General features: G+C 37.9%; 1 protein-coding gene and 1 long non-coding RNA gene across 3 annotated transcripts; both read left to right on the top strand.

The window, feature by feature from the left end:
* Positions 1-6,358: 6,358 nt before the first annotated feature.
* On the top strand, positions 6,359-69,642 carry CEP135 (centrosomal protein 135). Its single transcript, XM_090268160.1, has 26 exons — positions 6,359-6,571; positions 9,391-9,548; positions 11,451-11,641; positions 12,357-12,524; positions 14,674-14,815; positions 16,729-16,813; positions 20,117-20,245; positions 21,457-21,672; positions 23,747-23,812; positions 26,081-26,219; positions 26,967-27,190; positions 37,454-37,606; positions 38,504-38,656; positions 42,308-42,385; positions 47,190-47,341; positions 53,065-53,180; positions 53,254-53,408; positions 53,797-53,852; positions 54,701-54,869; positions 56,147-56,257; positions 56,534-56,719; positions 59,921-60,130; positions 61,232-61,434; positions 62,636-62,740; positions 64,697-64,808; positions 69,088-69,642. The coding sequence occupies exons 2-25, from the start codon at positions 9,436-9,438 to the stop codon at positions 64,794-64,796; spliced, it is 3,420 nt and encodes a 1,139-aa protein (XP_090124286.1). The 5' UTR covers positions 6,359-6,571; positions 9,391-9,435; the 3' UTR covers positions 64,797-64,808; positions 69,088-69,642.
* A 14,128-nt stretch (positions 69,643-83,770) lies between these two features.
* On the top strand, positions 83,771-216,685 carry LOC150020110 (uncharacterized). Of its 2 annotated transcripts, none has more exons than XR_016509109.1 (4): positions 83,771-83,956; positions 85,645-85,735; positions 204,923-205,065; positions 216,623-216,685. It is a non-coding gene; the product is annotated as an uncharacterized LOC150020110 (long non-coding RNA). The 2 variants fall into 2 exon arrangements; XR_016509108.1 differs by lacking the exon at positions 216,623-216,685 and adding an exon at positions 205,230-205,376.
* Positions 216,686-248,828: the final 32,143 nt, after the last annotated feature.

The raw sequence follows: 248,828 nt of genomic DNA, 5'->3' as shown, positions 1-248,828 counted from the left end.
GGATACCAATACTTCATAGGGTTATTATGGTGATAACTGAAATAGTACCTGTAAAGTAGCACTAAAGCAGAATCTAACGAGCATTCAACACACAATGGCTATTATTACAATAGTTCATTAGTAGCTTTGCTTATTATCCTTCTCCACTTTTCACTTGGTCACATCTCTGTTACTTTTAATTTACATTCCACTTATTTTCAGTGAGTTTGAATCTCTTTTCATATGATAAAGAGCCATTTGATGAATTACGTTTCCATAACTTTGCCCATGTAAAAATTATTTTCCTAATATATTCTACTATTTGTTAGTCACTTCACTGTCAATTTATGGGAGCTTTTTTCATGTTAGGTCTATAGTAATAGTTGTAAATGTTTTTTCCAGCTTATCCTTTCTCTTTTAACCACAGAACTTTTGACATGTAGGAGTTGTTCTTTAAAATATATATTACTGTTTATCAATCTTTTAATTCATACAGAGCTCCTATTCTTATCTCTATGCTTCCTGACTCCAAGAGGTTATTAAAAAGTATAATTCCTTGTACTACCATTACGAAATGAAAATTCCTGTCTTTGTAGACACACCAAATAAACTGCTACATCATCAAGAACCCTTAGCATTGTGCTTTTAAAAGGGACCCTTTCTTGAGAATAATTTTCCATTGTCTCTGCTGCTAAATAATAGCTTCTCATAACATCTGATCATTTACACAGCTTGAGTGCCTTCTGTAGCCAAGTCATTATGGAGGCTCCATTGCAAGGCACCAGACAGACTGGAACTATCGTAACCATTATTCTTATCTGCCAGTAATAATCAGGTTGCTAGCCAAACCATACACCTGTGGCAATAAAGAAATTGAGTCCCTGATGCTTAAATAAAAAGACCTGAATTAGTTGGCAGTAATACTGACATTTTAGCCTTGTCTCTGGACTACTCACTGAAGGCAAGCAACTTTGCCATACTAACTAGTCTTTGTGTCAGAAGGCCTAGTACATTCAGTTCAGTTCAATTCGAGTTGATTCAATTCATACTTTTTGATCTTTTATTAAACTCCAGACACTCTGCTTAGGTTATGGGTACAAAGAAGAACACATTTGTCTTCTGTGTACTGTAAAGAGCTCACAGTCTAAAGACAGAAACAGGCCCTGGCTGGTGTGGCTTGGTTGGAGTGTTGATCTGTAGACTAAAAGGTCATGGGTTCGATTCCTGGTCAGGGCACATGCCCAGGCTGAGGGTTTGATCCCTGGTCGGGGAGTGTACAAGAAGGCAACGAACCGTTGTTTCTCACATTGATCTTTTTTTTCTTTCCTTCTTCCTTCCTTCCTTTCTTTCCTTCCTTTCTTTCTCCTTTTCTTTTCTTTCTTTCTCTCTCTCTCTTTCTTTCTCTGTCTCTCTCTCCCTTCCTTCCTTCCTTTCTCTCTCTCTCTTTCTCTCCCTACCCCCAAGAGCAATGAAAAAATGTCCTCGATTGAGGATAAAAATAACTAACTAAATAAACAAATAAATAAAGACAGAAACAGGATAATCAATGAATACAGTAGAGTTAACAATATCCAGACACAGAATATGTTTTGAAACACAAAGAAGAAACCTGTTAAGTTTCTCCTACACATTACCTGCATACACCCAAGTGTTTCCTAGTGAGTTGTTTTCCCTCACAACACTTCTGACATCCAATGAGAGGGTTTTTTCCCCTCCTGATACCAAATACATGGTGTCTTTTACAAAACTACTTCTCCAGCTCTCAGAACATCCCTGGTCCAGAATCCCATCCTGACACTCACACCCCAGAGTTAGTGCAGATGACACAGGTTAAGGGTTCAGTCTCATGAGCCTGCCTCCCACTTCAGATGCCAGCCGCAAGCCCCAGGCCTCCTGTACTTCTGACTCGCTGGCTATAAATTAGGGGTTCCCATGACCCTCTTCAAGTTAGATAATTTCCTAGAATGGCTCAGCGAACTCTACTCTGGAAGACACACTACTTGCAATCACCTATTTACTATACAAAGGATGCCAGCCAGATGGAAGAGGTGCACAGAGCAGGGACGGGGAAATGAGTATGGAATTTCCGTGCCCTCTGTAGGGGTTCCGCCCTCCCAGCTCTTTGGTATGTTCACCAGCCCAGACTCATCAAATGCTGTCATTTAGGATCGCTATGGAGGTTCCATTACATAGGTATGATTGATGGAATCACCGGAAATTGGTGATTATCTCAATCTCCCTGTCCCTCCTCTGGAGGCTGGGGAGTGTGGCTGAAAGTTCCAATCTTCTGATCAAGTCTTTCTAACTCCCATCCTGAAGCTATCCAGGGCCCTGCTGAGAATCACCTCATTAGAACAAAAGGCCTTCCTATTACACTTGTCACAAGGAAATTCCAAGGACTTCGAAGCTCTGTGCCAGGAACCAGGGACAAAGATAAAATATCTGTCTTATTGTGCCACACTGGACATTTTTGTGATATCACCTCAAGGCCCTTATGACACAGACCTAACTTACTATCTGCCTCTTGTCCCTTCCCTGCTCCAGCACCCTCCAGGATGACTTTCTAATAACACCATCTACACAGAAACACATTGTTCAGTCTCTGATGCTCAAGGCCTTGACAGTTAACTGAATTCCTTCCTCTCCTTCACTCAGAGGCTGGTCCCTCACTATGCCCTGTCCATTCTTCCTTTGTAATATTTCTCACATTTCCCTCAGACCTTTATCTCATTATTAAAATAATCGTCTAACTCTTGTCTTACATAGTAACGTTTCTACACCATTCACAATTCCATCCTTCTACCACCCCGAATAATTTTCCCAAAACTAATTTCACTGTGTGATTTTCCAGTTTTAAAATGTTCCCTAATTCTCTGTTGCATAGTGGATAAAATTCAAGCAGTGAAATCTAACATTTGGTGAGTCCTTTAGTAATGTGATGTCACTTTTCACTTCCAGTCTTGTCATCTAGGCCACTCTGCCCATTGAATTGCTGCCTTTGTTATTACTGAAACAATCACGCTTCCCCATCAGTATCTTTCTCATCATATTATCTCCTCTCATTTTTTTCCTTGCCCAAGTCTCTCTCCCTCTTCTTTATGCATCCAAATTATGGTTGCTTCAAGGTTCAACTCCAAGTTCCATCTGCTCAAAGAAACTCTGAGTGGTTGTTCTTGTCCTCAGAGGGTTTTTTTTTTTTTCTTTTATGAAGCCCTGTGACATTAATTCTGTGCCATGAAAACTGGCATCTAAACATATATGCATTAGTTTGTTAGGATTGCTCTAACAAAGCACCACAGGTTGGGTACTTTAAACAAGAGAAGTTGATTGTCTCACAGTTCAGGAGGATAGAAGTCCAAGATGAAGGTGTCAGCAGGGTTGGCTCCTGCTGAGAGCTGTGAGAGAGAATCTGTTTCCAGCTGCCCTGCTAACTTCTGGTGGCCTTCTAGGAATATTTATTTGATTTTCTTTACAGATGGGGTTCTCCCTGTGTCTCCACATTGTCTTCGCTCTCTTTGTGTTCCTTTGTCCTCATATGACATTCTTTTTATGAGGACAATAGGGATATTAGATTAGGGGTCCACCCTACTCCAATATGACTTTATCTTAAACAATTATATCTGCAATGACCCTATTCCCAAATAAGGTGACATTTTGAAGTTTTGAGGGTCAGGACTTCAACATATGAATTATGGGGAAGACACAATTCAACCCATAACAATATATAAAGGAGTTTTATCAGAAGTATTTACTCACACAAATTTAAGAAAATGATCTCAGTCAAGAAACAAAGAAATAAGAAAGGAAAGTCACAATTTGAATAATGGAAAATGCTATTGTGCTTTTCACCAGTCAATCGCAATTTTCTCCTCAGATCGTGATCTAATGTTTAAAAATATGAATTTAGTAATATGTGATATTTGCCTTATAGGCTGGCTTTATAATCTAACTTCCAGTAAGATGCTATTTCATATTCTTCTGTGCTGCTTTTACATGTCATTGAATTCTTTCACCTTTACCTGGACAGCCTTCCCATCCCTCTCCCACAACTAGACAAATAAACAAACGTGGAAAATTCTTGGCTTTTAACTGAAATGAAGGAGGAAGGATGGAAGGAAGAAAAAATAAAAAACCTTTATGCAAGTGTAAGGCTCTGTAGGATATAGAACATATGTCTTTCTACTCACCCAACTAAATAAAAATGTAAAGAACTAGGGGAGTGTGGTGAGTTAAATAATAGACCTCTAAGAGATATTTCTACATCCCAACCCCCAGAATCATCCATTGTTACCTTATTTGGAAAAATGGATCTTTGCAGAGGTAATTAAGGACCTAGAATTGAAGAGATTATCTGCATTATCCCGGGGGCCCTAACTCCCATGACAAGTGTCCTTATATGAAACACACAGAGGAGATTGGACAGATACAGAGGAGAAGACAATGTGGAGATGGAGGCAGAGATTGGAGTGATGTGGTCACAAGCCAAGAAAGCAAGGAATGCCAACTAGAAATTGGAAAAAGCAAGAAAGGATTCTTCTCTAGAGCCTCTAGAGGGAGTGTGACCCTGATGACACCTCCAGTTCAGACTTCTGGCCTCCAAGCTGTAAAAGGATGTCATTTTTACATCTTCTGATTGCTCTGCTTGGGACAAAGGGAAGCCAAAGAGTTATCTAGACTGGTTGGCTGTTGTATATCTATTTTTGCTATACTAATTTATGTATGAGCTCTCTGTTTTCAAAAAAATTTGTTGCTAGGCAGAAAATAATTGTACACGTTCGAGACTACAGAAGCAATCTACAGAACCTAACTCATGGCCTCCTTGAAATTCCATAAAACAGCTCATTAAGGCAGGCAGGAAAGCAGACAAGATACATAAAGCAGAAACGGTAAAGCAATATATGGATGTCTACAAAATTATTCACAACCTATAGAGCAGTTACACGATACACAAAGAATAAGTAAATTTTCAGAATGGAAGGCCTATTTGGGAAAGTAGTAAACAGAAAGTAATTGAGTTCCTCTCTGATCATCCAGAAGATTTCAGGAAAGACATAGAATTCTAGGATTTGACTATGTGTCTTCCTTATGTGAGCAGGTTCTCTAAAACCAGATTATTTAAACTTAATTCCATTCACAAATGTTTAATGTGGTCAGCACTAAAGAAACATAGCTGAATAAGATAATCTCTAAAAGAATTCACAATTGGGGGCATCAGGGAGAGCGATATAAAAAAAGTTATATTCTTTTAAAGATTTTATTCATTTATTTTTAGGGATAGGGAAAGGAGGGAGAGAAACATTGATGTGGGAGAGAAACATCAATTGGGGATCTGGCCAGCTACCCAGGCATGTGCCCTGACTGGGAATCGAACCGGTAATCTTTCGGTCTGCATGCCAGCACTCCATCCACTAAGTCACATCAGCCAGGGCTAAACAAATATGTTTTTAATGAGATGAATTCTATAATACAGCAGGCCCTTGAATAACATTACTTTGTTAAAGGTCCCTTTGTTATAATTTCAATGAGAAAAAAATTCCTGGCAGAGGCTGCTGTCTGTGTAGAGTTTATCTGTTCTCCCCACGTCTGTGTGGGCCTTCTCGGGGGTTTCTGGTTTCCTCCTACATCCCAAAGATGTGTAAGTTGAGTTAAATGGCGTGTCTACATTGTCCTTGGCTGAGAGGGTGTGGGTGTGAGTGCACCGGGGGATGGAAGGGTGTCCCGACCAGAATGGGTTTCCACCTTGTGCCCTGAGCTACAGGGATAGGCTCTGGCCACCAGCTTCCCTGACTGAATAAGGATGGAAAATAATTATTTTACTAATTTTAATTATCTTAAGTATATGTATAGATCACATTTATTTCAATGTTTTATTTTAGAAATCTTTTGGGTCTTTCTTTAGGAGTTTAGTGATGTTTGTGACCAGAAATATGTAGTAGGAACTTAACTCTTGTTTATATCTATTAGCCAATGGTGAACTGGTTTAGTTATACATCCTTTTGCTTAAAGTCAACACGCTAAGTACGGACTTGCTGTATAAGGATATACACAGCCTTGTTGGGACGTGGGTGTGGGAACAAGGACTGTATTAGATGGCTGTCGGGGAAAGCTGCAAAGACAATGTGACTTTTAAAGCTGGAGTTTACCCGGTGAGTAGGCGTCCACCTTGCCGGTGAAGGTTAATCCTCGGCAGGAACCGGCTTGGGGCTGCGTTTCAACCCGGCCAGATGTCACCGCACCGGGAGACAGTAGGACGCCATCTCTGACGTCCGCTGCGTTTCTGGGTTTGCTGGCCGCCGGGGGGCGCCGTGGCCTCGCACCGCCCAGGCCGACCCGTTTCCGGGCACCGGGGGCCCAGCGCCACCCTCGTCGCCATCGCCGCTGGGCGCGCTCCCGCCGCGCGCTGCCTCGTCCGCTGCTCCCGTTACCGAGGCAACGGCGGCACCTCCTGCGCAGCGCCTGGGATCCTCTCTCCGCGCCATTTTCAAACTGTCCTAGCGCTGGAGCCTGTGTTTGGGACGGAAGGAGCCAACGAGGAAGGCAGGCTTGAGGGCGATGCGACCGCGGGCGGAGGGAGCGGCGGCCGGAGCTGCGGGTGAGGGCGGCCGCGGGGGCTGTAGGACCTGGCGGGGCGGCGGCCCCCTCACCTCCCCGGCGGTCCCCGCGGGTCGGGCCCGGGCGCTGCCGGGAGAGAGGCCGCGCGGCCGCTGGAGGAAGTGGGCCCGGGCCGGGCGGGGCGGGGCGCGGAGAGTCCCCGCACGCTCCGGGTCCGACACACCTTCCCTTCCACCCGGACCGTAAGCAGCGGGCCGGAGGTCCTCCTGGGGCTGCTGCGGCTCCCTGATTGCCTCCTGTCCGGCTCCGCACGGGGGTCCGCGCCATCCGTGCAGACCTGCCAATACCGACGGATGGTTTGATTTAAGTTAAAAGGCCCCCTTCGTATAAGAATCATACTTGCTCTTTGTAAACACAGAAATGCCCCAAAGTTGAGGACGAGCGCTATCCGTTCATCTTTGTCCTACACCTTTAACTACATCCTCTCAAACTTCCAGTCTCTACTATTTTTTAAGGGAGGAAGGGCTCCGAGACAACCTCACTTAAGATTGTTTTGGTTTGATTTAGCCCCTGTGCATACATACACACAGGAGACTTCAGTAAAATAAGATGTACTGGTTTTCAGACGTCACCACCCCCCCCCAAGAGTTAAGCAGGTGAATAGTTCTGAACGCCTATGCGTATGCGGAAGCGTGGGGGACCTCCCTCCCTCCAGGATGTGAGGAAGTATTATTTCTGGGTAACCAAGAGAGGAAATGTTTCAGTGGTTGAAGCCCTGCTAGTTCTTGGTCTGACATGTATCTCTGACGACTCCAGGAGTTTCTGTAAAACATCGTGCACGCATGAGTCAGGTCCCTTCTGTGGAAGGAACCTAGAAAGTCCAAAGGGATGCCACTAAGAAGAAAAGGTTAGGGAGAGTGAAAAAAGTAAGATTTGTAGACGTAGTAATCAAGGACAGGTACAAGTAATTTGGTAAGTCGAGGTGGCATGATACAGAAACCAGCCTGCTGGACAGGACTTCAGAGCCCTGACTGCCCACGCACTTTGTGGCCCTGTGGTTTGGGAAAGTTACTCTTGAGGGTCGGTCAGCCTGTCCTCATCTTTGCAGAGGGAGGTCACCTTTGATCTCTGCCTGACCCAGTAGTTGTGAGGATCAAAGTTTTCATGTATTCACGGTTTATAAATTGTGAAGAACAGTAGGGATGTAAAAGTTTTTATTTGGTTTAGAGTACTGGCACTATATTTTCCTGGCAAAGCTTAGAAAAGAACCAAGTTTCTAAAGAAGTGACCATTGGATAACTACATTTTAGTGCAGATTGATAGAAAATATATTCTTAAGTATTTTCAAAAACAAGGGTAAAAACGTGTATAGAGATATTTATGTGTTTGTGTGCTTTGTATAATAGAAGTAAAATTTACGTGGTGAAACTCACAGATCTTAAGTGTACTTAATTGAAAAGCTTTGGTAAATACATACACTTGTGTAACCACTACCCCAATCAATATATTTTCATCATTCCAGAAAGTTCCCTTTCAACCCTTCCAGTCAGTCTGCACACAGCCCCAGGCTCCTTGCTGTTCTAATTTCTGTTCACATAGTTTAATTTTGCTTGTTGTTGAACTTTATATAAATGGAATCATACAGGTGGCTACTGTTGCTCAAATAATGTTATTCATATTCATCCATGTGGTTGATACATGTGTGTAGTTCCTTCCCTTTTATTCCTGGGAAGTATTACATTGTATAAATACATCATAGTTTATCCTGTGGTTGATGAATATATAGTTTGTTTCCAGTTTGGGCTGTTACGAATAAAGCTGCTTTGAAGATTCTTATACAGTTTCATCGTAGATGTTTATTTTCATGTCCTTGTAGAATTACAGAGTTATATAGTAGTAGTGTGTTTAACTTTATAAGAAATTGTCAGATATTTTCCACAGTGATTTTACACTCTCGTCAGTGTAAGGATTCCAGTTGCTCCAAATCCTTAACAACTTTTGGCGTTGTACTTTTAATTATGGCCATTCCAGTATGGGTGAAATTGTACCTCATTGTGATTTTAATATTATTTCTCTGATGACTAATGGTATTAAGCACATTTTCATATGATTATTCCCATTCAGATATCTTTTGCAAGGTGCCTTTTCAAGTCTTTAGCTCATTCTCTTATGAGGCTATTTGTCTTTATTAAGAGTTGAATTGTAAGAGTTTTTTATATGTACCTTATACAAATCCTTTGTTAGATGTTACCAATATTCTCTCCCACTTTTGTTTGCCTTTTTGTTTTCTTAATGGAATATTTTGATGAGCATACATTTTTAATTTGATGAAAATTTTTAAGTTTTTCTTTTATATTTAGTGCTTTTTAAAGAGGCTTCTCTAAGGAGTCTGTCTACCTTAGGCTCAGGAAAATACGCTTATTTTTCTTCTAGAAATTTTATTGTTTTCACTTTTACATATAGGTTTATGAACAGATACTGATTTTAATTCAACAACAAGAATATCATACGTACTCTATTTAAATTAATCTAAGTAGTCCAAAAGTCTGCCTACCTCAAGAGAAAATATAATTGCTTCCTATTAAAAGAATCTTTTCTTCTTATTATGAAATAATAATAACTGTAGCCCTGACTGGTGTTCTTTAGTGGGTTGGGCATCGTCCCACAAGTTAAAAAGTTGCTGGTTCGAGTCCCAATTGGTGCACATGCCTCAGTTGCAGGCCATTTCCCTGGTTGGGGGTGTGCAAGAAGCAAGATGGCTGTTTCTTTCTCTTCCGTTCTCTAAAGCTAAATAAATAAAATATTTAAATAATAATAATAGCTGTAGTAAGAGAATGATATTTTACTCTTTTCTTTTAGGACTTTAATTTTTGGAAGTGAATAAAACTAGTTTTGGAAGACAAGATGACCACAGCTGCAGAAAGAAAGTATATTAACATTAGAAAAAGATTGGATCAGTTGGGATACCGCCAGACTCTGACAGTGGAGTGTTTACCTTTGGTAGAAAAACTATTCAGGTAAGATGAAAATACAGTTCTAACCCTGTATGATCCTTAATCCCATTTACCTGGTTTCTGATTGAACTTCATGCTTCAGTACAGCAATGGGTAGATTTCCAAAAAGCCCTCAAATCATCTAAAGTGCATCTATTCATCTCATGTCCTACTCCTCCATCATTATTTCAGGACCTCCCCATCCTAGGGGTTACCATTCACACTATACCACCCAGAGTAAACATTTCTGAGAGTTTTCCCTGTGAATAGAATTACAGGGTTTTTAATGTGATTTTCTGATATAATTAGGAGTTCTATGTCAGCCTCACTCACTGGTCTTTAATTACTATTATTTTAATAATGGTCTTCTAATATGTGGTTAGTCATTTCTTTAGGTATTATATGCTACCTTAACTGAAAGATCCTTTCTGATCTTCTTTGCCACAAGAGCTGTATTACTGTGGTTTGAGATTGGAGCAGGGAAATTGCTTAGGGAGCTATTTCAATAGGACAGAGATTTGCAACAGGTGCGCATGTCAGGCATTCTGGTGTGCCACTAGAATTTTTAAAACCTGCAATACCAGCCCTGACTGGTGTTGCTCAGTGGGTAGAGCATCATCCCGCAAACTAAAAGGTCACTGGTTTGATTTCTGGTCAGGGCACGTGCCTGGGTTGTGGGCCAGGTCCCCAGCTGGAAGCGTGTGAGAGGCAACCACACATTGATGTTTCTCTCCCTTTCTTTCTCCCTTCCTTCCCCTCTAAAAATAAAATCTTTTAAGAAAGTGCAATACCTGACTATTTGGTCAGGGGCACTCACCTCTTTTTCCGTAAATTGTTAAATTAAAAAATGACAGCAGCCAACAAAATAATAGTCATCTGGTGTGGCTGAATCAAAATTATACCTATATTTTTTTAAGATTGGCAAAAAATATATTTTGCTGTGCTGCAGAATTTTAGTAATTAGTTTCTGTGTGCCATGAGATGAGAAAAAGGTTGAAAGTCGCTCCAGTAGGACTGTAAGAGATGATGATAGAAAAGAAAGAATGGATGAAAATATTTTATGGTCCTCAGAATGGCCTTAAAAACCCTTCCTGATCTATTCCCTGCAGCTTCATCTTCCATGTATTGAACCACTTGGAGCTCCTTAAACTTATGTATACTCTCATCGGTGGTCTCTATATGCTGCTTTATTTGCCTGTAAAGTTTCTTTCTCCTTTCCCTCTTCCCTTGTCCTTGTGCTTCGTTAGCTATATGGTCTGCAGGACTCTGTCACGTCTGTTACATGCCATGTTAACTACGTATTATTATTGGGAACTTCTTTTTGACTTTCCTTTAGAATTCAAATTCCGTGAGACTTGACATTGACTTTATCACTGCTATACCAAGGACAGGCTGAACAAATAGTAGGCACTGAAATATTTGTTGAGTTTATCACATAGTATTATAACTTCTTGACAAACAGTAAAATTTAAACTCATGACAGTGGATTCTTTATTTTGTTCTCTGTTCAATAAATATTGTTGGAGTAAATAATCCACTGGTCTATGTTCTTCAAGGTAAGGAACTGATTCTTATTTATTGTGTACCTGGCACTCAGCATCTAGCAGGCACTCAAATATTTGCTGAATGAACAAATAAATTTCACAGATTCCACAGGATCAGGTGACTAATGGCACATGGGGGAATGAGTGAGAGGGGAGATTCAAAGATGATTCTAACTGTGTATATAATGTATAACTTTCAATCAGATCTTGTTTTGATAAAAATTTTAATACTTCCTGGTACTTGAAAGACTCCTAGTGTTTGTTTTTAGATTTGAATTCACTTAGTGTTAACATATGGGAGCCATTTCTAATTCTTTTTTTAGTTATTAGAAAGTTAATGGAATGTTTCCTTGTATTTACATTTTCTGTTCTTTAATTGTAGTGACCTAGTTCATACAACAGAAAGTCTTCGGAAATCAAAATTATCTGCTGCAAAATCTGAAAAAGAGAGTGCCAATTTTGATTTTGTCTTGGAACCTTATAAACTTGAAAATTCAAAATTGAGCAGGGAAAATAATGAATTATACCTGGAATTAATGAAATTGAGAGAGCAATCAGCCCAACAAATTAAAGGTAAAATTTTGTGATTTTTTTTTTTTTTAATGCCGTATTTGTGCCCTTTTCATTTTATGTACGTGACAGGCTAGTCTGATTTCAAACTATTGATTTAAAAATGTGATGATCTTGCTAACAGTAGGAAGAATTCCTGAGAAGTGAAACAAATTTTCATTCCATATCTGTATTTGTCTACACTGTATCTGGATTAAGTGTTTAGATTTACAATTGCTCTAGAAAAAATTAAATACTGGAATTCAGGGAATATTCTTGAAACAACTTGTTTTTTCTATACTGAAAATGGGAAGATTAAGAGAGTTAAAAGCCATACATCATTCTGATTAATACTCTGTCTTTGAGCTAGAAGGTACAATCAAATAATTTTCAAAAGTACTGGGAAAAGGGTGATTCTATGGCTATAGTATTATAAATTCTTCTTACTTGAAAGCCCTGTCCAAAACATGGTATGAATCTAATATATTAGCTTTATACCCAATTTACTGGATCAAAAGTCGTGGTTTAGTTTAAGCTCATACAGCAGAAGAAAAATATAATTCCGTTTTTGTGCTTAATGACTTATTTGCAGTTTTGTTAATAGTGGTAGATAGCCTTTCAAACAAAGCATGCATAAAAATCAGATAGAGCCTTTCAAATTGATGACTTTTTGGATTTTTTGAAGTGGAAGAACTTTATAGATTTCTTAATATGTAAAATAGTCTTTGAATCTTTTAAGAGTTGAAAACTACATTGAAGAAGTGTGCACATGAAACAGCTGATCTAAAATTTCTAAATAACCAATATGTTCATAAACTCAAACTTTTGGAGAAAGAGAGCAAAGCTAAGAATGAAAAAATTCAACAACTTCAAGAAAAGAATTTGCATGCTGTCGTACAAACTCCAGGTAAGTCTGTTCTTCAAACAGATGAGATACGTCTAATCTTTTAAAGACATTTAAGCTATTAACTGAAATAGGACTTTGGATATTCATGCTTAGTCTTTAGTATTTGGTAAGATATATTTGGATAGTCACGTAAACTTCTTCATTTATTTCTGAATAGTATTTCTTGCATGTGCTTAGAAACTTATATAGTAATAGCTTCTTAGATGTAAGAAGTCTAACTTTAGGGGCCAGGGTTTTATTTTCTTAATCACTGTTTTAAATTCTCTTTTCTATTATCATTATTATTTTAGTTATTAAAGTAATCCATACTCAGAATTTGGAAAAGATACACTTTCTTAATTTATTTTACTATTTTTAGCTTTATGCTCAGTAGTTCTCGAGGAAGAGAAAAGAAATGATGGGGCATATCCAAGTTCATGGTTGTCCGGGCATAAAGTTGGTGGAAGAATGTCCAGGACTAGTGACAAGATCATTGAGGTATATGAACCATGGGATCGAGATTATAGATGTAAATGAGGTGTAGGAAAGTATTGGATAATGAGACTGGGTAGAGACTGAGAGATTAAAGAGCATGGTGTAGGGTGATAGTAATTTGGTCAGATGAAGATTATGATCAGAAGGGAGTTGAAGATCTAGAAGCTAGCATAGTTCTCAGTGGTAACAAAGCCCAAGCACCTTCATGTTGGTGTGTACTTGAAGCTGAGTGGAGAGGGAAACTCATGACAGTTGACAGATTAGGTGGGGAAGACTCGGTGGAGCTCAAGATGGCAGGAGATGAGATGGAGAGGCGGACTGTGAGCCAACAGCAGAGAGGATGGGGGGAAGTGGGAAGGATCTCATGAGTAAATAGATGGTTGAGAAAAAAAGAGGATAATCTGGTTTCCTGAGAAAAGAATGGGATAGTTTCAAGAGAGATTCAGGAGGTGTGATCTGTAGATAGTAACTGAATGTGGTAGACTTGGAAGGTAAGAGGTATTCTCAGATTTCTGTGTCAAGGGACTCAGTGGGTAGATGATGGTACTATTTCTTAAGATAGGGAATGTGGGAGGTAGAGCAGGAGTCCCACTTTTGCATGTGTTGAGGGTGTTACATGGGGCATTTACATTGAGATTCCTAGTATGGTGGGATGTGCAGGTCGGTTCTTAGACGTGTGGTCCCCAACAGAGATTCAAGTTGGGAGTCATTGGAATATCTTGGAAATTGATCTAGTAAGATTGTGTGGTCTGGGAAGAGAGGAGAACCAAAGACAGGCCTTAGGAAGTTTGTATTTAAGGGACTGATGGAAGAAGTTCATTAAAAAAAACTGAGGAGCAACCAAGGAAGAAAATCAGTAGATAAGGGAAGAAGAAAATGGTTTGTCTTGTATAGGTGTATAACCAGAAGCAGGTCATTTAAGTATGTTTGACTCAGTTGCTTCATCCTCAAAATGAGAGATAAGAGTTTACCAAATTTGTTAGGATTCTAAGGAAGACAGAGTTGTGGGTTATGTTTTTCTTTGTGAAGGTCAGGAATTTTTTTAAGTATATGTCTAATCTTGGCTAGATGCTAGAAAAGGTATCCATGTGATTTGCACTAAGGCAGGGTATATATATTCATAAAAAGAAATTACTCCTGCTATTTTTAAGGTTAATTAATAAAACATTCCCTACTAATTCAGGTTATAGCATGATTTTATATTACAGGTGACATTCCATTATAACTAATTTTGCTACTTAAAATTTCAGTTATCTGCTCTTTTGGCATTCCTTAATAAGGTTGTGTATTAAGGCAGTTCTTGCTGCCTTAGGCTCCTTGTTTGACAGTTTTCTATTGGTGGTGACTTCTTGAGCTCACATAATAAACACAAGGTACACTCAAGTTTTATTCTTGACAATATCTGGTTCCAATGTAGTGAAAGAGCAGATTAAATCTGGACACACATGCCAATCAGGCAGAAAATGAAACTTGTTTCATGCCATGTCTGTTGAGGTTTTCAGGAAGGCATCATGTAAAGATCAGGGTGGTTATTTATATGTAGGGGAGAAATATCTTATCTCTATATAATATGAGCTAGAGACATACTTTATAACAAAATGGCTAACCTTCTGGACTATTTAAGACAATGGTTTTTTTCTTTTTAATTTTTTGAAATACACGTTTGTTCTTTTAGGTGGCAAGAAAAGAAATATTGCTTTTAGGCGCCAGCGTATGCAAATTGATGAACCAGTCCCTCCTTCTGAAGTCAGTTCCTATCCAGTTCCTCAGCCAGATGACCCTTATATTGCAGACCTCCTGCAAGTGGCTGATAATAGGTACATTAAATAATTTTTTGTGGACTTTAGTTAATTGATCACTTGATTAACTGTAAATTTCTTGATTGTAGGACTTTTGTCTCTTTGTTATATCTCCAGTGCCTAACAGAGAACTTTGCACAAGCACTCAGTAAATTTCTTTCTGAATGTATTCTGCATATATAATGTTTTTACTTATTTTGAAACTTCCATTTCAGATAGATCATATGCCTGATGTTTCTGTCCATATTTGCTTTAAAACAATTTAGTGCCATCTAGAACCTATTTCAGTAGAGTTGCTTTGATGTTTAGTTTCATCATTCAAAGTGAAGTTATCTTTTCCAAGACACTGTTACTTCAGATTTAAGTCAAATGCCAATGGACATGGATAGAGACATAACTGGCTTTGAAGTTCTTGCTCCATGATTTTTTAGCTCTGTAGGTTTGTATTTGCTTAAATTGCAGTCAGATATAAATTTTGTTCAATTAAAACTTTGTCAAGCTTTCAAGGGAAGGCTCAATGTAAGTGTTTTGGGGATGTAAAAACGAAGAAAATGGCATTGCTGCTTTTGAGAAGTTTACAATCTGGTAGTGAAAATAAGACAAGAGAAATACACAGAATGCCAGTAAGAGAAGTAAAAGGGGTTCAAAGAAGCAAGAGAGCTCTAGTGATAGCTTTTACGGTCATAGCTGGAGAAACATTTTAAAATATGGAACACACCAATGGAGGTAGTGCAGATAACTTTTTTTTTTTTTTTTTTTTGCAGATAACTTTTAATTTTGTAGATTATGCAGAGAATATGGGGCAATTTTTCGACTTTATTAATCTCAATATAACAACCTAAAAAAGAACTTTGGTTGAGGTACTCATTAGGATTCCTTAGCTCAGTTATCCTCACACAATATTATGTACCTGTATTTATGTAGTTAGCTGACCTTAACCATGAAATAGTTTGTGTTCCTCCATTACAGTTATAATCTAGGACTTCTTAGACAATGTGTTAGTATTATTTAAGGAGTTTTTTTGGCTGTATATATATCATTTTCTGTCTTTGTCTTTCTCATTATTTTTCTATTCTATCAAACCATCATAGGTGGCATTTGTCTCTTGATTATCGTGTTTGTCTTAGTTTGCACATTCATATTGTGTTTTCATTCAGTCATTTATGCATTTACATGAGTGCAGTTGGGTATGTGCTCTTCTCCTAAACCTAGGTTAGTAGAAAATGTTGGTTCCAGTAATAGTAGGGACAAGCTGTGCCCAGCCTCTCTGACTGCACCCCATAGAAAATCTTTTAAAAGCAGGCCTGGCTTCAGGCTTTATCTTTTCAGTATGAAAGTGGCTGTGTTATATACTGTATATGTTAATACTTGGAAAGGTTGGATGTAGTACAAATACATTTGAGCAATTGTAGAATTCAGGTAATTTGGACAAATCTTGATTCTGTTAGAATTAACAAGTGCCAGAAAAGAGGAGCTGTTTTTTTGCTGTAATTACTTGGGAAATTGTAGTATTTCTCAATATTTTTTTTCTTTCCAGGATTATAGGGTAGTTTATTATTAAATACAGGTCAGTAAGGATCAGAAAACCCATTTAAGGTCCTTATTTCACTTAATAATGTTAGGAATTTTGAATACACTCAATTTTCTGAACCTAAGAATTAGCAGCAGCATCTCAAAGAGTTGTCCCAAGGATCAAAATTCAATAGTAGGTCTGAGTTTCAAATGATATACCACTAGATTTTGCTATTCAATTTTTTATCTGTTCTTAGGAAAATAACTACAAGATGTTATTCTCTGCATGACACAACACTTTATAATTCATTGGGAAACAGAAAGTAGAGAATTTATAAAAGAATGTGTCTAGTTTTATTTCTTGTTATTTTATATTTCTTAACAAAAGTATATTGGCATTAGCTATGAATGTGTTTCAGAATTCAGGAACTACAACAGGAAGTACACCAGTTACAAGAAAAATTAACAGTGATGGAAAGTGGGCTCAGTGATTATAACAAGCAGGTAGGATTTCTATTTATTTGCATAGTAGGGATTAAGGTGGGTATACTTTGGTTGTTAATAGAATTGGGTTATATTTGCTATTACTGATACCGAGTTTTTATACAGCTTTTATCTTTTTCATCAATTTGTTAATAGAGTTACTAGCTGGAGTGGCTTAGATGGCTTTAAAGCAGTTTGCTTCATTATTCATTTAGGTGAATAGTAGTTTCTCGTTTAGTTTTATTTTGTTTTTCTTTTAGGTGAATCATCTACTTCCCCAAATATAATTTTATGACCATATTACTGTCTTCATCTAGGAGGTATTTTATTAAAGTATGCTGGGCTCTATAATGGTCTTTTAATTCGTTGTTTTATTTTAAACTTATAAATTTTGTCATTTTGAACATAAATCTCTTAGGAAGTTACTCTTATGTTGCCTTTTTTTTTTCCCTGCAAGAAATAGTATCTCATAAAACAGTTTTCTGAAGAAGTGGGGGAATTAATAGGTGCAGACGTAGATCACAACCATGCAACTTTAGTTCTTTCAAACTTTCTGTTGGTGTTTTGACTAAATCCTGATTTGGGTAATTGCAGGCTTGCTTTCTCAATATGCTTACTGGAGTTTAAATTGGGTAACCCATTTTTCATTTTCTGCATTTTTTTGGAGTGATGTGATTTGTACGTGCAAATACAGATTTAACTTATGTGTTGGTATAACTCTTATATTCGTAAAGTACTTTGAAGATTATTTGGAAAAAAATGGAGTTAAAAGAAAAGAAATTATAGTAATGTCAGCCAAAAAACTTTATGGAGAGATGTCGATACTATCAAATATACACACGAGTTGAATATTATTGGTATTTTTTAAACTTAAATCATATTTTCATAACATTTTTTCGAAGTACTTTATGAACAGAAACCCACCAGTCTTCACCATCTCTGGAAGGTGGCTGAGGTATCTGGAGAAAATAGCCTGACTGTTCTGATGAAAACTGCCAATTTATTGTGGTTATCAATCTCAGCTACGTCCACTCTGCTGCCTGTCTTTTCTTCCCCCTTGAGTTCTGTTTTTCTCAGCATGTATTCTAAATGTTGCTCTTCTCTCAACTATTTCTCCAACCTATAATACCCACCTCCTCAGGATATCACCTTGTTTCACCTTCCTATCTTTACCTTTAAAATTAGCAGTATTCACACTCAGGCTCTGAAGATTTAATGGATAGGATAATGTTCTTCCAGTTTAAGGTTTAGTCTTTCTGCTTCCGGTTTTGGTCCATTTCTTCTCCTTTCCTTAATACCTTGCTTTTATTGATTATTCTTTCTTTACTAAACACTTATGTGACTACTTTATAATTATTAAGTCTTTTAAGCTTCATAGCAGTCATGCGAGAAGGTGCTATGATAGTCACCACTACCACCCCTTAAAAAAATCCCTTACCTGCCTCTCCAGCTTGCTAACACCTTCTTCTTCCTCACTGCAGCTTCTCTAGAGAGTCTTACTCTTCTGTCTCCAGTTCTTTTACCTCCTGCTCACTCCTTAACCTATTGCAGTCTGGCTTCTGCCCCCCACCCCACCCCCCACCCCAATAAATGGATCTGGTTAATGACACCAGTGACATTTACTGCTAGATCCAAAAGGACACTTTTAGTCTTTCTTTTCTTGACCCACTATGTAGTATTTGACATTATTGATCATTTCTCATTGAACTCTTCATTACTTCATTTTCCTTTGGCTTTCTTTTTTTTTCTTTTAACCTCTTATTTATCTTTGCTTTTTTCCTTTGCCCATTCCCTGAAATATTACTGTTTTCCAGGATTTGACCCTTTCTCCTGTCCCTGTATGTTTTCTCAGGTAGTCTCATCCACTTTCTCGATTTAAAATATTGCCTTATGTTGAACCTCTCTCCTGAGCTGCAGACCCGTATGTCCAGCTCACCACTGGGCGTCTCCACTTGGATAAAGGCTCTTCGTGCTCATACGCCTAGTACTGAATTTATCTTCTGCCTCAAATCTGTTTCCTCCCATGTGCCCTCCTTTGGGACCATCCCCATCTGCACCAGCCAACATCCTATAGTCTTCTCCGATCTTATGCTCTTCCCTTCACATCTGCGTGTCTCGTTCTGTCCGTTCTCCTGCCTGAGCACTCCGTACAGTGATTGTTCTGCTCTGCCCTGTCCCACTATTTTATTTTAGGCCTTCATCTTCTCTCATCCATTCCTATGGTATGTTTCCCTGTCTCTGGTTTTATTCTTATCAAATTCATCCTTTAGTTCAGAGTAATCGTTCTCCTTGGCTAAATATTAAGTATTTATCATAATCATTTCCTGCCCAGTTCTTCAGACTCATCTCCAACCATTAGTTTCCTTGCACCTTACAGCCCAGTCATACTGAGCCGTTTCTGCTCCCTCACACACACCATGTTGTTTTATGCTCTGTGTTACTGTCTAGAACATCCTTCCCCCTCTTCATAGCATCACTTACCTTTCTGAGCCTCATGTATTTGATAAGACCTGCACTAATCTCCACAATTATGCACAAATCATAACGAGTAAATCACTTTATTCCCTTAACTACTTTGGTGCCATATACCTATTTCCTTTATTCTACCATTAAAAACATATTTTACTGCTAGTTTTCCCTGGAAAGCTGTGTTCCTGAAAGTCAGGGGCCATGTTTTATTTATCTTTTTGTACCTAGAGCTGTACTCAGTAATTGGTGAATTGAATGCTTGGTGTTTGTTTTCAATATTTTTTAAAACCAAAGCTTGAAAGTATCTGGGTTTTTCCAAGTTCTTGCATGTGAATAAGTGTGAATTCATGATGACAGTGATCTTTGTGATTATACATCTGTTGTTTTCTAAATGATAGATAATTAAATTCAAACAAGCTTTCTATTGTTTTTAATACTGTTTCAGTAGCAGTTCATTTTTCTTTGTGTTTTAAATTTGTTTATTTTACATTTATTCCACTAAGCACTGAAGTAATTAAGACTCAGTTTAAATACTCAAGTTTCTTTTTATATAAATATACCTAACCTTAAGAGGAGAAAAAAAACTCAAAAACTAAATTAGGAAAAATCTATTTAATTGAAATACTTATGAAAGCTACATTGACAGTTCTTATGTTGACATGTGCTTTTTATTTTTGCTCTACATATATGTATTTCATAATCTCATAAAAGTGTGGGTACATATATGAATGTTAATCTCTATATATCTTGTTCAACATAAGAAAATGGAAGTATAGCCAAATAAATGTTTATTCAATGTTAATCATTTTAGTTCAAAACTGTATATTTTAAAATGGCATGACTTTATATCTTTAGATTGAACTAAGAGAAAGAGAAATAGAACGACTGTCCATTGCATTGGATGGTGGCCGCTCCTCTGACATCCTCTCTCTGGAGACTAAAAATAAATCCAACGAAAAGCTTATTGCTCATTTAAATATTCAGGTAATGACTTTTATCATTATTTTACTGAGCGTATAAGCTCCTAACTATTTATAATAGTCCATGGGTTTGTAAAAGTAACAGGATGGTTCACTGAAGTATTATATACAGTAGAGAAAACTTGATAGAGCCAATGTATTCAGATATAGGGGGCAGCTATTGAAAAGTCACATTTGTAAAGAATATTTATTGAGGCAGGAGTATATACACCATAATGTTAAATATTTAAAAGAAGAAAATAAACTAGATACAATATGATCTTTAATTTTCTTTTTAAAAAATGTGTATATAAACTCAGGAAACACTGGAAGAAAAAAACCAAAATATACTAATAAAATTTATCTTTATGTGATGGGATATTCTTATTCATGACTTTATTTTCAAAAATTTTGTGGCTATATTTCTTCTATAATGTAAGAAAGATGATTTAAAAAATAAATACAAATATTAAACTTGTAGTTTTTAACTACTTATGTAAGAGATTCCTTGCCATGCATTTGGCCTAAAAGTGAGAGAACAGGTCTGTAAAGCATAACACATGATCTTTAGAAATTTAGACATGTCAGTGCTGCCTGGGATGAACCAGAACAGAGGAAGACACCAATATCAGCAGTAGTGCTAGGGCAGTGCTGCCCAATAAAAATACTTTATGAGCCACAAATGTAATGTAAAAGTTTCTAGTCAGATATAAAAAGTAAAAAGAAACAGGTGAAATTGATTTTAATAGTGTATTTATCTCAATATATCTAAAATATTTCAATCTGTAATTCATGTTGTAATATATAATTGAGGTATTTTACATTCTCTTTATTTTTCTTGTGCTAGGTCTTTAAACTCTTGTGTGTATTTTACATTTATAGCACATCTCAGTTTGGACTAGCCGCATTTAAAGTGCTCAGTAGCCGCATTTGGATGCTGGTGGCCACTACGTTGGATGGCATAGTCTAGAGTAATAACGTTATGGGGATATTCTCATCATATTTTTAGAACTTGATGTATGTTGGAAAAATGTTCACACAAATTTTTTACTTGTCCTTTAATGCTTAAAAGTTTTCAGTTTTGCAAATCAAAACAGTGTAAGTTTGTGAATGTAAAATAGTGGTTTTAATTTTTGTTATTTTAACAATATCGTATTTTGAAATATTATTTTAAAAATTTAGTATTTAGGATAATCTTCCTTTTCATGTTTCTTACAAATTATAAATTCAATTTAGGTTGACTTTCTTCAGCAAGCTAATAAAGACCTGGAGAAGCGTATACAAGAGCTTATGGAAACCAAGGAAACAGTGACTACTGAGGTAGTTAACTTAAGTAACAAAAATGAAAAACTCTGCCAAGAGTTAACTGAAATAGACCAGTTAGCACAGCAGTTGGAAAGACATAAAGAAGAAGTGCTTGAGACTGCTGATAAAGAACTTGGGGAAGCCAAGGTATGTGTAGGTGATGGGAGTGTTCCTTAATTCTCCTAGAACATAGTGAGCTTGAGCCTTTTCCATATCCATTCAGGTCTTTTGGTTTGTTTGGTTTATAATTCACAGTTTTCTAAAGTGTTTGCACCCTCTAAATGCTTGCACTTGTTCTCCATGTTTGTGTTTGTTTCTGAAGCCACCTCTTAAGGTAGCTCTCCACACATTGTCCTGTTTTCCTCCAAGATTGCCACATGTCCTTTTATCTCCGCATTGTGAGTGAACTTCAGAAGTTGGCCATCTTTGTCATGTTGTGCTCATAAACCCTTTAAAGGTTTTATTTTTTAAAGGAAAAACTATATATGCCCTTGAAATTTTTTAAGTTGGTAGCTAATATTTTTTATCTATAAATTTACGTAGATGCAAAGGATGTAATTTCACCTGTTGTAAATATTGATCTCTTAAAATAAAACTTTCATATCATTCTTCTAAATGTAGCCAGTAGAATCCAAATGACCTTTTCTGGGAATCCTCACAAAATCTTATCCTATGTTTGAATATCTTTTTATGATCAATCACCCTATCAAATGGCTCTGCAGTAAAAAATACATAAAGTGAAATGTTTCATTTTTTACAATGTCCTGTACCTCTAAGGTTCAGAGTGTTAACACTTTCCTCTGAATAGCATTATCATTACACTTATTTGTAATCAGAGGATCAAAGTGACAAATATGTCACAAATTTTGATAATACTTATTAAATAAAAAGCTAAAATTTTATTGGAATTGCATATCTTAATAAGATATAATGGGAGAAAATAGTGTCTTATATAAAAGTTCTACTTAAAGTATTTCAGCCCCAACATTTCAGATATCTTTTTGGTGCTTCAAAAGTTGTTCATGTCTTGAGGCAGTGTAATATTAGATGTATGTCTTTATTTTGAAAAGTGGGAGAAAGGCAGTTGTGAGAGAGAAGGTAGGAAGGAGAACTCACATGATCTAGACCACAAGCAGATTCTCAAGAAAGGCTATATGTGCAAATTAAAAATCCAGACATTGATTCCTTTAAACCATATATATGTAATAATTTTATATAATATCTGGAAAGTCTTCATGTTATCTCAGGAATAGATATAACCTAGTTTGAAGACCACCATTATTGTACATCACTTAAGTAAGTTTATAGAGTGTCACCTCCACTGACTAGTGGAATAGGTTGGAAACTACCTCACCATAATAAAGACCACGTATGAAAAGCTCACAGCTAACATCATACGCAGTGGTGAAAAGACTGGAGGTTTTTCCTATTAAGATCAGGCATAAGGCAAGGATGCTCATTCTTACCATTTCTGTTCACCATTATTGGAAATCCTAACCAGAGCACTTAGGCAAGAAAAAGAAATAAAAGACATTCACATTGGGAAGAAAGAAGTAAAATTATGTTTCCAAATGACATGATTGTATATGTAGAAAACCCTAAAGATTTCATGCACAAACACACACACAGAATTAATAAATCTAGCAAAGTTGCAGGACACAAAAGCAACACACAAAAATAAGGTATGTTTTGATGCACTAATAATTAAAATCCAAAAAGGAAATGAGTAATCCCATTTACAGTAGTATCAAAAGGAATAAAATACTTATGCATAAACTTAACCAAGGAAGTGTACACTGAGAACAAAATATTGCTGGAAGAAATGAAAGAAAACAGTTGTAGTACAGAGGCTCCAGGCTGGTAGTAACAGGTCAGGGGAAAAGCAATAGGAAAGGAAAATCAGGAAATGAGAGTGCTGTAGATGAATTCTAAAACCGGGTTTCAAGGGAAGTCCTATAAGAATACAGGCAAAAAGGAGTTTTCAAGTGGCCCTCTCGTTTCAGGTGTTACAGATAGGTCCCTGTAAGCATTCAGAATACCAAGAAATTAAAGAGAAGCCTCAATTTTGCTTCTTCACTGAAATTTAGGCTAAGGTCTAAAGCCTCAGATATCACTGGTGAGAGGGACCATGAATTACTTGAAAAATTATCCTCCTTGCAATGTGACTTAGTGCTAAGTATTCTTGATTTTAGGTTTTACCTAATAGGCTTTTTATTCCTAGAAAGAGATTAAAAGAAATCTTTCTGAAATGCGGGATCTTGAAGAAACAATGGGAAAACTTCAGCTGGTAAGTACATGTCATATTGAATTACCAGAACTTCCGGCAAGAATACTTCTGTGCTTTATTTTATATACATATTTTAAACTTAGGTATGATTTACACATTATAATATTCACTCTCGAGTGTATAATTTAGTGGTTTTAGTATAGTCACTAAGCAGTACAGCCATCACTACTGTCTAATGACAGGACATTTTCATCACTCCAAAAAGAAACTTTATACCACTACGAGCCACTCCCCATTTTCCTCTGTTCAGCCCCTGACAACTGATAATCTACTTTTGTTTCTGTTGATTGCCTATCCTAGACAGTTTATATAAATGGAACTATACAATATGTGTCCTTTTGTGCCTGGCTTCTTTCATTTGGCACATTTTCAAGGTTCATGCTTGAAGCATGTATCTAGTGCTTCCTTTTTATGGCTGAATAATATTCCATTATATGGATATATTTAGTTCGATTTATATTTTTATAATTCCTTAATCTCATATATAGTAATTGGCAAGTTAAATTCAAATTTGGAAAACCTGTTAGGAATTTTATATTCTTTTGGAAAACCTGTTAGGAATTTTATATTCTTTTAACTACCTTATGACTTGTTAGTTTATAAATATTAAAACTAGAAATCAGTAATTACTTGGTGATGTTGTTGACTTTTATTAAAATACTCATTCCTTTTTTTAATAGGTTTGTTTGGTAGTGCAAACTATTTTCCTATATTATTTGTTCTTCAAATCAGAATGCTAGTAATTATTCCAGCATAAGCCTAGACATAGAATATTGTCTTATACAGTGTGAAGCTGGTAGAATGTCTTGATTACAAGTAGAAATTCCTAGGTGGTCACCCAAAAGATTATTGAGGATTTTTTTAATAGCTTGTTAAACTAAATGAGTTTCTGCTAAGATTGGAAACAAAGACTCATACTAATTTCCAGGTTTTCTTCTTATGTATACTCTATACATTCTAGTGTGCAGTGTTCTGGTGGCATGAGACACATTTAAAAATGAAGCCATTGTGATAATGATGTCACATAGTACGTGCTCAAATACTTGTTGATTTTTATATGCTCATTATGGGCAACATCATAATGGCTTTCTTTTAATTCAACTGTAGATATTCAATTCAATATTGAATAATTGAATTAGCTAAACCTGATAAATGTTGTACACTCTGTAGTCTCTTAGATACTATAAATTTCTCCCATGAGGTCAATAAACATAAAGTAGACAGACATTTATATGTTTGGTGATGGTTTTAAATTGTAAGACTGCATAAGCTCCACGAGAGCAGGAATTTTTGCTGTTTGTTTGCTGCTGTTGTTACGTACACTATAAGCAGTTAAATGTAATTGAAAATGCTTGTCTCAGAACTATAACCAAGCTCTTTTTAATGACATTTTCAATAAATTATTTATTTATTTATTAGAGAGAGGGGAAGGGAGAGAGAAAGAGAGGGATAGAAGCATCAATGTGTGGTTGCCTCTTGCACGCCCCCAACTGGGGACCTGATCTGCATGCCAGGCATGTGCCCTAACTGGGAATTGAACCGGTGACCCTTTGGTTCGCAGGCCAGCACTCAATCCACTGAGCCACACCAGCCAGGGCTCAGAACTATAACCAAGTTTTGCCAGTGTTGGCAGACAGTAAGATGTTGTCATAGTTACTTTCTGACCTGTCTTTTCCATTCACGCCATATTTTATGCATTTTAAGATAAATATTAATTTCTATACCTAACATTAATTAAGCACTTGCCATATACTGGACACTGAGCAGAGTGCTTCACATCCATAAATTTGTTCTCATCAGTTCATCCTTGGTGTCCAGTTACTGGTCTTATCCTCATTGTGCAAATGAGGTTGAGAGAATAACCAGCGTGGTTACAGATACCTATGGCAGTCTTAGAACACTATGTCTTTCTTCTGTACTCCTTTAAAAATAAAAAAGCTTAAAAGTTTTTTATGGTCCAAGTACATATTCATTTTTTAAATATAGGACAATTTGCTAAACTAATTAAAAGAAAATAAGATCTAAGATCTAATAATTGTACTACTCAGAAAAGGAACACTATTGACATTTGGGTTTTAAGTTGCTTTTAGCTGCAATTGATAATTAATTTAGTTGATTCATTGAAACCATATATTTGACTAAAAGTGTTTGTGTATGTATGTGTGTGAGTTACTCTTAAGTAAACATGCTTTTAAAAATATCTGTTTTAAGTGCTATAATATTTTATAAACTTGTTTGAAATCTTGATTATAGTATTAAAATTTGCAGGAATTAAACTTATGCCGTAAAGAAAAAGAGAGACTGAGTGATGAACTGCTTATAAAATCAGACCTGGAAACTGTTGTTCATCAGCTTGAACAAGAAAAGCAAAGACTTAGCAAAAAAATTGAAAGTTTTTCAGTTACAGGTAAAATGTTGATAACTTAAAAAGTGATTGTGATTTCCTCTTGATATATTATTTTTCTTAGTAGATGATCTTTCATTTATTCCATATTTTTAGAGTGCTACTAGACGCTGTAGATGCAGTAGAAAATCTTTATCCCTCAAGGACCTTGAGAATTCTTTTTATTTTAACTAGTTAGTAAAGGAAACCTGCTTCAGTATTTTCAAATAGAAGTATATTTTTTCAGGCAGAACAATAGAATTATTTAAGACTAAGGGGACCAACTCTTCTGAAAGTAAAAAATTGAAGAACAGAATCTTTGTATGGAAATTCATTCTGTCACTTGAAAGTACACACACACACACACACACACAATTGGAATAGTCTACTTCTCTGCCTGGTACCAATCCTAAATGAGATTTTTTAAGGAACACGTAAGAATTCATTCATTCATTCATTTATTCAACAAATGTTTATGAGCCTGCTGTGCACCAGGCTCTGTTTTGGGTACTGGAATATATGATGGTGAACAAGATATACGAGGTCCCTGCCCTTGTGGAACCTTTGTCGTAGCAGCACATAAATGAAGAGGTTTATTTATCTCCTTTCCTGTCAATATTTGCTTCTTTGATATCTAGCAGTTATAGACGATATACAAAGCAGTTAATGATTTTTAACAGCTTGCATTCTAAAAGTTATTGATGTAATTTATTTGGCTAATTATATGTATTAAATGTGACACTTTTAAGATTTAATTACTTTTATTTTCAGAAAGAGAACTTACTTTGGAAGTTGAGAGAATGAGGATAGAGCATGGAATAAAACGTCGAGACAAATCACCTTCTCGTTTAGATACATTTCTGAAAAGTATAGAAGAAGAACGAGATTTTTATAAGAAAGAACTAGAAAGACTCCAGCATATAATACAGCGAAGATCTTGCTCTACAAATAGTTATTTACGTGAAAAAATCTCAACTTCTAAAATGCTAGAAAAGGTAATTTCTCTTTCTCAATGTAATTGCTAAGACAAGAGTATCTTTTTGAACAAACTTTTCTGATTTATTACTGTATCAAATCTAATTTTGCTCATACTTGCTTTTAAAAACTTTCTTAATTTTTATTTTTGTTTTCTTCCGTGACCTATACTATAGCAACACTGCATTAATTAGGAAAACTACTTAAGAACAAAGCATGACATACTGATTTCATGAATATTTCAAGAAAATATTCAATAGATCATTACATATATGGGAGGAGTGCAGGGGCATCTGGGCTTCCAGAAACTGGACCCAGGAGCTCAAGCCACTGGACATTTCTTCTCTTTCTGGCCTTTACTTCTGGTATCAGCTGCATTTTCTCTCTCAAAGCAGAGTGGCTTTGTCCACATGGCAGGCAACATAGTTTCATGCCATTCCCAGCCTTGGACTAGTCAAAAAGGTGGACCACATTGTACAGACAGGGCCTCTGCTGTGTTAATCACACAATAGGAGAAAACAGTGAGTGCAAGTGGGTGCCAGGGTGCCAGGCAGATTATCCCATTTCCACTACAACCACATTTACAAGTTGATGGTCTAAAGATGTATATTAGGTAAAATTAATCATGATTCGTGAGAGATTTAAATCATGAGTCTCTATTTTAGGTCTTAATTATTTTCACCGTTTTATGAGTATCATTGTTATATGAATATCATTTGAGTCCTTCAGATGTTTTAAAAAAATATTTCAGCTTTGGGGCTATAGGAGTCCTGGAGGCTTATTACCCTAACATTACTACACATTAGATAAAATTAGGGGAAGTTGGAAGTAAAGTCATTAGAATGTAAAACATTTGATTTCAGACTTAGCTGAATTGTCCAGTTCCATCATCTTTTTCCTGAAGATCCTGTCAGTTGCCAAATGGTTTTGAGTCGTGTTCTGATTAGATTTTGTTTTTTAACCTCATTGGCTAATGGCTGAATTTGTTTTACAAGTGTCAGTATAAACACTGTTTTTTGTTATCTATTATAAGCAGAATGAATTGGAGGGAAAATGCAGTGTAAGTTAATTTATGTTACTGAGTTATTTTTTTAATCGTGAAAAGTAAATCACTAAATTGATTACCTTCATCTTCCACAAAATGGTTGATTAATCAAGTATTAACTAGAAATGAGTAGATAAATATCTCAGAGCTTTTAACCTAAATATTTGATTCAGGTTGGTGTGGATTCACAATTAAAAGACAAATGAGCGATTTTGGTAAGGTAAAATCAAGAGAGATTTTTTCCCCCTTTCAATTTCATTTACTTTCTTGAAATGTTCTGTTGTTAACTGACATAGATAAAGAATTCATTTTTCAAAGTTTAGACATTGAGATGTTCAGACCAACTGAGAGTCCCAATGTTGAATTGGAGGCATGGTAGGGAAACGGGTATGTTCATCAGTGAAATGGGTGGAGTATAAGACAGTTATGAGTACTGAGAACTAGACAGTGCATCTGCACCTAAAATTGGGATTTTAAACATGTTTAGAAACACTTTGTTGGCTAACAACAAAGATAGCTCCAAAGCTGGATTTGGTATAACTTGTAAGTTTTCAACCCCTGCTTTCCTGGGGAATTTAGGCACAGTCTCTTGGGATTATAATAACATAGAAAAAAAATTGGCATTTTTAATATCAATGATCTTTGTCAACAATACATCTGTTGATTCCCTTTGTGTGTGGGGGTAGGGGAGGGCACTATCCCCTTTCACCTTGTATTCACCATGGTGCCAAGTGCAAGTTTGAGTACAGCTTAGTGTAAAGTGCATTGGAGTTTGAGGCCTGATAAAAGTTCTAACTCCACAAACTAGCTTTATGAACTTGGACAAGTTATCTAACTTCATGGAACTTTGGCTTCCTCATTTGCAAAGTGAGGAAAGTAACTAAAACCTCTTGTGGGAGATCCAAGGTGGCAGAAGAGTAAGTGGAAGCTACACTAACATCCTCCCTGGACCAATCTGGAATTACAATTTAATTGTGGAGAAATCATATGGAATAACCTACTGAACACTAGCTGGAGAGAAGCCTTATAACCATGGACAGACAGAAAAGGCCATTTCATCACAATGTGACTGGTAGGAAGTGCAGAGACGTGAAAGGGCTGGCCGGGCTCCCATGGGTGGCAGCTGAAGGGACTGAGAAACAGCTCAGAAGCAGGGGGTTCCCCCTGAGAAGGGCAGGGTCTAAACACTCAGCTGGGCTTCCCAGCCTACAGCAACAGAGCAGAAAGTAAGATAGCATCCAGCTTTGAAAAGCAAAAAGCCACAGGTTTTTTTTTTTTTTTTTTAATTTTTTGCTGGCCTGAAAAAAACATCTGGAGACAAACAACTCTTAAAGGGATCACATATGAAAATATATTGGCACCCACTTACCCTGGGCTCCAGCAGAGGGAGGGCAGAGAGGATTAGAGATGCTTAAGAAGAGTTTGGGGCGGTGGCTTAAGGAGAGAACTGAGGGAGCAGCCAACCGGGTCCCAATGCTGAGTCATTCCCCATACTGTATTCAGACCATTCCCCTCCAAGTGGCGTCAGCCTGAGGGGAAGAAATAGCCCCGCATTCAGGAATTATTCTGCCCCACCATCAGTGCTTAAGCCTGACGACTGGTCACAGATTGAATAGATTAACAACTAAAGGAGACAGACAAAAGCAGTAGATCTCTGGTACAGTCTCCAGCAGGTTGTCTAGGCCCAGACACTATCTGACGCCACCAGGGGCAGATCCAAAAATGCAGATCAATCTAAGAAGCAGCAACAAACAAGAAGAAGCACAAAAATGGGGAGACAGAGAAACAACCCCCCATCGAAAGAAAAGGCGGAATCCCCAGAAAGAGTGCTAAATAAAATAGAGGTAAGCAAACTATCAGACATGGAATTCAAAATATGGATTATAGGGAAGCTCAATGAGCTCAGCGAGCTCAAAGAAAACTACAAAGAACTCCAAGGAAACTACAAAGAACGTACTGAGAATTACACCAGCATCAAAAAGGACATAGAAGCTATCAGTAAGAGCCAGTAGGAGATGAAGAATACAATTTCTGAATTGAAGAACACAGTAGAAGGAATAAAAATCAGGCTAGAGGAAGCAGAAGATTGGATCAGTGAGCTGGAGGACAACATGGAAAAAAATTCCCAGACAGTGCAACAAAAAGACTGAAAAAGAATGAAGAGGTTTTAAGAGAGCTGCAGGACAACATGAAACGTAATAATATTCGTACCATAGGAATACCAGAAGGAAAAGAAGACGAGCAAGGGTTAGAAAACCTGTTTGAAAATGTAATGATAGAAAACTTTCCTAACTTGATGAGAGAAAAAGCCACACAAGTTCAGGAAGCACAGAGGGTCCCAATGAATATGAACCCCAACAGGCCCACTCCAAGACACATCATAATTAAAATGGCAAAACTCAAAGACAAAGAGAGAATTCTGAAAGCAACAAGAGAGAAACAGCTAATAACATACAAGGGAATTCCAATAAGGCTATCTTCACATTTCTCAACAGAAACACGAGAAGCCAGAAGGGAATGGTAAAAAATATTTCAAGCAATGCAAAACAAAGGCCTGCAACCAAGACTATTCTATCCAGCAAGGCTCTCATTCAAAATAGAAGGTGAAATAAGTAGTTACCCAGACAAAAGAAGGCTAAAAGAATACATTTCCACCAAACCAGCATTACAAGAGATGCTAAAGGGTCTGCTTTAAGAAGACGAAGAAACATAGAGAGACAGAGAGGAACACAGGAACAAAGGGGGGAAATGACAGTGAATAAGTACCTATCAATAATAACCTTAAATGTAAATGAATTAAGTGCACCAATCAAAAGACATAGGGTAGCTGAATGGATTAGAAAGCATGACCCATATATATGCTGTCTACAAGAGACCCACCTCAGAATAAAAGATCTACACAGACTGAAAGTGGAAAACTTGAAAAAAATATTTCAAGCAAATGGACATGGAAAAAAAAAAGCTGGGGTAGCAATACTTAGACAAAACAGATTTCACAACAAAGGCCATAAAAAGAGACAAGGACATTTCATAATACTTAAGGAACAATCCATCAAGAAGATATAACCCTTGTAAACATATATGCACCCAACATAGGAGCACCCAAATATATAAGGAAAATCTTGAAGGACTTCAAGAAGGATATTGACAGCAACACACTCATAGTAGGGGACTTTAACACCCCATTGTCAACAATGGACAGATTTTCGAAGCAAAGAAACACCAGGATATTGAGGCATTGAATAACCCTCTAGATCAAAAGAATTTAAGCTATATATATATATGTGTGTGTGTGTGTGTGTGTATATATATATATATATATATATATATATATATATATAGAACTTTTCACCCCAAAGAAGCAAAATATACATTTTTTTCAAGTGTACATTGAATATTTTTAAAGATAGACCACATGGTAGGACACAAAACAAGGCTCAACAAATTCAAGAAAATTGAAATTATATCAAACATCTTCTCAGATCACAACGGCTTGAAACTGGAAATCAACCTCAAGGAAAGAACTCAAAAACATTCAAACTCGTGGAGCGTGAATAACATGCTATTAAATAATTAATGGCTTAAAATGACATCAGGGAAGAAATCAAAAAGTTTCTGGAAACAAATGATAGTGAATACACAACAGCCCCAAACCTATGGGACACAGTGAAAGCAGTCCTGAGAGGAAAGTTCATAGCCTACAGGCCTACCTAAAAAGGATAGAAGAATCTAAAATAAAAAATATAACCCTACAGCTACAAGAACTAGACAAACAACAACAAACAAAGCCCAGAACGAGTAGAAGAAAGGAAATCATCAAGCTCAGAGCAGAATTAAATGACAAAGACTAAACAAACAGTTCAAAAGTTCAATAAAAAAAGGAGCTGGTTCTTGGAAAAGATAAACAAAATTGACAAGCCTTTAACCAAACTCATCAAGAAAAAAAGAGGACCCAAATAAACAAAATCAGAAACGAAAGGGGAGAAATCGCAACTGATACCACAGAAATACAAAGGATTGTAAGAAATTACTACAAACAACTATATGACAAGAAATTCAACAACCTAGATGACATGGACACATTTCTGGACACATATAACCTTCCAAAACTGAATCAAGAAGAAGCAAAAAGCCTGAATAGGCCAATAACAACTAGTGAAATTGAAGCAGTAATAAAAGAACTCCTGGCACACCAAAGCCCTGGACTGGATGGCTTCACAGGTTAACTTGACAAAACTTTTAGGGAAGAACTAACTCCTGTCCTCCTCAAATCATTCCCAAATATCCAGAAAGAGGGAAGACTCCCAAACTCTTTGTATGAGGCCAGTATTATCCTAATTCCCAAACCAGGTCAAGACACAACAGAGAAAGAAAACTGCAGGTCCATATCACTGATGAACATAGAGCCTAAATCCTCAACAAAATATTGGCAAACTGGATCCAGCAACACATTAAGAAGATCATACACCACGATCAAATGGGATTCATCCCAGGAATGCAAGGATGGTTTAATATTCACAAAACAGTAAACATAATACACCACATAAACAAAATGAAAGACAAAAATCACATCATATCAATAGATGCTGAAGAAGCATTTGATAATGTACAACACCCATTTATGATGAAAACACTCAGCAAAATGGGAATAGAGGGAGCATACCTCAACGTAATAAAGGCCATATACGAGAAAGCTGAAGCCAACATCATACTCAATGGGCAAACACTGAAAGCATTCCCCCTGAGATGAAGAACAAGACAAAGATGTCCACTCTCTCCACTCCTGTTCAGCATAGTGTTGGAAGTTCTAGCCACAGCAGTCAGACAAGAAAAAGAAATAAAAGGCATCCAAATTCGAAAAGAGGAAGTAAAACTGTCATTATCTGCAGATGACGTGATAGTGTACATAGAAAACCTTATAGACTCCATGAAAAAACTGCTTGACCTAATAAGTGAATTTGGCAAAACAGCAGGGTATAAAGTCAATATTTAGAAATCAAAGGCATTTCTGAACACCAACAATAAAATATCAGAGATAGAAACTAGAAAAAAAAATCCCATTTACTATAGCAACAAGAAAAATAAAGTACCTAGGAATAAACTTAACCAAGGAGGTAAAACACCTATACTCGGAAACTATATAACACTGAAGAATGAAGTTAAAGAAGGTACAAATAAATGGAAGCATATACCATGTTCATGTATGGGAAGAATCAACAACATTAAAATGTCCATACTACCCAAAGCAATTTATAGATTTGACGCAATCTCTATTAAAATACCAATGACATATTACACAGACCTAGGACAAATACTTCAAAAATTTATATGGAACCAAAAGGACCCTGAATAGCCACAGCAATCTTGAGGAAGAAGAAAACAGTAGGAGTAATCACAATACCTGATATCAAGCTATATTATAAGGCCACTGTAATCAAAACAGTCTGATACTGGCATAAGAACAGACATACAAATCCATGGGACAGAATAGAGAACCCAGAAGTAAAGCCAGGTCTATATGGTCAACTAATATTTGACAGAGGGGGAAGAAACATAAAATGAAGTGAAAAGAGCCTCTTCAACAAATGATGCTAGGAGAACTGGAGAGGGACATGCAAAAACATTAACCTAGACCACTAACATACACCAGAATAAACTTAAGATGGATAAAAGACTTAAGTGTAAGCTGTGATACCATAAAAGTCCTAGAGGAAAACATAGGCAGGAAAATTTCAGATATCCCACATAGCAATATTTTCACCAATGTATCTCCTAAGGCAAATGAAATACAGGAAAGAATAAACAAATGATACTACATTAAACTAAAGAGTTTCTGCTCAGCAAAATAAAACATTAGCAAGATGAAAAGGAAATCAATCATATGGGAGAACATATTTGCCAATGATACCTCAGACAAGGGATTGATCTCCAAAGTTTATAAAGAATTTGTATGACTCAACTCCAAGAAGACAGACAACCTAATTTAAAAATGGGCAAAGGACCTGAACAAACACTTCTCCAAAGAGGACATACAGAGGGTCCATAGGCATATGAAAGAATGCTCAACATCACTAGCCATTGGAGTGATGAAAATGAAAACCACAGTGAGATATCACCTCACACCTGTCAGAATGGTCATTATCAACAAATCAACAAATAAATTGCTCTCTGAGGATGTGGAGAAAAGGGAACCCTACTGTACTGCTGGTGAGAATGCAGACTGGTGCAGCCACGATAGAAAACAGTATGGAATTTCCTCAAAAAACTAAAAATGAAACTGTCTTTTCATCCAACAATTCATTGCTAGGATTATGCCCGTAGAATCCTGAAACCCCAATTCAAAGGAACTTATGCACCCCTGTGTTCATAGCAGAGCTGTTTACAATAGCCAAGTGCTGGAAACAACCTAAGTGCCCATCTGTAGATGAGTGGATCAACAAACTGTGGTACATTAACACAATGGAATACTATGCAAAAGAAAGAAAGAAGGAACGCCTACCATTTGCGACAACATGGATGGAACTAGAGAGAATTATGCTTAGTGAAATAAGCCAGGCAAAGAAAGACAAATATCATATGATATCACCTAATACAGGAAACTAATGAACAACACAAATGAGCAAAATTGAACCAGAGGCGTATAAACAAGGAGTAGACTGACAGTGATATGGGGGGAGTGGAGAGGGAGAGAAGGGAGTAAGTAGGGGAAGAGTCTAATCAAGGAACTAGTATAAATGACCCAGGGACATGGACAACAGGATGGGGATTGACTGTGGGAGAGGGGGTGGATGGGGTGTGGGAAGCAATGAGGGGGAAGTGGAACAACTGTAATAGAAAAATAATTTTTAAAAAGAAAAAAATAAAAATAAAACCTCTTGTGAAGATGACATGGGATGATTGCATAAGAGTCTAGTATAAAATTAGTTGCCAGTGTTTCCTTTCCTTATTATTTGTTGGTTCAAAGCAGATCAGGTCTAGGTCAAAAGTCAGGTTCAGTTCAACAGATAAATTCCAAGGTACCAGACATACGAGGTAAAGAAGACATAGTTCTTAGCCTCATAACCTTGAGCATTGTGCACGTGCGTGTGTGTGTTGAAAACAATGAAGTGATGAAAGGGCGTTATTAACAATTACATATTAACAAAAATATAAATATCTGCATACAACATACACTTAGAAAAGAGCTAGAGTTTCTGCTTTAGAAGGCCAGTCAGTAAATGCTAGAGGAATTCATGATTTTACCAGGTACCATGCTAGTCACTGAAGATACAGTAAATAAGAGCAGATACCTACTATGTCCCTCATAGAGATTACATTTTAGTGGTTAAGACATATATTAAACATTTAAACATATAAGTAACTTTATAATCTCATTTATAATAAATGTTTTTGAAGAAAGAATACAGTAAAGATTCAGAGGGCTATGAAACTATACAGAGGGAGATCTAAATTAGATTGGAGAATCTAGAAGGACTCCTTAGAGAAAGTAACATTTAAGATGATACCTAGACAACAGTGAAAATAAAATAGACTGTCAAATCCTTATTTATTGAGTGCTTCTTTTCTGAATTCTATGTAGACCATCTCCTTTCTGTAAGGTATTTTTATTTATGTTAAGATTTTCTTTTATAGTTATTTAAGCCTTCATTAAGTCCTCAAATTTTATCTGCTTTTATCATTTAAGGTGTCCAGATAACTAACCTTATTTATTATGCCTTAATTTTGCTTATTTAACCAAGAGGATAATTCATTTCCAATTTGCAGGTGAGGCTTACCTCACAGATATCTACCATTTACCAACTCTACATTGGACATGGTATGTGCACAGGAAATATTAAATAACATAGATCTGATGCTTTCTAGCATATCAAGTTAACTGGTTATCCCCACGTAGGGCTTCTGAACCTAGTACGTTAACAATAGGGTACCATAGATCCCAAGTCTACATTTACCTTCTTTATTTTCCACAAGTGCTGTGAAGATCGTGGATCTTTTGCATTGTCCTGGAATAATAGGTACAATCTTGTTTTAGAAATGTTGGAAGTAGTTGCTTAATGTACGTACACTGCCTGGGAGAAATATTTATATTTACCTGATTGCAAAAATAGACCTCACATTGGTTTAAAGCTAGGACAGTTGGGAGTTGGTGTGTCTAGGCCACTGATCTTAGATTGTCACAGAAAACACTGAGTAATGTGCTAGGCTGTTATAGTTAATTGCACTGGGTGAGCAGACACACTGTGGCTATAGTCCCTGCCCTGGAGATAGTTATAAATGAGTGCTTCCCCACAATTAGCATAAACCAGAATCACCTGGAGGGCTTGATAAACCAGTTACTGGGTCTTGTCTCCAAAATTTCTGATTGAGTAGGTCTGGGTTGGGCCCCAAAACTTGCATGTCTAACAAGTTCCTAGATTCTGCTGATACTTTTGGGCTGGGGATTACACTTTAGTTACGGCCAGTATAAATAACTCCAAGAGAATGACAGTTGAAGCATCAGAAGGGATCTGATCAAATGGGATCACTGGCAGCTGGGTCGTCGTCGTCGTCGTCGTCGGCAGCCGTCCGTCTCGAGAGACGATGGTGTAGCTTCTTAAGAGTCTATCTGCACTGCCGAGAATGGCTGTGCAGTTCGACTTGGGAGTGACATGGTATCTGTCTCCTCTCGTGTTGAATCGACATCTTGCGATGACGCTGGAGTGTCCTCTCCAGTGAAGCTGAAGCTACAGAGCCTGGGCAGGGTGATATGGAGGGTCTGCTGTTGCCCATGCAGCAGACCCACCCTCTCTTTGCAGCTGAAGGGTCCAAGGGAAAGACGGAGTCAATACAGCTTGGCTTCAGGTGCGCCGCAGGAGTTGCCGGTGTTGACTACAACGTCAAACCGCCTTAGGGACTCCGGCTCCGGATTTTCTGTCGGGGTTTACTCCCTTAGCCTTTCCCCTGAAGAGGTATGCCGCAAGGCAGCGGAGGTTTTTTGGAGTCAGAGTTTTCCTTCTCTGGGCAGCTGGGTCCCTTCCTGGAAATCTGAAGACCAGGAAATTTGCCCCAGTACTGCCAACCCTCTCCTCTCCTGCTCTCATTATAGGTTAAAAATTGTGTTCCACAATTACATTAAAGGAACTTTTGGGTTTTTTGTCTGCTAGTATGTTTTACTCAGTCTCGCCACCAGCATCCTTGTGACAACCTTATGGTGGTAATTATAACAAATGACAGCTTCTGTCTTTAAATTATGTTTCAGGGTGATTACAACGCCGAAATTCATCTGATCACAAGAGAAAGAGATGAACTTCAGCATATGCTGGAAAGATTTGAAAGACATATGGAGGATATACAGTCCAATGTTAAACTCTTGACGGCAGAAAGAGATAAACTAAGTGTTTTATATAACGAAGTAAGAAATCGGTTATCATTAAGCCAACAGATTATACAAAACTAGTTAACTATAGTAGAACCAGTATATATCCTTTAAATTATTGTAATATATGGACCTTATGCTATTCAGAATTAGATGTATAAGTAGTAGTTTCTACTGTGATCCTGTTCCCAAAGCAGAGATTTTTATTATTTTTTTATATTTATTCTTACTCTTTTCTAGACTGTCAGGTCGATGAGAGATCATTTACATCTAAAACTGTCTGGAACAAGTTTAGACTGACTCTGAGCAAACCAAATTACTCCCTGGGATTCAGACATGTTGGAATGTGTCTGTCAAACAGTGGGGAGCAGCCACTATTGGGATGTACTGGATATTAAGGATTTAGGTTCTAGTGTGGAAACTAGGGAAGAGGGAATTGATACAGCTTGGCCCAGTTACAAAGCCTCAGTTGTCAGGCCAAGATGAGGCTAAGCAAGGCATGATGTCTATCACCTAAATTTGTTCCCGTATCCATCTTCTGTGAAATCCTCCTGCTACTTCACAAGGGGAAGAAGAACATGCACATTAAAAGGTCAATTTGAAAAGCTGTTTTCATTTTGGGGATTCTGCAGTACACATTGATCCATTGCTAGGCTTTCCTTAGTGTTGGCTTAGATTTCAGCTTTTTTGGATCTGCTTAGTTAATTACTAGTTTTCCATCTGCTATCTGGTGTCCAAAATTTTGTGGCTGGCACTTCCCTCAATTTCCTTGTATTGTTATTATTACTATTATTAATAATACTTTAATCCTTTTACTCTCATCTTTTGGGATTTGGAAAGAGAGCAAAGGTAGCATGTGTTTCGTTTGGCTTTTTTTTTTTTTTTAACTGGAGGCATATCCAAAGTGTTATTTATATCTTTTAATTCTTCAAGGCTCAGGAAGAATTATCTTTACTAAGACAAGAATCTACCCAAAGCACAGTCTCCCATAATATTGTTAGTCTTATGGAAAAGGAAAAAGAAGTTGCAATATCTGACTTAAGACGGGTTTTGGCAGAAAAAGAAGCTTTAAAAGACAAGCTAAAAGTAAGTAATAAGATTGACTTATTTTTGAAAAGTAATTTATTGAGGAGAAAGGGAGGTCTTTCTATATGTTTTTCTGTGAAGTTACTATTTAGAATGTACAACTATTGATAGATCAGGGGCTGGCAAACAATGGCACATGAGCCAAATCTAGACCTCAATGTTGTCATATGACCTATGTCCTAAGAATGATGTTTACATTTTTAAACCATTGAAAAACTATCAAAAGAAGAATATTTTATGACACAGGAAATTTTTGAAATTCAAACTTTATTGTTGGTAAATGTTATTGGAATATGATGCTCATTCATTTCCGTGTTCTGTGTGGCTTCTTTTTTGCTGCAATGGCAGAGTTTGGTAATTACTATAGAAACTGTATGGCTCATGAGGCCAAAAATATTTATTATCTGGTTCTTTTAATCTCTAATTTCAGTAGGTACTTCCTTATGTGGAGGGACATTATCCTCTTTTCATAAAACAGTTTTATTAAGATATCCACATACCACACAATTCACCCATTTCAGGTGGTTTTTGGTATATTCACAGGTTTGTTCAACCATCACCTCAGTCAATTTTAGAGCCCTTATTTCAGAAGAAACCTTGTACCCACTATCACCTGCTCTCCATTTCCCCCTAGCCTCCTCAGTCCCAGACAACCACTAGTCTACTTTCTGTCTATAGATTTGTGTACTCTGGACATTTCATATAAATTGAATCATTCAGTGTGCGGTTTTTATGTCTGGCTTCTCTCATTTAGCATAATGGTTTCAAGATCCATTCATTTTGTAGTATGTATCAATACTTTATTCTTTTTCATTGTGTAATAATATTCCATTGTATAGATAGACAATATTTTGTCAGTTGTGTGGGTTCTACTTTTTGGCTATAAAGAATAATGGTGCTATGAATATTTGTGTACAACTTTGTGGGGATGTATGTTTTCACTTACCTTGGATCTATACCTAGGTTCATATGATGACTATATTTAACCATATGAGCAATTGCTAGGCTGTTTTCCAAAGCAGCTGTACCCACCAGCGGTGTATACACATCCTCAGCAACACTTGTTATTGTCGGTCAGTCATGCTGGTCCGTGGTAGTATCCATTGTGGTTTTGTTTTGTATTTTCATGATGGCTAATGATGTCAATCATTTTTTCATGTGCTTACTTTGCCATTTGTTTATCTTTCCTTGGAAAAATGTCCATTTATATTATCCTTTGACTCATTTTTAAATTGGGTCATTTTTCTCATTATTATTGAGTTGTAAGAGTACTTTCCATATTCTCAATAAAATCCCCTTTATCAGATATGATTTGCAAATACTTACCCTCATTCTGTGGGTTATCTTTTCATTTTCTTAATGGCATCCTTTGAAGCACAAAAATGTTTAATTTTGAGGAAGTCTAATTAATATATTTTTTCTTTTGTTGTTGATGCTATTGATACTACATTTGGGGCAGTCTTTTGTAACTCCTTTTACAATCTCCAAACAAATAGATGTGTTAATATATATAAAGCAGGTACTCGGCACATAATAATAACTCAGTATTAACTATTCTTGTTACTATTATGGAATTTGTAGTTTATATCCAAACAAGTTTTATTAAATTAATGTTTAGAAATTAGCAGCTAAAATTAGAAATGAGAACAGTTAAGCATTATTAGGGTAGTCTTTATGTCATAAATTTTCAGGTAAAGCTTTACCCCAAAAGAATACTTTCAATTGGGATCTTTTGGAATGCTGCCTTTCCAAAAGTAATTTCTTATAAAAGTAAGTGTTTCAATTACCAAACGGGAAACTTATGTGCAATATGGCAGTTTTTAGTACAAGCTACTGATTTATCCTTTTCTGTTGAAGTAACCAAGGAATGTAAAAATAAGGTTTAAAAAAATGCAGTAGTATTGAAAACTCAGGAAAAGTGATATTCATATTCCCAGAATCTTTCTGTATTGTAGGAGCCAGGGTTTATGAGTTTATTACAGGTCTTTTACTTAAAAACTGAAATAATCGTCTCAATCCTTAAGCCCCCTTGAATATAGTGTCCTGTTCTGCCACTGTCAACCCAGTTGTGGAATCCAAGATCACCACTGACTCCTCCCTCCCTGAAGGTTCATGCCCCTCAGTCACCAAGTCTTGTCAGTGGTACCTCTTAAATAATATTTAACATTTATTTAGGTCTTCCTATGTGGGAGGCTCTGTGCTAAGTGCTTTTTACACAGACTTTTTCAGTAAATCTTAACAGCTGCCTTTTCAGATAGATAATGCTTACAGATGTGCGCTCCGAGTTACAGCAAGTTTAAATGTTTGCCCAACCTCACCTGTCTGTGAAGTCACAAGGCGTCTGACTCCTGAGGTCACATGAGTTTCTCTTGAATCTGTCTAGTTCTTTCCATTCTCCTGCTAGCATCCCGTTCTGGCCATTATTCTCTCAACTGCAATAGGGTATTAGCTGTCTCACACATCTATAGTTCAAACTGAAGTCAGAGTCATCTTTCAAAAATTAAAATCCACTTCCCATTTAAAATCCATTAACTGTTTTCAAGGATTTCAGTGATTGGCCTTTGCCTACTTAGAGGTTTAGCTTCTTTTCTCCAAACTTATCTTTCTCTTTTCCCCACCCCTCATTTTCTCCACTCCAGGCTGAATGGACTTTCTCTTACCCCAGCTTTCTACATACCCTATTGAAAAATCCTTTACACTTCTAACTCCCTTATCTGGCTAATTTCTGTTAATCCTTTAGAGCCAGGTTAAATATCATTTCCTCACACAGGAAATGAATCCTAGACTCTAGATTTCCTTTCAATATATTGCTATAAAAGTTCCTTTTTATAACAGAACATGCATGGATTTTATTCTAATACCTTTTTAAGGTTTATCTTTTCTAGTATCTATGACATCAGAGAATACATTGTACTTGCTACTGTATTTCTAACACCTTGCTTGGTGCTTGGTATATAGTATGTACTCAATATTGGTTGAATGATTTAATAAACTAAAAAATGCATACAGCACAGTGACTCTTCCAACCAATGTGTAATCCAAACATCAGATGCCTTTATTTTTAATCAATAACATGGATAGAAGTATGAATCAACTAGAAAAATTCTCAGGAAAAATCAGCTTATATCACTTGTCCTACCTAGACTTAGCATCAGCAAGAGTTAGATAAGGTAATATAACCAAAAAACAGCTCTTGTGTTTACACTGTTGACCAGCCCATTCTTGAAACTGATGGCTTGCATACCTTGTAGGATTCTGTTCCAGTGTCTTTCTGATTTCATCTTTTCTTCTTCCACAGTCTTGTTTTTTTACACCTCCTCTGTGAGGATATACTCCTGAGCTTACCTAACCTGCCCTTGTTTTTCCTTTTATGGTTGTGCTAATGAATTGATCTATATAAACCTTTATAAATGAATTCATACCAATCTGTGTCTTCTGTTAAAAATACACATGGAAGTAGAGTGGGTTTTTTTGTTGTTTTTTTTTTTATCAAGAACATTGTTTTTGTAAAATGTCTAACGATTTTCTTTCCAAAACATCCTCTTATTAAAAATATAAGTAGAATAGTACTGGAGACTTGCATTGCTTACTTTGGTAATTTTGTTGTATTATCTGATGTGAATGAACATCTTTTATAAAATTCTCTTTCAGACTATCCAGGAAATGAATCTTTTTGGAAAATCAGAATTAGAGAAAACTATTGAACAATTAACATATGTTAATCACCAGGTAATTTTTCCAACTGGATTTGGGGTATATTGTATTGTATGAATGACTATATCAATTATTGTTTTAATATACTGTATATTTTTGATATTACAAAACAGTACACTAGAGAGCTGTATAATAATGATAGAGCATGCCTTGGCCAGTGTGGCTCAGTTGGTCGGAGTGTTGTCCAGTGACTGAAGCGTTGTGGGTTTGATTTGCTGTCAGAGCACGTACCTAGGTTGCAGGTTCGGTTCCCCATCTGGGCGCTGGCGCATGCAACACTCAGTCTGGACACATACAATCCCCGGTCCAGGTGCCAGTTCCCTATCTGGGTGCATACAGGAGGTGACCAGTCGATGCTTCTCTTTTGCATTATTGTTTCTCTGTCTCTTCCTTCCTCTCTCCCTTCATCTCTCTCTAAAAGCAGTGAAAAAATGTTCTCAGGTGAGGATTAAAAAAAATTTTTTTTAAATAATAGTTACTTGGGTTCAAATCCATCTCTGTCACTTATTACCTAAGTTATTTAAACTTTCCACCCCTCAATTTCTTTATTTGTGAAATAGGAATGGTGCTAGTATTTAATTTGTGGAGATACATGAGTTAATACATATTAACAACTTAGAAGGGCCACTGGCATATTGTAAGCACTCAGTAGATATTACTTAACGCTTATTGTTGTTTTGTTCTTTTTAAAAAATCATATACTCATACAGACATAGAGTACACAGTAAAATGCACTTTTATTCCTTACTGCTCTCTAGAGATAGGATTTTTAACAAATTGGTATGAGTTCTGACAATCTTCCTTCTCTCTGGTTCATTTTGCTAGTTTTCTTTACTATGTCTTCATTTTCTTTATTTGTCTACTAATTCTTTCATCTGTTTCTTTCAACTTTGGGTCATTTGATTTTTTTTTTCCTTATGGGTTGTAGTTTCCTGCTTGTTTGCATACCTGGTGACTTTAGATTGTACGACATTGTGAATTTTACCTTCTTGCTTGCTGGATAGCTTGTTTTCCCATAGATACTGTTGAGGTTTATTCTGAGATACAGGTAAGTCAGATGGAGGTAGCTTAATCCTTTTTGCTTTCGCATGTAAGCTTCATTGCGTGGGACCACAGTAACATTTAGTCTTGAACTAATTCTGTTTCACTACTGAGACAAAACCCTTTTGAGTACCCTACCGGTTGCCCCATGAATTATGTTGTTTTCAAATGACTGATGTGAACAGGATCTAGTGCTGGCCCTGCAGGAGTCCTGAGCATTGTTCCCTCTAATTCTTTGATGGTTCTTCCCCTGACGGTGAGGTAGCATCCTTTATGCTGATCTCTGCTCAGGTGCAGATTCAGGAGCCGCCCCCTGCAGATCTCTGGAGTTCTCTACTCTCTGCGCTGCAAACTAATTGCCTTGTCCTCCCTCGAACCCCTTGTTCAATTGTTTTTTTCTTTTATTGACATGATTGCAGAAGTTCCCATCTTCTCTTTGCCCCCTTCCTCCCAGCCCCTGCTCCCCCTGCCCTCTGGCCATCACCACACTGTTGTCTGTGTCCATGGATTATACATATATGTTCTTTGGCTAATCCCTTCACTTTTTCATCCAGTCCCTGCACTGCCCTCTGACAGCTGTCAGTCTGTTCCATGTAGCCATACCTCTGTATCTGTTTCATTCATTGGTTTGTTTCGTTCCTTAGATTCCACATGTGAATGAGACCATATGGTACTTGTCTTTCTCTGACTGGCTTATTTCCCTTAGCATAATAATCTCCAGGTTCATCCATGCTGTTGCAAAAAGTAAGACTTCCTTCTTTTTTTATGGCCAAGTAGTATTCCACTGTGTAAATGTACCACAGCTTTTTTATCCACTCACCTACTGATGGGCACTTGGGCTGTTTCTAGATCTTGGTGATTGTAAATAACACTGCAATGACCATAGACCCCTTTCGAATCAGTGTTTTAGAATTTTTAGGATATATTTACAGAAGTAGAATCACTGGATCAAAAGGCAGTTTCATTTTTAACATTTTGAGGAAACTCCATGCTATTGCTGCACCAGTTTGCATTCCCAACAATGCACTAGGGTTCCTTTTTCTGCACATCCTCACCAGCACTTGTTGTTTGTTGATTTATTGATAATCGTCATTCTGGTATGTGTGAGGCAATATCTCATTGTAGTTTTAATTTGCATCTCTGATGATTAGTGAGATTGAGCTTTTTTTCATATTTCTTTTGGCCATCCTTATATCTTCTTTGGAGAAGTGTCTATTCAGTTCCTTACCCATTTATTAAAATTTCATTATTTTATTTTATTTTTTCCCCATCACTTTTTACCCCCGCTATACCTTTCCACCTTCAGCCACCCCTCTGCCCCCACAATCACCACAGTGTTGTCCATGTTCCTGAGTTCTTGTTTGTCTTCCTGGTGTTGAGTTGTGTAAGTTCTTTATATTTTTTGGAGATTAACCCCTTATCAGATGTGTCATTGGCAAATATGTTCTGCTATACAGTGGGTCCCTTGTTCAGCTCTGCTCCTGACCTCAACCTACCACTTGGTGCCTCCATGAGCTGAGCTACTTGGGGACATATCATCTGGCTACATATTGGTATTTCCTACTGTGGTCACTTTAGATCAGCTCGGTCAGCTCTGCCTCCTAAGAGATATTTGGCAATATCTGGAGAATTTTTGGTTGTCACAACTAGGGGAGAAGGTGCTTTTCATATCTGGTAGGTATTGGCCATAGATGCTACTAATCGTCCTACAATGCACAGGACAGCCCTGCCCCCAGCAAAGAATTATCTCGCTTCAACCATCAGTAGTTCGTAGGTTCAGAGATTGCTTTAGATCATATCTTTCTTCATTTTGAGTCATTACTCAGTATACCCTTTGTCTTCCACAGGTTGTTGAAGTCACTTGTCTACTCTTGTTTTCTTGCTTGTTCTCATATGTCTTTCTAGCTTTCTTATTCCTTTACTGTCATTTTAGCACTGTTTCCAGAGGGAGGGGACACAAAATGTGTGTGGCCAGTTTATAGTTTTAACTGGAAGACTTAATATCACTAATATCTCTTGGTTTTGAATTTTATATATACATTATTATTCCATTTAGTATCTATTTTTGTATGTAAAGTAAAAGAGAAATCTAGCTATTTTTTTCCTCCAGTAACTGTTCCAAGTCTATTTTTATAGAGTTTATTCTTTTCTCACTTCCCTAAAATGCTACCTTTTCTAAATTTATATCTGTGTACCTGTATTTGTCCATTTCTATGTGAAATCTACACTTAATTTCAGTAGCTTTCTAATTTATTTTATCTCATAAGGCAAGTCTACTTGCATTCTTCTCCCACCCCCAATTTTTCCTGAGTTTTTTCTTTTTTAAATGTCTGATTTTATTTGTTTCTTATAGAAAATCTTAGAGTTGACTGGACTCAGACTTAAAGGTAGAAGCTCTCAGAGAGGAGAGTCTACGTCTCTTGGCAACCTGTTCCGGCATTTTTCTTTGGCCTCCTTCATTCACTTAGCCTAACATTTAGCATATTCTGTGGCCTCTTCCTTATTTTCCTTAGTACGCTGTTTCTTCACAGCAATAAGCTGAAGTTTGTGTTGCAGGACACGTGGAGTAATGAGGCTGAAACTTGGGTGCTTTGGTCCTGGGTTTCTCACCTTCTTTGTTTAGGGGCTTTCTCACAACATATTGGTGCACATCATCTTCTTTAGAGAGGCTGAAGAGTTTGTGGATTCTGCTAGTTCTTTGGGGCCCCAGGCAACAAAACATAGTAGTATCAGTGAGACTAGGAATATCTTTCTCCCCCTTTTTTTACAATGACCAAGTTGAGAACACTGAGATTGGCGTCCACACTGCAACCCCGAACAGATTTGTGCTTTCGCTCTCCTGTCCTCCTTGGTCTATAACAGGAATGGCCCTTACTCAGCAGCAGGCAGACACGGCCATGGGTCAGGACACCTTGCTTCCTGGGGAGACCTTGTTTGTCATTCCCACCACTGATTCAGACCACATAACCCTTCCTTTCTTCACCCAAAGCATCAGTGGCAACTTCTGTGGCCATAACGCTTCTCATTAAAGGTACAAAGTTCGCGTTATCATCCATTTCAATGCGCTTCTGGAAGCCAGGGGCCGGGAAGCAGCTGTTTAGCGTCCTCCCAAGTATCTGACCACCATCAAGGCACCACGAGGAAGAGCTGTTGTTTCTTAAATTCCTTTTTCCTAAATGAGGTTTAGGATGATATCTAAACCACCCCTCTTATTTTTAAAAGGTTCTGTTAGGATTCTTACTGAAATTTCACAGAATTTACAGTTATTTCAGGAAATTTTAGTACATTTCCAATATTGTGATCCCATTCAGAAACATGGTGTGTCTTTACATTAAGTCAGGTTATGTTTTATGCCCTCCAGGAAATGTCTAGTTTTTTCATATATCTTGCCCATTTATGTTTGGGTTACAGTATTTTCTGTTATGATTTTTCTTTAAATCAGGCCTAGCTAATTACTGTTCTTTAGAAATTTCCTTAAAATCTTTGCTCTGCTAATTGTTTCCCTTTCTATTTTTATTGTTGTTATGGATGTATTATTTTCTTTTTTTCCTTTCTTGCTTTTTTGGTGTCTTCTTTCATTTCAGTGATATTGAAAAGGAAAGGTAAATGTATATGCCTACTCTAACCTGTAGAACCTAAAGTGTATGTATGACTTTTAAAAGACTTAAGTAAATTTAGATTTATTTCTTTAGTTACCTTTCAAAAATGTTATTAAAATATGCTTAAGAAAAAATAAACTGAGCTATATACCTATTAATTTTTAAAATTTAAATTATAGCTTGAAAATGAAAACTCTGAATTAAAGTCTGAACTGTTAATAATGAAAGAATCAATGGAGTCATTAGAGAACAAAGCAAAACTCCAAGCTCATAAACTCAGCCATGTGGCTGGTGACTCATCTTTTCAGAAAACGGAGATGAACTCCCTTAGGTAAGTTTATCGAATGTTTTGTTATTTCACCTCTGGGAACAGGTTGTGGCTCTGTAAGGTTCGATGTGGTGGCATTTTTGAACTAGGCCTTTGAGCAGTAGTCCCCCAAGTTGGCCTTGCAGTGGAATCATCTGGGGAGCTTTTGAAAAGTACAGATTTTAGGGTCTGATCTCTGGAGGTTCTTATTTACCGAATGAATCTGGGTAGATTTTGAGTATCTGTATTTTTAAAGACTTTCTGAGACTGATATGATTGCCAGCAAGTTTTTATACCTACCTCTTTCAAAAATCCCCCTAACATATATTTCAGCATAGGATTGCTAAAAATTACCGAATTTTTCGCTACCTATATCATTGTTCTTCTCTTTCTTCTTTCAAAGAAATGTAAAATCAGAGTATTTTTATACAGAGTCTATAAAAAGGTGATGTATCTGAAAAATAGTAAGAAGGTCAGTATGAAAAGATAGGCTGTATCTGCAGGTTGGAGAAAGGTTATGAAGGGGTTGGTATGATTACCACGGGTGTCTGGATTTTACCTTATAAACATATAGAACAAACAAATTTTTAACCCAGGGGCTGATGTGAGTAGCATGCTTTTTAAAAAGTGAATTCTGGCAGAACTAGGAAAGATGGACTTGGAGTCTTAAGAAGTGGGTGACAGACAATAGAGACCGTGTGTCTGGACTGAAGCGATGGCAGTGAGTTTGGAGAACAGATGCCAAATTTAGGGAACATTTCTTAAATAAATTCAGCAGGAGTGGATGATTTATATGGAAATGAGAAAAATATACAATAATGCAGAATGTTTACCTTAGGATATTGTGTTGGTTAACCATTAATCAATTTAGAATACAGAAGCCTGACGAAAAACAAAAAGCCAACAAAATTGGGTTTTTTCTGGACTGAGCAGCTGCGATAGGAAAAGATCTGAAAGTCAGAAGAAGGACATCACTCTGAAGAATCGGAGGAAATATTGCTCTCTAAACACATTTGCAATAAGAAATAGGAAAAGATCTTCAGATGTCAACATGACATTTCATATGTGAAACTAAATCAGTCATGAAGTAGTCATAAGTTGAGATCAGAAAGGATTGTAGTAATGATTAGAGAAAAAGATTCATAAACTAAAACTGAAAGTGCTAGTGAACAGAATGGCTATGTCATCAGAAAACTGAGTTTCCAAAATAGAAAACAAACTCAAGAAATTCCCTAGAATTAAAAACTCAAGGATAAGAAGAAATGAGCAAAAAATGACATGGATCTAACATATTATAAATACTGAGAACTGCAAAAATATGTAGTAAAATAAACATCAGAACTAAAGTAGAAGCTGCTTTTCTCCCTTCTCGCTTTTCTTTTTTCCTTATTTCGCAAGCATTACATACATCCTGTGAAGGAGAGCCAACTGAATGGACCAGCCCCACGTCTCCTGGTTCATGTCTATTCAACTCCAAAGGACAGGTACCATGGTGTATTTCTGACCCACAGAATTACTAGTCTACCCTTTTCCTTTTTGTCCAGCAGCTAACTGGATCTGGCATTTAATCCATTTTGCTTTTCTTCTTTCAGACCAGAGCCACACTCTCCTTTCCTGTCCTCACAGGAGGCCCTTCAGGGTCTCAGGCATGTAGGCAGGCTCTCAGTGCTGTCTCCTGGATGCCCTGGCCTTCAGCTCCTTGGCTGTTTTCTGTGTTACACTAATGCCCTTTTCTCTCATGAGCTCCATCTGCTGCTTCCCTCACCTCAGGGTGATTCTGTAACTTTGTTTCACTCTGGCAGAAAAATCGGACTTACCTTGCTTATGAGGCAAGTGTGTCATCCGTGTTCTCCATATCAGTATACGTTGGTAGAACCATGAGTTTAAGTCATCAAGTCCAAAGCCAGAGCCAAACTCAATACAAACCATAATACCAAGCACTCAACGGAAGCAAAGCCACATTATTCAAACCTCATGCCACTTTCAGTATGGTTAATAGAGATCTTTAATCACATCAAATTCTCTTTCCCTTGACTTGAAGGCATTTAAGAAGCTGATACTCAGATGAATCATATATTCCTTTCCATCCACTTGGTGGACCCATCTTCTCTTTCCCTTCCTGAGTCAGGCATTTCTCACCAAATTTCAGTGCCACCAAACAGTCTTTTCTTTTTGAGAAAGACTTTTTTCTGGGTTTTTTCTTTTCCACCAAGCAGGCTATATCAAGCATAGTGTCTAATTGTCCAAATAGAGGGTTTTGGGTCTGGTCTTTTGGTGCTGCGCCAGAGGACATAATACAAAATCCCACTTTACAACCACCTATTGAAGTTAAACAAATGACTGTTGTCTTCCTAGAATTTTAGCATTTAATGTGACCTGGCATTTTATGTCCCAAATCAAATCTTTATAGCAAAAAATGCTGTAAAGCAACTTCACTCTACCCAGAAAAGATGGTCTTAACCCCTCAGAGGATGCTAGCCATCCTCTGGAGCTGGGGTCAGTAAACTCTCTGTAAAAGAACAGACTGAGTATTTTAGAGTTGCAGGCCAGGTAGTCTCTGTTGCACATGCTCAATCCTGCCTTGTAGGGCAGAAACAGCTATAGACCATGTATAAACAAAGGAGTGTGGTTATGATTCAATACAACTTTATGGACACTAAAATTTTAACTTCATATAATTTTTATGTCACAAAATATTAATCTTCTATTATAATTTTTTCAATCATTTAAACATGTAAAACCCATTCCTGGCTCTTAGGTTTCACAGAAATTGGTAGCAGACCATAGTTTGCCAACACCTGCTTGAGAATAAATAATTTCCAGCCCAGTTAGACAACCAACTTTACTCAGTTAATCCTCCCAATTGCTAGCTATGAGTCTCTAAACATTTAGATTCTTGCAGTTGAAAATAGCTTCAGATGGTTTTCAGTTCATCTTAGTCTTTAGTTATCTATGAACATTCTTCAAAACTAGAGGGTTATATACTTAATCCAGGATGAAATAAATATATTAGCAGATTTTCCATGAAAGGGCTTATCAACTCTCTTTTGGGTTAATACTATGGCAGTAGGTATCAGTAACACAGTAGCTTTTCCGTTAGTGGTGGGCCATAACTATAGACTTTTACAGACATCTAAAATAAAGCAGGGGTACCATATCAGTCTCTGTTTCCTCTAATAGGACATTAAAATTCCTAGCCTACTACTCTTAGATGGAGCTTCAGCTCCATTTTAGAACTTGAACACTTTTTATGAATAAAGGGTCCTTTAAGATGTTATCCATTACAAAGGGAAGTAATTACTTTGCCCCCTAAAATGAAAACATGCATACCACCATGTAATGTAATGTGTTATAACTGAGGAATTTGAGGCTCAGAGGCATGGGTAGTAGAGAGCTAGAACTTTGATTCTAAGTTTTATTGATTTACTTTTTGGTGGGAAGTCATCACTTTCCTTTGCTATGTTTATAGCACTTTCAAAGCTAAGAAATTACTTCAGTTTTCCTAATAACATAGTTCTTGAAAGGTTCTCTTGGAAGATGGCTTGACTTTGGATAGAGGGCACACAGTGCACTATACAGATCATATATCATAGAAATGTATACTTGAAACCTATATGATCTCACTAAACAATGTCACCCTGATAAAATTTTTTAAAGGTTTTATTTTTAGAGAGAGGGGAAGAGAGGAAGAGAGAGGGAGAAAAACATTGATGTGAGAAACATCAACTGGTTGCCTCTTGTAGGCACCACTACCAGGGACTGAACCTGCAACCCAGGCATGTGCTCCGATCTGGAATTGAGCCTGCAACCATTCGCTTTGCAGGATGACACCTAACCAACTGAGCCACACTGGTCAGAGCATCACCCCAATAAATTTAAATTTTAAAAAAATTCTCAAAATTTTCTTTCCAGACACCATGATGAACAAATAATATGATAGTCACTCAGTTGTTCTTCATGATGAACTTTATACCATACCTCAATTCTTTTATTAAGAAGACCTATAAAAAAAAAAAGAAGAAGACCTTTATATTAGCAGCAATATTTATGTGAGAAAAGTTATGTCCAAGGTCTGGTATAGAAATTTCTGTTGTCACCTCCCTCTCTACACTAGAATGTGAAAAGACAAAGCTATTTTTAGGACTCACCAAGGACCTCCTTTATATGTATAATCAGTCAGCATGCGACTTTATCAACCCTACTTTCATTAGGAATTAACCTTGCTAATGAATTTAGATGTAAAGTAGAAGTTTGCGTTTCTACTTAAGATTTCAAGCACAGCCAACTACTTGGGACCCTGGGGGCCATTCTGTTTATGAAAGAACTCTGTATATTTTACTGGCAGACATTTTCCCTTCCACTTAGAGGATGTTGGTCTCCGCGTATTCTTCATAGAAGGGAATGTGATGTAGTAGAAAAACATCAACATCAAATTCTACTAGCCTGGATTTACATTTTTTCTTTGCTTTGTCACCTTGGAAAGTTTATTATTTGTTTCTATAAAATTGGGATAATAGTTCTAATTAAGGAACTGCTCTAGAAATAAATGAGCTAATATATATAAAATATCAATACAGTGAATATATCCTGTGGTTATATTCCTCAGAGCAGTAGCTACAGCCTTTAAATACAGCTTGAATACATAGTCACCTGGACTCAAGATCATTTTATGAAATATGATTTCTTGAACATAGAATCTTACTAGCTGGATTCTTTTTGGTTGTGCAACTCTAAAGAAGTCATCCTCAACTTGACTTTCCTCCCCACCTCTGGGTCTTTGTTAACTTGCTATGAGAGCAACCAGTGTCGTGTCTTTTGTCTTTCAGACCCCTCAGTATTGCCAGTAAAACTTCATTCTCATGGAGCTGTCCCATCTTACTAGAGGTTTCAGGATCCAAACCTCCCCTTTAGGCAATTCTAAGCTAAGCCACCCTTGGTATCTTCTTCCCTGTCCTTTCCTCAGACAAACCCTAAAGGGAACCTGTGGGCATTCCCAATAAATAGCCTAGGTGAAAGCTTTGTCTTTCCGTTAAGTCAGGGTTAAGAACTCATGAACTCATAGGTCAAGGCTAAAAGCAGTCCAAAGTCTCTAGATGACAGGAGAGCAAGTTCTTGTTACGTCTCAAAAATAAAATAATCTTATTAATTAGTAAGAGATTACTCTGAAATTGTCTTTATTTCCCCTGTCCATCTTTTCTTTTTCTCCTTGAAACCAATCTTTAGTCTTAAATTCTTATTACATTATAATAAATGCTTACTTTCCCAGTTTACTATGACCTCCCATTGATTATGCACCAAAAAAGTCAGAAAAAGAAGCAAAATTAAAAGCTCACTGGTCTAGATGGTCAGGAGTTAAGGATAACTCTCTGAAGTGCCCAGCCACACTGTAAAAATGGACTTCTTTTTGCCTCCACTGCTGGGAATAGATTTTAAGAGAAGGAGGGTTGGTATTAGGAAACTGGGAGGAGCTGTAAAGCTACCAGGAAGCCTCTAGAAAGGAGAATACAATTAATTTGATTTTTATACTATATTATTTTTAGGAAGATGAACAATTTTGAAGAAGGATGGTGGACGACAAGAAATAATATATAATATAATGCCATTGATTATACTGGAAGAGCTTTAAACTAAGAAATAAAAGAAACTTTAAAAATAAGAAAACTTATTTTTTGAGATCATTCACTTGTTGAAAATTATTTCTAGCAGAGATAAAGAATACCATTTGTTTTTGTCCACTGATTCTCTAGGATAGTAAATGAGCAGCTACAGCAGTCTCTTGATGATTATCAGCACCGACTTTCCATAAAAAGAGATGAACTTGAATCAGCCCAAGCACAAATTAAAATACTGGAGGAAAATATAGGTAACTGTTTTTAAATTTTGTTTCTGCTAATCCTAATTTACTTTGGCTAACAAACATTTCTGTTCACTTTTAGGTAAACTACACCTTAAGATGACTTCACAGGATCAAGAGGCCCATGTGATGAAAAAGACCATTGGTGTTATTGATAAAGAAAAAGACTTTCTTCAGGACGCTGTAGATGAGAAGACAGAACAGATTGCAAGCTTGCAAGAAAACCTTGCTAATAAAGTACGTGACTTATATATTGTTATCCAGCATCTGAACAGGAAAGGTTATTTCATTCTCTGTTTCATATATGCAGTTCTTATTACCATGTACAAATAAAGATCTAGGCCACATCTTCTAATATGTTTCAATTTCATTTTACCTCAGTAGTTTAGATCTTTAAAAGTTCTGTTTCTAGAATGTAATTTTATCAGATGTTATTACAGCAAACTCAAGGAAACCATGTAAGTTCTTAGAGTGAGTAGAAGCATGCCAGTATGTGAAGCTTTTATTTATAGCGTAAGTTATATAATAGGATTTGAATTGAATAAATGTAATAAATTATATAAATTCAACTAAAGACATTCCTATATGAATTGTTTGGAATGTTACATATTTCTAACTTCTACAGGAAAAAGCTATTGCTCAAATGAAGATAACGTTCTCAGAGTATGAATCTTCTCTGAAGTAAGTAATCAATGTAATACAACTTAGTTTTTAGAAATTTCCAGTGAATGGAGCTTTACTTAAATAGCATCTGTCAATAGTTTAATTTCTGTTTTCAATTTTTCTATTTTTGCCAGTGGCAACAGCATTATTTTCTCAGTCTTCTGCATGAAAATGTTATTTTCTTTAGCTTTCTGCCATCTTCTATCATCCACATCTAAACACTTATGTCTTATTAATTATTCTTTTACATACTTTCTTGCTCTTTGTTTCTATTGTAACTACCCTATGCAGGCACTAATTATTAAAATTTAGATTAGTAGTAGCCAGTCTTGAATTTATTCTACATCTAAACCTATCTTGAACAAAACTTTACATTTTATGTCTAGTCTCTTTACTTTGAGACAAAAGTTACTAATGACATTTATTCTGTATACCCTTTGATATTATGTAATAGTAGGAACTTAAACACTAAATAGATATTTGCCAATAGAATCTGTTGTTATTCTATTATTTGCCAAATAAATCTCTTTAATACTTGAGTGTCTTCTGTTTTTACTTGACTTTTAGAATAATAAATTTGTTTTATGACTTTATTTGTTCATAATGATTGGTAGAGAGATAAAATGTCTGCTTTACCTAATTAATCGGTGTCTTAATGCAGTAGTTATAATTTCTTGTAATCTTAGTATACTTAATTCAGAGTGCAACAGTTTTTATTTTCCATCACCATTTATCTCCCCCATACCTCTACCCATCCTCCTCCCCCCTGCAATTACCACACTGTTATCCATGAACAGTTTTCTTTTAAATGAACTAAATTTTCCCCAAAGCTTCCCTTTTTTACTTTTACATTATTCATGTAACAGCCAGCTAAAGGAAACACTCACTAATCGGGACCGTGAGCTAAGCAGCCTCCAGCACCAGCTTGATGCAACTAACAAAGAACTTAATGAAGTAGGAAGAGCTAAAGAAATATCTTTTAAGGAAAATAGAAGATTACAGGATGATCTGGCTACAATGGCAAGAGAAAATCAAGTATGAGTTTAATGCATAAACTTTGATAGTTTTATAATGTACAGTGTTACAGTATATTCTTAGTTAAATTTTAAACTCTAAATTCTTTTTATTTTAATAATAACAACAAAAATAATTCTGAAAGGATATGGTGTTTTTACAGGTATTTAAAAATTTAGTTTAGAATGCCACTGTATATTATAGGGTATCTAATGGATACAACTGTGGTCCCCTTACCATTTTGGTCTTTATTGTAAGGACGCCTAAAGCTGGTAGCATGGTACCCTATGGCAGAAATTGTCACCCTACTGGGTGAGGACCTCAGCATCACTTCCAGGGCAAAGTTCCTATGTTTTAAAGACCCACGTTAGACTAATTATTCGTACTTACTTTTCCAGTGGCTTAATTTACTGAGGGTAGTAAGTAAATGAACTAATGTGTGTGTGTGTGTGTGTATGTATTTTTTTAATTCTTACCTGAAGATATGTTTATTGAGTTTAGAGAAATAAAGGGAAAGAGAGAGAAACATTGATGCGAGAGAGAAACGTTAATCAGTTGCTTCCCGTCTGCGCCCCAACCAGAGATCAAACCCACTACCTAGTTATGTGCCCTGATGGGAAATCAAACCTACAACCTTTGGGTATATGGGACAACACTTCAACCAACTGAGCCACCCATTCAGGGCTAATTAATGAATATTTTAAAATGTCAGATACTTAAAGTTATTAGTTTGTGCTGATATACAGAAGACCAATAATTTTCCTATTTTAAATGTTCTTTCTTTAAAAAAAAAAAAAAGTTACTTTCAACATTAGTCTGTATAAAGCATATTGCTGATATATGAATTTCTAAAAATGCCAACACTTGAGCCAGATATATGGTTAAGACTATTGTGGAAGATGTGTGGCAATATTTGCTTAAAAAGTCAAGATCAGCCCTAGCTGGTATGGCTCAGTTGGTTGGAGCATCAAGGGTTCAATTCCCCATCAGGATACGTGCCTGGGTTGGGGGTTTGGTCATGGTCAGGGCGCTTTCAGGAAGCAACCAATCAATGTTTCTCTCTTTCTTTCTCTCCCTCCCTTCCACACATCTAAAATCAGTGGGTGTGTCCTCAGGTGAGGAATAAAAACAAAAAAGAGTCAAAATTAGGAAAAATATGTGCAAGTAACACTTAGGAACAGTTTTCTTTTTTTCCACCCTCTCTTGTTCCCCAAATTCAAAAGTAGCTGTTTGAATAGAAATAGACTCATTAGGTGCTATGTTCATTTTATATTTGCCTTCAATTTTCTGATTTATAGGAAATCTCGTTGGAATTGGAAGCAGCAGTGCAAGAAAAAGAAGAAATGAAGAGTAGAGTTCATAATTACATAACTGAGGTGTCACGATGGGAGAGCTTAATGGCCACTAAGGTAAAAAACATTGTTTAGGTTGGATGTAAGACTGATTTTTTTTTTTTTTACTGTTTTGTATTAATTATTCTGCCTCCTCTATTATTAACAAGTGAGATTGGAGGACTATCTCTTTATATTGCCCCACATAGCTTACTTAGTTTAGTGTCTGCACAGATATAGCTCATGCTTCCTAAATTAAAACAAAAATCACAATGTGTGTATATGTTTCTGATATAGGTGTTCCAGTAAGTGAGAGTTACTAATTTTGAAACAATTTAACTGTGCTTAAACCAGGAACAAGAAAATCAAGATTTATTAGATAGATTTCAGATGCTTCATAACCGTGCTGAAGACTGGGAGGTCAAAGCCCATCAAGCTGAGGGAGAAAGCAGCTCTGTTCGGCTGGAACTTCTTTCTATTGACACGGAGAGGAGACACCTTCGTGAAAGAGTGGAGCTATTAGAAAAAGAAATTCAGGAGGTAATATATTTGTTTGTCTTGTGAAGACTTTAACAGAACAGAAAGCATTCAAAGGTACTTTATATGAAATGAGGGTTAAGCATTGGTAAAATGAAGTTTAATGGTAATCTTTTGTCATTAATTCTGATAATTTGCTTACGAGCCCCATTACTTTTTTTATTGTAGTAAAATATGCCTAACATGACATTTACTATTTTATCCATTTTTAAGCGTACAGGTCTGTGGCTATTACTACATTTACATTATTGTGCAATTATCACCACCATCTGTTTCCAGAAGGTTTTCATCTCCCCTCAACCAAAACACTACCAGTGAACACTAACTCCCCGTTCTCCACACCCCCAGCTTCTGCCAACCACCGTTCTACTTTCTCTCTCCACACATGTGACAACTCTTATGTACCTGTGATAAGTAGAACCATACAATATTTGTTTTTTTGTGACTGGTTTATTTTACTTGGCCCTAAGATTCACTTAACCTCAAGTTCATCCATGTCATAGCTTGTGTCAGAATTTCATTTCTTTTTAAGGCTGAATAATAATATTTCATTGTATGTGGAAACCACATTTTGTTTATCCATCCGTCAATGGACATTTGGTTGTTTCCATCTTCGATCATTGAGAGTAATGCTGCTATGAACACAGTTGTACAATATCTATTTGAGTCTTTGATTTCAGTTCTTTAGGATATACCTAGAAGTGGAATTACTGGATCATATGGTTATTTAATGTTTAATTTTTTGAGGACCTGTTATCCAGTTTTCTACAAGAGCTTCATCATTTTACATTCTCACCAGCAATGTAAGGACTTCAGTTTCTCCACCTGTTATTTTTCTGTGTTTTTTTATAATAGTCATTCCAATGGGAGTAAAGTGGTATCTCATTTTGGATTTGACTTGCATTTTCTTAATGATTAGTGATATCAAACATTTTTTTGTGTGTTGGCCATTTATGTATGTTCTCTGGAGAAATGTCAGTTCAAATCCTTTGCCCATTTTAAAATCAAGTTGTTTTTTGTTACTGAGTTGTAGGAATGATTTGTATAATCTAGATATTAATCCCTTATTAGATATGTGTTTTTTGAGTTTTCTCCCATATGTGCCTTGTCTTTTCACTCAGTTTTATCCTTTGATTTCTAAAAGTTTTGAATTTTGATAAAGTCCAATTTATCTAATTGTTGATCTTGTTACATGTATTTTTGTTGTCATATTCAAGAAATAATTGCTAAGTGCAATATAATGAAGCTCTTCCCCTGTGTTCTTTTAAGACTTAAAAGTTTCAGCTCTTATGTTGGGGTCTTTGATCCATTTTGAGTTAACTTTTCTACATGATATAACATAAAGGTCTACATTTATTATTTTTTTATGCAGATTTAAATAAGCTCTTGTCGTAAGGACAGTCTAATAAAAATTTCTTAATAAATTTTGAGTTCAGTTAAAATATAGGGACCCTAAGTTAGATATATTTAGAGTAGTTGGCTATTAGTGTTTTTGGTTTTTTGGTGTTTTTGGTATTGTAGTCTTCATTTTTCAAGAGAAAGTACTGATTATCTATAGTAGGTAGAACTATGTCCCCCCAACGATATATTCAAGTCCTAACCGCAAGTATCTGTGAATATAATCTTTTTCCAGTTATAATCAGGTTAAAATGAGGTTCTACAAGACTAGGGAAGGATAACCAATGGCTTTTGTCCTTATAACAGCATTTTCAACCAGTGTGCTGCAAGAATTTTTAAAACATTGCAATAAATGACTATTTAGTCAGACGCACTGATCTCTTTTTCCTAAGATTGTCAAACAAAAAAATGACAACAGCCAATACAACAATGGCCACCTGGTATGAATGAATCAAAATTATACCTATGTTTTTGTCCAATCAGCAAAAGATATATTTTTTGGTGTGCTGCAGAATTTTATTAATTAGTTTATGTGTGTCACGAGATGAAAAAGGTTGAAAATCACTGTCTTACAAGAGAAATCTGAACACAGAAGACACAAGGGGAAATGCCAGGTAAAGATGGAGGCGGAGATTGGAGTGATACGTCTACAAGGCGAGGAACTCCAAGGAATGAATTCTCTCTCTCACAACCTCCAGAGAACGCCAGCTCTGTTGGCATCTGAATTTTAGATTTCTAACTCCTGAATTGTGAGGGAATAAATTTCCATTGTTTAAGCCACCAAATAATTTGCAGTAATTTGTTGCAGCAGACCTAGGAAACTAATACACTATTTCTGTAAGCTGTTTAATAAGAGCATAATAACTAAAGGCATGCTTCTCAACCTTCAAAAGAGTTATCAGGAGAAACTTTCTTTAGTTCTCTTGTTCTTTGTCATTGTTCATGTTGTTATATGGTATATAAAATTGATTTACATATTTATATTGAGTTCGTTTTGGGAAAACCTTTGATTTTTTTAATTCATTAATATTTGGAAAATCCAGATATTTACTTCTCTTCCACTGAGGACATTTATTAAATCTTCTCACACAATATTCGATTTTTAATGTTGATTCATTTCAGTAGAGCCTATTTCAATGAATTTTCAAGTGTGGACTTTTTCCTAAGCTCTAGAAGTAGAGTTTAAGTCAGTTTTATTTATCACTGAAATTTTAAATTGTGAGAAATTTAAATTGCAGGTTTTTCTAAGAAAAAATATCAGTATTTCAAACTTTACTCATTATTTCATAATATATTACAAAGTAGTGTGTTATTAAATTTAAATATGACTCCAGGTATTTGGTTTTAAAAAAGACTCCATTTTTGAAATTCAGAAGTAGGTTTGCAGTTCTGAGTACACAAAGTGCAGTTTATTCTTGTACTATTATTTATTAATTATTGTATTATTTTCCATATGAACAGCTATAAACTTAGTTTTGCCCCACCTTGTATGTATGTTTTTTCTTGAAAAGGCATTATTATAACAACAAATTTATAAAGTAAAATTTAATGTGATTTCAAAGATCTGTCATTCACAACACCCTATAACAATAATTTTCATCTTCTAATATATACAGAAAGTACTTAGTTACCATGATGAATAATTATACACAATTAATTTTGTTACACATTAAATATGCCATCTTTAAATAGCAGGCAACTTCTTGAGACTAGCTTTTTATAAAGTGAGGTTGTAGCTGCACAGATTCAATCCTTTAATATTACTGGGTTACTTTAACTTTTACCTGTTTCTTTTTTTATTTTCAGCACATAAATGCACATCATGCTTATGAATCTCAGATCTCGTCAATGACAAAAGCCATATCTAGACTAGAAGAAGAGCTGAGACATCAAGAGGATGAGAAAGCAGCAGTATTCAGTGATTTGTCATCCCTTAGAGAACTCTGTATTAAGCTTGATTCAGGCAAAGATATTGTGACCCAACAATTGAATGCTAAAAACCTCGAATTAGAGAGGGTAAGAACTTACAAGTTCTTGTTGTAACACATTGTTTTTTATAGAGCCCTACTCTATTTTACTTTATTTTACTTTATATCATTTCATTACCTAATATATTTGTTCCTCTTGGAGTAGTTGCTTTTTTCTTTAAGATTTTATTTATTTATTTTTAGAGAAGGGGGAAGAGAGAGAGAAAGAGGGAGAGAAACATTGGTGTGAGACAGAAACATCGATAGGTTGCCTCTCATATGTGCCCCGACGGGTTCTGAACCGCAACGCGGGCATGTGCCCTGACTGGGACCGAACTGGTGACATTTCACTGTGTGGGGCGTCACACAACCATCTAATCCACACTGATCAGGGCTGTAGTAGTTACTTTAGACTGCAGAATTTTGAGAACTAAATTTGACTACTACATTCTTTGCCAAGATTTCTCTGGTAAACACAGTGATGAAATTAGGTGCTGTTTTTAGAGTAGGTGTATACTTAGGAGAATATTAGTCTTCTCATCATAGAATAGGAGCATATCCCAATACTTTCTTTCTTTAAAGGTAAGTCATAAATGGAAAATCAGCACTTCACTGCTTCTTAAGTGGAATATTTTTCTAATAAAAATCTCAAGGTATTTAAATTTCTTAAAAGTTTAGTTAGCTGAAACTTCTCATTCCCAAACTGAAGCATTACTTTAAACAACACAGTGTGTGTTTTTAAACATTGGTGTTTTCAATTTCTGCTCATTTAGTATCATTTTCAGGTACTGAGAAGCTCAAATACTTGTTTGACTATGTAGTCAGAGGACACAGGTTTAATAGAAGGGCCCCTTGCTGACAGGGTGGCCTTATTTTTAATTTTATGTTAATGAGCCTCTCCTGACAAGGTAGTACTAGAGAAAACTATTTGAAGGTTGGAGTAGATCTCATAGCCAAATAAGCCCTTACTAAAAATAGCAAAGATTATTTTGAAAATAAGGGGTTTTTCTTATACTTAAACAAGTGGTTCAGAATCTTTAACTGGTACCCAAAATGAAGGAACTGATGTATGTGTTTATAGCTCTGCAGATAATTTTTCAGAGGAAGTCCAAAACTGTACTGAAGTGATCTTACTTTGTTTTTCCTGTAGATTGTGGTGGAATTAGAAAATGTGAAATCTGAATCAGAAGTGTTAAAAAAACAACTGTCAAGTGAGAGACATACAACTAAAAACCTTGAATCATTGTTGGCTACAAATAGGGATAAAGAATTTCATTCTCATTTAACCTCCCATGAGAAGGATACAGAAATTCAGCTACTTAAAGAGAAGTTAACCCTTTCAGAAAGCAAATTGTAAGTATCAAATCAATCTATGTGAGGAAAGTAGCGTCTCAAAAATAATTTTTAATATGAGAAAATTTTTGTAGATTTGTAGCATAAAGGAAATGATTAAAAAACACTGGGGGAGCAGTCAAAACTATTTTTTTCAACTTTTGGAGGGAGAGGGCAATGGGAGCCTGAAGGGTGGTATAAAACCAAAATATTTTCCTTCTGTGGCTGCTGCTTTTGGAAGTTCAGGGGTTTAGTTCAGAAGAGATATCATGTTTGGAGGTGTAGGTTTGTGTATCTTCACCACAGAGGTGGTTCCCATGGGAACCAATGAGTGAACTTTAGAAAAATGCCTACATTTGAGCAAGGGAGAGAGGAGTCAGCCAAGGAGAGAGCATTTAAGCATGGGACAGTTGGCAGTGTCTCATGCTGTGGATTAGGAAAAGCACTTCAAAAAAGCTATGCAATTTGACCCTCATGAGTATCGATTACCTTTTAGGAGATTGACGATGGTGTCTCTTTAGGACGGAAAGGTTTTAGGCATATTTGTTGGAAGAAGAGAGGGAACCCACAGTACATAGCACAAGTGGAATAATTAACCTTTTTATGTTTTCTTTTTTTTTGGTTTGTTTTGTTTTGTTTTTAATCCTCACACAAGAATATGCTTTTTTAAAATTGGTTTTAGAGAGGTGTGAGAGAAAAACATTTATTGGTTGTCTCCCATATGTGCCCTGACCTGGGATCGAACCTGAAACTTATGTATGTGCCCTGACTGGGGATGGAACCCGCAACCTTTTGGTGCATAGGTTGACACTCCGACCAACTGACCCACTAAGCCAGGTCTGGAGTAATAAATTTTTAAAAAGAGAAGTATTTCTTTCTGAGGCAAGAGTCACGAAAAAGCCAATGAAGATACCTTACAACTAGATGTTACAATCCATGTCTTATTCAAATTTGTTATCTTCAGCATTGCTACAGTGCCTAGCACTACAGGCTCAGTAAATGTTTATTGAATAAGTGAGATGCATGAAGAAGAAAACTTTGTGATAGAAGCTCCAGAAGTTTAAAGAATTATTGTTGAAAGTCTGGATCTTCTCTTTTTTTTCTCCTTAAGTATTATCTCCTTTGTATTTATTAATAACAAAAACAAAAATCTATAGCACTTAACTCTACAAAACAAAGCACTTGTTTTTTATTTCTTTGACTTTTAAAATTTGTTTTTAAGAACTAGTCAAAGCCGGGAGAACACCATGCTTCGGGCCAAAGTGGTACAGTTACAAACAGATCATGATGCCCTGAAAAGGCAGATTTCAACTGAAAGATATGAACGGTAAGAAAAATTGGGGGCATCAGAGAGTGTTTTTATTTATTTTCTATGCTAGTCTAAAAAGGATTTAATGTGGCTTACAAATAGGAAACTTTTTTTTAGCATTAATGCTTAAAATAAATTTCTTCAGTAATTCTTCCTAAAAAGGCAATAAGTATTGTGGAAGATAATATACCTACAGTAAATAAAGTAGCAAGTATTGTTTAAATGTTTCCCATAGTGTTTCTCAAGGCAAAATTAGGGCATTATTTCAGAGGACATAGTTAGCAATGAACAAGCTAGTAAGGATTCCACAAGAGTCCAAAACAATCTATTATTATGCCTGTATTGTAGGAAACTGGGGTCATACAAATAGCAGAGTTAAGAATGAAATTCAGGCAGGCCTGTGCAATTTTAAAGCCTATTCTTCTAACCTCTACAATATATTCTCTACACCTTTGTGATTTTTTTTAAGACTTTATTTATTTATTTTTAAAGAGAGGGCAAGGGAGGGAGAAAGAGAGGGAGAGAAACCTCAGTCAGCTGCCTCTTGTAGGCATCCCAACTAGGGACCGAATGTGCAACCCAGGCATGTGCCTCGACCTGGAATTGAACCAGCGACCCTTTTGATTTGCAGTCTGAGGCCCAACCAACTGAGCCGCACTGGTCAGGGTACACTTTGGTAATTTTCATACTCACTTAAATTTCAGTTCATTTGCTTCATTATGTTAAAAAATTTAATCCTCAAGTGTTACAATCAGGAATGAGACCTGTTTTAACAGTTAAAATCAGTCTAATTTGCAAATCAGCTGTCAAGTTTCTTTTCTTCCATTTCTCTTTCCTATTATATTAATACCATAGGTATCAACATTTCTGAGATTTCATTCTCAAATAGTAGTCAGATTGCTTATTAGGTCAATTTTTGAGTTCTCTTATTCTTACCGATTGGTATCAGTGATATGCTATTTGAGGTATAGACAGAATTTGCTAGGAATTCAATATTTATGATTGGGAAATGAAGCCTGAGATTGCATCAGTGTCATGGAAATTGTGTTTTTTAATCTCATGTAATTTAGAAGACCTTGTTTCTTAAAATGTGAAACTGTACATATATAATGATTTCCATTTTTTAATGTTAACTTAAATTTTTTCAATTCAAGGATCCCAAGTCAAACAAGCTCTCTATTGCCTAAAGTTATAGACTCCCTTAATTTCTCTCCCTTTTCCTTACTGAGGTCCCTGAAAAACCTTGACCGTGTCTTTTCTTCTTACCATCCAACTAGATCATGCACTCTTAAAGGGGCAATATTTCCACCCTGTGAGACAAAATTGGTTCTTGGGGGGAGAGGGAGTAGCAAAAACCCTTAGACATTACAATAATTGATGGCCTTCCAAAGGGCCACAGTATGTAAACAGTGTACCTGTGTATTAAAATTTCATGGAGTGTGGAGATAGTTTTGGGGGAAATATCTTTAAAATTTTCTTTAGGGGGAAATAATAGTGAAAAAAAGCTTATGAACCCCCCAACTAGGTAGAAACCCAGGATACTGAATAACTATAGGCAGATGGAGTCTTGGCCACTCTGTATAGCTCACAAAGGAGGTGGCCGTGCAGTCCCCATGCTTTGTGGGACAGACACAGACACAGGGGAGGAGAGCATAACAAAAATAACATTACTTCCGACATTTGGGAGTGTTGAGGCAGGGAGAAGGAAGTGCGCTAGATTTATGTGCAAGGAGAGGTGGGAAAGGAAGGGGCACGGAGGAACCACGCAGCTTCAGAGGTCTGTACTCGGAGGGACTTCCAACAGTCTATAATACTGTGTAGTTCCATTAACTGAAATATTTTAGCTACCACTTAAAATCATATAAGGACATGGGATTTAAATTTAGTAGAAGTTATTTAATTAACAACAATAACAGCGCCTTATATTTGTGTAACCCTTTTTGGTATAATCTCTTATTTGGTCTTATTTGACAGAGAACGAGCAATCCAAGAGATGCGTCGACATGGTCTTCCCACACCACCCCTTAGTTCTACCCTGAGGTCTTCTTTACATTCTCCGGAACACATAAACTGAGTTGCCAGAAAGGTATGTATGTAACACCAGGGACAAAGATAGACAGGAATGTATGTGGCACAGTAGACTGAATCTGATCAGAATGGCAGGTTGCTGGGGAATAATGAGGGAGAAAGGTGTGGAAGGTAGAGTGGGATATATAGAATTATTTAATGTGAGACTAAATTAGAGATTGTAGGCTTTATTCTATGAGTCAGGGGAAGCCATTGAAGGTCCTTCTGTGCATAGAATGCATGCAAGGGAGGGATTAATGTGAAAGAACTGTTCTTGGCAAATTAACTTCAAAACTGCATTTGGGTTTTATTGGGGAGGGTAGAAACTAGAGACAAGGAGACCAGAAAGAGATGTGAAATGAATAGTATAATAATATTGAAAGCTAGGACACATTTTTAAAAAATTGATTTTAGAGAGAGAGAGAGAGAGAGATACAGAAACATCAATTTGTTGTTCTACTTATCAATACATTTATTGGTTGGTTGTTGTACTTGCCCTGACCGGGGATCAAACGCACAATCTTGGCATGTCAGGACCCCTCTCTAACAAATGAGCAAGCTGGCCAGGGCAGATATTAAAAATAAATTATATGTACAGAAAAGTGTCATGTCCTAGTATACAACTCAGTGAATTTTTACAACTGGGCACACACACCTATGCAACCTTTACCCAGATGAAGAAACAAAACATTATTTCACTTGGGATCCCTTCTGGTATAATCCCTGCTCTAAAAGTAACCGTCCTATTAAAAGTATAGATTTCTTTTTTTTTTTTGCCTCTCTTTGGACATTTAAATAATGAAATCATATTTCTGGCTTCTTTGCCTCAACAATACGTTTGTGAGATTCATCCAAGTATTCTGTGCATTTGCAGATCGCTCAGTCTCGTTGCTGCATTGTATTCCATTACGTCTATTACTCATTCTGTTGATGGGCACTGGCATTTCTAGTTCAGGCTATGACAAAGAGTTAGAACATTCTAGTACCTGTATGTTGGTGAACAGATGTGTGCATTTCTTTTGGGTACATACTTCAGAGTGCAGTTGTTAGGTCACTGGCCGTGCATGTTCAGTGCTTGTCAGGTCATTGGACATGCAAGTGTTTGAGCTTGAGCAGATATGGCAGAACAGTTTCCAGAGCTCTAGGACCCATCTGACTGAGGAAGTCAAAGAATATACAGACTCACTGGAAACAGGAACAAATGGGAAAGAAGCATGTCAGACCCAGGGTTTGAGAGGTAGGTGACAAAAATGCAGGCTCATTGACAGAAATAGCAAAGCCAGTTTTTAAAAAATTCTGCACTTTTTTACTTCTTTTAATAGAAGCCCATAGGAGATAAGAAGATAATTGAACGTTTCCTTGGTGACTCAGGATCCTTATGAACATTAGTTACATTCTCTGCCTTAACATGGAGATGCCCCCAGGGTTTCTTGGTATCTGAAGGGCCTACGTTTAAATGATTTCTGATTGCTCTGCTTTTGCTTTTGCATTTGTTTGCCTGAGTAAAACATTTATGTTCCCCTCACCCTTTGAGCACCACTTCTCAGTGCTGGCTGCAACCACTGAGTCTTCACAACCTCTAACTGCTGCATTCATTTGAATGGTTAGATGGGGGTTCCATTTCTTGTTAGGAAGCCTTGTCACAATTGTGACACAAACATTTCCTCACGCCTGACTCACAGCTGCATTTTACATCAGGGGTGGTAGATTAGGGTCTGTGGGCCAAATCCACCCTGCTCCCTGGTTTTGTAAGTTAAGCTTTTTTGGAGCATAGCCACACCCTTTGGTATACACACTGTGTGAGACTGCTTCTTACAGAGCAGAATTAAGTAGTTGGGGTAGAGACCCGGGGGTGGCACAGAAATCTGAAATATTTATTACCTGGCCTTTCATGTCATGTAGCCTGTAGGAAACGCAACAGAACCCCTGTGAAATAATGAGCGAAGATCCCCCGAAAGAGTCTTGGGGACTCCCAGGGATCCCCAGACTATATTTTAAGGACCACTGATACAGAACATAGTAGATCCGAGCAATCTCTAAAGAGGTGATGAATTAGAAAACATTTTTAATTGCAATAATATATATAACATGAACTTTGCCACCTTAACTATTTGTAAGTGAAAACTCAGTGGCCTTAAATCCTCAGTGTTGTGCTACCACTACCACTATTTTTAAAACTTTTTCATCATCCCAAACAGAAACTCTGTATCTACTAAACAATAAATCTTCAGTCCCCTGACCTCACTTCCCCAGTCCCTGGTAACCTCTAATCTACTGTTCTGTCTCTATGAGTTTGCCTATTTAGATTTTCATGTAAGTGAAATCATACATTTATCCTTTTGTGTCTGGCTTATTTCACTTTCGGTGATGCTTTCAAGGTTCAGTCCATGTCATAGCATGTTTCAGAACTGCATTCCTTTTTATGCCTGGAGAGTATTTCTTTGTATGTTGACACCACATTTTGTTTGTTTATTCATCAGTTGATGGACGCTTGGTTGTTTTCATCACTTAGCTATTGTGAATAATGCTGCTGAGAACATTGATGTCATATGGTTCATATGGGTCATATGGAAATTCTGTGTGTAACTTCTTGAGTACCTGACAAGCTTTTTCCACACAGCTATACCATTTTTGATTTCTACCAGCAACGTAAGGGTTCCAGTTTTTCAAATCCTTTTCAACACTTGTTATTTCCTATTTTTTTATAGACATCATAGTAGATGTGGATTAGAAAACTTATATAGCCATTAGCAAGTCCCAGACGTTGTTAATTGGACCCATTTCCATTCATATTTTCTAAATATTGTCACCAAAACTAATTTTAAGGGATTTCCCCATAAGTACTCAAAAATGAATATGAAATAGTCATATTAACTCATATTTACAGTGTCTCTAGTAGTTAAAATATATAACCCAATTTGGTTTTTACTTTTTGATTATTGTATCTAATACATGCTCACTGAAAAAAACATAAAAAACAAAACTATAAAGAAGAAAATCAATCTATTTTTTAATATTTTTATATGGAAAATATACATAACATTATTTTTATCATTTTAACCATTTCTAAGTGTAAATTTCTCTGGCAAGTAGTACATTTACATTGTTGTGCACAAATGATTTCCATTATCCAACTTCAGAACTTTATCTTCTCCAGCTGTAACTCTGTACTCATTAAACACTAACTCCCCATTCTTCCATCGCCCCAGCCCCTAACAACCACCATTACAGTTTGTCTCTATGAATTTGACTACTCTGTACCCTTCATATAAATGGAATCATACAATGTTCATCCTTTTGTGAATGGCTTATTTTACTTAGCGTAGTATTTTCGGAGCTTATGCGTGTTGGAACTTGTCTCAGAACTTCCTTCCCCTTTAAGGCTAAATATATGCCATTGTATGTCTAGACCGCATTTTGTTTATCCATTTATAAATTCATGGACACTTGGGTTGCTAGTATGAAAATGCTGATACTAACATGGATTTACAAATCAAAATCACTTTTAATCGTACAACCCAGAGAAAATAGCAATTCGCATTTTGATATACTTACTTCTTGCATTTAATTTATAAATTGTATCGCACATGCATAGACATACATGTATAATTTAATTGAGATCATACTCAAGATAGTTTTTTATCCTATTTTTTTTTCTGTTTTGTTGTTTGTAGATTCCCCCCCAATGTTGTGAGGATTTATTGATATCACTAAAAGCATTTCCAAAAATGCCACTTTAAAATAGTGATCTAATGGTTTATCACTATCTGATAATATCTTCTTAAGTATGTCTTCCTAAGTATAGAAAACATAATTACTTTCCCAATGTTCTCAATGTGGGGTTTTTCATATTTTAATATGTGTGTTTTAATTGGGAGTATGGTTAGATAGCACATAAAGTGAAAATATTTTGAAAAATATTTGCCTGTCCATAAGATTTTAAGACTTAGTCCACATAATTTCCACATTTGTATACAATTTTATTTAACCTAGATGATATCTTATTTTGAGAGACTTTTCTCAGTTAGCACATGCTGTTATTCCAGTCTCTTCGCTGTGTGTCATTCTTTTAGTCCACATGTGTTTTGATGTCATTTAGTAGTTTGAAGGGGGTATCTTTTTCAAGTAGAGAACAGTACTTCTTAATCCTTAAGTATAACTTAATTGTAAGCAAAGGTTTTATTAGAGACTATAATTTCAGTTAAAACATTACTGAATTTCAGTTTTTCATGATGTACTGAGTAATTTGGTTTATCATTTTTCTCTTAACCCACCTTTCTCCTCCCCTCCTTTTTCAGAATGATGACTTTCAATGAGTTGGCTGTATGGACTTATTAAAGGACAGAACAGTAATAATATATTTGAAGTATTTGTTCCTGAAAATCATGAACATTGATACAAATTCTACCTCTGTCAGCTTTTATTTAAATCAGTGAATATATATGTTAAAAATTGGTGTATCTATGTATATTTTCATAACATGACAGAACAAAATATGTATTAATAGTGCTAACTGATATTATATCTATATTTTTATTATTCCTGACTTAAATTACTCCTCAAAGTGTGTTTATACTGTGAACTAATATAATGTATTGCTCACATTATGCTTTAATAATGTTTTTCTTAATGAGCCATGATATTTGTATATAAATATTCTTACAGTACTTAATTTTAAAGTGTTTTTTGTTTTCATGTGTTTATTACTCATATCTTTAACACACGCACAAAGGATTATCAACTTTGATGTCATGCAGTCACGCTTAACTTTTTCCTTCTAAATGTACCATTAATTATTTACCAATTTGCTGTCTATCATTGAGGGAAATATATTCAGATCTATTCTTATAATACCAGAGGTCTTGATAAAATAATGATTACCATATATAATTTGTCATTGTCAACTAAAAGAACTAATGGGAAAGATACATTTATATATTAAATACAATATTATTTTATTTTCGCCATCACATGGACTCTTCACAAAATACAAATTTTATCAAAATCAAACTAAAAGCCATAATCAAAACTTTGTAAAGCCATAGAGGAGAAATTTGGGACTTTTTTTCAATAAATCATATTCCTCACTGGATTAATCTAAAATTTCATATTATAAAAGTATATGGGGTAAATATAGTAAAATATTTTGCTAAAATTCTAGTATACATTCAATAATATTAGATTTTGTTTCTAAACCCATATGTTTTAATTTAACCAGTCTTCCAGAATGGTATATGAACACTGAACTATGGCATATTAAGTAGAAAACAGCTTTTTACAATTAATTTTTAAAGTTTTTATTTTAAAGAATATAGACATATGCATATATTAATAAAAGAAGGATAGTATAAAATAGAATATTGGCACAAAAACTAATCGTCTTTGAATCATACAATTTGAAGAAAATCCTGTTCTCTAATAGATTTCATTATGGGTAAAAAAAAAAAAACTTAAAATTTTTTAACGTAGGAAAGTGGAAGGCCAATTATTTATGATACATTTTGTTTCCTCCAGTGGTTTAATAAAGTGGAGTTTGTGTGTGCATTTGTGTGTACCTGGGAGTGAGCAGTACTCTCTAAAACTAATATGCCTTATATGTTTGAGTTATGCCCTTTGCAATAATTCAGTGTATATTTGGATTACCACCATCTTTATAATTTTATGTATTCCATCTCCTCTGTGTGAATTCACGTATTATAGCAAAGTACAAGAAAAATGAGACTATTTGCAATGTCTAATGGAAAATCTCTTAATAAATACATGTAAATAAAATGAAAATATGTGTTCCCACCTTTTCGCCCAAAGCAACAGCAATATATATTTTGGTAGATTTATTTTATTTGTAATGTTTTCTATAATTAAAAATGTATTGCTTGCCATAATTGTTGCTTTTATAACCATGATACTACAATTTTCTGAAATTAGTTGTATCTTAAAATACTGAATGTTCTGAACTTTTACAGATGTTTTTAATTTGTTTTAAATAATTATAAATTATAGAGCTTGACATAGATTTTCCAATAAACATTCCAGTTAATTTATCTTCTCTTTCTTACAAATAGTTTTAAAATAATTTTAGCACTTTTTGTAATTATAAAACTAAGTAGTTTATTCAAATCAAACTTTATCATGGTGAGATATGGCGAATTCCCTGAGCTTAGGTGATAGGCAGTTTGTTTGTTTTTTAGCTGACTTTCTTTCATTTATTTTCAGTCAGATCAAAATATAAGAAATGAAGTTATAGTTTCTGTTTGAAATTCATCTACAAAATGGTTAAACAGGCTATGTGTGTGTGCAATTCTTTTTTCCCTGCAAACGCTTTTTGTTGAGAACTTGAATTACCATCAGCTATGCCACCTGTTTCCTCACCTGTTAGAGTTTATCACACATCTGATCTCATGCCCCTCCCCAATTCTCAGAATAATTTACTACCTGGTATACTGACTTTCTACCATAAATTATATCAGTCTTTTTATGTCAGCATGTTCTTGGAACAATGGTTACTGACCAGGACTGCACATTGGAGTTATCTGGACAATTTTAATGAAAAACTGATTGTTCTCTAGATTATTCTAATGTGCAGCAAGGATTTAAAGTGTTAATTGAGAAATTGACCCACTAAATTGATTTCATGACTCAATAATGAAAACATTGCTCTAAATCATATAATTACCTCCAATATCTCAACTTCTAGCATCCTACTCACCTCTCTTCCTGTCACTCTGTATATTATGCCTATTCTAACAATTCTTTGACTGCCAGGATCTCCAGTTGATTCCCTCACTATGCCTTGTCTATAAGTCCATCGCTCTCCCTTTCCTCTTCATCTAGCATAGGCATCACTTCCCTTGCATGCACCCTAAATTATTTTGTTCCTCTGAACTGAAAACTCAAGTCTCATTCATATCCAAATATTTCACTTAAACAGCTGAATGAACTTGGATGGAAAAAAAAAAAAAAAACATGCTGAGTCTTTCCACTTGAAATGTATTAGCCCTGCGCTGGCTGGTGTGGCTCAGTGGATTGAGCACCGGCTTGCAAATCAAAGGGTCGCCAGTTCAATTCCTAGTCAGGGCACATGACTGGGTTGCAGGCCAGGTCCCCAGTTGGGGCTGCACAAGAGGCAAACACACTGATGTTTCTCTACCCCTCTTTCTCCCTCCCTTCACCTCTTTCTAAAAATAAATAAATAAAATCTCTGGAAAAAAAGAAAAAAAAAATGTATAGCCCTGAAAATCAAGAGTCCACAGCACAATGACAGTCATAATACATGTTCCTAGTCAACTCACATTTAACCTCTCCCCCACGTATTTCACACCTCCTCTTTCCTCAGACCTCCCTCACTCTCAGCTTGTTTATGTTTTCACTGAGAAAATGGAAACAATAAAACGTTCTCAACCTTCAGATCTGTTAACACATCTAGTATCCATGGAACTTCCTTCCCTCATATTATTTAACCTGAACCATCTCTGCCCTCCAGCTATCCCATCTAGCTGTGACCAGTATTCACTCGTGTACTACTTAAAAGACGCCTGCCGTTAACCCCACATTCCTGGGTCATTTTGCTCTATTGGCATGTTCCCACTTGTGTACACACACTTTTAATCTCCTATATTAAAAACTCTCTCAGACCCTACCATTTCACTTTTGCACCCTTTATAGCAAAAATTCCTTGAAAAGGGTTATCCATATTCACTTCATCCCCCCTCTACACCCACCATTCCTTCTCTACCTACTCCAGTTATGCTTTATTCCCACTACTGAAACTATTCTTGTCAAGGCACCAACAACACCATCATGTGTATTTTATTTCCAATACTACCTTTTTCACAGCTAGTATTATTTCCTCCCACTTAGCACTTCTTACGGTTTTTCCTTATTTGATACTGCTCCTATCTTCCTTTGAGAAAGCATTGGGTAAATGAGTATAGATACCCAATTAAAATAAATTGGTGCACTTACAGATAAGATTGAGGACTTATTCCAAAAGGCATCAGAAAAAGACTGAAACTATTAAAGAAAAAATACTCATTATGGAGCGTATGTGTAAGAGTGCTGACGTCCAGATAATGAGCCTTAAAAGAGAAATTAAGCGTATAGAAAACATTTGAAGAAATAATAGAGATAAATGTCCCCAAATCAAAACAGAATACAGCCTGAGGTCTTCATTAAAAAGGCTGGGAGAAAATCAAGTAGAAGAAAAAGAGCCCATAGTTAAACACAATATCAAAGACAGAGAAATGAGCAAAGATCAGATTTCCATCTGTTGTGGACTGGATGTGTCCCCCACAAATTTCTTTGTGGAAACTGCCTGTTTCCCAATGTGATTATGTTAGGAGGTGAGGCCTTTGAGATGTGAGTAGGTCATGAGGGTGGAGCCCTCATGAATGGGATTGGTGCCTTTGTGGAAGGCACCCCAGAAAGCTCTCTTGCCCTCTCTGCCCTGTGAGGGTATAAAGAGGACTCAGCAGTCTGCAACCCATTAGCAGGCTCTCACTTGAACCCAACCCTGCTGGGACCGTCATCTTAGACTTCAGCCCCCAGAACACTTAAACAAAGGTAGCTAAATAAGAAATTAGCAACTGAAAGATGTTAACCTAGAAAAGACCAAGGGAAGAGGCAGTAAGAGGGAGGTTATCTGCAAGCAAAGAGAGAGGCCTCAGAAGAAACCCAACTTGCCAGCACCTTTATCTTGAACTTCCAGCCTCCAGAACTGTGAGAAAATAAATTTCTGTTGCTTAAGTTAAAAAAAAAAAAATGATGTTTATCTAAAAGATATCAAGAAATGTGTACCCAACATACAAAATATTCATTCTACACAAAACCATTTGGAACAGTCACAAACATTAACCAGGTTTTAGGCAAAAAACAACCTCAATAGATTTAAAAAAAACAATATCCATGGAAACCACATTTTTTGATCAAAATTCAATACATTAGATATTTTCAACAAAATCCTACGTGAAAAGTTTAAAACTCCTCTTTAAATAACTCATGTTTAAAATAGGGCGATCATACTCTGGTTTATCCAGAACAGTCCTGGCTTACACCTATTGTCCTAACATAATAAATACAGTTTACTCGCAGATGTGTCCCAATTTAGATGATAAATTATACAGTAATCCCATTTAAGGAATAATCCACAACTGAAATTGGAATCTAGTTAGAAAGCAACCACAAGCGGTCTGAAAAAAAAAAAAAAAAAAACCTGTGGGGGCACAACCCAAGGTCTCAGAGAAAATTTTGTAGCCTCTATTACATGCATGAGTAAATAAAAAATAAACTAATTGTATAACTCAAGGAGAACAAAAAGAAAGCAGGAAGGAGGGAATGAAGCATAAATTAATGAAAGAGAAAAACAAAGTAAACTTCAGATTTGATTAACAAAATAAAAAATTGATTCTTAGGGGAAAAAAAAGGCCAGTCCTAGTCAACCAGTAAAGAAACACAAAAAAATTAAAATTTCACAAGAGAAATCACTAAAGTGTGAATTTTTAAAACTCTAGATGAAATCAATTTTCCAGGAAAACTGAATTACTAAAACAAACTTAAGAAGGGGGAAAAACTGAATTGATCACTATTTGTAAAAGAAATGGAAAAAGTGGTCAAATATTTTCCCCTAAAAAATATACCTGCCCTGGTGAGTTCATGAGTTGGTGATACATTTCGAAGAGCCAGCTGTCCCCATGTAATGCAAAAGGTTTCAGAGGATGGGAAAGAGATTTTAGTACTCATTCTACCAGCTAGAATGACCATGACATCGAAGCTAGACAATGCTGCTTTCCACAAAAGATGACTGTGTTCAATCCCACCTATGAGCACAAATTAAAAATCTGAATAAAATATTAGAAAATCCAAACCAGCAGTGCATTTAAAATAATATTACAGTTCTGGAAATGGGTAACAGTGATAGTTGCAAAATGTTGTGACTGTATTTAATGCCACTGAATTGTACACTTAAATATTGTTAAAATGGTAAATTTTATGTATAAACACACATATCTCAATAAAAAACATTGCTTTTTATTCACTCATCTACTAATGGGCATTTAGGCTGTTTCCAAATCTTGGCTATTATAATTAGCACAAAAAGCTCATGGTTTTTTTTTTGTTGTTGTTGTTTTTTGTTTTGTATTTGTGTTTCGGGATCCTTGGGTTATATTCCCAGAAGTGGAATCGCTGGGTCATAAGGCAGTTCCATTTTTAATTTTTAAAGGGTATTCTATATTGTTTTCCACAGTGGCTGCACCAGTCTGTATTCCCACCAACAAGTGCACTAGGGTTCTCTTTTCTCAGAATCCTCATCAGCACTTGTTCGCTGACAGAAGAGAAAAGAAAAAATTCTTAACATTTTGCAACAGCATGGGTGGACCTGGAGAAAACTGTGCTAAGTGAATTAAACCAACCAGTGAAAGAAAAATACCACACCATCTCACTTATATGTGGAATCTAATGAACACAATGAACTAATGAACAGAATAGTAACAGAAGCTTAGATACATCAAAGCGACTGACAGCTGTTGGAAAAGGGGACGGGATGAAAGATGGTGAAGGGATTAACCAAAGACCATTTATGCATAACGCATGGACATGGACAGCAATATGGGGACTGGCTTGGGGAGGGGGGAAGTTAGGGCTGGGAAGAGGAGAGGAAAGGGAGAAAAAGTGAGAACAACTCTTAACAACATAAACAATAAAAATAAATAAATAAATAAAACCATTACCAATGTTGGGAGAGAATTCACAGAGCTGTCATTTCTGTGTGTTTTTTTAGCAGAGGCACTGACAGCTTATGTTCTGGACTATCTTTTCAAGGATGTTTGTACAGCTTTGGGAGATATAGTGCCACCCTATAGCAGGGGGCAGATTTGTTTGCTGTCCAATACAAAAAAGATAGGGCAAAGGTCGGACAGGTTTGCTGGAAGTCCCTTATAGAGGAACATCCAGTTCCTCAGCAGTGATGCAAACCCGCTGCATGTCCAGCACCCATCTAGGCCTACCTGCGTGGTCCCCATGGGATCTGGGGGTCTGAGGAACTGGTGCAAAGCTCATGCTGCCTGCTTGCCGTCATAAAGAGTTTCGTTTCTGACCCAGAAATCTCTTGTCTTCTGCTGGTACTCATGAACCTGTGGCAGGCTAACTTGCCAGGGTGGGAGTAGGGCAAAAATCTGACAGAGTTTGGGCAGCAAGGATAGGCCACCGGCAGATGTGGCTACCTGACTATTGCCAGAACATGGAGGCAGCGGGACTGCCCCCTGGGATTTTTACATATGCAAATAACCATATGCAAATTACCCTGGTCCCAGCTTCTCCCATAAGAAATAAAAACAGGCTTTGCTCATTCCCAGAAGAAATGTTGATGGACCTAGCATGCCATATTGACTGGGGAAAAGTGGGGAGATGTAAATAACCTGTTGAATGTGTTGATGGGTATACTCACCCTAACCGAAATGTATGTTCGAAAAAGTGTGGAGTCGGTGCCTGCAGTTGTATAGGCAAGTGATTTTTATGGGCCATTGTGGGTAATAGGGGGTCTTCTCTTTTGTTTTTCCTCTTTTTTTCCCCTCTTTTTCTCTTTTCCCTTTTTTTCTTACTCCTTGGTCCCATGGACCCTTGAGTTAAACCGGGGAGTTTCTTTCCCACCTCTAACCCCTTTCCCTTCCTTGCTTCAATAAACCTAGTGTAAAATCTTAGACCATCCTCTGGGTGATTTCTTGGAACAAAAGCAGCCTGGCAACTATCACACTTTCATCAGCAGGGGTTGCTGTTAAAACCCCAAGAAAACCCAGTGTGCTGCTTATCAAGTCAAGTTTCTTAGAACTGTGTGAGTAGATTTACAAGACTCATTTCCTCCAGCACCACAGGAAAAAGGCTTATATCTCTGGGACCACACCACCAACAAAGAAGTTCAGCTCCTTGTTGGACTTCTGGGAACTGGAGACAGTATGCACCTCACTTGGGCATTCAGTTTGACCCTCAATATCACCCAAACCAATAGCAGTGAATGTTCTCTTTGTCTCCTACTGCAGCCAGGCAAAAATCATATGATCTGCTGGAGTCAAGAACTCCAGTGGCTGGCATTGACTGGTTGCTGTATCTGTCATCCCTGTCCATGTGCTATGGAAACAGGAAAACTCATGTGGACATGGCCTTTTTGAGCTGTTTTGCTATGCTTAATGTCACCAATGGCAGCTCCTGAACATGGACTTTGTCTTGCACATGTAGAAACACACAGACCAGCACCCCGTTTTAAAAACTTGATTGACACTGTACAAATGCACATGCTTCTGACTGCTGAGTAGTCTTGAATATGCCATATCTACCTATCAAGGCTGCAACTACTCAGTGACCTGGTCCATGTTTCTTAGCCAAACCAATGTAATGATGATCCAAATCAAGTTCAACAACAACTCCCAAACTGGAATGAATGTGACCCCTTGACCTATCCATTTGCTTGTCAGGGAGAGATAGCCATGGACTATTTCTCCATTGTGGATGAGGCTGCTTTGGGCTCATCTATTGCCCCATTGGCAATGACACTAGAGGTAGCAGGTCAGTCTAAATGGATAAAAGATTGGTTTTAACCCTGGCTGGTGTAGCTCAGTGGATTGAGCAGTGGCATGTGAACCAAAAGGTTGCTGGTTCAATTTCCAGTCAGAGCACATACCTGGGTTGCAAGCCAGGTCCCCAGTTGGGGGCATACGAGAGGCAACCAATCAATGATTCTCTACCTCTCTTTTTCCCTCCCTTCTCCTCTCTAAAAATAAATAGGAATAATAATACAATTTTTAAAAGATTGGCTTTAGACTACATCATGGCTGTCTAAAATAACACCCAGTGCTACCCATGATAGTTACTCACAGTTGGCTAGCTGGGAACCTGGAAGTCATAACTGAGGTTAATACTGCTGGCTAGCTTCTTTTTCTGCTACTTGGAATCCTATTGATATTAGTCTTAACTAATGTTATATGAAAAAAACTGAACAGGTTTGGCCCTGGCCGCTATTGGTCAGATTAAGCAGGGTGGACAATAGAGTGGCCTACTTATATGAAAACTCAACTTTCGCTAAGAATGTTATAGGGTCAAGGGGTGAATTATCCTTGAGAGAAACAATTTGCTATGGACCCTCGAGTATCCCTGTATATTTTTGCTGTGGGTATGCCAAGAATGCAAGACCTGGATCAATCTTTACCCATGTTATTTCTCAGCATTGTGTTTTCAGTGAGCAACCTTGAGGGATAAGGCAATGTCTCCTTCTGGAACAGAGAACGGGCTTACATATTGCTTGCTATAAAAGAGACAGATTCCTTAAGCTCGGTGTTCCTAGGTTGTGACTCTGCATGCATAGTGTTCATGTAGGTGCCCCCATATTACCCCTGTGGGGTTTGGGAGAGTAAGGATGAACCAGCGCAGACATGATGCTTATGCTGCTTTACTTCTTATGTGCCATGAGAAATAAAGAGCTTTGTCTCTGACCCAGTAGTCCCCCATTTTCTGCCAGTATACAGGAAAGAGTAATAGGTTAATTTAATAGCTTGGTACTAAGGTAAAATCTAATCCCAGACCCTTACATTTAACTGTATCTCAATGTCTTTAATGCATGTCTTTCTGGTTGAGTTCTATATTATTTCTTGTACCAAACTATAGCATTTCATTTTGTGAAATTTACTCATTTCAAATGTAGCATATAATCATTCTTCATTCTTTTATTTTTAATATCTGATGTATTTGTAGTTACTTCCTCTTCTTTCTTTTGAATTTTATATAGTTTTTCTCAATAAGTTTTCCTTCAGATAAAGACTATCACTCAATCCTTTCACAGATTCAGCTCTTGGTTTCATCAGTATCAACTTTTGTTGTTGATGTTATTGTTCTCTAATTCATGTTTTTTGTCCTTTTTATTTTGGTAATTTTTTGGTGATGGAAGCAGGGGTAGATATTACTTTATTCTACTCTCTTGAGTTAATTGGTTGCTCATCTGTTTTTATTTCTTGATAAAATATCTTAAAAGTTATAGGTTTTCCTCTAATTACTCCTACTTTAGGAGTGTCCCACAATTTTAGTTCTAGTAGTTTCATTATTGTTTAATTCTCAGTCTAAATTATTTTCTTTTCTTTATGATTTCCACTTTTACAAAAGGTTGTTTAGAAAAAACTTTTTAGCTTCCAAACACATTGAAGTTTTCTCTTTTTATTATTATATTCTAATTTTATGTGTTACGGTCAGAAAAATTATTTATATGATTTAAGCCTTTTGAATCTGAGACTTTCTTTAAGGGCTACTATATGACCATATTTTTTTTAATGTAAGTGATATGCTTGAAATATGTGTATTTTTAAATTGTTGGCTGTGGAGTTTTATACAGGTATATACATATACAGCTATATGTTTATGATAGCTATATCTTCCTGTTCTATTTTTCTTCTTGTTCACCAGTTTATACCCTTATTTTCCCTCTAATATATTATCTTATCAAATAATAAGGTGATACTACAGCTTTCTTTTGGTTCCCATTTGCCTAGTAAATCTGTGAATCTTTTTCTATCATTGTATTTCCATTCTACACCTTTTTAAGTTCATTTCTTTTGTAGTTGACATATTGTTTTTTAAATCCAATCTGACTCTGTCTTTTAATAGATGAGTTTTATTCATTTATATTTGTTGTGGTTACTCTTATATAAGGATTTTATTTCTGCCATCTTGTTTCGTACTTTCCATCTACTATATATATATATAGTTTGGCTTCCATGGTTTTCCATTATAGAAATCAAATTTTCTTCTGCTTAAAAATTAAATCAACTTAAAAATTATTTAAGTGACTGCATCAAGTAGTTATGTGTCTGTGGGCAAGTCTTATCTGTACCTTCATTTCAAAAATGAGAATAAAGGAGAAAATGGTTACTGTGAGAACTGAATTAATATATATAAAGTGTTAGAAAAGTGCCTGGTATAAATCAAGTTTTACATTAAGAGTTGACTGTTATATTATTATGATAGTTATTCTTGAGACTCATATTTGTGTTCTTTCTCCTTGTTGATTTCTGAAAAATCAATATGTGCATCTTCTCCCAACAAGACAAGCATTGCACCTCTTCTCACATTACTTTGTTCTCTTTTTCTCCTCTTTCCCACCATCCAGCATGTTGGTATTATCCAGATTCTAGAACTTTTGGTCTAAATTATTATGAATGTATTTTATCCTTTCTTTGTCCCCCTGCCTCTTTTTATTAGCATAATTAACTTTACCAAGTTATTTCATTATCTTTAATTCACACATCTCTTGTAGCATCTCCTATACTTCTCTAATTGGTTACTTCCTCCAAAAGTTAAAGTCTCCCATTATGAGAACAGATTTTTAACTTTTCTTTGTATTTCACTCTTTGGCTTAAATAATTCAAAATCTCTCTTGGTAGCTATGTAAAGTTTTAGGACTCTTATGTATATTTTTTGTTAGCTTGTACCTCTTAGCATCTGATACTTTTTACCTTCAAATCTCTTGTATCAGATATTAATATTGCTATTTACACTTTCTTCTCTTTTTAACAACTTTATTAAGATATAATTTATATTTCTCCGTATAATCCCCCTATCAAATTGTATGATTTGATGATTGTTAGTATATTCAGAGGGTTGTGCAACCATTATCACAATCAATTTTTGAACATTTCGTTGTCCCAAAAAGAAAGCCCATACCCATATAGAGTTGCTCACCATTTTCCCCAGCTCCTCTCCCACCAACCATGAATCTATAACTGTCTCTATAGATTTGCCTGTCTAGACATTTGCTATAAATGGATTCATTTAATACGTGGTTTTTTTGTGTTTGGCTTCTTTCACTTAGCATGGCATTTCAAGGTTTACCCATGCAATAGCATGTAGCAGTACTTCATTCCTTTTTATTGCCAATAATATTTCATTATATGGATATACCATATTTTGTTTAATCCGTTCATCAATTGAGGGGCATTTGAATTGTCTCTACTTTTTGGTCATTACAAATAATGCTACTATAAACATCCATGTACACATTTGTGTGGATATATATTTTCATTTCTCTTGGGTATATACCTAGGAGTGGAATCTATGGGTCATATGGTAACTTCTTATTTAACATTTTCAGGAAGTGACACCTGTTTCTCAAAGTGGATGCGCCGTTTTACATTACTAGTTAGTACTATGGATAGGGAAGTTGTTCTCATTCTTTCTCAGCCCATCCCAGGAGCTACAGCCTGCCCTCTGAGACACTTAAATACATATGCCCACCTTGCTCACCTTGAACTCTGCATATTCACAACAGCCTATTGCTTGGAGTGGCCAGTAGGGAATTACTAACCTTATGCCTGATTAAGAGAAACTTTCAAAATGATGGTATACTTCAATTTTCTCATTTGGAAGTCAGGGCTGTTGGGAAGGCACAACAGGGTTCTGAAGAAGCTGCAAGGGACAGTTGAAATACTTCCTACACAACATTTCTATGGCTTTACATTTTCCTTATCTTTTTCTCTTTATTATCAATATGCCTTTTTTTCCCCCACTCAGTTTATTAGTCTCCCCTCCTAGTGAGAGTTTTTGCTATTTTACTCCTTTCCTGAGGTCTAAAAATATGCCATGTGAATACACAGAAAGGGATGCTAAGCAGACACGGTAGAGTATATATAGACTCAAGAGGCTTTGTTAGTTTGTGGTCTAACTCAGGGTTTCTCTGTCTTGTCACTGTTGATGTTTTGGATCAAATCATTCTTTGTTGTGGGGACTGTCCTATGCATTGTACAATGTTTAGCAGCATCTCTGGCTTCTACCCACTAGATGCCAGTAGTAGCACCTGCCAACCAGTTATGATGATCAAAAATGTCTCCAGACGTTGCCAAACAGCTTTTAGAGGACAAAATTACCCATAATTGAGAATGACTAGCTTAACGATATAATTTCTTTCTCACATTCTATAACCTCCACAAAACAAATAAATGGTTAAATATTTTTAACATTCCTAATGTTCTGCATTTTTTTTTTTCTATTGTATTAGGCTCTTTGAAAATTTGTCCTAACTGAAAGGCAGTTAGCTATTTCAGAAGTGGACTGGTACCTGGTTTGATAAGTTAATTTCTTATAGCCCCATGTGTAGTAATGATGAGCCAATGTGTTTGAAAAGTGAGGGAAAAACAGCACATGTCTCAAGTGGTGCTCTGATTTCTGAGGCCCACGAGACACAAAGTCTAGCTAGAAAGCTCTAATATAAGTTCTCTTGAACTCTTTCAATATTGTAAGGGTGTTTAATTTTGGCTCCCTTGCCCTGCAAAATCAAAAGACAGTAGACCCACACTTGATTTATGTAAATTTGAATTTTTATAGAGTATGTTTTCATGTAGCTGATAAATGTATAATATATCAGGAAGAAGACCCCAGTTATATGTTCTACACAGATTTAATTTTGGGCTTTGGGGAACTTCTAGTGTTACTGTATTAAATCAAGAGTGATTTGCTCAACCTTCATAAAATTCTTCATTATTCTTATTTGGAAAAAAGCAGACATACTTTAGGATAGGTAAGCACTGAACAAGTGAATGATAACTATATTCACAAAATATACAACCATATTTTATGCTGGTATTAAGTTAAATGTTTATCTAGACCCAGTTGGGTAAAGTAATATGCACTACATCCTTGCAGCATCAAAGTTGCTACTTCTAAGTCATGCATCTGCCTTAAAATTATTAGTCCTGTTTTTGGCATTGAGACATCTGGCTTAAGATTGAGTACTTTTGGGGGTTACCTTTCATCTTTTGCATCCTTATCCTTGAGATGTTTTTTTTTTTGGCTTTGTTTTAAATTTCCTGCTTAATAATGATATTAAATTATTTTTAGCATCTTTGTAGGAATGATGAAGGAAAAGATCACCAGAAACTGATTTCCATTTAGATAGGACAAGTCTCAAGATCTGGGCAGTTCTTCCTAAAAGCTATTCTTGCTAAATGTTAAAATGAAGCACAATATTTTGCAGAAGCAGATGTACCAGGATGAGTTTGACCTGAACCCAGGAACCCAACCTGACAACTATAGCCAACTTGCAAAGAAGAAATAAACATGTAATTAACCAAATAATGTATAAGCAGTGGCTAAACCTCCCTTCTCTGGGACAGGGTTTTGGATGGGAATGCCGTCTCCTTTACTTGCTGCAAGCAAATAAATCTACCTAAGGACAGCCACATCTGGTTCTTGAATAGAACACCCCGAACCCCAGACTCACTGAGTTTGGTAACATATTGAAATTGCCATCACAAAAAATAGAGAAAAAGTCTCAGTATTTCCATTTAGGCCAAAAAATAAACAGATACTTATTTTAAGACATCAAAGTCAATATCTCATTTCATTGTGACTAGGGACAATAATGCTGAATGTCAATGTCACTATGTTCTGATGCACAACAGCTCAGCAAAGCGATTTTGAGCTTTCTATTTCTGTGTGGCATCTTTCAGCTTGTTGGACTTTCAGGAGTCCCAGTGCCAAGTCACACCGTAGGGGCTCTGCAGGTCAAAACTCCCTCTAGAGTCCAGATCGCTCACGTTAGTCTCTGGCTCATCCAGGTACCAAGGGCCGGATTTGCATCCTGTGGGATGGTGACTACTGGTCCCGGGTTCTTGCCCCACGTTAGCCTCGCAGTGAACCCATCACAATAATCTCAGAATCCATGCGTTCAGACGTCCCTCTGGCCGTCCCCTGCAGTGGTGGGTTGGGCAGTGATCAACCCCACGCCCTTCCCTGTAGACGGCTCCCGGTTTCTGGGCACCTCCTATTCTGGGTCCGTCTGGTGTGCGCCACTCCCGGAGGGAGCAAGAGGAAACTCGGGACGCCCGGTGCCTCGCGGCGGCGCCCAGCGGTCCAGGAGCGAAGCCGGGCGGGGCCGCGGCGCGGGTCCGAGCGCCCGAGGCGCCGGCGGAGCATGTGACCACGCCGCGCGGGGCCGGGCTCGCAGTGCCGCGCGGCGGCGGCGGCGGGGAGAGCAATGGAGGCCGCGGCCGCCTGAGAGGCGGGTGCGCTCCCGGGACTGCTGAGGAGGCTGCTGGTGCGGCGGGGCAGCCGAGGGCTCGGCAATCGCGCCCGCCGCCCGCGCGGGACCGCTCGTCACTGTCCAGCTTCTCTGCCAGCCTCGGCGCCGGGCGGGGACCTCAGGTGAGCGTCCTCTCGGGCCGCGGCCAGTGCCAGACAATGGGACAGCGGGAGGGCTTCCTCTCTCCACTCGCGATTCCGGGTGGGGACCCCGAGGCGCCCGGGGGTTCCCGACCTTGACCTTGCCCAGGGAGCGTGGGCTCGGCGTGGCCCGCGGTGGACACTCTTTGAGCAGACCGCGCGCGGCGTGCGCCGCTTTGGATCCCACTCTGGGGAACCTGCGGACGGGCAGCGTTCCCGGGAACTTGCCGAGAGCGTGGGACCTTTTAATTCCCCCTTTCCTTCCCGCGCTGCGGGTTCCTGTCCCGGGGTCCCCGGCTCGGGTCCGGGTAGCGGCGAAGGACAGAGGGAGACCTCGCCGTCTGGGATCTGGGACGCTGACCAGGGTCAGCCTTCCCCCCTCGCCAGAGCTGCATTGCTTTGTTTAACCTCTGCCAAGTCATTTCGTACAAAAACCCTTGTTGCCCCAATTCTGATGAGCCCCCAGTTTGATGGCTGGAACAAGACAAAGGTTCTCCCTGTTTACCAAGGGCTGGAGCCAGGCGATCACACGCTGCCAGTCGTGTAAAATGTGTTTTCCTTATCTTCGCCCAGAGGTCTGGCGATGGTTTTCCTGGTTCTATAATCATCCATTCTTGCAGGGGTCTGTAGTGGTGCGATTGCACCTCCTAACCCTATGGATCGGTGGGTGGGGTACAGCTTTTATTCATGGTTATTAGTAAACAGAAGGGCTGACGTTCACGTTTGATATTAGATGTTCTCAGCATAGAGACATCAGAATCATTTACTGGATTCTAGATTTTAAGAGAGAATATGTATATTTAAAGACACATTGATTTCTTGGATACAGGGAGTGGGGACAAAACCTAGTAACTATGACCATGTGTTGTGAAATTTTAATATGGTTTTATGAATAATAGCCCGGAAACTGATCTCGTGTAGGTGAGGGAGTGTGTGTGCGTGCGTGTGTGTGTGTGTGTGTGTGTGTGTGTGTTGGGGGTGGTGGTGATGGAGAGGGAGTGGTTAGAATACAAAGGATAAGGCAATTTTAGTAAAAGCTTCTCAATAAATTTCCTGTAGCAAATTTTCAGTTCATTAAATTGTCATTAAATCATTGTTTCCCTGTAAAAATCACCTGTAGTAGTTGTTGAATTATATATAAAATGGCTAACAATTATTTGGCATTGTATGTGACTTAGGAATCTGAATACAACAATCAATTTTGAGTAATTTTTAGAAGTCAACAAAGGAAGGACACCTTCACTGTTACCTCCTTTACTCTGTGAGAAAACTGAATCCTAGTTCAAGATATTCAACAGAAAATTGCCTGTAAAAAATAAATTCAAAGGCAGGATTTTAAAAGAAACATTTTGAAAAATGCCTCTTATATAGGTGATATGGTTGCACTATAAATTACTTCAACTCAGAAATGTGAAGGGAAAACAATCATTCTACGACATTACCCCTTTCCAGTATTATTTAAGAATCTATATTCTTCAAAACCTTGTTTTTACAGTCACCTCTGACATTGAGAAACTTGCACTCTAAAGACTTAGCAGTTCTTGGCACTGGATTTGGAGTCAGGAAGATAATACAGACTTAACTTATTTAGACAATTGGTATGAGAAACAAAAGCTGCCATACATAGGTATACCTCATTTTATTGAGCTTGGCTTTATTGAATTTCACAGGTTTTACGTTTTTTTTTTAAACATTGAAAGCAAGGCCCTACACCTGCAAAAGGAGGTGGTAGTCTGGAACCGAACCTACAGTATTTCTGAGGTATGCCTGTAGTTCTTTCTAAATTATAAAGCACTATAATAAACCTAAGTTATTATTGTTACTAGATGAGGAGGCTGCATTTTACAATGTTCTTTTACAGAATTTTGGAAAAGTTCATTGAAATTAATATGAGATTTCCCAGGGCAAGGGATGGCCCTGTTAGACTTTTTTTTTTTTTTTTTTTTTTTTGTAGCTCACATATCTAATCTGGTGTGTAGTAGGTATCTGATAGATTGTTGTAAAATGATGAATTAATGAAAAATAAAATACAAATGGATAAAACATGTATAAAAATCCAATTAGTTTACTTCTTTTAGTTTAATGCAGACCTCCTGTGTGCCAAGAACTATGTGGAGTGTTTCCGCATAGAGTTTTTAAAAGCCCGATGGCCTTCCTTTTTTGATCATATTTGATGTGTTGTGTCTATGACGAAGGGGGCCCCATGTGTGGTATTAATGATCATCTCATATAACTGAGTAGCACAAAGGAACATTTCACTTGTAATATGTACATATACTTGCTCACAATGGCCTGTGGGGAGGCAGGGCAGATATTATCATTCCTGTTTTGTAGGTGAGGAAATCCAGACATGGAGAGATTAAATGACTTGCCAACTCCTCGCCACTGAAGCAACAATGCTCGGGACCGGAGCTGGATCTTACACCTAGTTCTTTCACCTTCGAATCACACTGCCTTCTCCCAGATGGGCTGCACCTCCAGAAAAAGCACTCTAGAATTAGGCTTCCTGAAAAAGTCTACCTTTTGAATAACTTTTATATAGAGAAGTTACATTTTACAACCCCATACTTATGAGTGTGAACTGGTTAAATGTGCAAGTTCTGAAGTCAGGTGACTAAATTTGAACCCTGGATTTACCAATTACCAGCTCTGCATCCTTGGCAAGCGACTTAATCTCTCTTAAGTCTCAGTTTCCTCATCAGTAGAATTGGGCACATTATAGTATCTACCTTATAGGATTTTTGGGAGGATGAAATAAAATAGTGTATGTGCTTAGTACAGTGTCTAGTAGAAACTAAGCATTCAGTGTCAGCTAATTATTTTTATTATAATGTAAAGCACTGGTTTTTAATATTTTTTTCTGCACAGTAAGAGATACATTTTATTTTGCTATCCAGTATACAGATACATTATGAATGTGTTTAATTAAACAAAATTTGTGAATCAATGCTTGGACTTCCTCTGTGTAATGCATTCTTATATGGTTTATTTTATTTTATTTAGAAATGCTGCTTGAAAAACACTAAATGATTTCAGTACCATCAATGGGTCATCACTTGCAGTTTGAAAAACACTCATGTAAAGGATAATCAGATTAAGAGCATTAAAGAAAAATGTTATTGAACTTCTATAGTTTTCCTTCTAATGATTTACATCAGTTAGAATTTGAATATTAAATTACACTGAGTATGAGTTGTTAAACACTTCTTAGTAATTACAGTCATTTCTTTAGTATTTATTATGGTCTAGGCACTGTGCTATTATGTTTTGTAATTCAGTGTTCACAGCAGCCTGTAGTTTGGACTTTGATAAACACATTATCAAATGTGTTTCCATTTGATAATTGAAATTAAGACTCAAAGAGACTTTATTAACTTGCCAACATTATAAAGTTAGTGGTAGATAAAGCAAGAATTCCTGAGTTGTGTTTGACCCCAAAGCTCTCTGTTTTCCTCTACACTCTGTTCTGATGTTCCCTCACAATAATTTCTGATGTATGATTTCTAGATAAATTTGAATGGCAATATTAAAAATTTACCCATTTGAAGAACAATTTGAACTTAGTAAATAAAGTAAGAGAGTATACTAGATAGACTAGTAACCTATTTTGACTGGTCTTTAATGTAAATATTTTAGAATAGCTTTTCAGGTTTTTATGGTAGAGTCTATTAATTGGTCAGTTTTATTGGGCACCCAAAGGTTTAATATATCTTCAGAAGAGACATGAAAACCGTGTAAATATAAAAAGACTTCATTAGGAATGTTTGCCAGCTTTTGTTAAGGCACAAAATGAAGACTTCAGAGCTACAAAGAGTACTTTATAGTATATTGATTTGTTTCAAAATCACCAGGTAGTACAGTATTTATTTTGTAAAATACTTGTAAGAAATCACTACTAATTTTTTTGTATTTCAATTTTTGCAAGTGTTTCTTAAATTTTTAGCAATATTTTAATTTTAATTTTGTGGCATTCTTTGGACTTTCCTCCTATTTTAAAAATATTGAGAAGCAATTAGAGAATGTTAAGGAAATGTATTTTATAAATAGTACTTAGAATACACAAATAGATGAGTTTAAGTGATAATGGAAAGACGAATTTTACTGTTTCTTTCAAACTATATCTCATAAATTGACTCTTATATTGTCTGGTTTGTGTATTGCTGTCAACATGTATGAGTGTGCCTTACAAATATGATGATTATCTGGTGCTTGCTTTTGCATTACAGCTTCTGTGTGCATGGAGCTTTACACTTAACCATATGTTAAAAGAGTTTATTTGTTGAATTAAGGTTAGTCTTTTCAGACTGCTAATTTTGAAATCAGAGTTTGGGTAGATCATGATGATATTTTAGACAAACAGCAGTTTCATGGTTTATAAATGTGGTTTGAAAATCTGTTTATTTCTGTTCATCAATCATCATTTTATATTAAGATTAGATAAGAATGAATGTATTGTTTTCTTCATTGTTATCAGATTTCATGCTTAGGTTAGCTCTTAGAAAATCATTTTGCCCCTAATGAAATTGTGTTCAAATGTAGTAAGCTTATATCTTATGTTTATTTTATTACTTTATTCCTTTTGTCTAACACTTAACCCTTAATGGATTGATATAGTTTTTATGAGCATCAAGAAACATTTCAGTAATTGTATATTCAGGCAGATACTAAACTCAGCTACCATTACATTTTGTACTACTTTTATTCTTGATGTGAAAATTCTTAGAGATAAGGGCAAAATCAATTTAGATATTTACTTGTACAAGTGGCTTTGAGGCAGATACATACACATATTTCAGGTTTACATATATGTATGATTTCCACAGATCTATGAGAAGTGCAGGATTACAAACTCTTCATCCATAAGTTAAAAAATTATTTTAAGTAACTTGATAGAAAGAAAAAAAAAAAACAGTAAAAACGTTGAAGAGATGCTGAATGCCTTCTAGTCACATGTTATCAGAAATATACACGCAGCCCCCAAAGCACAACCATATGTAATAGGTTTTATATTCTAGTAAATTTGTATGAGGAAAGGTGATTTCATTTAAAATGGCAAAAACGAAAAGCAGAAATATTTTCAGGTTTATTTATTCTTATTTATTTTCAGAGAGAGGGAAAGGAAGGGAGCAAGAAAGGGAGAGAGAAACATCAATCGGTTGCCTCTTTCCTGCCCCCAGCTGGGGACCTGGGTTGAAGCAGCAACCTTTCATTCAGTTCACAGGGTGGCTCTCAATCCACTGAGCCACACCAGCCAGAACTATTTTCAGATTTTAAAATCTTGACCAGTTCTTCAATAAACTTGCTTCTGAAACCAGCATGGTATTAACTGTTAAGTGTTTTAGGAAAAGATAGAGAAATTATATTCCTGAAACACTTTGGGAAATATTTAATTCAAAAGTAAGTGCTTAGCTCAGTAGAGACAGATTGTTGGAATAGAATTCAAGAGCATATAGCAGCTGCTAAGAGGAATTATTTCCAATAACAAGGAAGGAAGGTCAACTTGCTAAAAAAAGGTGTTGGCTTTTTACCAGGGAAGGTAAGAACAACCCATACAGAGCCCCACTGTCTGCGCCTCACTCACCTGATGAGGGATTGGCTGCCACTAAGAGGGAGAAGGGAAGGAATTGCAACAGAGTACGTAACTTGGTTATTGAAATCTAGGATAAGCTGGATTCAGTAAATAATTAGTGAAAATTCTTGTATATCATTGTTAGCCTGCAGTTTCTTCACTTGGGAGAAATCAAAAGGATCCCTGTTTTTGGAAGAGAAAATATCACAACTCCATTGTCAAAGCCATTTATGGTCTCAGGTGGGGAGCACAGCTGACATTCTTAGGGAACCTTGTGACAGATTAAACAGAGCTGATAAGACAGTGCTGATGAATTCCAGGCGGCCCTAAATGCTTGCATTTAGGATTTGTTTCATTTTGAAAAGTTTTAAATAAATTTAGTGACTTTTTGTCTAACAAAGTAACATTGTGACAGTCACAATGAGCTTTCTTGGCACTTATGATGAAGCTGCCCCAGCCTTATTTGTGATGCGCTGACTGTGATCTAGAGTTAATGAGGTTGGGGTCACAGATTCAATTCCTGGGAAAGCCAGTTAGCTTTGCTTTGTTCTCTGATCTCATAGGGTACTCTTCACCCAGACCAGCCATCTGGCGTAGGCAGGTCATTGATCACAAAGGGACTAATAAGTGAGACGGTGTGGGAGGAGCAGCGTGAATCTTTCTCAGTAGATGTTGAGTAATTAGAGAAACAATTCCAAAAGCATGTGCAAATTTGTGTGTCATACATTATCTTAATATGTAGAAGATGACATAGTTGTCAAACATTTTTCTTTGTCATTTCTGTTGAACTTTCATTTTAACAGTTGTTTCTCGAGTTAGGATTTTTTAGAAGTCTCACTCATTCAGCAATTGTAATTTTCCTGAATGGTCATCACTCGAGGTTTGTGGGACAGTGGCTGTGATGAGGGGAACAGGGTGAGTCTCCAAGTAGGACAAGCCACCTACTCAGTTGTTTACAGACCCAAGTCCACTGAATTAAAAAAATTGAAGTTAAAAAACAGCAAAGGGCCATTTTGAATGAGAATAAACACACTGAGAATCTTCAGGAAAACATCTCATAGTTTTTCTAAGTATTCCTGACCTACAAATCTCGTATTCCCCTTATTAAAATTAGTTTTATTGTTGAGAAAAATGTCAGCGGTCATCTAGGTCTGCGCTGTCTCATACGGTAGCCACTGGTTCCATGTGGCTATTGAGCATTGAAATATGGCTTGTCCACATTAAGACGTGCTGTAAGTTTCAAACACTTAATATGAAAAAGAATGTAAAATATGTCATTAATAATATTAAAATATTGGTTACATATTAAAATAGTGTTTTAGCTGTATTATATTGAATAAAATATAATTACAATTATTTTTACCTGTTTTACTCTTTCAAGTATGCCTACTGGAAAATTAGAAGTGACATATGTGGCTCACATTTGTGGCTTGCATTATATTTCTGTTGGGCAGGGCTGTTCTATAACAAGTCCTCATTTTACAGATAAGAAGGCTAAGGTTCAGGGGTTAAGTAACTGAGTTCTTTGCATCATCTGTAATCTCTCCCTGCTAATAAGTTAGGTGCTCAGGAAGATGGAAGTCTTTGAACCATTAGAGGACCATTTAGTGCATGGTAGTCACCATATGTTGCAAGAGCTGTGCCTGAGGAATTGCACATTAGGTGTAATGCCATTTGGGGTGTGTGTGTTTGTGTATATAGACATATGTTTTGTTTATAATATTGATGTTTAGTCTCAGTTTTACCTTCCTATATAGGTCAGAGGCCCAATAGCTTTATTTATTTATAAGAAAAGCACATTAAAATATTAGACACTAACAGTTTTCCCTCTGGGATGAATAAGATGCCGCTCATTCAATTGGGTACTTTAATCTGTATTTCGTATTACAAAGAGATTTCAGCTGGTTTTAAATAAACATTGATGGAAAAGCAGCAAAGTTTTCAAACTGTATCGCTTTTGGATGGAGGAGAGCTGAGTGAAGAGAGATTGCTCAGCCTGTGTTCTGAAGAGAGAGATTATGAGCAGTTAGTTATTCTCTCTTAACCTTGGATGCTCTTGATGTTCCAATACTGGGCTGGTGCAAACCCAGGATATTTTTCAGTTTTGTGAGAATAATGTCTTTAACTGGCAAAGATAAGAATGAAGAAAACCTCAGGACCAGATTTCTTGTTTGTTATTTTTTGTTGAGATTTTTTTGTTTTCCAAGTCAATATAGATAGCTCCAATTGACAGCTTAAAGATGTTTACTTTATGTAGCTTCAGATCTAGTCTTTCTTTTAGGCCCAAACAGAGTTTTACCTCATTATGAGTTTGTTATCAGTGACCCAATGATAACTAATGAACAAGGACTTTGTAAGGCAACTTCTGATACTTCAATTAATTTCATCATACATATTAGCTAGTAATGTGCATAAATTTACCTTTTAGGAAGGGTATTATGGAGGTTGAAAGAAGATAAGTGATTAATTCCAGAATCGTGGCTTATAGAAAACACTTCCAGATTATCATTTTTCTATGCTTTTTGTCTGTTACAAACAACCCCTGTTGACCCTAGGTACAGAGAAATAAAACAAGATAGCAATTTGAATGATTCTCTTCCAGTAAACCAAAAAAAGTAATTGTCCCCTGTGGTGAGAAGTTTAATGCAAAGTACCATGACCATCCACATCCCATCCAGCCCAAGTCAACATAAACCCAGTTTATGGCATGTCAGCACACAATGTATTGAGCACACATCATGTTCTGGGCACTATGGGTATAGCATGAAAAGCACAAAGGTGGGGGGGATACAGATCATTTGAATATGACAGTAGTAGATCTCAGCCCAAAGCATTCAAAACTTTTGTTGTCATTTCAAATCTGGGAAAAGAAAGTAACCTTTTTATAGATAAAATTTTATAGAAGCATTGTCATACAACAAATGCATTTTGATTAATATTATATAATTCACTAGTATTGTCATGTGCTGTCATGTTAAATGTCTTATCCCATTTTTAGCACTAACTGATTTTTTTCCTCTGGGGCAGTTAGTTTGGATACTGGGATGTTTGTCATTCCATTGGGAATCGTAGTGAACATTGAAGGGTAGCACATCTCCCCTGTTTTTCCTCCTTTTTGTCTGGTTCCAGCTGTTTATACCAGGCACTGTGGAGTTGGTAGTGAATGTAAAAATGAAGGGCTCAGAGTCTAGTAAAGAAGAAAGACAGCAGAATGTAAAGTGTGCTATGATAGAGGGTCAAAGCACTATGGGAACTCATAAGAAGGAGTGAGTATTCTGGTGAAGAAGGGTAGGAGGAGGAAAGATGGGAGGAAGCTCACAGAGGAAGTGATATTTGAGCTTGAAAGATGGGTAGAATTTTGGCAGGTGGAAAGCTATTCCAGAGGTAGAGAACACAGAGCGCAAAGATCTGGCAAGCATGAAAACCTTGATGAGGTGCTGAGGAGGCAGAAACATGGGGCACAGAAGGGAGTGGCACAAGACAAGACTAGAAAAGTGACTTAGGCAAAATTTGGAGAGATCTGAAAGGCAAAGAGTGCTGACATTTTTTTTAGGCAGTGGGGAGCTATCAAAAGCAGGGATGGCATAATTGCCTCTACTTTGGAAGGATGGCTGGGAGTTAAGATGCCTGATTCTATGGTCAGCTTTCCCTCTAATTAGCCTTGTGACCTTGAGCAAGTCATTTCACTCCTCTGAGCCTCAAATAATCTCATGCATAAGATAAAAGGTTTGGGCAAGAGTTACTCAGTCTCCCAGTAAACAAATACAGTAGTTACTAAGGGCCTAGTCTATGCCAGATGCTGCTGTCGGTGCTGGGATACAAGAGCAAACTCAGGGCCCCTGTACTATGGAGATGATCTTCTGGTGGGAGAGACACAGCAAACAGTACCCAGACAGGTATGCAATAGAATGTCAGATGGGGGAAGTGCTGTAAAGAAAGTAAAGCTCAGTGAGTGGAGTAAAAATAGTGCTGTTTACAGATAGACTATCCCAGAGAACTTTGAATAAAGTGGAAGAAGCTTTGGGAATATTTGGAATCTCTTCCAGGTCTCAAGCCATAGGTATAATTAAGTGAAAAGCTATGGGAGTTCAATCTCTTCAACATTGATTTAAATCGATTTCCATAGAGATGTTGTTCTTACAGTTTCTATTTGTTCCACCCCTATGGTAATTGATGGGCAGAATGTTTTTAGCACTCCACCTTTTAAATATAATTTGGCTAAGTAAAGCAGTATCTCATTTTAGAAAACAATTTCTTTGGTGTTCTGGAAAAATGCCACCCGTGTTGGTAATTTGAATCCTGCCTGTCTCTCTGAGCGCGTTATCAATCTCAAACCCTTGTGGCCTCAGAAGGGGGAAGATGCTAACGTTTAACCAACCAGATTTGGGCAGTTGCTCAATATATTGAATAGCTCTTCTAAGTTATTTTAATACAAATTAAAGTTAAGTGGGAGCTCTGGGATAGCCCTACTTTAATTAGAGTTGGAATGCGTCTTAGGAGACCATTTCTGCCAGTTAAAATCGTAACAGTGGCATTATGGTTTTTTAAAAGAATCATTAATAGCTGGGTCTTTCCTGAGGCCTTAAAGCTTAGCTTATAGATGATTCTTGTCAAATCAAGTGAAAGGCTGAAGAATGCAAACTTTCTTCTTTGGCCCTCAACTTTTTTTGGAGATGGTAATCAGCAGGAGAATATGCCTACAACTGACTTGTTCTTTAGGTGAGATATTAGGTTGAAAGAGCTGGACTTACCATTTATTGAGGACCATTCCCATAGAGTTTTAAATTGATTTCCCACAAATTGTGTCTGCAGGATGAGAAGCTGGAGTGTAATACTGTACTTTTAGAGATAGCGTAAGATGTCATCCCTGACCTTAGGCTGGCATGGAATCCAAGCTATGTTGCTTTGTTTCCTTGCCTAGTAGTTCACAGCCAGTGGAACGGGCCCTGCCTGAATTATTTAAATCATTCTGTGGAACTTACAGGGAGTTGTTATAGAACTGAGTGACTTACAAATTTGGGGCTTAGGCATGCATTTCTGTTCTTTCTTCATTTTTTCCTTTTCCTGAATATAGAAGAATCTCCTGGGTCTTTGGTGTTCTGCCTTCTGGTTGTTTATAATCCCTGCCCTAGATTACTTCATTCTGCCAGTCCCTGTTGTTATATAATTTATCCTTTAAAAATTAAATTCTCATTATAATTCCCTCACGCATCTGTCTTACTCAGAATGTTTAGTTATTTGGTATAGAGCTGAAAGGGAGGGAGGGAGGAAGTCTGTTTGGACACTACTAACAGATCATGCTAGTATTTGATTTACTTGTATATGAATTTTTAATACTGATTTTTCCTCAAATATTAAAATTTTAAAGTAAAATGTATATATTGATAACAAAAATTTATCATTTTTAAGGGTACAGTTCATTGACATCAACTACATTTAAAGTCACAACCATCACCACAATCCATTTCCAGAGCTTTTTCGTCATCCCATACAGAAACTCTGTACCTGTTTAAAAAAATACAGTAACTACTCATTTCCCCCAGCCCCTGGTAACCACTGTTTGGATTTACTGATTCTAGATATCTTATGTAAGTGGGGTCATGTGGTATTTGTCCTTTTGTGGCTGACTTATTTCACTTAGCATAATGTTTTTAAGGTTCATTCATGTCGTAGCTTACGTTAGACCTTTATTCCATTTTATGACTGAGTAAGATTCCATTTTCTGTATATAACATTGTTTTAAAAATCCATTATCTATCGATGGATGCTTGGGTTACTTCCATGTTTTAGCTATTATGAAAAGTGCTGCTATGAACAAGTGTGTACAAATACCTCTTCAAGACTCTGCTTTCAATTTTTTGAGTATTGAGAAGAAGTGGAGTGGCTGAGTCATATAATAATTCTACTTTTTAATTTTTTGAGGAACTGCCATATTGTTTTCCACAGTGACACCCACTTTACATTTTACATTTTACATTCCCACCAGCAGTACACAAGGGTTCTAATTTCTCTACATCCTCACCAACACTTGTCTTTTGTTTTTTTGATAATAGGCATCCTGACAGGTGTGAGGTGGTATTTCACTGTGGTTTTGATTTGCATTTCTCTAATGATCAGTGATGTTGAGCATCTTCTTATGTACTTATTGGCCATTTTTATGTCTTCTTTGTAGAAATGTCTATTCAAGTCCTTTCCCCACTTTTAAATTGGATTGTTTGGTTTTGTGTTGTTGAGTCTAAGTTCTATATATATTCTGGGTATTGATCCCTTCTCTGATATATATTTGCAAATATTTTCTTCCATTCTGTAGGTTGCCTTTTTACTCTGTGGATAGTGTTTTGATGCACAAAATTTTTAGAAATTTCAATTTGTCTAATTTTTCTTTTGTTATCTGTGCCTTTGGTGTCATTTCCAAGAACTGATTGCCAAACCCAGTTTATCATGTGTTCCCTTTGTCCATCTCCGTGAACTCTTGACACACTTCTGCACACCATATGAGGGGCCCAAGACTTATCTGATCACCAGGTTTTACTTTAAAATATGAAAAATAGGCTTGCCTGACAAATGTGCTGATGTTTGTCCTTTGACTAAGAAGGGTGAAACTGCCACAGATATAACCAAATGAATCAGGGTTGTTTAGGCACTTAAGATGAGAAATAGAGGCAGACATGATCTGAAGGAAAGGAAATATGTATGTAAATAAAAAAATAAATTCTGCTAATTCCTTGTATACAGACAAGAACTCAGACTACATTTTGGAATATGATTAACTATATAGAGCAGCACACAACCTCTCACCACAGTGTATCATATGTAACTAAATAGCCTAGACAAGTATGAACTTGTCGCTGGTCTCCAAGGTCATCCTGTACTGCCCCACACTTGAGAGAGGTTTGCTCTCAGCCAGTAGGAGAGCACTAGTGCTTCCCTCGATCCAGGCTTGATCGAGCCTAGAGTGGTTTCATTAAGATAAGCTGTAGAGAAAAACTTAATGTGATAGCAAAAAAACTAACTATAGTTTTCAAATCAGCATGCTTATTTAAGTCTAAAACAGCTGAAAAATTGAACTCAATGGGAATTTTGTTAAAAATTGTTCCCCTGTGTGGTGAATTCCTCCTTTAGCTTTGCCTTGTCTGAGAAGCACTTTCTCTGCCTTTCCATTCTAAATGATAGCTTTGCTGGATAGAGTAATCTTGGTTGTAGGTCCTTGCTTTTCATCACATTGAATACTTCTTGCTGCAAAGTTTCTTTTGAGATATCAGCTGCTAGTCTTATAGGCACCCCTTTGTAGGTAACTCTCTGCTTTTCTCTTGCTGCTTTTAAGATTCTCTCTTTATCTTGAATCTTTGGCATTTTAATTATGATGTGTCTTGGTGTGGTCCTTCTTGAATCTAGCTTGTTGGGACTCTTTGTGCTTCCTGGACTTGATTGTCTATTTCCTTTGCCAAATTTGGGAAGTTTTCCTTCATTATTTTTTCACTTAAGCTTTCAATTTCTTGCTCTTCCTCTTCTCCTTCTGGCACTCCTATGATTCGGATGTTGGCATGTTTAAAGTTGTCCCAGAGGTTCCTAAGCCTCTCCTCATTTTTTTCAATTCTTGTTTCCTCATTCTGTACTGGTCGACTGTTTTTTTCTTCCTATGTTCCAAATCATTGATTTGAACCCTGGTTTTCTTCCTTTCACCATTGGTTTTGTGTGGATTTTCCTTCGTTTCATTTAGCACAGCCTTCACTTCTTCCCTCATGAGTTTGCTGTACTTAAGCATATCTGTCAAGTCTGTGAGCATCTTTATCACCAGTGTTTTGAACTCTGCATCTGTTAGGTTGGCTATCTCCTAATCACTTATTTCTCCTACTGGAACCTTGATCCATTCCCTCTTTTGGGCCATACTTCTGTCTCCTCATCTTGACAGGCTCCTGTATTTGTTTGCTTCTGTGTCTTAGGTAGAGCTGTCCCACCTGTTATTTTGTAAGGGGCAGAGCTTTAGCTATTCCTCAGTACAGATGACCTGTTTCACCAGGTTGTGACGCTGTATGTGGGGGAGGGGTCTGAGAGGGAACAACACTGCTTGCTCAGCGCTTGCCCCTTTTCCAGGCACTTCCCACACTTCCTATATGGGACTGGTGCCTTTCTAGCTATTGCCCTGGCCATTGTTCCCAGAGTGGGTGGGTCTGCGGATGCTCTAGGACCGTCGGGGCCCTTTAAACAAGTGAACTCTACTGAGACACCAGCCGTTTTTTCCTCCACCCCAACCCCCACTGGTTTTCTCAGTCGAGTTCATTCATTTTATGCACTAATTCAGTGAGCTATTTATTTACTTTCTTCAGTGCACACAATACAGTAACAGGCCTCCCCCATAGTGTGTGTGAGCATGAGTGTGTGTGTGTTTCATCTGTGCATGCAAGGCCAGAGCAAAACTCTCTGTTTACCAAGGAGAGTCACTACCACTGGTAGCCACCTCCTTCTGAGCCACACTGTTGGGAATGATGACTGCAATTAAAATTTTAGACATACTACTGATCCCCAAATGAGGTGGAAAATTCCTCATTCAAAACCTTGGAACTTTGTTATGTATTTACCAATGTTTCCAAGATAACTTAAAGATGGAGGTAATAATACAGTTGTCTAATTTCTTACCTCTGGTTAAGGTATTCAAAATTAACCAACTGCAGTGGCTATCTTCTGATGTTTGTGGAGAATTGCAGTCCCCGGTCTGCATCTTATGGCTCCTTAAAAGTATGAGCTCATTGCACCAGCCAGGACAGCAAAAACTCAGAGCAAGGATGAAATGGCCTATGCTTTATCTCCCTGGAAATTGTAGATATTACAGAGAAGTTGGGGCTCACTTGTAGACATATGAGGAAAAGGCAGAGATTTCTGCCAGTAGCGTCATCCCACAAGTAACTAACCACAGAAGGAAGGTAATGAATCACAGAAAATGAGGGCTCCCTGTCACCTATGTGATTATAAAGACACATCAGAGGTTCCAGAGGCACTTCATCACCTTCTTCAAGGACTGAGAGTTTTTGAGAGCCTACTACACTTGGCTGTCTCCTTCTCCCACAGCCCAAGAACCACAGCTAGGCATCCTGAACCACAGTGCCAAAACCTCAGATGACTTGTTGTCTTTGAGGGTGAAGAATCATTTCACATGTCTGTAACTAGCCTGTGCTCAGACACAGATTGTAAAATGGGCTCGTTGGGAGGACTGTGGTTGATATTTCTGATGAATCAGTAAAAAGCAGTTCAGTTTAAGATGGGAATAGGAAGCCAGAATTCACGAGATAAGGAATTAGTTGAAAATTTACAAGTTAAGGTTGAGATGTGAGGCTATACTTATGAAAACTTATTATGAGTAAGTGGAAGAAAAAACATTAGAATGGCATCTCAAAGATGGAGTAAGCCCCGAGAGCTTTTTTTGTGTGTGTGTTTTTTAATAACAGGCCAGGCCTAAGGGTATTTATATCAAGAAGGAAAAGAACTATTGGGAGAAAGGAGATCATCTAAGACCAAAGTTTCTGAGGAGAAGGGAAATAAGGTTAAGAGAACAAATAGAGTGTTTGGCTTTGGAAAAAGGAAACTTTACTCCTGAAACACCATAGAAAATGAGCCTGGATAATAATTTAGTGAATGTATATGCAAGTACCTTGTAAAGTGTATTGAACCATTCTAATATAAGTTATTGTTATGCAGCACCGGTCAAATGTCAACACAACAGGTACTCAAAAAATATCTGTTAAGCCCTGACTGGGTAGCTCAGTTGGTTGGAGAATCATCCCAATACACCAAGGTTGTGGGTTTGATCCTGGTAAGGGCATATACAAGAATCAACCAATGAATGCATAAATACCATAAGTGGAATAAAAAATCAATGTCTCTCTGTGTGTCTCTGTTTCTCTTCCCCCTTCTCTCTCTCTCTTCCTTCCCTCCCTTCCCCTCTCTCTCTAAAAACCAATAAATTAAAATATCTGTTAAAGTAACAGATCTAGAGAAAACCTACAATAGTGAAGTAGCTATGGGAACTGAAGTACTTGAGAAGGAGAGAGGGAAGAGAAGCAAGTTCATGCTGACTTTGCTAAGAAGAGCAAGAGACTAAGTCATTCAGAAATGAAGTATATGGAAAAGGTTTGAAATAACTGCTTTGAAAATTTTGCTAAGGAGTGAAGGGCAATAAAATAATGTTGCAATTTTTAATTAGTATTTTATTGGAAACCTTTTAACCCTGAAAAATAATAATGGCTCAGTCAAGGACAGGCAATATAAATGTGTAGAAGGACCAGAGAGTGAAGAGACCTGGAAGCGGAGGGAAGTGCAGGGTGTGCAACAGCTGGGGCTCTGGGTGGGTGTTTCAGGGTATCTGAAAGGCACTGATGATTATTGAAATGATTGCTCATGGAGCCTAGGCTGGGCATGAAGGTAGGTAAAACTAGAAGACTGATACTCTATGAAAATGGGAAAGGGGAGAAAAGAAGAGTAAGTCATAATGAAGGTAAAAAAGAAAGATAATGACTCTGAGAAAATGGTGGTATTGGAAGGCAAGAAGACTGGGGTCAGACTGGAGAGCTGCAATCTGTAGGGTTTGGAGCAAGAAGCCCATAGCATGTAGGTGGAGATAAGTTTTATGAACTCATAATTCAACCAGGAATTCTGGTTGTCTCCACCCTTTAAACAGCACAGAGATATTTAGAGATGTTGGGTGAAATAAAATCTGCCAAGGCCAGGGTCTAGAAGTTTCACTCTACTGAAAAGGGAAAGTTCATATTTATTTCTTCTCATTGCAAGGATTGTGGTGGTATGGAATGAACTATTCTTAGCTATGGGACAGATGCTAACACATTCATAGTAGCTGAAGGAAGAGGGCCAAAAATACTGCAGGGCTATAACCTGAGGCTAGGTACAGAAATGGCTCATTTCTCTTATACTGAAACATTACTCAGTGCAGTAAAACTCTGAAATATCCTCTGAGGGAATACTTGTTTTCTTATTACCTCTTTAAAGATACTGTCCCTCTAACCAATCAAATACAAATACTATATTTTGAGCAACTACTTATAAATAAGATTGTACAAAAACTAAGTCAGATGTATATATACAAACACACATTTATACACCCCAGGAATTTACTAACCATAAAATTATTCCATCAGAGCAGCTTTGTAATGTTATTATCCCACTAACTAAAAATAAAGATTCAACTGTATCTGAAAACAACTCTTGTTCTTTTATAAGAAAACAAAGCCCTCCCTCCCCCAGTTCGATACTGAGTAAACCTATTAGTGCAATATTGGAGTCATGAAATGTATCCATTCTTCAGAACTGAAATGGTCCCCTAGGAGTGGAAAGAAGACATGATTATAAGCTCTATTTTTGCTTTATATCAACATATTTGTCAATGATAATTCCAGTGCTTGCTACAGTTGAATTAATCTCATGCACAAAAAGTGGACTCTTCTACTAACCCCTCTTATCAATTGAAGACAGAACTGTAGAGATTAGTATCTTTGCACCTCTTCAGAGACATATTAGAAAACATCGCTATTTCTAAACTTCTTAATGACCTTCATTCTCCAAAGAATTTGTTCTGTTTTGTTTCGATTTTACTTACTGGAATTAAAGTCAAAGAACCATGTACTGCAAACTTATGCTATCCCCTCATGCTGTTTCTCCATGTACCATACTGTAGAGACAATTTCCTGAAAATATGTATTGCAAGTTTCTGCTTACCTACTCAGCTTCATGTATCACCACAAAGTAGTATTTGCCACACTGAGAGAGCCAGTAAGTATACATTGGTGTTTTCTTCCCATTGTCATAAGTATGGGTTTGGGGAGAATAGTAAAGGCAATTTTCTTCAACTTGACAGTGAAAACCTCAAGCATACCCCTGAAGCTTCAAGTTGTAAACAAACAGTGACAATTCCGGTAAAAAAGGCAAATTTCTTGAGAAAGTTGAATAGAGCATTTGCAAACATAAGACTTATAATGAAAAACATCTTTAAGACGGAACTGTAATGCATAATCCCATACCCCCCAAAAATAACCAGAGTAAAAGTTTATCTGGTTACTCACTGAAGTAGTAGGTAGCTTTTCTCTCACCAACATGAACTATGGGCACATCAGGACAAATGTACAGCTAGCAAAATGTGTAATTAGCACAAAGAGAGACATGAGAAGCAGGTGAACACCACGGAAGAATATCAGTGCTGATCAAAGTGGATAGAGATATATGATGTAAGAAAACCAAAATATGAGGGTTATCAGCAAAGTTTGGGAAGCAACATGGAGGAAAAATAAATAAATGGCCAATACTGGACTCCACTCTGTGTCAGAGTTGTAACTGAGGAGTCCTACGTTTTCTCAGGGTTCACTCATGGCCTTGCCCACTGGCTTCCTAGGGGCAGCATGTATAAACTCTCGGGGAACCTGAAATCAGGCTGTAACTAAGAAACGTGGGTCATCTTGTCTTCTGGGAGTCTTTATCATATAGCAGCAACATTACCATCTACTTAAACAGCTAGGTTTCTGTTTGCTGCTTGCTTTTTATATTGATATGCTTTTACCTTTCATGTATAACTATTATAGTTAAGAAAGCATGTGAACACTATCAAAGTGAAAAGACAACCCATAGAATTAGAGAAAATATTGCAAATCATATATCCGACAAGTGTTTAATATCTGGAATATATAAAGAATCCCTACAATTCAACAACAAAAAAGCAAGCATCCAAATTCAAAAAAGGGCTAAGAGGAGAGGATTCTGGGGAAGAGGGCAGAGTGGGAAGTACCAGGAATCTGCCTTCCCACCTAGAAAACAACTGCACTGGAAGAATCTGTCTGATATAACTGTTTTGGAACTCTGGAGTCAGGGGAAGACTTGGAAGACTAAATTGTGATTAATTTCAGGCAATTTCGGCTGTTAGCACAGTGGCAGCTACACATCCCCATGCCCCTGCCAAATGGCAGGCAGCTGTGCTTGGTTCCTGGAGCAGCTTGTACACAGTCTGAGGAAACCAAAGGGGGAAAAGAACTCTGTCTTCCAAATAGGGGGGGTGTCCACTCTGATTACACTCTTATCATAGAAGTACAGACAAAGGAGCCAATGACCATTCTTGTTTCACCTCCCCCACTGGTGCAAACCCCACTTCCTCTGGCTAAAGTGACTTCCAGGGCATTTAAAAGACCAAAGTCCTTTCTCCCACCTTCATTTTCTCCTCTTCTTTGGGGATCTAGACATTAAAGACTGGAGCATTAAAAAAATGACTGCATATACAAGGAAAATCAGAAAGTGACCATGCATGCCTAAGGAAAGTCTCAGAAAAGAGCTGAGAAGACATTAAGTTTAAGGCTAATCCTTGGCACAAAGATAAACATGACAATCAAAAAGACAAAAACAATAACAAAAAATAGCAAACCCTGAAGGATGGAAAAACTTATTTTCCAGAATTTTCACATTATTAGATTCAAATATCCAGTATTCAACAACAAAAAAAGTCACAAGGCACACAAAGAAACAGGAAAGTATGATAGATACATTTAAGGAAAAAGAATAAGCCAACAAACTGTCCCTGGAAAAAGACCTAATGAAAGATATCCTAGACAATGACTTTAAAACAACTGTCTCAAAGATGCTAGAAGAACTAAAGGGAAATGTGGAGAAAGTCAAGAGAATAATGTGTGAGCAAAATAAATTATTCATAAAGAGATAGAAAACCTAAAAAGAAACCAAAAAAGTCTAGAGCTTTAAAAGCACAACAACAGAAATTTTAAAAATCACTAAATGGATTCAAAGGCAGATTTTAGCAGGCATAATAAAGAATCTGTGAACTTGAAAATAGGGCTATGGAAGTTATTGAGGCTGAGAAATAGGAAAAAAGACATTGAAGAAAAGTGAACAGAGCTTAAGGACACCATCAATTGGACCAGCACATGCCTCACAGAAGTCCACGGATAAGAGAGAAAGGGACAGAGAGAATATTTGTAGAAATAATGGTTGAAACTTCTCAAACTTGATGACACATTAATATGAACATCCAAGAAATTCAACAAACTCTAATTTGAACTGAGAGAGACACACACTGAGACACATAATCAAACTTTAAAAAGACAAGGAGAGAAATATTGAACACAACAAGAGAGAAGTGAATCATCACATGCATGGGATCCTCAATAACATTAACAGCCGATTTCTCATCAGAAACTTTGGAGGCTGGAAGACAGTGGGCCAATATAATCAAAGCAATAAAAGAAAAAAGTGTCAACCAAGAATCTTATAATTGGTAAAACTGTCCTTCAAAAGTGAGAGAGAAATTACAATACTCTCAGCAAACAAAAGTTTAAGAAATTCATGATCATAGGTCAGCCTTGCAAGAAATGCTAAAGGGAATCCTGCAAGGTGAAATGAAAGGACACTAGACAGAAACCCAACACTGGATGGAGAAATAAATAGCTCAATAAAGATAAATACCTGGGCAATTATTAAAAGCTAATATCATTGTAACTGTGATTTGTAACTGTGTCTTTTGTTTGCTTTCTACATTATTTAAAAGACCAATACATCTAAAGAAAAAAATTATTAGTGTAAAAGCTAGAATTACTGTATCTTTGGCATAAAACCCCAAATTTTGTTTTCTATAATTTAGGGACTAGTGCATTTAAAATAATTATTAGTTTATACTTTTTATCACATATGTATAAAAATGTAACTTTGTAACAAAACCACCAAAGTGGGGTAGACCGGTAAAGGAACAGAGTTTTTGCATGAACTGGTATAAAATCAAATTAGTGTGTAATAACTTTAGGATGTTAAATGTAATCCCCATAGTAACCACAATAGCTATTGAATATACACAAAAGGAAATAGAAAGAAAAGTAAACATTTCACTACACAATATCAACTAAACAAACAAAAAAAAAACAGTAAAGAAGAAAACAAGAGACAAAAAATAGCTATAGGTCATATAGAAAAAATATAGCACAATTGCAAAAGTAAGTCCTCCTTATTATTTAAACTGTAATTGAATTAAACTTTCCAATCTAAAGACAGAGATTGGCAGAGTTGATAAAAACACATGACCCAATTATATGCTATCTACAAAATCCAAAGATACAAACAGGGTAAAAGTAAAATGATGAAAAAATACATTCCATGCAATTGTAACCAAAAGAAAACAGGGGTAGCTATACTAATATCAAACAAAACAGACTTGAAATCAAAAAAGGTTATAAGATAGAGGTTAATAAAAGATTCAATACAGCAAGAAGATATAACAATTATAAAAACACATCTCATAACAGACCATCAAATATATGAGGAAAACTGACAGACTGAACGGAGAAAGACATTTCTACAGTAATAGTTGGGAGACTTTACTATCCCACTCACAATAATGCATGAAACAACCAGACAGAGGATAAGTAAAGAACTAGAGGACTTAAACAAGATAAAACAACTAGATCTAAAAGATATATAGGACAATCTACCCAACAACAGCACACACATTCTTCTCAAGTGCACATGGGACATTTTCCAGAATAGACATATGTTAGACCACAAATTAAGTCTCAGTTAAATTTTGAAAGACAGATACCACACAAAGTATCTTCACTGACCAAAACAGGATGAAGTTATGAATCAGTTCAAAAAAGTAAAACTGGAAAATTCACAAAATTGTGTAAATTAGACAATACACTTTTAAACAACCGATGGATGAAAGAAGAAATCACAAGGGAAATTAGGAAATATCTGGAGACAAATGAAAATGAAAACAGAACATACCAAAACTTACGAGACATAGCAAAAGAAGTGCTAAGGGGGAAATTTATAGCTATAAACATTTACTTTAGAAACAAGAAAAATCTCGTCAACAACTTAACTTTACCACGTAAGGAGGAAAAAGAACAAATGAAACTCAAAGCTAGCAGAGAAAGGAGGTAAATAAAGATTAGAGCAGAAAGAAACAAAATAGAGGATAGAAAAACAATAAAGAAAATACATGAAACCAAAAGTTGGTTCTTTGAGAAGATCGACAAAATTGATAAAGTTTTAGCTAGATGGGCTAAGAAATAAAAGGGAGAAGACTCAAATTACTACAATCAGAAGTGAAAGTGGGAACATAACTCCTGATTTTATAGAAATAAAAAAGGAGAATTAGAAGAGAGTACTATAAGCAATTATATGCCCCCCCTCCCCAAAAAATGAATAGCCTAGATGAACTGGACAAATTCTTTGAAATATAAATGTACCAAAATTAAATCACAAAGAAATTAAAAAAAATAGAACATCTGAATAGACCCCTAAAAGGAAAATAGAATCTATGATCAAAAATCTCCCACTGACAGCTTCACTAGTTAATGCTACTAAACATTTAAAGAACTAACACCAGTCCTCAAACTTTTCCACACCTTTGTCTTGCTTTGTATCAGTATTAATCAGTGTTATGCAGACACCTTGATTTCAGACTTCTGACTCCAGAACTGAGAATAAATTTCTGTTGTTTTAAAGCACTAAGTTTGTGCTCAATTCCTGTGGCAGCTCCAGGAAACTAATACTAATGCTTATCTGGCATCAATGTGGAGGTATTGAAGTGACCAATGAATTTGGATTTCGGGGGGAATATCTGGCTGGAGATAGAAAATTGTGAGTCCTCATTGGAGAGGTAATGTTTAAAAGTAGTGAGAGTGGCTGAGACCCCAGGGAGAAACTATCTCAAGAAGAGAATAGGTCCAAGGACCAAGTCCCAGGGCTCTCTTATGAGGTTGGGCCTGTGAGGAGGATTTAGGAAGAGCAGTTGGTACCTCCTTTGGGCAGAAGCCTGGGTGGGCCAGGGGGTGGGGGGAATCCTGAATCTTTCTCCCTTTCTGAGTATCAAGGGAAAAAATCATGTGTTGAGTTAGAGACCTCCTACTTCTAAGGTGTTCAGTTAGCTTTTGTTCTGTGCTAAGTTCAGATGTCTTCCACCAGTGGACATTTTGTATCAGGCGAGCACAAAAGGAGAGGGAGGACCTTTTATCCTGGACAGAGTGAGTGTAGAAAGATGCCCAAATATTACTAGAGCCGCAAAGAAGTTAGGTCTTCGGTCCTTTTCTCACTGCAAAAAAGAGAGAATATACTAGATCAAAGGAGGAATTAGAATCAATTAGGGATATGCAGTCTTTGAAATCATCATGGCAGGTTGAGACGAGAAGGGGCTTAATTAATGTGATAACGTGTGTGCAGGCTCAGCATACAGCTCTACATATAATGGGAGAGCAACGAAATGTAATTATTATTAGTTAATAGCTGTTTTCTAATCCTGAGCTTTCATTTTACAGATAAGGAAACTGAGATTCAGATATTCAGGAACCAACAGTAATTCCCCTAAGCTACGCAGAAAGAAAGGGAAAGCAGCGGAAATTCTTAGTTTGCTACCTGAAGCCCTCTGCTTTCTGATTCCAACTCCATTTTCATCCGCTCAGTGCCTCCAGTCACCCCCTGTCCTCTGTGCACGCCCTCGGCGCCTCTAGACTCCACGCTTTCCCCATGTGTGCTGTGCCTGCAGTCCCTTCCACTTCCTCTCTCCCTGTGCACAGGCCTGTGCTCATTTTCATTGCTCTAAACACACCTGTGAGTTCTCTCCGACCTATCTAGTCATATTACTCTCTTCTTTGAAATTCTCTAGCTTGATTTTCAGGACTCTACTGCAGGGGCTGTGCAGTGCATGTGTGTGAGGCAGCCCAGGGGCTGTGTGTGTGTGTGTGTGTGTGAGAGAGAGAGAAACAGAGAGAGAGAGAGACAGAGAGAGAGAGAGAGAGAGAGAGAGAGGGAGGGAGAGAGGTTGAGATTCATTTATCGTTCCACTTAGTTACACATTCATTGGTTGATTCTTGTATGTGGCCTGACCAGGGATTGAACCTGCAACCTTGTAGCATCAGGATGACACTCTAAGCAACTGAGTTACCCTGCCAGACCCTATTTTTAAAATTCTTAACAAAAGTTGTAGAATTGGAATATCTGGGTCCAAATGAAGGTCTGAACTCTGGCTAAGGTTCATAGTATAAGAAACATAAATATGCTTCTGTTTATATGTTCACTCTCAAAAATTTTTTTGTATCAGGCTTTTTATCTCGTATGTCATAAAGATGTTCATTAAAATTTTGAGTGAATGGAACTGCCTTTTGAACCAGGGATTCCACTGCTAAGATTATATCCAAAAAATCCTGAAACGCCAATTCAAAAGAATCTATGCACCCCTATGTTCATAGCAGCGCTACTTACAATAGCCAAGTACTGGAAACAGCCTAAGTGCCCATCTGTAGATGAGTGGATTAAAAAACTGTGGTACATTTACACAATGGAATACTATGCAGCAGAGAGAAAGAAGGAACTCCTGCCATTTGCAACAACATGGATGGAACTAGAGAGAATCATGCTTAGTGAAATAAGCCAGGCAATGAAAGACGAATACCATACGATATCACCTGATACAGGAGACTAGTGAGCAACACAAACAAATTAACAGAATTGAACAAGGAACAGAGTAACAGTTATTGGGAGGGGGGTGGAGAGAAGGGGAGTAAGTAGGAGAAGGGTTTAGTAAAGGAACGAGTATAAATGACCCATGGACATGGACAACAGGGTGGGGATTGACTGTGGGAGAAGGGGTGGCTGGCTGAGGGGGGAGCAATGAGGGAAAAAGGACAACTGTAATAGAAAAACAATAAAATTAAAAAAAAAACTTTCAGTGAATGGATACATCATTTTATATTTTTATATAATGTATATGTTTACGAGTTTTTTAGTGGATGTATGTTTTCAATCTCTTGGATATATTCCTAGGAGTGGAATTTCTGGATCATATGGTAACTGTATGTTTAAAATTTGAGAAACTACCAACCCTTTTTCCAAAGTGGCTGCACCATTTTATGTTCCCACCAGCAGTGTGTGAGGGTTGTTTTCTCCACATCCTTGCCAACACATGTTGTTATGAGTGTTTTGGCTTAGAACTGTCTTAGTGGCTGTGAAGTGGTATCTCAGTGTGATTTTGATTTGCATTTCCCTGGTGGCTAATGATGTAGAGCATATTTTAATGTGCTTATGGGCCATTTGTATATCTTCTTTGGAGAAATGCTTATTAAGATCCTTGGCTAATTTCATATAGGGTTTTCTTTTTTAAATTGTCTTGTAAGAGTTCTATATATATTTTAGATACAAATTTCCTTAACAGATATGATTTGCAAATATTTTTTTCATGCTGTGGGTTGTCTTCTTTCTTTTTTGATGGTATTCTTTGAAGCACAAAAGTTTTAAATTGTGACATAGTACAATTTATTTTTTTCTTTTATCATTTGTGCTTTTGGTGTCACATTTAAGAAACCATTGCCTAATCCAGGTCATGAAGATTTCTACCTATGCTTTCTTCTAAGAACTTAATTGGTTAACTCTTATATTTAGGCCTGTGATCCATTTTAGTTCATTTTGTATACGGTGTAAGCTAGTGCTCCCGCCTCATTCGCTTTTGCACATGGCTGTGCACTGGTCCCAGCACCGTTTGCTGAAAAGGGCAGTTCTTCCCTTCATTGAATTGTCTTGACACCCTTGTTGAAAATCAATTGACCATAAATGTGAGGCTTTATTTCTGGACTGTCAGTTTTATTCCATTTGTTCTATATGCTTGTCCTTATGCCAGTGCCGCATTGTCTTGATTGGTGTGGCTTTCCTCCTCTCCTTTTAATATTCCCATTCCAAAATAAAGGGGGTGCATTTTAAATTGTGTACAGTGGAATTGTCTCTCATTGGATATGGTATTAAATCCAGTTGGAAAGGCACGAAACAAACACAGGTGCAGTTACCCTAGAAAAATTTTTAGGGAGGTGCAGTGTTGGAGATGAAGCGCTGACTTTCATGGGTTCAGTACAGCCAGCTTCCACCTAGGCGTTCCTGTGTTTGAGGGGCGCTGAAGGAGCTGACTTTCATGGAGAGGTTCTGTTATTTGAAAAATACTTACCTTTAAACACCAGAATTTCAGTGCATATAGAAATTGGGTCCAAAGAGATTCACATCCCTTTGCCAAGCCCTCACTGCACATATGCTCACTGACTGGAGGCTCTCAGAATTGCTTACGTTATTCATTTCTATTGTCTCTTCCTCCCCTCTTCCTTCTACCCCTTTCTGCTTCCCTCCCCCCCATCCTCCTTCCCCCCTCTTTCTTCCTTTTTTCCTCCTCCCCCCTTTCTTTTGGCCCCCCTCCCATCCTTCAGTACACTTAGCTGAATTTCTGAATCTTCCTGTGGCTGCAATATGACTTATTATAACTCCAAATTAAAATATGTATGAAATGAAGGGACGTTTGTCTCTGATAGTTTTGATTGCAGCCTTTAAAGTATCTTTGTAGCAGGCAGTTGGGCATGGCTTTAGGCTGTAGTGGATACTTCTGAGGGTTGCAGCTGCTGGTGGCCCGGCAGGGGAGGTGATGAACCAACCATCTGGTGCTGTTAAAGAAATAAACCCTAGGACCTGCACGCACACTCAATGAGCCAGTAGGGCTGCCCTTCTTCAGTCCCACACTCATCCCATAGTCTGCCTTTGGGTGACTTCTTACCAGTCAATGGCCTTGTTCATTGGTCTTGATTTCACCCAGGCGAAGTTCTTTGGAGGGGGTAAGGCAGGGGCGGGAGTGCACACAGTGTGGCCGCTCTCTCAACACAGCTCTTATGAGCAACTAGGAAGCAACCTTCTATACTTTAACAGTTTTGTAGAGTTTATATCTGTCCTGTCACCATTGTGCTGGCATCAGCTTACCAAGATTTACAAGAGAAGATCACTGGCTAGTGGGAGATGGAGGAACAAATGAGTAATTTTTAAAAAAGCATGTTTTCTTATTTTCCTGATAGAAAAGAATGTAACCTAATCATTGTAAAAGAAAGAAGTATGAAATGCAGAAAAATATTAAATGAAAAATTATGAGCCTAATTGGAGGTCACAGGAAATATTAGTTCAGAGTTATTTAATATTTCATGCCCTTTGCCTAGACGTTGATCTGGTTCGGTTTTTAATGCATTCTCAGCAGAGGTGATACTGCCTCCATGGGAACAAAAATTGATTCTTGGGGGGGCTACAGTGTATGATATAACAATGGTTTGTGGCCCTCCAGAGGACCACGGTATGTTAAGAGATATTTAAATGTCATAGAGGAGGGGAGTTATTAGGAAAAAATGTCTAAAGAGGTTCCTCGTGGAGAGTGCTTCCTCCTCAAATTCACATGTTGAGGTCTAACCCTCTAGTAACTCAGCATGTGACTGCATTTGGAGCTAGGGTCTTCTAGATGAAATGAGGTTGTTAGGATGGGCCCTAACCCAGTATGACTGATGTCCTTGTAAGAAGACAAGTTATTAGGACAAAGACAAGCATAGTGGAAAGCCCACATGAAAACAAAGGGAGAAGCCAGTCGTCTGCAGCCGAGGAGGGAGACCTCAGAAGAAACCAACCCTGCACACACGTTGATCTGGGACCTCCAGCCTCTAGAACTGTGGAGAAATACACTTCTGTTGTGTAAACCACCAAGTCTGTGGTAGTTTGTCATGGCAGCCCCAGCAGACTACAGGAGGGGGTGACAGTGACAGAAAGGTTGAGAAACACTGATGCAGAATGACTTACTCCATTTTATGTTGTGTTTACCTCAGGTCTGTTTCTTTCTGGTTCTCTATATTACTGAAAAATTGCAAACTTGGCTTTCAGTTTTATAATCCTATTACTGAGCACCACCTGCAAAGGAATTTACCCTTCCACATCAATACCTAATTTGAACCTCATAAGTGCTTTATATGGTGATTAGGTATTAAGGTTCCTATTTTGTAGATGCCTCTAGACATTTATACACATTGCTCTCTCTGCCTAGAAAGACGCTTTCCTGCTCCTCACATGCCACCCCTTTTCTCTGCTCAATTGCTTCCACACATAGCCTCCTCAGGAGGCCTTCTGCGACCCTCCAACACTCTTCCTTAGCCCTCAGTGGCTCCCTGTGGTGGTGTTAACCATAGTGCACAGTATGCAGTTGCCTATTTATTGTCTGTTTCCTCTCTCACACCTGCAACCTGGTGAGTAGGAACTCTTTTCTTTCAAAACTGAATTTCCAGCATCCAGGAGAGTGCTAGGATATGTTGTTCACGGGTGAAACAGATCATACAGCTAATAGCTTGAACTTTAGTTTTTAGCACCTGCATTCAGTTTTCTCCACGACACCATGCTGCTTCTCTGATAGTTCATCTGACTTGTCCTAATGGACATGGTTTTGTCACTGAGTACAAAAGGATGCTAGTGGGGTCTGCTGTCCGTACTGTGCAGCAGGCCCCTGTCACGTTCAGGCAGTGTGGTGTGTATGTGCACCTGTGTGTGTACAGTATGTGTAAAATGGACTCAACCTCGACCTGTTCCCCAAAGGATTGCATGTTGCCTACCACATTGCAAAAGCCTCCTGCTAGTCCTCTTGTAGTTGTCCGGTAACCTGTCATTGGAGGTTGGGCTACAGGTGCCTTCTTCCTTTTAGCAGTTGCTAGAGATGGGTATTGGTTGATGTTTAGGTTGTAACATGAAGTTAACAAGGCTGAGTCCAAACTAAATGCACAGCACAACTGCAATTGTTTTGTTTCTTCTTTTCACGTAGACCCTTCTGGTCATGTGTGCTATACAGGTGACTAACCAAGGCTTTGCTTGCATGAGGTATACAGTTTTTTGAAAATGAGTCATGGAAACAGACGAGTTCTGCTGCAGCAGGATTAGTGCTACAGCAGAGATAGGAACAGGATGCTGCTCTGCCTGACAAGCCCAGCAGCTGCTCTGCCTGCGGATATTTGGGGAAGGCATCAGACACGAGCTGGATTTTGAAAGGAGAGTAGGAATTTACTAGGTGAAAAGTGGAAAGAAATATACAAAGGTACCAATCAATGGAATATCTGGTTTAAAAATGAATATGTATATGGCAAAAACCTGAAAAGGAATATCCAAAGATGAATAGTTGAATAATTGGTGTTTTATGGTTGTAGAGTTATGGGTAGGTTTTTTCCCCCAGAATTTAAAATAATATTGCTGCCATGTTATTTTTATAACTAAAAATGAAATAAAAGCTTGTGACTATTTTATCAATGAATTATTTCTTACTGACTATATTTGTACTTAATTTAATATCCATATTAAAGTAGTATTGCCTAAATGACTAAATTGTTATTAGTTTTTTGTTTTTTTTTTTGTAGAGGGCGGAGAACAGGATGCGACTTGGTCCCTTTTTTGATAAACAGACCCAAGTTTTCTTTTCCCTTGAGTTTCCGTTGACTGCTTCTCATCTGGGAGGCCAGGATAGGATTGGTGGGAGTTTACCCTTTGCTGAAGTGAACGGGTGTCTTTTAACCTGGTTGAGCAGAGAGAGCTCACCCTGCATGAGATTAGTGGTGTGCACTCAGCCGAGAAGGTGAGACTACCTGGTGGCTGGGAGGGATCCGGGAGAGAGTGGATTGTTTTAGTTAAAAGGGAAGAAGCCCCAGAAGGAATGCTCAGAGGGCACGGCAGGTCCAGAGAAGGGAGCAAGAAACATGGCAGGTGAAGTCGGGCTGTGCAGGAAACCAAGTCTACAGACACTTGGCTGGTGGTGGAAGGTTCCTTTTATGTGGCGTCCAGCGTGTCTTGCCAGGGCAAGGGGAGCCACTGAAAGGCACCACGCCGGCCCAGACACCAGGCTTTGGAGGTTTTCCCAAAAGAACTTTAGAGGCTGAATAGGCTTTTCACTTCACTGTGATGCAGCGAAGGTTATGACCAGCTCTAAAGGTGTACAGGCAAAGATGTCTCCTTTCTGATTTTATTTGTGGGTGACTTAAAAAAAGATTTAAAGTTACCTTATATTTGGATTATCATTTTTCTCCCCTTCAAAGAATGTTTTTCTCTGTCTCTTTTGCCAAACAATTGTTTATTTCATCTGGGTCAAAACCAATCTTATTATTCCTAATGTCCTGCTAATAACTTTTTAAAAATCCTCTTTTTTAAAAATGTGAAAACCTCAACTTTGTGCAATAACAGATTAACCTTTTCCCCGACAACACAAGGCAAGCACAGGTTTTCCACTTGAAGAATTTTCTAACCTGAGTGCTGAGAACATGAGCGCTGGAAGAGCGGCGTGGGGGCCTGAGATAGGATGGGAAAAACGGTGACTTAGAAACACCACTTCTTTTCTTGTCTCTTCTTTTTTTTTTCCCTGTGGTATTTTTTTATTGTTCTATTACAGTTGTCCCATTTTCCCCCCATTGCTCTCCCCTGTCCTACCGACCCTCCCTTCTCCCACAGTTAGTCCGCACCCTGTTATTCATGTCCATAGGTCATTTATACTAGTTCCTTGACTAGACCCTTCCCCTCCTTTCCGCCCTTTTTCCCCTCCTCCTCTAGTCAATGTCAGTCTATTCCTTGTTTACATGCCTCTGGTTCTATTTTGCTCACTTGTTAGTGTTGTTCATTGGTTTCCTATATTAGGTGATATCATTTAGTATTTGTCTTTCGCCACCTGGCTTATTTCACTTAGCATAAAACTCTCCAATTCCATCCATGTTGTCGCAAAAGGTAGGAGTTTCTTCTTTCTTTCTGCTGCAGAGTATTCCATTGTGTAAATGTACCACAGTTTTTTGATCCACTCATTCACTGATGGGCACTTAGGCTGTTTCCCCCACTTGACTATTGTAAATAGCGCTGCTATGATCATAGGGGTGCGTAAGTTCTTTTGAATTGGTAAGAAACACCACTTTCTAATGGCTTCTAATTTGTGTTATTAGCTTAGTATTTAATATTTTAAAATACCATTCAGAACTATGTTAAGAATGGTGGTAATAATATCATGATAAGTTTGTGTGGTGACAGATGCTTGCTAGAAATAGTGGGGTGATCACATTATAAGGTACTAAGAATGTCAAGTCACTATATTTTACACTGGAACTACTATAACTAATATAATGTTGTATACCAACTATACTTAAAAATAAAATATTTAAAAAATGGTGGTAAAATCCAGAAGAAATTATTCAGTGGTAGCATTTGCTGGAAGTACGATTATGAGTTCTGGCCCATAAACTACTTTTTTTTTTTCAGAGATAGTGTAAACAGTTCTAAATTTGATGTCTATAAATCGTCTTACATTTTTTGTAGGCAGCCAAGTACACTGGATCAAATATTAAATTGCACCAGATTTTCACTCATCTTGAGGGCCTGGTATGGCATACTCCAAAGATCAAATATCACTTCTGCCTAAGAGTTCCTACATACTTTTAAAATTTTTTTCAGAGCTCTTACAACACACACACACACACACACACACACACGTGTTAGTGTATGGGTGACTAATGAATTCTTGTTTTGTTTGTCAGGTAATCTCTGATTAGAAACTAAAGAGTGGCTCCCACTTTTATGGACCTTCCTTTGAACTTGAGTAGTGCCCATGCTGTGGTAAATGGTGGTAGCCTGCCAGCTCATTAGTAAGGTCAGTTTTCTAGAAGATATAGTTACAACATAAAGGACCCTCTCTCATCAACAGGTAATTTCAGTGGTAAAGTCAAGGTGACAAGACTTAAAATATTTATTACTTTTAAAGGTACCTACCCTTTAGTGACCAGCAACTCAGACACCAAACCTTTATTAACAAAGATAACTGACATGTTTAGAATCATGATGGCCTTCTCTCTAAAAGAAAAATTTGTGAAATGTACACAATGCAATACACAGATGATACATTATAGAATTATATACTTGAAATTTATGTAATCTTATTAACCAGTGTCACATCAATAAATTTAATAAAATTAACAAATAGAATATATCTCTTCTGAAGCTACATTAGATCTGTCCACTCATTTTCTCTCTTACCTCAATTATCTTGTTACTTTAGATCAAATTAGACACTTGCACGATTGTCTTTTGTTAAGATTCTTTCATATTAACAACACCGTACTTAGCACTAGTTTGCCTAAGACCCAGCTGGATGTTCTGTAGATAATGTATCACATACAGTTTTATTTTTAATGATTTAGGTACCTGAACAGAATGGCGTCCAGATATACAAAGATCTGATTGAGGTAGAATGCTCAGGTAAAAGGGCTAATTAATTTTCTGATAAAATCATTTTTTTTTGTTTCCTGTCTTTATTCATTCAATGATAGGAGGTACATATTTAATATTTGTGGTTGATAATGATGACATTGTGAAAAGTTAAATAATATATTTAAAGCATCAGCATAAGAGAAGCAGCAAGACAAGACATTAAGTGTCAAAGTAATGCTATGAAGTCATAAAGGAAAAATAACATTATAGGCCAGAGTAGTAAGAGAGGGCTTTGGGAAGACTGGGATTTTTGTTTATTCATTTATGAAAAGTTTGTTTAGAGCTTATGAAGTTCCTGAAATGTCTCTTAAGTACTGGGCATACAGCAGTGGACAAGACTGACCAGTTCTCTTCTCTTAAAGTGCTTCCTTTCTGATGGGAGAAGAAGACAACAATTCTTTTTAAAAATCTAATAAGAAATATCTGATAATTGCCCTGCAGAACTTTAATGTAGGGTACTACAGTAGAGTGCCTCGAGAGGATATTTTAGACTGTCAGTGTTCTTTGAAGGTGTGATGTTTAAGGTGAGACCCAGTTGATGATCTGGACACACGAGGCAGAGGGGCGGGCAGTGCCCAGACTCTAAGGCATGAGGGAGCTTGTTACAGGAACAAAAAGTTGAAATCAAGAAGGTCAGTAGAAACTAAATCATATAGGACTTGTTTTGTTTTTTTTATAATTTGGATTAAATGCTAATTGTAATGGTAAGTCATGGGAGGGCTTTAAGCAAAGGGGGACCATGAGCTGGTTTAACTTTTAACATGTTATTCTGTTTGCTGTGTAAAGAATGGATTTAAGCATGGCAGGAGCAGAAGCAAAGATACAAATTAGGGAGTGACTATAGAAGGCTAAGCAAGAAATTATAGTGTCTTATCCAAGGAGGATGGCAGGGCGGATGGGATGAAATGGATAGATTTGGGATGTGTTTGGGGTATAGATCCTACAGGACCTGGATATGAAATGGGATGTGAGGGAAACAGAAATCGAAGATGATTATAGATTTCTGGTTTAAGCAACTGGATAAATGATGGTGAACTTTGAAGAAAGAATAAGATTTGGAGAAAAGAAGCCAGACTTAATTATAGAAGTAGGAAAAGGCATGCCTTATGTGGTAGGCCTTTAAGATTTTGTAAAATCAAAAACTTTTTAGTCAGTGCTATTCAATTCTATTCAATAAATTAAAAACATTATAAATAAATAGTATTTTTCTATATGATGGGTTGTTGGGAGAAGAAGTAAACCAGGAAGTTTGGGGAAATGAAGAGTATAAAATAGAAACAAGAGGAATGAGCAAGTGAGAGAAAGACACAGAGGTGGAGAGATACAGAAAGAAAAATTATAGACAAAAGAAATACTCAAAACTGAAACACAAGGGACATACACACAGATTATGTGTCCCCCACATTCTACACTTAGAACTAAAGAGAGATGCTAGAGGCGGTCGTAAGGAGGTCAGGATATTTTTTCTTTATTGTAATTAACTGTGGAAGTCTACCAAGAGACCGAACAAAGACAAATGAGACCAAATCTTTTTCAGAAGTAGGAAAATCTTCTGTATTTTATTTGATTATCAGTGAACAATCTTGCACCCTGAAATGTTTCCAAGATGAAATGTTTTTTTCAATTTGTTATTGCTAAGCAGTAGGTTCAATAATGACCTGAAAAATGTATCAGTAGCAGTGCACAATTATTCATTTCGTAGAGAAAAAAAGGCTCTTGCCCTGGCTGGTGTGGCTCAGTTGATTGGAGCATTGTCCCGTACGCCCAAGGTTTGATTCCTGGTCAGGGCACATACCTAGGTGGTGTGTTCAGTACCCAGTTGCTCTGGCCAATCGATATTTTTCTCTCACATCAATGTTCCTCTCTTCCTTCCTCTCTCTCTAAAATCAACAAACATAAGAAAAAAAAGAAGGAAAAGAGGTTCTCAAAGGTAATTATTTCTCCTTAATGGAAAGAGTGAGAAATCAACTATCCATTAATAAGTAAAGTTGAGTTGCAGGAATAAACACATGAACAAATACACAACAAATATGTTCATACATTCCATACCATACTGTATCATACCCCAAATCCACCTGAATTTTTTTACATAATAAATAGGTTCCATTTAGAATGGAATAACACTTTGAATGGTTTTTTTGTTTGTTTGTTTGATTATTGGATCTACATCCATCCTAGACCAGTTAATTTTCTTAAAAGTTGGTTATTGGTTAAAAATGTGATTACTAAAAATACATAAGAACCTACAAATAATTCAAAAGGGAGTTATGAGGAACAAGATTTTAGATAAATGTGTTATTAGAAGACCAAGAAGAATGCCAGGTGTGCTGTAAGAGGAGGTAGGTTATTGGAACCTCCACTCTGTTTTACCCCAAAAGGCCAGTGAAACTCTAGCACGAATAATAAAATTAAATTTTAAAAAATAATTGAGAAAGTTTAAAAGCTATTGACTTACATTGGGCTGAAAAGTCAGGACCAACATTTGGTAGAGGATTTTTCTTTTCCCTCCTCCCTTCTTCTTTTCCTTCTTCCTCTTCTTGTCTTTTTTTTTTTTTTAATATGCCATTTCCTTAAAAGGACATGGAAAGAATACTCAAGTAAGACATCACACCTCAGTTCTATTATTTGTGATTATGCCATAGCATTTCTGTGAAAAACTGGACTAGATTTCTAACATCTATTTAATTTTACATTCTAAAAGAATTCTTATATGCAATTTGCATTTGTCTCCTTATTCTGGCTTCTTGCCTTTAAGGCTATTTATAATGATATTTGTAACACTGTTTCCCATCAGGGTCAGCTCTTGCTGGCTCCAGGACAGAAGGAGGCCATGGGTACTGAGAAATGTCTGATACGATGGCTGGGGATGTGTTATGATTTATAAAGACAGAAAAATTATCATGGCTCTTTTGTAGTGAATGATACTAAATAGCTGTCACAAGAGTTGTTCATGAATGGTCATTCAGGATCAAGAGTTAAGATAGAAAATGGCTGGGTTAGCATGGAAAGTTTTGTGCAGGAAGTATTACCATTTGAATTTTCCTTGGAAGTTTCAAGGTGAGTTTTGATTATTATTTGTAACTTCATCAAAGAGTTAGGTGAAGGGATTACATATGAAAGTGTTTTAAGTATTAAAAGAGACTTTTTGACCTGGATTACTACTTCCCCACATAAAGGCATTTTTCAGGCATAACCTTCACTGTAGATGGTGCCTGTAGGTTGCCTCTTAGCTGCACAGTTTGGTTTTGTGCATGAGGGTGGGTCCTAGGCCAAAAACAGACCATACTTCCTGCCATACCTTCTCTATAAACATTCTCATCCAGGTGACAAAGAGTAGATTTCAGGATGTACTTGAAGAGGAAAAGAGCTGAAAGGGAGAGTTTGAGATATGTGTAGCCCATCACTAAGTATTTCCTTCCCATTTCATGTTACTCAACCAGGAGTCCTTAAAAATATTAGTTTCTTTATGTGACTGTCTCAGAAACCCTAAAGACTTTCCCCGACAACACACACATATGTTTCAGTGGGAGTTACTGCAGGTCTCTGTTTGGCTGACAGTCATCAGCCCCGAGTGTGGTGCTTGGGAGAGGACCCTGGACCCAGAGCCAAGGAAATGGTTCTTGTGTGAGCTCCTCTGCTCTCAAAAGTCAGCTGTGGAGCCTCCAGAAAGTCTCGGCCCTGCTGGTCACCAAAGTCTTCATCTGTACCAGGGGTTGACAGCCTTTTTCTGGAATGGACCAGAAAGTAATTATTTTAGACTTCCCAGGCCACATATGGTCTCTGTTGAATAGTTTATTTTGGTTTTACTTGTTTGTTGTAACCCTTAAAAAGTAGAAAAAACATTCTTAGCTCCTGGGTCACACAGATGCAAGTTGTGGGCTGGATTTGGCCCCCTTGCCTTAGTTTGATGACCTCTGATCTCCATAGCAGAAAAGGAGAGAAAAAAGTAAAAAGGGGGAGTTTGAACTGACAGTTTTTAGATATAGAATTCTTATGTGTTCTCTGAGGAACACCAGGCTAGAGGGTAGATTTTGGAGGCAAGAGTTTTGTTTGCTCCTTTGTGTTTTGTTTTATTTTAAGTTATTAGCTATTCATGATATAGTTTCTTTTTGTAATTTCCTGGGCTTTGAATTGTATTTCACTCTTATCCCCTGCTCTTGTTCAGCTCTCCAAGTATATTGCTCTTCACCAACACTAGCACTCCCCAGATTTCTTACCGCACACAAATTGCCAAGGGAAGCAAACGGGGGAATGGCTTTCTTTGCAGTTGGAGATGTGACCTGTCACTTACAAAAAGAGGAACAGTCATTGTAATGTCCCTGGAGACCTAGGGAAATAAATGATTATTAAACAGGCAGACCCCAGCAACTCTGACTTTTGGGGGGCGGCGGGAATGGCAAGGGGAGTGAATGGTAAGAAATACCTCTGTCTTTCCTTTCTAATTGAATCCTATTCTGATAGAACCAGTGGCCCACAGTTCCATTTAAAGAGTCTCCTTAGCCAATGTTGGAATGTGCTAGCATTTTGGTTTCCTGGAGGACTAGACCCTGAAGAGGGCGCTGTGGACCACACATCCCCTACACCTGTTCTCCCACCGATCTGCTCCCTCCTGTGTTTCTCCTATTATCGGATTTCCATGGCAGTCAGGAACTGTTCATCCACATCACTTTTCCAGCACTGCCGCGTGGGGTTCTTTCCTTTTCCATGGTTCCTGCTGGCCGGTAGAGGTGGCAAGTCTCCTGGCCTCCATTAATGTTCTGGGGTCTGATTATGGACTTTGGGGCTTTGATTCTAGAACCACTTTGAACACGTTCCTTCTATCCTCAGGCACATTTGCAAAAACAAAACAAACAAAAAACCCCTACACTCCACTTTCTCACCTTCTGTTCACTTCCCCATCACGGTTATGTGGTAATAAGCCTTCTCCATGCCACAAAAGTGCTCTTTCTCCCTCTTTTTTCTTTCAGAAGGATCATTCATGATTTTGGCATTGATAAATGGAATGGACACCTTTTCCATCCCTTCCTAACTGAACATCTTTGTTGCAGAGACACTGTTGGCCATTGATGTGCTGAAATCCTTATTACCAGGTTTCTTGGATTCTTCTCATCCTTCTCACTGCTCCTCCTCGCGTCATCCCTCTCTGGGGTCACCCTCTGCCCACTGCATGTCCAAAACCCTCTTCTCCTTCATGCTCTCTTGAGCTGGGTTCATTCATTCTTGCGGTGTTAACTGTCACCTCTATGTTTGTGGCTGCCAAATGTGCATGTCAAACCCAACCTTTCCCCTTAACTTCATACTCCTTCACCCAGATGCCTGCTGGATGACTAGATAGGTGCCCACAGACACACAAAATTCAATATGTGCAAAACTGGCCTCAGTACTTCCCCCCCAAACCTGAAGTTCCTCTCTTCCCAGTTCAGTTATGCAAGTCACCCAAGCCTGAAGCACGAACATCATCCTACACCTCGAAGTTTCTCTGTTGCCCACTCACTCCCACCCGATCACTTACCAAGATCTGTTGATTCTATCGCATGACCCTTTCTCTTCTGTATCCCTCCTCTGCTACCACGTCATTTTTTTAAAATTTATTTTTCAATTACAGTGGCAACCCATCGCTAACAGGATTAAACCCAAACTCCTTAGTGTGCCTATGTGACTCTTTCTGATCTGGCCCTCCACCCCTACCCCCCTCCAGACCTAGCGATACCATGTTCTTGAATTCTCAGAACGGTCCAAGCTCTTTCATGCTTCTGAACCTTCCCCTGGGCTATTCCTGTGGTCCTGGCTAAGTCTCTGTGTACTTCAAACTCAGCTCGGCTTTATTGTCACACAATGTGCATCCCTCTTTCTTCGTACTTTTATTTAAGTTATTTGTTGATATCTGTCTCCCTCATGGACTGTGCACTCCTCCAAGCCAGAGGAATCTTGTTTGTTTCTCATGGACTCCAAAAGCCTCCCCTAATTTAACTCTTATGATACCCTGTGCAATTGACATTATTACACTTATTTGATGGGTGAAGAAATGAAAGCTCAAAAGAAGCTGAATAAATATCTTGCTCAATGTTACGTAGTTGGTGTAGCGAGAGAGCTGGGATTTTGTCAGTATGTACACATCTAGTCAAACATCAAGAATGAAACAGTAATTTACAGTTGTAAATTTAAAAAATACTCATTTTTACCAAGATTATGTTTTGATTTGAGGCCGTTGAAAGAACAATGGACTTAGCTTCCAAGTCCTGGGTTGGAGTGTTCTTTTCACCATTTCTAGCTGAACTGATTCACACCAAGTTACTTATGCCCACTTGGCCTTTCTCATTCTCCAAATGGGCATCATAATAATTGAACAAACCGTATGCTGCATGTGGAAGTGCTTTGTAAGGGCTGTACTAACATGACTTATGACTTGGTTTCTCATTTGAGTTTACGTATGTGGATACACCCCAGAGCCAGATTCCGGCACATTCTTTTAGTCTTCTCACAGGATTATACCTCAGTTTCTTTACCAACTAGAGATATTTTCCTTTAAATTTGAGTAAATGTATTAATATTTAGTGTCACTGGTAAAGTGCACCTTTCGGAATGCCTTATAAAAGTTTGGGAGTGCAAATTTACATGCTTTGAAGAGTCCCTGCCTTAACCCAAAGTAGGGCTGCCTTTGCCAGCTAAATTGGGTCATGTTGTGAGTGAAAGAAGCTTGTGTTGCTCCAGTCGCAGGGCTTCTTATCCTTCCTTTTGTGAGGCTGTAAACACGATGCTTCCCTCTCCCTCACTGCTCTGCTGCTGCTTTTGTTACCCAAGGGTTCACTTTGCAGATTTTTTTTTTCTGAGCCCTATCACTTTTCTCGATAGAATGTCTCCTGTTAAGTTGCCGCCTGTGGTCACGACTTCCCGGAGGGGACCTAGCTAGTGAGTGTACAGGGATCATCGGGCAATGTCGCTTGTGAGGGCATTTTAGGATTTTATGGTCTGCCACGCTGGATTCCCGGTTGAATACTCCAGGTGCTTACCTATAAAGGAGGATTTATTTCATGGGCTGATAGAGTTTCAGTCTATCATTAATGTATTAAAAAGTTCTTGATGAGTTTTACATTTACCGTGTGTCTTCACCTTAAAATTTTATTTTAAAATAATTTCATTTGTTTAACAGAAATATACTGAAGGGCATCTTATGTGCCAGAAACTACCCGCTGTGAGAGGATAGAATAGAGACCAATAGGTTATTATAGCTTCATCTTAAAGGTAAACTTCAAACAGGTAGTTACACTCAGAGGTGAGGAATATAATGCAGTGGGAAATACAGGGTTTAGGGCGCTGTAATGGACTGCAGTGGGGTCCTTTGCCTGGCACGCCTTTTCTAGGAATCGCCCCTTGTACCCAATCATCCACATGGTTATTGTCAGTACAACTTGAACCAGTGCTGGGGTCACAGATGATTGGTTCAAAGGTGAACACCTGTCCAAACTTGAAGACTTTTTGAAATGGAGCAGAGGTAGGAAGGTCAAGGAATTTCTGGGGGTCTAAATGGTAATGTGAAAGCATGGGAATTTTTAGGGTCACCAACATAGGCCTGGAGCACGGGAGGAAGCCATAGAAAGAGAATGGAAGAAATGAATTTGATACTCAGAGGTGTGGATACCAGAGATGGAGAGAAAGTTCTGGCAGCGTTTGGGTTTCTGGTTAGAGATCCTCATGAGATCCAGCCAGTGTACCACACCCAGAATCTTTGCAATAAATTTCCCATTCGCTCCTTCCTTCCTTCAGTCATTCATTTCTGATTAAGGTAGTCTGGGTTGAATTTCTTTTGTGTGACCCCAGAGCAGTTTTTTTCTAATACAGACAGACAGGTATAGCAAAGAAACCTGACCTAAATTAAGGAATCGGGGAATGTCACAACATTTTCAAACAGTGTTGTAATGGTTGGTTGGTTTCCCAGGGTAGCTCACAAATGATCATTTAACCCAGTGTAGCTGGAATTGATTGCTGTGTCTCCTTAGAATGGATTCTTCCATTCATATTGAAGGCCTGCTGTGTTAACTGGGGTTGTACTAGGCACTGGGGAAATGAAAGTGATTACAATGCACTGGGCTTTTGAGGAGCCTTGAAAGGCTTGCTACTAAACCACTTGCTGACTTTTCTTAAGCTCTGTTACTTCTTCCTAGGTTTCAGTTACATTATGGATTAAGTAGACTTTGGGGGTCCAGTCTGGAAAACTAACTTACATATAACATTATTTCTATGGCAAATGCATTTCTTAGTTGGTGGAGAGGATAATTTTTACCCCTTGGATGTAGCAGTTCATTAATACAACTAATATTCTTTGAATCCCTTCTCTTCATTTCAGGCACTGTTCTAAGCTCTGGGAGCAGTGATGAAAGATACAGAAAAGACTTTGTTGTCATAGTGCTTAAATTTTAGGGAGTAGGATTGGCAATAAACAGTGAACGAATAAATGAACAGCTAATTAATGATACGTGTCATGAAGAAAAATAAAAGGATGCTGCAGAGAAGGGTGATTGAGGGTGTGGGGGAGTGAGTGAGTTTGGGGTCAGGGAAGGCATCGCTCAAGAGGGAACTTTGCAGGAGAGATGTGCCTGACCCAGGGAAAGAAGGAAATGCAGTGCCTCTGGGATCATGCCTCTCCGTACCACCAGCTATGAGGTGGAGAGCTCTTGTCAGAACCGGACCCTGGGGAATAGTCTCTTTGCTTAGGGGAGTCTTTGGGTATATACTGGCCCCATCTCAGGTGGCCAGTAGCTATAGTGGCAATTGAGCACTAAAGGAGGCTACTCCTAATTGAAAAAAAAAAACAAAAAACATTTTCAATAGTTTTTCTGTTGATTATACAATGAATTGATAATATTTTGCTATGTTGGATATATAAAATATATGATTAAAAAATTCACTGGTTTCTTTTTACTTTTTAAAAAAAATCCTCCCCTGAGGATATGTTTTTATTGATTGTAGAGAGAGAGGAAGGGAGGGAGGCGGGGGGGAAAGACACTGATGTGAGAGAAAAACACCTGCTGATTGCCTTCCATACATGCCCCAAATGGGGCTTGAACCCACAATCTAGGTATGTGCCCTGACTGGGATTTGAACCTGCAGACGTTTGGTGTATGGGATGATATTCCAACCATATGAGCCACCATGCAACGGCTCTTTTTACCTTTTTAATGTAACTTATAGAAAATTAAAAATTATATCTATGACCCGTGTTACGTTTCTGTTTGATAGTACTGGTATAAATGAATTAGCCAGTGCTTTAGACTCAGATTAATGGTGATTTGAGTACTTAGGGGTCTTGTTGTAGTTTCTGTACTTATTTTACTATGGACAGTTTACTTAATTCTCTTCAGTTTTTTGTTTCTTTTGTTTTCATCTATCGAAGGGGGCTAATCCTACTGCCTTGCAGGGTTGCTTCGAGGATTAAATCAGATCTGGTAGAGTGCCTGTTGAGTGCTAGGCACTGGAAAATCGGGCTAGCTTTTCATTTAGAAATATTAGTCCCTTCACCCACTTCCTTATGTGACATTGATTAGTCATGTCTGGGAATGTATTTTGAATACAGAGAGTGACTGTGTACAGAAATTGCTGTGCAGGTTCATAACACTATATTAATTTGCATTTTTGCCTTATTCTTTTCAAGTGGGTTTTCTGAGGTCTTTATTATAAGGTGAAAATAATTATTCCCATTTTTTATTTATTGATTTTAGAGGGAAGAAGAGAGAAAGAGAGAGAAAGAGAGAAAAAGAAATGATGATTTGTTGTTCCATGTATTTATGCGTTGATTGATTGATTCTTGTGTGTGCCCTGATGTGAGATTGATCCTGCAACCTTCTGTATTTGGGACAATGCTATAACCAACTGAGCTACCCTGCCAAAGATAATTATTCCCACTTTACAAATACAGAGATTATATTGTATCAGGAGTGGCCCTGTAGAGTTCCCTGGGCACATAGAACCTGGCCTCCTGTCTCCTGCCTCCAGGCTAACTTCCCTTCCTTTAAATGTTACTGTCTTTCTCCACAATGTAGGTGAGTTCTTCTCCTGGAAGCCCTGAATAGGAATTCTGGTGCCAGGCTCCATGCCAAAATGATTGATGTCTTATCTTCTGAATGTTTTTGATACTCTTGTTCTACAAAAGTGACAATATCAGAGTCCTGAAGACCTTGTTTATGCTTTAAGAGATTGGGTAATTAGAGGCCCTCTGGCCTAAGGCCATTTTAGATAGTGATTGGTTGGAAGAAAATAGTGGTGCTTTTTATTTTGGCAGAAACACAAAGGTCTTTCCTTCTGAGGTGTATGCACCTCAGTAATGTATGCACCGAGGCTGGCAGTTCCTGGGCTTCAAATTGGGACACTGGCAGTCATGATACTTTGGTTTAAATAAGGAAACTTGAAAATATTTGGAGGACTGAATTTGGCTCCATGTTTAGATGGTTACCAGAAGTCGATTTTATAGCATGGGGAAGTTTGCTTGAACTTTAATCTAATTCAAAAAATATTTATTGAGTCCCATGTTGGAAAATGATTTGCTATTTTATTAAATATCTGAGGGATTTTAAAGTTGTATTTCAAAGAAAACTATTCAAAATACAATAAAAGCTGGGTTGGTTTACATATATCTTTTCTTCCAATAACTACTTCTTTTGAATCCTGCCTCTCAAGTGTATGCACCTTCTTCCCTAATAAGCCATAATAATGCTTGAGACTAAACCATTGGCTACTGCAGTCATTTACTTGGAAATGTAGAAGGAATTTGTGTAACGACACATACATAATTTCGTTTACATGTACTCCAGAGTTCCATGTGCATTTCTCTATATACAAATGATCAGAATTAACTATCAGGAATCTTAAAATGACATTTTTTGTAATAAAAGCAAAGAGAGGTAATTTATTTTATACACCAGTTTACATACCCACTAGAAAAGTATGAGTTGCAATGTATCAGTATTCTTACCACCACTCCCTATTGACAGCTCGATTTTTTGTCCATGTTATTTGCATAAAATGGTATGTCATAGCTGTTTTAGCTGCATTTTCTGAACAGCAGTGTGGTGGGGTCTTTTCTTAAGATCATTGACCTGTTGAACCTTCTTTCCTGGGAACCGCCTCATCAATGTTACCCATTACTTAACTGTTGTGTTGTGTTTTTGTCTTTTTTCTTTCCAATTTCAAGGAAATTTTTATATATTTTGGATCTTCTCTCTATCTGTTATTGACCTTTTAGCTTTATTTATGTTCTCTGTACTCAGGAAGAAATAAGGAAACTTATTAATTCCTTCCTTTATGATTTGTACTTTTTGTTTCTTTTTAAAGCTATATCTGACACAAGAAGGACTTTTAAAACAAGATGTTAAATGCATAAGTAATAAAAAAGATTGATGTATTAGACTACTTCAAAATTTAAAACATAATATAATTAATAGTTTAAATCATATTATGTTCATTCCTTCATTCATTCAACCATATTTATTGCTTACAGTGTGTCAAGAGCTCTTCTGGGCTCTGAGGATATACTGTGTTCAAAAATCCCTGCTTTTCCTGCACTTTCATTTTAGTGACTGAGACAGATAATAAACTAAAAATCAAGCACATGCAGTTTATCAGTACTATCATCAGTATTGTAATGGATAAATACACAATGACCTCCCTAGAGAAAAAACAAGGAAAAAAGCACTTAGGAGGTTGTGCGTCTGAGCATAGAACTGAAGAAACTGAGGTGGTAGCATGTGGCAATTACAGGAAACAGTGAATCAAGCTGAGGACAGAGTGGTTGGAAAGGCTCTCAGCTCGGGGTATGCCTGGTTTGTTCAAGGAACAGCGAGTCTGTGTGGCTGCAGTGGAGTAAGCTGGGGAAATAGCAATGGGAGATGAGATAACCCGGACCCTTGTGCAAGACCTTGACTTTTACCTCAGAGGGATGGAAAGTTACAGGAGAACTCTGACAGAGGAGTGATACAATCTAATTTACAAGGGTCCCTCTGACATCTTTGTGTATATTAACAGTGAAGGGACAGAGAGACCAGGTAGGAACTCTTGATATTCGTGATGGAGTAGTGAGGCATGTCATATTTTAAACAGGTTTTTATATATTTCATATTTTTTCAAAGGTAGAACCAACAGGGTTTGCTAATTACTTGGATGTGGGAGGTGAGAGAGACAAAAGTCAAGGATGACTGTTCCATCTGAGAAATTTCCTGTCCGAGCCATTAGAAGGATGAAGTTGCTATTTGTTGTCATGGGGAAGATGTGGAAGGAGCAGGTATAGAGAGGAAGACCAGAGGTTCAGTTTGGGACTTAGAAGTGTGAGATTTCTATTAAACATCCCAGTAGATGTGTAGAAGAGACAGAGGAGTATACAAGGCTGCAGTTCAGGAGAGAGATCTGGGTTGGAAATATACATATGGGAAACATCAGCAATAGTTTGTATCTAAAGCTATGAGACTGGGTCAAGTTACCCAGAAAGGGAGTACAAATCAAAAAAGAAGAGGTTCAAGAACTGACCTCAGGAGCACTTCTCTCTTTAGAGGCTTAGGATATGAGGAGGACTTAGCAGAGACGGACAAAGTCTCCAGTGAGGTAGCGATGATGACATTCTGGAGCCAAGAGAAGACAGTATTTCAAGAAAAGAGGAATAATTCACTGTCTTTGTTGCTGCTAAGAGGTCAAGGCTGAGGAGGACTGAGAACTGGCTGTTGGATTTACCAGGATGATCATTGGTGACACGGACCGGAGCAGTTTAGTGGAGTGGTGGTGGTGATGGGCTGATTAGAATAGGTTTAAAGGAGAATAGAAAGAGCTGAATTGGAGATAGCAAAGAGAGATAACTTTCTGAGTTTTGCTGTAATGTGGAGCAGGGAAATGGGACAGAAGCTATAAAGGGAAACAAGGGTCAAGAGTGTTTTTTTAAGGTGGGAAATATAGCATGTTTATATGTTCCCATATATGCCAATGGATGCTTAAGTTGAATGGGAAATCAGTGACGTAGGAGAAGGGGAGAGAATTGCTGGAACCTTCCATGTGAGTGGGTAAGAGTGGATGGAACCTAGAGCACAAAGTGGAAGAGTTGGCCTTAAGGAATACCATAGGTGGGCCCCGCTACTGGCAGGTAAGTAGATGCAACGTGAAGGCCATAGAAGTTCTCTTCTGATTCCCTCTGTTCCCTTAGCTGCAAGTGAGGGCGTGGGAGTCTGTGCTGGAGGTTTGGGGAAAGAGGGTCAAGGTATGGACCAGTAGTCTAGGACAATGGGAGAATGGATAATGTGGTAATATATATCCAATTTTAGGATTGTCTGACTGCACTAGGGGCTCTGCTGTTGAGGTTCATGATCATAGTTGAAAATGTGACAAAATAGTCTAGTGGAGTGTGTTTCTCTAGCCAAGTTAAAAAACATTGGTACTCTTGTGGAGGAGGCAAGGATTGGGTTTAGCTAGGATTAGTGTTTTGATAGGTGAATAGGATGAAATGAGAAGAGGGGCTAGGGAGGTCAAGGGGTATACCAGGAAGTGATTGTTATGGACCCTGGATCTAAGCTGGTTAAGAAGGAATTTGAGGACAATAAAGTAGTAGATTAAAACGTTATAGATCAATGGCTTGCAGGTACAGTGGGGTCAAGGAATTCTTAGAGATACTTGGAGGGAAAAAAGGAGGTGATAGAGAATTGGATGGAGGAGTTGCTGTTATTGATAATTTTGGAGAAATGGAATTTTCATTTTTGATCTGATTTTTAGTTAGTGGTTATTTTAAAGAATTATATTTGTCTAACCTGTTCTCACGGCAGTTGTTAATATTCTATGAGTCAACACCTAAATTTCTCTAAAGGAACTCTAAAATTTAAAAAAAAAAACAAACTGCCGGTTTATAAAGTTTTCAAAAAGTCTTTAAAACCATAAATGTCATGCTGTGTTTTGCTGGTCCTTTAAAACATTTTTCAAAATGCCTTTGGCAAATACAGTGAATTTAGACTTTCTGGTTTGGAGTTCTGGTACTTTAAGCTAGCTTTGCACACTGACTTGGATGTTTTATTGCAGCCCATGAGACTACTTAGTAAAGTTACTTTGAAATTGAAGTAAACGCGGCAGGCAGGTAAAGCATATTGTGAAAGTGTGAAGGACTTAGGGTTTTCTGGTGGAGCAGTGTGTTAGATGCTGCTACAGACAGTTTGTAAAATCTGCCTCGATTGTTCATATTTTCATATATGAAACTTTGAGAAAATTTTGAAGTTTTTAAATTATTTTCACATATGATTGTAACAGAACCCCTGGGCTGCTCCGATTGAAACAGAACCCACGGGCTGTTTAGTTACGGGTTCGACGGCCCGCCACCAGAATTATAACTCTGAATACCAGAGTTTGGTGAAAAGGAAAAGAATTGTTTATTTACACGAAGTCCGGCCTCCCCCTCCCAGACCTGGCCAGTCTTAGGAAAGTCAGAAGCACCGTTTCCCTACTTCCTAGGCACAGTTCAGCTTTACCAGTAGCTGCCAATCACTCAGTTCTGATTGGGGAGGTCCTTTCTGTGCTGTGGTGCCCTCCAGCTCTCAATGCAGGACCGCCTGGATTCTCAGCCTCCTTGCAAACTGCCCTCTTCCTGCAAACCGCATGGATCTCCTCTCCTTCTCCAAGCAGCCTGGCAAGAGCCTCTTCTTAAAGCAGCCTGGAGAACCCTGCTCCAAGCCAGATGGAGGGAGCCCACAAGAGCCAGAGAGTGAGGGCGTGAGGGCCAGAGAGAGCCTGAGAGAGAGAGCCTCCTAGAGCCAGAGCCCGCCCAAAATGTCCGCAGCTCCTTCTCTCTTCCTCCCTGCCTCCTCTCTCCCCCTGCATCCTCTCACGCAGTGGGTGTTGCAAACCGTCCTGACCATTCACAGAACCCTACGTAGGCTCTGTAGGCTCTGTCTGCTTCTTCCGTACCAGCCCACAGTCCAAGATCCCTCCCATCTTCCTGAGTCTTGGAAGTAAAGCGGATCTTTGCAACAATGTATCCAGCCACTAGCTCCAGGCATGCAAGGGCATCCTGAAAGCTGCTTCCTGCTGCCTATCTCCCAGCCGAAAACTCTGGGGTTTGTTTTTAGACTCCCCTGTTTCTGTAACATGATGACATAAACTTAATGTTAACTCCATATACCTGCATATATTTATGCTAGTTTGGTAAAAATATAAGTAAATATTATAGTCTTTGAAAATTCTGCAAAAAGTGTTCAACTTTAAAAATATTAATACTGAGGCTTATTCTGACTTACTCTTTAAGAAGAATTTTAGTTGTCACTGATTTAGAGCATGATTGCTTCAGTTTTAATAACTGATATAATTAATGCTTTTCCACTTAATTACAACAAGAACTTAAGGTGTCAATAGGATAATTCCCAGGAGTCACCAACTGGTTTCCCAGGAGCTCTTCACGTTTAAACTTGACCCTGTCACCTGTAGCTGTTCTTTAGCAAGGTAAATTGCATGGACTATGCTGACTTGCTGAGTGTTAATTACATTAGAAACAGCGTTTGTTTAGACTTGCTGACTATCCGTTGATGAGCGGGTGGCTATTTAGTTGCACTTGAAGGTTAGGTAATTGTGGACCTCTGTTTTAAGAACTTGGACCATCATCTTTCAGGAGTATTGTAAGTGTCTTTAGAGTCAACATGGGAAACTTTGGGTAGGCTGGACTTGTATCTGTCTGCTGATGACTGTTCTGCAAGTCAGTGCCGTTTTTAGGGCTAGGATCTGACATGAATATTTGGTGTTCTCTGTTCCCTCTGGCTCCTCTATTTTTTCCAGTGAAGTTGGACCTTATAAATAGCCGCGCTCTAGGGACATGCCTTGATGATGTGCTCACCTGCCTTTGGTGAAAGGTATGACTTGGACAAAACCACAGTCTTCCCCAAGTTAAAAATAGATGTGTCTCTGGCTTAAGGAACAGCATCTGTCGGCTGCCCACACAGGGCATTTTAGGTTTTGGCATATTGACACTTCCGAAATGGCCAGTTTCCATGATTCCCAGTGTCCTTTGATGGTTTTGCCCTAATGAGACCTGGCTCTCTTTCCTATGACTTTGAGGCTCAAGAAAGGCAGCTCTGTGTGGGTTAGCAGACATTAAGGTTTCCGCAGGCCAAGCCAACATGGTTCAATTTGTCACTCACTGGGCTAAATTGAGTGAGTAGTGTGCTGGAAGTGGGACAGACTGGCCAACTGTACATCATACTATACTGTATGTGCTGCTATGGACTAACTCTAAAATGGCAATGTCTCAATGAGCAGAGCCTATTAAAATAATATGCCAGAGAAATCATGTGTACATGACTTCTGGCACCAGATATTAGTCCTTGGAAACCAGCTGTGTGGTGTTTTTCCAACCAGATTATTTCTAGAAAATGAATGAGTTTTTTTTTGTTAAAGGAAAAAACATCATTATTTAATGTCAGTGTCAGAAAGCATTTGTCTTGCTTGAATAGCATAAATAGCTAAATCTAATAATTGATTCACTTGGTTTTAAACAAACTTAGATATAAATTATCCCTAGGTTAATTATAAAAAAGCATGACATTTTAGCGATAAGTAAACAGTTATAAAATTAGAGTGGTTAATACATTTAAATTAGTAATTAATTTTGCCACCTCCCTCAACAAGTCTATCAGTACGAAGATTTAGGGCTTTCCTGTTGTTACGGGTTGAATTGTGTCCCCGCCAAAATTGGTATGTTGAAGTCCTACCCCCTTGTATCTCAGAGTGTGACTGTATTTGAAGGTAGGGCCTTCACAGAGGTACTTAAGTTAAAATGAAGTTATGAGGGTAGGCCCCACTCCAATGAGACAGGTATCCTTAGAAGAAGAGGAAATTTGGACAGACACACACAAATGAAAGATACTGTAAAAACACATGGAAAAGATGGCCATCTACAAGCCAGAAGAAATTAACACTACCAACACCTTGATCTTGGAATTCAGCCTACGGACTTGTGAGACAATAAATGTCTGTTATTTAAGCCAGACAGGCTGGTGGTATCCTGTTATAGAAGCCCTAGCAAACTAGTACATGAACCAAGTGTGAGCAAGAAAATAAAAAGAAAATATTTTATAGATAAAGGTAAATGCAAATTTTAAAACCTTCATTTGGGTTACAAATGAGTTTCCCAAGCATGGTTTAGCCTCTCTGTTGCCAGTGGCCAGTGAGGAGGGTAGGACGACAGTAGGAAACCATGAAATTTAGGTCTGGAAGGACCTTAGATATTATTTAATGCAGCCTCCTTATTTATAGAGAAGGAAACTAACCCCTGGAGTGCTTAGAGAATTCATGCAGGGGCTCATGGGTAATTATTGGCATATCTATACCTAGAAACCAGGTCTCCCTCTTTCTGGTTTGAAGCTGGGCCCAATCCTTTTTATTCCTAAGGCTGTAGCTACATAAAATTAGGTTCTGCTCTTTTGGCAAAATTGATTTAGTGAAGCAACCTGTATTTCTTCCCTCTCTCCGTTTGATGTTAAGAATATTTTGCACATACAAAAAGGCATAAAGAATAACATAATAATTACCTGTGCATCCACTATCTGCTTTAAGCCAATAAAATACTACAAATCAAGTTAAAACCCCTTCCCTCGTCATATTTCTCTTTCATCCCACAGAGGTAAATAATGTCTTGAGTTCAGCATTTATTTTTCCCATATATATATGCTTGTATTAAAAATGAATGTATTATCAATATATAGTATCATTGTACATATATTAAACATTATATAAGAGGTATATCAAATGTATCTCTCAATTTGTTTTTATTTCATTCAGTTTTGTTTGAGATTTATCCTTGTTACTATATATATTGCTCCATTTCATTCATTTCCACTGCTATTTAGTTTTTTTTAAAATTTTGTTAATATACTACATTTCCCTGTTCTCTTGCTGATATTAGGATGTTTCTAGTTTAAAAATTCCTCGGCTATGAATATTCTTATCTATTTCCTTGTGCATATGTGTGAAAGTTTATTTAGGGTGTGTATCTGTGGGTGGAATTGCTAAGTCATAGGTTGTGCACATTTTCAGTCTTTTTTGGATACTGCCAGGTTGTTCTGCAAAGTGGTTGTACCAACTTACACTCCTACTTAATAGTATGTGTTACTCAACATCCTTGCCAGCAATGATTTTGTGCCAATATAAGGCACTGTAATTTCTCTAGTTATGAATGAGCATTAGCATCGCTACAATATTTATTGGTCACTTGGGTTTTTTTTTAAGTATATCCTTCTTTTTCTTTTTCTAATTAAGAGTCCCAGAGCTAGAAGGGACTGAGTGGTCCTGGTGTCTACCTCTTCATTTGACACAGGAGCAACAGGGGCTAGAGACCTGTAGTGACTAGTGGAAGATCCCCAAACATACAAAAACTCAGTCATGGCAGTGACTCACAGTCCACTGTTCTTCCTACTATATATATACCAAACAGTCAAATCTTGCTTTTGAATGAATAACCTTTTTGGTGTTGCTAAGAACATGGTACAGGGTGAAACTGACTGATTGGAAGAGTTTAATTAATGAGTATGTGAGGATTACATAAGTGACTTTGTTATATCTGAATTTTCTGAAAACTTGAACCATCAGCTCCTTATTGAAAACCCTTCTTGGTTTCCCACTGCTCTTTGGAAAGTCAGGACTGCTTAACTGTGCCTGCTCCACTGGGCCCCTCCTGCCTCTTAAGACTCCTCTGGGTCCCTTATTGTACCCCCTGCAGCCACACTGGCTTTCAGCTTCACACTGCCCAGCTCTCTTCTGAGACTGTGTCCCTCCAGTTCATTCTTCAGCTCTCAGCTCCAGCTGTCATGTCCTCAGCCAGGCCTTCTTGAACTATCCTACTATACTACATCCCTACTTTATGTTCACCAGGCCTCATACCTTCCATAGCACTCACCATGGTTGCAGATTTACATGCAAATATATGATTATTTATTAAGGTCTGCTTCTCTACTAGTCCTTAAGTTCCATGACATCAGGGACTGTGCCTGGTATTTTGCTCACCATTGTATTCCTATCTTTTAGCTTTGTGCCTTACACATGGTTGAACTCAATAAATATTTGTAGAATGAGCAGATTAAAAAATGGTCAGCCTTTAAAAAGTTTATTTTACCTAACTCCCTGGAGGCAAAACTATCTCTGTGTAATTGGACTCACCCATTTCCTTTTCAGCCTAGCCCTACACTGCATTCTTCAGGAAAAGTGCTCTACTCTATGAACTGTATTAAAGGTTTATAGTCATGGCTCAAATGATACAGCAGGGCATAGGTAGAAGAGGAATAAAAAGAAAAAAGAGAGGATTAGACATTGGAGAGCTACATCAATAGCTACCAATTAAGTAGCCCCCAAAATGGGCCATCTGAACCCCTTTTGAGGGTTTCCAGTACAACTGGTTGGTTAAGCTCCAAACCTAAGATGCGCTAGACCATGGTAGGATGGGCCACTTCTAGTCTGGCAGTGGTATTATTAATTAGATCTTATCTGGACCTTTCCTTCTAAGATTCCGGCGTAAAGAAGTCAAAGGGAACCCTAATGCACTATTAATAGAAATGCAGACTGATGCAACTCCTCTGGAAAACAATATGGAGTTTCCACACAAAATTAAAAGTGGAACTGCCTTTCGGCCGAGTGATTCCACCTCTGGGATTATATGCAAAGAATCCCAAAACACCAGTTCAAAAGAATATATGCACCCCTATGTTCATAGCAGCATTATTAACAGTAGTCAAGATTTGGAAACAGACTAAATGCCCATCAGTAGGAGTGGATAAAAAGCTGTGGTACATTGACCCAACAAAATACTATGCAGCAGAAAAAAAGAAGGAATTCTTACTTTCTGTGACAGCATGGACGGAACTGGAGACTGTTATGCTAAGTGAAATAAGCCAGGAAGCAAAAGACGAATACCATATGATCTCACTGATAACTGGAATCTAAGGAACAAAATAAACTAACAAGCAAAATAGAATCAGAGGAACAGAGACAAGAAACAGACCAGTCAATAGCTGTAAAGGAGAGGGTGGGACTGGTGGAAAGAAAGTGAAGGGATTAGACAAATAATGTATATGCATCACCCATGGACATAAACAATGGTGTGGGGATTGACTGTGGGAAGGGAGGGTTGGGAGATGGGGCAAAAGGGGAAAAATTGGGACAACTATAATAGCATAAACAATTTTAAACATTTTTTAAAAGAGTCTATATTGAAGAACTCAAAATGACAGTACTATAATGATTACTTTTATTTGTACAAGACAAATGTGGGGTTTTTTATTGTTTATTTTTAAGTATATTTTATTGATTATGTTGTTACTGTAGTTTCAATTTTTTCCCCCTTTGCCCCCCTCTGCCCAGTACCCCCCTTCCCTCCAGCAATCCCACCCCCCCCCTTAGTTCATGTCCATGGCTTGTGCATATACGTTCTTTGGCTTCACCCTTTCCTATATTATTCTTAACATCCCCCTGTCTATTTTATATCAACCGATTATGCTTCTTAGTCCCTGCACCATCTCCCCTTTTCTTCCCCTCCCCCATCCCAGTTGATAACCCTCCAAATGATCCCCATACTTATGATTCTGTTCCTATTCTGGTTTCCTTAGTTGGATTTTGTTTTTAATTTTTAGATTCAGTTGTTGATAGTTGTGAGTTTGTTGTCATTTTAGTGTTCATAGTTTTGATCTTCTTTTTCTTAAGTAAGTTCCTTTGACATTTCATGTAATAATGGCTTGGTGATGGTGAACTCCTTTAGCTTCACCTCTTCTGGGAAGCACTTCATCTGCCCTTCCATTGCAAATGATAGCTTTGCTGGATAAAGTAATCCTGATTGTAGGTTGCTTTTCATCACATTGAATACTGCTTGCCAGTCCCTTCCTGCCTGCAAAGTGTCCTCTGGGATATCAGCTGATAGTCCTATAGGCAACCCCTTGAAGGCAACTCTTGCTTCTCTCTTGCTACCCCCAGGACTCTCTCTTTATCTTTCACCTTTGGCATCTCAATCATGATGTGTCATGGTGTGGTCCCTTCTAGGTCCAGCTTGCCTGGGACCCTCCAGGCTTCCTGGAGCTGTGTGTCCATCTCCTTTGCAAAATTTGTGAAGTTTTGCTCATTTTTTTCAATTCTTGCTTCCTCATTCTGCTCTGGTTGACTGTTTTTTTCTTCTATATGTTCCAAATCATTGATTTGAACCCTGGTTTCCTTCCCTTCACCATTGGTTTTGTGTGGATTTTCCTTCATTTCACTTAGCATAGCCTTCACTTCTTCTCTTATGCGTTTGCCATACTCAAGCATATCTGTCAAGCCTGTGAGCATCTTTATCACCAGTGTTTTGAATTCTGTGTCTGTTATGTTGTCTGTCTCCTCATCTGTTAGGTTGGCTCTCTCCTCGTCGCTTAGTTCTCCCACTGGAACCTTGATCCGTTCCCCCTTTTGGGTCATACTTCTCTGTCTCCTCATCTTGACAGGCTCCTGTGTTTGTTTGCCTCCATGTCCCAGGTAGAGCTGTCGCTCCTTTTATGTTGTAAGGGGTGGAGCCTTAGGGATTCATCAGTACAGGGCGACCTGTTTCACCACGTTGTGGTGTTGTATGTGGGGGAGGGGTCTGGGAGGGAACAATGCCATTTGCCCAGCACTCGCTCCCATTCCAGGTACTTCTCCCACTTCCACACCGGACTGGCGCCCCTCTAGCTGCTTCCCTGGCCGTCGTTCCCAGAGTGGGTGGGTCTGCAGACATTCTAGGACTGTGGGGGCCCTTTAAACAAGCAGACTCTGCTGAGACTGGCAGTTTCTGCCTCCACCCCAACCCCCACTAGTCTGCACAGTCAGAAGCAATGAGGTTTGATTATCCCTGGTGCTGGGACTGTGAGCTGTGAGGTCTGGTGAGGAGCTGGGAACGCTCCTCAGGTGTCCCTTCTGACTTTTTAAAACGTGTGACTGTGCTTTCTGCCGGCCTGCCGCTGCCGCCGCTGCTGCTGCCACCACACCACATCCTCTCCGCCCTGGCTCTGCCCCTCCTACCTGTCTGGATGAGTATTTGTCTTTATATTTTTGTTTGCTGGACTTCATGCAGTTTGATTTTCTGGAACTTCTGGTTGTTTCTAGTTTTGAGGTAGTTGTATCCCTTCTTAGTTGTGGAGGGAGACGCAGCGTGTCTGTCTATGCCTCCATCTTGGCCGGAAGTCTCTGGCTTATCCAAATGTGGGTTTTGTATATGAATAATTATTATGTTACATTAATTCTTAAAGAATAATGGGATTACTGGCATAGTCAAAACTGTGAGGTTCTTGCTTTTATTATTAGACTTTCTGTCCTGTGTCTTTTGTAATCTCAAAATTGCATAGGATAGAAGAAAATAGGAGACACCTTAGCTTTTCATGAGCATGTCCAGGAGTCTTAAAACATTAAATAGCCATAATTATTTTATGTTATTATTAATTCACTATCAAAAGATATAAGATATCTTTGGATTATCCACTTAGAAATAGGTAGTAAACATATGCTTTCAAGATGGGCGATAATGAATTGTTACATTTTCTGTTTAGCTTTGGTATCTCTATCTTGGGCAGGAGTTAAGAACTTCCTCTACAAGTCTTCATTTTGCTCATAGCCTGGGTACTCAGTGAAATGTGCTCCATGAATGCTATGCTTTCACTTAAAGAGCAACTATGATGTTGCAAGAATGCTGACTAGGAACATTGAAGCTAATTAAATAAAAGTGTTGGGTTGACCAAAAAATCCATTTATTTTTTTCCATAAAATAAAAGATATATTTTTATTTTCACCAGTAACTTTTCTACTTTGAATATTTTGAGTATGTTGGCTGTCTCCCATGTGGTATAACATTAATTGTTCTCAATCAATGTCTCAGTTTGATCGTTATCAACTTCAACTGGTAAACCCAACTGTGGATCATTATCCAGCAAGAAATCTCCAGCACAAAACTTTGCAAACCACTTTTGACATGTTTGATCAGTACCCTCTCCATAGACGGCAAAAATCTTTTTTTTTGCCTTTCACTTGCATTTTTACAGTTCTTGAAATAAGAAAGCATCATATGCTGAAAATGTTGCATATTACATCTTCAATACCCCCTGGCTGGTTTGGCTCAGTGGATTGAGCGTCGGCCTGCGAGCTAAGTGTCGCTGGTTCGATCTTCCAGTCAGGGCACATCAGAGAAGGAAAACTGACTCCAAAAAACCTCCGCTGCCTTGCGGCATACCTCTTCAGGGGAAAGGCTAAGGGAGTAAACCCCGACAGAAAATCCGGAGCCGGAGTCCCTAAGGCGGTTTGACGTTGTAGTCAACACCGGCAACTCCTGCGGCGCACCTGAAACCAAGCTGTATTGACTCCGTCTTTCCCTTGGACCCTTCAGCTGCGAAGAGAGAGGGGGTCTGCTGCATGGGCAACAGCAGACCCTCCATATCACCCTGCCCAGGCTCTGTAGCTTCAGCTTCACTGGAGAGGACACTCCAGCGTCATCGCAAGATGTCGATTCAACACGGGAGGAGACAGATACCGTGTCACTCCCAAGTCGGACTGTACAACCATTCTCGGCGGTGCAGATAGACTCTTAAGAAGCTACACCATCGTCTCTCGAGACGGACGGCTGCCGACGACGACGACATCTTCAATATTAAAATGGCAACACAAAAACTCTCTAATTTTGATAAGGTTTTTTCATAAATGCATGCTGATATGACAGCTGTCACAAGGCAATCTGCCAACATTGTTTCAAATGAAGTTAAAGGCAACTAAGCGCTACCAGAGACCTGTTATGGAAAAAAGCCAAATGAACTTTTTGGCCAACCCAATACCTGCCCCCAAGTAGTGCAATGTGTTTCCTGTAAAAAGAAGACATTTGCCTGTACTATACTATTGATCTTTCAAATAACTCTTTAAGTTAATTAATAGCATCCATTTACTCTGATCTTTGACAAAGTAAAACTAAAATATTCAGTGAGTGAAGTGCAAATTTAAATCTGTTCTCATTTTTTAATGAAATGATAGGACCAGCTGACTGAAAGTGAAGGACCTTCCCCATATGGTTGTGTGAGGGTTAGATGAGGTGATGTAAGTGAGCTTATAGGTTTAGAGCTTGCCTCCCACATAATAATCTATGTTAAGTGTTGGCTATTATATATTATGGTATTGTATTACTCTTATCTTATGCCTTTTGATATAGCAAATCTATGTTGTCTTTTTCAGTGAAGAGACAGCATCCTTTCCAATCTTTAATACCTTTGTTTTCTGTCAAAATTCCTAGATCCACGGAATAGCTAGAATATAATTTGAAATGTGGAATATCTATGTTCATTGGATATTTACCATATCTATCTACTCCTACTCCCTTCTTTCCATTCTTGCTACTCTGCACATGCCTCCCTGGAGAGTCTAATTGCTTCTTTCTGTGCTTTGGGCTAGTTTCTCTAACTAATCCTTCTTGTGACCTCTGACTTACTTCAGTGTTCTTCTTCCAACTCCAAGCTCTTGTCCTTCATTAAAATCTGCTTTCTGGAATATCACTGATATGTTTCAGCTTGGTCTTCTGTTGAAGGACTTTTAGGACCAGGTGAAATGGTACATAAGGCATTTTTTCTGGGCGGCGTCTTTTCTGATATCCTAGTCAGCGGCCTTATGCAGAGGTCAACTATCCCTGTAAGTCTGAGCTTCTTGTCTCCTTAAAGCTCTTTATAATCTCATTTGTTCCCAGACATCTTCAAGTCAAATCCTCTCTGTCCTGTAAACTTATGTGGGAGTTGGAAAAGACCCTGGGGAACCTGAGTTATACACCATACACAGCAGAAAGAACAAAGTAAGAAGAGACATGAAGTTCATGTCCCAAGAGTAGATCCTACTCTAAAGAATTATAAAACTAAACACTGGAGACTGCTAATGTTTAAAGGCACTCGTCCTTACTGAGGGAGATTTGTGCTGTTCTTGACCTTTCTGACATTGTCTATCAGAACAATATATTTGGAAAGTTCCAAGGCTGACAAGATTGATTTATTCCAGTTTGCAAACCACTTTAGTATTAGTTGCGTGGAAATTTTCTCATCAGCCATTAGAAAGCTGTTTTATAGTCAGAGCAGGTTACATAGTTCCCTAAAGCAAATAGCAGGGCAGCTTATCTGAATGTGGTGATGGAAACCATCATTCTTTTTTCTGTTTTCCCCCTTGGTTTCTCTGTAATAGCTTGGACTTTAATTATCAGATCTCATTTAGGTTGTACAAGAACATGAAAATATTTAATAAGCACTACTGAACTGTGATGGTTGTCCTGGTGGAAAAGCACAAACATAAAAGCACAAGGCATATTTAAGGCCAAGCTCTCTTTTCACACTAAGGCTATGCGACTGAAGATAACAAATAGTGCCTTGGAGGGCACCAGATGTTATTGGTGAGACTCACCCACCATGCACGTGAACTTCTAATGGAGGCAGAATATATAGTATTTAAAGAACATTAGTGCCGAAGTGAAACTGCCTGGGATCAGGTCCTGGACCAGCCCCTTACTTATGACTTTGAACTGGTTATTTACCCTTTTAGGACTTTCATTTCCCCTCTGTATGATGGGGGCAGTGGTAGTACCTGCCTTACGTTTGTGTTGTTGGGTTTATTATACTGCACTTAGAACAGCGCACATACTGTCTGGCACATACATTTCAGTTATTATTCCTTTTATGCTCTCTTCTTGTTTCTAACGTGACACTTGTCTTGGTCTCTTCTTCCCTTCTTTTTAATTTTCCAACATGTTGTTTCTTTATTTTTTGGACCTGCCAGCCCTGGCAGTCCCTTTGAGTCTATTCAGGGCATCTTTTGTAACAAACTGAGCTGAACTTTCTATTAATGAAGTTTCCGAGTTTGCGCTTCCTCTTCAGATCATGGAACCCAGATGTTCATTCTGGCTTAGGGAAGGTGAACAGAATTGGTGTCCTAGCTGAGATGGGCGTTTATTGCTGGGAGGCAGGAAATGTTGATGCAGATGGAGATAATATTATATATAGGCCATGGGGCTGACACATTTGTATATGAGTTCTTCTCTCCTCAGGGAATTACCTACATTTTTGTCTGAGTTGGTAGTCAAACATTAGTCCATTGCTAGCTGCTTGTCAAATTTTCAGTCTTGTTGGACAAAGGGGGCAATAAACGTAAACAAACATATGAGGGAGGAATAAATACATTTCCAGACATTGAGGGTCTCAAAAATTTTACTTCTCAGGAAGCTACTTGAAGATATGCTTCATCAAACAAAGTAAAAAAGAAAGAAAGAGCAAACATGGAAAGCAGGAAATAGTAGATTTAACACAAAACTGAGGTAGAGGGAATCCCCAGGATGGTGGTGATGGAAAACCTCGATAGGACAGCTTTGCAGTAGCCTTGGGAGCAAGAAAGTCCAAATTTGAGATTAGAAATCTTCAGGTGCCCTCTCTCTAAGAAGATGAAATTGACAGAATTTTTTATTTAACTCAAGAGGAGGATTAAACAGTTTGTGGGAATTTTTCAAAATAATTGGTGTTAAATACATCGAGAAAAAAAACAAAAGAAAAATATAAGGCAATTAATCACTCAGGGTAAAGTAAGGGTGAAAATAGGATTGTTCAAGAAAAATAATAATATATCACATGGCTCAGTTGTAAATAGCATTTAAGTAGTAACAGTGTAGACATTGAAGACAGAACCATACAAAAGGGTGCTCTAACTATAGTGGGAAGATGGGAAATGTGGGTATATGGGCGTGGATTGGGGAGGTGGGTGACTTCCATAATGGGAAGTCAAAAGATAAAGCTTTGTAACTAAAAAACCAAGAGTAGCAACACAACATTCCATCTGAAGATATGGAACTCAATGCCATAAGAAACAACTAAACAGATGATAATGTGGCTGTGTCTGGGTAGTGGGAACACGGAGTGGGGAAGGCACTGCTGTTTGGTGTAATGAGCCACGTAGAACTGTTTGATTCTTTAAACTACTTGTATGTGTAGCTTTGGTGTTAAAGGAAACATAAATATATGAAAGTGAGTAAATAAAGAAGTGAAAACTAATTCAATTCCCCAAATGTAAGTCATATGAAAAGTTTTAAGTATTTAATTTACCCTGGAAAGTGAATTTTTTATGGACCCTACCAGATAAAGAGACAGTGATAAAAAGCAACTGACGGGTTTATGGTTAAAGGAAGCACCAACTTTGTATCCATGACAGTTTGCCAATTGTCCTGGTTTATCTAAAGCTTCTCAAAAGCTTTTTGTTCTCTTTTAGGGAAAAAGGACATTCATAGGCTAGAATAGAAGTGGAACCTAGACCATATTACTTAAAATATGTGTTTAACACAGTCCTTTACTCTCTTTTGGGTGACAATTTCTTCTGGCTAGGTAGGGGTCAGGCGTGGTAATTATTTGTACTGGGTTATTGGTTTTTTAGGTTAGTTTCAATTTCAGCAATTAAGCTCTATTATTTTTTGTTTGCAAATATGGTCACTGCAGTGAAGGTGTTGTATCCTCGCTCAACACCTAGGCCTTTCTGTCTGTCTGTCTGTCTGTCTGGTGCTCATGTGAAACCACTGTATTTCGGTCAATCCCATCTTTATAAGAACTTTAATAGTTTGATCGATTAAGTCTTCATATTAATAAAAATCAACCTAGTCAGTATCTGTTGTTTTGAATTCCTGTCTTTATCTTCTTTATCTGACAAAAGTTACTGTCTGATTATTCTAGTCTGCTCTCTTATTCTGATGTGTGTTGATGAATACAAATGAATAAAAATTATATTTTGTTGTTGATCTTTTCAAAGTGCTAAAATAGAAGTCAGTTAACACCCACAATTGTACCAGTTTAACTGAGAAATGAAAAATAAATGTAATGTGAGATGACAAGCAATAAGTCTTCTAGTTTGCAAAAGCTATTGAAGATTTAATTTAAAAAATGAAATTCTTTCCCATGGGACATTTCTAGTGATCATAAAAGGGTTGTATTGGAGGCCAGGGGAAGATATTTTAACACATTATTCCATTTAAAAAAAGTGATCCTTTTTATTGCACTTTTAGAGGAGAAATGATGTTGCTAAGATGATGGAAAAAAATTTCCTAGTTTTAGTTTTTCCTTGACTGACATGGCTCAATTATTTGGGCATCTTCCCAGAAGCAAAAGGTTGCCTTTTCAATTCCTGGTCAAGGCACATGCCTGGGTTGTGGGCCTAGTCCCCGGGTTGGGACCCATGCGAGAGGCTACCAATCGATGTTTCTTGCCCTCTCTTTCTCCCTCCCTTCCTCTCTATCTCAAAAAATATATAAATAAAATCTTTGAAAAATGAGGGAACATTTTCTAGTTTTTATTGTCTGTGAGTCTTTAAAAGGCACGTCAATGCCTTCTACCTTACATCTGTTCTCCCCCAGTGCCCTGACAGCACCCTATCAAAGCATCTATCTCATGGTATTGGACAAGCCTGTTACTTCTTTGCTCTGCGCACCAGTTTATAAGTCTTTTAGGGATAGGGGTTGGGTCTTTCTGAGGTATCTTCAGTGACTAGCACTGTGCCAGGCGATAAAATTAAATGAACACATGATTAAAATTTTTACAAAAAGGGTTCTTTTGTGTAAACTGACCACTGGAGGCATTTTCCGTTCTGGAGATCGCCAAAGCCGTTCTTGTATAAATAAAATCATTTGTAGCCTTTCAAAGTAAATTTCAAAAAAAACACTCTTCCTTTTTAAAAAACTTACCTCCCATGGAGGATTGTTGAGTCTAAACATGTTTATTTAGTATAAGGTCAATTTGATCAAGATGTTCAACTATAAGTAATTAAAAAGCAAGTGAGGACTTTGTCTTACATAATAAAGTGCCTGGGGCAGGCAGCCTGGTGGCTCCATGAGGTCGTCATGGACTTAGGCTCCTATTCTTTCCTTCTTTGTAGGCCTCGTTCTCGTGCTTTTCAATAGATGCCTATTGCACCTGCAGGTGTTATTTCTACATTTCAGGCAAGAAGAAAGGAAGAAGGACAAGGGCAAAGGGGCATGTCAGGACAATCTGGCTCCTATAAAAAACTTTCCTAGAGAATACTCCAGTGTCTTCTTCTTGCCTTTCATCGGCCTGAAGTGGGTCCAGGCTGTGCACAGCTGCAAGGGAGTCTGGGATGAAGCTTTTTAGCATCTCTAGGAAGGCGGGAGTAAGTAGATTGTGAATGACTTTTGGATAATTAAACTGTAAAATGAATTTCAGGAAATAGATCTTCCTTTAATGCTTTTTTCTTTTAAAGTGGCTCTTCTGGAGTACTGCTTTTCAAACTGTAGAATGAGAGTTGGAGATTCATGAACATCAACCAAGTCAGTTGCTCCCATGATTAAGAAGACTGAAAGAGAGTAAAATAAATTAAGAGTATTTCTTAACTTCTTATGGAAAATATTTTTGTGAAACACTTGTTTCACTTATATATTTATATGTAATAGATGGGTACTGGGTCACAGTGTGTTCTGGAGAATCATTGATTTTGCAAGTATTTATTATTTCAAGCAATTTGGAGGTAAATTACAAACTTGTAATAGAGGAGATAAAACATTTACATAAATGTTTGTAATGCAGGAAGAAAGCTACAGAAAATACCAATAAAAAGTGCTGTGGAAGGTCAGTGGAGTTGGATTTAGTAATTCTAATGGGTAAGGGAGCAGAGGTTTGGAAAGGTCTTTGAGGGGGTTGGCATTTGAACTGAGTGTTGGAGGATCAGAGGGTCCTCCTTTTCACCTGTCCCTATAATGCACTTGGCGTTGTTCACACCTGTGTTAGAGCTAGCTGATTGTGCCCATATCAGAACCCTAAGTTACCTAACATTCAAGATGTTTTAGAATTATAAAAATTTTAAGAATATCTTTATTTCATTCTGGACCTGTTTATATTGTTGCTTTTAAAAATGACTGCATTTTGTAAATCCCAGAATATCAGGGTGACTTTCAGACAAATCATCTCTACCACCATTTCTCAAATAATAATTGGTGTGCTTACTTTACTGGAAAAATAGGATCATATATGTGCTCCATTGTTTTACCAGTAAGATAATGGCAAAGCTATTGTAGAAATATAAGATTGGTGTTGCCCACAGAGTAAAACAAAATTCTTTCAAAAATCAAAGTGCTCCTAAATTCATAGAGTTTTAGTGTTGGAAGATGCTTCAGCTCTGTGTGGTCCCATCTCACAGTTCATACTGAGGAAGTGGAGAGTCAAAGCGATTAAAGTAATGAAGCATAAGCCAGGAACCCAACCTGGGGCTGAGGCTTCCTAGTCCACTGCTGATTTTTCGCTGTCTCCAGTTAGTAATAGGAAGTGAGAGCCCAGGGGAATGCTATTTCAGGACCTTCTATTCTTGCTGGAAAAGAATGATTTCACACCTTGCAAGTTATTTGATACTAATGTAGTCAGAACTATCAAAGTGAATTGTTTTCATCCCTGCTGCTCTGTTCCTTGGTCAGCATTCCCTGGGTTCTGTAGTAATTAGAATTCTGAGGTTACTGCTGAGGATACAGTGACCCATTTTCAGAATCAAAAGATCAGCCAATCTGTCTCCTTGCCAGTCAGTGTTAGGTGTTTGCCGCTCCTTGTTTTCCTCTGCCTGCACTCTTGAATAATTGCGTTAATCCACAAGCTTAGCCATCTCCTCTGTGTAGTTCGGAAGAGGATAAGTTGTAACAGTTCTATCCTGTAAGAGACTGTGGTGCATTTTCTTTATGGTGTGCATACGTAGATATTACCCAGTTCCGTGAATGACATGGCTCCTGCGCCGAAGTTCTGGCTTCATAATAGCGTAGGGGACAAGGGACTTTTGTAAGAAAAAAAATAAATTGAACACAGTTTACCTAGAGCCTAGACATGGCAGGGAGGACCCTTTATACAATCATTGGAGGCATTATTGTCTTCATTTCTGTGGGGTAGACATTCTTGTCTTCGTTTTACAAGGTCAGAGTAAATAATGGAGCTGTAATTCAATCCCAGATCCTTTTCATTCCACTTAGTAGTGCACCATGGTGATCATATAGGGCTTTAGAAAGGGATCTTTGCTTAATAGTAGGTTTCTTAAAGGGACTGGATATTCACAGGCTTTAGTGTAGCAATTTCAGTTCTCATTAAATTTGTCAAACCTCTGCCCCATCTCTTTTTAGCTTCCTTATTGTAAGTAAACTTATGCAGTTTAAAAAATAAGTGCCATAATATAGCTTCTTTTTAGCTTTTTCCAAGCGACTGGATTTTTTTAATTTTAAAATTGCTTTTCCGTGATTGAAACTGCTAAAAACAAAGTCTGTCTTCCATATCATTTATTTCTTTTCAAATGACAGATTTTCACCATCTGTGACAGTGCAATGTATGTAATACTGTTATTATAAGATACATCAATCATAGGCTGGTCATCAACTGAACCAGAAAGAATCACAGGGTTTATCTGGCCCACCCTCCTTATTTGTAACAATCTAAACTATCCCTTTCCCTGTCCGACATGCTCCTGAGTGAGTGAGTGAGTGAGTGAGTGTCCATCCATCCATCCATCCATCCACACAGAGTATCTACAGCATGCTAAGTACTGGGTTGGATACTGAGGATACCATATTGAATACAATACCTTCTTTGACTTCAAGGTACCTACAAATCCAGCAAGAAACAGAGTCACACATGGCTATGATGCAGTATAGTAAGTGTAGTAATCTTGCCATAAACTAGGAGAGCTTTGAGAACATACTGATTCATTCTGCCTAAACATTTTTATCCTTTGTTATAATGAATGATGAAGAAATTTAGGGTTTTGTTTTGTTTTTGCTCAAGGATACTTAGACTGTTTAAATTAGAAAAAGATCAGAGGCAGCACTTAATATCAACAGGGAAGGAATATAAGAATGTAATTATTTCTCAAGTTCTTTTATGTAGTGACAGTTGTATGTACTTAATTAGAAAATGACATTAGTCTTTATTTACTATATAGTGAATTATTTTTTACTCATATCAACAAAATACTCTTTATGTAGACCATCCATTGAGAGTTGAAAATAGATTTTAAAAACAAGTAGAACAATACAGCCAATATTTATTAAGTTCCTGTCGTACAGCCAAAATTTTAGTAAGAGTTATCATTGTACTAAGCATTTTATATGCATCATCTCATCTAATCCTCACAAAAACCATACAGGTGGTTACTGTGATGTCTCCATTGTATGGATAAGGAAACTGAGGCCCAGAGAAATTATGCTACTTACACATGATTGTCTAGTTCCTTAGTGGCAGAGTCAGGACTGTCCATCTCAGAGTCCAGGCTCTTAACAACTACTCTGGATTAAAAAAGTAAAGAAGAGGGACCTGTAGTTTAGGGAAGTTTATACTTTTTATTTCAAGGTAAAATTTTAAGAATATGACACCATAAATAATTCTAGTCACTAGACGGTGAGGGAGCCACCATATATAATCAAGTTCCACTCTCAGTCTTTTCTCTTCCACACTCCCTAGCCATTCTCATCCAGCCCCATGATTCTAATCCCTGTCTCTCAACTGATGACTTCTAAAACTTGACCAGCAAACCCCATCTCTTATATGACCCCAACGCGATTTTCAAATGGCTAATGGATATCTGTGCAGTTGAGGCATCTCATACATAGTGTGTCTAAAGATAAACTTAAGAGCTGCTCATCAGTATCTGTTCATTCTGTTCCAGAACTCATTAAGGCATTGCTGTCTATGCCCTTCTCCAAAACACAAGCATCCAGATGTTGCCCTTCCTTTCTTCTGCCCTCCCACAGCTGACTCCACTCTCATCTATGGTTTCCTGCTTCCAATCATTTATCTAAAATATTCTGATTTTAGGATTTTGTGGTGAAATTAATTTAATAGGTCTCATGATGATGAAACTAGTCAAAACGATCAGATTGCTTGGATGTGAAGAAAAAGTTCATGCTAAATCAGCGTTCACTGATTACAGTTTGATTCTGACATACCTGTCAGAATTCTGTCTTGATTTCAAAGAAGTTAAGATTTGGAGCTTACTGTGAGCTACTTCTTTTTGCTCCCATAGCACTTTGTATATTTCTATCTCACTAGTCATGTTTTTACAATTATTTGCTTGTATTAATCATTCTGTTGAATAGCAGACTCTGGTCCTGTATTTCTTTGAAGCCCAATCACCACTAGCAAGCACAGTGCCAGACACAGAGCAAACATTGACTAATGTTTGATGGTTAGAGGAATGATTCACAATAATTTTAACATCAAAAATGAACTCCAACTAGGGTAGAAATGCATAATTTAATTTTCTAAGATGTGACCAAATTGTTCTCTATTAATAAGCAGCCAATCAAATAATTTTAGAAAATCTTAACCTTATTTATATTGATTCACACAATAAAAATTGTTAAATGTCAGAGTATACATTTTCTCTACTTAAAAGTCTTGAGTGGCTGTTTATTACCTACTAAATAAGTGTCCTTTCAGCTCTGATTATAAAGCTCCAGTGTATGATTTCTTACCTGAGGGATCTAAAAATCTGATGTGAAAATAAGATGGTATGCCACAGTAACTAGGAGAATGTTTACAAGTATTTATGTATGAACCATAATTCAGTAGCATTAATACCAGCAGTTAGCCATTTGGCTCTTAGTTCATATTTCTTTTGTGAGAGGATATTATCTATTTGATTTGAATAGTCCCACCTTTAAAAAAACCATATTGACTTATACATGTGATATCACAAAGTAACAGGCATGAATCTGTTCTTGCATTTCACAGCTAGAACATAGTACCAGTCAATACAACTAGGTCCGATGCTTATCTTCAAGGTCTTGGGTTTTTTAACATGTACTATTAAGTGATTAATTGTAGAACAGAAGAGTATCACAGAAAGTGGTGTACCTAGTGTATTTAACCTGGGCTGATCGTTTTTTAACACTGCCTCCTCTACGCAACACAACTATGCCTGCTAATAATAATTTATTATCAATAACAGTCATTATTTTCTATATAATGATCATTATAATATCAGTAAATAATCATTACTTTATAAAAGAATTATTATATTCTTTAAGCAAAATTATAAACAATCAATTTCAAATAGTCAGTAAAATACTTCCTGTATGAAATAAAATTTGCATTTACCAAACAAAAATATTACATCTTGCAATTCATACTGTTTCGCTGTTTTAAATGCAAATTAAAAACTTAAAACGGTCACATAAATGACAGAAATGAAGTAACTAAAATTCTATTTCTTTATCTTATAATCATTAAGACCATTGTCATTTATTTGAATCTGCTGTTTAAGTACCAGAATGTGTAGCAGGACAGGAGTTACATGAACTGTGAAGCCAGATGTAACAATTCTGAGCCATTACACATTTTTCTGAAAATGAATCTGTGAGTCTGAACCTACTTCCAGAAACGGATAAATGGGCATTCTTCAAAATAACATATAGAGAATAAATGTTTATTAGAGATACAAAATTTAAAATGTGCTGATCTGAAGTTTACATATGTATTATTAAAACTTGACAGTGACTGTAGTAATTGTTTAGATTTAGACTAACAAAAGATTTGGGGGAGGGGAGGAATATTTTGTCACTGACACTGTTTTGAATTAATAGTGCATGATGATAATAAAAAGCAGACTGAGTGTAGGCAGTTTCTCCCTGCTTTAAAATAGTCTACAGTTGTGGCACCCCCTTATTGTCTACACCTGGCGGAGAACACGCCCACTGCCCTGCACTCGAGACACCACTGATCAATCTTGAGTTATTGTTGTTTTGATTTCTCTTTCATGTTTCCATTTATTGGAAACTACACTGATAAACATGCATTATCTGCTTAGATGGAGTGTGATCTCTGTTTTGGATTCAGCAATCTCCCACTGTCTTCTTTTTTGATCTTCCTTCCCCATTCTCAGTAGCATTATCAATTTCACCAAACCCTCACTGTCAGAGAATAGGCAGGAGGTCATCCCTCTTAACTAAGCTTTGGCTTTATTATATTTCAAAAGCTCAGTAGTAGAAATAATTATTGGTGAATCAACTTGATTTTCATTTTCCAGCCCTGCTTATGCTGGTGTGACCTTAAATCCATAGATGAATATCAGTGATTTATTGCCTGAGGACAAAATGTGTTTCCAAATAAATTGGTTCATTAAAGGGCAACTGGGATGACTTCTTGTTATTCTGCATCTTGGTATCTTTTTTGTCAATTAAGGTGAAGGAACATATTGTTTCCTCAAACTGTTATAAGCATAGATGTGTCACAGCCAAATACCACATCCATTAAATTTTAGAAAATCTAGAATGATATGAAAGTGTTTTATATGAGATTTAATGGCAGAAGAGTAGAAATAGTAGATTTCCTTTTAGTATAGTCAACCAATGACTGTTAATAATAATAGCTTACATTTGTTGAGTGCTTATTATGAGTGAGACATTCTTCTAAGTACTTCACATGGGTTTGCTGACTTAGGGACTCTTATTATTCTCATTTTATAGATGAAGAAACTGAGGCATAGAAAGATTGAGCAATTTCCTCTATATCAAACAGGTAGTAGGTGGCAGAACTGGGATTCCAGGCTGGACACAGGGACCACACTGTTAACCACTACCCTCTAGATCAGTGGTTCTCAACCTTCCTAATACCGCGACCCTTTAATATAGTTCCTCATGTTGTGGTGACCTCCAACCATAAAATTATTTTCATTGCTACTTCATAACTGTAATCTGGCTACTGTTATGAATTGTAATGTAAATATCTGATATGCAGGATGTATTTTCACTGTTACAAAGTGAACATAATTAAAGCATAGTGATTAATCACAAAAACAATATGTAATTATATATGTGTTTTCCGATGGTCTTAGGCGACCCCTGTGAAGGGGTCGTGACCCACAGGTTGAGAACTGCTGCTCTAGATGGTACTTAAAAGGACCATCGGATGTCACCAAGTTCTAGAAATGCTGGAACCTAGCAGGCACACAGTAAATGATTACTGAAATAAAATCTGTTATACGTAAATCTAAAATTTGAGAAACCACATATCCTGACTAACCACAGTTTGTCCATACCTTTAACTAATAGGACTTCCTTACTTTAAAAAATTCTTTAATGATGGAAAGTAGAGGGGATAGTATAATGAACCCTAGCAACCTATCATCCAGATTTGACAATTAACACATGACCAATATTATTTTCTTTATATCCTCCCACTACCACCCCCAATGAAATGTTTTAAGGCAAATTCCAGTCATCATAATATTTTATCTGTAAATTCTTCATTATGTTTTGCTCAAAAAGGACTCTTAAAAAATGTAACCACAATTACATGACCACACCTAAAAATTAAAATTAATATCTAATATCTAGCCAGTGTTCAAATTTTCCTATTTCATAAATGTATTTTTATAGTTGGTTCATTTGAATCAGGATCCAAATAAAGATTGCATTTGTTTGGTTGATATGTTTCTTAAGTCTCTCTTAATTCATAAGCATATTCTCTCCTTTCCTTTCCCTCTTATCATTTGTTGAAGAAGCATGGTCATTTGTTTGACAGAATTTTCTATGTTGTCTCACTTACCTTTGGGTGAGAAAGAGTTGCTTTTTATTTTTCTAAAGCCAAGGAGAGGATAGTAGAACAATTGTGGACTGTGAGATCCCTTTAGTGGAACCACTGGCCACTGGAAATCCAGGAGGGACAAGAGCCAGCTTGAAAATCCCAGTGTGCTACTGGGGACCTCCTTGTGTGCAGTGATTCTTTCATCTTTTATGTTCATGCTGATATTGAAGCAGCATAGCAGCGTACCAGCAGTGCCTTATAAATGCTCAAATACTTACCAAATGATGCCGAGTATATATTAAGTGATATGTTCTAATTCTTTAAAAAACTGGTAAGTTTACAGATGTTTAATAACATTAATCTCAATTAACCAGGATATCATTTAATTAGAATACCCAATACTATGTTTATTCTTAAAATCCAGATTGAGGGAATGGAAATCTTGGTGGTAAGACTGTATCAGGTGATTTTTTGAGACCATGTAAATATTTATCTTTATATATATTGTTGATTCTTGCCTAAGTAAGTTATTACATAGGGTTGCAAATGGTGATTTTTTTTTTGTAATTGTTTCTTCTACATTTATTAGTTGTCATTCTTCTGTAAAGAAAAATTTTCCTTATTTTTTCTTTTAGTTGCTCTCTGATTACACTCCCTCTCTTTAATTATTTTGTACTCATGGATTTTAATTTTTTAGTAGTTATATTCCTTTACTGTCATTCTTTTCGGTGCTCATATTGCCCAAATTTGGCCACTGGGATCCCTTTCAAACCAGTTCCTGCCAACCTTGAACATAATCGATTAGTTTTTAAGCCCCTCCTTGTTTTCTAGCCCAACAAGCTATCCAGGGTCACCTCATATGTTCCCTGCCCCAGACTAGAATTTAGCCCTTTCTGTAAGCATTGCCACCTCTGTAGTGGAAATGGTGTTTAAAACCCAAGATCTGGGCACCAGGTGTACAGACTGCTTCTTTCCATGCCCCTTTTGTCATGGCCTCAAGTGTTCAGCTGAGGATATAGGAGGGATGCCAGATCCTTCATCCCTGCTCAGGCAACCCCTAGATCTGTTAGGATTATCAATGGTTGAATGAACAGTATTTCTAGTTTTTCTCTTCTCTAAGGATGGAAATTAGTAGACTCTTTTCTCTTCTCACTGTCTTAAAATATTACTTTCTCTTTTGCTCTCTGAAAATCATGGAGTTGTGGACTCTTTGAACTTAACAATGTTTTCCTTAGCAATTGTCTTAGCCAGGAGTTCTCTACCAATTTTGAGTCTCAACCCATTTTGAAAATTTGATGAAAGTGGACTCTAGCCCTGGAAAAATGCTCATACACAAAATTTTTTTACATACAATTTTTGGGGGGCTTTGGATTTCTAAAGCCTAGTCATCTGTAAGAAACCCTCCTAATGATCCCAGGTTATGTTTCTACCCTGCCATGTTACGTGTAAGGAACTTTGGGATCAGTGAAGGTTTAAGTGACTTCCTTAAGGTCACACACTAGAAGAAACAAACTCGAGCCTAGGGATTTTTGTTTGTTTTTTATTCTCATAAAAAAGAACTGGTTTACTCCCACTTACATCTCACAATAGTTCTGGAATGTAGTGAGAAAAAGACCTTCAAATAAAAAGAATGGCCTTATGGAGAGAGGAGGAGTAGATTTTTATTTTAAGAACGAAAGTACATAGAAGCTGGGCACCTGAGTTTTCCAGTTTAAAAAGAATAGAATTCTTTGTTATTGAAATTAATGTTTTCTAGAATTCCCTCCTTTGCTTTCTCCACCCTAATATTTAACATGAAAAGTGGCTAATACTCTCCAATGCAGAGGCCAAACATGATGTTTCAGGAAATGCATAGACTTTGGAACTTTTTACCTATGAACAGGAGCTTTCCCCGTAGTACGGTACCTGTTAGCAAAGCGTCTCATAAGATAGGTATCTGGGTATGTGTGGCTGGCTTTATGAAACTCTGTCATCAGTTATCAAGTGTTGTCTGTTCATGTGTGTCAGTTGTTTATGAGCCATATGCAATTCTTTAGGGTTAATGTCTGGTTCTTTGCAGAAACTGTTAGGCAGCACAACGTGACCTTCAGTCTGGAAAGCCTCATTAAATCTCCGCCTTGTTCCAGAGAGCCAAAGCCAGCTCCAAGGCAGCACATCTCAGAGCTGATTATTGGCTTTGTTTACACAGAGGATGCTTCTATTACATTGTCCTTGGATCATAATGGGTGGAAGAGGGAAATGTTACCATTTTCTCTCTAGTGTTTTTTTTTTTTTTTTTTTTTTTTGTAGTGGAAGAGATAGTACAGGGAGGCACTACAATTTGAGCAAAAAAAGATGGGAGTTATCACTATGTCCTATATTATTAATAGTTCCTGGTGTGTATGTGTGCAAAAGAAGATGGGAGTTGTCACTATGTCCTATATTATCAATAGTTCCTAGTGTGTGTGGGGGGGGTGTAGAGGGGGCTGGAAAATATAGCCACTTAAAATGTAGGCAAACCAAACTGGCTAGTCTATAAAATAATAGATGCTTTTAACTTATTGCCTTTCAAAGCACTACCTACAGACTTCTGAGGACACGGCAGTATTATCAGGATGAAACAGTTGCTGTTTCCCTCTCCATGTGGTTAAAGGAATCCTTAGTCACTGCTGACTTTGGAATTCTGGAGTCTGGCGCCTGGCTTTGTAATTAATTTGTTTGCTGGGCAGATCCCTTATTCCATCACTGTTAATGCTTTTAGACAAAGGTGATTGGATTATTTCTGCTGTTTGAAGATGCAGCCAAACTGGCAAAGCAATTAGGAAGGCGTTCAATTTTGATTTTTATGAATTAGATGGATAAAAATAATAGTTTAAATAAGATAACCAAGAAAATATTTCTTGTTTTTGAACCTCCACATAAAATGTTCTCTTCTACGTTTAAAAAAATCAAAGACCATATTCTGTGATAACTGGACAAGTGCTAAAGATACTTTAACATAAATATTAAACTTGGCTATATTGACTAATATTGTTTGAACCAACAAGAAAATGTTTCTGAGGTAAAATTTATTTAAGTAGTATTTTGGGACTCTTAAAAATCTAACAGTACTAGTAAATTTCTTTTTGTTTACCTACTCATAAAGCTTTTTTCTTTTAATGTTCATCATAAGTTCTTAATTGATTCTGAGAAAACAAAAATAAAGGATAAAACTTTGTAAGGATTTGCGTTTTGCTGGATGGGTTTAGATATTTAGGTGAGGAGGTGGAGAGGAAGTGGGGGAGTAGGAGTATAGGTAGATTTGCTGTTATTTGACAGATTTTTTAAGGCTTGTTAGGGGAACTCTCAGAACTGTTTGTTCACTTCCTCCTGGATATGCTGCGCTGTGGGGCTGCTGCCACCAGGTGGATGCTGGGGCCCAAGTGTGGTGACACAGTCCAAACTGAAAAGCCTCCCACCGATTCACCGTTCAGCAAGCATTTATTGAACTGACTGTGCCTCAAGCACAGTGCTGGGTGCTGGGTGCTGGGGGTGCGCAGATGAGTAAGACAGAATCCCTGAGTCTGAGAGACAGGTGCACAGCTAGTCCAGTGATGGAATGATGCACACGGGGTTCCAGAAGGACAAAAGAAAGAAAACATATGACTAATCTTTATTTTATGGAAGCTGTCCTTAAGGGAACTTCTGTCTGAGCTGCATCTGGGGGATGACTGTGAATTAGGTTAAAGTGAGGATAGTCTTGCAGGTAACTGATTCCAAGACTTACGTCAGTTGTCTTTTTCTGTAAAACTGTAACCATAAACTCAAATAAAAAAATAAAAAAAAACCTCTAAATCTCTGATTACTAGAAGTAATTAATAACAGAATACATGTAGGAAAATCATTTAGGGCAATATTTAAAAGAATATAAATTCATATATTTAATCATCTTCTGGTTAATTTCCCATTACCAACCAATTTTATTCTAATCTTGGTTTAAAACCACCTTAAAATTACCCTAAATCTATGAAGATAAAAACTCAGTGGATCCTCCCTTCCCTACCTCTTTTGGTCTATTTTATATGCTATTTGTCTGTCTGTCTGTCTAATCTGTGACTTCCAGGTAGGTTGCAATTTAAAAAACAGACTGCATTCTAGTTAATGTTCTCATCCTCTAGTTGTTTAGCGCCTAACGTTCAATAATTGCACAGTTGTTTTCTGTTTGTTCGCCTGAGACATTTTGGATGCCTGCCAGCTTGACTTGCACTCCGCCCTGTGAGACTCCTTTTGCCAGGTCACTCCTTGTTACTAAATCTCACAGGCATTTCTCAGTGCACATCTTTCTTGAAAAGACTGTCACTTCTTTGCTTAAAACCATTGTTTCCTTGTTGCTTTTTGGCTGAGGTTCAGACTCCTTAATGTGGCCACATCTGACCCCACTCATGCCTGGAGACTTCTATCTTACCACGCTTCTCCATTCATTGTTAAGATCCCAACCAATTGGCCTTCTCTCCGTATTCTGAACGTACCATGATGTTTCTTACCTCCAGGACTTGCTGTGCACACTGTCTTCCTTTCTCTACCCCTTTGCTGGTCAACTACTCATCCTTTAGGCCTGGGTTTAGACTCAGGTTTTCTTTTACTCTTTCCTTCAATCTCATTTTCAGCATCTCTAGTCTAAATTACAACAGTTATTACTTATTAGGGCCACCCTGAAAGCTCCCTACCCCTGGTGTTTCTGCTGCTACTCCTGCCGTCTGCATAATCCATTCTGCACACATTCACAGGAATCATCTCTAAGAAATATAATTCAGACCATGGCATTTTTACTTTAAACCCTTTGATGGCTTAGTATATAATTCAGCTCAGGTGATCAGGCACCTGACCACTTTGTAACTGCAAATCCCTGTTTACCTCACTACCATGCTCAGTTACAATGAAGCATCCAGGCGATCCAGAATATGTGTGTGTGTGTGTGTGTGTGTGTATACTTAAGAATGTTACTAGAATAAAAATATAAGCTAAAATATTCGTTCATAAAATGTTCAGACTTCTGAGACCTTCCCTCTTTAAGAAACACTAACTCAAGCATAACTCTGAAGAGCTTTTGCTGCGCCCTTGCCATGCCCCGCCCTGCTCCGTGAGAGGAACCTCTTTCCTGTGCTTCTTTCCTCAGGACTCATCATTTGCTGTGTAATGATCTTTAAGCTTCTTGAGGAGTCCTGGATGATAGTGTTGAAGAAAGTGACTATGAATTCAATTGCATTTTTTTTTGAAGGCTAAAAACCTTTTATTTATAAAGATTAAAATGATTATATGCAAATTTGGACAGCTAAATTATACAAGAAATTGCTTGAAAATTTCTTTTTTGATGTCTTCAAAGAGTTGGATTCCATTCTACATACTTTGATTTGTCTTTAGACCTGGAAAAAATATACAATATTCAACAAGTGATTTATTTTTCCCTTTCCCATGCTTAGAAATCCTTAAAATCCCTCAGACAGTTCCTTCTGAAACAAACTTTTGAATTCAATTGTATTTTCAAATATATTTTTAACAATTAAAAACCATAGTAATTACCTACATTTGGAACATCGCAGTATCTTTGTGTGAAACATAATTTATATAGTGTTCAGACAATACTTGGTGCTGATATGAATATATTGGGATCTTTGGAATAACGTCATATTTTCCACAAACTGGGAACTATTGCACTAGATAACTAGCTTAGCTACCTTAGTGCAGACCTGTTACCCAGGAGCACCTGGTTTGCCAGTGGAATAGTTGACATCTTCCTCCAGAAAAGCTGCAGTAAAATAATCATCATCAGATGGTCATAATTAATGTCCTGTTAGGTAGGTATTAACTGTGTGATGTCCCTTTCCTAGCCTTTAGTGACTGCAGAAATTTCAGTGAGTCTTGGAAAACTGGTTTCCACTCAAAGTCCTGCAGGAGAGCCTTAATCAGGTTTGAATATGCCACCCAGATCAGTCAGTAGATTATTGCCTGCTCTGAGTGAGATCAGATTCAACATAGACTTTTGAAAGTATTCTTGTTGCAAATAGATTGTAACTTAGGATTTGCCCCCTTTCCTGAACAACCCTGTTCATCTCTACCAATTTAGCTGCCACATAATATTTTTTTCTTTAAGACTCACTGTGAAACATCCCTCTTATTCTTCTTCTCTGTTCTGATTGGCCAAACCACATACTCTCACGCTTCCTTATATTCTAATTTACAATGTTCTGTATTGGATTCAGTATAAATCACTCATACTGTAAGCTGTACAATTTCAGTATGTATCGCACATACTGTATGTTTCTAGAGGACAGACACTTTCTTGTTAAGGACCCAGCCTATAACTAGATAATAAGTAGTCATTTAGTGGATACATACTTTTTTTGTTTAAGTTATTAAGCACTTTCTTGGACTTTATTTTTTCCCTTTCTAATCAATTAGCTAATAAATCTAAATTTGAACATCTAAAAATAAATGTTTGCTCTAGTGCTACTGAACTTTTGAAAGAAAGTCACAGGCCCTGAAGAGTGTGGCTCAGTTCATTGAGCGCCATCGGCCAAGCGAAAGGTCACCAGTTCAATTTCTGGTCAGGGCACGTGCCTGGTTTGCGGGTTTGGTCCCTGCTTGGGCACATATGAGAGGCAACCCATTGATGTTTCTCTCTCACATCGATGTTTCTCTCCCTTTCTCCCTCCCTTCCCCTCTTCCTAAAAATAAATAAATAAAATCTTTAAAAACAAACAATTGAAAAAAGAAAGAAAGAGAGTCAAGGGACCTCTATGAGGCTAAGATGCACCCATTGCCATTGGCCCTGGACAGCAGAGAGCGTGAATTTCTGATCCATTTTGCAATAGCGAACAACACAGCAAAAAGCTTTTGGAAGTCAGATCGCCTTTGTAGCTTCAACTTTCGCTGAGTCACTATTTCAGAACTATTAAGTTGGCTGGATTCTATGTCCAAGATTTCTTTATATCCGCAGTGTGAAAAACCTATTCTTCATTAGGAAGTGATCATTTAGAAATAAGAGCAATCAGTGATTATGTAAATTGGATTTTACCCTTTGTATTGAGTACACTAAGTAACATAGTAATTTATAGGTATGAAAATTCCAGACGGGGGTAAAGGAATGATTTTCACCATTTTGCTGACATCTTTGAAGGAAGTAGATATTTGTTGTTGGTGATGTTTCAATTTTAGTTATTCTGAAATTAAATGAGATGGCACTTTGATTTTAGATTCACCTTCCATGTTTCACCTTCCCGTCAATTAATCAATCAGCCAACAGATATGTATTAGGCATTGTTATAAATGTGTAAGAGAAAATGTACCATTCAACAAATATTTACAGAGCATTTAATCTGTATCAAGCCCCGTGCCAGTGGAAGAGATCCAGCAGTTAATAAGAAGTGACTCCCTGCCTCGTTGAATTTACAGTCTTCCTAAAAACAAACAGTAAACAAGTAATTACAAATGTGATCCAAATGAAATGTCTTTAAAAGTTAAACTGAATTGATACAAAGATAAGTATGACATAGCCAGCCTGTTCCCTCAAAGAGCTTGTAATTTAACTGTTGAAAGAGATGTGTACAACTAACTAGAATGCCAAGAAGAATAAATATTGTGGAAAGGGCACAAAAATAGTACTTGGGGTCAAATACTAGAAAAAGATTTATCAGGTCCTCAGGAATTATGAAAGACTCCATGGCTAAAACATCAGCCTAGAATGGCAGATATTTTGACAGTCAAATAAAGAAAGGATGTTGGTGGTATTAATCATACCTCTTATCCATTCCTGTTGATGGTGGGATGTTATCACCTATATTGCTGATCATACTGGATTGAGAAATGTGGCTTGGACCCCAGGCCTAAATGTGGCCTGTGGCATTTCTCCTTTCTCCTCAATTTCATGTGTCAACTCCGTTCGAGTTGGAAACCTGCATGCTGCCTTATAGAGGAGAATGTGGTGTGCCCAGGGGCCAGCAGCTCTCTAGGCAAGAAGGGGCTGCCCAGAAGCTGGGTTTGCCTGAGTACTGACCTCCCCAACCAGGTTGTTTATGTCTCTTCAGGGGAGGAAATATGAATAATGGTAGGAGTGAAAGCTTCTTCCTTACTACCTGCCTGAGAGAGCAGAACTATGGGTAGAGGTTCTCATATTTATAGGCGAAGCTAAAATTTGGGGATAATTGAATACATTGCCATGCACTTGGAAAGAAAACATTTTTAATGCTAATTTGCATGATTCAGTCTGAGAATTCTACCAAAATCAGAGATCAGTGAGAAGAATGTCAGCGCGTCCCAGAGCAGTCCAGAAAGGCTGATGGCCTTGGAGAGGGTAGGACTTGAGCCATGTCTGTGATTCAGATGGAAAGAACAAATGCACCTGGTTGTTCTTTTCTGAGTAGCAGGTATTACATCAATGGAAAACAAGCTGAAATTTTTTATTTTTTTTTTTCTAAAAACCATGTGGCAACTCAAGCAGTTTTTTGGAACAGAGCATTATTTGGCAAAGAAAACAGATTGACTTTGGGAGTTCCACAGCAATTCCAGGTAAGGGGGTGCCCAGGTGGCAGAAAAAGGAGCAAGGAAATGTTAATTATTTTTAGCGTTCCCTCCACCCTCCATATTAGTGTGCCTCAACTACCTGTTCTGTTATTTCCTGACCCTTTTCCCTCCACCTGCTCTCTGGTAAAGGAAAACAGGTTTCTTATTTTAAATATATTTCATGGATGATGCCAACACCATGAACACAGACCTCTGGAACCCCCTTAACAGGTGTTGTTGAGTGGGCTGGGAATGAAGAAATGTGAAATTGTAGGTTAAAGGAGCAGGGGACGGTCGAATGCTCAGGGTACTTTGTATAACAGTTTTGTTGAGGTAAATTTGACATTCAGTACACTGCACATATTTGAAGTATGCAATTTGATGAGCCAAATTTGACATATGAATAAACTGAAATTTCCCTCTGCATGGCCTTAGCAGCATCTCCCAAATTTTGATATGTCATTTTTTCATTTTTATTCCATTCAAATCATTTTCTAATTTCCCTGTTGATTTCTTCTTTGCTTCAGGGGTTAGTTAGTAGTGTATTTTTTACTTTTTAGATATTCTAGACATCTTTCTCCTACTGATAATCTAATTTCACTGTGCCCTGAGAACATACTGTGTATAATTTTAATCCTTTTAAATTATTTGGCCTTGTTTTTGCGGTACTTGAGAAGAATATGTTGTATTCTCCTATCACTGGGTTGATAGTGTTGTACAAGTCTTCTATGTTCTTGGTTTTCTTTCTGCTCATTATACTAATTATTGAAAGCAGTATTAAAATCTCTGATTTCCATTGTCAATTTCACTTTTTTATCAATTTCTGCTTCATATATTTTGAAACACTATTATTAAGTACATAAATATTTATCATTATGAAATGACCCTCTTTTTTAAAATCTTCACCTGAGGAAATATGTTTATTGATTTTTGAGAGCGAGGAAAGGAGAGAGAGTGAGAGAGTGCACGTGCGAGAAAGGGAGAGAGTGAGAGAGAGAAAGAGGGAGAGAGAGAAACCTTGATCAGTTGCCTTCTACATGCCCCGACAAGGGACTGAACTACAGCCTAGGTATGTGCCCTGACTGGAATCAAGTCCACAATCTTTTGGTGCATGGGGTGGTGCTCCAACCAACTGATGCACCTGGCCAGGGCTGAAATGATCATCTTTTTCTCTGGTAATATATATTGTTCTGAATTCTACTTAGATACCGATATAGCCATTCTAGCTTTCTTTTGATTAGTGTTATGATGTTATATTTCCCCACTTTTACTTTTAGCCTGTCTTTGTCCTTATATTTGAAATCTGACAATCTCTCCTTTTTTTAGTTGGATTAATTTGATTACTGAACCCTGGCTGGTTTGGCTCAGTGGACTGAGCGTCAGCCTGCGAGCTAAGTGTCGCTGGTTCGATCTTCCAGTCAGGGCACATCAGAGAAGGAAAACTCTGACTCCAAAAAACCTCCGCTGCCTTGCGGCATACCTCTTCAGGGGAAAGGCTAAGGGAGTAAACCCCGACAGAAAATCCGGAGCCGGAGTCCCTAAGGCGGTTTGACATTGTAGTCAACACCGGCAACTCCTGCGGCGCACCTGAAGCCAAGCTGTATTGACTCCGTCTTTCCCTTGGATCCTTCAGCTGCGAAGAGAGGGGGGGTCTGCTGCATGGGCAACAGCAGACCCTTCATATCACCCTGCCCAGGCTCTGTAGCTTCAGCTTCACTGGAGAGGACACTCCAGCGTCATCACAAGATGTCGATTCAACACGGGAGGAGACAGATACCCTGTCACTCCCGAGTTGGACTGCACAGCCATTCTCGGCGGTGCAGATAGACTCTTAAGAAGCTACACCATCGTCTCTCGAGATGGACGGCTGCCGCCGCCGACGACAAATTTGATTACTGATAATGGCTACCATCTCTTTGGTGTTTTTGTTTGTTTCTTTGCTCTTTGTCTTTTTCCCTCTTTTAAGGCAGGAATAGTATTTTTTATGATTCCAGTTTCTCTACTATTGGCTTTTTAGTTATATTTTTTGTGGTTGCTCTAGAATTTACAGTGTACTTCTTTAATTTATCAAATTCCATATCCAAGTAACATTATACCACCTTACATCTACTATAAAAATCTCACAATGGGTACTTTCATTTCCCCCTACTGACTTTTGTATGTTGTTGTCATACGTTTTACTTCTACATGACTTTGGGTTATAAACTCTGCAATTTATTATTATTATTGTTTTAAACATTTTTAATTGTTTTTAAAGACATTTCAGATTTAAGGAAAACAGTATTTTGTATTTACACCCGTATTTACCATTTTGGGGGCTCTTCATATTTTTCTAGATATAGATTTCCATCTGGTATTACTTTTCTTCGACCTAAATAATTTCCTTTAAAATTTCTTGTAGTACTATTCTGCCAGGGATGAACTCTATTTTACCTTTGTTTTTGAAAGATATTTTTATGGGATAGAGAATTCTCGGTTAACACTATGTTGGTTTTTTTTTTCTTTCTTTTAGAATTTATAGATATATGCCAGTTTGCTGGCCTCTATTGAAATCTCTCATTTTTATCTTTATTCTTCTGTATATACTGTATCTTTTTTTCTCTGGTTCTTTTAAAGACTTTTCTCTTTACCACTAGTTTTCAATAACTTGATTTTGTTGTACCTTGGAATGGCTTTATTCATATTTCTTTTGCCTGAGTTTTTGTTTAGCTAACTGGACCTGAATTTGTAGTTTTCAGGAAATGGGAAATTTTTAGACATTACTCTTTCTTCAAATATTTTTTTTCTCTTCTCACTTCGATTCTCTCCCTCTGAGACTCCAATTACACTTATGTTAGGCCACTCAGTGTTGTCCCCCAGCTCACTGTTGGTCTGTTCATTTTCTTCATTTCAGTAATTTTGCTCTTTGTATTTTTCATTTTGGAGAGTTCTTATTGCTGTGTCTTCTGTACTATCTTATCTACTGTTAACCCGAATCAGCACATTTTTCATCTCTAGAAATTTGATTCAGTCTTCTTTGCCTTTTATTTCCCTATCATGTGCTTATTTTCCTCTGCCTTCTAGAATAGATGGGGAATATTTTATATATTCTCAGGCTCTGATAAACAAACCATCTGGCTGTTAGCTGTTCTAACACTGTATCTACTACGTTTCTCATCTATGTCATTTCTGGGTCTCTTTCCATTGATTGATTTTTCTTTTAATTATTACTCATATTTTTGCTTATTAGCATGTTTAAAATTTTTATTGGATATTGAGCAGGGTGACTTGTATGTTGCTGAGTCCTGGAATTTTTAAAAAGTTTCTTGAAATAAGTTTAGACTTTGTACAAGGATGTGGTTAATTGGGAACAGATTGATCTTCTGGGGAAACAGTTTATCTGTTCAAGTTTTCCTGTTGGCCTTTGTTATGGAAACTAATTGACAGCCTTTTGTCTAGTGCTCAGTTGTTCCCACTACTCAGGCAATACCTTTCTAAGGACTGTACTTCTTGCCATGTGCTAGAAGGTCTTTCCATTCTGGCTGGTGGGAACATGAATTCATGTTCTTGTGTGAGCTCCACTTACTGTGCCCTCTAATCCACAGTTTAGCTAGTTTCCTCACATTCTTGTGCCAGTCAGTACTCAGCTAAAGCCTCAAGGGTAATCCTCTGCAAATCTTTAGACCTTTCTTTCTGTGTAGATCTCTCCTTATTACTACTCTGTCCCTGAATTCCAGCTGCCTTGTTTCCCTAACTCTTAACTCTATCTCTCCTCAACTCAGAGAAATCCCTGGGCTGCACCTGGCCTCCTGCCACCTGCACTATAGGCTGTAAATTCTCTCTAGTCAATAAATGGGGCTCACCTCTTTTATTTCCCTTTTCTCAGACACTGTCCTGCATTGACTGTCATCTAATGTAAGAAAAACATTCCTTCATATATTTTGCCCAGTTTTTTAGTTGTTTACTTTGAGAAGGACAATGTGGTTTCCCTTACTTCATCATGGCCACTGTTCAGGTAACATTTTTTTAATTAAAAAAAATTAAAACAAGAATGTGGACTTAAACAGTGTTATTTCAAGTATTCTGATCTTTTCACCTTAAGGGTAGGGGTAACAAATTGCATAAGGCCCTTTCTCCACTGAACATCAATGGGGAGGTTTTGCATTAAGCCTACTTTAGCTGATAAAGCCTTTCCTTTGACTATATGTTGCAGAGGATTAGACAGTATAGTCTAGGTTTAGTTGACAGTGACCCCCAATTGTCCTACATTTGTCCTTGGTGACTTTCTTTGAGATTATAATCTAAAGGTTTAAATCATTGACTTAGAAGATAGGTGGAGTGATGAAGGAATGATATTAAATCACTAACACTCCAGTTCTCTGATTCTAAATTCAGACTTTATCTATTAACTGTCCTGTACCATGTAACTGCACTTGAACTCTGTGTATAAAAGGGCAGTTCATCATCCTGTATCAGAACAGTCTGAAATAAGAGATTTGACAAGGTTTGACCCTACTTATGACTAGAAGTGCCTCTTCTAATTTCAAAACTTTTAACCTAGAAACTGAAAATAACTTATCCTTCTTTTAATCAACAAAGAAAACACATTTGATAATTCCTGTTCCCTGTGCTTTCCTGAAGATATCTTCCCTTTTCTCACAAGATTTGAAAATGCTCTTGATTATTAGAGTCTCCAATAATAAGTATAACTTTAGTAGATTTCACAGTTAGGCTGGTGTGTATAATAATTCTTCTGATGAAAGGCCTACTGATCATATGCAGAAAAGTGCTAATGAAATTGTTGCTGGCATCTATATATCAGTGGGTCCAAATTAAGCTAGAACATTTATTTTTACATCTGTATTCACCAAGAGGTGCTTCCATATATTCAGTTACAAATATCTTTAAGTAATCTTTTTTTTTCCCCTTCATGGCACATGACTTGTGAAATTGCTTCAATATTTAGTAATCATCATTTGTCATGATATTATAGTCATGCCTCTAAAGCTTTCTTAGGAGCAAGAAAAACCAACAACCTTGCTTTGTTTTTTCTCTTCTTTTTGAGTTCTCTCCCTTTCCCCCATGTCTCCCAAACTTTCTGATGACTGCTTGGGAAAGAGCCTTGTTCTTTCCTTTTTACTACATCTCCATAGGCAAGGATGTAGAGGAGAAAAGCGATCCTCTTTAATAAATAAAGTTTATAGCTGCCCTTTGTTTTTGAACAGATAGTGAAAGAAAGAGAAGGTTCTGAAAGGATACTGAGGCAGTGCCCGTTCAGTTTTCATATTAGTTCACAGCCCCTGAATCCCTGGACTACCTCAGAAGGAATGCTTGCAGAGGAGAGTGACTGCGTGAGAGGGAGGGAAGTGCTTATGTGCGCGGAGATGATTGGCAGTGCAGGTAGAGCCTGGGAATACAGTGCCGGTGGAAGTTTTTACCTAAGAGAAAAAGTGATGTTTTGCATTTTTCTTTTCTTTTTTTTCTTTTTTTAAATAATTTATTTATTTGATTGTTGATTTTTTTTTTTTTTTGGTTTATTTATTTATTTTTAGAGAGAGGGGAAAGGAGAAAGAGAGGGAGAGAAACATCACTGTGTGGTTGCCTCTCACTCGTGCCCCCAACTGGGGATCTGACGTGCAACCTAATCATGTGCCCTGACTGGGAATCGAACCAGCGACACTTGGCTCGCAGGCCGACGCTCTATCCACTGAGCCACAGCAGCCAGGGCGCATTTTTCTTTTTTGCACAACTATATTTACATGCTGAAGAGGAAAAAGTCCATAACTATACCCACATATTTTAACTTTGCTATTCCCTTTCAATATTTACCCATCTATATAATGCTTTTGAAATAAAAAAAAAAATGGTAACAAGTACAACTAAGTATTCAGGTTTTTTAAGTCAGCTTCATGTAGCATAAATTTTGTATGTGGTCAACAATTTTTTCTGCATTACTGTAAATTTGTTTAATTTTTTTCTCACTACGTGTATTTATAAAGTATGGTCACAGAAGACAGAATCAATTTTCTCCTCTTGTCCTTTATCCCTTCTGTCCAGAAATACTCATCAAGGTTCATGTTGCCTGAGCCCAGGAAGGGCTGGAAGTCGCTCAGGCAGTCACTGAGCATCAAACTTGCCTTGTTCTTTAGTGTTTGCTCTGGGTCACGGCAGAGGCTGCAGATGATTCTGAGTGAGCTTGGGGAAGGGATGTTGTTTATTAGCATGCTCTTTTTGTTGTTCTGTGCGCCTTCTACTATTGCTGCCCTTTGCTCTTTGTTTGTTTTGCTGTTTTAATAACCTCAGTCTCTGAAGCACGCACTTACACATCAGTGAAAGAGAGACAAATATTTCCTTAATGAGTGTGACGGAAGGAACTTCCCTCTACTATTGAATTTCTATGTTTTTGTTTCTAATAGAATGACATAAATACTCCCATACTATATAACTAGTGTATAGAAACATTCTTATTATCTGAAAATGTGTATTTGTAGTCCCAGATAATGAATGATAAATGAAAAACAATTCTGAAAACCTAGTTAGCATCTCACATGGCTAGTTCTTTGAAATATCCACTTTCCCTTTATCTGTCAGTGCCCTTGTCCTCTTTCTTATCCCAACCATATTGAATGCATAGTCCATTGTAACAGCTGCTCTCTTGGCAATATCCTGAACTTTCTTGCTGTTCCAGAATGCAAGCCCTGCAAAAATTAAACCCCAGATGAATCCCAACTATTTGCTTTTTCTATACCTGTTCTCAGGCTGCTGAGTTCATCTGAAACACAGAGTCATACAACCAAACATGAATGAATGAATGAATGAATGAATGAATGAACGAGAGGAAATTACTGTTCACCAGTATGTGTACAAGTAAAAAGTTGTGATGGCACAGCATAATTGTTCTAGAAGTCAGAGAAAGGCGAGATCATTGTGGATCAGGAAGAAATGAGGTTTAATTTCTCTTCATTTCCTGCCATTATTTCTGTTAACTGCTACCAAGTGGGATACTATGAAGAGCCAAACCCAAACATTTAACAGCAAAACCAAAATTGTTTAAACCCTACATACCAGAGATAAACACCAAACAGATTTTTTTGTTTTGCACTAAAGAAACAAAGACTGAATTGATAGAAAGTTTACATGAGGAGTAACAGAAGACCGGAAGATAAAGTTGGACCAGTTGATGAAATAGCTTGAAATGCTTGGCAGAGGATTGCAAAACATATTGGAAATATTTTGTTGTGTTTACCTGTCATCTAACAGTGATTTACCTGTCACTAAAGCTTTCAAGAGATACTCCAGCACTTAGAATAAAAGTTCCTTAAAGATCATGCTTCTTCAGTTTAGATATTTACTTTCACTTATGGGTTATATCATGAATTTCAACTTCTGTCTTGGTTGAGTTTGCTTAAACACCCTTTACTCATTATGAAAGTAATAGGTATTCATTGAAAAATATCAGAATATAGAAATTTTAAAAATATATAAAAAATCTTCCATTTTTCTATACCCAGAAATAATCATTGTTAACATTTTATTGTTTGTGCTTATATATGTAAATTTTTACAAGAAAGAGTTATGCTACACAGATTATTTCTTTAATCTTTTAAAAATATATCATGGGTCTTTCCATATCAAAAAATAAAGATCTGTGCTGTATTGTATACATAATTTAATTAACTACTACTCCATCGACAGCATTTAGGCTTATTTAGTTTCTTTGTCATCATTTTATTTTTGGTGGAAACATTTCCAGAGTACCCTTCTGAAAGGTTATACTATTTGTACTATCAAGCTTATAAAAAATTCACTTCCCCATATCCTGGAGAAATTTGGGAATTATCAAATCTTTTCCCAATATACCTTTTTTAAAAACATTATATTTTATTGCTTATGCTATTACAATTGTCCTGACTTTCCCCCTTTGCCCCTCTCCACCCAGCACCACCCACCCCCTTAGGCAATCCCCACACCATCGGTCATGCCCATGGGTCATACATATAAGTTCTTTGGCTCCTCCATTTCCTATGCTGTACTTTACATCCCCATGGCTATTCTGTAACTACCTGTTTGCACTTCTTAATCCTTTCGCCTCTTCACCCATTCCCACACACCCCCTTCCCATCTGGCAACCATCAAAACGCTCTCTGTATTCACAATTCTGTCTCTGTTCTTCTTCTTTCATTAGTTTGTTTTTTTATATTCAATTGTTGACAGATAATGTATTTTTGCCATTTTATTGTTCATAGTTTATATCTTTTTCTTAAATAAGTCCCTATAACATTTCATATAATAATAGTTTGGTGATGATGATTTCCTTTAGTTTTTTCCTTATCTGGGAAGCTCTTTACTCTGCCCTTTGTTCGCAATGATAGCTTTGCTGGATAGAGCAGTCTTGGCTGTAGGTCCTTGCTTTTCATGACTTTGAATATTTCTGGCCAATTTCTTCTAGCCTGCAAAGTTTATTTAGAGGCATCAGCTGACAGTCTTATGGGAACTCCTCTGTAGGTGACTCCCTTTCTCTTGCTGCTTGGATTTTCTCTTTCTCTTTAATCTTTGGCATTTTAATTATGATGTGTCTTGGTGTGGGCCTCTTTGCATCCATCTTGTTTGGAACTATCTCTGCTTTCTGGACTTGCATGTCTATTTCCTTCACCAAATTTGGGAAGTTTTCTTTCATTATTTTTTCAAATAGATTTACAATTTCTTGCTCTTTCTCTTCTCCTGTCACCCCTATGATGCATATGTTGGACCTCTTGAAGTTGTCCCAGAGGCTATTTATACTATACTCATTTTTTTAAATTCTTTTTTTATTCATTTTGTTCTCATTGGTTGTTTTTTTCTTCCTATGTTCCAAATCATTGATTTGATTCTTCGCTTCATCCACTCTATTGTTGTTTCCCTGTAAATTGTTCTTTATTTCAATTAGCGTACCCTTCGTTTCTGATTGGATCTTTTTTATGCTGTTGAGGTCCTCACTAAGCTCCTTGAGCATCCTTATAACCTTATAACCAGTGTTTCGAACTTTGCACCTGATAGATTGCTTATTTCCATTTCATTTAGCTCATTTTCTGAAGTTTTGATCTGTTCTTTCATTTGCCCATGTTTCTTATCTCCTCATTTTGGCAGCCTCCTTGTGTTTGTTTCTATGTATTAGGTAAAGCTACGTTGACACCATGTCTTGGTAGTGTGGCCTAATGTAGTAGGTGTCCTCTAGGGCCCAATGGCACAGCCTCACCTATAACCCAAGCTGGGTACTTGAGGTGTGCCCTTCGTGTGGGCTGAGTACACCCTCCTCATGTAGTTGAGCCTTGGTTGCTGTTGGCAGATCAATGGGAGCGATTTAGCCAGGCCAGTCAGCTGCAAGGACTGGCTGTTACCACTGACTACCAACCTCTGTCCTCCATGGTGCAGGTCAAGGTCAGCTCCCACCTGTGTTTTGCCTGGGACCACCCTGCCTGTGCTATAAAGCAGTCTGAGATGGCTGCTACTTGTGCTGGGCTTGGAGATTCCCAGGCAAAACCAAGCTGTGAATCTAGGCTGGCTGCTGCTAGTGCTGGACCTGGAACTCACTGTGGCCACCAGCTGTTGCTTATTTGAGAGGATTTAGGAAGTTGTGCAGTATGAGCTAAGACTAGCCATTCATATGGAAAAGCAGCTTGGGTGGGCACATAAGTTGTGTGGGGCCAAGTCTCTGGGGATCTCCAAGGCAGGTCAGTGCCAGGTTGATGGAATCTAAGATATGGCATGAGCTTGCTGGCTCTGAGGCTCTGCAGGAGGAGGGCTCAGGAAAGGGACAATGGCCTCTTCTCCCCTTGCCAGACAATTTAGCCTCTCCCAGTATGCTGCTGGTGCCCTTTCAAGCTGCCATCCCAGCTCAGGAGCTCAGAGGGAGTCAGTCTGAGTACGTGAGTTCACATATGGGTTCTTTAAGAGGAATTGCTTGGATAGGAAGGACTCCCAGCCAAGATGGAGGCCTAGACTGACATGCTTCATCTCCCTCCACAACTAAGAAGGAATACAACTACTGCAAAACCAGAAATAACCAGAATTTCCAGAAAATAAAGCTATATGGAAGTCCAACGTATGAAGTTATAAAGAAGTTGTGCTTGTCTGGATGGGTAGAAGGGGCAAAGCTGAGGCGGGAAGGTCAAGCTGTGCTGGCAGCAGCAGCTGCAGCAACGGTGGCGGGACAGCAGTAAGCACAGACATCCGTATTTAAGGGGAGGTGAGAAGCACCTGGGGAGCACCGCTAGCTGCAGACTAGACCTGTCAGCTTGCAATTGCAATGCTGGGGAAGGCAGACCCCCATTGCCTTGGACCGTGAGGGTCAGAGGGCGTGGGGACGGAGGAGGAGGTTCCTGGTCTCTTGGTGGAGAGTGAATGGCAGGAATCCATCTTGGACCGCTGTCCCCACACAGAGCGTCACAGCTTGGTGAGAAGGGTTGCCCAGTAGTGACAGGTGCACAGGGCTCCGCACCCTATAGCATAGGAGGTGTGATAGCCCCGCCCAGGAAGCAAAGGTAAACACAAAACTGTCAGGATGGCACAGATCATGATAGAGATCCCAGTGACGCAGCTGACCAGAGAGCAACTATCTAATCTAACGGCTCAGCAGATAGGAAATCATTCTGAGGCATGGTTCAGAGCTTTGGTTATAGCAATGCTACAGACCTAACAGCAGATCTTAAACAGGGCAGGGAAGGAATGAAGGCTAGTCCTGCTGAAATGAATGAAAACACATATGAAACTAATGGTGAGGGAAAGAAAACCAGGGATCAAATCAACAAATCGGAACACAGGGAAGAAACAAATAGTCAACCAGTGCAGAAAAAGGAAACAAGAAGTGAGGAAAATGGGGACAGGCTCAGAAACCTATGGGTCAGCTATAAGCGGGCCAACATCCGAATCATAGAGTTGCCAGAAGGTGAATAAGAAGAACTAGAAATTGAAAAATTATGTGAAAAAATAATGAAGCAGAATTTCCCTAACGTGGGGAAGGAAACAGACTTACATGTCCAGGAAGCACAGAGAGTTCCAAAAAAAAACTGGACCCAGGGAGAACCACACCAAGACACATTATAATCAAAATGTCAAAAATTAAGGATAAAGATAGAATCTTAAAAGCAGCAAGAGAGAAGAGAATTATGTACAAAGAGGTCCCAATAATACTATCAGCTGATTTCTCAAAAGAAACTCTGCAGGCAAGAAGGGACTGGCAAGAAATATTCAAAGTAATGAAAAGCAAAAACCTACAACCATGATTACTCTACCCAGTGAAGCTGTCATTCAGAATAGAAGGGCAGAGAAAGTGCTTCTAGGACAAAGTAAAACTGAAGGAATTCATTAGATCCAAACCACTGTTATATGAAATGTTAAAGGGACTTGTTTAGGAGAAAGAAGATCAAAACTCTGAACATTGAAATGAAAACTGTATCACAACAACCAAAGAAGCTAGGGAACCAAAACAAAGGCAAACTAAGTAGGCAACGAGAGTGGGAAAAGAATTATAGGTATGGGGAACATTTTAGGGGGAGGTCAGTGGGGAAGGGGGAGGAGGGAAAGGGAGGGAGATGGTACAGGAAGAAGCATAGTAGGAGGGAGTGGAGTAGACAGGAAGATGTTGAGAAGAATTATATGCACAACCAATGGGCATGGACTAAGGAGCAGGGAAAACTGGAGGGAGGGTTCACTGGGTGGAGGGGAACTAAGGGAAAAGAAATTGGTATAACTGTAACAGCATAATCAATAAAGTATATTTTAAAAAATGAAAAATAAGAATAATATAGGAAAGGGTGAAGCCAAAGAACTTATATGCATGACCCATGGACATGAACTAGGTAAGGGGGGGTTGCTGGAGGGAAGGGGACTACTGGGCAGAGGGGAAGCAAAGGGGGAAAAAAATGGAACTACTGTAACAACATAATCAATGAAATATACTTAAAAAAAAAAAAGAGGAACTGCTTGGGGCTCCAACAGTTTCTTCCACTGACTCAATCCCTGATGGTTTTTGCAGTCAGAAGTTTTGGGGACTTATTTTCTTGGCACTGAAATGCTGGGCTGGGGGCCTGATGAAGGGCTGGGAATCCTCGCTCCTGAGATTCCCCTCCTGATTTTTATCCACCACATGTGAGTGAGGGACCAGCTCATTCCACATCTGCACCCCTCCTACCAGTCTGGATGGATGTGGATTCTTTAACTCTGTATTTCAGACTTCCATTCAGCTCAATTTCTGATGGTTCTGAGTGATGGTTGTTCTATATTTTAGTTGTAATTTTGATGTGGTGTGCGAAAAGGCAAGCCATATCTGTCTATGCTGCCATCTTGACCAGAAGTCCTGGTATACCTTTTAAAAGAACTTTTATGCTAGGTATTTTAGGCTATTTGAAATTTAATTGTTTTTTTATCTTCACCTGAGGACATGTTTATTGGTTTTAGAGAGAGAGGAAGGGAGGAAGGGTAAGAGGGAGCGAACCATCGATGTGTGAGAGAAACATTGATTGATTGCCTCCCACAGGCACCCCCAACCAGGGACAGAACGTGCATCTTAGGCATGTGCCCTGACCCAGAATTGAACCAGTGACCCTTCTCTTTGTAGGACAATGCTCAACCAACTGAGCCACACAGGACAGGCCTGAAATTTAAATTTTCATGTAATTATATCTACTAATCTTGTATGTTTTCATGCTTATAAAAGCCTTCATCTTTAAGCATTATAATTATTTCCTTTAGTATTCTAATTAGCTTTTTAAATATTTACTCTTTTAATTTACCTGGGATATATTTAGGTATAACTTATAAAGTAGTCATCTATCTTAATTTTTCCCAAATGTTTATTTGGTTGTCAGAAGAGAAATTATTAAGTAATACATTTTTTTCCACACTAACTTAACAATTCAAATGAGATAGACACGAAATTCTAGTAATTATTAAATCTATTCATATATTTTCTAGCATGGTCCCATGATTATTTTTGATATTTTTAATTCTGGTAGCACATTATTTAAATTTCAGTGTTATATTCCATTTTACTATCTGCTACAGCAAGCCCCTTTTCATTGATTTTCTTTTTTACCTTTTTTTTCTTACATATTATAAGTCACTTCTTTTATTAGAAGAATTTTAGATTATAAAGTCCAGTTCTAAATGTAAAAGTTTTATTGACTTGGTTGGACTTGAGTTAAATTAGACATTAATTTGGGGATTTTTTTCTTTATTTGTTTTGTTAAGTTTAGTCCCAGGAATTTTATATTTTTGTTATTTTCATGAATGGCACTTCTTTTTCTCCATCATATTTTTAACAATTTATTGTGGAAAAGCTGTTATCTTAAACTGGAAAACATTAAAATTTCCAGTTAGTCCTAAGTAGTATCAAGGCAGATAGTCATAAGGATATCAAAAGGATAATTTTTGTCTCTTTTCCGAACATTTTTACTCTTTCTTTTTTTGGTCTTACTTTTAGCAAAATGTTCAAAACAATAATAATTTACACAGGTCTGCTCCTGTCTTACTTGTTTTTCTCCTTTGTTGATTCATCAAGATTGAATTTTCTAACAAAAGGATTAAACATCTTTTTATTTTAAATTTACTGAGTGGTTGTCATGATGAATTTTAAAGTCTATTAGATATTCTTTACAATTTATCCAAATAAGTAAATCATTTTTTTCTGAGGTTTGTTTTCTTTTTCTTTCTTTTTTTATCCTGGGTGGGGAGTGGGTTATAAGGAGACTTAAACCCTTTCTTTTCTTCATAGTACTTCACAGGATTGAAGGCATTTGGTCGTTTACTTGCTTATTGGCCTATTCTCCGCATTAGACTTCACGCTCATGAGAACAGCAGCTTGTGCGCATGTGCTAACGTAACAGAGTGTTAGAGGGGAGTGACAGGGGCTCAGTACTTCACCACACCGGAAGTGAACACAGAGCATTTGCCTGAAAGAAGAGTAAATGCTATTGTTGGTGTAAGACAATGAAGTAATTATTTAGAAGCTAATTTTCCTAAAAACTACAAAAGGCTGAGCTAGGAAAATAGAATAGGTGACAATCTATTGATAAACAATGATGAAATCTGCATCAATGAATTCTTTTATCTTTAAAATGAAAAACAGCTTATCCGACAAGGCTATAGAGCTTATAAGAGAGGCCTTCAAAAGCCAGTCTCCTGACTTCACTTTGTAAATCACGTCTCCCACGGAGAATGTGAATGGAGAGTGGAAAATGAGCTCAGCAGAGATTCTGTCATTACCTATAGTAGGTAAAGGGAAAAAGAAAGGATCCACACAGAATAGGAATACAGAATATTTCTATGAGATATTTATTAGAATCAGGTCTGTTGTGATGACTTGGAATTTTGATTGACTTTTTTAGTTTTTCAAAACTTTTGGGGGCTTAAAATTGAAATTTAAAATAATAATAATAATAACTGTTTTAGTCAGCTGTTCTGTGGTAACAAATAGTTCCCAATTTTCTGTGGCTTGAAGTAACAGAGGAGGTTTATTTCTTGCCCACGTTGCGTGTTTTGGCATTGGATCTTCTGCTCCCTGTGTCTTTTCATTCCACAATCCAGGCTGAAGGGGTAGCCTCTATTGGGGCAGGGTGTACCTGTAGCAGAGGGCAAAGAGACAGTGGAAGCTCACATTGGCTGCTAAAACTTCTCAGACATGGCATGTGCCATGTTTACTCACAGGCTAAAGGCTGAGACAAGTAATAGGGCCAAGCCTGTTGTCAATGGGTTGGGGATAAATAATCCTTCCGCAGGATCCTGCAAACCCCATGGAATTCGTGGAGATACCAGGGATATCCTGGGGATGCTGGAGGAACCAGGAAGGGGACTGAGTATTTGGAAGCAGTAGTACAATGCAGTGCATTGGCAAGCATGCGATTCATTTTCACACCCATTCTTCTGGGGAGCTTTACCTGGCACCTCAAGCTGAGTTTGCCTCTCCTGCCTCTGAGGAGCCTTAGAAGGAGCACAGGAGACCCAGCTTTACCACAGGCTCTGTCTCCTCTGAATAAAGAGGATCAGAATAAGCACCGCAGAGAGTGGTGATGAAACTTCAATGACATTTCATTTAAACATACTTTGTGACCATTAAGGATTTCTGCAAAGCGTAAGGATTTGTTTAATCTTTACAGCCTCCTTCCTGACTTCTCTGACCTTCTGTCATCTTCTCTTCTGTTCATCCACTCAACAGATACTTCCTGCTTAGGGAGGTGGACTCTGGGGCCAGAATTCCTGAGTTTAGATCCCTGCTTTACCTCTAACTAGCCGTGTAACTTTGGTATTTAACCTTACCCACTCTGTTTTCTAATCTGTAAAATGGAAGTAGTGATAGTCCTTTATCCTTGGCTTCTTGTAAGGATCAAATGAATTAATATATGGAGTTAGCTTAGAACTCTCTCTGGTACACATTATTAGGTTGACCAAAAAGTCCATTTAGTTTATTCTGTAAAATAGAAGACACATTCTTCATTTTCACCAATAACTATTGATTTGGATATTTTGAGTATGTCAGCTATCTCCCATGTGGTATAACATTGATTGTTCTCAATTAATGACTTGATTTGGAGCATCATTCTGCAAGAAAACTCCAGCACAAAACTTTGCAAACCACTTTTGACATGTTCAGTCAGTCATAGCACTTTCTCCATACACTGCACAAATCATTTTTGCATTTCAATTGCATTTTTACCTTTCTTGAAATAATAAAGCATATTATGCTGAAAATGGCTACACAAAAATTCACCAGTTTTGGTAAGTTTTTTTTTTTTTTTTTAAGTGCACAGCTGTCACAATACAATCTAACAACATTGTTTTAAATGAAGTTAAGGACAACTAAGCACTGCTAGAGCCATCCTACAGAAAGAAAAAAAAAATGACTTTTTGGCCAGCCCAATCTTTTCCATTAGAATGTATGCTCTCCATAGGGCTGGGAGTTTTTGTTTGCATTTTTTATGGTTATAACCCAGTGCTAAGAACAGTGCCTGGATCTAATAGACAATACAAATTTTTTAAGTGAATGAGTGAATATGTTAAGCTGTGTGGAGAAAACAAATTTTTTAGAGAACAAAGTGTGAAATCATGTCATAAATTCTTTTAGTGAAACATGGTGAAAATACTGTTGTTTGTATCATACCTTCCAGTTTCCATGAACAGTCAGTAAAAATTTGTGGAGATGAGGTCACTGGCAAAAGATATCTTTGGAAATCACAGTTTACCAAACTGAATTCTTCAAGGATTGGGACTATGTCTTAATATGACTTTGAATCTACAGTTCCCATCTTGATTCCTAGCATCTCCTAGTAGAAGCTCAAGGTGAACAGATGACTGAATCAATGAGTGTCTATTCTCTGGAAGGTTGATTGGAAGAAATATCTCCCACCCATTCTTTCTTTGCTGAGCAAAATTGCATTAGCTGCATAAAGAATTCCCTTCATGAAGTTGAGTTTTAATGTTTCGTCCTGCGCTTCTTTTTAAACATAGTCAAGGGATAATAGAAGAAGAAAACAACATGGAACCAATAACTGTAATTATTAGGGAAGTTTTGAGGGCAGCTTCCACTGTCTCAATTTAGTGCCCCGCAAAGAAAGCTCCTTTTGAGAATTTCCATTTGAAATCCAGGCTAGGAAATTTTTGCTTGCCTAAAGTGTTGCCTGTCTCCTCCTTTCTGCTAATGAGCATTATGTGGCTAAGTTGAGCTTTTTTTTCATTAGACTGCCTGGAGCTCCAAAGCCATACTGGAAATGGAATGATGGCATAATGCGTATTTGTGTCTTTCATTTCAGTGGTCTTGAATTTCTACTCTCACTTACATTTTCTCTGTCTGGGCTTTAACCTTTCTATTAATATTTTACTGTTATTTGGCTACACGTGTACTTATTGAAAACCACCTTAGATCCCTATAGAATCAGGCAAATTTTAAATGAATACATGTGCCTGCTTGCATTCCTGTAGTCCTAGGACAACTCATAGAGGAGCCTCCAAATTTGGTTGCTGTCACTTAGGAGGGAGAACCTTCTTCCTATAGATCAAGTAAAAGTGCCCAGTGATGTTTCTTTGCTGTCCCTGTAGCTTCTATGGTATGAATATGTTCTTTAAAATGTTTGGATTCTGCAGGTGTAGCTTTCTGAAAATGAGTGGTCCATTTCTGTGTTCTTTTAGTTTGCCAAAATAGTGCTTCTGCCTGAGAGTCTCTTGGCCCTTATAGGAAATCCTGTCAATAAACTAATGGTTTTTGTTGTTGTTGTCCATTTGTTTGTTTTTATCACTCCTTCAAAGATAATAACAGAGATCATCCAGTAAGTTCTTAACTTCTTGGGCAAAGGTAGACCTTATTGATGCTCTCTGCCTGTTATTCTCAGGAAGGACAATTTTGAGGAATTGTAATCAGTTGGCAACTTTTTTATTAATATTCTGTAGAAGATAATACATATTTGCATAAAACCCACAATTTGTCTACTTGGTATTTTAGGAGAAAATAATGCCTTATCTTTATGGCTGGCTGTCACCTGTGCAATGATATGTCAACACAGAGAGAGAATGTGTGTGACAAGGTGACAGCAAACTGTCACATCCATCAGGGTGATGTCACTGAGCTGGCATTGTCATCAGTCAGCTCTTTAGGATTCTGGCTGAATTCTAAATTTGCATATTAATGAAAGAGAATTATTGGGTTGGCTAAAAAGTCCATTTAGTTTTTTCTGAAAAAAAAACATTTTTCATTTTCACCAATAACTTTATTGATTTGGATATTTTGATTATGTTGGCTATCTCCCACTATTGGCTTCTAGTGGGTAGAGCCCAGGGGTGCTTGTAAGCATCTAATGCATAAGACAGCCCCATAACCAAATATTATTTGGCCAAAATGTTGATAGTACCAAGAAACTTCGCAAACCACCTTTGACACATTCAGTCAGTCACAGAACCTTCTGCATACACTGCACAAATAATATTTTTTGCCTTTCAATTACATTTTTACCTTTCTTGAAATAATAAAGCGTAATATGCCAAAAATGTTGCTTATGTTCTTCCTATCTTCAATATAAAATAGCTACACAAAAATTCACCAATTTTGATAATTTTTTTTTAATGCACACTGTTATGACAGCTGTCACAATACAATCTAACAAAATAGGTTCAAACAAACTAAGCACTACTACAGCCATTGTACAGAAAAAAACTCCATGAACTTTCTGGCCAACCCAATATTTCAAGACAAGTCTTAGAGAACACCTTTTTCCTTTTTATTGAATTTATTGGGGTGACACTGGTTAACAAAATTATACAGGTTTCAGGTGCACAATTCTACAGTACACTGTACACTGTATTGTGTGTTCACCACCCCAAGTCTCCATCACCATCTATCCCCCTGTACCCTCCTTTCACCTCCCTGCACATCCCCCCAACAATTACTACCCTGAGCTTCTTATTTTCAGTATTATTTTCTGAATTCTAGGGACACCAAGCCTGCACTTTTGCTCCCCCGAAACTTTAAGTGCTCTTCTCTTTTCATTCTTGCTCTCCTGCCTGGAAAAACTCTGACTTCAGCTCAGGGTCCTTTCCTCTGTGGGACCTTTCCTCCCTCCTCTACACAGAAGTTGTTGCGTAGTGTGTGTTATATGACGGCCGTTTTTACTCCCTAGTGTGGCAGCACCTCACCCCTCTGGGGAAGAATCACTCTTCAAGTCCAGTTAGGAAGTTACCATGCAAAGGAGGAAAAAGTTATTAGTATTCTCAGTGGAGAAACAAATTCTAGCACTTGCTCCAATATCTGTAGTACATCTTCCCCTGATCTTTGAGAGAGGGTCTCCTTAGTAAAGCTTATGCAAAACACAATCTTTCTAAAAGAACACGCACTGTCCAAATGCTATCATTTGCAGTGCGAACTAATGCTAGCAGCCTCTTCTCCAGCCTGCCGAGCACAGTGCTCCATGATATCTGTGCTCTTATACTGGACTTTTACAATATTAAAATAGTAAAAATAACTTTTATTGGAATTTTCCTTTGTATAGAAGTTTATGCATGTTTATTTTAGAAAATCTAGCAAAAGCAGTCATACCAGAAAACTCATAGCTGAGTCACTCCCATATTTTTATATTTTAACCATCCCGTATTTTGAGGAGGGAAAGTTTATACTATTTCACTACCTGCTTTTTCAAGAAAGCTACTTATAATGTTCTTATTAACATGGATAAGCTCTGCAGAAGACGCATTCCCCCTTCTGCAGAAGACAGGTGCTGAACTGAGGGATCATTAAGGACACCAAATAAAAAGAGACTGCAGTGAATCCAGATCTGATTTCTGCTTTTGCCCCTTGTCAGCTATGTGACTTGGGCAAGCTGCTTAAACCTTGGGAGCCTCCACTTCTCCATCAGTGAAATGGGGACAATTATGCCTACCTTTTCCAGGTGCTCTGAAAGTGAAATGATTGGGGGCACATACATGCATGTCTGTTCACCTCTGCCTACCTGTGTGGCTTCCTTCCCGGTACTCATTGCCCACAGTACTCCTGTCATTTGACTCTCCTGCAGTTTGTCAAATAGACAAGAATACCTTATGCATATTTTTTCATTGTTATCCTGAAGATGTGCACAAGTGCTGGAAAAAGACATAGAGGAAGATGAAGGACTGCAGGTGAAGCCTTACCTGGGGGTTCTGGATAGAAGAATATCTCTGTAAGAAAACTGCGGAGATATTCCTCGTCCTAAATGAGGTCTGTAGTTTAAAAAATCCCATTAATGTCTATGAATAAGATAATTAGCTGAACAATGTTCATTATGCCTGGTAAGTGTAATGACTAGTTCTCAGTCTTTTAGATTGGTAGGTGTAAGTCAGCATGAGATGTTTGTTTTTTATAGAAAGATAACTCAATGAAAGTGATTCTTTCAGAACTAAAATAGCATTTTGCTTTTGCATAAATTCACATGTTTAGTCAGTGTGCAAAATTAGAAGGGACTACGGAAAGGAAAAATTTATTTTCTTCTGGCATTTGGGGATGAGAAGGGAAAAAATAAAAGGCCACGCAGATTGATGTAATTTGGGGCCTGAGAATGATTTTGTTACATATGCCCACCAGACCCTCACATTTCTGACAAATGAAATCTCTTCCTTTTGAAACCCTTGATACTTATTTTGAGTTTGGACACATTTCTACATATGCAGTCTTTTTACTGATATTAACCACAGCCTAACTAGAGCCAGTGAGACTACAAATACCTGCTTTGTTGAAAAGTATAATTCTGAATCAGAGGTGTTTATGTTCTATTTTATTTTTTATTTTTAAGCTGGAATTTTTAAACTGTATGAAAATTTATTTTTATTTTATTATTTAATGAGGAACGGTGCAGAGGGTATTCTGGTTTATTTGACCAATTGCAAGGGCACAGGAAGCAACTTTTTTTCCCCATCCATGAGAATGTAAGTTCCAACGGAGCAGAGATTCTGGTTTTGTCTGTGGCTGTGTCAGTGCCAGTGATGGTAGGCTCTTGTGGATATTCTTTAAATGTCTAGCCCTAGAAACGTTATGGGAAGCAGCAATAGGACCGCTAAAGTGTCTGTAGTCAGCACTTTGCACTTTCTGGGGCAGTTTGAGGTCACAATGTGGGTCAGACTGAACACAGTAGAAAGTGATATAATAGATTATCTCAACTTCTTTAACACAGTGAAATGAGCTTCTCAGGAATCTGTGAAGGATGGCCAGAAGCTGCCATCTGGGTCAGGACATTCCCACTGCCTGAGTTGTTTCTCTTTCCTCCCACTTGCTTTCAGAGATCAGCCCTGCCCCAAGTCCTTGCGGGTCTGTCTTTGAAAGTAAACAGATGATGTGCTTCTGACCCAGATCACAATATCAGCTATTTTTTGGAACCCGTTAAGCTATTCTCCATTTATCTTTGCCCAAGGAGCGCTCTATAACAGTTCTGGACAGGCTGATTGGGTCTAATTTACAAACAGTAAACTTGATACTTTTTAAGATAGTTTAGACATATGTAAAGTCATGTGACTGTATCACAAAGTATAGAACATTTCCATCACTCTAAAACTCCCTTGTAGGGTGGTGAACACACAATACAATGTACAGGTGATGTGTTGTAGAATTGCACACCTGAAACCTGTATAATTCTGTTAACCAGTGTCACCCCAAATTCAACAAAAAGGAAAAAATGTCCCTTGTATTCATTTGCCATTAATCCTTTCCTCCTGTCCCCAACCCCTGTCAACCACCAGTTGAAATATGTCCCTATAGTTTTGTGCTTTCCCAAAAGTCATATAAATGGAATCATACAGTACTTAGTCTTCTGTACTTCTTTCACTGAGCATAATGCTTTCGAGATTCATCCACGTTGTTGCATGGGCCAGGAGTTCATTTCTTGTTATTTCTGAGTATATTAATTTTTGGAGCAATTTAAAAACCATCCTCTATAATTTACTCCCTAAAAGAAGATGTCTAAATATTCATGCCTTTTTTTTATAGAAGCTCCGTGAGTCTCAGGGAAAGAACTTCTATAACTTAGAAAATCTAAATAACAGGGAGATACTGTGGATATGTAGCTTGCTGAGTACCTATTGCAGTGTTACTGAATTATAAAGATATGTTCTTTCCCATTTGTGTTAAATAAAATTTTAAAAGCTATTTGGCCCAATAAAAAATTTAGTATAACAGATTTTAAAAATGCTTCATAAATATAAAATGCATAGCAATCAAATTGGATAAAAATTACTAGTTTATTAACGTAAGAGGACTCCTATGTGAGCAAAAGATATATTGTTTATTTACTCTTCTCCTTTGGGACTACTAAATAGCAATCATCAATTTAACATTTAAAAAATTCAGCTGAGGAAATCGCAGTACATAAACTGTCCATTAATTGTCACAGCATCTGTGTTGTGTAAGAAAGAATATTATTTATCAATGTTTATAGCTTTAAAGTTGAGTCATTGATGTGAATTAATGTCTTATTCCAAGTCACATGATCTTTTTCTCATCTTAACACTTCTTGAGGGCAGAGATTCAGTTCATTCCTTCTGCAAAACTGTATCTACTAGTACAGAGAGGATGCCTAATACATCTGACTGGCTGACTGAGGCAGCACAATAGCCTGATCGTAAAGAGTCTATGCCTTGGAGCAGAAACCTGTTTTTGCAAGTCAAGTTCTGCTGGAGACAGCCATACCCATTCATTAAAGTTTTGTCTATGGGTGCTTTTACTCTTCAATGGCAGAGCTGAATATTTGCAACAGGCATCATCTGGCCCCCAAACCTAAAATATGTACTGTCTGGCCCTTTACAGAAAAAGTTTTCTAATCCCTGACTTAGAATCTCACTGTGATGCTGGGCAAGCTGCTTGATTATTCTAAGCCTCAGTTTTTTCATTTGTAAAACAGAGATCATTCGAGCAGCTGCCTCGGAGGCATTAAAACTTGAGTACCCCACCCCCAAACCAACAATTTTTAAATTACAGACTGTCTACTAGATTTTAAACTCCTTGACAGGTAGAGTCCTGAATTTATCCCAGTGTACCTTGGAAATGGCAGGCTTCAGTAAACATGTCTTAAATAAAAGCAAAGTTGTATTAGTTTGGCACTAATTGAGTAATTTGCCTATAAATATTAGCCTTGGATATTACCACTTACTGGATTTCAGAAGACAATAGGAAAGACCAAGAATTTTGAGGGTGAAATATGAATGATCCCAAATATCTAACAACAGTTGAAAAGATAAGTAGGTTAACACATTCAGTGGAATATTATGTAGGCAATTAAAATGATAGTGAAGACAATTTAGTAACATTATTATAAAACATTAGCTTTCAAACTTCAACTATAAATCTTGCAATTCTAAAGCCCCATACTTAGATATTCTGATTTAATATGTAGGACAGAGCCCTGGAATCTGCCTATTTAACAGGCACCCAAGGTGATTCTGGTGTGAATGCTCCAACCACCAGGCTTTAAGAACATGATCTTAAAAGAACTACATCAATATATCTGAAGAAACCCAAAACACTAATTCAAAAGAAAATACTCATATGCACCCCTAACTTCATTGCAGTGTTATTTACAATTGCCAAGCTATGGAAGCAACCCAGTGCGCATCAGTAGATGAGCGGATAAAAAATGCTTTGGTACATCTATATAATGGAATATTACTTGGCCATAAGAAAGAATGAAATCATACCATTTCTGACAACATGGATGGACCTAGAGGATACTATGCTAAGTGAAATAAGCCAGTCAGAGAAGGACAAATACCATATAATTTCACCTATGTGTGGAATCTAAAGAACAATATAAAAGAACAAACAAAACAGAAATAGACTCATAGATACAGAAAACAGGCTGATAACTGCCAGAGGGGTGGGGGTTGGGGAACTGGGTTAAAAAGGTGAAGGGATTAAGAAGTACAGACTGGTAGTTACAGAACAGTCCTAGGGATGTAAAGTACAGCATAGGAAATATAATCATAGTATTGTAATAACTACATGGTGCCTGGTGGGTCCTGAAAATATTAGGGGACTTGCTTTGTAAGTATATGATTGTCTAATCACTATGCTAAAACTAATACAAAATGATGTTGAATGTAATTGAAATTTTTTAATTTATAAAAAATCAACATTAAGAGATTTTACTTTTATCCAGAGATTTTGCAAGTATGATTTTATTTTAAGACGTAGATATTTGAAATCACTAAGTTGAATAAGCATTTTTATATTTTGAAATATATAATGAATAACGTAAAAAAATATCCATGGACTCACCATTCTTTCTTTGAAAAACAGTAACATTTTGCCTTATGCCCTATGTTCCTTTTGAAAACAAACAAACAAAAAACTCTGTTCTGAATTTGGTGTTGTCATTCCCCAGCATGATTTTATACTTTTACAACATATGTGAAAATTCATAAGCAAGATTTAATATTACTTTACATGTTTTAAATTTTATTGAAATGTTACTATACCAATGGTACATTGGACAAGGGTTTAATCTCCAAAATATATAAAGAATTCACACGACTCAACACCAGGAAGACAAGCAATGCAATTAAAAATAGGCAAAGGACCTTTTCCAAGAAGGACATACAGATAGCCCATAGACATATGAAAAAATGCTGAACATCACTAGCCATCATGGAGATGCAAGTTAAAACCACAATGAGATACCACATCACATGGTCAGAATGGCCATCAATAAATCAACAGACAACAAGTGCTGGCGAGGATGTAGAGAAAAGGGAACCCTAGTGCACTGTTGGTGGGAATGCAGACTGGTGCAGCCACTGTGGAAGCCATTATGGAGTTTCTTCACAAAGTTAAAAATGGAACTGCCCTTTGACCTAGTGTTCCACTTCTGGGAACATATCCAAAGAATTTGAAACACCAATTAAAAAAAAACCTATGCACCCTTATGTTCATAGCAGCATTATTTACAATAGTCAAGATTTGGAAACAGTGTGCCTGTCAGTAAGTGAGTGGATAAAAAAAGCTATGGTACATATACACAATAGAATACAGTGCAGCAGTAAAAAAGAAGGAAGACTTCTGTTTGTGACAACATGGATGGACCTGGAGACTATTATGCTAAATGAAATAAGCCAGTCAATGAAAGATATATACCATAGGACCTCACTTATAACTGGGATCTAAGGAACTAAATAAACTAATGAGCAAAATATAATCAGAGACACAGAAACATGTAACAGACTGACAGCTGGAGGAGGAGAGGAGGGAGGTGGGGCTGGTTGAAAAAAGGTGGAGGGACTAGACAAAGAACATATATGTGTCACACATGAACATGAACATTGGTGTGAGGGTTGACTGGGAATTTGGGGAAGGCTGAGGGGAGGGGAGAAAAGGGGGAAAACTGAGACAACTGTAAAAGCATAAACAATAAAGTTTAAACAATATTCACATTAGCTTAAATACATACACTGAAAATAGAAATGAGTTCATGAGATACCTTCTTATATTTATACACCAAAACAAATCATTAATAGGAACCACAATTAACTCTTAATAATAAAAGAGAAAAAAAGAAACAAAAAAATAAATGCTCTTATACTGTATACAACATCCTGGAACTTTATCTTTTTACTTAATACAGTTTTGTATGATTTAATAATGTTGATATATGTAGCTTCATTTTATTAATTTTCCATGCTCTATAGTTTTCTGTTTTAAGATATGTTACAATTTATCAATTCTTCTCAAGATGGTATTAAAGCTTTATCTACTGTTTTGCTAGTACAGCTTTGCAGCAGATATTCTTATCTTGGCTTCCTTGATACATATGGGAGCGCCCCTCTTGTTCCTCTAGTGTGGTTCACAAGCAGCAGTGTTGATATCATTTGGAAGCTTTTGTTATATAAAAAAAGTTTTTATTTTATTTTATTTAAAAACTACATCAACATACTTTTAATGGGATTGCGGATACATTTTTTCACTTCTTGATTTTTGTTTTGTGGTGGTGGTTATTTACTGCTTTTACAATGAAGAAAGGAAATTTTAAATTTACCTTAAAACCCAATTTATTATGTTATGAATAAATTAAAAGGAACATGACCCAGCTATTGTACTGATATGCAATGACCTCCAAGATCTCTTATTAAGGAAAAACAGAAACGTGTAGGACAGTGTTGTATTGTGTCTAATTTTTACATTAAGAGACAAAAAAGGAGAAAGGGTTGAAGACATATCCATGTATAGTGGTATATGTATGTACAAAGGATCCCTGGAAAGACACAGAGAGACTGGAACTATGCTTTCCCCCTTTCCATGAACACAGAAAGACTAGGGGTCCCTTGCGAGTGCAGTGATATGGGTAATTAGGAGTGAATGCTAGCCCGGGAACCTAACCACTTATAATAAATAAATCACCATTTATCACCTAGTTTCTTACGGAAAAGACCATCAGCATTTCAACAACTGACTTTACACACCAGCACATGAAACAAACCATATTTTTTTTAGGCTAAAGACTATCTTTTTGACAGTACACACAAGCGGGGATGGAATAGAGGAAGTATGTTCCTATTGTTGGAAAGCAAACAAACAGAGAGGGAGTTAAGTTATTTCTTTTTAGCTAAATCAGGGAAGCTTCTCTACTGTGTTCTTAAATCTCAGCAAAGAAGACCAGACCTGAGTTGAGTCAAAAAATATTATATATAAGATAAAACAAAGCACTAAAGACATGGAAAAATGAAAATAGGAGAATGGAAATTCAGGGGAGTTTTCAAGAAGGTTACAGATTTGAGTACTGTTGTCTTAGCATCATGTCTAAAGTATGAATAATTTTTATCGTCTCATCAAGAACCATGTGTTCCCAGCATTAGCTTAGTAACAGTCCTCCCAAAAGGTAAGGATTGTTGACCTTCTGTCTCAGTAGGTGAACAGGGGCATGACCTTATACCATGCCTATCCTTTCATGCCTGAAACTTAGGTTTTCCTTTAAGAATATAAGAAATTAATAGCCATTTATTCTCTAGCCAAGTACTGGGGAGATGCAGTTTATTTCATAAGATGTGTTGGTGAACAGTTGTCTTCAAGAAGTTGAAAATAAACAGATTAGTTTACTCATCTGTAATTCAAATAACAGCAGAGGTATTTATCGGGTGAGCTACTTTATTGCAAGAAATTGAATGAGTTCAGTCTGTGATACTCAGGTTCTGTTTTTACTTTCAGTGACCAGCAGAACAAATAATCCTCCTTTTCCCCTGCTCTTCCTCCTCTGTCCTCTGCACTGGAATAACCTCCTGATACCAACATTACGAACACAGGGACCCTTCATTTCTTGGCTTGAAGTTCCCTGCCTGCCATGTGCTTTCCTGTTTGAGTGGAGTTTCCTGCTAGAATCCACTTGCTTTGAAGAGTGCAGGTTCTTTGTGGGGATTATGCGTCTACTGTTGCTCTGTTGGGAACATGGATCACAGTGGTAGTGGGGATAGTAAGTGCAAGGAAATGTCCAAGGAAAACTAAGTTTTATTCTATGCTGCTGATTGGAAATGGGGAAGGCTTAGAGTTGAGACTCATCCTGGATAGTGATGGGGTGCAAGGCCACTGATTTGTCCAGAGCAGACAATTTGTATTGTGGATGGTAGATGTTAGGTAAAAGGAAAGGCTTGGCTCGGTTGAGTGGGGCCAGGTTTGGTGGGGGGTGGGGGAGGGCTTGGTTACCAGACTCAGAAGTTTATCCTATGAATAATGGGGAGTCACTGCCTGCTTTGTAGAATGTGAGTGACTTAACTGTAAGCAGAATTTGCTGACTTAATCTCGCATTAATGTTTAGGGAGCACAGCAGAGGTAAACTGAGTAATAGAATATTGCAGCATATCAGACATGAGTAGATGAGAGCCTGGATCAGGATGGTGACAGAACAGATTAAAGAGACAGGCATGGAAATAAACATATAGGATTAAAAAGAAAAACTAACCAGGCATGGAGAATAAGAATGAAAAAGTAAAATGATGGGTGTCAGTCTTAGAAAAACTGTGTTGGTATTACAGCTGGTGAGGAATAGATACTTGCTTTGCTCTAAAGATCTATGTGTGTCAGCGAAAAAGAGTATGTAGAGGGTTAAAAGCAACCAGGAAGACAGTTATCAAGGAAACTAAAGAAATAGTCAATTTCAGATAGTGGTATCCAATTAGCAGCATCAAATATTAGGGTGCCGCAGATGGGAGGGTGGTGAGTTGAACTAGATGAGCAAGACTTTTCTTTGGAATTCAAAGGTCATGGGCAACTATCTCTCAGAAGTGCAATTTGAGTAGAATGGTGAGAAATGAAATTCACAGCAGCAGCTTTACAGAAAACCCAAACTTACAATTTGGCTAAGAAGTGTGTGTGTGTGTGTGTGTGTGTGTGTGTGTGTGTGTGTGTGTGTGTGTGTAGGAAGAGTAGAAAATTGTATAATCTGAGAGTGAGTAGGTGTGAGGTGAATAGGGGTAGATTTCAGCCCTTGAGCCTGACTCCTATGTATAAGACATCTGTGAAGAAGTTTCTATGTACTTATGGCTTTAGATTTTCCTCTTTTATCAATGCAATCACCCAGTATTAGGTAGATCTTTTGCACTCTCATGGTCTCAGAAGTTCTTTTGTGTAAGAGGCTGGGAAGGCAGGAGGCGAAGAAGCAGATTTTCGGTACTCCCCCCACTAGCGCATGGAAGTAGAGGAGAAAGAGAAGGAGGTAGTTTATAGCTTTCTTTTCCTTCCAACTTCACAGTATAATTTCACATCCAGCCAAGACTAGAATATGGGTCTCCTTACCCAAAGTCCAGATCATTCCTACTGCATGCTGCTGTCAGATTGGAGGCCTCAGAGGAGGGGAAGGAGGACAGTATCACTACTCAGGTCCTGCTTCCACTGAGAGGCACCAAAACTGGTGTCACAGCTTCTCTTGCCAATTTCTATTGAGAATGGGCTAATACACTGCTCAAAGTGACCGTGTTGTGTCAGTCTGCAAAGCCAAAGTCACCCAGATAGAAACCCAATTCCAGCTGGCCAGAACCAGCAGCAGTTACAACTCCAGACAGAAACCTTCTGAGTAATTCAGCTGTAGTTTCTCTGTTACAATCTGTTCTCAAGTGGCAGGTCACAGGCATCATGACTTGCAAAAGTAAATGAATCCTGGAGATGCAGCCGGTCTTCCTGACTGCTGGGCGGAGAGCTTGGAATACAGGAAACTCATGCTTAGCACTTGTTTTTAGGGTGGACCCCACAGGCTGCAGGGGCTGTGAAACATCCTATATGTGGCCATGGCAAATGGGAAAAGTCCACTGGTTAACATATTCAGAGGAGTTTACCTGGATATGCATACTCTGGGTCCATGGAAGGATCACAGTTTCCTTCCCTCTTCTTCCTCTTCCTGTCAGTCTCCAGAGTGTAGCGCTAAACCTAGATGGCCCCATTATTGCTGATTTTGTTCTTGTATTGGAAAAAAGCATCCAGATATAGTCATTCTTGAATTATGAACAAACTGTTAACAGTTTAAGTGTTCTGTAAAGTTCCCCTTGAGGATATGAGAAAAGAAATCAATGAGATGGACAAAGTGTTTTAAACTGCTACCTCCATAGTAAGTGAGCTTCCATGAAGCTAGTTTAGTTGAGCTAAAACATTACTGGGAGTCAAGAAACTTACTTGGGGCTTTACCAGGCCTCTTGTCTAAATGGGAAGAAATTTGAAAGAGGAAAGCCAAATTTCAGACGTAGAACCCTGCAGTTCTTGTTCTTAGATTCTGCATTTGCCAGTTTGCCTACTGGCTAAATTTATTTACAACCTTTAAATCAATGCTTGCAACACTTATTTTTATTATTTGTGCTTTAAAAGTGTTATTAAAGAATGACTGATTGTGTAATTGACACTTCTAAAAAATGAAAAGTCAGCTGTGGTTGCATTTCTTCTTGGCTGTTACTGAGACGGGTCACCACTTCAACCAGCATCTCTGAGATACTCTGTGGGGCAGAGATCAGGCTGCCTTATTTGGAGTCCTGGAGTGGCCTTGCTCTAGCTTCTCTGCCCGGAACTCTCTTCCCAGTGAGCACAAGGGAAGAGTGATGGCTCCCAGAGACATGGTGGTCATTCAGAGGACGGTCTTCATATTAATTCAGTACTGAGGTCAAGGAGCAGCCACACATAGGTTGTTTTCCTACATAACTGTTGCGTTGGCCAAAGAATTTGTTTGTTTTTTTCCATAAGGTGTCTCTAGTAGTGCTTAGTTGTCTTCAACTTCATTTGCAACAATTCTGTTAGATTGTATTGTGACAGATGTCATACCACTACATTTTTAAACACTTATCAAAATTGGTGAATTTTTATGTAGCCATTTTAATATGGCAGATGAAAGAAAATGTGCAATATTTTCAGCGTATTATGTTTTATTATTTCAAGAAAGGTAAAAACACAACTGAAACCTAAAAATGATTTGTGCAGTGTACGGAGAAGGTGCTATAACTGATTTAATATGTAAGACGTGGTTATCAAAGTTTCATGCTGGATATTTCTTGCTGGATGATGCTCCACGGTCGGGTAGACCACTTGAAGTTGATAGCAGTCAAATCAAGACATTAATCGATAACAATCAACGTTATACCATGCAGGAGATAGCTGACATGCTCTAAATATCCAAATCAATAAAGTTATTGGTAAAAATGAAAAATGCGTCTTTTATTTTATGAAAAAACCATACGGACTTTTTGACCAACCCAATATATATTTCTTTCACTGTCATGCTATCCTGTACAAACTGTTAAGCTGTTAGTGAGTTCTGGGGAAGGAAATATACTGCCATGCGTAGTAAAAGGCAGAGAAGCTTTCAGATTATGGAGCAATTCATTAACAAACATGGAAATATTCCTGATAATTCATTTCAAGCAGCTACTCACTGTTACTTTATTATTTTAAATAGTATTCATGATTATCATTTAATTTGTTTTTAACATGGATATACAGATTCATGAAACCTTTTTGGTAATTTTTGTTTTTCTGTTTTATTTTTAATTGAATTTATTGGGGCGGCATTGGTTAATAAAATTATATAGGTTTCAGGTATACAATTCTATATTACATCATCTGTATATTGTATTGTGTGCTCACCACCCCAAGAATGCTTGCAACCCTTCAGTGGCCATTTGCGGGTATGCACAGAGCGATGAAAAACTTGAGTTGCCTAACAGGCATGTTCTCAGCTGCTGTCAAACAAGGCAACACTGCCTTCTCTTTCCTGTTCTTATACTGTAAACAAGTGTCCTTCTCACAGTCGATTTAGTGCTATGGTTTTTGCATTTCTGTGTTTTTTATTGGTTATTTTTCTGTTTGATATGGCCCTCCAGCATAGTGCCAAAGTGCTGTTTAGTGTTCCCTAAGTTCAAGAAGGCTGTGATGTGCTTTATGGAGAAATCTGTATGTCAGGTGAGCTTCATTTAGCCATGAGTTGTAGTGCTCTTGGTTGTCAGTTCAATGTTAACAATATATATTGAATAAGGTGTCTTTAAACAAAAACACACATAAAACAAGATATGTGTATGTATTGAGTGCTTAGAGTGTGTGACCAGAGGTTCTCAGGAACCTAACCCTGTATTTCCCCTAGGAGCAGTGGTTCCATGTTCCTACCTCAGTGTCTGTGGCTAATGAGAGTGAACTGTACATAACCAAGTGCTTCCTTTAGAATGAGTGACATGTATTTATTTCACTAATAATATTGGGTTATTAGTGAATATTAACTGCCATCCCAAATGACTAATGAAAATTATAAACACTGCAAGATTTGAGCTAATCATTGAAAGCCTGAGAAACATAGGTATTGCGGGATCCTTGAGCCCTGTGAAAGACAGGGACTTCTTTAGGACAGAGGAGGAGTTTATTCAGCAATAATTGGTAGATTATGAGAGGCTCTCTAGAAGAGCGGTTCTCAACCTATGGGTCGCGACCGCTTTAGGGGTCGAACGACCCTTTCACAGGGGTCACCTGAGACCATCGGAAAACACATATATAATTACATATTGTTTTTGTGATTAATCACTATGCTTTAGTTATCGTTGGGGGTCACCACAACATGAGGAACTATATTAAAGGGTCGTGGCATTAGGAAGGTTGAGAACCACTGCTCTAGAAAGTTCTGCTCAGTGATTTCATTCAAAGTTTTTTCTAAAAGGAGGTTAAAGAGTTGAGAGGAGGAACATTTTTTTAACTTCCATTAGTATTTATTTTATGCTGAATTTACTCCTGGGATATAAGCTTTTGATTCTTCAGTTTCTTCTGGGGTATCTTTTTCTTCTGTGTAACCTCCTCTTCTGATTTAGAAACCATCTGCTCTCTTTTGGATAGGGTCATCTCAGTGGGGCCGGTTAATCCACCTATGAGCTCTGTAAGTTCTCTGCCGCATCTTGGGAGCTTTGTTCACTTGAATGTGCTCAATGAACAGAGAATCTACACCTACACCCTTAAGGTCACCCTTACTCTCTGCATTTTTAAGCATGTGCAGCAAAAGTTCAGCACTCTTTTTGGGCCACCAACCCTGTGTAAAGCTCCACTGCTTGGCCTGGGCACACCTACCCACTCTACCATTACACCAATGGAAGGAAAACACATTGCTTCTCTAAGCGCTATCCTTCAGATACATGGTGGCTTTTCAAATATGCATACCCTTGATGACCTGGGCAGTTTCACAAGTGTTCATTAAATGAACAAGAAGATTTGAATCGCTTGATTTTGTGGGACTTTCTGGGTCAAGTCAATAGCTAACTATTTTCAGAGGTCACCTCTGGCCCTATTGGGAAGAAGAAGAGCAGAAAGAACAATTTTTTAAGAAGTATCTTTTTTCTTCCTTTCTTGCACTTCTGTTGCTACATCTGCCTTTAAGGTTTCATTAGGAAAATCGATGTTGTTCGTTATTTTGATCTCAGTCACCAGAAAATGTCTTCTGAGTTGACTTCCTTTTTTGTGCTTACTTTTGGAATGTGGTTGAGAAAGATGTATTTGTTTTCTGGTCTTACTATAGCAAACCTGAAACAAAGAAAACCTGAATGGGGTAAGCAATAATGATAATGCCTGTCTTTATTTTTATTTGAATTTATTTAAAAAATTTAACACTGTGAATCACTTGTAGCCTTTTAGTATCTAGCTGATTTTAAAAGCATAGATTCTAGATATCATACTTTCTCTGTCCTTTTATAGTAACCCTTTAGGGTAGACTAGCATCCAGGTTACATTAGGAAGGCATATCCAGGGGCAAATACCTCCGTTTTTTGTTGCCTGATCTCTTCCTTAAAGCTAGGAAATAATTATCTCCTTGATAAAAACAGTGGAAATTGAGAGAAGACTGTGCACTATGAAGGTGGAGGTAGAGGTGATGGTGGTTGTAAACGGTGGGTGGTGGTGGTCGTGGGAAAGTTCATGGTTGTAGGTGGTGGAAGAGAAGGAGGAGGTGGTGGTGGTGGAGGAAGAGGAGGGGGGATGGTGAGAGGTCATTGTTCTAGGTGATAGAAGTGGTGGAGGAGGAGGTGATGGAAGAGGTGATGGTGGTGGTGGTGGTGGTGGCAGCAGTGGGTGGTAATGGTGAAGGTGTTGCTGGTGTATGTGAGTTTTCTTTGTAACCCACAGTTGGATATATGTACTGGATGCCCTTTTGTAGTTGCCCAAACTTCAATACCTTTAATTCCTTTTACTTTGGGAATTACAGTCTCCCCATCCCAATTCTTGAGCTCTAATTCCCTGGCACCCATTATTATATCATGCAGTTATGTCTCTTAGACTATAGTGAATTGTACTGATCCAAGTTGGGCCTAATTAGGGTCTTCTTGTGGAAATTTTTAATTGGAATTAAGAGATTTCAACTTTAATCTGGACTATAGTATTGAACAGAAAAGATCTAAAAGATGTGGCAGGACCATCTTCTGCTTGTCCTATGAACTGAGCACCAGGGGAAAAAAGACTTGTAGAGAAAAGGAAAAAAGTATATGCCAAGAGGGAAGTATATAGGTGAAAAGGTCTATAGTGCCAATTTAAAACGTTTTTCTGCAACCAGGCTATGCACCTATTCTCAAACGTCTGTTTAAATACTGAAGTATTATTATAATAGATTCTATTTTTTTCACAGGCTTACTTGAGTTGATTTCTGTTACTTGCAACTAAATGAATCCTAACAAGTATAGTATGATACCATATTATCTATCTTAAGATTTCTTGTTCCACTTATATTCCAAAATTTTAGTAAACTCACCAAAGATATCCCCCAAGATTATTAATGTTAAATTGCCATCAATGTTTTATTCCTTTAAGAGTTCATTCACCTAAGGAAAGGAAATGGGAGACAAGTGTCATCTCAAGTATCACCTCTTTTGGGAAGCATTTCCAATTCTGAGTTAGGGGCCCTACTTAAGGGTTTCCATAGCATAGACTTTCCAGGAAAAATGGAGAACTCTCAGATATTGCATTGACTATATTTACACTAAAAATTATTTGTTTTTTACCTGGCAATCTAAGCACAGGGGCCCAAAGTCAAGAGTTGTGCGTGAGAAATTACCAGAAGTTAGGTGTTGTTGGAGCATAAACTTTGTAGAGTTTGAGTAATTAGGGAGTAAGGAGGGATAAAGCCCCAAAGGAGGGCAGAGGCCAAGCCGTAAGGAACCTTTTATCATAATACTTGCCACATTGTGGTAATTACGTGATCAATTTTCTGTTTTATCAACTAGGGCAAGTTGTGCCTCCTCCCTCCTTCCCAAGTCACTAGGACAGTGGTTTCCAAGCTGTAGATGAAGATTCACTTCCTACAAATGTTTGTTTCTAAATATTGAATATATGAATATTTTGAGTGTCCTAAAACATTCACAAAATTGAAAATTTCAAGGGTGAGATAAAGATAAAATATTTTCTAATTTTATTGATTAACAGTACAAAAATTTCCTTTGCTCCCTGAGAGCATGGTAATTGAATATATGGCATTATTTTTTGCTTTGCATTATTTTGATTTAACATTGTGTGATACAGACATTTGGTGATGTGGTTATAAGTTTGCTTTATTTTGATAATGGATTTTAATAGCTAAAAAAATGTAAATCTTAAGAGATCTTGATTCAAATACAAGAATGACGTAATTGACTGCACTTAGTAAATCATAACGTATATTTTTCATTTATATCCACTAGCTTTGCCAAGATTTTTGTTTCAATTTAGCTAATAAGTTTTATTTTCTCAAGTTATTCAGTTATTTTTGCAAATTATTTTTGTTATTACATTTTTATATTTCTGAAAAAGTTTAAAACTCATTAAGATTCATAATTTGGAAGATTTAAAAAACTGTTTCCAAGTTTTTAAAGTGTGAAAATATTAAGGTTTTTATAGTTTACTGGTTCTTTCAGCATTCTATTGCTGTTGCTATAATCTAGGAAAGACATGAAAGTGGCCAAGACTAGAGTGATAGCATCGTAGAAGATGAAAAATAGTGCAAATATTAAGGTTTTTATAGTCTCCTGGTTCTTTCAGCACCAGTTGTTTCTTGAGGTGTTTTGAAGGGAGATCAAACAAGATTTGCTGACAATTGGTTGTGGCAAGTGTTAGAAAGAGAGAATTCAAGTATGACTCCTAAAGGTGATGACTTCCATTATTTTCAGCAACAATGAAATCACGTGATGGAAACTTCTTCAAACAAGCCTTTTCAAAATATTCTTTCCCACAGAGTGAATTTCCTTGAAGTTACTTTATCACTCATTGTTAAAGTAGTAACTTGATCAGAAAAGTGAACAACGGGATATTTGCAGTATTGCTATTTAGAAAATATTTTGAAGACTTCTGGCAATGTGGAGGCCTAGACTGACACGTTCTCTCTCCCTCCACAACTAAGGACTACAACTACTGCAAAACCAGAAATAACCAGAAGTTCCAGAAAATAAAGCTACATGGAAGTCCAATGTATGAAGTTATAAACAAGTGGTGCTCATCTGGACGGGTAGGAAGGGCAAAGCCAGGATGGAGAGATCAAGCTGTGCTGGCAGCGGCAGCTGCGGCAACAGTAGTGGGACGGCAGTAAGCACAGACACCTGTATTTAAGGGGAGGAGAGAAGCTCCTGGGGACCACCCCTGGCTGTAGACTAAACCCCTCAGCTCGTGATTCCAATGCCGGGGAAGGCAGACCCCCATTGCCTCGGACTGTGAGGCCCAGAGGGTGTGGGGATGGAGTAAGAGGCTCCAGTCTCTCAGCGGAGAGTAATGGCAGGAATCCATCTTGGACACCTGCCCCCACGTAAAGCGCCACAGTGTGGTGAGAAGGGTCGCCTGGTAGTGACAAGTACACAGGGCTCTGCCCCCAATAGCGTAGGAGGTGTGACAGCCCTGCCCAAGAAGGAAAGATAAATGAAAACAGTCAGGATGGCAAGAATCATGATTGAGATCCCAATCATGCAGCTGACCAGAAAGCAAATACGTGAATTAACCAATGAACAAATAGATAATCTTTCTGAGGCTCAGTTCAGCACTATAGTCATAAAGCAGCTTACAGAACTAACAAAAGATATTGAACAAGACGGGGAAGGAATGAAGGCTAGTCCTACTGAAATGAATGAAAACATACATGAGACAAGTGGTGAGGAAAAGAAAACCAGGGATCAAATCAACAAATCGGAACACAGGGAAGAAACAGTCAACCAGTGCAGAAAGAGGAAACAAAAAGTGAGGAATATGAGGAGAGGCTCAGAAACCTCTGGGACAGCTATAAGCGAGCAAACATCTGAATTATAGGGTTGCCAGAAGGTGAATAAAAGAACTAGAAACTGAAAAATTATGTGAAAAAATAATGAAGCAGAACTTCCCTAATTTGGGGAAGGAAATAGACTTACAGGTCCAGGAAGCACAGAGAGTTCCAAAAAAACTGAACCCAGGGAGAACCACACCAAGACACATTAAAATCAAAATGTCAAAAATTAAAGATAAAGAGAGAATCTTAAAAGCAGCAAGAGAGAAGAAGATAATTATGTACAAAGGGGTCCCCATTAGACTATAAGCTGATTTCTCAAAGGAGACTGCAGGCAAGAAGGGACTGGGAAGAAATATTCAAAGTAATGAAAATCAAAAACCTACAACCACGATTACTCTATCCAGCGAAGCTGTCATTCAGAATAGAAGGGCAGAGAAAGTGCTTCCAGGACAAAGTAAAACTGAAGGAGTTCATTAGATCCAAACCACTGTTATATGAGGTGTTAAAGGGACTTGTTTAGAAGAAAGAGGATCAAAACTATGAACATTAAAATGAAAACTGTATCACAACAACCAAAGAAGCTAGGGAATTGAAACAAAGGCAAACTAAGTAGGAAATGAGAGTGGAAAAAGAATTATAGGTATGGGGAACATAATAGGGGGAGGTCAGCGGGTAGGGGGAAGAGGGAAGGAGATGATGCAGGAGTTAAGAAGCATAGTAGGAGGAAGTGGAGTAGACAGGAAGATGTTGAGAAGAACTATATGCACAACCAATGGACATGGACTTAGTGCGGGGAACAACTGGAGGGAGGGAGGTCACTGGGTGGAGGGGAACAAAGGGAAAAGAAATTGGGACAACTGTAACAGTATAATCAATAAAACATATTTTTTTAAAATAAATATTTTGGAAAAAAATAAGCATTCTCATTTTTTTTCACCCAAAATACCTCTTCCTGAAGCATACAACTGATGTTCAATTGCCATCACTACAGCAGTGAGGATATTTTGAAACACTTGTCTGTTTGCAAAAGAAAAACGTGAGACAGCTCTTCTTGGTGCTCTCGTATGAAATAACCAGGAAACCACTGTGTAGTACAGAAGACTTTCATAATCACTCCCCATTTTATTACAAGGTTTTATAATGATTCTACTAAATTAACTGTACCGGTGACATTCTGTAGCACTTGTGCTCTCTGGATTCAATTTCTCTTCTATAACAGCTTGCCTATGAGCGATGCCACGAGTGCATTTCAGGTGTGTTATTATCTTTTCCTGGACTCCTTTCTTCACTCCACTCAATCACTGTGCAGAGGCTCTCCATAAAACATTAGTTTTATTAAAGAAGTCATTTATTAAAACGTATGTTCTTTGGCTCTACTTTTTTCTTTAGTGGCTCACTAAAAAAAATTGTTCTTTATATATTTCAATCTTGAGACAGAAACATCTGTACTTTCATTGAACAGTATTATAAATTTTGTGTGTTGAGTAATTTTTAAATATGTATTTCCTCAAATCTCCAACATTTTCTGTTAATTAAGAAATGAGTTTGATTGATTGCCATATTTTACCTGTGCATTATTTGTCAATAAATTATTAATACAAGTGGTTTATTTTGTGTATTATTTAAATCATTTTTACAGTGGCAGGGAAACAAATATTTCCCAGATGAGATGTGGCTTTTGGTCTTTTGTTTGAAAATCCTTATTACTTAAGTATTGTATTAAGTATCACAGTGACTTAACATTGAAAACTATATAAAGGTTTATATGCACAACCTGGAGACTTAATTTTTTAATTAAATTTATTGTGACATTCATGAACAAGATTATATCAGTTTAAGTGTAAATTCAATTAAAAAAATACAGCTGTGTAATATATCATCTGCATTGTGTGCTTACCAACCCAAAACAAATCCTTCTGTCACCACATAATTGATCTCCTTTACCATCTTGACCTCCCTTTAAACCCCTGTCCCTCTGGTAACCACCATACTGCTGTCTGTTTTTATGAGTTTTGTTTGTTTATTGGTTGCTTTCTGTTTCATATCCCACTTATGACTGAAATCATATGGCTCTTCTTCTTCTCTGTCTCATTTATTTTGCTTAGCATGATACTTTCAAGATCCATCTATGTTGTCACAAATGGCAGTATTTCATCTTTTCTTATGGCTGAGTAGTATTCCACCATATGTATGTACCACATTTTCTTTAGCCAGTCATCCACTGAAGGACACTTAGGTTGTTTCCATGTCTTGGCCACCATGAATAATGCTACGATGAACATAAGGGTACATACAAGGTCTGCCCAGAAAAAGTCCATCCATTGTTAATATAATGAGAACAGTTTGTGTGACATTGAAGTAAACTGGCAGCCAACAAGAGTGGACAGGAATGCGAATGTGTGAACAATGACAACTTCACTGTACTAGTCAGTGGGGGCAGTAGATGCTGTTGAGTGAGCATGTGTACTGTGTGGCCTCACATTCAAAATGAGTGAATAGAGCAACGAATCAGCATCAAATTTTGCATTAAGCTTAAACATTCCTCTGCAGAAACTACTCGGATGATTCAGAAGGCTTTCGGAGACAATGTAATGAGTGCAGCGCATATAAAAATGTGGCACAAATTCTTCAAAGACGGTTGAGAATCTGTTGAAAGTGATCCACATTCTGGAAGGCCTGCAACAAGCAGAACACCTGAGAGTGTTGAACGTGTAGGGGCTGCAACCAACAAAGATCAGCGACTGACAGTGTGAGAACTAGAAGCTGATCTGGGGATTTCAAAACCTACTGTGTCTGAGATTTTGATGCAGAATCTGGGCATGAAACATGTTATAGCAAAATTCCTTCATGGCTTCTGCTACCAGAGCAGAAGGAACATGGTGCTGCAGTTGCTAATGACTTGATTCAAACCGTTACCAGTGAACCATGTTTCCTCAAGAAGGTCATAACAGGAGAAAAATTATGTGTCTACTGCTATGATCCAGAAATGTTAGCAGTGAACCAGGTTTCCTCAAGAAGCTCATAAGCAGAGGTGAATCATGGGTCTACAGCTATGATCCAGAAATGAAGGCCTAGTCGTCCCAATGGCAGTCACCTGGCTCTCCACACCTGAAGAAGGCATGGCAAAGTCACAGCAAGGTCAGGACCATGTTAACTGTGTTTTTTTGATTGGGAAGGTGTTGTCCATCATGAGTGTGCCCCTCAGAGATGAACAATTAATAAGGAGCACTACCTCAATGATCTTCATCTGTTGAGAGATGCGCTATGACAAAAACGGCCACAGCTATTGGCCGCTTCAACACAACGCACCCACTCACGCATGACATCTTGTGCAGTTTTTTGGCAAAACATCAAATCTCGCAGGTGATCAGCCCCCTCCAGCCCAGATTTGGTGCCCTGCAACTTCTGGCTTTTTCCAAAAATAAAGTCACCTTTGACAGAGAAGAAATTTGAGACCATTGATGAGACTGAAGAAAATACGACAGGGCTGCTGATGGCGATTCCAACCAAGGATTTCACAGAGTGTTTTGTACAGTGGAAGTGATGCTGGGAGAACTGTGTGAGGTCCCCAGCTGCCTACTTTGAAGGGGTCTGAGGTGACATTGTCCTATATACAGTGTTTCTTATACCTTGTATCTTCTTCAATAGATGTCTCAATTTTTCACATTACATGGCTGGATACTGTCTGGACAGGCCTTGTATATCTTTATTAATAAATGTTTTCAAATTTTTGGAGTAGATATCCAGAAGAGGAATTGTTGGGTCATATGATAACTCTATTCTTAATTTTTTGAGGATCCTCCATACTGTTTTCTATTAGTAGCTGTACCAGTTTACATTCTTACCAGCAGTGTCTGAGGGTTCTTTTTGTTTTGGAGACTTAATTTTAAAATGTCATGTTAATCACATTGACTCTATAGTGAGTGTTGTTAGTTGCCCTTTTAAAGCCCAATACCCATTCAGAATGGAGTTCCCTACTAATAAAAGTGGATGTAAATCAATATTTCAAACAGTCTTAGTGACTTTTTTTCACATATTGGGGGCTTATGGCATGTCAAATATTAGGTCAGCCTTGTTTTAACCTCATTGCTGGCAAAAAGCTAACTTTCAAGATTCTGGAAACTTTGCAGTGTTTCCCTGTTTATTTCTGTTATTCTTTATTTCTTCTCTGTGAAGAAGAAAGCAAAACTCTTAAAAGCAAAATAGACCCTGTGCTTGTCTTTGGAAACAGCAGTAGGGGAACTGAGGAGACTTACTCTGTCTGAAATCAGTGGGAGAAGAATTTTAGGTTGTACAGTTGAGATGAGAAGCTTTGGGCCTCCAAAGGGTTTATCAGTGTTACTAGTCTTTTTCAAAGAACCGACTTCTGCTTTTGTTGATTTTTTTTCTGCTTATAGTTATTTTCTAGTTCATTTATTTCTACTCTTACTGTTATTCTGTGCTTTCTCTTCCTTTCTTTGGATTTATTTCTCTGTTTTTCTAATCTCTTGAGATGGATATATAAATGATTGATTTCCAACCTTCTTTTTGAATATAGCTTCAGCTACATTTTATTATTTTTTATTTGTCATCACTACATCATTACTTAAGTCAAAAATTTTCTAATTACACTTGTGATTTATTTTTTGACCCATGTTTAGAGGTTCACTGCTTAATTTTCAACATTTGATGATTCTCTGGTTATAATTTTTGTATTAATTTCAAAGTTAACTGAAAACAAACTGTGTATATTTCAATTTATCATTGAAGGTCCTATGACAATTCAATGTGGAAGAAAAAGACTTTTCAACAAATGCTGCTGGAACAAATGAGGGTAAAATTGACCTCTTACCCCTACCTTACACCATACACAAAAATTACTTTGCAATAGATCATAGACCTAACTATAAAGTTAAACTATAAAATTTCTGGAGAAGAAGTAGGAAAATCTCCTAGACTTTGAGACAGGCAAAGATTTCTTAAAAAATGCCCAAAGCAGAGTGTTTTTTTTTCCTTTACATAAAGAAAAAATGATAAATTGGGACTCATCAACATTAAAAATGTCTGTTCATCAAAAGACTTAGAAATTGAAAAGGCAAACCAGAGACTTGGAGAAAATACATGTAATACATATATCTGACAAAAGGACTGCAATCAGAATATAGTTTTAAAAACTTCTATAAATCAATATTTAACCTACCTGCAATTTTAAAAATGGACAAAATATTTGAACAGACATTACACAAAAGGAGACATACTAAAAACTATCATCATTAGTCACCAATGAAATGCAAATCAAAACCTCACAGTAGAATGGCTCAAACTAAAAGTCTGGCTACACCAAATGCTGAAGAGGCAGTATGAACTAGAACTCTCAAGTATGACTGATGGGAATATAAAATGATTCAGCTGCTTTGGAAAACTGTTTGCCAGTTTCTTATAAAGTTAAATGCTTAGTAGTCCTCTAATCTAGTAGTTCTACTCCTAAGTATTTACCCAAGAGAAATAAAAATATATGTTCACAAATAGACTTGTACAAGAATATTTATAATAGTTTTTTTTTTTTCATAATAGTCCTAAATGGAAACAACCAAATTTCCATCCATAGGAGAATATAGAATAAGTTTGGTATCTTTATATAATGGACTATTCATTGCTCAGGAATAAAGAGGAGTAAACTATTGATAAACTCAACAGTGTAGATGAATCTCTGAGACAGGCTGAGTGAATAAAGCTGGACACAAGAATATGTATACTATATGAGTCCAGTTGTACAAAGCTCAGAAACAGGCAAAATAAATCTATGGTAATAGAAGTGAGAACAGTGGCTGTCTTTGAGATGTGGGGATTCACTGAAGGGAGCATGAGGAAACTTTCTCAAGTGATGGAAATGCTCTATATTTATATTTTGTTGGCAGTCGCATATTTGGATTTCTTTATCAAAATGCATCAAATTACACACTTAAGAGCAGTATGTATTTTACTATATGTAAATTTTCCCTCAGTTTAAAAAGTATACTATGTTTGGCCCTGGCCGATGTGGCTCAGTTGGTTGGGTGTTGCCCTGCAAACCAAAAAAGTAAAGGTTTGATTCCCAATCAGGGCGCATGCCTGGGTAGCAGGTTTGGTCCCCAGTCAGGGTGCATGTAGGAGGCAACCCACTGATATTTTTCTCTCACATCAGTGTTTTTCTCCCTCTTTTTCTCCCTTCCTTCTCCTCTCTCTAGAATCAATGAAAGAAAAAAATTTTTTTAGTTAAAAATAATACTACTTTTACAATTCCCTTTGAATCTACATTATTTCAAAATTATAAGTTCAAAAAAGTACACTATGGTTATCATTTGTTTCAATATCTGGGAACTTACTTTATGACCCACATGTGGTTAATTTCTGTAAATACTTCATGTATACCATTGTTGGGTACAGTATTCTAGAGCAGTTACTTCGGTTGAATTCGTTAATTGTGTTGTTCATATCTTTTCTATCCTTACTTAATTTGGGGGGTTTGCTCTGTGAGTTAAAATATTTTACAGTCTTTATAATTTTGAACGTATGAATTATAGCTATTTTAAAGACTGTATCCTATGATTCTATTTGGGTCATGTATGGGTCTGTTTTTATTGTCTCTTTCTTTCTTGAACTCATACCCTAGTGTACTTAGTAATTTTTTATTGAATGCAGACATTTTGTATAAAGAATTGTAAATACTGTAGATGGTGGTATCTTTCTCCAGAGGTTCCTTTTGCTTCTGATAGGCAGGTAGAGTAGGACAGACTGCTTTAATCTGATGAGGGACTGAACTGATTGAAGGCTCAGCTCTGGTATTATTTCAGGCTTTCCTGGTAGGAGGAGCCCATCAGGTGTCCTAACTAAAAGCAGGGATTATTTACCCGGGCTTTTCCTTTTCTTGGTGGGCTCTGAACTCTAATATTAATCCCTCCAACATCATGAAACTGTCAAAAGCTCTGTTGAATTCCCCAGCCTCTTGGTGCTGCTTTCTGCTTGGTTTGCCTCATTTATCAATTAGCAGATGCTTAGAGAAGCAGAATGTCCAGCTCGCTTCTCTGCGTGTCCCTTCTCTCTGGAATTTCCTTAGTCTGCCAGAAGGTTGGCTCACTTTCTGTGCCTCTGACCAGCTGCTTTCTGCTTGGCTTCTCAGTGGTTCTGGCATGCGCCTCTTCAAGAGCAGTGGGTATCCTGAGAAGAAAAGTGGTACCATGACTTAATTTTATTTCTCTTTGCCCTAAGATCTTGGCCTCTCATGTCCTGGCTGCCTTGGTAGCTCTCCAGTGTCTTTAAATAGGTTCTTAAAATAATCTTTATCCAGCTTTTCTAATTGTGTTCAATGGGAAGGTGACGGCCTGATAATAGCTAGTCTCCCTCACAGCCAGGACTAGGACTCCTCCTCCAAATCCACACAGTGATAGCCTCATGAGGGCCAGACAGCCATTATCATCCTGACATTAGAAGTGATTTCTTCCTATATCATTGCCCCAGCAAACTGTCTTCTTTTCCTGGGCTTTGCAAAGGGCATATTTGAATCTGAGGTTGTTGCCCACACATTTCCACCTCTATTCTGTTTAAAATCTCTTTATTAGGTCATGGTTTTCATTTTGGCCATGTTTAGAAGGTATTGTACATACCCTACCCAGAAGAAGACCATTAGCATAGTTAACTTTGTAACTGGTATTTGAATAAAAAGGTGCCTTTCATATCTCTGGAGGAAGAAATAATTTAATGATTACCGCCATCACTTCTGCTGGGTTGCATGTGTGCCTTCTAGCTCCTTGAATTTTAGCTAAATTATCATGAAGAGTAAATATGAGAATTCTGTGTGTAAGAAGGATGGGAGCCTCAGTATTCATAGATATGATTCTTTCAGTCCTTTCAAAAGTGGAAATGGTTTATAATAAATGTTATTAAGGCACTAGAATAAATTTAGGCTAAGGAATGCAAATTTATTATTACTAAATTTAATTGGAAATCTCAGCAAAAAACTCTTTCATACTGATTTCTGCCAAGGAATGGAAAAGAGATTCATTTTGAAGGCATTCCCAGAGAGGATTGAAGATATAAAACTCTTGATGTTTTGTTTTGTTTTTCCCAACAGTTCACAAGAGCAGTGATTCCCAAGCTTTCTCGAAATGTATCTCATGTTCTGGCACACTCACCCCTGAAGGTGAAGTTCCTTTTAACAAGAAGAAAATTTGGGTGGAGAGCTACCCAACAAGGAAAGAACGTGTGGCTATTAAGGTAGGTGAGTCACTTGTTTAGAGGATGGGGAGGTGGGATGTAGCTTACGGAGAACACACTAACATGCATTTCTTGTATGGTGAGTGGGACTCTAGAAATGAGTAGCATGCATTTCACTGAATGCCAAGTTAAAGATCCTGTCACTGATGATCTTCTGATTCTAGATCTAATTCCCAGCTCTTCTACTACCAGCTAAGTAAACTTGGACAAGTCACTGAAGTTCTCTGAGCCCCAGTTCCTTCATCTATAGAGGAAAATTTCATTTGAAAATGTTTTGCAAATGGGAGAGAGTAATATAAAAATTAGTTTATCTGGAGGGAAGGGAGTAGGTGGAGGTGGAAGAGGGTATAGGGGGGATAAATGATAATGGGAAAAGAACAATAAAAAATGTAATTATCATTGTTTATTGTTTTGTTGGCTGTTATACAGTTCTATGTAGTAGTTAGAGGCCTTGTGTCTCTTGATGTGTTTGAACCATAGAGCTTGGTACTAAGAATTTTGGGGAACTTCGTCTTGTTCCCCACCTGCCTCCCTCCCCTCTAAGAACAACAACATACAATTCTTTTGGCCGCAGATGTCTACTCACTACTTTTGGAAGTTAGGGGAATGGATAGAAGTAAAAGACAAGTATCACAAAAGAAAATATCTGTATTAGTTGTTATGGCAAGCATCGGTTAATTAAAAATTTTAAAAATGGATTTGTAAAAGTCCTTGTTGAGCACATATGCCCTAGGTACTGTTCTAGATGCTTGTTCCTTCAAGGAGCTGATGTTCTGGCAAGGAGGGAGAAGATCATAAATAATGCACATAATAGAGAAACAAGTAAATTACTAGGATATTAGAACCAATAAGAACACGGAAAAAAGAAAAAGTAGAGCTGAGTAAGAGGATTTGGGAGTGCTGGCTGGGGCAGGAGTAGAAATTGCAGTTTTAAATGGAGGGGCCAGGAAAGACAAGAAATCAGGGTTAGCCCTGGTCACCATCAGAAGAAGCTGGTGCAAAGGCCCTAAGGAAGGAATGTGGTGGGGTGGTGTAGGTACAGACAGAAGACCAGTGTTCTGGAGCAGATTAAATGTGAAGGAAAGTCTTAGGAGGTGACCTTGGAGAGGCACTGTTGGCTCTCAAGGAAACGTTGTCATTTCCTTGTTTTTGAAAAGTTACCTTTTTTTCTTTTTATCTACCTTGTTTATTCGAAGTCTGTTTTCTCTGCAATTAAAGCATGCAAGTGCGCACACACTTAATTTATTTATTTAAAACGACCACTATTTTAGTGTCCTGTGGCTGCTGTAACCAAGTACCACAACCCGGGGGGCTTAAAACAACAGATTTATTGTCTCACAGTTATGCAGGCTCGAAGTCCAAAGTCAAGGTGGGCCGTTCTCCCCCCTGAGACACAGGGAGGGATCCTTCCTTGCCTCTTCCTGGCTTCTGGTGGTGGCCACAAGCCTTCGCATTCCTTGGTTTGCAGCTGCATCACTCCAGTCTCTGCCTCTCTTGTCACATGGCACTATCTCTGTGTGTGTGCCTTCACCTGCCTTCTTCCCTTTTTATAGAGGTACCAGACATATTGGATTAAGGGCCCACCCTACTTCAGCATGGCCTCACTAACTATTATATCTGCAGCAACTATAGATATGGGGGGTTAGGGCTTCAGTTTATCTTTTGAGGGAACACAATTCAGCCCATAGCAGCCACTTTAAAAAATAAACAATAAGTATTACTAGCTCCATCTTATCTTACAAGGGGAGACACAGGCCCAGAATGCTTCAGTGACATGCCAACGTCAGGGTCAGTAAGCAGAAGAGCCAGGTCAGAGCACCGTTACCATGCTGCTCATGCACCACTGTGGCAGAGATATGGGGGGCCGGGACAGGGAATTGCCATGGTTCGGGGCAGGAGTCGCACACAGACAGCATTGCACATTGTACTGCCGAATACACAGCTCAAAACTGATGCTCTGTTTCAGCATTCCTGTCAAAGGGAAATAGCTGTCCCTTCCATAACCTGCTCCCCATTTTGCATTTCGTTCTATAGCATGACAAAAATAGGACACAGACGCTTTTTCCCTCTTTTAGGAACTTTTCCAGAAAAATAACACTGCAGTGTCTGTGGAGTGTGAACATTTTGTGACAGGATCACATTTTTTCTTTTTTTTTCATACAACATAGGAAAAAAAAAAATATGGCTCTCCAAGTCGTCAGAATATACTCGTGGAAATGGGATTTGAAAACATTGACTGTACTCCGCTTTATCATTATATTTACCAATTCCTTCTTAACATGGAATTTATCTAGCCGTTTGTGAGCCCGAGGTCAAGACTAAAGTCTCATGTTAGGCTTAGTCTTGCAGTATACACCAGAGAAAAGGAAGGACACACTAAAGCATATCAGAACACCTTCCCATGAGTCACAGTGACATGTGACATCCCTGGGCCAGGCTGAGTACTGTGCAGCCACCGAAGGCTTTAGACACACAGGAATGTCGAAATCTCGGTCAAGAAAAGGAGACGCTTAAAGCCAAGCCTTAAGTCTGGGAGATGAGGCAAAACCATGGTTGGAAAACAATGTCATAAGGTCAAAAACTGGGAAGATCAGAGCTCTGTCAAGTAGTAGGGAGGACAAATTGAGTGGTTCTGAAACTTGGGTGAGGGTTTGGGAGGCCCTTTTGTCCATGACCTTGACTGTTCAGTGTGACTATGCATATGGTTGTTAGTCATTTTTTGTTGTTGCTACATGGTCTTATAGTTTCTTTTCAAGGGTCCTTTTTCTTTTAACCTCTGTTCTCAATCTGTTTTTATTCCCCCTAAGTTCTTGGGCTTCTTTTTCCACTTAACAGCTGACTGCTTTGGATCTGTGTGTTGAAGCATATGTTTTTCTTAGTATCAGAAGGAAGGGGGGGAAAGCTGCCTGTCCTCCAAAGATGCTTCTACTCTTTGTTGAGATCGATTTTTCTTTTGGCTCCTTAAAGTGTGTGGAAAGAGCAAGGTCTTTCTATCTTTCTACTGAATTAAAATGACCTCCAGTCATAGTCCAATGTTGCCACTACTCCCCAGAACTCATCTAGATCCCAAGGGTCTTCCAGGGGGCTCCTAGTCTAATAAACACAGGTGCACCCCATCGACTTTTGATTATGTAGCCAGCGCTTGGCAACTGAAGATAAACAGTTGCTGCTGCTCCTGATTGTGAACAGCCAAGCAAGTCAGGGGTCACCGGTTTGAATTACTGTGCAGCTACAGACATTCTGGGAAAAGACTAGGCTTTTCACAGGAAAAGCCAAAAAGTAACAAATATTAGAACTTAAAAAATTATTTAATCCCTCTTATCACTGTGGAATAGGAATAAAATCCTCCTTATTTCCCAATGGTGGTAGGTTGTGAACAATGAAAAACAGTGAGGCCTTTAGTTAGAAAACATTTTATTATAAAATATTTATTAATTTCTTTTTGTTTGGGTGAAATTCACATAACACGAAAGTAATCATTATAAAGGTGAACAATTCATTGGTGCTTAGTATGCTTAGTACATTCTGAATGTTGTACAACTACCACCTCTGTTTCATCCCAAAACATTTTCATCACCCAGAATAAAACACAGGACCCATTAAGCAGTTACTCTGTTTCTCCTTCCCTTCAATGATCCTGGCAACTACCAATCTGCTTTCTGTCTCTGTGGATTTACCTGTTCTAGCTATTTCATGTAAATGGAATCAAACACTGGCTGACTCCCTGTGTTTGGTGAGACACTTATTTTTAATTATGGGTTGTTTATGTTTTCAGCCTTCTCTTATGGTTACTCTGAGAGAGCTGGGGTGCTGTGGGAGTGTTAACATCTCTCTAATTACAACCTCCAAGAAGAAAACCTCTTTAGGAATACCTGCTTCAGGTTCGTTGCTGGGGGAGTCTCTCTTCATAAGGCAAATAGCAGTTTAGAATTGAGCTACTTAGTCTGCAAGGATATGAAGACTCCAACTTTACCTAGTTCCATCTTGATTCTGAGACTCAACCTCCTCCAGCACCTTCTTCCCCCACCCCCAGTTTATGTCATTGTCTAGTGGTCTGAACACCAGTTTATCCCATCATCCAAATGAACCTGTAATTGATATTTTGGCATTGGGATAGCTAGAGATTATATTGCTAGCCTAAGCAACAAAGCATAGCCCACCCCACCCCCCCACCCCCAGGGAGTTAAATGATACCAGCCTTGAAGATGAAAATTTGAGAAATACTTTACACTCTCATCTCTTGGGGAGGCTGTCGTCCCCCCACCCCCCACCCCTCTTCTCTGCTCCGTGAAATAGAGGCTACTCAGGGAGGGAGGGCTCTGAGATGCAGACAGCAGAGGCTTGAAATGAGATTCCTCTCTCCATCTGCCAGACGTAACCCAAGATGAGTTGCACAGATGAAGCTGGCAGAGGAATAGGGAACTGGATGGCAGACGAGGTTCGGAGGGGACCAAAATTCTAGTTAAATCCTTTTGCAGGAGCAAAAGGGCCTGCTGCTCTAATAATGCAAAACCCAAGAATTAAATTGGTGCCTTGCTAGTGGCTTCAGCCAGTGCAACCTCTGTAAGTCTGTTTAGAACCTCTATGAGAGAGGGTTATTAACATGTGCTGTGGGACAATTAAATACAGGACCAATTATGGCTTGTCTCCTTCAAATAGTGACCATCAGGTACTGTATTATGTGCAAGGTGTGACTTAATCAACTCTCTGCTCCAAAATACGTTTCCAGGAGCCTGAAAATAGCACCTTTATCGTAATTAATTGGTTTGACAACTTAAAGCATTGTGAGGGAGATGAAATGGGGGCCGTTTGTTTCGGTCCCTTCCCTCCCTCCCGTCATTCCTTCTCTCATCTCTCCCTCTCTCTATTAGCATGTATGGAACTTGCTCTGTGCCAGACTCCTTGCTAAGGCTTAAGGATGTGCAGCGAGACCCTGCCACCCGGGAGTTCACGGGAGGGCCTTCCTGCTCTCTGTCCCCTGCGTTATGCTCTGTTGCTATTAGAGAGAATGTGGTTGTTTGTGTACTTGCGTGTCTCCCAGCATAGGAAGTAGCTTCTAAAGGCCAGAGTCCTTCCTGCCTTTGAGCCATTGGATCTAGCATTGCCCTAGCAGAACTTTATTGAGTTGAATTCAGATATGTAAACAGATAACCGGATAAAATGTGATTAGTGATATTTGAGAGAGTTTTACACAGAGTGCCCGGGAAGCACAAAGGGCAGAGTAAACAACTGCCAAAGGGAACCACGGGGCCTCCCAGAGGTGTCACTTGAGCTGTCTTGAAAGATGAGAAGGTGTTCACAAGACAAGCAAGGGGGTCGCACAATCTTCAGAGGTCACAACCACGTGAATGTTTTTCGGGAGGGGTCCTTTGATCCTCTAAAGCCTGCCCTTTCTTTCTTTAACAAAACTTCAGGAAGTAACTGTTTGATTCTCCAGTAGCTTTGGATCAAGCCCAGGGCAGTATGGGCATCTCTTCCAGAAAGCCGCAGCATTGTTTCTTCTCAGGGCTGAAATCCCCTCCCACACCTGAAAAGTCTACTGATTCTTTACCCCTCAGATGCCACCTATTCTAATCTTCCTTGTCCTTTTTGAAATAAATAGAAAAAAATTATTTCCTTTTCTAAGTTGGCTCATGTGAAACCAAGATTTCACTTTGGAGGGGAGGAAAACTTTTCCCTTTTCCCTTCTAGGTTCTTTGGCTGGCCTAAGAATTAAATTGACATAAAACAGATTAACAGGAGAGAAGCAAATTTAATTTTCTACATACAGGAGCCCCTCAGAGACATAAAAGGCTCACAGACAGACAGGCAGTGGGGGCTTCTATGCCATCCTGAGCTCAGGAGAAGGGAGTTGGGGTCTAAGAATTCAAAAGGGAGGAAAACGGTTCATTGGAAGATGGGAAGAGTAAATGTTTGGTAAACAAATGTTTGCGGTGCCATGCAGGTACATCTTTTTGGTATAAGTTTCCTCTGGTAATAGCTCTCTTCCTGATACAGGCCCCCTATCTAAATCCGATTAGACAGTTAAGGGGAAGGTAAAAAGCTCTTCTTAAGTCTGCTGCACCTTACTTGTCTTCAGTTTGAAATAACTCACATGCCAAAGTGGCCCATTCTGGGGCCTCCGACCTAAAATCCATCCACTTCCACAATTCTTTGATCATTTCAACAAGCATACAACGAATGCCTCCCAGAGAAAGGGCACTGCTCTGGAGTCTGGGCTTACAAACAGTGAGGTTGTTTCTGCTCCTGTGGAGGCTAAGTTGACACCAAACAGAAAATTAACGTCAGCACAGCTCCTCTGCTATTCACCATTAAAGCAAAGCCTTTTGGTTCAGCCATGCACATAGGATTGGCATTGAAACTTTTTAAAATAGATGACTCTGTCTCTGAACTGAAGTTCAGAGGCCCAATGAATAATGAAGAAAGCTATACTTACCACTGGAAGATTTACCAGGAAAAGGAAAAAACATCTTAGAAGGCCTTTCCATGCAGAAAAATACCCCCAAAAGGAGCATATAAGACTGAACTTAACACATTGCATACGGGTGGCGAGAATTCTCGTCATTTCTAAAAGGCATTTAAATACCCCGGTACATAACGTGTTAAATTGTATATTAAATATTTGATTATATCTACTTATATATTTCAAAAGTATCTGTATCATTTTGTTTTTATTGATTTGTGATGAATATTGGTGTTTTTGTGAGACTTATTAATTTTCTAGAACTGGAACCCCATTTCTAGAATCCAGGGAAAAACATAGTTCTTGAGTTGGGTAGTGCTTTAATGGATACGGTGGTTCATCCTAATGCTATGGTTTCAGACTGCCCTCTCTCTCTTCTCTCTCTGTCTCTTCCCATCAACAGCCTAGTTGTCCATAAAGGACAAATTCAAATGTCAATCTTTCATAATTTATTCTCTGACATCCATAACATAAACCCTTAAACCATTGTTTCCTAAAGTAGGTTCCATGAACAGTAATTCTAACGCATATTAAATGATAGTCCTTATGATGGTCTGGTTTAGACAAAGATAAACAGGATTCTTTACTAAAGGACTTCTCAAACTGTAAGCATTGAGAAGGCAATATAGTGAATAATACTTCCCAAAATTGTTGGACTACAGAAACCTGGACACTTTTTTTCAGGATGTGTATTAGTCTTCTGTTTGCTGCTATAACAAATTACCATAAAGTTAGTGGCTCAAAAGAACACTAATTCTGAAGGCTAGAAGTCTAAAATGAATCAGTAGGGCTGGGATCTTTCTAGAAACTTGAGTTGAGAATCCCTTTCTTTGCCTTCTCCAGTTTCTGGAGGCCACTGCTTTCCTTGGCTTGTGGCCCCTTCCTCCATCTCCAAAGGCAGCAATGTAGCATTTTCTAATCTTTCTCTGACCTCTGCTTCTGTCATTGTATCTCCTCCTGTGACTCCTGCCATTCTTGCCTCCCTTTAAAAAGAATGGTTGTGATTGCTTTGGGTCTGCCTTGAAAATCCAAGATAATCTTCCCATCTCAGCATTCTTAACTTAATAGAATCTGCAAAGTCCTTTTGCCATGAAAGTTAACGTGGTCACAGTTTCCGGGGATTAGAAAGTGGCCAACTTTGGGGGGCCAGTATTCTACCTCCACTAGGACATGTGTTCTGCAATCAGGGAAAGAAGCCCTTTATTCTTCAATGGAGATCTGGGTGGAACAACACTTATAACATTATTTCTAAGGGAAAATCTAATTTGTGATGCAAAACAAATTCACATCTGATACACAACCATGGATAACTGTAAACCTTTTTATGATAACCTCAGCAGTCGTAACAGTAAAGATCACTAATGGCCTTCCTGCCCACAAACCTGCTTCACCTCACTTCTTTCACAGCCTCAGATGTCTAGCCCTGTTCTCACAACATATCAGACAAATCGTACAGTCAAAATGCCCAGTAGGATTTTTTTTTTTCCTGTCAGAGTTTTTCAAGACCTTTTAAAGTCTATATAAATGTGAACCTACTATATACTGAAAGAAGAACAAACTTAGCATTCTGTAATGAGCGCTTACTCTTTTGTTCAAGAGGGCGTGCTGTGCTGTGTCTTATTTTCACTGTGTTGTGCCCACTGACCACAGACTTCCACAACATTCTCCAGTAGTGGAGCTTGTGAGGCGAGTGTGAGACAGGTGTTAAAACAGAAGCAAAGAACAGTATGTGAAGAGGGTAAATAATGTTGTGGGAAGTGATTGACTATGAGGAAGGATAGAGAAGTGAACAAGAGTAGAGAGCTAACCAAGGACTAGAAAAATGCCTTCAAGTCTAACACATATCATGTTTTAAAAGACTTTGGAGAAAATTAAAAATGTAAACATTGTCCTATGCAGAGGAAGCCAAGTACTCTAAGGAAGATATTTGATTTCGAATAAGTAGGGTCAGAAGACTTTTTCCCAGTCTCAAAAAAAAAAAAAAAAAAAAAAAGTGAATTTTAGCTTACAAAGTTTAAGCATAAAAGACCTTTGAAATTCTACATAGAATTATGATATCAGCCACTAAGAAGTAGCGGTATAAGATTGATTAATATCAGCCTCCCTTCACCAGACACAGACAACAGTATCTCAGAAAAACTGTTGAGTTCCTCCAGGGCAGGGACAACATCTGATTCATCTTGGAGTCCCCAACCGCAGCACATGGTTTGGCATGTTGCCATCATGTTCGTTGAACACCAAGTAAAATGATTGCAGAGTTAGTCCCTGCCTGCACAGCACAGCACTGATTCATTTGGAAGAAATTATTTAAAAGAAACTGACAAAAGAAGGGATGTGTGACAAAGATTAAAAAGTGCGATATGAAGTAGACTATTGAATTCAAAGGACACATCTTGATATTTTCTTCATTCCCAAAACATTCATTTCACTCACTATATAATTTTCCACCAAAAAAAGCATATGCACTATGGATAGAGAACAACAAAAGTATATTGAGATTCAGATGTTCATATTAAGTAATAAGAATCATTCTTCAACTAAATTGCAAATTACTACTTCTTCTCTGTCTGCTGTTGTACAACATAATCTTGGGGAATCAATTGCAAATAATCAGATTGGCAAATCCTAAATCAAGACTGTTTATAGGCTACTATGTTTTATTTAGACAATCAGGAAGAAGAATTTATATCTTTATATTCTTTCCTGCATCTGCTGAGATTATAAATTTGCTGAGGATGGAGTATGACTTACACTGGACTTTATGGGCACACAATTAGTAGTGATGACTTGGAGTAAATGGAAAAACATACCAGCATGAGCACTGTAAAAGTCAGTGTGGGTAGGCATAAAGTAATTAGAAACACATTCCCATATACAATGAACTCTATTGATACATTCTATTTTCCCAACTCTTTGCTAACATTTCATGATCAGATGGATAAATTATAAAGGACAAATTCACAGGCAGTACTTTGCAGAATAAAATGGCAATAGATCCTATAATAGAAAATATGTAACTGATTCCAGGCCAGTGTAATAAAGGACATTTATTTGTAAGTCAGGCCCAGGAAGTTGCATTCAGGAGTATTATTGTGACATTCACAGCAATATGACAGTGGTAACAAATTTAAAAAAGAGTAGTGAAGCTTCAAAAACTCCAGTTCTTCAGTGATAATGGAATTTCAGGTTACCACTAACAGAGTAATTAAGCTAGGGAAGCAGCTAAGAGATACATAAAAGGAATAAAAATTGAATAAGGACCTGTTAATATTATTATAGCTTATGTTTCAAAATGAAAACTGTAAACATGGGGAAAAGGGATAATTCTCTTCCAGCTGATTGACCTCCTCCAGTGGTTTGAACCTCTTGGATAGATCTGGCTGAGTTGAAATGGAGAGACGACATTAGTCCTGAGACTGTGTTAATTGTCATAGCAGCAAATTTAATAACATTAAAAGAAGGATGGAAGTAATAAGTTTAGGAATTTTTTGAGAAAGAGACTTTTAGTTACAATGCTGATGAAAGGTATAACAAAAGTATTCATTTTCATCTTTCTACTTGAGATTTTTCGTGAGTGATGTGATTCCACGGATAAAACCTGGAAAGGAACAGGTCATGAAAAGGATATTTTGAGTTTAAGGAAATATTTCATTCTATGATGCGGAAGTAGGGAGGATATACAGCTTACTTAATATGGCCACAGTAGCAGAGTATGGGCATTTCAAGGCACAGAGGGGAGCATATTCAACACATGGCTATACATTTGTAAGGAAAAGATACACGTATTTCATGGCAAAATGTTGTATAGCTGATAAAAACTACACAAATTACGAAGATCAAAACTTGGAAATTTACAGAACTGCATAAAATGAATATTTCCAAAATGTAACTTGAAAAGGTATAAGAAGGGCCCTGGCTGATGTGGCTCGGTGGATTGAGCACTGGCCTGTGAACCAAGGGATTATAGGTTCAATTCCCAGTCAGGGTACATGCCTGGGTTGTGGGCCAGGTCCCCAGTTGGGGGTGTGAGAGAGGTAACCAGTCGATGTATCTCTCACACATCAGTGTTTCTCTCTCTCTCTTTCTCCATCCCTTCTCCTCTCTCTAAAAAAATAAATAAAATATATATATTTTAATTTAAAAAAGAAAGAAAAGGTTTAAAAAGGTTAAAAATATGGCATTGTGGTGTTAAGAGAACTTAGATGATTAGGTATACTGAGTAGGAAGATGGATGCCAGAGGAACCTATCGGCATAAATTAGAAAGCACGTGGAATTTAATTTTCCTAAAGAAAACAGAACTTAAATTGGAAATCTGTTATACCTGGCAAAACAGTAGGATGAAGATTGACCTTATATAAATTGAATGTTTCAAAAATTATTTTTGCCTTAGCTTGTCAATGCAGGATGTTCTTCCTCTGATAAAAAAAAAAAAAAAAAAAAAAAAAAAAACCTCGATGAGAATAAATAGCTGATCAGAATTTAGAATTAATTGAAAAATAATGCAGGAAGAAAAGAATTATGATTATGATGATAGAAACCTATTACGCTATCCTAAATATTATGGAAAATTAGATTGTAATAACAGAATACAAATCTTTGGATATTAGAGCGCATTTTGAAACAAAAGAGATGAGATGCGAGAGGTTTGTCAATTCGGCAAGATGTATTTTTCTTACACGCAGTTTGGGAATCATGTCGTTCCACCCAGCATAAACCCTGACTCTGTTGATACTAAAAAAGAAAAGTGTCCCTGAGCTAATCCTGCCTTTCCATTTCAGGTATGAAGAATACAATTTCTTCCCAGTTCCGGGTCAGCAATTTTGATGGAGACTGTAATTCAGTGAATGTGCAGTTTTTTATAGACTGTGAAATGTAATCATAATTTCAGTGTTTTATTACAGGTATCACTTTGTTTCCTCCTTCTTGTCCATTTTATGACATAGTATATGCATCCACATGCTGAGAGATAAAGTGCTTTCTTTCACTGAAGTGGAAGATGTAGGGCAGAATTGATCATGTAAGTGTGGGGCACCCCCCCCCCCATTTTCATAAGCTTTGTGCTCATAGATTGCATGCTGTGCTTTTTATTTCAGTAACATTTAACAAAACCATGGCCATGGAGGAAATAAAACTTACACAGAATGTCCATAATGAGGCTCTGAGTGCTGATGTTTCAGGTATGGTATAAACTCTGGGTTGCACATTAAAGAGACAGAAGCCGTCTTTTTTCTGTTGTTTTTAGTGTACAAAAATACCCGGATTTAACCATAAATAACTTGTGCATTAACTTCCACTGTCTGGCCCCAGCAAAGGCATCTGGAAGTAAGCAAAGCAAGGTAGAGGCAGCTAGAACAGATGTCGTTCATCTCCTAACTCATGGAGGGAGTACGTTAGGCTTTCACTCTGCACTTGGAGATTCTCTGTATACAAATAATTCTGTCAGGATTGATTATCCAATTTCCTATTTCACAGGCACAATAAGCCTGTGCTAAATCAGAAAGGAGAAGGATTTATGAGAATCAGACTCACTCACCTAATAAGAAGTGACCGTTAAAAACGTGAAAGGAGGCAGAATACTTATTTCATTTATTTATTATTTTTACTTTATTTTGTTTTATGGAAGGGCTAGTGATGTGGGGAAAGGCTGATGGCGGTGATGTGTGGTGAAGGCAGGGGCTGGTCATGCCAGATGAGTGTTAAGTCTGCACACACGTCTGACACTGGGTGGCCTCTGAAATGGACCCTCGCCCAGATCTTCCCATGCCCCCCTCAGAACACTTATTTTAAAATAAGCACGTTTTAAGGCACGTTTTAAGAAGCACGTCCCCATTCATTGGGACAGACTATCCAGTCTACTTCAGTTTCACTTCAAGATACCATTTTATTGCATCTAAGCTTCTTAGTAATAGCCCTGAAACATCAAGAACAGTTTACATTCTATTCACTGTGTAATCTATTACAGAAAGGGGAGGTGGGCAAAGGTGTGGGGGTAGAAGGACATCTGTAATAGTGTAAACAATAAAAATACAGTTTAAATAAATACATAATACAAGAATAAATAAAATGCTTTTTTGTTTAAAAAATTTTTGATATTGGTAAGAATAACACTTAGTTAGCTTCATCCTTTAATAATACCATATAAATGAGAATTATTATAATGGATTGAATGAGCCCTAAAATGCATCTATTTTTTTCACTATTGATCAAAACATTTTTATTTTAAACTCCCAGTTCAATTATTTTTTCCAAAATAATTTCAAATGAACTACACGGAAACTACCAGTGATTGGATTTACCCCACCTTTCTAGGCAGAGATGCAAAGGGTATGTGTATACTGGTTCATTCTTGCTTGTTAGTTTCCTGGGTGTCGATCTGCTTTAGTTTTATTTTATGTAGAGCAGTTTCTCTCCCTTTATTTTTTTTCTCTCCCTTTAAAAGAAATAGTAAGGTGGGGTGGTAAACACATAATACAGTGTACAGATGAGGTGTTGTGGGATTGCTCACCTGAGACCTGTATAATTTTGTTAACCAGTGTCACCCCAATACATTCAATAAAAAGAAAAAATAAAATAGTAGCTTGAAATAAGCTTATTTAGATGTTAGACACTTTTCTCTTTTGGAAAGTACATATCAAAATTGGGGTGAGCGAGAGCTTTGGAAGACATTCCGCATCACGCTCACAGTAAACTCTTCCTCCCTCCTTACCCACAGCTCGCCAGCACACACCCTGGCCAGGCATTTATGTGACTCACACTGTGAAGCTTTTACTATATCTCCAGGGAAGTTACAAAGTCTATGAGCTCTCCTTATTTCCTTACTGGGAAGGTCAATTATTTTTTAAATATGTATTTTATTTGTCTTGTTTAGATGATTCCCTTGACTACATTATGTCTTATCTTTCTTCATTGGAAATTATAATTTACTTTGCTGTGTGATTCATCTACACAATTCTACAGTTATTTGTTGTTTGGGGTATAAAGGAATTGATGCCTCAAGTTTCTCTTATCTAAACCCCAAATAAACCAAATTTCATTTTGGGTTAGGAAAAAAAAAGTATACATACTGCCATACATATAGTAGCAGTACACCTGCCATGGGGCTGCCATTTATTTGAGGCACGAGAAATTTTGCAGCCCATTGACCACTTTCTCCTGAGGGAATTTGTGTTATCATAGGTCTTTGACAATAGACGTTGACTCTACTATTTAATCAGGGAAGAAACAGATCCATAATGATCTCATTTCTACTCTCCTGTAATACAGTAGGAGATTTCTATCTGTCTATTTCTTGAATGGGGTAGGGGGTAGTATTTAGACTAGAAATGGGAGGAAGGAAGGAAGGAAGGAAGGAAGGAAGGAAGGAAGGAAGGAAGGAAGGAAGGAAGGAAGGAAGGAAGGAAGGAAGAAAGGAAGGAAGGAAGGGAGGCAGGGAGGGAGGGAGGGAGAGGGAGTTGAACTGCTTAGTACCTGTGAAGAAGTAGATACATAAAACCGTCATAAGCAGAGCTCTGGTTCTCTACTTATGATATTTTTTTTATTACCTACAGTGTGCCAGGAACTGTGCTCTAATGTTACTTCACAAGTATTATTTTCCTTAGAGCCATGTTCTTTTAGTATCTACAGGATAGAAAAGATAATTTGTCCCTTCCCAATGCTGACTTAAAAAAAAAAAATAGGCAGAATTGATTTGTGCCCCCTAAAGTTGAAGGAGAAAATAAATAGTACAGAAAAAAATAATATACTTTAAAATGACAACGAAGTATTAACCTTAGGGTACCAGTTTTTGTCTTGGTGATTGATGATTCAAATTTAGTATAACCTGAGCAGCCATAGATTGCTTAGGTTCCGTCAAAAGTTTCCTGCATTTTTTTGTTCAAATGGATCCCCTTGTATTTTATCGGCTTCTGGGTTTTTGTTTGGGTTTTGGTAGGCTTCTTCTCAGCTTTTTCAGAGCTGAGTGGCATTTTGGGGGCATCAGCCCCCACAGCTTGAGACATCACATGCAAGGCAAATCCTAAAGACATTTGTCTTCAGTCACAAATGCTCCCCCTGTTACACTGTCAAGGAAGATGACCTGAAAAAGCAGCCACTTGGATGAGAAATAGCCCAAAAAACTACTATCAAGGCAGCCAACTGGAAGTCGAAGAAATATTGAAATTTGGTGACAAATATGGTTTAGGTCTTTTTTATGCTTTTAGCAGTACATCAATTTAGGTGTGAGCCGCAGGCTTGGTTAGAGAGACCCTGACGCTTTTTTATGCCCTTCCTTAGAAGTCTGGCAATGTTGGCGTGGTTTATGCCTCCCTCCCTACAAACCTCTCAAGTTTCCTTCCAGAAAGAGGTGTTCACTCCCCCTGAGTTTCCAAGAACAGATTTCGCATCACTGAAAGTTAAACTTCTTCTGACTTTTACAATCCCAAGTTGGGTTCTTTCCATAGACCAGCCCACTGTAACATAGTAATATTCTCTTCCCATTCATCATCTGGGAATAAAAATGGATTGTATTTTTCTTTCCTTTCAAAGAGTAGAAACTTTAAAACATTCAGACGACTATTCTTATCAGCTTCATTATAATGAAAGTGTTTCACTTCATATCTTGATATCACCCTGGCTTCCTGTTAGCATTCTAGATGCAATATTTGTTGCAAGTCCTCCCTTTCTTTTTGGCTCAGCATTCAAGTAGAAAGTTCTGGAAAAAACAGCCAGCCCCCAGCGTGCTCTCATCTATCACATTACACTAGTGATAAATGAAATTCATTTATTCTCTGTGGGTTTAATTAACCTAGAACAATTTCTTCTATGAAATAGTTTTACACAGTGAATTTTTCATTAATTATCAGCTGGGACCCCAGAGCCCAGCCAGAAGAGAAGGAAAAGGAATGGATATTTCTCTTCCAATATTAACACCATCCATTCTAATAAGCAGAGTGGGAGCACAGATCACCATACACAGGGTCTATAAGTTGTTACAGAATAAAAAATCACCCATAAGTTTTTGAATATGCTGACACTCATTTCACTGGTACTTTTAAGAAGCCCTTTCAATTGCTCATCAGTTCTGTTGCTAAGAATAAGGGGCTGCAAACAGGCTTCCCTTACTGTAGCTTCTGTGTATTCTTCTGCCTTTTGGACTTTTCAACATAAAATTAATGGGAAATTAACAAAGAATGAACTTTAGTTTTTTTTTAATACACTTTATTTTTAGAGCAGTTTTAGGTTCATAGCAAAATTGGGCACAGAGTACAGAGTTCCCATTTACTTCCTGCTTTACCTTAAAATTTTTACTTTTATAAAAATAACCTTATTGCGATATACACATATCATAAAATTACCCTTTTAAAGTGTACGATTCTGTATTTTAGTATATTCACAGAGTTATGCAACCATCACTGCTCTCCAATTTCAGAATTAACATTTACTTTTAAATGACAAAATTAAAAGACCATTTAGAGAACTTGAAGACAAAGGGGGAAAATATCCCCCAAACTCACCATTCTAACGAAACTCTTGTCACTTTTTATACATCTAATTTTAGTTTTCTTTATGTCCAGATAATTCTACAGAGAATGACGAGAGTGTTCTATGCACTATGCACTTATTTTTAAATTTTCTTGTGAAAATTAATGGCTCTGTCTCTTTAACGCTGCTCACAGTGTGATGAGGTGTGCTGTGATTCTTCCTGCTGTGTGTACACATGAAATTATTCAAGTGAAGACAATAACTTCATGGCTCTATATGCTGTGGTGTGATGCTTTCCAGGAAGTCATCTCTGGTGGCATTTGGGCATTCCAGGGTGCTGCTACAGCTTTAGACTTTTTGTTATTAGTAGTGGATAGATGTCTTTTATCCCTTTGTCCTGAGGTTTGAAAGCTTTGAAAGCTTACATTAATTAATAAAGCTGGTGTGTCCTTAGATGATGCTCTTCCCTCAAGCTAAGGGCAAACTCAGCATTGGACATTTTGAAGGAGTGATTTCAACTAGCATCAGCGGGAGGGACTGAGCAATGAAAATATAAGAGTGAACAAGAGAATGCCAGTCAGTAGAAACATAGACAATGGATCTGAACACATTTATAGAAGTGTCACAAATGGGCAAAAAAACAAAATGTGAAAAGGTGCTTTGGAGATGTGAATGAAAATGTTGTTTTTCCCTAGAATTGATTAAGAATGATTGAAAAAATTGATAATGTTAAGTGCAATAACGAATGTGGTAAATGAGATATCTGTATGCTCTGAGAGTGTAATTGATCCACCATTAAGAAGCTAATTTGATGGCACTTACTAAAATTTGAAATGTCTATCCTCTTTAATTGAAGAATAGTATCCTTAAGAATTTTGCAGCAGTGATATGATAGTATTATGTAAAAAAGACATGTATAAAGATGTTCATTGAAGCCGTGTTTGCAATAGCAAGAAATTGGAAGCAGTCTGTTGCTCAGAAACAGGAAACCTGGCTAAAGATGCCATGGTTCAGACTGTTGATAAAAGAAGGATGAGTCCCAGTGAAGACGTGTGTGGAAATGTTATAATTGCCCTTTCATTTAAGGCAGAGTGCTGTTGAGGTAAGTCTGTTTATGTGAAGGAAAACTGGGATTGGGATATAATTCACTTTTTATTTTATATGATTTTTAATTGATTGAAGTATGAGTGATACTTACTACTCCACCCCTATGTCCTTCAGCACCCAAATTTAAAAAATTAGGTGCCATTCTTTTTTTTAAGTATATTTTATTGATTATGTCTTTACAGTAGTTCAAATTTTTTTTTTACCCCTTTGCTCCCCTCTGCCCAGTACCCCACTTCCCAACACCCCTTAGTTCATGTCCATGTATCGTGCATATAAGTTCTTTGGCTTCACCCTTTCCTATGTTATTCTTAACTTCCCCCTGTCTATTTTGTATCAGCCAATTATGCTTCTTATCCCCTGCACCATTTCCCCATTTCTCCCTCTTCCCCCTTCCAGCTGATAACCCTCCAAATGATCCCCAAACCTATGATTCTGTTCCTATTCTGGTTTGCTTAGTTGAATTTTGTTTTTATTTTTTAGATTCAGTTGTTGATAGTTGTGAGTTTGTTGTCATTTTAGTGTTCATAGTTTTGATCTTCTTTTTCTTAAGTAAGTCCCTTTGACATTTCATATAATAATAGCTTGGTGATGATGAACTCTTTTAGCTTTACCTTGTCTGGGAAGCACTTCATCTGCCCTTCCATTCTAAATGATAGCTTTGCTGGATAGAGTAATCTTGGTTGTAGGTTCTTGCTTTTCATCACATTGAATACTGCCTGCCAGTCCCTTACTGCCTGCAAAGTATCTTGAGAAATCAGCTGATAGTCTTATAGGCACCCCTTTGTAGGTAACTCTCCACTTCCCTCTTGCTGCTTTTAGGATTCTCTCTTTATCTTTCACCTTTGGTATTTTAATCATGATGTGTCTTGGTGTGGTTCTCTCTGGGTTCTGCTTGCCCTGGAATCTCCGTGCTTCCTGGACTTGTATGTCTATTTCCTTCGCTAAATTTGCGAAGTTTTCCTCCATTATTTTTTCACATAAGTTTTCAATTTCTTGCTCTTCCTCTTCTCCTTCTGGCACCCCCATGATTCAGATGTTGGCGCATTTCAAGTTGTCCCAGAGGTTCCCAAGCCTCTCCTCATTTTTTTCAATTCTTATTTCCTCATTCTGTACTAGTTGACTGTTTTTTTCTTCCTTATGTTCCAAATCATTGATTTGAACCCCGGTTTTCTTCCCTTCGCCATTGGTTTTGTGTGGATTTTCCTTCGTTTCACTTAGTATAGCCTTCACTTCTTATGTGTTTGCCATACTCAAGCATATCTGTCAAGCCTGTGAGCATCTTTATCACCACTGTTTTGAATTCTGCGTCTGTTAGGTTGGCTATCTCCTCATCTGTTGCGTTGGCTATCTCATTGTCACTTAGTTCTCCCACTGGAACCTTGATCTGTTTCCTTTTTTGGGCCATACTTCTCTGTCTCCTCATCTTGACAGGCTCCTGTGTTTGTTTGCCTCTGTGTCTTAGGTAGAACTGTCGCACCTGTTATGTTGTAAGGGGCAGAGCCTTAGGGCTTCATCGGTACAGGGCGACCTGTTTCACCACGTTGTGGTGCTGTATGTTGGGGAGGGGTCTGAAAGGGAACAATGCCACTTGCTCACCACTCGCCCCTTTTCCAGGCACTTCTCCCACTTCTGTATGGAACTGGTGCCTCTCTGGCTGTTGCCCTGGCTATCGTTCCAAGGGTGAGTGGGTCTGCGGACGTTCTAGTACCGTGAGAGACCTTTAAACAAGTGGACTCTGCTGAGAGACTGGCAGTTTCTGCCTCCACCCCAACCACCACTGGTTTGCATAGTCAGAAGCAATGAGGCTTTATTTTCCCTGGTGCTGGGACCGTGAGTTGCATGGTCTGGTAAGGAGCTAGGAGTGCTCCCCAGGTGTCCCTCCTGACTTTTTAAAATGTGTAACTGCGCTTTCCACCGGTCTTCCATTGCTGCCACTGCTGCCACCACCACACTACGTCCTCTCAGCCCCAGCTCTGCCCCTCCTACCTGTCTGGATGAGTATTTCTTCTTTATATCTTTGTTTGTTGGACTTCCATGCAGTTTGATTTTCTGGAACTTCTGGTTGTTTCCAGTTTTGAAGTAGTTGTATTCCTTCCTAGTTGTGGAGGGAGACGCAGAGTGTCTGTCTACGCCCAGGTGCCATTCTTAAGGCTTTCAAATAGGAAAAAATACAGCAATTTGAGCTTAAGTGTCAAAGTACCACCAAGTAGAAATCCTTAAGAAACTAACTTTAATGAACATATAAAAATGATTTCTAATTAGTATATCAACAGTTTATATGGAAAAAGATGTTCCTAAAGTATATGGAAAAAGGTTTTACTCAGGTTAAATCTTTTGAAATAATTTTTTTTCTAATCATAAAGGGTAAAATATCATTATAAAACATTTTTAAAAAGTAAGGCTATAAATGAGATAATAAAATTACCTCTAATTCTATCACCTAGAGGTAATAGTAGGCTGGGTTTTAAAACTTCATTTCTGCTATCAGTTTGAAATTGCAGAAAGATTTTATTTTCACAGTGAGAGTACGTTTCACTCTAGTCAATTGTTTGATTTCTGTAGTTGAGGGGTGCAGAAATATATGATCTTAATGAAGTTTCCTGAAGTTTTCCTATCAAAAAATTGCTTTGGTAACATTGCACATTGTTAGTAAGAAAGCAAAGCGAAGGATAATAATGCTGAAAGGTAAAAAGAAGGAGCTAGGAGGGCAACAAGTATTACAATCAAATCCTACATTTTCACATTACTAACTAAAGAAGAGAGCAAAAGTGTCTGTGACCAAACCAACCAGTGAAAGACATTTCTCTTTGCTGCTCCTCGCCTGCTGTCCTGTTCTGGCAGCCTGCCAGTCATTGTCAGGGGCTGGTGACAATGGAAAGGACCATCACTGACCTGTGTGGTACCTGTGCTATTTGGTGGAGAGTAATTCACAGTGGGACTCAAATCCTCACAATATACTCAGAGTTATAGGAGGAGTGATTGGGTTACAGAGTTAACCATCCTAAGCTCCTCACCCCTGAAAGTATGACTTTAAAGTCTCCCTTTTTCCATCACAGGCCCTGGGTGCTCTATCATCATCCATTCTTAGATTACAGGTGGGTCTGGTCAGTAGCTTCTTTGAAGTCCCTTTCTCCCTTCACCCCCAAGTCTAGAGTTACATATTGAATTCTGTGCAACACTGAGTAGTTACTACCTTCTCAGCACTTTTCTATGCCACCTTCACCTTAAGGAGTAGCTACATAATTTGTGAATCTGGTGCAAAATGGAAATGTGGTGCTTCTTGTTAAAAAGTTAAGAATTGTGAGATTGTAAATTATGTCCTGCTCCTAGGCGAAGCATTGAAACAGGTGTGGGGCACTTTGGGACTACACACATTGCCTGCTTAAGAATCTGTCTCTGGCCACCTTAGCCTCACCTCCTGACCCAGGGGTATCCTGTTACTGAGAGAAGGCACACAGATAGTATCCCAATCCTCCTCCTTTCCTTTTTGATGTTTTCTATTATTTACTTCTTAATGGGGCTACTGACTTTCTAAACCTTGGGACAAATCTACTCTTTGAGAAGGAAGGACAGGTGTTATTGGAGAGGAAAAAAACCCTCTTTTTTTCTACTACCCTCCTAGGTTCTTTCTGGGGCCCTATCAATTAGACTGATGAAAGACACATTAGCAAGTGAAAACAGAAGTTTATTAACACATGTACTGAGCTTACACATGAGAGTCCCCAGATATGAGTAACTCCAAGAGGTGGTTAGAACTTGAGCTTGTATAGCATCTTAGCAAAGGAATTATAAATGTTTACAGAAGACAACAAAGGAAAAAGACTTTGAGTTTCTAGGGGCAGCCAACTGTAGGAAGGCAAATTTAAGGGGATACTTACAGAAGATAAGAGCTAATTGGTAAGGTTTGTTATGTAGATTCTTCTGGTGACATCTCCAGGCTGATGAGGGTCTAAAGTTGTCTCTGCTAGTTAACTTATGTCATTTCTGGTTGGGTGAGAGGACACTTTTGTAAATTATGTCTTGCTCTTAGGCAAATAAGGAGAGGGCAGAGAGTTTTCCTTGAATCTGATTCTTCTCAATTGTGTTCAGTCAAAATAATCCTTATGCTAAAGTGGCATATTCTGGGGTGGCATTTTCTGCTATCCTGCAGTGTCCTCTCTGGGCAGATACAGTTCCATGGGCCCATGACTTGAAACCTTGTACATAATCAAGAAAGACCACCCTTCCTTCAGGTGGACACAGCCCTCTGCTGGGTCACCTTGCCTGGCACTTGGTGAGTGGCAGGCAGGCTGGATTTCATTCACTCCTAGCATGTTTGGCTGGCATCTTCATGTGGGGAGCAGTCTGCATAATCCTACATAGTCGCTTTGCTTAGGGGACAACCTGGCTGCTTCCCTGACCACAGGGTGGCAAGATCACCAGGCTAGAATGTCCTTTCTCCTTAACAGTTCCCACATGACAATCCAAATCCCTTGATGGAGAGTTTTTGAGTACCTAGGCTTCTCTGGTTTGCAATCGAGGCTGTAGCTCTTTGCACTTTTTATTGGTTGTTTTTGTTCACTTGCTTTTAAAATTCCTTGTCTTGTCATGAAAAGCAGTCTATTACTGGGATCTGATGACCTGTCTACCTAGCTTCACTGAATGGATTTCTTTAGAAGCATGCAAACTGATCCATTAGGTTCTTCTCCCATCTTCCTGTTCTAAGTTGGTGGAGTTTTAGGTTTCAATCCTAAAATGGTATATGTATAAAAAAAGAAAAGAAATTAATGAAATGTGAAAAGAGAAAAATGAATTATTATAATCTTTGTAGCCACCTGTACTTCCTGGCCAGCTTTACCTAAAAATAAGCCAGGGAAAGGGCAGGACTGGGGTAAGAGAAGGAAAGAGCAGCAAAGTCAGATTCTTAAGTGGCTTTTATAACTGAGCTCTGACATTAAAATTTGAAGGACATCAGATTCCCTTCCCTTTCCACACCCACCAAAATAAATAAATGCACACACTCAGAAGCAGTTATGGGAGATGGAATTATGTTTATATTGGCCTTCTAAACTCCACGTACATTCCTCCCAGAGAATGATATTGGAGTAACAGAAGGGCTATGCCGAGTGGCTACACGGCCACCTAGCCTGGTATTCACTCAGCAGTATCACCAAGGAGTAGACTCAGGAGGAACAGGGACCCTGGGGATGTACGTCAAAGGAGCCGAAATTATACAAAACGGACTACTGAGCCCCCATGAAATTTTCTAAACTCCTTTGTAACATTTAAATGTTTTTGGGTGTACATGCGTGTGAATGTGCGAGATGTGTGTGTTGTGTGTGTGTTGGGGAGAGGGCTAGAAATTAAAAGTCCAGTACTCATTATAGAAAAAAATAAACCTTCTTACATTTACTTGTTTAGATCCTCAGATTTGTTTCAGATTTTCTTGTCATATTTGGCTGCAAAAATTGAGGGTCTAGGGCTTTGAAGTAGAGTTCAGTACTCCTATGGCTCAGTATTTGGTCTATGAGCTTAGAGATATTATGTATACAGATTTATAAACGTGGGTATAGAATATGTATACATGTGTGCTTGCTCATCTTTTCTTTAGATAAATCTAGAATTTATAAGAATATGAGATCCTTACCTTTAAAAATATTTAAGTCAGACTAAAAGAATACTTTATTTGATTTTTATTTAGAAACTGCGTTTTACTCTTCCACATTGTTTTGTTACTGATAAAAGAATTGGATCTCCAGGTTAGTGCAAATTAGTATGTGCTTATTTTACTAATCAAGATGTAAGGTTGACCATGAAGAGCCCAAAATAACTGTAACTTAAATATGATAGAAATTTATTTCTCTCTCGTGACTGCTTGGGGCTAGACAGTTCAGGGACAATATAGTAGTGACTCTACTTCATAAGGACATATGGGACCTAAGCCCCTTCTACCTCCTGCTTGATCATCCCTAGTGTGTGTTCACCCATATGGTCCAGGATGGAGGAAGGAGAAGGAAAACAGTATATGCCTTTCCTTTAAACACACATTTTGGAAATTGCCTATATGCCATCAGCCAGAACTTATCCATAAACTTTTTAGCGGCGAGCCAGGTAACCAGTGAAAATCATGAAGTTTAATTAACATCATTGAGGAAAGGAACAATAGATACTGGGGCACAGCTGTCTGTCTTGGTCACACTTTTTTTTGATGTCATATTTTGCTCATTACATTTTGAACCCAGAACACTAAATGTTGTATGACATGATTAGCTTATTAAGAAGTTAGATACAAAATCTGACTTTAATTGCAAATGGCTGCCATTTTCACAAGTAGAATGTGGTCATTTGCCGGTGGCTCTGTGGTACTAAGAAAGACTGTGGCGCTGTACTTGTACTGAGCAGGGAACTAATTACATGATCAATAAGTGATACCTGCCCTGGGTGCAGGGTAGGAAAATAACGTCATGTTTTTGCTATATTTAGTCTTAATTCAGAGAAGAACTTCTATAGTTACAGATTTTATCATCAGCCTTGCTGTTAGAGACGTTTTCTTTTTTCCCCAGTGTTTCATTCCACTGCCACCAAAAAAGAGTTTAAATTGAGGGATGAGTTGAGGATTTCGTCGGCAGCTGTCCGTCTTGAGAGACGATGGTGTAGCTTCTTAAGAGTCTATCTGCACCGCCGAGAATGGCTGTGCAGTCCGACTTGGGAGTGACACGGTATCTGTCTCCTCCCGTGTTGAATCGACATCTTGCGATGACGCTGGAGTGTCCTCTCCAGTGAAGCTGAAGCTACAGAGCCTGGGCAGGGTGATATGGAGGGTCTGCTGTTGCCCATGCAGCAGACCCCCCTTCTCTTCGCAGCTGAAGGGTCCAAGGGAAAGACGGAGTCAATACAGCTTGGCTTCAGGTGCGCCGCAGGAGTTGCCGGTGTTGACTACAACGTCAAACCGCCTTAGGGACTCCGGCTCCGGATTTTCTGTCGAGGTTTACTCCCTTAGCCTTTCCCCTGAAGAGGTATGCCGCAAGGCAGCGGAGGGGTTGAGGATTTATATAGTATGGAAGTACCAAAGAATTTCAGAAGAAGTGTAGTCTGTGTTTTATAGACTTCAGTAAAGCCTTTGACCATGGGTCAGGGAATGCGGTGGATTGCTCTGACATGGGCGTGTCTCAGCATTGGATTGCCCTGGTGAGTTACCTGTGTTGTGGACAGGAAGCCACCATCAGGACAGAACATGGAGAGACTGAAGGGTCTACTGTAGGCGAAGACATCAGACAAGGATGCATGTTATCTTCCTGTTAGTTTCATCTGTACATAGAATGTATCATATGAAAAACTGGGCTAGACTCAGAGGAAGGAGGAGGAGTGAAAATTGATGGAAGAAAAGTATCAGTTACTTAAGATGTGCACATGGCACCATCTTAGAGGCAGAAAGTAGCAATGGTTTGAAATGACTTCTGATGAAAGTGAAGGAAGAAAGTGCCGAAGCAGGGCTGCATCTGAATATCAAGAAGACAAAAATCATGACTGCAGAAGAAATACCCAACTTTAACAATGAAGACATTGAAACTGTAAAGGTTTTGCTGACCTTGGTTTGGTCATCAATTCAAATAGAGACCTCAGCCAAGAAACCAAGAGAAGGCTGAGACTCAGTAGCACAGCAAGTGAAGAATTAGGAAAGACCTCCAAGAGCAAAGATGTGTCACTAGAGGCCAAGGAAGGCCAAGATCATCCTCTCCCTTGTATTCTCGGTTACTGTGTACAAATGTGAACATTAGACTGTGAAGGAGGCTGATAGGAGGCAAGTTGTTTCATTTGAAATACAGTGTTGGAGGAGAGCTCTATGGGTATCCGGGCTGCCAGAAAAAACTAATTTAAGCCTGAAACATCACCAGAAGCAATCATGACAAAAGTGAAGCTGCCCTACTTCGGGCACATGAAGAGAAGGCAGGGTTCTTTGGAAAAGACAGCACTGCTGGGGAAATAGAAGGCGGAGGGAAAAGAGGAGCACTGCATATGAGACAGATTGACTCCATTAGAGAAGCCATAGGAGCTGAGCAGGAATGGTGAGGACAGGACATTGTGGATATCGCCCATGCCGAGGGCCACCAGGAGTCAGAAGCAACTCAACAGCAGGCAGCATACACAGTAGACAGGAAGGTTTAATTGAATGACCAATTGAATACATTTTTTGAACACTCAGATACACCCGAAGGCACCAAGAAAGCCACCAATATGTGATCATATTCAGGGAAAAAAGGGTGAGAAACAAATTGGAAAGAATTTATTTTCTCCTTGCTCTGAACTTGTTTATGTGACTGAATTAATAGTTTAAAATACTGTATCTGCATGGCCTTGTTTTGCTTTATCTCTCTGTGTGTCTCTTTAACTATGAGCTCTTGAGAAACAAGTCTAAATGTGACACCTCTCTGTGTCCCTGATAGTCTCTAGCACATCTTACACGAAGAGAACACACAGTACATATTTGTTGACTGCTGGATTGAAACTGCGTGTTGATCAAATTAGCCTTGTTGGTTTTTTTGTTTTTGTTTTTGTTTTTTTGGGTTTTTTTTTTTTTTGGTATTCAAGGAGTTTGCTGAGCACATGAGCATTACTATCCTCAATTTATTTTTCCAACGCTGAGGTTGAAGGTGACTATGTGAATTGTACCACCCTTCCGGCGGTTCTGAATGCCTATTGATTAGGTGCAGAATTGACTAGCATAAATGTCAGTTGAAGATTTTCTTCCTCCCTTCTCCCTCATGTTGTTTTGGCAGGAGAAGTGAAGGACAATTTTCAGGCCTCTCCGAGAGCTGCATGACAAATAATTTCTGGATAAATTAATATCCTCTTCTAGATGAGAGCACAACAAGGGGCAGATCTGGCTGTCCTGATTTTGCTTTCCCTGTTCAGCCCACTGGCAGAGTCACCCTTGCTCTTGGTTCAGGTCCCAGCCCCTCCCTTGCTTCTCTGTAACTATGGGTGAGTCACTGCCACCTTGCTAGTCCTCCTTTTTCCAGTTGTAAAAGAAGTGAATTGCCACCAGATAGTGTCTTAACGTGCTTCTGACTTCTGGGATGGAAGATCCTTTGGAAACACAAAGCATTGTGGGGGTTTTTTGGTTTGGGGTTTGTTTTTTTTTTTTTTCTTTTTGATGGGGGCTTGCAATAAATGGGCTCTTTGCATGATAGCTAACTCCTCTTCTCTCATCCAGATTTCCTGCTGAGGTAAGTAATGTGGAGTGGGTTTTTTTTTTTTCCTTTAGCTTTTCATTCTTTTTGTGTATGTCTGGCCTTATAAATGCGGGGAATAAATGCTATAATTATAACCCTTTTTGACAGCTTTGTAATTTAATTGCAATTCACTCTGAGCATCTTTTTAAGACAATGATGTGTATTGAAGATGCAGCTGCTCCAATCTCATCTGCTAAACTGACAGGAATTATTGAAATCATAGTCCCAGCAACTGTGGGAACTTCCGATCTATTCAAGGCCAAATATAGGGTATTCTTTGTGTACGTGTATGTGTGTATGGCTGTGGGGGGCGGGGCACTTTTTGTACCCTGGGCTGCCAAAAATGGCAGTGTGGTATTTATTGGCCTTTGCATAAATTACTCAATTATTCTGAAGTGGCAAAACTTGGATTTATTTTCTGCAGTAAGCTCTCTTAATTTCTCCTAACTTTCAAAGGTAGCCCCTCTGTGAAGCAGAAGTTGATTCCTGCTGGCATTGGCTGGGGAGTATTGGAGACCCATTGGTCATCAGATGTGTTGTTAGTTTGCTAGGACTGCCATGAGAAAGGAGTGGCGTCAATTTCCGTGGGTGGTGTCAACCACAGAAATTGATTGTCTCATTATTCTGGAGGCTAAAGGTTCAAAATCAAGGTGCTGTGAGGGAGAACACGTGTCATTCCCCTTTCCTGGCTTCTAACCTCAGGTGTTCCTTGGCTGGTACATGATGTTTTCCCTGTGTCTTCAAATTGTCTTCCCTGTGTGTGTGTGTGTGTGTGTGTCCAAATTTCTCCTTTTTTAAGGACATCAGTCACATTAGATGGTGCCCACCCTAATGACATCATTTTAACTTGATTACTTATGTAAAGGCTCTCTCTTCAAATAAGGTCACATTCTGAGGTGCTGGGGGTTAGTACTCCAACATTTCATTTTGAGGGGGACACAATTCAACCCATAACAGGTGTGTACTTGAATATGCAGATTTTTTTCTTACAATGGTTGCAAATAAATTGTGCCCTAAAATGCTTTTGTATGACTACAGGGAGACTCTCACAAGAATTATTTTATAATGATATTGTTCCTTTCATGTATTTTAAACTGTAGCACAGAACAATGAAATTTACAGTCTTCCCTCATATTCAGCCAAGTACTTGCAGTAGAGTCTGGTGTATTTGACCTTCACTGGCCTGAATACAACTTACTGAATGTAAGATACTAGGAAAAAATGGATAACAGCGGGTCACCTCAGGACTGTTTCACTGGTAGATGAATCGAAGATGAATCCATGTAATTGAAGATGATTGTAACACGAATCTCACCCCCAACCTCAGTTCTTTTCCCACCCCTACTTCTACTCCCCACTTCTTAAGTACAATTCAAGAAGATGCTCCTGGTATCAGAAAATTCCTTTGAGGATTCTGGTGTCTAGACCATAGTCTGTTATGAAACAGAAATTTGAAAACCATATCTGAAATTAAGAAAATAAAGTGGAAGGAATGGGGATTCCTTGATGTGATAGAAATATAGGAAAACACACTAGTCAATATTCTGCAATTAACTAATGTGATCTTGGGCAAGTAGATTCCTCTTTCTGTTTACTAACTGAACAGTGTGGACTTTGAATCATTAGGTGATCTCTCAGATAGCTTCCAGCTTAAAGCCCTTGATTCCAGGGTAATTATTGCATAAGACTCTTCTTCAGACAGATAGTAATGATTTAGGTCAGAGTTCAAATATATGCATTGTGTGAAGTTATAGAAGGAGCTGGGTAAAGAGTTTCAACATAATCTGAAAATATAAATGATTATTCAGCGCATGAGGCTTACAGTATAACACTGCAGGGAGATAAAATGAGAAAACTAATTTGGAAAATTTGGTTGTAAAAAATATGAGAAAGGATACCAAAAGATTGTATTTGAGTGAAAGGAAGAAAAGGAGTAAAAGTGCTCAGAGACCTACGAATGGGGACAGGAGGCAGGTACTGGTTTGGAGGGGCCTCCTCTACTCCAGTGCTTTGATCAACAGCCACACCTGCATCTTTACCACCTTTCTAGTGTGTTTCCACAGCCAAATTCTTACTTTCTCCAAAAGTGCAAATATCCTGCACATGCAAGAAAAAAAAGTAGTAAGATTGCAGGCTCCCTTTGCTTTCTAGATTAGCACAGGGATCTAATTAGGAGCACTTGTGATGTCTAGTTTCTGCGCTTATGACCCACTCGGCACTTTATAAACAAGCTCTTTGAGCTTCACTCTGCTCCCTAAGAAACAGATGGTGGGGGTTTTAGTTCCTAAATGCCCCTGGTCAGATAGCCTGCTGGAGCCTGTTGAAAAAGAACACAAGCCTGGCCGCTGCTCTTGGTATGCTGCGTGAATAATACAGAATGTTGATTTCAAGGACCATCTGGAATGAAGACAAGCCAATAAATTCATTTCAGTGGACTAGTAAATTTTTTGGGGAAGCCTAGCTTTTGATATTCTTTTTTGGAATCCTTTTCTTTGAACTTAGGACCTTTGGGAAAGGAGTCGAGTTGGCCATAAGACATGATTATTCATTTATTAAATAGTGACTGGAACAAATAATAGTTACAACATGCTGTGACATGCACTATATTATAGATTTGAGCAAAGCAATCTGTGAGCCTAGTGGAAGGGGGAAATTAGTTGTACTAGGGAGCATGGTCCCTGGAACTTCTGCTAGGGTAAATGAGGTCAGGCTTCCTGAAGAATGTAGCATTTTAGCCATATCGGTACCCGTAATTCAGTGAGGGGTGGGGGAGGATTTGTAGTGAGAAGTGACAGGACCAACCTCTGGAAAGCCTGTAAATTAAGGCTAGATTATGAAAGATGTGAATGCTGTGTCCTGGTAGGGAGTTGAACTTGATCTTGTAAGAGAGAGAGACACTGAAACTTTTTTATTGAGGAATAACTGACATATAATAGTATATTAGTTTTCAGTGTACAACATAATGATTCAATATTTGTATATAATATTATGAAGTGATCACCACAATAAGTCTGGTTAATATCTATCACCATGGTTATAATTTTTTGTGATGAGAACTTTTAAGATCTACTCTCATAGCAACTTTCGAATATGCGACACAGTATTATTAACTATAGTTACCATGCTTGCCCTGGCTGGTTTAGCTCAGTAGATTGAGCGTCGGCCTGCGAGCTAAGTGTCGCTGGTTCGATCTTCCAGTCAGGGTACATCAGAGAAGGAAAACTCTGACTCCAAAAAACCTCCGCTGCCTTGCGGCATACCTCTTCAGGGGAAAGGCTAAGGGAGTAAACCCCGACAGAAAATCCGGAGCCGGAGTCCCTAAGGCGGTTTGACGTTGTAGTCAACACCGGCAACTCCTGCGGCGCACCTGAAGCCAAGCTGTATTGACTCCGTCTTTCCCTTGGATCCTTCAGCTGCGAAGAGAGGGGGGGTCTGCTGCATGGGCAACAGCAGACCCTCCATATTACCCTGCCCAGGCTCTGTAGCTTCAGCGTCATCGCAAGATGTCGATTCAACACGGGAGGAGACAGATACCGTGTCACTCCCGAGTCGGACTGCACAACCATTCTCGGCGGTGCAGATAGACTCTTAAGAAGCTACACCATCGTCTCTCGAGACGGACGGCTGCCGACGACGAGTTACCATGCTGTACATTACATCCTCATGACTTAGTTATTTTATAACTGGAAGTTTGTACCTTTGACCCCTTCCCCATTTCACCTATCCCCCACCTCTGGCAACTACCCATCTGTTCTCTGTATCTATGAACTTGGGTTTGTTTGTTTTTTATATTCCACATATAAGTGAGATCATACAGTATTTGTCTTCCTCTGATTTATTTCAGTTAGAATAATACCTTCAAGGTTCATCCATGTTGTTGCAAACAGCAACACTTTGTGACATTACAGTGAAAGGACCGTCACCCAACCATGCTGGCACCCTAATCTGGAATTTCCAGCCTCTAGAACTGTGAGAAATAGATGTATGTTGTTCATAAGTCACCCAGTCTGTGACATTTTGTTATATCAGCCTGAGCAGACCAAGACAAAGACCATTCTATTAAACAGGTACTTTTTTTTGAATCTAGTAATTTTGGCATGAGATTGGTGGTCGATGTAGACCATCTTCCGGTCTTGGCAGTCTACAGCAGAATGGCTCCTGAGACTGAGAGAAAGGGAAAAGCAAATAAAAGAACTATGAAGTCAGTTTCTCAGCTTTTTTTGCGTGTTAGCTCAATTAGCCTCCATTCCTTTGTGGCCCCAGAAGGCAATAATGCAAAAATTTCACTATGATGATTCTGAGTTAGTAAAAAGTAAAAACAAACAAACAAAAAAAAGGTTAAATTATATTTTTATACTCTGTTGCTAAGAGAAAAATCTATGAAATCCATTTAAGAAACGATTCCAGTGGAAATGGTAAACATAATGTCAAGGATATAGTTTCTGTAAACTCAAAAAGTCTGCTACTCCCTTATGGGCAGATAAGCAAGTTGTTGCTATAACTGCTTTTACTGACCATTATATAAATAACACATTCTTTTTCTGCCCTAATATGTCACATGAGCATGAGCATTAGGGAATAATCATAGCTAGACACACTGCACAAGTGCTAGAAAACCTTAGACCCAAGACACAGGAGAGGGTAGAGTAATCTCAGCATCACAAATAGATGCTGTAAGGCAGAATGGCCAAGTGATGAGTTCATAGGCCAGAGCAAATAAATGGATTGTCAGTAACAGAAGGAAACATTCTGGCCTTTCTGAATCTACTGACAGCTTCTGGGTCTTCCTTGCCAAAAATTGCTTTGTGATCTGCTTATGAAAAGCGGAACTAGATTTTAGAGCAGAGATCAGCAAACGTCTGTACAGGGCCAGATATTTTAAGGTCTGCTGCAGCTACTCCATCCTTGTTGTATAAAAGTAGCCATAGTGAGTGCTTACAGAAATGGGTATGGCTGTGTCCCAATAATGCTTTATTTGAAAAAGCAAGTGTGGAATTTTGAAATGAGTGCTCATTTCTCATCATCAGCAACAGTTGTATAATATACCATACATACAAACTATCCTATACAAGGTAACTATTTTTTAGGACACAGTTCACCAATTATATAGCTAATCAGTTTTTATTTTTATGTCCCTCTTTCTCTGTAAGCCTTGAAGACTATATAGAATTTGGTAAAATAACAAGAAGCGAGGATTGCGGGGCGGGGGGGGTTCGGTGGAGGTGGAAAAGGGTATAATGGGGATAAATGGTAATGGAGAAAATAAAATTTAAAAATAAATTTAAAAGACGAAAGAAGGGAGGACATTTCAGGTGAACATTATGAACAAGCAGCTAGTGTATGTTGGAGAGAAGTGGGAGAGAAGGTGAGACAGGGAAATGCGCTAGATGGAGAAGAACTGGAAAACTACGCTGAGGCTGTGGAGTTTATCAGGACAATGAAGAACATCTGATGATGTTTTCTGTGGTTTAAAGGAAAGTAAGTTGCAATAGAAGAATGGCAGACTGGAAACCAGGAGTTTGGGCTCCCATTTTGACCCTGCCTCTTATTAACCGTGCAGCCTCGGAGTCATCATTTACAGTCCTGGAGTTTAAGCTTTCTTATTTGTCGCATGTAGGTACCCCTCGCAGAGATGTCATGAAGGTAAAATGCGAAAATAGCTGTGAAACATCGTTTGAAAATCATAAAAAAAGTTCTCTACATATGTCAGAAGTTGCAGGGATATGACAGTGGTGAATCAGAATGAATACGCTGTAGTAGGAGATGAGCTTGTTCCAGTAGCACATGAATGGACAGAAGAAGACCTGTACTACGCTCTGTATGGGCTGTAGGAATAACTCCCAACACAGGAGAAAATCCCCAGTCAAACTTAAGTGAACATATACCCTGTGGTTCCTTCACTAATAAATATGTCACTTCATATTCATTATAATCAGCAATTCTAAGAGAACTATATGCCACCTTCTGAATAAAGGGAAGCTTGCCTTTTTATAAACTCAGCTAGGAGTAAGGTATGTACCAGATTTTGGGAGCTCATTTTCATCCCCATTGCTTGCATTGATGTCTCTGCTATGCGATTTCTCTCTGGATGTCTTATTCTGTCTCTCCATAACCAATGGAAAACAACTAATGGTAAAACTTAGAGCAATACTGCCAGCAATAAAAATATATTTTGGAAGAAAGAAAAGCATTTCCTTCCTCTTTGCCCCTGCCCTGTGGGCTTACTGCTTATTATTTCTTCATGTCTTTTATCTTCCCTTTAAAGCTTGAAAATAATTCGCCTCCCTTCCCATCTGTTCACCACATTAATTGCTCTGGGCAGGAAGAAGTTTCTTCACTATAGATCATCTTCCTGCTTTTAGTTTTAAGTCTGTTAGATACCTCATCTGCTCTACTGTTTAACTTCTTAACCTTCCTTTCATTGGTAATGGGCAATGTCCCAGGTGTGAAGACTGAAATGATCCTTGGCTCCTTTTTTTAAAAGCATAAGTAGCTTTTTCTGTCTATAATTAACGTTGGGTGGTAATCTGTCCTTTTCCAATTGAATAACAGGTATATATATCAATTGTTTGATTTAAAAAGATGCCCTTAGCACTGCTGTCTCTGCCAGCCTGGGAGGGAGACAGAGGCATAAGGCATTGTTCCGTAGCTGGAGAGCATGGAGCCCACTTGAAAACAGTGTTGTGTTGGAGAAAATTATAGACGCCCCATCAGCAGATCTGATTCTGCAGTTAACTTGCTTTATGGCCGTGCTTGAGTTTCTTTTTCTGGAAAATGAATGGATTGAATTGAATCAATGGTTTTCAAAGTGTCTCTTGAAGATTTATGACATTTAAGACTTGTTTACCTGAGAGGGCTATGTAGGTAGGGCTCTGGTTTGCAAGGCCTCTTCCCAATGCTCTAAGTCTCTTCCTTTTATATATTAGGTTTCTATATTAAATTTCAAATAAAGGCTTCCAGAACTGAAAATATTTGAAAACAAGTAGACCAAATGAGTCCTAATATCTCTTCCAGTCCTGATTTTCTGTGAGTCTAAGACTTTGCTAAAAACATAAAAACACATATAAGCATGGACCAGATGTGTGACATAGAATTATGTTATCAGTCATTCAACAAACATTCACTAACTTCCTTGAGGATTGGAAAATATTATAGCTTCTAAACATCTTAGGTATCTTCAGTTAGGTACTTTTTGGATTCAAATCAAAACGTATCTCCAATATAATGTAGTTAGAAGTCCTAGAAAATATAGAAAAGTAGAAAAAAAGAAAGAGGCTGCTAATAGATCCTACACATAAAAACGATCATTCTTACACTGTCCTGGGTTCCTGGTGGTCATTCTTGAGTTTTATTTCTGATAGTCTGCTAACCTGATGCTCTCCTCCTTGGTTTGCACACAATTTATATGGGCAAAAACTGCAGATAAAAGAATGTGCTCCAAATCACATTAAAATAATGCTATAAGAACTGCAGTTGGAATCATCAGACCAATACTCTACCATATCCTTTGATAATCTCTTATTTCTGAATCATTCATACACTAATTACATATAAATGAATTATGTAATCTGCCTTTATTTGGTAGTGTATAATTAGTATGGCCTTATATAAGTTAACTTTAAAATCTACATAAAAAATATGAAGGGGGAAAAAGAAAAGAGGAAAAAAAATTCTGTATACACATGGAAAAAAACAATTGGAGAATAATAATAAAGCATGCTTGGATTAGAAGACCAATAGTGTCTTTACCTAAGAGACCCTATCAAGCTTCCATGTAAGTGACACAAATGACAATAGCAACATATATAACCACATTGTATATTAAGATGATAAAGTACCAAATTGTCCAATACAAGAAAAATATATAATGCAGTGCTAATTGTGTGCTATACAAATTTGGTGCAAAAAGAGCTGGAAGAAGGAATGAAAGTGGTAATAGGCATATAAGCAACGAAAAATAATCAAACTCATTAATATATAAAAATCTAGATTAAAACAAGGGTAAACATGGAATAAAGTGGAGTAGGGGATAGTAAAGGGTAGAGGAGGTCAAATATATGGTGATAGTTGTTTTAACAACTCTAGATACTTTGCACTTGCATATGAATTTTAGAATCAGTCAGTTTCAACAAAAAAGCCTGATGAGAATTTGATTGGAATTATGTTGAGTCCATAAAGGAAAATTTGACAACAATACTGAGTCCTCCAATATGTGAATGTTGAATATTTCTCTAATTATTTATCTTTAACTTTTCTCTCAATCAATGTTCTGTAGAATTTCAGTGTACAAGTCTTTCACATCTTCTGTCAGATTTATCTTAAGTATATTGTATTTTACAAGTGATATGGTTTTTGTAATTTTAATTTCCAATTGTTTGTCATTATCACATAAAAATACAACTGATATCAATATATTGATCTTGTATCCTGCACTCTTGCTAGACTCATGTACTAGTTCTAATAGCTTATTTGTAGTTTTCATAATTTTTATGTTTTATTGAGATGCAAGTCACATATTATGAAGTTCACTCTTTTAAAGTATACAATTCAATGTTTTTTAGCACATTCAAAGTGTCATGGAGCCATCGCCACTATCTAATTTTAGAACATTTTCATCACCCGTAAAAACAAAGCAATACGCATTAGCAATCACTCCCTATTTCTTCCCTCACAATAGCCCCTGGCAATCACTGATACGTTTTCTGTGCCTTTGGTTTTGTCTTTACCAGAATGTCATTTAAACGGGATTATACAAAATGTGGCTTTTTGCTATTGGATTCTTTCACTTAACATGATGTTTTCAAGGTTCATCCATGTTGTGGTGTTCTTTTTTAAGGATGAATAATATTGCATTATATGGATTCTTTTATTCATTCCTCAGTTGATGGAGAATGTGGTTGTTTCTACTTTTAAGCTATTATTCATAATGCTGCTATGAATATTTGTATACAAGTTTTTATGTAGTGATTCCATTAATTTTAAACTGTTTGTTACAATAAAAATATTTCATTTTGCAAAAAGGGAAAATAGTGGGGGTAGGGAGGAGCAATCATGGTAAAATAGTACTGTCACTGAAGATTTAAAAAAAGAAACGGGACTAGAAATGATCTTATAGGATGGTTCAAGTTATGAAGAAACCTGAAGGGGATCATGCGGGAAGGAAAGCACAATGACTGGAGCCCAGGCTTGGTGCCAGGCAGTGGTAGATCAAGGGCGTGATGAAGGGTCTTCAACACCAAGCAGAGGTGCGTGGACATGATTATTCAGGCACTAGGAAGCTCCATAGGTCTTTAATCCAATGAGTAACATAATGGCGTGATGTTTTAGGGATACTTATCTTACTGCAGTGTATACAATATATTACATAAAATGTGGAGTGTTTGTGAGAGGAATACAGTAAGTCCTCACTTAACACTGTCAACAGGTTCTGCAACTTTTAAGTGCAAGGACTATAACAAAACCAATTTTACCATAGGTTAATTGATATAAACTAGAGTTAAGTTTCTACAGCATCTCACCAATATTATAATGAAACATTATTCCAGGACCTCCTGTACCAGCAAGGAGACTATTGTAAACATATTCATAAGGTGCCCAGTAAAGTTGAAAGAAATGAATAAATACAAGTAACCACTACCTTAAGTATAATAGATGTGCAATCCCAATAACTTTTTTGCAGTAGAAAAATCCATCCTAAAATTCATGTGGAATCTCAAAAGTCTCTGAATAGCCAAAACAATCTTGAAAAAGAACAAAATTGAAGGTCTCACACTTCCTGACTACAGAATTTAGTGTAGGGGAGGGGATTTGGAAGAAGGTGATCAAAAGGTATAAACTTACAGTTTTAAGGTAAGTACTAGGGATGTAATGTACAACATGATGATTATAGTTAACACTGGTGTATGACATATAGGAAAGTTGTTAAGATAGTAGATCCTACTAATTCTCATCACAAGGAGAAATTATTTTCTTTCTTATATTGTATCTATATGAGATGATGAATATTAGCTAACCTTATTGCAATCATTTCACAATATATGTAAATCAAACCTTGGTGCTATCTGCCTTAAACTTACACAGTGATGTATATCAATTATTTCTCAATAACACTGGAAAAAACATACTACAAAGTTATAGTAATCAAAACAGTGTAGTACTGGCATAAAGACAGACATATAGACCAACAGAATAGAATAGAGGGCCCAAAAATAAGCCCTTGTATATATGGTGAAATGATTTTTAACAGGGATGCCAAGACTATTCAATGGAGAAAGGATAGTCTTTTCAACAATGATGCTGGGAAAACTGGATATCCACATGGCAAAAAAAAAAAAAAAAAAAATGAAGGTGGACCTTTACCTTACACCATATATAAACTCAACATGGGTCAAAGACCTAAATGTAAGGGGTTAAAACTATAAAACTTAGAGGAAAACGTAGAGAAAAGTTTCATGATATTAGATCTAGCAATGATTTCTTAGGTACAGCACCAAAAGTACAGACAGCAACAAGAAAATAGATACATTGGACTCCCATCAAAATTAAAAACTTTTAAGCAGCAAAGGATACGATTAAGTGAAAAGGTAGACAACAAAAGAGGAAAATTATTTTGCAAGTCGTATGTCTGATGAGGGATTGATATCCAGGATATATAAAGAACTGCAGCTCAACAACAACAAAAACCTGATTAGAAAACGGACAAAAGCCTAAAACATTTCTCCAAAAAGGTATATAAATGGCCAGTAAGCACATGAAAAGGTGCTCAACATCACTAATAATTAGAGTAATGCAAATCAAAACAACAATGAAATACTACTACCCATTGGGATGGCTGTTATATAAAATAATAAGTATTGGTGAGAATGTGAAGAAATTGGAACCCTTGTGCACTGCTGCTTGCAATGTATAATGAAGCAACTGCTGTGGAAAATGGTATGGCAATTCATCAAAATTAAAAATAAAAGTACTATATGATTCAGCAATTCCACTTTTGGATATTAACGTCCCCCCTCCTAGAGTGAAAGCAGGGACATAAATAGGTATTTGTATGCTTATGTTCCTACTAGCGTGATTCACAGTAGCCAAAATGTGGAAGCAGCCCAAACCCCCCTGTCAGATGAATGGATCAACAAAATGTGGTTTATACATACTTTGGTATGTTAGTCTTTAAAAGGAAGGAGATTCTGACACATGGTACAACATGGATGAACCTTCATAGCATTATGCTAAGTGAAAGAAATCAGTCACAAAAAGATAAATATTGTATGATTCTGCTTACATGATGTACCTAGAGTAGTCAAATTCCTAAAGACAGAAAGTAGAATGGTGATTGCCAGGCCCTGAGTTGGGGGTATGGGAATGGGGAGTTATTGTTCAGTGGATATAGAGTTTCAGTTTGGGGATAATGAAAAGATTCTGGAAATTGATGGTGGTGATGGTTTCACAAGAGTGTGAATGTATGGTACTGAAATGTCACTGAACTGTACACTTAGAAATGGTTAAAATGGTAAATTTTATGTTATGTAATTCTATCACCATAAAATATAGATATGCAATAAATGTTTGTTGAATAAATGAATGGTTAAAAAGTCAACAAGGTATGATAGGGTGAAGGAAAGGTAGGGATAAAGGTTTAAAGCCATTGACAGAAGTTGGGAAATGGTAGAGACTTTGATTAATTTGCTTTCATATGCTGTAATTCTATGACATGACTGCAGGCAAAAAAGTTTTGGTAGATAGTTAAAATGCGGGTGAAATATTAAGAATGAAAATATAAGAAATTACCATAGCAGTACTATTAAAGCCAAGAGAGCTCTCTGATTTCCTCTCAGGCACTAATAGGGAATTAAGCACATACTGCCCCCTCTGTTCTGCCCTCCAATCTTACAGGGTAGAGTTCTGTTACGTTTAAGGGCAAGTTTTTCAACAATTCATTGACATTTGTATACTTATTATGATAAAATAGACTTTTAAGGTGTCTACAAACTGTGGGTTTTAAATAACTTAAATGCCTCACCTTGTTTTCATTAGAGAGATAAAAATGCAAGATTATGGGCTTGAAAAGAGACAATAGGAGTAGGGTAAGAAATTGTAAAAGCTGTTAACTCGTATCTGACCAGATGTCATAAAGTAATAAATCTTAGGGTATTTTTCAAGTCAAGGCTTTCATCGTATCTAAAGCTGGAGCTGCCTGGATTTGCATAAACCCCTAAAGGATTCTGTTTAGGAAAAATGAAAGATTATAGGATTTAGAAACTTGCATTTTGTGAGATGTCTATGGAAAGATTATTTTGAAGATTATTTTTATTTCCTTAGAGGAACAAGAAATAGATTAGCATGTTTCGTAGTGCTGCAGACTCATTAAATACCAGCTCACATCTCTGTCAGTAAAGCTAAGCTCCTTGAGGAATGGAATTGCTCATTTTGAACAAAGGTATCAGACAAATGACTTCTAGAACTCAGTCACACAAGTATACAGTCTGTCTGGACAGTGGCAGCAAAATATTAACTGAAGGTCATACTTCAGGGGCTCGGAGTTGAAAGGAAAAGCCTGTCCAGATGGGTATGTTTAACCACTCCCATGCCCACAAATGCTAGTTCATTGACAGTATATTCAGCTTTTAAAACAATGATTCAAAAGACTGATAGATTTGACCATATAAAATTTAAAACTGTTGTGCAGCAAAATATGCCATGAGAAAAGTGCAAAGGCAAAAAAGAAAAGCTTTCAACATAGGATGCAGTTTACATCTTAAATATGTTAAAAGCGCATAACATTGAGACCATGTTCCATGCATTAGAGAGAATGAGAGAGAAGGAGAACATGTTGCTGTTCAGGGTGCAGGGACGTCTCACGCATTGCTGGTGGGAATATGAATTGCTATGACCTTTTTGGAAAAAGCAGTCTAGCAGTGTACATCACAATTTAAGTACACACTGACCCAGCAATGCCATTCTTCGGAGTTTGTCTTATTAAAATAAAAGCATCAGTGACTGAAGATAAATGAATCAAGATACTTATTTTAGCATTGCTTGTAGTGATGTAAAAGAAAAAACTGGAACAACCTGAATGTTCTTTAATGGGAGGAAGGTTAAATAAATTATGGTACAGCTATTAGAATGAGTTAAATCCAAATCTGTGACGTAGAGGGTTATGATATGTTAAATATAATATATTTATGACATATTATGAAATGAAGGAACAAATTGCGGAGTAATTTGTAGAGTCTAATTCCTTTTTGTTAAAAAAGAAAATAATCATTATGTTTTAATCTCTGTATGAATAAATAAATACTGAGAGCCAGGCATGAACCAATGATGAGTATGATTAGTCTGTTTTTAGTACCTAATGTCCATTTATTTGCACATAAGGTCCTGTAAAAATTATAAGAAAAATGGACCTTAGGTGCTAAGAATAGAATTAATTGTAATTTTTGATTCATAACTCACTCTCTGGCCAGTAAACACACTTTTTGTGTTGCAACCTAATAATTGATTGTATGAATATAAAATAATATATTTAATCATCTGCCTGTTGCTGAACATTTTAGATGGTTTCAAAACATTTTGTTTTCTTAATAATGCTAGGTAGCCATTTTTGTATACTTTCCAAATATTTTCTTAGCAGAAATTCCTAGAACTGAAATTGCTAGGTTAAAAAATACCTGCATCTATACCTATATGTATGTAGACAGATATACATATATAAATATATAGAGATATAGATATCTTTTAACCTAGCAACATATATTTTATATGTTATATATAATAATCTAGTTATCTGGTACTATATAACAAACTACCTCAGAACTCTCTATAGCTGTATATGTATGTGTATGAACAGATATATAGATATCTTTAACCCAGCAGTATATATAATGTTCTAGTTATCTAGTGCCACATAACAAACTCCCCAAAACTTCAAACAACATTATTTATTTTACTCATGAATCTGCAGTCTGGGCAGGGCTCAGTTACAATTTCTGTCCCACTCAATACAGACCAGGTGGCTCAAAAGTGAGAGACTGGACTCTTCTGAAGCTCTCTCACTCACCTGTGTGGGCTAGAGGTGGGAGGAGTTAAACAGCTAGAGCTGGAACAGCTGGGCCTCCTCAGGCATCTCCCTGCATGTGGATGCGGTTTCTCTAGCATGTCGACTTCACGATAGCTAGACTTCTTACATTGCAGTTCAGGGCATCCCAATAGAGCGCCACATGGAAGCACTGTCACCTTTTCTAACTTAGCCCTGGAAACCAGGGTACACCACTTCCATTATACAGGCCCACTCAGGCTGAGGAGGGCACATGGACTCCCAGCTCTCAAGGGAGAAAGAAGTGTCAGCATTGTAAGAAGAGTGTATGGGATTGAGGGGCTGTATTGGTACGGTCATCTTTGGAAAATGCAATCTGCTTTACTCATTGTTAAGATTTTTGATACGTACTGCCACATAGCCACTCCAAATATTGTACAGTACTATTGAAACTGTTACACAAGGGTATTATTATTCATTCCCAAATTTACCAATCTGATCTGCACATATTGTGTCTCTCTTTTTTTTTTTTAAATTTATACTTTTAGTTACTACAACTGAAGTTTATTGGTCATTTTTATTTCTTTTGTTTGCTGCTGGTTCACATATTTCAGAGAAATAATGAGATAGTCATAATAGCTGAAATTCTGAATTAAAGTTTTAGAGAGCAGCTGGTTCTTACCCCCTTCTTTTACTGACAGGGAAATTCAGTTACAAAGAGCCACAAGTTCCGAGTTCCATAAACTCGTGCAAAGCTTGTGCCAGGTAACTCAGCACTTGGAATTGATAGTAAATGCTTTCTTTGGGTATGTGTGGCAGTGATTAGAAATAATTTGCCATTTGGAACTATAGTGGATTGAGGGAACCAATGTTGCTCATTATTGTAGAAATGTTGTCAAAAGGAACCTGAATCTGTCAAGAGGACCCTGCCTATATAACATGTCCTAGAAAAGTTTTCAGTACAATTCCAAAGCATATCCCCAACAAAATTGTGTACAATTAACAGACTCCTTTTTGCTTCCACTCAACATGAGTCAAGCACCATGTTGGGTCTGGACATGAGTGGTATGCAAAACAGGCTCTCTGCTTTCAGGGAGCTTTTCCATTACTGGTAGCAGTGGGCATTAAGCAGTAAAATAAATAAACAAACACAAAATTGCAAGTTGTAGTGAGTGTGTGAAGGAAAGTTCAGGGCGCATGAAGCACCAAGCAGGGGGTCTATTTAAATATCTATTTAAATATCATTGAGGAAGTGACATGTTAGCTGAAACATGAAAGGTGAGGAGGAGGTGTCTAGGCAAGAGTTAGGGGAAGGGTTTTCACCGAGTCTACAAAGGCCCAAAGAAAGGAGGGAACTTGGCATGTTCGAGGAACTGAAAGGAGACCCCGTGTGACCAGAGGGGAGTGAGCAGAGATGAGGCTGGAGAGGCAGGCAAACCCAGGCAGGGCAGGTGAGCCAATAAAAAGATTCTAGACCTTCTCTGACCACCTCATTCAAAGGTCCCTTGGCTGCTATGCGGAAAAAGGGCTGGAGGTAGGTAAGCATATATTGAGTCAATAGATTGCAGTCATCCAGGCAAAAATGACAGTGTCTTGGACAAGAGTGCTGATGATGGGTGGCCAAGGGCTCCTGGACTATTACTCACATTTCCGTCTGGTCTTTGATTCTTTGCATATCATGGGACACTGGAGTGTGTAGCGCTTATTGACAGTGTCCTCTTCTAAATGCATCATTGAGACAGCAAAATGACTTCAGCATGGTCACGTGGTGCCGAGGCTGTGCAGAGTGAAACGTGGTTTTCTGATCTGGTGCTGCAGCAGGCAAGGGAGGAAGAGACGCCTTCTGACTCCTCTGCCTTCTCACCACTCCCTGCAGCAGAGGAGAAAGAGCAGGGAGGCAGGCTAGGGTTTCTCAGAAGAAGAGAATGGAGTGGGGTTGGAGCAGTTTAGAGGGAAATGGGAATGGCATGTAGGTGCTCGTTTCAGACTTTATGGTGCCTGTTTAATCAAAAGTTCTGATTTTTTGGCTGCAGTCTCCTGAGAAAGACATCCTTTGTAAGAAAAGTTGCATTCCGTGACAGGAGTGGGGTTCGGAAGAAGCGTCTCTGGACTAGAATTTTATTGAATTCAGTTGGTTCAGATCTGCAAACAGGTACCAAGAACTTAACTATGTATGGACCAGGCGCTGTGGTGAACTCCCATCTTCTCATTTGTCCCTCACTGTGGCTTTGTGAGATGGGTGTTATCATGCTAAGTTTACAGAAATTGATCTTTAATGTGAAACATCACTATCTACTCTCTGTTTTCATAGACAAATGATAAAGAGAGACATCAAAACCTTGCTTTTCCCCAGGTTTAGCTAAAATGAGCAATGGCCTAAATGCCATCTAAGTGCATATAAGCAAGACAGAACCTGGGATGAATTCAAGTCATCTATGCACCTAAAAAATGTGTCTAAATCTAAAACTAGGATGGATGTATCAGGTTAAATTGGCCATTGTGAAAATAGCCACCATCAGAGTCAATTAGCATTCAGCTTCAGGTAACCATGGACACCACCCCCACTCCCTACCCCAGTCTCCTATGTGGTAAGAACACCAGACCAAAATAAAAAGCTTCCCTCATAATTACATCAAAACTTATAGACTTTTGGAGTACAAACATTTCAAAAAGGACAGATGCACATCTGCTCTGCTGATGTTTATGTGTGAATAAAATCAGATGAAAGTCATGAGAAATTATTAAACCCATTAGTCTTATTGCAGAGCTTTTTAAAAGCAATTAATTTTCAGATATTTGAATTTCATTCATTCCTTTATTATTATTATTCATCTGTCTAACATGATCTGGGCATATACTAGGTTCTGAGAAGAATACAGAGCTATAAGGCATTTATTCACTTATTAAATATGTATACCATTCCTTATATCAAAAGGTATATGAAATGGTTTATAATAAGTGACATCATTCTCAGCCTCAAAAAGTGGGGAAGATTGACAAGGACACTGACAATAAATATCCTGGTAGAGGTGTGCCAAAGATCTGCCATAGCACTGGGTGGATGAATGGGGGACACCTAACATAGATTAGGGTGGGGGACTGAGGTCCCCCCAGAGAGGAATAAACAGGCTACACCAAAACCATCAACACAGTCTTGCTCAGTATGTTTGTTTTAGGTTTTGCTCTGTTGGCCTCTTTCCTTGATAACTTGGTCCTAGGAGACATACTATAATTTAAAGCAGAGTATACATGGACGGGCTCAGTCACAGAATTGCTCTTCTATTTAGCTATGATCTTTATATGTCCTGGCTGGTGTGGCCCAGTGGATTGAGCACCAGCCTGGGAACTGAAAGGTCATCAGTTTGACTCCCGATCGGGGCACATGCCTGTTTGGCCAGGTCATGCCAAAGGCAGCTGATTGAGATGTTTCTCTCCCTTTCTTTCTCCTTCCCTTCCCCTCTCTCTAAAAATAATTAAACAAAATCTTAAAAA

The sequence above is a fragment of the Furipterus horrens genome, unplaced genomic scaffold (assembly GCF_987537825.1).
Source record: "Furipterus horrens unplaced genomic scaffold, mFurHor1.1.pri manual_scaffold_2, whole genome shotgun sequence".
NCBI lineage: Eukaryota > Metazoa > Chordata > Mammalia > Chiroptera > Furipteridae > Furipterus > Furipterus horrens.
This window is presented reverse-complemented; position numbering and strand designations above follow the sequence as displayed.

Bases quoted from the DNA above. Each gene is read 5' to 3' on its own strand.
- CEP135 (XM_090268160.1), top strand. From the start codon at position 9,436: ATGACCACAGCTGCAGAAAGAAAGTATATTAACATTAGAAAAAGATTG. The intron at 20,246-21,456 runs GTAATGACTTTT...AATTCAATTTAG, and splicing joins TTGCTCATTTAAATATTCAG to GTTGACTTTCTTCAGCAAGC. The intron at 61,435-62,635 runs GTAAGTATCAAA...TTTGTTTTTAAG, and splicing joins ACCCTTTCAGAAAGCAAATT to AACTAGTCAAAGCCGGGAGA.